The 276,040-nt window shown below is 45.5% G+C and overlaps 1 protein-coding gene across 2 annotated transcripts; it reads left to right on the top strand.

The window, feature by feature from the left end:
• Positions 1–55,693: 55,693 nt before the first annotated feature.
• FBXO30 (F-box protein 30) lies at positions 55,694–224,856 on the top strand. 2 transcript variants are annotated; one of them, XM_086927279.1, is made up of 4 exons: positions 55,710–55,891; positions 71,811–71,900; positions 151,195–153,286; positions 217,712–224,856. In XM_086927279.1, the coding sequence occupies exons 3-4, from the start codon at positions 151,208–151,210 to the stop codon at positions 217,913–217,915; spliced, it is 2,283 nt and encodes a 760-aa protein (XP_086783405.1). In that variant the 5' UTR covers positions 55,710–55,891; positions 71,811–71,900; positions 151,195–151,207; the 3' UTR covers positions 217,916–224,856. The 2 variants fall into 2 exon arrangements, with proteins under 2 accessions (XP_086783404.1, XP_086783405.1); XM_086927278.1 differs by lacking the exon at positions 71,811–71,900 and having other exon boundaries at positions 55,694–55,891.
• Positions 224,857–276,040: the final 51,184 nt, after the last annotated feature.

Raw genomic sequence — 276,040 nt, 5'->3', positions numbered from 1 at the left:
AACTCGGAGAAAAAACGACCATCGGCAAGGGGCTGAGAGGCAGGAGCGTCCCCGGGCCCCTGGGGGCCCCGGTGGGCGGGCCCCGGGGCTGCCTTCCCCCTCTCAGCATGACCAGACCTCACAGAGGTCTGCCTGAGCAAACTCGGAGAAAAAGGACCATCGGCAAGGGGCTGAGAGGCAGGAGCGTCCCCGGGGCGACCGGGCGGGCGGGCCCGGGTTCTGCCTTCCCCTGATTCAGAATCGCCAGACCTCACGGAGGTCTGACTGACCCTCTCCCTAGTAATCCGGAGGAAAATTACCCCCTTTCTTGTAATCTGTGCACACAAGGTTACAGAAGGGACCTAAGGAGCACAAGTACCCGACCTCCTGGAGCCCTCGCTGGGATCCGGGAGGCAAATGGCACCTCATCGGGACTTCCAGGGAAGTCCGGCCATCTGGTCGCCCCATAGGAAAGCATTGTGGGCGACCAGATGGCCGAGGGGATCTGGGCGACCAGATGGCCGGGCACGAAAGGGAAGCCGTCTGGACACCCTGTGCCCCAACCAAGGAGTGAGCGGGCGCCGGGGCATGGCGGACCAGAGGCCCAAGGCCCCAGCTGGGCCCCAGCCATGGAGGCTGCCAGGGGGCCCGACAGGCTCTCCAACCCGGGGCCCCCGGACACCTTGATGAGCAGGGGAGGCCTGCCCGGGCGCAACAGAACCCTGACCCGGGCCCTTGGCAGTGCAACGGGCCTGGTGGACAGGGCCCAGGGCCCGAGCACACGACCCGGGGCCCGGCGGGCCCTTAGACCCAGACGGGGCTCCCAGGCCCAGAGGCGCAGATGAAGCCTACCCCGGGCCCTCCGGACCCCATCCCAGGCACCCTGCTTCCGCGGCGGGACCCAGGATGGAGCCCCGGGTGGGGAGGCCACCCTTCCAGGGGCCCCCCAGGGGCCCCCGGACGGAGCTCCTGAACCCAGCCAGGCAAGGGGAGGCTCCCCGGGCACAACGGAACCCCGTCCCGGGCTTCGGCAGTACGGCAGGCCGGGGGGACGGGGCCCGGAGCCGGGGCACCCGACCCGGGGCCCGGGCGGGCCCCTGGCCCCAGCCGGGAGCCCGGAGGTGCAGGGGACGCCTCCCCAGGCCCTCCCAGACCCCATCCAGGCCTTCCTGCCACGCGGCAGGCCCAGGGACGGACCCAGGGCTGGGGCGGCATCCTGGCCCGTCCAGCTGCCGGCTGAGGACCGCTAGGCCGAGAGGGGTCCCTGAGTACCTTGTCCCTAGTAATCCGGAGGAAGGCTACCCCTTTTTCTGGGAACAAGTGCGCACCGTGAGGCTCAGGGGACCCTAGGCGCGAACGTGCCCGACCTCCTGTAGCCCTGGCTGGGATCCGGGAGGCGAATAGCACCTCATCGGGACTTCCAGGGAAGTCCTTCCATCCGGTCGCCCCATAGGAAAGCATTGCGGGCGACCAGATGGCCGATGGGATCCAGGCCACCAGATAGCCGGGGGGGATCTGGGCAACCAGATGGCCGGGCACGAAAGGGAAGCCGTCTGGACCCTCTGGACCCCGTCCCCGGCACCCTGTCACACGGCTGGACCCAGGACGGAGCCCCGGGTGGGGAAGCCACGAGGGCCCCGGACAAGGTCCTGAAGCCAGCCAAGCAAGGGGAGGCTCCAGGGGCACCACGGAAACCCCGTCCCGGGCCTTTGGCAGTGCAGCAGGCCGGGTGACAGGGCCCTGGGCCCGAGCATGCAACCCGGGGCCTGGCGGGGCCCCTGGACCCAGTCGGGCTCCCAGGCCCGGAGGCGCAGGGGAAGCCCAACCCGGGCCCTCTGGACCCCATCCCAGGCACCCTGCCACGCGGCAGGACCCAGGACGGACCCCCGGGTGGGGAGGCCACCCTCCCAGGGGCCCTCAGGGGCCCCGGACGGAGCTCCTGAACCCAGCCAAGCGCAGGGAGGCTCCCTGGACACCACGGAACCCCGTCCCGGGCCTTTGGCAGTGCGGCAGGCCGGGGGACAGGGCCATGGGCCAGAGCACCCCACCGGGGCCCAGCAGGGCCTCTGGACCCCGCCGGGGTTCCCAGGCCCCGAGGCGCAGGAGAAGCCTCCCCGGGCCAACGGGACCCTGTCACGGGCGCCCTGCCACGCGACAGGACTCAGGACGGAGCCCCAGGCCGGAGATCCTGAACCCAGCCAGGCTCCCCGGGTACAACAGAACACCCGCCGTCCCGGGCAGTGCGGCAGGGCGGGGTGACGGGGACCCCAGGCCAGGGCCCTCCCGAACCCTATCCAGGGCATCCTGCCACGCGGCAGACCCAGGGACGGACCCGGGGCTGGAGCGGCATCCTGGCCCGTCCAGCTGCCGGCTGAGGACCGCTAGGCCGAGAGGGGTCCCAGAGTACCTTGTCCCTAGTATTCCGGAGGAAGGCTACCCCTCTTTCTGGAAACAAGTGCGCACCGTGAGGCTCAGGGGACCCTAGGCGCAAACGTGCCTGGCCTCCTGGAGCCCTGGCTGGGATCCGGGAGGTGAATGGCACCTCATCGGGACTTCCAGGGAAGCCCGGCCATCTGGTAGCCCCATAAGAAAGCATTGCGGGCGACCAGATGGCCGATGATATCGAGGCAACCAGATAGCCGGGGGGATCTGGGCAATCAGATGGCCGGGCACGAAAGGGAAGCCGTCTGGACCCCGTCCCGGGCACCCTGTCACACGGCTGGACGTAGGACGGAGCCCCAGGTGGGGAAGCCACCTGCCCCGGGGCCCTCAGGGGCCCCGGATGGGGCTCCTGAATCCAGCCGAGCAAGGGGAGGCTCCCCGGGCACCACGGAACCCCCGTCCTGGGCCTTTGGCAGTGCAGCAGGCCGGGGTGACAGGGCCCTGGGCCCGAGCATGCAACCCGGGGCCTGGCGGGGCCCCTGGACCCAGCCGGGGCTCCCAGGCCTGGAGGCGCAGGGGAAGCCTAACAAGGGCCCTCCGGACCCCGTCCCAGGCAACCTGCCACGTGGCAGGACCCAGGACGGACCCCCGAGTGGGGAGGCCACCCTCCCAGGGGCCCTCAGGGACCCCGGACGGAGCTCCTGAACCCAGCCAAGCGCAGGGAGGCTCCCCGGGCACCACGGAACCCCATCCCGGGCCTTTGGCAGTGCGGCAGGCCGGGGGACAGTGCCGGGGGACAGGGCCCTGGGCCAGAGCACCCCACCGGGGCCCAGCAGGCCCCTGGACCCCGCCGGGATTCCCAGGCCCCGAGGCGCAGGAGAAGCCTCCCGGGCCCTCCGGACCCCGTCACGGGCACCCTGCCAGGCGGCAGGACCCAGGACGGAGCCCCGGCCAGAGTTCCTGAACCCAGCCAGGCTCCCCGGGTACAACAGAACCCCCGCCGTCCCGGGCAGTGCGGCAGGCCGGGGTGACCGGGACCCCAGGCCCGCGCCCTCCCGGACCCTATCCAGGGCATCCTGCCACGCGGCAGACCCAGGGACGGACCCGGGGCTGGAGCGGCATCCTGGCCCGTCCAGCTGCTGGCTGAGGACGGCTAGGCCGAGAGGGGTCCCAGAGTACCTTGTCCCTAGTAATCCGGAGGAAGGCTACCCCTCTTTCTGGGAACAAGTACGCTCAGGGGACCCTGGGCGCAAACGTGCCTGGCCTCCTGGAGCCCTGGCTGGGATCCGGGAGGCGAATGGCACCTCATCGGGACTTCCAGGGAAGCCGGGCCATCTGGTCGCCCCATAAGAAAGCATTGCGGGCACCAGATGGCTGAGGGGAGAGGGGCGACCAGATGGCCGGGACCGAAAGGACTCCCCATCTGCCCATCCCGAGGCCTTCGTGGTAGGGCTCCCGCCTGCCCACGCTCCAGGGCTGCAGGGCTGCAGGGCTCTAGGGACTGCAGGGCTCCGGGGCTGCAGGGCTCTGAGGCTTCAGGGCTCTGGGGCTCTGGGGCTGCAGGGCCCCGGGGCTCCGGGGTTGCAGGGCCCGGGACCCATGGAGCCCGTCCCGGGTACTTTGCCATGCTGTGGGCCGGAGGAGGGAGCCCCAGATGCCTGGGAGGTGATGCACGGTAACACAGCCCATCTGGTCGCCGACAGGGAACCACCATCCCTAGGAGGGTGTACGGGCATACCATTGCCCCTAGTAATCCGGAGGAAAATTACCCCCCTTTCTTGTAATCCGTGCACTTGAGGTGACAGAGGGGACCCAGGGCGCAAACGTGCCCGACCTCCTGGAGCCCTGCCTGGGATCCGGGAGGCGAATGGCACCTCATCAGGACTTCCAGGGAAGCCCGGCCATCTGGTCGCCCCATAGGAAAGCATTGGGCGCGACCAGATGGCCGAGGCGAGAGGGGCGACCAGATGGCCGGGACTGAAATGAAGCCAATCTGCCTGCCCCGAGCCTCCGCGGGAGGGCTCCCGCCTGCCCTGGCGGGGCTCGGGGGCTGCAGGGCTCCGGGGCTCGGGGACTGCAGGGCTCTGGGGCTGCAGGGCTCCGGGGCTGCAGGGCTGAAGGGCTCCGGGGCTGCAGGGCTGCAGGGCTCCGGGGCTGCGGGGCTGCAGGGCCCTGGGGCTCCGGGGCTCCAGGGCTGCAGGGCTCCGGGGTCCGGGGCTCCAGGGCTGCAGGGATCCCGGGCTGCAGGGCTCCCGGGCTTCAGGGCTAGGGGGCTGCAGGGCTCCGGGGCTCCAGGGCTCACGGGCTCCAGGGCTCATGGGCTCCAGGGCTCCAGGGCTCCAGGGCTCATGGGCTCCTGGGCCGCAGGGCTCCAGGGCTCTAGGGCCGCAGGGCAGAGGGGGGCTCTGAAACCCCACGCTGGGCCTCAGGCATGGGGAAGACAGCCCGGGACCCATGGAGCCTGCCCCGGGTACTTTGCCACGCCGCAGGCTGGAGGAGGGAGCCCCGGACACTTGGGAGGTGTTGCCCGGTCATTGCCCATCTGGTCCCCGGCAGGGAGCCGCCAGCCCCAGAAGGGTGTCCGGGCATACCCTTGCCCCTAGTAATCCGGAGGAAGGCTACCCCTCTTTCTAGGAACCAGTGCGTGCCGAGTGACGGAAGGGACCCAGGGCGCCAATGTGCCCGACCTGGAGCCCTTGCTGGGATCCGGGAGGCGAATGTCACCTCATCGGAACTTCCAGGGAAGCCCGGCCATCTGGTCGCCCAATTGGGAAGCATTGGGTGCGACCAGATGTCCGAGTGGAAAGATGCGACCAGATGGCCGGGACCGACATGACGCCAATCTGCCTGCCCTGAGCCTCCGTGGGAGGGCTCCCTCCTGCCCTTCCAGGGCTGCGGGGCCGCAGGGCTCTGAGGCTCCAGGGCTCCGGGGCTCCGGGGCTCCGGGGCTCCAGGGCTCCGGGGCTCGGGGACTGCAGGGCTCCGGGGCTGCAGGGCTGAAGGGCTCCGGGGCTGCAGGGCTCCGGGGGCTGCAGGGCTCCAGGGCTCCGGTGCTCCGGGGCTCCAGGGCTGCAGGGCTCCGGGGCTTCTGGGCTTCAGGGCTCAGGGACTGCAGGGCTCGGGGCGCCAGGGCTCCAGGGCTCGGGGACTGCAGGGCTCTGGGGGCTGCAGGGCTCGGGACTGCATGGCTCGGGGACTGCAGGGCTCCGGGGCTGCAGGGCTCCCGGGCTCCAACCGGCCCGGGGAGATCAGGGAGTCTGCCCAGGCACGAGGGACCCCTGTCCCGGGCACACGGACTCTCAGGACGTGCCCCCGTTTTCCATTTTTTTCTCCAAAATTCTGCGTAGTGTGCGTAGTGGCACTACGCCCAGCCCCCCTAGTCTTAATCTATGTTCCATATTTGGAATTACTCTATACCCCACTTCAGGGATTCGAGCAAAAGGAACATTATTTGCATCAGTTATGTATGAGTGTTTGAGTGGATAGCCTTTTGGTAATGTTTTACCACTGTCTTTGCTTGTAGCATTGACAGCTAGCATTATTTTGCCGTCTATTTTCGTTTTTGAGCGAGTGATTGCAGCTATGGAAGCCGTTTGCACAGCTGCCTTCGCGGCTTCATTAGCCAATGAATTCCCTGCAATGTGAACGCCATCACGTTGATGACTCAGTGTATGGATCCCGTGAGCTTTTTGTCTTTCTTTTCGTAACTGAACTACTTTTTTCCAAAGCAACTTATGCTTGATTGTGCCACCTTTTGCATCTTTGTAACCGTTTTCAATCCAGTTCTGCAAGTATTCATTGTAAGATTGAACGCAATAATAGGAATTGCACACTATAAGTGTGGGGAATTCGCAATCTGTATTTTCGAGCGCCATCTTGAATGCTTGTAGTTCAGCTCCCTGAGCTGTACAATCTACGAGAGAATGTGTTTTTGTGATCATAGGGCGGAATTGACCATCGCGCCAGCGACCTTTAACGATCGCGCACTCAGCACTATAAGCTTGTTTACCCCCAATTACGGGTTGTGCTGATCCGTCTGTATATATTATACATCCATATTGTTCTAGAGGCAGAATCTCAGTTGGCAGAGGACATTCTTGTTCGTATTGTAGAAATTCTTGTGTTTTCAAATAGGGGTCAAAAACTTATTCAATGTCTGTTGCAGCAAGAGAATTAACCCATTGTATCCATCTCGGATGTAAAGCCTTTGCATTTGGAATGCTCGCTTTTGTCACTGCTTCTAAGGCAGGTACAGGAGTAACGACCAGTATGCGTTTTCCCAGTGCGAGGGCTCTCTCTTTTGCTACTGCAGTTTGAACTGCCGTCAGAATTTTTTATGTAGAAGTGAATTTTATTTCTGCTTGTGTGTACAAGTGTGATTTATAAGCAATATGTACTTTTTCTCCTTCATTAAAGGTTAAGTACGTGAATCTGCATCTTCCTGGAATGACTCGGATCACTAGGTTGCGTATGTTTACGCGTGTTTGTGAATGTGTTGTTGCTAACATGTCTGTTTGTACTGAAAGTAAAATTTCTGTGTGTTTTTGAGTCCAATTAATTGTTTTGGAATCTGGTTTGATTAATTCGTAGAGAGGTTTAACCCTTTCTGCGTAATTTAGAATGTAAGTTCTTCCGAAATTTAGGAAACCTAGAATTGACTGTAAGTTTTTCAGCATTTTTGGAGGTTGGAGCAGCGCACATTTCTCTAGAAAGTTTGCTGCCAGGCTTTTGCCTTCACTTGATAATTCATATCCTAGAAACAGGATGATGAGGTGGGCAGTTCGTGATTTTTTAAAATTGAATTTGTATCCCTCAGAGGCGGATCCCAATATTAGGGTGTTCACCCTGTTCAAGTGCCTATCCAAGTCATTGTCTGTTAGATAGATGTCATCGGCATATGATAATGCTTCATCAACATACGTTTGAAGTAACTCTGGCTGAAAATAACCCTGGACTATTCTTGAATCCTCGGGGTAGAAGACAGAATTGACGCTGTGTCACCATGATTGAGAAAGTGGTCAAATACCTACTTTCTGGTGCAATGTTTTGACAGAAGAAACCGTTAGAAATATCTAATGTTGTTTTATATTTTTTACGCACAATGTTATTCATTAGTGCTGCACTGTGTGCATTTTGTACTGCAAAGGTTTTGCAACAAGATTTTAGATGTCTGTAATCCAAAACTAGAGGATAGGTATTGTCTGGTTTGGAGACAGGAAATAAAGGACTGTTCATTGACGAGGTGCATGTTTCAATCATCCCTTGGTATTCAAGTTGATCTAATATCTCCCTGACCTGTTTTTTAGCTTCTTGCTTAACTGGGAACTGCATTTGTGCAGTTGGTTGATTTTTTAACTGGATTTTATGTTGAGGAGAATCCTACATGATTTTCATATAACACATTAGCCTGGGCTACTGCCCATTTCCTGGCATAGGTATATTTTTTATGAATTGGAATATGATTGGAGAAAGCTGGCATAATGATGTTTTCATCAAAAACGTGGTTATATACTGTGCACTACGATGTTTTTTTCTCAAATCTTCTGTGTGTGACGTGCTCCTTGGGGTTTGCTCCCTGCTCAGGAGTTACGTATAAATGTATAGATAGCACTATCGTAAACCATACGATGGTGGCACCCAGGGCACTGCCGTATGTTGCTGAATGCCTCAGCTGAGCATTGTCAATAAAGTTTATTCAAAAATGAAACAAAATCTTTCTTATTCTTTTCAGGATTTTTAATTCATTCTTTTCAGTTTCAACCATATATATTGGTAACTAGTAGTTGTAGTCACGTTTTATATTTCCTTCATTTTTCAAACATGAAAATGCATTGGATTTTCCATGGATTGTGAAATTTTAATTCATGTTTGAAAAATGAAGGAAATATAAAACGTGACTACAACTACTAGTTACCAATATATATGGTTGAAACTGAAAAGGATGAATTAAAAATCCTGAAAAGAATAAGAAAGATTTTGTTTCATTTTTGAATAAACTTTATTGACAATGCTCAGCTGAGGCATTCAGCAACATACGGCAGTGCCCTGGGTGCCACCATCGTATGGTTTACGATAGTGCTATCTATACATATAATGATGTTTTCGCCATGTGGGAACTCCCTGACAAATTAAGGTGGCCAGTCTTGTTCAGCTAGAAGAATGTCATAACCCTGAGAGAGCTTCTCCCAAAAGAGTGCTCTTATTTTTCAGTTATGTTCCCCTCCATCCGGAGTGTTAATTCAATTCAAATTTCTTTATTCGAATTTCAAGAATTCATAAAAGCACATATATAATTATCCAGTTTCATAAAATCCATAACAATGATAATATAATTACAAATAAGCACTGATGATTCAAATTTAAGCATTGTCCATCATCTTACGAGCACGAACTGCAATTTTCAGGAAAGTGCAAATGCGGCAAATTATCTCATCATTATCCTAGGTAAGCAACAACAGATAAGATTCGTCCAAAGTAATAGGTCTATGTTTTTAAAAAAATGGGATTAAAAGCCATTTGGTATATTTCAACTAAAAATTGCATGAAAAAAGAAAATGTATGTCACTTTGTTTACTTAGCCCATTACAGGGGCAGCTTATTTTATTTAGACTGGGGTGGAAATCCAGGGGAAAGTTTAACAAGAATCTAATGGATCCAGCCCTTAATCGAAACAGGATACTTCTTTCCCAATGCGTCATTGGTACAGTTAGGTACAGTGCTAGGGGATGTCTGTATAATTCCATATCCATATACCTAACAACTGTAGTGTTCTCTGATTCTATCCTGTTTCGAGCTGTTGTATAAAGTGCATAAAGTGCTTCCTTCAATTCAGTTTTTTTCACCATATTAACATTGCTTGGATTGGTGAAGATGTTATCTTTCCCTATCTTGCACAAACTTTTGTGGACAAATGAGAGCCATGGGATCTCCATCCCCCTGTCACAACTTAGGCAGTCACTTATTATTTCTTGAGTCAGAGTGGCTAAGCTATTCCTTCATACCGAGTGCCAGAATATCAACGGCCGTGCACTAATAAAATCTGGAACAAAATGTAAGTTTAATTCTCTGTGCACAATATAGTTAGATGTGGAGATTGGTAAGCTTAGCAACTTTCTGCAAAAGCGGTTTTCTTCTAGTTGTATGTGACAATTATTTCCAATACCCCATGCTTCTGCCCCATAAGTACCTACGGGCACACATTGTGATTTAAAAATTGTAACAATTGCTTTAATGGCTCCAGATCTCTTCGGTCTGGGGATGCTTAAATTAGAGTTGATGGCCTTTGAGAATTTGCTCGTGGCCTGGGCCAAATGCCCAGACCAAGAGCCATTCGCAGCAAAGGCCACTCCTAAATATGGGAAAATTTGAGTAAGCGGTGAGTCTTTCATCCCCTACCTGTATAGAGTTCAGCGGTCTTTTCCCTGGGCCACAGGACATTATAAAAGATTTTTTAAAATTAACCAGCAGATATAATTCATCCATGAATGTCTTAAAACTTTTTACTAAAATACGCAGCGAGTTAGGGGTGCGGACCATTAGGACCGCATCATCTGCGTAAAAAAGAGCAGGTAGCAATTTGCCATTTATTATAGAAACATCCGGTGTGGAATTTTCAAGATAGTTACTGAGGCCATTGATATAAATAATAAAAAGCAGTGGTGCTAAAACGCACCCCTGCCTAACTCCCCTTCCTATTCTTATTGGCCCTGATAATTCCCCTCCCGTTCCTATTCTCACTCTTGATTTTAGATCTGTGTGTAAAAAAGCTAAAAAATGAACCAGTGTATCATCCAGTCCATAACCCAATAAAATAGACCAAAGCTTGGACCTGTTAACTAAATCAAAAGCGGATGACAGGTCCATAAATGCTAAGTAGATCGGGGCAGAACAAGCAATGTTATACTTATCGATAATTAATTTAAGATTTAAACATTGTTCGACTATGCCGACCTTACTTCTGAATCCCAATTGACATGGTGATAAAATGCCACTTTCCTTTGTCCAGACAATTATTCTATTATAGATAGCACGGCCCAAAATCTTTAGAGTGTTATCTAACAGCGAGATCGGTCTGTAATTTGCGGGATCAGAATATCTCCCTTTTTATATATAGGGACAATTATACTAGTTTCCCAGGTTTCGGGCATCGTTGCTTGAGGTAAACTATTAAAAACATTCACGAGCAAAGGCGCCCAAAGGTCAGGTTTCCATTTAATAAAGTCTACGGGCAGCCCATCAGGCCCGGGCGCCTTATTGCCAAGACTCTGGGCGATTGCCCACTCCACTTCCCCCAAGGTTATCTGTAAACTTCTAAACTGTTCTGGCATGTCATAAATCGAACTACCTAGTGGAAAGGCATACATTTTTGCAAAATGTAGTTCCCAAGCACTACTTGCAATGGTGCAACTTGTTGGTGTTAGTTGTTGGCCCATATTCCGGAGTTATTTTGCCGCAGCCCAGAAAAAGTTGCTACATTTCCCCCCTGCGGTTTCGGCCAGGATTTCCCAGCGTTCGTCCAGGAGGGTGCCTCTCTGTTTGTCTAGTGCTAATTTATAGGCTTTCCTTGCCATTCTAACAGTTGTCCTGATTCGATGGATCTCGGTAAGAGCTTTACGCAAATTCCTTTTTGCCTTTGAACAATTATAATCAAACCACTTCGGGTCTTCTGGGCCCTGAGGTGCTGGCACTGATAAAAGGGATCTAACCGTAGAACATATTTTAATAAAGTGGGCGATAACTTCATGGCCTCTGGCTGTTGTATTGGAGCATAGATTGATTGATGTCTGCTCCTCCCTTAATAAGGACTCTTCTTTATCTATGCCTCTCCATTTCAGCCTCAATCTATCTGTAGATACACTTATGTCCCTTGCCCCCTGCATGGCACTATAGACAGGTTGTTGAGCTAGTCTTAGAATGACTGTCACTGGGTTGTGGTCCCCACAATCTGTTGGCACAACTTCTGTTACTAATATACGGTCCGCCAGACCGGGGGAGTCAAAAATGAAATCGATTGTTGAGGTACTGACTCTTCCTCTATGTGTGGGGGCCGACTGGGTAGTCGATTGATGACCAAAGTCCATTGCATTACTCATGATATGTTCATTTATCAGCGTTATAGGAAACAATGGAACCTAGCTTATTCAACATATGTACAATGTAGTATAGAAACACAATGGAAACTATACAGATCAAGATATCCTGACCCAGCCGGGACAGGAGTTTATTCTCAAAAATCAATGTCAAGTATACAATACAATAATAACAAGACACAAGCCTGTGCCGTACTGACAGAGAAAGGGAAAATAGATATAGAGTGAGAAAAAGGGTGTCTTTCAGGCAAGGAAAAAGAGCAAAGACAGGGCACTGCAGAAAATTCAAAGATCACTGGCAGTGTCACCTGGAGTGGAATGTACACAAGCTTTTTAGACAATAATGTGAGTGTCAACCCACTCTTGGGTGTCGACGTTTCGATCCCTATAGCTCTATTAGATGCATGGGATCATCATCAGGACTTATATAATAGCAAAACATGCCTGAATGAGACAAGCCTGTTAAGGAGACAAAAATAAAGAAAGAAAGATTTCTTTAAAGATCCGTTAACCAGCGAGGAGTAGTTTAAAAACTAGACGCCCACATTGTAACGCATTCGAAATCGCAGTGCGTAAACCAGTGCATGGTGTTTGTGCCAAGTAACAAAGCTACACAATGCTTATTCTCACAATATTCGGAATCGCAGTGGCATGCGTGAAATTGATTCGTCTACAGGACTCTATGGTGAAAGTGGTTTAATATCCAGTGCAGTGATAATGCAAGGTTGCACTTCTTTAATACTTAGACTACTTAGACCGGAGAGGGAAATTTGGCCTGGGGGGGCTAGAGAATTATTAAAGCCATACCTCTATGGTACGTGGAGAATACCCACAATGGAGGTCTCTGCTATTTCTAGGAAGAGGCGGAAGAAGTGGTGTCTGGCTAGGGACAAAAATAAGGTCTGTTGTTTGAAAATGAAACATTTATACCCTTTTCTACAGTAACAGTTAAGCATGGGTCGCCTGTAGTATATAGAACATACCAAGCGGTTGTGTGTCCACGTAGTTCAGTGTCCACGTAGTTCAGTAATTATGGTGTTTCGGTAGTTTAAAGCTTCAGCGCCCGTCTATGATTGAACCGGGTGGTCGCACTGAAAGCAAGAAATGGGTCAAGGATTATGGTGGATTAATAGACGCTCAGGCAAAGATGTTCCGACTAGGAACGGTGAGCGGTTACCTTTTAAATGCATGCGAGCGCCGGAATCAGAAGTTCGAGGGCATCGATGGCTCTATACTTCAGACGTCTACACTGTGACCGGTGTGCGCTCTAGCAGAGAAAAAATGGGAAACTCGGCTTAGTGCGATCTAGGGAAAAGGGGCCAAAGCATGTACGTGTCTTAAAATTAAAAAGCTACTTACGAAGTCACAAATGTGGCTTGCCTCGCCCTGGGGTTCACAAATGTGGATATATAGCGCTGAAATAAAGAGATGAGTCAGCGCGCGGGGATTCAAAATAGCGCGTGATTCGATAATGGGGACCATCTAGCCCGCGGTCGAGACCGCCCTACTTACTTGGTCATGATGAGACTGCGCCTCTCCCAGGGGTGCTCGGACAATGCCGGTTTCAGCGTGGGAACATGTCCACTGCAGCGGGTTGTATAATTAGCCCCGGTCACGTGCTGTTAAGGATGGGTGCCATCTTAGAACGGCTATTGCGCTTTAGTAGCGGCCATCTTGGAGTGGAGGGTGGGTAGTATTCTTAAAATGGTCAGTTGTTAATTAATGTGGGTGCCATCTTGAAACGGCCATGGCGTTTAGGTAGCCCCCATCTTAGAGTGGAGGGTGGGATGGAATAGTAATGGGCTGCGAGTCTGCCTGGACTAAAAAGATTGATAGTGACAATGTGACAAACCAAGAGTGACAATTGTGAGAAAGTGACTGGTTATTTACAAAAACGATTATTTTCATTCATCGGGTCCAGATGTCAAATTGTGTCCAGAATGTCTCATCATCACCTTGTGAGCATTATGTCTTTATAATTGACCTAAATGAAACCAACAATGTTTCCTTTACTTCCCAATTTTGTTCCAGGAATATTTAAACCAGAAATTCAATCATAACAAGGTTGTCCAGTCCTCGCTTCGATTAAGACCTGTATGGATCGTGTTGAATTGAATAATGGATTTTAGTTCCTCCCTGTTGAGCAGTTGTTGTAGATTACCACCTCTCTGTGGTAATTTGACAGTTTTCAGGATGGTCCATTTCAAGTCGTCTGCTGAATGGTTCATGCTGGCAAAATGTTCAACCAATGGGGCATCCAGGGTTGCACAGCGTATGCGGCTCCGATGTTGGCTTATTCTGGTCTTTATTTTTTGTGTCGTTTGTCCCACATACATTAGAGGACAAGGGCATACAATAGCATAAATCACATTGCAGCTGTTGCAGTTCGTGAAGTCTTTCATGTGGGTTGTGATGTTATTGTGACTGAAAGTGCGCCCCTCAAGTGTCAGATCGCAAACAATACAGTTTCCACATTTCACATGACCCCTCAAAGGTGGCAGTCCCCAGTTTGAATCAATAGTGCTGCTAGAAGGTGGTGCTGGGAGGGCTGCACGGACAAGATGGTCTTTTATGTTTCTACTCTTTTTGAAGGCAAACAATGGTTTGTCAAACGTTAGTGTCCCTGAGTTGAGGGTAGGCCAGTGACGGAGAATTGTTTTTCTTATTTTGTTCGAAATTGGAGAGAAGGTTGTAACACAGGCTATTCTCTCTGAGCTAGGCCTAGTCTTGGGTTGGAGTAACACCTCCCTCGGGCAGTACCATGCTCGTTTTGAGGCATTTCTTACTATCCTGTTCAGATAGCCTCGTGTTTTGAGTTTCGAGCAAAGTACAGCTGCTTCCCTGAAATAATCAGTCTTTGAAGAGCAGTTTGAAGAGCAGTTCCTTCTGATCCGAAGGAACTGCGAGTAAGGGAGAGAATCTTTGAGGGCTTTGGGGTGATTACTGTCGTATCTCAGTAAGGTATTCCGTTCAGTCGGTTTCCTATATATATATATGTACTGCCCGAGGGAGGTGTTACTCCAACCCAAGACTAGGCCTAGCTCAATTTCGAACAAACACTTGACACTTGACACTTGAGGGGCGCACTTTCAGTCACAATAACATCACAACCCACATGAAAGACTTCACGAACTGCAACAGCTGCAATGTGATTTATGCTATTGTATGCCCTTGTCCTCTAATGTATGTGGGACAAACGACACAAAAAATAAAGACCAGAATAAGCCAACATCGGAGCCGCATACGCTGTGCAACCCTGAATGCCCCATTGGTTGAACATTTTGCCAGCATGAACCATTCAGCAGACGACTTGAAATGGACCATCCTGAAAACTGTCAAATTACCACAGAGAGGTGGTAATCTACAACAACTGCTCAACAGGGAGGAACTAAAATCCATTATTCAATTCAACACGATCCATACAGGTCTTAATCGAAGCGAGGACTGGACAACCTTGTTATGATTGAATTTCTGGTTTAAATATTCCTGGAACAAAATTGGGAAGTAAAGGAAAACATTGTTGGTTTCATTTAGGTCAATTATAAAGACATAATGCTCACAACGTGATGATGAGACATTCTGGACACAATTTGACATCTGGACCCGATGAATGAAAATAATCGTTTTTGTAAATAACCAGTCACTTTCTCACAATTGTCACTCTTGGTTTGTCACATTGTCACTATCAATCTTTTTAGTCCAGGCAGACTCGCAGCCCATTACTATTCCATCCCACCCTCCACTCTAAGATGGGGGCTACCTAAACGCCATGGCCGTTTCAAGATGGCACCCACATTAATTAACAACTGACCATTTTAAGAATACTACCCACCCTCCACTCCAAGATGGCCGCTACTAAAGCGCAATAGCCGTTCTAAGATGGCACCCATCCTTAACAGCACGTGACCGGGGCTAATTATACAACCCGCTGCAGTGGACATGTTCCCACGCTGAAATCGGCATTGTCCGAGCACCCCTGGGAGAGGCGCAGTCTCATCATGACCAAGTAAGTAGGGCGGTCTCGACCGCGGGCTAGATGGTCCCCATTATCGAATCACGCGCTATTTTGAATCCCCGCGCGCTGACTCTCATCTCTTTATTTCAGCGCTATATATCCACATTTGTGAACCCCAGGGCGAGGCAAGCCACATTTGTGACTTCGTAAGTAGCTTTTTAATTTTAAGACACGTCCATGCTTTGGCCCCTTTTCCCTAGATCGCACTAAGCCGAGTTTCCCATTTTTTCTCTGCTAGAGCGCACACCGGTCACAGTGTAGACGTCTGAAGTATAGAGCCATCGATGCCCTCGAACTTCTGATTCCGGCGCTCGCATGCATTTAAAAGGTAACCGCTCACCGTTCCTAGTCGGAACATCTTTGCCTGAGCGTCTATTAATCCACCATAATCCTTGACCCATTTCTTGCTTTCAGTGCGACCACCCGGTTCAATCATAGACGGGCGCTGAAGCTTTAAACTACCGAAACACCATAATTACTGAACTACGTGGACACTGAACTACGTGGACACACAACCGCTTGGTATGTTCTATATACTACAGGCGACCCATGCTTAACTGTTACTGTAGAAAAGGGTATAAATGTTTCATTTTCAAACAACAGACCTTATTTTTGTCCCGAGCCAGACACCACTTCTTCCGCCTCTTCCTAGAAATAGCAGAGACCTCCATTGTGGGTATTCTCCACGTACCATAGAGGTATGGCTTTAATAATTCTCTAGCCCCCCCAGGCCAAATTTCCCTCTCCGGTCTAAGTAGTCTAAGTATTAAAGAAGTGCAACCTTGCATTATCACTGCACTGGATATTAAACCACTTTCACCATAGAGTCCTGTAGACAAATCAATTTCACGCATGCCACTGCGATTCCGAATATTGTGAGAATAAGCATTGTGTAGCTTTGTTACTTGGCACAAACACCATGCACTGGTTTACGCACTGCGATTTCGAATGCGTTACAATGTGGGCGTCTAGTTTTTAAACTACTCCTCGCTGGTTAACGGATCTTTAAAGAAATCTTTCTTTCTTTATTTTTGTCTCCTTAACAGGCTTGTCTCATTCAGGCATGTTTTGCTATTATATAAGTCCTGATGATGATCCCATGCATCTAATAGAGCTATAGGGATCGAAACGTCGACACCCAAGAGTGGGTTGACACTCACATTATTGTCTAAAAAGCTTGTGTACATTCCACTCCAGGTGACACTGCCAGTGATCTTTGAATTTTCTGCAGTGCCCTGTCTTTGCTCTTTTTCCTTGCCTGAAAGACACCCTTTTTCTCACTCTATATCTATTTTCCCTTTCTCTGTCAGTACGGCACAGGCTTGTGTTTTGTTATTATTGTATTGTATACTTGACATTGATTTTTGAGAATAAACTCCTGTCCCGGCTGGGTCAGGATATCTTGATCTGTATAGTTTCCATTGTGTTTCTATACTACATTGTACATATGTTGAATAAGCTAGGTTCCATTGTTTCCTATAACGCTGATAAATGAACATATCATGAGTAATGCAATGGACTTTGGTCATCAATCGACTACCCAGTCGGCCCCCACACATAGAGGAAGAGTCAGTACCTCAACAATCGATTTCATTTTTGACTCCCCCGGTCTGGCGGACCGTATATTAGTAACAGAAGTTGTGCCAACAGATTGTGGGGACCACAACCCAGTGACAGTCATTCTAAGACTAGCTCAACAACCTGTCTATAGTGCCATGCAGGGGGCAAGGGACATAAGTGTATCTACAGATAGATTGAGGCTGAAATGGAGAGGCATAGATAAAGAAGAGTCCTTATTAAGGGAGGAGCAGACATCAATCAATCTATGCTCCAATACAACAGCCAGAGGCCATGAAGTTATCGCCCACTTTATTAAAATATGTTCTACGGTTAGATCCCTTTTATCAGTGCCAGCACCTCAGGGCCCAGAAGACCCGAAGTGGTTTGATTATAATTGTTCAAAGGCAAAAAGGAATTTGCGTAAAGCTCTTACCGAGATCCATCGAATCAGGACAACTGTTAGAATGGCAAGGAAAGCCTATAAATTAGCACTAGACAAACAGAGAGGCACCCTCCTGGACGAACGCTGGGAAATCCTGGCCGAAACCGCAGGGGGGAAATGTAGCAACTTTTTCTGGGCTGCGGCAAAAGAACTCCGGAATATGGGCCAACAACTAACACCAACAAGTTGCACCATTGCAAGTAGTGCTTGGGAACTACATTTTGCAAAAATGTATGCCTTTCCACTAGGTAGTTCGATTTATGACATGCCAGAACAGTTTAGAAGTTTACAGATAACCTTGGGGGAAGTGGAGTGGGCAATCGCCCAGAGTCTTGGCAATAAGGCGCCCGGGCCTGATGGGCTGCCCGTAGACTTTATTAAACAATGTGGGCGTCTAGTTTTTAAACTACTCCTCGCTGGTTAACGGATCTTTAAAGAAATCTTTCTTTCTTTATTTTTGTCTCCTTAACAGGCTTGTCTCATTCAGGCATGTTTTGCTATTATATAAGTCCTGATGATGATCCCATGCATCTAATAGAGCTATAGGGATCGAAACGTCGACACCCAAGAGTGGGTTGACACTCACATTATTGTCTAAAAAGCTTGTGTACATTCCACTCCAGGTGACACTGCCAGTGATCTTTGAATTTTCTGCAGTGCCCTGTCTTTGCTCTTTTTCCTTGCCTGAAAAACACCCTTTTTCTCACTCTATATCTATTTTCCCTTTCTCTGTCAGTACGGCACAGGCTTGTGTATTGTATTGTATACTTGACATTGATTTTTGAGAATAAACTCCTGTCCCGGCTGGGTCAGGATATCTTGATCTGTATAGTTTCCATTGTGTTTCTATACTACATTGTACATATGTTGAATAAGCTAGGTTCCATTGTTTCCTATAACGAAGTTATACCCATGGTTCTTAGCTATCCGTTGGGTTCCCCTTGTTTTTGTAAAATGTTCATTTATCAGGGCTCTCAATTCAAAACACCTCCGCTTGGCTGGGTCCCCCTGTCTTGTTCCCATTTCCCGCGTGTCTTTTGGAAGATTTGCATTAAAATCACTGCCCAATACGATCTCCAAACCTTTACCTTTTCCCCTGCTGTCCTCTAGTTTGGAAATACATTTAAAAAGTGCAACAAAATTCTTATTTAGAACAGAAATAAAATCATTATTATAAAAATGTATTAAGAAAAAAGGGACTTGGCGCTTATATTCAATGACTTGTATCTTGGGGTTATTGGTAATTATATTCATATAACTCCCCCCAGCCATTATGCTGAACCCAACAAACAGCCCTCCTACTGCCCGTCCAAAATGCGACTTGTGAGCTGCTATACTAAAGCAGTGAAACCCATCTATATGCAGATCATGTGGAGCCCAGGTTTCTTGGAACATCACTATGTCATACATAGAATTTAAGTGTACCCAGTCTTTCCCCATTAATCTGGGTTCAAGGCCAGCAACATTCCAACTAAGTATTTTAAGATTGTGATCATTATTGGGCTTAATTGGTATAGGTCCTTTTAGCACACCAGATAATACGGTTGGTACGTTGACTAGACTTTTTTGGTTGTATAGTTCCTCATCTACTACCAATTGCCCTGAGTGATTCCTAGCATCCTGCATGTCCCATGGGATATTTGGTAACGATATTCCTATTCTATCTCCTGGGGCGGTTATTACTATTACTGGGGGCAGTTCATTTTCATCATTTCCCATAGTTACTGCACCTCTGCATATATCAGGTGAGTACTGAGTGATAGGGATGGGAGTTTCCTCACACCGTCAGTCTACTCCCTCAAGACCTTCTCGTGCATATAGAACATCAAATCGGTTGTGAGTAGGGACTTGAAACTGGTTATTATAGAAGTCAGTATAACACTTTTCCTGCGTGCTTTGTAAATGAATATTGCGTTGGGGCATGGGAGGTGAAGGGTAAAAATAACTCAGGTCTACTGTTTGTATCTTACTCTCGAGGTTTCCTACCCTCCAACCGCTGATATGGTTTGCCACCCGCCTATCTTTAAAATTTACTACAATACAATCACCTTCTTGATCTTTTTTCCCCTTGCTCCACCCAACTTAGGGGCTCATTAGGATTGCGGTTAATCCGCATCCTCCAGGCCGTCGGTGGCTTCCGCCGGCCCGGAGGATGCGGATTAACCGCTGCGGACAGAAAAAAGACCCCCCGACAGATTAGGATGGCTGGGGGATCTTTTTCCGTCCGCCGCTTTTCGGCCGCGGTCGCCTTACGACTGCGGTGCAAAGGCTCTAACATGGCTGGTGGTGTCTGTCAGACACCGCCAGCCATATTAGGATGGCGGCAGTCCTATGCCTTTCCACTGCGGCATTTCCGCCGTGGAAAGGCATACGGACTTTTCTTTGGGGGCCCGTTGTGGGCCCCCAGGGGTGAGGGGGGTGCACATGGGGGGTACCTATGGTACCCCCCTGCCTTTGCGTGCACAAAGCGGCAGGCACCACGTGGTGCCTGCAGTTTCGTGCACGCAAAGGAAAACATGGTTTATTTAACATTGCGGCGTGTGCTGCTTCAAGCAGCACCCGCCGCAATGTTAAATATACAGGATGTGACCGCCAGGGTGGCGGTCACATCCTAATCTGCAGGGAGGGACCGCCGCTGCCCCTCGCGGACGGTCCCTCCTACTCTGGGGTGGCGAACGGATGCAGGTCCGTCCGCCATCCTAATGAGCCCCTTAGTCTGCGGACATGGAGAATTTTGCCGTGTAAGAATGGGGGAATCGGCCTATACCTATTTAACCAATGGCTAACTTTATTATTCAGTTCAAAGTAATTTTCTGATCTTTCCTCTCCTAGAACTGGTACCCCTATTAAGACCGTAGTAAATGGGAATGATTCAGGCGGCAGGTTAATGCGTGTGTGTTTGTTTGTTGTTCTTACCCTACCAAGTTGATCTGATTTTTTCGGTTGGTTCTTGCCCTGGGCCTCATCTACCCTTTTCTCCCCGTTCTTCCACTAGTTATTACCAGGTTCTAATTCCCTAGTCTGGGGGATAATGGGTGTCTCCCTTCTCTCTACCCCTGGGATTACTTGGGGATTATTTGTTGTGTCCGTATGCCCGGTAGCAAGTGTTACAGACAATTGTGAGCATTTATCGGGCTTGTGTATACAGGGTGCAACTACTGAATTATTCACATTTTTAGGCGGTTTAACTGGTGTCTTGGTATTTGGGGTCTGTGTTGTTTTTACATACTTCGACAACAGCTCGTTGTTCAGCTTCGAGACTTCCTCCATTTTTGCCAGCTTAACCTCTATCCCTTTTACCCTTTTATGCAAGGGTAATATATTCGATTTCATCAAGTGTTCTATCTTTAACAAAAGCCCCTCTTCAAAGTTTGCATTATCCGATACCTGGATTCCCTTTTCTACTGTGATAATATCGGGGACTATAGTTCCCTGGATAGTTGTTTGCGGGGTGTAATCTGTAGTTTTTGTGGTCTGTACAGCTACACTGGCACTCATGGGTTCTTTGACCTTATTTCCTCCCTTCCCGAATATGCTTTTGGTCTAATCAAACCTTTGTTTCCTGTGTGCTTTGGGCTTGTTAATGGGAACTTCCTTACACATTTTAGTTTTCCCTCTGTGGTTTGGGATATTTTTAGTCTTAGACCTGGTCCTGGGGGATGATGTATTATTGGTGGCTGTGCTATTTGAATCACTAGACTCTGCCAATTCTACAACAGATCCAATATTTTGTATTAGTTCCAAGTTTGACGTAGAAGTGAGAGAGCCCTCATCATTAGTTACCGAGTTGTTTACCCCCACTGATAGCCTAACTTGGTGTGGTGTACTAGAGTTTGCTATGTTTCCCATAGATGGACGCCTATTATATAATGGTTCCAATGACAGGCGTCTCTCGGTTAGAGCAATATCTTTTTCGAGGACATTAGCTGCTCTGATTATAAAGTTATCTAGTGTCCCCGTGATACTGCCTCCAACCCCTCCCCTTCGCACTGTGTCATTCCATGTACTCATGGTCCCTATAACAGCAAGTTGAAATTAAATAAAGAGGTATATAGGAATGTACATACGCCCGAGAGATGTTAATAATATGGCCCAGCCCAGCCTCGAACAATCAGGAATGGTCACAAATGGTCCCGCCCTTGTCCCGGGCTTCTCCCGGGACGCTTCCGTGACACGGGAAATGATACGTGATTTTAAGCGCCTCCTGGCGCGTTCACACGGCATGCGGCTTCCGGCCGCAAGGGCTGCTGGGGGTTGAAGTTTCCTACCCCTCGAGCTCTCCCCCACACAGTGGCTACACTAGGTTGTAGAAATGCAGCGGCGGGGGTCAGCAAACACGGCAACACAAAGCAGCAGACCCGGTAGAGAATACGGCCCCCGTGACAGCAGGTACGATTTTGGCAAGGTTCACCAGTGGCGCTATTGGTCCCCGCTCCACCGCGAATGATGCGTGATTTTAAGTGCCTCCTGAGTGTTAATTCATATAACTTATGTGGGACACTAACCCTGGTATCTGCAGTTTCAACTTGAATGTACTCATTCAAGTTCACTGTCGCCTGATGATCCATCAAGTTCTTGCGAGCTATGGTGACTTCTGCTGCGCTGTCCAACATCGTTTGAGCCCATTCCCCTTTCTTGAGTTGTGTCCTCAAGATCCTCGGCATGTCTGATTTTTAGACCTGCTACCTTCGTTTTGGTGAATTGAGTTTTCTTATTTTTTGGAACGTGTTGGTCGTCTTTGGACTTCCCGCGTTCTTCCTTGTGTTCTGATCGTCCTCTTCTTTCAGATTTCTGTGATGAAGTGTGAAAGGTACGAGAGGAACATGTATCAGTATCTTGATATCTATCAGGTTTTCTCAAATTATCCCTGTTCCTGATGTTATACCTCCTTTCAGAGAGCTCCTTTGGAGGAGACCTACCTCGGGATTGAGAACGCTTCTCTATAGCAGTTTGTTTAGTGTTCTCCCTCTTCTTTTTAGGAACAGTGAGAATGTTTTTTATTAAAGACCTTTTCAAGACTTTCAGTCAGCTGGGGTTTTACTGGTTTACCACCCAAACTGTCTCTACCTAGTTCTTCATAGGATCGCCATGGATGCTGCTTCACCTTTAATATTAGCTAATATTATTGTTGAGACCTGTTTGAAATATTTCAGTAATTTCATACTTAGATTTAAAGCAGGCTCTGCCCCGTATTCATTTTGAATCAGTTTCAGGAAGTCTGGTATTACCGCCAAAGACGGAACACCATGTGTTTTTGTGTAGATTGCAGCAAAGACTGTACCCCAAGTGTCGCAGTCCTCCAGGTGTGGTGTGATCCCCATTGGTAAACAGATTGTTAAAATCCTGTGTTTCTCATGAGGGGTAGTATCAGAAAATACTGTCTCGATTTGAGTAATTTTTTGAGCAATCCAGAATGGAATTTGTTCCATTTTTGCTGGTAATTTACCAATGACTGATTGTATAGTCTATGGTCTGATTTTATTTGTGTTCCCCTAGTAAGGGGTGTGTTGTGGAATCCTTATAGGAGGTTGGACTGTTAGAGTCTGCATGACATATTGAACCAATTGTCTGTGTATTTTTATTAGTTGTTTTAGTTGAACTGATAGTTCCTCACCTGTCATTTCTTCAATGTCAGGATGTGGTGAATAGCTGGCTAGTACCGGCCATGTTGCTCCTGGTCTACCTAGTGGACCGAGCCTGGTAATGTGATTTTGATGTTGTAGGGCGCCTTTAAACCAGAGCGCATGCTCTTGGTAAGTTAGTGGAATTTCAATATCCTCGAAAGGAACGTATTCCGTTGGATGTTCCTCTACTTTGTAGAAGTGAAACACAGGTTACTGATTTTGCTGCAGGGAATATAATCCATGAACAGAATACCTTTGCCTGCCGATATTCGTGTGCCTCAATAACAAAAATTACCCTACCATCTCTTGATGATAGGCCATTTGTTATAAGTTTTATAGTGATGGGTTTCCTTAAATTTTCTGGGATGACTATAGCATCTGGGTCATCTTGTTGGAAGCCTGTAACGTCTAAGCCTGGTACGGCTGCAGCTGCTGCAGCTCCACCATTCTCGGTGCTGTTTCCGTTATTCGACTTTGTTTAATGAAAGTTGCAGAACAAGTTTCAAGGAAACAAAGATAAGGTGCACAATATTTTGGAACACTGTATCCTTCAACGATGAACAAACCAAAAAACGAATACATTGGATTTTCATCCTACTCAGTTATGGTGGATATTTTATCCTTTTACCCACTCCAGACGTCTATTGGAGCATTTTACGGGAAAAAAGGGTCTCTGAGAAAAACACGACTGAGTTACTTTAGTATCTACATTAAATTAGTGCCTTACCAAATGTTGGGCGCCATGTAGTGTAGTTCCTATATTCCCAATAGGCTCTGCACATTGGAATAATATATCCTATAGATTAGACGTAGGACTGAGGTCGACTACTTCTCTATCGAATATATTAAACTTAATAGTGAATGCCAGCTAGCTCAGAGGTCACTAGAGACTTTCTCGAATTCACAAGAAGGGATTAGTTTCTGACAACTGTATAAACATGACAACTTTGGTTCCCAAGAATAAGAAATATATCTTTAGACTCGCGGAAACAATAGATAAGTATTTCACTGAGTCAATCGTGCATGCTTCGTTTCAACAGAGTTGTAGAGAAATAGAGAGACGGGCGTTTTCAATAAAAAGTTTTTTTGAACAGTCTTCTTTCTCATGCAAGTAAAGTGCACTGCTACAATCGTAATGCAGACTGCAAAGTATAATGCGTACAGTGAGAACAATATTATAAAATAATACTGTAAGAGCATTGTATGGTTTCTAAACCATATATATATACATACATAAATAACAATGGCTAAAAAGTACTCAACTGGTGCTTCTAAAATACGCCTACTCCTACCCCAAGGTACCTAACCTAAGTCTAGTACGTGGGAAAAAATAAGTGCGGTGTAGCATAGGTTTAGTTTTTCTTTGCCAAGAATCTATCCAAGATTTCTCTAGGTTCTAATCAGTTCCATACCTTTAGTTTAGAATGAAGGAGATCTGATATCTCAGTCTCGGGACTCGATTTACCAACACCCCGCAGGGGGAGCTTGGAAACACTGGAGCTGGATTCTCGCCGAGAGAAAGGCAGCGTCTTGATCAGTGCGTCAGCTGGAGGGTCGACTTCCTTCGGCACTTGTTGTAGCGAGCCGCGTCGGGCAAGTAGATACTCGAACTGCTCCGAACCACTTTGTCTTACTAGAGCAAGTGAAGGTATTTTTATACCTTGAAGGTGTCTAGTTTGACGTAAAGCCGGGTATAATAACGTCAGGAAAGAACCCCAAGGGAATAGTAGTTCTTTGTAAAGTACATGAGTTCTTGGACAAATCAATATTTCAGCAAGGGAAGGTCCCTGACTGCTTAAGCCGATTTTCCAAGAATTGTGACGTTTTGGGATGGGTGGAAGTAGCCATGCCTGTATTTGGTTTGCATGGGCTATGTCTAAATTAGGGAATGATTTCTATGCCTATATTAGAGAAATGTGAATCGTATCTATATAAGGGTATGAATTGGAAAAATTCACTTGGATCCTAAAACGCCATACAACAGCAGTGACGTAGCTGTGCTTTGCGTAAAAGAGCAGAACAGCAGCAGATTTTTAAAGATATTGTGCTTTGGAAATTGGATTAAAAGCTCTGACATACAAGTTACAAAGTGAACCCTCACATTGTCTCCGTGTTCACTCCCTATTCAACCTATTCCTCTTTCAGTTGCCTTTACTCTATTTGTTCCCTCCTCTCACCTACCTTCCCAGCAAGATCTTGGATAATGTGAATCTCTCTGAAGGAGGTTTCACAGTGTTTATATATTTCATGGAAACATTCAATGAAAATAAGCATTTGCAATGCAATAGATCTTGCATTACTGAAAGTTTGAGTAATTGGCATTGAAAACGAGGATTGTTAGATTTTATTTTTTGTCAAAAAAATCCCAGCAGTAGCATAAGTAATAAAAGAAAATCCACGAAGCAGGGAATGGGTGCAGTAACACAGTTGGTAAAATACATACAATTGATGGACGGAATGCAGAACAAATCAAAACATTCTCCCCTAGTCAAGAGATCAGGGTTAAATCCATCATTTTTGTGCTCACCATGCCACCCCAGTTTAGACCTGGTCATATACAAATCAGTCTTGACCCTGTGCCTCTTGGCAACAGACCAGCCCGAAATGCAAAGCCTGGTCCTCCCTGGACCAGAAACAAGCATCCTAGGACCGTTTTCGGGGTTTCACCCCATATCAGCCAGGATAGCTTGAATTCAGTGGCACAGTGACCCACATCTGTGCATAACCGGCACTCTTAGGGTAAGAAAGCAAAAGACAGACAATTGATGGATGGAACGCAGAACAAATCAAAGGCAAGGTGAACAAAAAACGATGGATTTAGGCCCTGGTCTCTGTACTGGGGTGAATATATGATATTGTTCTGCATTCATTTCATCATTTGTTCTTTTTGCATTTGCAACACAGTTCATTACTATGTGTCTGTGTGGAGTTGTAAAGGTACCTCTCTTAACCACATAAGTTACTGCACCCTTAAGGCAACTATAAATAAAGATTGCAGCTGAGCATACATTTCCATTTGTTTTTATTGTAAGTGAGATTTTTGTTAGCTTGGGTTTGCTAGTAAAAATCTCACTTCCAATAAATAAACAAATGGAAACATCCATGTGCAGGGCTCCAATCTTTCTTTTTAGGTCTCGCGTGGCGTACTGCGCACATGTGCAGTCGAGCTCGCGAGATTTTATGTTTTAAGGAGAACTTCACTAGCGAGGGTTAAGCCCCGCCCCTCTTCTCCATTGGCTGGCCTCCTAAACGGTGGCCAGCCATTGGAGAAGAGGTCCTAGTGACGTTCTTCTTTCTCTTTAAGCCCTGTTTTTTCAGATTGACTTCCCCGACTTACTGCTGGCGTAAAAGCTTTCTTATCTTCTTTATGGGTCCAGATGGCTCCATAAAGAAGGTAAGGAACCTTTTATCCCAACAGGGAGTCGGGGAAGTCAATCTGAAAAAGACGGGACTTAAAGGCAAAAGGCTGTGTTATGGCGAGCGCTTTTTTAGGTCTTGTGGCTAACTGCGCAAAAACGCGGTCTCGCCAGAGACCTTTTGTCAGTGACACAGCTTTCCAGGAGACAAGAGCTAGCCGCGCGCATTTCCTCTCCGAGAAGGCGATCGGAGCGAGCCACGCGCACGGGAACGTGCTCGCTGTGGCCAGCTCCTGTCTCCTGGGAAGCTCCAACACCACACATGCATGCGCACACACACACATGAGCGCCCACGCACCCACACATACATACAGAGAACCCCCCCACTTCCGCCGTCGCTCACATACACGCAGGCACGCACACACCGCATACACAGACAGACACGAGTGCACCGAGACACCCCCTCGCCGTCGCACACATACACACACACCCACACACACATGAGTGCACTGAGACCCCCCTCTCCCCTCTACAACTAAGGCCCACTTACCGCCACTCCAGACTTCAGCCGCCACCGCGGGGCTCTGCCTCGGGCATGGGAGCCCCGTGTCACCACTTCTCCTCTCCTGGCCTGCCACTCCGTGGGCGCGAGCTTCCAGCACGAAACGGAAGTCCCGCCCCACGGTACTTTGTCACCGCGCACGTCTTCAGTAACACGCAGCTTGTCTTAGAAACCAGTGCCAAACCCACGGTGATCCCGGAAAGCAATGCATTTACAAAAAGTACGCAAACTTCATATAATAAGGAAGGTGTCATTTGCGTAGATTACTGATGTTTTTCTTAAACGAATTATTGAGATGAAACGAAGTAAGAAAAAAGTAGCAATTGGTAAGCGTTTTTAATTGCACTTTTTTTACCCTGATTGCAGATTACCAAAAGTAATATACAGTTATGGCTGTCGCACTCTTCTGGTCTCAGGAAATCATTTGATAATAATAAATGTTCTACCATTCTACAGTCCTACACGTTTTATAGTTCTAGTACGCCACATGGTACGGTATGGTCAGGGGGGCCGCTCCACCAGGCATGGCTGGGGGTGGTAAATACTGGGGTAGTTGATGCGGGGTAAAAAGGAGGAGTTGGGCCAGGCCGGCGATGATCATACACAGTGTACAAGAAGCCTCCTATATATAAGCCCCCTCCGTGCCCGTTACCAACGCCCACAAAATTAAGAGCTTCTATTTTGCAACACACAGACCATATAATTAATATTTTTCATGCACAAACTACCTTACTGATGCTCGTTTTTGTTAATTGTTGGACTTAGTTTAGCGCTGTAGTTTGTTTTTCTGTCTAGTTTGTTGCTATGCGTGTATTATTGTTTTGACGTGCGGCACAGCCAATCACATTGCACTGTTGTATTACATAAGGTCGCAATTAATACACGTTTAAATTAGAGTTTGTTAATGGCATTGCTTGTGCGAAGAGGCTTGCGTTGCTGTGGTGTTTTGGCGCGTTTGCAAGTCAGTTATTTTGAAGCATAAGGGATAGATGTAAAACAAATTGTTAAGAGAGTGAATTAAAAGTGAACGGATCCCATCACAGACTGGTCTGCACACAGTTGTTTGCGATCACATTGCAGTGTTTGAGGAAAGTAGTGCGAAAAACTGGTCATAGACCCCTGTATGCCTTAGCACTTCTGCTTTAGCTGGGGGGCTGGAGACGGGAGAAAAGTGTCGGTCTGGTGGATGTCTACGTGGACAGAGGCTTGACTACGGACCACTGGAGATTGTTACACGAACAGCGAGCTGCAAATATAAGCAGATCTCCTAGTTTCAGACATATAGGTGTCTGTGACACATGGCGTTGGATATGAGACATATGGAGGAAAGAAGATGTAGAACACACGTAGCATGACACTTTACAAACATTCCTCACATGGGAAGTAGCTGGAAACTGGTGTCCTGGCTCTATAAGACTAACCCCTTAATGTGACTAGCACTGATAGACTGGGTGAAAAAGCAATGGGAAAGGAATGGACAGCCACAGAGTGGGTAACGGTGCTACAGTATAGGCCAGTATGTTGAAACACGAGATTTAAATATACCCAGCTTAACTCCGTCTATACACCTCACAGGCTAAACATAATGGGTACTATAGAGCTGGCATGCCTCCTAAGCTCCTTTGGCACGTGTAATAATGTTTTTTTGTTGTTAATGGTTGGAGTTGTTATTTGTAATATCAATACATCTAAGTCACGTAAATACAACTCATATTGCATTACAAATGCTATAGGTGTCACATTTGCAAAAGGTATAACTATTGGCATTATCATACACAATGCCAATAACTCTAACTTTAATGCTGCGAGACCTATTGCATTGTAAATGCTTGTTTTTCTTGTTTCTATCCCTCCCCGTCTCCTTTGTTTTCTTTTTCTCTCCCACGCCATACATCCTCCAGCCCTCTCTCCACCTTCTGCTTATTTACTTCTCCTTTACTCCTCTTTTCTATCTCTTTTACTTACTCTTCCTCTCCCCTATCTCTGTCTTTCTTCACACACTTTGTTGTGTATATTTTTCTCGCTCACACACACCTCTCCTGGTCTCTACCTGTGTCCTCAGCTGCACGTTGTTGCACCGTTGTTTGCTGCACAGTGGTCCCAGGTCCTGTGACTCGACCCGGCTTCTTTGTGACTCCGCGTCTCGCTGGACGGTCAGAGGGTGCTCTCTGATGCTTGGTTGTGGTTCTGCTCTTCTGTGTCTGTCGGCGGCGGCTAGTGTACGTCAGTGGTTGTGTGGTGATCTGGGGGTGTGGGTTGCACTTGTAGCACGCTTGACGGCCGTGGGGTGGTCTGTATTTCCGTGACTTCGTGGGAGGCTAGCGCGGGCTGTAACCTGTGGCTCCTTGCCTCTGTCTCCAGGGACTATGGTCTGTGGCGATAGACTTGTCTGTGGTTCTCTGTTCCAAGGGAGGATGCTCCGCGGCTCTCTGTCCCGCAGTGTAGTGGTTTGTGGCAGAGTTGCTGTGTTTTAGTCTGTGACTCCCTCCCTCACATGCTGCGTGTCATGGGACCGCTGTCGATCTCAGTCCTGCCGCAAGTTGGTCGGTGGATCTGAAACTCTCTGGTCGGCTGTGGAATGACCCGTGGGTGCAAAGAGAAGCCATGGGCAGTACCAGCTCCTGAATTTAGAGGGTTTTCTCCTCCAGAGCGGGGAATCTGCTCCCTCATTTATCGGACTCACGTGCCTCATGCAGCGCCTTGACATCACTTGGGGGAAACACTGGAAATCAGACACAGAAATATCGTAAATGAGATACGATTTGTATTGATAAAAAATAAACTGCGAGCGTTTCGTAGAACAAAATGTGGGTACATGAAGATGGGATTGCTGCCCCAAAAGCCCCTCGTGTGAAGTCCTACTGATCGTTAAGTTGTGACAGAGAAGCAAGGCTGCGCGGGGACCCCCCCCTCTCAACAACAAAACAATGTTCTCTATTTCAATACTAACCCGCGAGGGCATGGGGCAGAGAAATCAACGAGGGTAACAGCCCGGCAGCACCAGTGCCAGGCGTCCAATGCATGTTGTGACATAAACACCTTGTTGCAGCATGACGGTGATAAGGTGGCTTGGTAGAGTATGAAATGCCGCGATAAACCTTCCTATATCGTGGATTCTCATGGATGGTTTGTTAACAAAGGGTGTAACATACAGTAGAATATTCTGATATTGTACAACAGGCAATGACGTGGTGTTCTAGGGAAATCTATATACAGTATGTGTGACGTCGCATAGTATAGAAAGCAAGGTTATGGTATGGGCGTTGCGGATGGAATGGTACAGCTAGCGCGATATGACGAAAATGACTAGGCACATTGTGTGTTACACAAAGGTACTTAACACTGTAGGGGCGAGCGTGTCATTTCTGTAGCATGAGCCTCGCCATATGTGACGGAATAATAAACATAAGGTGGTATATTATGGAGTATAATGGCATGGTGGTTCTGATATTGCTTGGCACTGGGATGTTATAGCTTGGCTTGGCCCATTATCTAATTATGTGTACCTGATGCTATGCTATGCACTGTTATGGTCTGGTATGGTGTGTTATATTCCAGGTTGTTACATCACGGTTTGTTGATGGCGCTTGTATTTTAGCGCTGCGTAATACATAACATGTGCCCGCCGTTTGGCATGTTGCTTTATGTTATGGCCACTTGCAATGCGGGTGTCGTGCCATAATGTGTTTTATGCATGGATATTTGATGTTTTATTTGTAAAGCACGTATTCACCCCTGAGGAGCTTCGAGGCGCTGATCCCAACTCACCTGTGGGTTTTTGTATACACCACGGAAGGCACTTCTGGCAGGTGCAATATACATTACACAACCGGCCCTGCCGGGGTCTGCCCCTCTGTAACATCTCCTGGGGCCTGCTGTGCCTCTGGGCGCCCCTTCCTCCCGCCCAGGCACAAGGCACTATGTTGTGAGGTACATGTGAGGCACACCAGGTATACCAGATAGTGAACCTTCCTCCGGAGCGCAAGAAAACATGTCCCTCCAATACCGTTACAAGTGTTGTTTTTGATTTTATTTTTATGACCTCTCTTGTGATGTAATTAATATTATTAAGATTATTATATTTATTATTAATATCGGCGTTATTTTAGAATAATATTCGGTTTACTATTTTCATTTTTATGTATATTATATTACGCATGTTATTATTCCCTATTTGATATTTTATACTATAATTGTAATTATTAACGCCACCGTTACTACTTCTAGTAATGATGAGTAATAACGCAGTGGTCTGTCGCACGCCTTCGGACCACGGGCTCAGTTCAGCGACTCCATCGCCGACCTAGCCAGCACTCACGCATCGCCTCCACAGACTACATTCTCCTCGGGGACCTGAACTTCCACCTCGAGAACAACAACAACGCCACCCTGATCGACAACCTCGTCAACCTGGGCCTCAGACAACTCGTCACCGCACCCACCCATGCCGCCGGCCACACACTGGATCCAGTCTTCTCCACAGGCTCCCACGTCGCCTTCGACCACACCGCCGAACTCCACTGGACCGACTACCGCTGCATCCATTTCACCTTCAAGAAACCAACCACGCACCACCGCACCCAACAGCTGCCTCGCCGCTGCTGGAGCACAGTCACCGAAGACCAGCTGATCACCTCCCTCGCCAAGAACCCACCCACCGACCCCACCAACCCAGACGCCGCAGCCCGAAACCTCAGACAGTGGATCGATGACTGCACCAACAACCTCGCCCCACTCAAGAAACCCTCCAACAGCCATGCCAACAAGAGAGCCACCTGGTTTACCGACGAGCTCCAGACCTCTAAACGCTCATGCCGGGAACTGGAGAAGACATGGCTCCACAAACGCACACCGGACAACCACGCAGCCCACAAGGACGCCACCCGCAGACACCACCATCTCATCAGATTAGCCAAGAGATCCTCCTTCAAAGATCGCTTGGATAACAACGCACACAACAGCAAAGAGCTCTTCAGCATCGTAAAGGAACTCTCCAACCTCAGCGCCAACGACATTCCGCCCTCACAAGAACTGTGTGACTCACTAGCCATCTTCTTCCACCCCAAGATCGCTGACATCCATGACAGCTTCAACACCACGACCGCCCGACTACGCCAGACTCCACCCCCCCTGTGAACACCACCAGCGCCAACCGCCTGACCTCCTGGTCCAACGTCAAGGACGGCGAAGATGCAAGGTCATGAACTCCATTCACTCAGGATACCCGTCTGACCCGTGCCCACACCACGTATTCATCAAAGCAGACGCAGCCATCGCACCCCAACTACGGAAGGTTATCAACATCTCCTTCAAAACAGCGACATTCCCTGAAAGCTGGAAGCACGCCAAAATCAATGCCCTCCTCAAGAAGCCCAAAGCGGACCCCAAGGACCTCAAGAACTTCCGGCCCATCTCCCTGCTCCCGTTCCCGGCAAAGGTCATTGAGAATATCCTCAACATGCAACTGGCCTGCCACCTCGAAGACAACAACATCTTGGACCCGTCCCAGTCCGGATTCAGACGAAACCACAGCACCGTGACAGCCCTCATCGCCGCCACAGACGACATCAGGCGTCAACTAGACAACGGCGAAACATCAGCCCTCATCCTCCTGGACCTGTCAGCCGCCTTCAACACGGTCTGCCATCGCACTCTAAAGACACGCCTCCTAGAAGCCGGAATCCAAGATAAGGCTCTTGACTTGACCACCTCCTTCCTCTCCGGCAGAACCCAGAGCGTTCGCCTCCCACCCTTCTGATCCAAAGTCACCGAAATCATCTGTGGCGCCCCCCAGGGCTCATCCCTCAGCCCAAAGCTGTTCAACGTCTAAATCCCCCTCGCACAAGTGGCCCTGCCATCACGACCTCAACATCATCTCCTAAGCTGACGACACCCAGCTCACCCTCACCCTCACCAAGGACCCGCACACCGCCAAAACCAACCTCCACGAGGAAATGAAGGCCGTCGCTGATTGGATGAGGAGCAGCCGTCTGAAGCTGAACTTGGACAAGACGGAGGTCCTCATCCTCGGACCCACCCCCTCAGCCTGGGACGACTCCTGGTGGCTGACCACACTGGGAACAGCACCAACCCCCACCGGCCATGCACGCAATCTAGGATTCATCCTAGTCTCCTCCCTCTCCATGCCTAAGCAGGTCAACGCCGTCTCCTCCTCCTGCTACAACACCCTCTGCATGCTGCGCAGCATCTACAGGTGGATCCCGACCGAAACAAGAAGAACAGTGACACAGGCCCTCGTTAGCAGCAGACTGGACTACGGCAATGCATTCTACGCAGGAATCCGAGCCAAAAACCTACGATGACTAAAACGCATCCAAAACGCCTCCGCCCGACTGATCGTCAACGTCCCCCGCCGCAGCCACATCACCCCCCACCTGAGAGACCTACACTGGCTCCCCGCTGACAAGAGGATCACCTTCAAGATCCTCACCCACGCACACAAAGCATTCCACAATGCCGGACCAGCCTACCTGAACAGCAGATTCAGCTTCCACACCCCCACCCGCCAGCTCCACTGCGCCAGCCTCGCCCTCGCCGCTGTCCCCCGCATCCAATGAATGACCTCCGGCGGCAGATCCTTCTCCTACCTCACCGCCAAGACCTGGAACACCCTCCCTACCCACATACGGAAGACCCAAGACCTACTCGCCTTCAGAAGACTCCTCAAGACCTGGCTCTTCGAGCAGTAGCAGCACCCCCCCTCCCCTCAGCGCCTTGGGACCCTCACGGGTAAGTAGCGCGCTTTACAAGTACTCTGATTGATTGATTGATTGATCGCTGATTTCACTCTCCGTAAGAGGATTTAGTGCTCTAACCCCGGCCTCGAGATGTTGCCCCTCAAGACTTCACCCACCGGGCTGTCTTCTCTGGGTGCATTTGTTCTCGGGGTATTCAGTCGAGAGTGATATCCTGCTTCAGCCATATTTCAGACCAAAACTATTTGCTTCAAAAATTAGTTTTTATTCAACCTCCTGCCCCCTTCCCCCCCCCCAGGATGAATAGAGCTGCTTTATATGATTAATAATTTACTTAACAAACTGTGAAATTGGAAGTCTACATACATCTTGACAATCTAGCACTTTTACAGAAAATTGTTTACACTAGCACACAAAATAATTAATTTACATACACTGACAGTCCTGCCAAGTGTCACTCATCAGGTGTGACACTCACGCATTTCAGTGCGGTGTTCCGCATCACCACACTGAAATGCATTGTCACGCATTTTGCCGACGTACCAGCTCCCGCCACTGGGGGCGCCTGTGCATGGCTCCTGCTGCTCCAAGTCCGAGAGATGTGCTGCTGCCGGTGCCAGCAGCTACTCTCACTTCATAAATAGTTAATGATGTATGTTGTAAAAATGGCAACACTCAGCTAGTGGGCTGAGTGAGAGCGTGGCAGCGCTAGGCGGCTACATTGTGACAATCCTCGGCGCTGGCTCCAGGCTGGCGCTCGCCGCTGTAAATCCCTGCCGCGCCATGGCTTAAGTTGTTTGACACGCAGTTCAATTAATGGGGGGCGGGCCGCCCACTTAGCAAGATGCTGGCTGACACAGCTAGGCACTTACCAGGGGCGCCAAGATATATTCTCGCCCGCCGCTGCATTTACTAAAGTGAGGACACGTTTAATAGACGAGCCGCAGGGCCACAGTGATGTTAGCTGCCTCACATCCGAATTGAGGGCCGGCCGCGCTGCATAATTTTGCGAGAACCTACAGCGACCGGACACACATCTTCATGGCCGGAGGAGTGCTGCACTACACTTTAGCAGCCATGAGATTTACGGGGCCGGAGCGAGTCATGCACCCACCGCAGCCGCTGCCAGGAGCAGTATGTGGGGCTGCAGAAAGTCATTGCAGCGGGCTGGCCCTTTCCGCTGATGGCGCTGCCTGCTAAAGAGTACAAGTAAGTGTTTGGGTCGCTGCTAATCCAATTCAAAGCACAATTATTTTAAACACGTCTGATACTGACATAGCTGCCAAGGTTTCAGATTTCTATGTGTGACATTTTCGTGTGCTGACGTGCCTGTCAATTCCACGGCCAGAGAAGGTGGCCCAAAGCAACCCTATGCTTTGTGGTCTTTGAGGCCTGTAAGTGGTCGTGCTCCTGGGTAAAGCCATGTGTCTGAACACCTCCTCAGTCTGCACCCCTGTGATCACGCAGTATGGCCCCAATTTGAAAATGATTACACCTATCGCCTGGGTCAACCCATTCTAGCTGTCATGTTTGGTCCGCATCGGTGTTCGCAGTGCCCAAGTGTAAGGTATAGGCACAGTTCACTTTAAACTGCATATAAAATCATAGCGTGACAATCCCAGGCATACACTGAGGAAAGTACACAATAGATACAACAAACAAACTAGTTCAGTTAGAAAAAATTGTTAATTTTTAATTTTATAAAATAAGGGAATAAAAAGTGCATTAATCACAATTGATAAAAATGATGATACATATGTATTCATAAAATGAATTAAAAAGAGATCAGATGGCATCCAGTCGACGCGTTTCAACATATACAATATGCCTTCCTCAGGACTTTAACCATCAAAAGTTCTGTAAAACATAATCATAGCATAATATTACTATTTTGGATTTCTATCATGACATAATTACAACTGAACTAGCTAACAGTTTGCTACTGCATTCTATTGGTAAAAGTATCATCTTCATTCCAGATTCATGATGTACCGCTTTAGTTTGAACAAATTAGCAGCTAAATGAGCTATGCAAAGACGTTGGTCTCAAAAAACAACAAGTGACTTAATTAGAGGGAGTAGTGTAAATTTGAGAAACAAGGCAAGGTGTCAATTTTGTTCGCAGAACCTGTAAGATACATGATAATTCATTCATAAGAGACAAAAAATTTTTTTATATTACCACCAGGGAACAAACAGCCACAAAGGTCTGTATATAGGCTTTACTGTTATGGATACATTTCACTTATAGTCAATAATACATGTTTGCCACCATGTCCGGGTAGATGTTATTACAGATATAAGAACCATTTTATGTATTCAGTTTCAAGATACAATTTACGTGAAAACATATGCATAGAAATCTATACACAAGTCTGCTTCTAGACTGTAAAAGGACTAATTTAGTCATTCTTGTTGAGACAGAAAAGGTATAAGGAAAGATGGAGCAAAGAAAAAACAGAAAAATAGTAATAAAAATGCTTTGTCTTTTGGATTTACTGGGAATTATTAAATTATTTGGCCTAAAAAGGAGGGGGAAAGGGTTTTCTAAGTATTGGTGAGCACAATATTTATCCTATTTTATGGGTAGTAATCTAATAACTCCTCAAAGAATTACTGTACTCTTACCTAATACTTGCAAGCGTGAACAGCGTTTTCTTTTATTTAGGTTATGATATAAAAACAGGCGTCCAATGTGTGATCACAAAACCTACAGAGAAATCATGTAGTTATGTTCATATAATTCTCCCTGCTATTATAGGTTTAATAAAGAGGGGGGGAAGATATCCCTATAACGTTCTTACCAATAAAATCGAATTTATGTATTCAGAATGTAATCCGATTGCGGGGGCTTCAATGTGAAGCCCCCGCAATCGGATTCTCTCGTTACCAGAAATGGGGGTCCCCACTCATTAACAACGTTTATTTAACCCTTTGGTAAGCGGTTTATACGTGCACTTAAAATTTAGACCATATATTCCTGCAACCTATCCCTGATTGTCCACTCTTTTCTTTGATAGGTTTCCTACATTGTATTATATATTCGCTTGGCACTGGTCTGCCGCTTGACTGGAACCCATATTCTGAATACATAAATTCGATTTTATTGGTAAGAACGTTATAGGGATATCTTCCCCCCCTCTTTATTAAACCTATAATAGCAGGGAGAATTATATGAACATAACTACATGATTTCTCTGTAGGTTTTGTGATCACACATTGGACGCCTGTTTTTATATCATAACCTAAATAAAAGAAAACGCTGTTCACGCATGCAAGTATTAGGTAAGAGTACAGTAATTCTTTGAGGAGTTATTAGATTACTACCCATAAAATAGGATAAATATTGTGCTCACCAATACTTAGAAAACCCTTTCCCCCTCCTTTTTAGGCCAAATAATTTAATAATTCCCAGTAAATCCAAAAGACAAAGCATTTTTATTACTATTTTTCTGTTTTTTCTTTGCTCCATCTTTCCTTATACCTTTTCTGTCTCAACAAGAATGACTAAATTAGTCCTTTTACAGTCTAGAAGCAGACTTGTGTATAGATTTCTATGCATATGTTTTCACGTAAATTGTATCTTGAAACTGAATACATAAAATGGTTCTTATATCTGTAATAACATCTACCCGGACATGGTGGCAAACATGTATTATTGACTATAAGTGAAATGTATCCATAGCAGTAAAGCCTATATACAGACCTTTGTGGCTGTTTGTTCCCTGGTGGTAATATAAAAAAAAAATTTGTCTCTTATGAATGAATTATCATGTATCTTACAGGTTCTGCGAACAAAATTGACACCTTGCCTTGTTTCTCAAATTTACACTACTCCCTCTAATTAAGTCACTTGTTGTTTTTTGAGACCAACGTCTTTGCATAGCTCATTTAGCTGCTAATTTGTTCAAACTAAAGCGGTACATCATGAATCTGGAATGAAGATGATACTTTTACCAATAGAATGCAGTAGCAAACTGTTAGCTAGTTCAGTTGTAATTATGTCATGATAGAAATCCAAAATAGTAATATTATGCTATGATTATGTTTTACAGAACTTTTGATGGTTAAAGTCCTGAGGAAGGCATATTGTATATGTCGAAACGCGTCGACTGGATGCCATCTGATCTCTTTTTAATTCATTTTATGAATACATATGTATCATCATTTTTATCAATTGTGATTAATGCACTTTTTATTCCCTTATTTTATAAAATTTAAAATTAACAATTTTTTCTAACTGAACTAGTTTGTTTGTTGTATCTATTGTGTACTTTCCTCAGTGTATGCCTGGGATTGTTACCTTTCACATATTGTTTACCCTGTCCCAGGATATCTATCCTCACCAGGGGGTCCTTGTTACCTACAGTCTATAAAATCATAGCGCACACACTTTAAAATGAAAGACAAGTAAAACTTAAATAATCAGTGGGATTATTTTTTTACATTACGAACTTCTGACCTTTTCCATTACGAAATGTTTTCATCACATCTATCAAACTACATAGAAGAGTTAAAAGAAAATTTGCATTATCTTTTGTTATCTATTTTGTTTTACATCTGCAATATTATGTCATTCCGAATGTTGTGTAGTGTTTCAGGCGCTACAGTCAAGTGCTGGCTGGCTCCAGAGTGCCCTGTTCTTAATGGCGTTTCTCTGTACTTTCAATTAACATTTTTAATAATACTAATGTTCACTCTGGTATTGTTGCGAGCATGGAAGCTGAGAATTCCTAGCAGAAACAAGTGGCCTGTTTGGGGGCAGAGCTCTCTGTGTCATATTAGTTAGTGTCCTTCCATTTCTCCTGTATAGCAGCAGTTTTAAGATTTTTATTAGAGTTTCTTGTTCCTCACATGGGTTTAACTTCTAATATTAATATGTTTCAATCGTCTTCATTGCTTGATTTTGTTCGCGAGAAAGTGTCACTCATAGTCATTGAAATGTCACTCATAATAACACTGAAATTATGAAAATGTCACCCATGGCTGTTGGACCTGCGAAGGGGGTAGCTTGGCTCAAGTGTCAAGGCAAGTGAAGGCTATCGTGTTAAGCCGGCTTCGACCCAATAATATCTCCTTGAACAACCACCAAAAAGAAGGACACCACACCACTGTTGTAGAAAAATACGATTCCTTTATGTAAAAATTCTCTGTTGTGAATGGGGACCAATTAGGAAAGCACAATTACATTTCTTTTGGGTCACAATTTGCTGGGTTTCGATTTTGGAATAGATTCAATAAATAAGCTTAGGAGTACAGTTCATCAATAAATAGATTAAATATCAGGAATAAATATTGTGAATAAATAGAATAAATATCGGGAATAAATATCTTCAATAAATAGCATAAATATCACTGTCCGTGTAATAGAATAAACACTGGTTCAGTTCAAGAACACCTACAGTTTCATTCTGGTATCACTGCCACCAATTAAGTACTTCAGGAACACTACATTTGCAAATACATTTCAGGTTGGAAAGATTACTCTTACAGTTTATGACGATTTCACCATTAGTGTACACAGGCTTCTCTGGGCTTAACAGGGAGAGCTGGGACTCTTTAAGAATCACACAGGGGTTATGCACGTATATCTAAAAGGCAAGGAAAGACAGTGAACACTTCATTTACACTCTGCTGCCACCGGGTTGAGATCTCTGTTTGCCGGTGGGGGGTTTAAGCGCGCCTAGGGGTTTCTATCCCCGCTAGCACTCAGGCGGCACCAGTTCCAAGTCTTTAGACTGCCGAACGGGGCTGCCGGAGAGGTCACACAATCTTCACACTCAGTCAAGTAAATGCCGGTTCACAGTTCCTTTATAACAGCGCTTCCCACCTGAAGAAACGGGCCCACCTCACATCGGCTGCAATCGAAAAGCGATTCAGTCGGGTTCAGTACTTCTCTCGCCAGCGACAGGTTCTCAGGGGCTCCACGGACCTCCCTCCGACTTCCTCAAACAGGGATGGTTCCCGCCCACAGCTACAACCGCCGATCCACTGGGAAGGGGCAGAGACAGTAGTCCCGCCCAACGAAGGCCGGCCTTTCCCCGCCCCGGTGCACCACCTCACCTCAGTCTGCGCAGGAAGCACTCTATGCCGGGTGAGCTCGGAGACGTCCGAGCTCCTCGCTGGAGGCGCCTGTCACACAAGGGGCACAGAAGACGCTTGTGGTCGCGGCGAACTTGCTCTCGCCTCGCGACCCGAGTCAGTCGTAATTCGCCACCGGGGGGGCGGGGAGGCACACGAAAAATCTGCCACAGTCTCTTGGGGGTGACGAGGCACACGCTGGGCAGGCGCTGTAGGCGCGAGGTCACCGCACACACAGCTGACTGGAACGCCAGTCAGGATCCACGCCAGTGACTCTTGCTTGCTCTACTGCCACACAACCAGCCGCCTCAGGGGTCAACAGGGCAGGTGTCAATCTGGTGTCAAGTCTGGAATCTCCTTCTTCACTTAGATCTGGAACGTCATTATCCTATCTAAAATGGCCGCCAGGGACTGGACCTTATATAGCCAGTGCCCTGAGGTGCTGGCTCGTGCCAGTAGGTTCTAGAACCTTCTTTGGGTTAGGCCAATGACATGGCACTGCTGGGGTATTTGGGTCTCTAACAGCCACCATACTGGGGTTCTAGAGCAGCCATTTTGAGTACCTGAGGGAAATAAAGTAATTCCTGTCAGGAATGCGCACCAAGTAAAAGGGCGCCAAAACCTTGAAAGGTCAGGGTTCATGGAGGCTCCACAGGGAGTCACTCTCATGAGGAGAATGGATGGCCACCATTTTGAGGTCATTCATACAGGTTGCCAATCCCAGTCTATAATGTCACAGGTTTCGCCAGGTGTCTTGTGAATAGGTGCCAAGGAACATCTAGCCCCATTGAAACAGCACACAAAAAGGTCCTGGTAGACAAAGAAAAGCGACAAATTTTGGGAGGTAGGGGAACAAAAGAAATCATAGTGGTGAGGGGACTCTCAGAAGCAGACGGGTCTAACAATGGCAATCTGAAACCTTGGCAGCTATGCACTGAGCAAGTTTTCCAGAAAACATCAGAGTAGTTTAAATTCTCTTTGCTTATCGCATTTGCGTAGAGCACAAAAATGACGGGCAATCATGGTTCTATGGCCAGACTCTTTTAGAGAAGGCAGAAGGGGGATATTGCGTTATTTACACAGAATCACACATTCGGTCAAAGTGACGATGCCAGGATTTAAACCCCAAAGTTCTCTCTTTTGCTGCCTGCCGCAGCCGGTACTACTGGGAACCTCTTTAGTTTACTGTGCACATTCCCGCTACCCAGCGGGGCCATGGCTACACATCCGAACTCTAAACTGTATGGAAATTCTGTTGGGTTTTCATTCTAAGTGCTTATTCTCTACTACTCACTCTCTACTACTCTCAACTACTCTACTCTCTACTCATTCTCTACGACTCACTCTCTACTACTCACTCTCTACTACTCACTCTCTACTACTCTACTCACTCTCTTCTACTCTCTACTAACTCTCTACTACTCTCCAATCACTACTTCTCACACTTTATTACTCACTCTCTACTCACTCTCTACTACTCTCTACTACTCCCTACTACTCTCTACTACTTACTACTCACTCTCTACTACACACTCTACTACTCACTGTACTACTCACTCTCTACTCCCTCTCTACTACTCTGTACTACTCGCTCTCTACTACTCAATCTCTACTACTCACTCTCTACTACTCGCTCTCTACTACTCTCTCTCTACTACTCACTCTACGCTCTACTACTCACTCTCTGCAACTCATTCTCTACTACTCATTCTCTACTACTTACTCTCTACTACTCAACTACTCTCTACTCACTCTACTACTCACTCTCTACTACTCACTCTACTACTCTCTACTCACTCTCTACTACTCTGTACTACTCACTCTGTAGTACTCACTCTCTACTACGCACTCTCTACTACTCAACTACTCTCTACTCACTCTACTAATCACTCTCTACTACTCACTCACTACTACTCTACTCACTCTACTCCTCTCTACTACTCACTCTCTGCTACTCTCTACTACTCACTCTCTACTAATCTCTACTCACTCTCTACTACTCACTCTCTACTTCTCTACTACTCACTCTCTACTACTTGCTATACTACTCACTCGCTAATACTCTCTACTACTCACTCTCTCTACTCACTCTACTCTCTATTACTCACTCTCTACTACTCTCTCGCTACTACTCTCTACTACTCTCTACTTACTCGCTAGTACTCACTCTCTACTACTCACTCTCTACTCACTCTCTACTACTCACTCACCACAACTCTCTACTACTCTCTACTACTAACTCTCCTCTACTAACTCTCTACTACTCTCTGCTCTCTACTTCCCACTCTATACTACTCACTCTCTAGTACTCTCTATACTCTACTACTCACTCTCTACTCTCGACTACTCACTCTTTACTCTCTACTACTCAAGTCAAGTCAAAAATAGCTGTATTCGATTGTTAAAAAAGCAATCATAAAAGCGTACATGTTAAAAATGAATCATATTTCAATTAATTTTACAGAGTCACCAAATTATTAAAATCAGCACGTAAAAACGTACGCAACAGTTGATTTATGAGAAAATTTCCTATTCAAGGCATCCTCACTATACATAAAGTGCTCTACATGATCAAAGTCTTTCTATGGTATAACACTTTTTTAGGAAGACTGTGGTTGTTGCAACACCTCTCTCGTTATCCAAGTATTGTAAAGATAACAGAGCCAGACGACATTGGCGCAGACCCATCTGTCTCAATAAAGGCAGTAGGATCCTGCGCCTTATAAATATACAAAATTTTCAAAATAAGATAACGTGCATAGTATTTTGGGGCGACACATCATCACAGGGACAAGGCTGCAAATCCCGCGACCAATCATTCGCGGTTGGGAAGCCAATCAATCTATGAAAGATTCCCAACCTGAAGCGAGATAATAAAAATCTATCATAGTTATCCAGGAACACAAACCAAATAGGGCTGAATATTAAAAGTAGTTAATAACAGTTGATGTTGCAGGACAGGTGGTTTTAGGACCTCTGTTGTTGTTCTTACAGTATCTAGCATAGTCAGGCCCACTTTCCTCAAATCTTTTCTAGAAATGGCTGAGATGGTGAGAGGATTTAAAAAGTATTCAGGTTTGCCAAGATCTTTGAAAAACCTAAACACATAACTCAGCCATGGGATCCTCATTACTCCTTCCAATTTCATACTATCTGACACAATATTCCTATTTAGCTTGGTTTCCTCTTTGGTCCACAGTCTGTGCCATAAAAGCACAGGCTCAAGCTTAATCAAGTCGGATATAAATGGAAGGCCTAATTCTGCGTGGCAGATATAACTTGAGGTACTGTTTGGTACAGCTAATATATATTTCAGGAAAGATTTCAACTACCTCAATGGGAGTTGGATCTACAAAACCCCAAACCCCACTCCCATAAATAGCACCAGATACACATTTGGCTTTGTAAATCTTGGTTAACTCAACAGGAGGTCTTGTGCCCGGCTTTTTGGCAAAGGATTTAAGGGCAGCAGTAGAACGTGTCATCGCCAATTTCTTAGCTGCTACTGCTTGAGCCCATTACTCATTCTGTGCAAATAAAATACCTAGATATGAGAATTGCTTGGATGCCTCAAGCTTCTGTCCTGCAATAAAAATTGCCCTTTTGGTCTTAAAATTCTTACCACAGCGGATGATGAATGTTTTAGATGAGTTTACCCTTAACCCCAAATCTGTCATGAAAAGGGTGAAACTATCCACCACGCGCTGAAGACCCACTTGGGTACGAGACATTAACACAGCATCGTCTGCGTACAAAACGGCCGGAATTCCCTCCCTCCCTGTCTGTGCAATGTGGGGTCCCCCAAGGGTCAGCGCTTAGTCCTACCCTTTTCAATATCTATGTGACCCCCCTTGCCAGACTCATTAGATCTTTTGGGATGGAGGTAGTCTCCTATGCGGACGACACCCAGATCCTAGTCTCTCTCTCCCAGTCAGTTACGTCAACTGCCGCCAATTTTAGATCTTGTATGGAGGCAGTTGGCCAGTGGATGATTCACAACTCGCTAAAACTGAATGGGGAGAAGACGGAGGTGATGGTTTTTGGAGGAAAAGAAACGATCTGGTCGGCTGAGTGGTGGCCGAACTCGCTGGGCCTATGTCCCGAGCCCACCTCGTCAGCAAAAAACCTGGGAGTTATGATCGATCCCACCCTTAGTATGTGCCAACAGGTCAACAGGACTGTATCGACCTGCTGGGGGATTATCCACATTCTAAGGAAAATCAGGCACTATTTGTCACCCCAGGCGAGAAAGCAACTTGCTGTCGCACTTCTGGGCTCGCGATTGGATTATTGCAATGCGCTGTATGCAGGACTGAACAAGAGTCAGCTACAGCGCTTGCAGGTGGTCCAGAACGCGGCAGCGAGATTTGTCCTTGACCTACCTAAACGTGCCTCTGCCACCGAAGCCCGAAAACAGCTCCACTGGCTCCCCGTTGAGGACCGTATCCTTTTTAAATCCATGTGTATGGTGTACAAAGCCCTAGCTAAATCCAGCCCGACAGGCATGGGATCGATCCTATCTCAGTATAACCCCGGCAGGAATCTTCGCTCTATTCACAAACTTCTTCTCTCTGTACCTCGTGTTAGGAAAGCAAGATGGGGAGGCAAGGCCTTTTCTAACTTGGCACCTAGATGGTGGAATGCCCTCCCTTTGGAAGTAAGGTCCCGCCCCACTCTACAAGCTTTTAGATCTGCTCTGAAAGACCCACCTTTTTACACGTGCATACCCTTAGTGGTGCTCTGCAAACTTTTTGATTTGGTTTGATAGGCGCCTTGACACCTCCGGGTTTAGTTTGCGCGATACAAGTTGCTTAATAAATAAATAAATAAATAAATTGAACGACCTGATACATAGGGGGAATCTAAACTATCTCTGCACAGGGCTCCCTCCGGACCATTTATGTACAAGTTAAAAAGGAATGGAGCCAGTACACAGCCCTGCCTGACTCCACTCCTGATTGGGAGTTTAGCCGTGCGTTCCCCCTTCAAGACATAACGGACGCAAGCTGATGCGTCACTATAAAAACGTTTAAGAAAATAAATTATATTTTCATCAACCCTTAATTGTCCTAGCAAAGTCCACAGTTTAGAATGAATCACACAATCAAATGCGGCTGAGAGGTCCACAAAGGCCAAGAATAAGTTCCCTTTCTTGGCCCTTGTGTACTTTCCCACCAACATTAAAAGGTTTAGGCCCTGCTCCACTGTTCCCAAGCCAGACCGGAAACCATATTGCAAGTCTGATAAGATAGAATTATCATCGGCCCAGTCCAAAAGACGGTCCAGAATTATCCGTCCAGCTATCTTTGTGAAAGAGTCCAATAAGGAGATAGGTCTATAACAACCCGGGTTGTGTCTATCCCCTTTTTTGAAGATAGGCACGATTACGGATTCCACCCAGGTAGACAAGAAATCTGTGGTACAACTTGCAATAAGCACCTGGACCAAAAGGGGAGCCCACAGAGGTATAATAGCCTTAAAAATATCTATAGGGACACCGTCCGGGCCAGGAGCCTTACCACCCTGACTGGCGTGGAGAGCTTTTTCAACCTCATCCAAGGTAAACGCCAGGTTCCTTGAACTGGGGTAGGAGGTAGATATGCAGAGGGAAGATGATCTTTCCTCTCAATCGTATACCTGGGTAAAATGCCCAATCCAGTCTGCCTCTGGGATCCCTATCTCTATTTTGGGACCGGTCTCTTCCACAAAGAAGTGGGTTCTAATAACCTTCCAGAAGCCAGCACTATCATTATTAACCGAAGCTATGTGCAAGGCTTCCCATGCCTCTGATTTTAATGTATTCTTCCTGTCTTTAACAGCTAAATTATATTCTTTCCTAAGTCTCCTCACCTCCATAATACTTCTTGGGTTTTTATGTAGTTCCTTCTTTAGGAGGGCATAGACTTTAGTACAATTAGAATTAAACCATCCTCCCTGGACTCTATTATTTTTATGCTGTCTCATAAGAGAATTCCTTATTTCATTTGTGATGGGTAAAAACGATTCAGGGGAGGAATCTTCACCCAAGCATAACGCAAACTCAGGCTTACATTTGCCAATTACTGAAATAAGTATTTCTGTTTGGTCAGCCATGGCCCATCGTAACGAGTACCCATTCGTTCTACCAATAGATACGTTTTCTAGAACTCTTACTTTTTCAGTGTTACTCCTTAAGACGTTCTACGTGGGCAATAAAATGTCCAAACAGAGCGGGAAGTGGTCACTTAGTGCATTGTCTGAGACTTTAAAAGAATTAATTCTATGGGCATGATTGTTAGTTACTAGAACATAATCAATTGTGGAGCAACAGCCCCTACCATTGAATGCTGGAGGTAAGGAAGATGGCAGTGTACATAATTCATTAGCAAATCCAAGGTCAAAATTACTCAGCAGTTCATTTAAGTGTTCACCCAAAGGGGTGTGAGTAAAATGGGATTGACACAGGCCCTCTTCCCATACCACTCCGCATCTAATATCTTCCACAATACTACATAAAATACAGTTAAAATCCCCTAGCAAGAGGACGATCAGATCTTTCCTGTTACTTACAAGCTGGGACAACAATGCTTTAGACATGTTATTGATGACATTTGATACTTCACCCTGGGAAATATTATTATAAAAATTAACCAGGGAAACGAAGTGTCAGAATCCAGTAAGAGCACCAGAAACTGAAAATAAGTGTCTTTGATGGGCTCTAGAACCCCTTTTAGATTCATCTTATTGGAAAGATAAACACTCAGCCCTCCCTTGGCTCTCCCGTGCACAACCTCAACAGCCGGAGTATGATAGGTCTTATACCCATTGATATGGACCGCTTCCTTACTCCAAGTTTCCTGAAGACAAATCAAGTCATGGGACTGAATAAAGTCATGCCAAAGTGGGTTATCAATTTTTTATTTGATTCCAGCAATATTCCAAGATGTAATATAACATAACGGGGCCACAGCAGAGGTCAAAACAGAAGATGGGGGCCCAACACCTTCCAGCAAGGACCTAGTCCCATTAAGGTGTACTAACTCATGACCAACCTCTAAGGCCACCATCCCCCCATCAGCAACCTCGATCCCTGGAGTACTGACATTTTCTGTCCACTCATTTATAGTGTGCCCCTGATTAGGTATAGAGTTATGATAGACTACTCCGCCAAATAACTTGGGCAGGTTCTCCATTTGCAGTCAGTCGTTACTCTCTAGACCACTTAAGGTCTCAAAGGGATTTGAAATCGGGACACCATATCTTGCTTGATTAGGACCCAGATGATTTTCTGCTAAGCAGTGGGGATCTAGAAACCTTCCAAAATGCATTGGACGATAGAAATAGCCCAAGGGCAGAATGTTGATGAACTCAGTGTTAACTGCCCCATTAAAGCCCCCCTCAATAATATTTCGTACCAGAAGTGTGGATCTAAATGTTAAGATTACACAATCTCCATTAAGAAATTTGGTAGATGGACCTACCCAACTCACTCTTCTGGCCATTTTAAATTCGGAAAACAGTACGTTTTTAAATCCAGTCCTAGAGGTTAAAAGTTGAAGGGATTTGTTCCTCAATGTCGACCAGTGTTCAAAAACGTTGGGGGGCAGAACTGGAACGTTAGCTAACACAACCGTATATGGTGTAGCTTCCGGGGGTAGATTTAGAGTAGGTAAGGGTCTAGCTACATTATGCCTTTGGCCATACTGATCTCTTCCAGAAGCACACTTGGTATTGCCGTTATCATTACTTCCCTGGTTTAAGCTTATTTGATCTGTTACACTATTTGCATTACGACCCCCTAGAATTATAGGTTCTAACCTGTTATTAGCCTCCCTATTTTTATGTTGTGCTGAATTGGTCGCGTCCGCAGGTAGTCCTTTAGGATTTCCTCCTGCGTCGGCTGGGGGTGGATACGCTAATGTCTTGGTGTGAGCTGTCTGAATGGAATGGAGGATATTAGTCATCTTTTCCTCTATATTGGCTACCCGAATTTCCATGGTGGTAACTTTTGAACAAATCGGTCCTAGGAGTGTTGATAACAGGGTCTCCATTCTTCCCCAAAAATTATCTTCGCCCTCTGGGTTACCAAAACTAGTTTGGGCAACAGCACCGTCTGTCTGGCCCTTGCCCTTTTTTCCTTTTAGTCCAGTAAGATTTACAGCAACTTTACGTTGGTTAGAGCTACCCTTCCCTTTGGATTTATTTACAGGCAGTTCTTCTTTATTAATATGATTTTGTTTACATTTTGCTTTTTGCCCTCTGGTTGTTACATGTGGGCTTACTTTATTTGGCCCGGACAGTAGTACAGGATCAGGTCTTAAAGGACAATCACCCTCCTCCTGCCCTAAAGAATCATCAATTAAGAAGGGGGACTCATTAGTTGCATTCAATGGCAGCATTGTAGGTGTTAAAGAGAGTTTGCTGGGCAATGGGAGTGGTTCAAGGGACTGTTTTTTTTTGTTAATATTTTTATTAGGTTTGCAATGCATAAAACGGTACAATTTAACAAACCCCCCTCCCACCCATCCGTCTACGGTCGCAAAGTCCGTATGGACAACAACGTGACATTTCCTCCTCAGCTTTGTACACAGCCATTTAGCCAACAACCCATATCAGGGCAGGCGGCAATCTTGAAGGTATCTACTAGCGTTAACCCAGGTGATCTGCTTCTCGTCCCTCATGCAGTGCCCCTCTACTTTCCGTAGGTTGATACCCATTGCTGCACCCAATGCCCGCACAACAACACATTCCTCCCAGTGGCTGTCTAATGTCTCTAGACCTCCACTGTGGTGTGTGCATCACCTCTACTGTTTACGTACATCTGGTATAGGCCCCAAAAGTTTTTAGGTCGGTTAGTGGGGGGCAGCAGCTCGCTATAGTTCTCAGACTGTGTACAGCAATACAACATATCCTGTGCTCAACATTTAGGAGTGGGCCCGGGGCCCCTCATCCAGCAGCAAGCAACCACCCTTCGAGCTATGAGCAGCCCCATGTCAACCAGTCTTCGAGTGGCTCTCGGAAGCGTCTTAGAATACCCTAGCAGAGCCAGCATTGGGTTGGGTGCGAGATCCACCTCCACTATGTTACTGATGTCCGTAAAAATCTTCTGCCAGAAGACCCCCACACTCGACATTGCCATGCCAAGTGTAGAAACCCCGCATCGGGGGCATGGCATCTCTCGCACTCCGCAGTATCGCGGAGGCCATACCTGTGCAGCTGTGCTGGCGTGTAATACACCCTGTTGATAAACTTGAAGTGGACTAATCTATGTCTGCCATTCAGTGATAGCTTTCTAGTATGAATACAACAATATCTCCACATGTCGTTATCAATCACCATCTGCAGGTCAGTTTGCCATGCCAGACGCGCTTTGGTGTAAGTGTGCTCCCTATGTGACTGCGCTAGCTTATATAGGTTGGACAGTATTTTCTGGGGGGTCTCGGCTTTAATCACATATGAGAGTTCTGGAACCTCGGGCGGCTCCGCCATATCCTCCCCCAGTAGTTCAGCAAGAGAACATCGGACCCTGTGAAATTGGAAGCGGGTCAAGAGGGGAGTGCCCTCGCAGCCCGAGGACACCTGTTCCCACGTTTTGGTCACTTCATCTTGAAACGGGTCCCCCGCTACGTCAACGTTTAGTTTGTGTAGCACCTGTACCACCCCTCTCTCTTTGATGGGAGGTAGCCATCGGGCCCAGTCTACCGGCATTATGGGGGAGAATAGTAACGCTCCTCCCTGCAGCTGCAGAATATAGTGCCACGCATGGTTAGTTGCAGCTATCGAGTCGAGGATGCCAGTCCATTCAAGGGACTGGTTATGCTGAATGGGGACAATCTCATGATGCTGGGCGCAAGGCAGCCCAACAAAGGATGACACTAGCATTGAATCAAGCGAATTTACTGTCGCCGAATATTACATTCACCGATAGCAAGGGGAGGAGCATACCAGTTGGGAGAAATAAACGCCTCTGTATTCTCCATGACCGATGCAACCACCCCTATAGTTTTTTGCAACATTTTATCTATAGCTGTTAAGCTCAGGAGGGGAGTGGTTGAGGCCACCTTTTGCCTGGTAATAGGGCGAGGCTGTTGAGGCATATTTTTGCCCATATTCCTCACACAGACCTTTTTAAGTATCTGGGTTAACAACAACAACAATATATCAGTCCCCACAACAGTTATAATGTACAAAAAAAACGAAAAAAAACAAAACAGTTATAATGTACGAATAATACCGAATACCAATACAATAAGTCACTAAACAGTGAAGTAGGCCCGACGAAAAAGTTCAGATGTCCGTATGAAAAGTCACTTTAACCACAAACTTTATTATTAAGAATAAAAGTTACCGCCAATTAGTAGGCCAAGGCAGTCGGTGTCCAAACATCTAACCAAGGGGGGTGGCCCAGCCCGTCCTCTTCCGGCCGCAGACGGCCCCGCCCTTGTCCCGGGCTCCTCCCACGCGCGTCCCTCGGCGTGGGGGCTCTCAAATGCTTTTATGCGCCACCGGGGGCTCTCAAATGCTTTTATGCGCCACCGGGCGCCCAATGTACGTAGCTGGCGTCCAGCCGCAAAGGTGCGTGGGGGATGTAGTCCCCCCCTCTCAGTGGCCGCGCTGCAGTGTCCGGTGGCTGCGGCGGCGGGGGGAGACGTGACAGGAGGCTTAGAGTGGCAGCAGAGTCCCAGCAGGTTTGGCCTGAAAGAAATCACGAACTGGTCAGGAGAGCACCCGCTCCTCCGGGGCTCTCAAATGCTTTTATGCGCCACCCGGCGCCCAATGTACATAGGCGGCGTCCAGCCGCAAAGGTGTTTAGGGGATGTAGTCCCCCCCCCTCTCAGCGGCCGCGCTGCGGTGTCCGGCGGCTGCGACAGCGGGGGGAGACGTGACAGGAGGCTTAGAGTGGCAGCAGAGTCCCAGCAGGTTTGGCCCGAAAGAAATCACGAACTGGTCAGGAGAGCACCCGCTCCTCCGGGGCTCTCAAATGCTTTTATGCGCCACCGGGCACCCAATGTACGCAGGCGGCGTCCAGCCGCAAAGGTGCATGGGGGATGTAGTCCCCCCCTCTCAGCGGCTGCGCTGCGGTGTCAGGCGGCTGCGGCGGTGGGGGGCAGGGCCGGACTGATAACAGAAACCGGCCCTGGCAAACTGCTCAGCTGGCCCCCCCTAGGGTCAGGGGGAGTGCAGCTGAGCAGTTTGCAACGGCCAGTTTCGGACGATTTTGTTACCGGGGGCCGACATTGCCGACCCCCAGTAACAAAAACGGCCCCCCAGGGGCCCAAAACCGGCCCCCACCTAGTGGCCTACCGGGGAAACGCCCGGTGCCCGCTATGGCCAGTCCGGCCCTGGCGGGGGGAGACGTGACAGGAGGCTTAAAGTGGCAGCAGAGTCCCAGCAGGTTTGGCCCGAAAAAAATCACAAACTGGTCAAGAGAGCACCCCTCTACTACTCACTCTCTACCTCTTACCTCTTGCTCTACCTCTCTCTACCTCTCTCTCTACTATCTACCTCTCTAAGCGCACACATATACACATATATAAACATATATATGTATATATGCATATGCATTTATATGTATGTGTATATATATATATACACACATACATATATAAACATATATATACATCTGCAGATCTATATAAATATAAATGCATGCATACATATACAGATATATATACATATACTATTTTATTATGTGTATTTTTGAAATGTAAATATAACGCGTTATTTGCAATGTCAATAGCTCAAACTTGCCTAAATACGTGACCTATTGCATTGCAAATTCAATAGGTCTCGCATTTGCGAGAGATTAAGCTATTGGCATTGTAAATGACAATGCCATTTACTTATCTGTTTTCAAAACCAACACATAAATAAAAATGTTGTCATTTACAATGCCAATAGCTCTAACTTTTGCAAAGGCGAGACCGTTGCATTGTAAATGCTTGTTATAATATAAGGGTGCAGTACCTTGCCTGGCTAATAGAGGTCCTTTTAGAAATCCACAGGGACAACTAGTCCCCAACAGCCTGTGGTGCTGCACCTTTCCCTTGATTAGTGGATTTTGAAATACTTATGACTGCTGGGAAAGCTTTTGACAAAAAATAAAGTCTAACAAACATTATAACATAGCTGCCAAGGTTTCAGATTGCTATGTGTGACATTTTTATAATTTCAGTGTAATTATGAGTGGCATTTCAATGGCTATGAGTGACACTTTCTCGCACGCAAAATCAATCAATCAATCAATCAAAGACATTTGTAGAGCGCACTACTTACCCGGAGGGTCTCAAGGCGCTTGGGGGGGGGGGGTGCTGCTACTGCTCGAACAGCCAGGTCTTGAGCTTCTTCCTGAAGGAGAGGTGGTCTTGGGTCAGGCGCAGGTCGGGAGGGAGGGAGTTCCAGGTCTTGGCGGCCAGGTAGGAGAAGGACCTTCCTCCTGTTGTCGCCCTTCGGATGCGGGGGATGGCGGCGAGGGCGTGGTTGGTCGATCGGAGGTGGCGTTTGGGAGCGTAGAAGTTGAGGCGGTTGTTGAGGTAGCTCGGGCCTTGGTCGTGTAGGGCTTTGTGTGCGTGGGTGAGGAGACAGAAGGTGATTCTCTTGTTGACGGGGAGCCAGTGCAGGTCTCTCAGATGTCCGGAGATGTGGCTGCGTCGGGGGATGTCGAGGATGAGTCTGGCTGAGGCGTTCTGGATCCGCTGGAGTCTCTTTTGGAGCTTGGCGGTGGTTCCGGCGTAGAGGGCGTTGCCGTAGTCCAGACGGCTGGTGACCAGGGCCTGGGTGACCGTCTTCCTGGTCTCGGTGGGGATCCACCGGAAGATCTTCCGTAGCATGCGCAGGATGTTAAAACAGGACGCGGAGACGGCGTTGACTTGTCTGGTCATGGAGAGGGAGGAGTCCAGGATGAAGCCCAGGTTGCGTGCATGGTCTGTCGGTTTGGGTGCGGTGCCCAGGGCGGGGGGCCACCAGGAGTCATCCCAGGCGGAGGGCGAGGAGCCCAGGATGAGGACTTCCGTCTTGTCTGAGTTCAGTTTCAGGCGGCTGGTCGTCATCCACTCGGCTACGTCTTTCATCCCTTCGTGAAGGTTGGCTCTGGCGGCGGCGGGGTCGTTGGTCAGGGAGAGGATCAGCTGGGTGTCGTCAGCGCAGGAGATGATGTTCAAGCAATGAAGACGAGGGAAACACATACATATCAGAAATGACAGCCATTTGAGCAATAGAAACGCTAAAAAGATCTTAAAACTACTCCAAAGCACCAGAACTGGAGGCACAATAACGAGATAGAATGTGTGACTGCAGTTCTCAGTAACGGAGGGCAGGCAGGCACTGCAGCTGCTCAGAATAGGATTGTATTGATCTGATCATTATGACTGTGCCATAGCGTATAAAACGTTTATAGCCTTGCATATTCACAGTGCATTCTGAAGCAGACTGGGACCTCACAGCACTATAATACAGTTGCCACTGTTTACCATTACACCAACCAGTACTGTATTATGTTTCTATCTGGTTAGACACAAAACGTTTGCAGCAATTGCATTAAAATTGAGCAGCACAATATCATATTTCATGGTTTACCGACAGCTTGGATTATTGGACTCTGTTGCAGCTGGAAATCAGCACACACCATTCACACACATACATAATATTCATTTTAACTGCGAAACAAGTTAACCCCTGGCATTTTCAAAGAATAGCATGCCTATGTTTAAACTAACTGGAGTAATTGCAGTGACCTATACATAGCTGTCAAAGTTTGAGACTGTGTATGAGTGATATAGCCATATATTCAGTCTTTTTAAGTGCGACATATAAATATCTTAGCACCTTTACTGATGCATGTTAGAGAACCAAGAACTGAATAGAGATCAACAGTTATGCCTATTTAGTAAGATAAATTACCCCTTTTGTGGTATGAAACCTGCCTCAAAATTTCCCAATGCTCCTAAAGTATTACAAGATCGCTGACCTACTTTCTTTTGATAACAGGGACACCTGGCAGACATATTTGGCATCGTAATAACCAATAAAATACATGTTTTGGGAGCATGACTATAGTTTAATACATTTGAATGTTATGTCTTGAACACATTTCAATTAAAACAAATGGTTTGTTAAGCCAAACAGTTAATCAAGACAATGCCTAGTAATCTCAGAGATTCGCCACCAAACAAACTTGGAACTCCTGGGCCACTTTCATGAAAGCAACATCGATCCATCACCACTGCTAAATTGAACCAGGTTATAACGTATGTATTTTTAAAATAAAGATTAACATAAAAAAAGATTCTTGAGTTTCCTTTAAGAATACCTGCGTTTTTTCATTTGCAGGAGAAAACTATCAAACGGCGGCGCTTTGCAGAAGATTAGTAATAGATCATCATGTGTCGTGGCATTGGCATTAAAACAGTGTCAAGTGAACCTGTAAGCCAGTGTAGCGAAATCGTTACATCAGCCGCCCCCGCTCTGAGGAAACTGTTGTGCCGTGAATGTTGTGTGCAGATAAAGGAGGACTCAGGAGGCTCACTGAGGATGATGAGACAGATCAGCCCTGCAGAATTGCGTGAAATTAATTTTTTCAGATGACTCATGTACTTAAACACACTTACTGAACTTAGTTCAGAGACTCTTCCCGTCTGTGACCGCCCCGTCCGGCTGCTCACAGGTACCCGATCTGCGGCCTGCAGCACTGCATTATTCACTCTGCAGCAGCAGTCTTCTTTCTCCCTGACACTGCTGCTGTGCTGTGACTCACTTGAGTCGCCCCCCCTGCTCTGATAGCAATTTGCGCCACCCGCGCCGATCACCGATGCAGCCTCCTGCGCGGCCATGAGAGCAGAGGACTTCGACTGGCTCAGATAGAGTCCCCAGCGCTAATGCCTCAATAACTTTGAATCTTCTTCCTCCGGACGTGATGGCACTGCACACATCCGGGTAATATCCCGGGCACCCCCATGGTGTGCAGTGCCACTGACAGACAGCCAGGCAGAAGCATCGACTGAGAGGGCAGCCCCGCACCCCCGTTTACATAATTGACAGCAGTGTCAAGTGAGAGTGTCATTAAAGCTGCGCCGCGGCGCCTTGTAGTCTCGAGCCAGGCCGGATGAATCGACACAGCAGGGTGGGCAGTCTGATGTGTTACATTGTTTTTGTAACGCTCTCAGACACTCCAGCTGAGAGCAAATTTGGATTAACTATTTATCAACCCAGGCTCCAAGGCAGAAGCACGCCTCTCGGAGGCTGCTGCAGAGCCGGTGCTAACTAGTGGCAAAATGCGTGACAATGCATCTCAGTGCGGTGATGCGGAACACCGCACTGAAATGCGTGAGTGTCACACCTGATGTGTGACACTTGGCAGGACTGTTATAATTTGCAATGCCAATAGCTCAAACTTTCAGTAATGCGACACCTATTGCATTTGGGTTTACAAAATCGTGAGTTTCCTACAGTTCATTCTCAAACTGCAGATTGAGCAAGGAATATTTGACCAATTTGAGGGACCTTCCAGGTCGCCCCAAACACTCCAAATCGCATCTATTCCTCAGAACTTTTAGTTAATATCATGTGGAGCTTTGAAGGTTACCGGTGCACATTCCGCTAGTCCATACCGAAATTTCTCGTAGAACACCCATTTCGAACCTTTGTCCTAAAGCAGTATATATTTTCGTGTATGAAAAAGTGAAAATCTCTTATACTACCAACGATGAGCATGAACGTATTAGTACTACTTATTCTTGCAGTCGGAGGAGGGTACTTGAGTTCACATCGTACTTTACTTTTTAACAGTAACTATATCGCCCGCTCCAATATGGACGCGCTTTAACACTCACCGAATGCGAAGTCATGCCTGTATTCAGCGCGCCGTTTTGGGTACTTCTTCTATGTTTATACTCGTTGGCCGTGCAGCTGTCTGGCGTCTTGGCTGCGCACTGACGTCAGGCGCAAGCTTCGTGGAAGTTGACTGTCCTGTTGGGAAGGAGTGCAGGAGAGTCCCGCTGGGGAGTGGTGGGCAGAGGCCGAGTACCGGGTAGGAGGCTGCCAGACAGTGGCAGCTGATACCAGGAGGAGACTGCTCTCTGGAGCTGGGGAATGACCAGAATCCCAGTGACGGTAAGTGCGCGCTGCTGGCTTTGGTGTTCTGGGACTGTTGTTGTTTGTCCCTGCTGTCGTCCTGAGGCCTCTGTCCATCTCTGGTGCGCCGTAATCACTAAAGCAAGCTTCTCTTTTCACCCTCCGACTCTCAACCTGTCAGTGTTTCGTTGAGTCAGAATACGCCATGGCTGGTGCAACTTTAACTTCCTTTGACTTATTACGGGACGAGGTGAAGATGTTGATGGGTCACGGCACCACAGTGATTATTTTAAGCTGAAAATAAGGCTTAAGGTCTCGCCTTTAATGCGGGCTTACTACTTTCATTCATATTGTTTAAGTGGCCGTTTCTGATTCTCTCTCTCTCTCTGGGAGTAAATGTGAAACAAACCCTTTAAATATTAAGGGGTCTGGTTGACGATTCCCAGCGCCTTTCAATAATTAGACTAAGTTTCCTTCCCTAAAATTTAATTGTTTTATAGGCTTTCCTGTACTGTCAAGAAGCTCCTGATGTCAATGGAAGTTTCTTCTTTTTTTTTAATGTGAGTTAGTAGTAATCCAGGAGCTCCACTTTTCAAGGTTAATTTATTCTCGGTGCTGACTGTGTGCGTGTGTGTATGTATGTATGTATATATATATATATATATATTCAGGACAGTTTCAGAGGTTTTGTCTTTTCGTGGAAATTTGGAGTTTTGTTTTTCGTAAATCAGTCCAGGAACGTAGCCTTTGCAATGAGGGAGATCAGGCTACGAAAGATGTTTTTGTGTTGAGATTATTGGTACTTTACTTTTTGACTTGTTTATAAACTCTTGTACATCTCTAAAAGACTTCCTCTGAATTTCTGTCGCTCTAGGGCTGCCAATAATACCGATGCCAAGTCGTCGTAGTCTGCACAGCACCCAGCTTATGCCCTCTCCAGAATATTGTTATGAAAGACTGTGCATGTTACCAGGTGCGGCTGTCCGGAGGTTCTCTTGTTGCCTAGTAGTTTGAGTTTAAAATAGGTCCCTAAGTGCTTATTTTTTCTCGTGCCTCCTCCCCCATTCACCACCATCCGAAGATACACTATTCCTGCACTTTAATCGGAAAGTCCTGAATTGCTTACCAAAAAAAGCTCACCTATTTGCCTTTTCTCAGATGACCTTTCTTAAGTGTTTAGTTGTGCAGGGGATAGTCTCCTTGCAGCACGAGCAATGTAGACTTCCAAACAAGGAACGCTTTGAGGGTGGAGGGAAGCTTCACTAGTTGTAAAGCTGAAAGCTTTAGGACGATGTTGTACCTTCAGAGAGCGTCCCTTGTAAATAATATATATTTGTGTTTTCACGGAAAAGTCCCAGTTGTCGCAGAGCCAGTAGCTTGACTTATTGCTACAATCATGCTAATAACATTCACACTGAGAGGCCTGATCTGTCACCAAAACGATTACTGTAAATTGGACAACAAACGAGAGAGTCTATAAATTACCATCCTATGACTGGGATTAGAATTTGGTGTAACTAAAAAATAGTCAGCAACTTTGTATACCCTTGCACAATTAAAGTAGTGCGGTTATGTCGTTGACGATAACATTAATAAAAACATTCATTGCCTTATTCAAGCCTCTACCGTTTAATTTATAGCTTGCAATTATACATATTACTTTTTGAAGGTTATGGTGTCCTCTAATTGTCCTGTTGTGCTCAGCACTTAGCCATCACTCTCCTGTCTAACCACATTTCACCATTTGTGAAATCAGTGATTGCATGTCGCTCTGCACTTATGTTAGACTCATAAGTGATTTATAATAAGTTCTAAGTAGGAGTGCTTTGACACATCTCCTCTTGTTAGGAAGAAAAGTGGCACGTTTGCCATTAAAATAATGTGTCCTACTTCAACTTGTGCTATATGTGGGCGCATTGTAGGCTGACAGATTTGTTTTATGTTACTTTAGTTCTCCCATTCTATTTGCTTATAGAACTGCATCTCCATCACACAGATTTGCTTGGTTTCTCTCTTATCTGATGATGTATTGCAAAGTTAGGCGTTGTAATGCAAACAATTATAATCCTTACAAAGGCAATCTTGAAACTATCTTGCAACCTTAGGGTGTTGGTTCGTACACCTAAAATATTTTTTGTTTGTGTAAATGATGCTGTGAATTGTAGCTGTGTTTGCGACTGAGATTTTTGAGACCGGTCTTCACAGAAACATTCCCCATTCAAAGATTTACTGTAAAGAGTTTCACATTCACTGTCTACTTTCATTGCAGATTTGCAGGGGTATTGTAACTTGTCTATCCCGTATTATTTTTTCTGTTATCAAATTATTTTTTTCTACAATATTTGTTTTTTTACATACAGGTGTCATAGTATGGTGCTCTAGAACACAGCACTTGAAAACAATCACAGTGGGAGATCTGATTAAAAATTAGAGGTAGGTGAGCCACTAGAAACTCGAGCCAGGCTCGAGCTAAATGCCTGGCTCTGATCAGCTCGAGGTACTCCTGGGACCTCAACCCCCAACTGAGTCCAGCTTTCATGTGGCCTCTGCCTTCCTTCCTCGCTGTATCCTCTTTCAGAGAGTTACAAGCAAATCATTAGTATTTGAGGTATAAAAGAAATAATAAAAGATGAGGCAAGCATCCTTTTAGTAGCTGGTTTGTACGAAGTGGAACCTGAAAGCTTGGGTTTAATCCCGGCTTCCACTCTGAACTAAATTGTGTGATCTTAGGCAAAGATTTTTTTCCCGATCTCCTTTTTCTTCATTACTGTATATGAAAGCACCTTCAAATTCGTTAGTTAAGAATACGAGCGGTGCAAACATTTATTCCGTTTAATTTTATAGATTATAATGTCAAAGCTTCCACAAGTTAAAAAAAGACACGTTAGAATTTTGAAGAGACCGTACCATTTTTTACCTGATGTTTGTTGCATGATTTACAGAGAACTTTTCAGGGCTCGGATCCGCTGTCAATTTGTTGGCTCGTCCACCTCCAGTTAAAAATGCCCATACTGTTCTGCACAATTTCTTCTTTAGGGTTCAGAAAGTTCTTACATACAGAAAAAAAAGTCCTCTTCTTCCACCTCTTATCCTGATGAAGCGCCTATTACTTGTGAAATTAAAATGCATTTATTAAAAGTGGTTGTAAAATCGACTTGAATATTAATCTATCGATTCGAGACATTGAAAATAAAGGAACGCATTGTGCTATCATTACAGGAGTGGCTTGCACATATATTGAACTTTGTTCCATCCTCGAAGGAAGTTGTGAAATATTCTTCACGTTAACTGAGGATGTTTTCTTAACTCAATACTAGGTAGTATGCACAGTAGAATCTGAGCACTTTCTTACCATATATTCCTGTATAATCATGGCTATTTCCCCACATACTGTGAGCTACATTAGCCACTAAGCATCAGTCTGTTATGTTGAAAATTTATGTTGTAGACTCCAACGTAGAGCCACTGCTGATAGTTCTCACGTGCTGCAAAAAATGTGCAGTTGGCTTGTTCCCCTGGTTGAATATATTTCAGTGAGAAAAAGTTAACAGTTTTTAGTTTATAAAGCAGACCGCACAGTCTGTGTCGGGGATCTCCTTTATTTTTTTTGTATGTCACTTAAAGCGTGGCGTTTGGGGATGTATGAACATGTGTGCTTATGAATGTATGTGTGACTAACAGCCTGTGTCATATGTACTTGTGGCACAAATAATACCTTTAACTATATGTGGTACTGTTACAAGTATAACGCAAACATACAACAATTTTTTTATTTTTTTTAAATGGGGAAATTTCAAAGTGCAGAAAAATGTCCTGCATTAAATGTTCATAACAATATTTACAGATAGCAGGGGTGAAATAATTGGTAGCACATCTATTCTCTTTGTGCATTTAGTGGAAGCATAAAAGTATCGGTGCCCCTCGAGGTTTAATATAACTGCAACCCACTGCCTAAGGTGCCAAAACACCGAAGCCCAATTGGACCCAGTGAAAGCATAAAATAAATATAAACCTTGGCACCCATATTCAGTTTTATATGAATTCATAAAGGTATTTGAACATGTCAATTCAAAGCACCAGCAGGACATCAGTATAGTTCTTGCCGTATCAATTTAATGTGAATACATGTCAGTCTTGAGTTACAAAGTTAAAAAACAGTAACAATATAATCGGGATTAAACATCTTGATGTGACAATCCTCCTTTTAAGCGTTGAACTGGCAGCCGACACGTGGGTCGGTCCATCTAAACTTTTTCAAGGCTTCAATCATTGTCTGTATGGGCGACCAAATAATAATATATAAATGTCCAAGTCTTGTCGTGGGGATTCGCTTGTCTCTGTTGACTAAGTATCTTTAAGCTCTATGTTATAACAGAAGACTGCCTCACGTCTTTTTCGTATAGATCCACTGGTTATTAGTTAATTTTGGTAGTCACATGATCCTGTGCTGTGATATGCCCCTTTTGCAATCGAGACTCCCTCGCGGCACAGTCGTTCCCGATTTGACATGTAACGCCTTCATGTCAAATCCGGAATGACTGTGTATAAGAGAAAAATACAGCCATTTGTTTAAATTGGAGGAATGTAAAGTGAAGAAACATGCCTCATAAAACATTAAGATGTAATTGGCTTAATTAAAGGTGGAGAAAAATATTAAAGCTTAATGTTTCATAGAAATATTTTTCTTCACTTTAAATTTCTCTTATTAAAAACAATATTGTATTTATTTCTTTCTTTCACCAAACACTTCCTGTCAAACCACCCTAGTTCAGGAGCTGCCGCCCCAATTTCGAAATCGGGCTGCAGAAGTAGACAGCACAGCTTTTCGGTAACACCAATTCCTTCATTTTTGTCTTAACAAAAGTGCAGTTGTGTGGTAATGGTCGCCGCGTTTTGTGCAGAGCCTTCCACTGGGCCATAGAGTTTACAAGTCCAGAATGACCATTTAAAGGGACATAGCCCATTTACCACCACCTGTTAAAAGACAACTAGACTGCTAAACATTTTATCTCTGTCTTCTGCATTGCCCACCATTTTTGTATTATCTTTTCATTTTCTTTTGCAATTACATGACATGGATTGTCTATTCATGTTCTCTGTGTGGGTAGTGGACACAACTTTCACAATATCCATATAGTGTCTGTTAGACCCGGTGTCTCCGGTCCACCTAGGGTAGCTTAGCACAGAGTGGTAAGGCCTAACTCCAAGGCAATGGGACTCAATACAGTAGCACAGGGTACTTCCACTTAAAAATGACACCGCACCATAATTAGAAAAGGTAGAAAAGCTTTATATTTCCTTTGTTTGTTTCTCAGTTGCATCTCCAATAATAAATTCACATTTCATTTGGGTTACTTGTTTTATAAACATAAACTGTGATATAAGATTTCACTTCCCTGGCAAATCTTACTTAGTCAGAGCATTATAGAGCAGGCAAGCGGTAAAAGTTTAACTCAGTTAATGTCTCCCTGCAATATATCAGTAAAAGAGTAAGGCTCTAGGCAGTACTACTATATTCTACCACCACAACTAGGTCACAAGCATTAGATTCCATTAATTGAGACACAGGTCTAGATCAGATCGATTTACCAGACAAATGAGCAATTAACTGTTCTGGGAGGGGAACATTCAGAAGCAGTAAGTTTAAGCAGACTGTTGTCTTTTAATCATTGCAGTGCCCTTAGTCTCAGCAATTTCGGTCAACTTTCATTTCCTGCCGGTTAAGTTCCCTCTTCTGATAAGTCCCTCCCTTGGGAAATTGTGTGAGGGAGTAGTGCTGTCTCAATTACTCCCCCTCCCCTTCTTCCCGCTACTTCCAGCGGTTCCCAGTCAAGTGTTGGAGGTAGTAGTGGGACCCTTTTTCACCACCTGAGGCCCCACACACACTCCGGCGATCTTACCGGGTTTTTGTCAGTTCTGTGTCCCAGCCAGACTATTCAACCACTTCTGCCACCATCGCGATTAGGGTGCCACGATGTCAGCGTCTGCCCTGTAACGCGAGCAGCCTCCCAGCAGCTGGTCTGAGTCGGGGCTTCTCAGCGTCACTCCCGGGCGTTCTAGATGGCTTCCTCGTCTCGCCCTCTCACTCTTAGAGAGGGAGGAAACTTAGCCCGTCCTCCTTCGATCCCACCCCCTTCTTCCGGACACTTTCTTTCTCAGCGCTCGCACAGGCTTCCGCGACACGGCCTCCACTCCGCCTTTGCCTCTTTACAACGCCACCACTCCGCTTGCCAACACCGGGCTCCCTCACCCCTGGATATCCTCAGTGGGGGCCCGCAGTCGCTATTGGCCCCAAGCCTGAGGCAGCAACCCAGCGGCAGGGATTTCAGCGGGCCAGCAGCAGTAAGGTGAGGTTTGCGACGAGTGGGCCAATGAACCTAGGGCAGTGGCGGTGATTTATCCTGCTGTACGTTCTGAGGAGATAGTTCAGGTGGGTATTTGGCGGGACAGCTAGAAAGTCTTGACTCACCCAGACTCCAGGCGGCAGCAAGGTTATGGAGGGTCAGGAGCCCTTGTCGGCATCAACAGCTCGCACCCCTCAACTCCCTGGTCAGCTGTCCTCCGCTCTACAGGATAAAAACCAGAGCTTCGCTAAGGGGGAGATCTAGGGATTAAGTGGCCCCTGAGGTAGTGGGTATTGTCAGGGCTTGATCAACCAGCAGGGGGTAGCGTCAGCACAGAGGGCTAGCAAGTCTAGAGACAGACAGACCCCCCCTTAGTGCACCATCCTCCCCACAGGCAGCCTTAACTCCTGACAAGTCTCGCTCCCCTCAATCTGACAAAATGGCTGCCCAACACTCCACCTTTTATAGCCTGAGGCCAGTGACTCCAGAGTGGAACAGAAAGTTCTTGAATACCTCAATGTCTCCCTATTGCCCCAGGTCATGAGGTGATTTGGACAGGCCACCATTTTGTGTTTCCCCTACTCTCCCTCCATTTTAGAGGAGCCCTTATGCCACATTGTTAACGAGTAACTATGGGCGTCCAGAGACCTAGGGTCAACACCAAAAATTTGTAGGGGACACATAAAAAAAACTCAGAAGGCAAAAAGAGGATAAAAATATTAGGAGGGACCACCCAAAGGGCTGACAGGTCTAACAGTGTCCATAACAGTAATGAGAAGTAAATAAGTACACACATTTTCTGGGTTCAGTACCTGCTTTTCTACTTGCATCAAGTTAATACTCACTATTTTACTATTTCCTAATAAACATGAGCAATTTGTACCATAGCCATCTAAGAGTCTAATAACATTTCCTATGGAAACATTGCGTAATGTGCAAAATTCACTCAACACTGTTGTCTCAAAACTATGTAAGACACGCCATAGCATGCTATCATCTCCAAACTCAGTATGGAGCCCTCTATTTTTCGTTCTGTCTGACCGTTTCTATTGTTGCTAATCTTTTCTGTTCTAGGTACTTTGTAACAGAACTTTTTCGGGGGAGGGGGTTCTGTCTAATTTTGATATTTTGCAATTCTTAAAAAGCAACTGCTTGGTTTGTATATATGCCTATAAAGTACATGGCATCCTAGTCAGTTACATACTTCATAAGGTGCAATCAGCTTGGAATTTCATTTGTAGAGTACAAAGCATCCTTAAAAATGCATTCTTAATGAAGTGCATTTTGTTTAGAATCTCACACTAGGCAATCCCATCCCTAATCTTTCCTTCCTTCCTCTCCTCTTCTATGCAGTTTCAAAGTGCCTGTTCTTCATTATCATTCATTTTTGGCTATAACCCATATTCCTAAAGTACCCCCTGGTTATACTACAGTGCATCGTGCATAAAGTGCATATCATCTCTTTTTTAAACCGTATATTCATACAGTACATTTTAGTAATGTGCATAACCATACGTTCTTTCAAAGGCCATTTCCATTTACAGTACACTGTAAGTGCAAAGTTTTGGGTTCTAAAGTGAAATCATGACTGTACGAGGTACTTTTTATTAATGGACAATGAACTTTCCAATGTATAGATTATTTCTAAAGTGAGCACTAAAGGAACCTTCAAATCCTAGCTGCCAGATATATAATTAAATAATGTTAGAAAAATCTTGATACCGGAAAAGAGAGGGCATCTTTTTAACCCCTTCGAGGCTGATGACGAGCTGGGCTCGTCATGGTGTAGCCTCCTCAAACACTGATGACGAGCCCAGCTCGTCATGAACAATGGTTTTTTTAAAAAGTCAGCATGACAGCAGAAGAACAGCAGCGCGCATGTGGTTAAGGTTCGAGGCATGTAACGTTCATGTGTGTAGTGATATTCTCATTAAGATCAGGCTGATGTATAGATGGATGTGAAGTTCAGCATCTGCGTTCAGTTCCCATGAGTTTTCTGTCCCCATTAAAATATCCCATTTTGATTCTGATCTTCTTATTAGTAGTTCCATATTAACCCCTCAGATCTTCTTCATCACATTGTATTCCATAAAATCTTAAATCCATTTTGTTTCCATGGTGTGGTTCCCAAATGTGCTTGGCCATCGTGTGCGTAATGTCTAGTAGTGATGGCTCGTAGGTGTTGGAAGATGCGTAGTTTTATTTAGTTTACAGTACTACCTACATATTTCTTCCCACATTCAAGCACATAGACCACATACATGGTCTCACAAGTGTGTCTACTGGCCATTTGGAGCAAGAGGCCTGCTGTTATCAATCAAGAAGTAAACATTTCCTTTTGATTTCCTCCCATTTAATAGCATTCAGAAACATTATTTTGTACCTACGCTACAATATTGAGTCGAAAAGGACTTTTATTTAAGAGTTAAACATCTCGGTGCTTCTTAACCTCTGTGCCCAACCCTGGGACATAAATCTGAGCACTGCTCACTATAATGCCCTGCTGTCTGCAACCTGATGATGATAATGTAAAAGAAACACAGCCTTCCCATAATGTGACCCTTTGGTTATTTAAAAATAATCTCAAGGCTGTGAGTAACTCTGAAGGTGTCTGTGAGCTACTGGTAGCTCCCGATTGGTTGAAGACACCTGGCTAGGTCATTCATGTGATGCACCAGAGTTCTCCTTTGAAATCATGTTCATTTCTCACTGTTCACAGAGACACTTCATTTGCAAGCCTGTGTATACAATTTTACATGTAGGATTTAATGAATTAGGTATGTTGAATAAAAAATAAATTTGGTAGAAACTCCACTTCATGTAAAGTATCCTCTGTGGAGATCAAAGTACTGGTCATGAATGCAGTGCTGTGAAAAGATACCGCACGTTTTGCACGTGATTTTCAAATGCAGATGGGAATGGATTTTAAATGATCGCTGCAATTAGATGTAATGTTGCAGTAAACGTCCAATTAAAATGGTAATGTACAATTCTGATAATAGAGAATAGCAATAGGAATACCACACATCTCCCTCCTATAATAATTATATACAGATTCCAACATTTTCAAAACATTATACATAATCCTTTAGATATGATGGACGTTTTGAAGTCCAAAAGGAATGACAAAGATAATTGTGCTCACCTCTGTTATTATAAGAATGTTCACCTTGGCTACCACTGGTAGAAGCACGTTGACTCTCCCCAGAGTGAGCCTCCTTTTTTTTTTTCCCCCCAGAACCATCACCACAACCATCATTTCCATTTGATTTAAATCTTACAATGACCACTCTATTAAGATTCCATATTCTGTGATCCTGAGTTTTCACAGCGTTATTGAAAACCTTTATGACTAACATTGGTTTGAGATGTTTGGAGTTCCCACCACCAAATAAACAAGGTCGCCTAATAGCTACCCAATCTCCCACCTCAACAGCCGTTCTTTTCACAGATTTTTTTCTGCATCAAAATTCCTTTTCCTTTGTTGAGCCTTTATGTTCCTCTCTATCATTCAAATCTTGACCATCCACACTTTCAACTCTTCCTTTAATTCAACAATAATCATTAACCCAAAATGGTTCCAAACAAGTATTTGCAAACCTTTTCCCGAAAAAGAAAGAAAGGAGATATTCTCGTTGTAGAATGAGGGGTTAATCTATACTCTTCGACTTTTTTACATACTTCACACTTCCAGTCTAGATGCATTGATCTTGCAAGAGTAATAGTTTCCTTTAACACTCTGTTATACCTCTCAATCATTCCTTTACCCTCAGGATGATATAACAAACAAGTTTTATGCACAATATTATTTTTCATCAGAAAATCCTCCATTTCTTTGGATATCGGCTGCACGCCATTGTCTGACAGAAAAGATCTTGGATTACCCTCTCTCGAAAATAATTCTCTCAAACATCTTATCACACTTTGTGTCTTCACACTGGATAAAAGGAAAACCTCAGGCCACCTAGAAAACATGTCCATGATGACCAATGGAAAGGTTTGGGAACCACTACTATGAATGGGTCCTAAAATGTCCAATGCAATGTTTTCCGACGGACGCGTAGGACGTCTTCTTACTACCATGGGTTGAGTTCTAGGAAATTTGGATTTCACATAATCCACAAGGAACACATTCCCCAATCTCTCTCTCTATGAACTTGTCCATACCGGGCCACCAATACGTGCTCCGTAACCTCTCTTTAGTTTTAGTAATACCGGAATGTGAAATATGAGCCATGTGCAGCAACTCCTTCCTAAGACTGGCCGGGGGAACTAATCTCGTGCCTCAAAACAGTATACCTCTATTGACCGATAATTCATGCCTCAGGTACCAAAACGGACTAATAGACAAAGTCCCTGCCTTAGCACAGACCCAGTTACCACTTAATAAAGACAAAACTTCACTCAACGTTTCATCTGAACCAACTTCGTTAACCCATCTCTCTTCAGTTATACTTGCCAAATCCAAAGCACAAACCCATTCCTCTTCAAACTCATTGTCAACACCCTCAAACTCTTCATCTACGTCTGAATCTTCAACACCGACCTCAGGAACAAGGTGAGAAAGAACATCCGCTATTTTATTCTCCACCCCAGGAATATATCTAATGCGAAAAGAATACTCTTGCAGCCCCATTATCCATTTGGTAATTCGACCAAAAATCAAATCCAGGCCCTATTTCTCAAAGATTTCCACCAAGGGTTTGTGGTCAGTCCTAACTAGGTATGGGCGAATTTTGCAGATCCACGATCTGCGGATTTGCGGATCCGCGGATTTGACCTGCTGAATGAGTCACTTCATTTCAGCTTCAACTAGTTTCAGCGGCCATGTGTGTGTTACTATGCAATCGCCCCGAGGGGCGCAGGGTTCCCTTGGGTGAGCTGTCCATCATAGTGGGTCAATGGTAGGAAGACGGTGCACAGTGCGAGTGTGTGTGTGGGGGGGGCTTCCAAGCCCAAAGTCAGGCGCCCCGAAGGGCGCAGGGGTCCCTTGAGTGAGCTGTCCATCATAGTGGGTGAATGGCGGGAAGACGGTGCAAACTGCGAGTGTGTGGGCGGGGCCAAACGGGCAGGGCTTCCATGGGAGTTCATACATGCTTCTTGTGTGTATAAAAGGTCAGAGAAAGATCAGTTCAGCAGATGAAGAGAAAGAAGCTCCTGGTCACAGGAACAGCACGGGTATTGCGCTCGTGAAAGTCAAGGATGCAAAGGCCTCTATACAGCATCACAGCTGATTTTCCACGGTAGATTTGGGAAGAAGGCACACCTGCCTTGACGACGCTCACGATTGTTTTTGGGCTGATGAATGAGTCACTCACAGGAAGGGCATGTTGCAGCGGCCATGTGTGTGTTACTATGCAATCGCCCCGAGGGGCGCAGGGTTCCCTTGGGTGAGCTGTCCATCATAGTAGGTCAATGGTGGGAAGACGGTGCACTCTGCGAGTGTGTGTGGGGGGGGGGGGCTTCCAAGCCCAAAGTCAGGCGCCCCGAAGGACGCAGGGGTCCCTTGAGTGAGCTGTCCATCATAGTGGGTGAATGGCGGGAAGACGGTGCAAACCGCGAGTGTGTGGGTGGGGCCAAACGGGCAGGGCTTCCATGCGAGTTCACACATGCTTCTTGTGTGTATAAAAGGTCAGAGAAAGATCAGTTCAGCAGATGAAGAGAAAGAAGCTCCTGGTCACAGGAACAGCACAGGTATTGCGCTCGTGAAAGTCAAGGATGCAAAGGCCTCTATCCAGCATCATAGCTGATTTTCCACGGTAGATTTGGGAAGAAGGCACACCTGCCTCGACGACGCTCACGATTGTTTTTGGGCTGATGAATGAGTCACTCACAGGAAGGGCATGTTGTAAATATTTTACGATGGCGCCGGCAAGCTGCCAGCGCCATCATAAAATACTTACTAAATTAGCTTCAACAGGAAGCTCTAATAGATGAAATAAAGCAGGTGCGAGTATACATTTCCAACAAATCAGCAAATCTCTGCATCCAGCAAATGGTATTTGATGCAAAGTTAAATGTTTTCTTTGAAAAGTTCGAGTCACAACACGTACAGTATTAACGCTGAATTATGCCAATAAAAGCTCACAGCAAGCCGCTTTCTGACAAAATAAAGGCATTCAGCAAATCACTTTCCAATGCTAAAACTCACAGCAAGTAGTTTTCCTTGAATTCTTCTTATTTCCACAAAAGTACCAAATCTCCAGCAACCATTCTAAGAAATTTGAATGGAAATTATAGCTCAGAGAATAAAGGAAAATCATGCAGCCACTGTAATCATTTAATCAAAGGAAGATGAGTTCTAGTATGAGCCCACATCGATATGCTAAAAATCATATATCCCATATAAAGCAATATGTGGCGAAGCTCTAATCCCACTAGACTCAAGTAGTTTAATATCCTTTGAAAATAAGTAATCACAAAGTCAAATGAAAGGTGAACTTTAAAATTCTCACCTTAAATGCAAATATGAAATTGTAATAAAGTCATATAGAAGGCAGTTCCTGAGTTGTGATCCTTTGGTGAAGCTGCCGGCTACGCCAGTGTAGAATTTTCATAAAAATGAGGAAACATTGTAGACTTAATCAGAAGTTTATTCAGGTACAAAGGATCCCATCCAACAGCTGCCAGAGTAAGCTTCAACTGAGCAGCATCCTTCTAACCCCTAATGACATAAGAACATTCCATACTATGCTAGGATGGAACTTAGCACACATACAATTCTGATAATCGAGAATAGCAATAGGAATACCACACACTCCCGCTTACCCCCACCACCACCAAATTCACCAGCAGTTTCTCTGTGCCCTTTAGCCTTCAAAAAGCTTCTGTGTTAGCCATGCAAAACAGAGAATCCAGACTAAACGGATCCCATTAATTTATGGAAAAAACTGTACATACATAACATAAAGCAGTGGCCCTGTCTATTCTCCAGATCAAAGCCACCATGCCCAACCCCAAGGACCAGGTGCAAGATAGATAAAGGGGGTTTGCTACATAAGCACCAGTACTTCTGGTGGCCAGTCATTAAACATTCTGAATGTACATGGTCTCACTTCGCAGCAGAAGACATGGCCTTCCTTTATGCATTTGCAGAATTTGAAAGGGACATTTTAGTTGGTGACTTAAAGATAGTTTGACATTGTACTTTGTATCGTTCATCATAGAGGACAACCCCACTACAAAGATATATTTAATCCCCAAAACAATATTTGAAGACCGAATTAAAAAGATGAAGGATGGGCCGGCTTCTCTGTCACAAAAGTAAGATATTCAATCCACCTTATTGCAAGTGCATTATATCTTATGGCTCTTTTAATAAGGCAAATGGGCTATCTCTCACATTTCTGACGGAGTAACCCTCTTCCAAATTTTAAATGAGGCCCCCAGTCTTCTGAGGTGATGTGCAGGAGCAGACTAATGGATATTTCTTTTGTAATGTTGCTGGAGAGCTCGCCCACTGGTGTAGGGTGTATTTAATCCCATAATTATGTTTAAATTAAGTCATCATGTCCAACATAAGATGACTACATACCCATAAGCAAAAAATTAAGAGAAGACTTAGATTATAACAGATCTTCCATCTTACTCAAAACATTAGGAAAACAGCTGTTTGTGGTGGAATCACTCAACACCTTTCTTACCAACTGGCCAAAGCTAGGTGTACTTTGGTTACTCTTTCAATAACAGGGTAATAGGGTTGATCAAATACTAGCACATGAACTAAAAGTCAAAACCAATCTCTCAAGCATACAGGAGTGGACTACATCTACAGGGCGCATACTCAGTGGAGAGGAAGAAAAGTTAAAGCCCTTAAGGGATTTTTATCAGTTGTTTTACTCTACTGGGCAATAGCATCAAGGTTTTATTTGTGATCAAATGCTTTTATCCAGGTAGCAATAGAAAAATCAACTATGGTTTAGGAGGCTAAAATATCATTCTAAACTACAGTTATTAGGCATTTGTGGATTCAGTGGTGGCTTCTGTAGAAGTTGATAGGTTCCATCTTTACCTTCTTAGTCACAATCTTTTACTTTTTGGTCACAACCTTTACTACTTCTCTTCCCATGTCATTTCTATCTAGTAAATCTTCCAGATTCCCTATACAAACAGTGGCATGGCTCACCTTGTTGGTGCAGTTGTTTATCTTTTTGCTGGTTTGCTTATCCAGATTTATAGTGGTTTAATAGGTAAGTTGTTGATCTTTTCAGCTGTGGTGGTTGTTGACTGTGAGCCATTGGGCTTGTTTTAATAAGTGTGTAGTGCTTGCATATGGGAGTGGTTCTTATTCTGGTGGCATTGCCTTTGTGGATATTTAGTCTTGTAGAATTTATTAAAGATAACTTAAATGAAGAGTGAGATTGCTTTCTAATATCTATCATCTGTACTGTTTTACCATAGTTACCCTTCATTAGATTTATCAGGCTTGTAACTGGCAAACTACAATGATTTTTAAAATTATTTTTAAAGTACTGTAATAAACTATGTGATGTTGGTTGTGGATACGAAGTTAAAATGTAGGATTTTAGTGCTTTTAAAGGAGTTTAAGGTTTCATAGCCCCTGGTGATAATGGAGTTGTATATAGTAAGCTCCAGAGTTTAGTGCTTACCGGAGGAGTTATCATCTGAGCTTTTCTCCATGGCCATATTACTCATTCAGTTGGTTTCATTATGTGGCCTGTTTTGAGGATAGTCTGTGTTTGTGGGAGGGTTCCTTATTGAGACAAGGGTAGTTTTCCCTGCCATGCGTTTTGGAGGGTGCAAATATGGCTAGGGCTATAGGTGTGGCATAGAATGGCAGCAAGTAGATGTTTTATTAAAGGTATCTGTTTCTTTTTTTTAAGCCAATAATGAACCTGCCAGATGCCTTTTGCACGTTTTTTAAACAACTTAAGTTGTGTTAAGAGGGGGTAGTATGTAGTGCATTGATGTTTTTCACATTCACATTTGTGGGAGTTCTGACTGTCCAGGTTGCTGTCTGGGGTTTCCTGGAAGTCATTGCAAGTGTAGGAGAGCACTCATACCAGTAGCAGAAAACCTCTTTGGTGATTGGATTAGTTCTATACAGTGTATCTCTAATGTTACTCTTTCTGGCTAATTTAACATTGGTGAAGTTGCCGTTGGATGTGAAAAGGACGGGCAATTGTATTTAGCTTTGTTTAGTTCCTCCTTTTCCCAGTGACTCTTAATTTTGCACACACTAGTGTTCTTGTTTATTTTTATTTGTTTACAAATTGTAAAATATTGAATAAGCAATCTCCTCATCTGAGACAGAATTTCTGTTTACAGAGTTGGAAGGACAGTTGGCCCTGTACCTCCACACAACTACAAAGCTATGAAGTACAGTCCCTGTCTTAAAGATGCAGTTTTTTTGGTTAACCTTGCCCTTTCCTGCTCCATGGTCAAACTGTTTACATGCCCCAGGTTGGCTAGCTGTAAACAGTGCAGTGATCTCTGGCAGTCTGCCTCCATCCCAAAGTGCACATCAATCACATGGTTGGTTCAATGTATTAGACATGCTGCACTCATATGTGGACTATTATTCAGTAACTATAAATGTAGAATTTCAAATTTTGTTTTTATTGTGACTAACTACTGTGGTTTGTCTTTTTTAGCACCATACATTGGGGTTACTGGAATGCTCCCAGGGTGTTATACAGTTGCATCCTCTGTCCTGCCTACCCACATAGCAAAGATCTGTTCAGGTATTTGGATTTTCGCCTGCCTCATACCAGTCTGGGTGCACAATGGTTTAGGCCTACCCGTGACTTAAAATGTGTTCAGGTTGTGGCCTAACTGTAGATAGATGCTCTAAGTGAGCCCTCAGTTGCAGCAGGACTGTTGTACTTGTCAACGGTTTCATGTGTGTAGCATGGTCGGGCAGCATACCATGTATTGTAATAATGATACTTTTGTTCATACAGTAAGCATGTGAGAGGACCAACCTACTTTCATTCTTCCAATTTAACAACCATACACAAAAGGGCAACCAGGCCACTAAGGAAAAAATAGAGGGAAACCGCTAAGAAGTCCTACTGGGAAATCCAAAAATTAAACCACAAATGGGAGTTCATAAATCGGCGTATTAAATAAAGAAGTACAGGGTTCTAATCGAGCATCATCTAAATCCCCCCTGATTTTAGCAAACATATTTCTGCCCTCTCACTGAGGCCATGTGGGTCTTGGGCCTTCTTCATGGCTGTATGTATGTGTCCATGTCTGTTTCTGCATGCATTCCGTTGCACCTTAGTTAGGCTTAAGACTCACCTGAATATTGAATAATTATAATCTGAACAGACCTTTTTACCAATTACATGCAAATGGGCCCCTACAAACCTATTCACCCAAAGCTCTGCTACTAACGGTAAACTCCAAATCCTAGTGCGGAGATCCAATGTCTATATATGCTTGTGTTCTCATGGAGTTGGCGTGAAGTTCCTGAGTGAACCAGAATGGCACTGGCCTGTGGATTCTATTTCTGAAGCCCCTGGTTGGTTTATGTGCACTAGGTGGCAGTGAGATTGCTTTCAAAGAAAATGAAAGTGTATAGCTGACATACTCCAGATTATAGGGAGGGAACCCAGGCACTAAAGTGAGGAAAGAGGAGACTTGCTTCCTCTTAGAAATGTCATTTTTGTCCTTTTTAGGTCGAGGACCGGAAATGCTGGCTTGCCAGCTTCCGGGAGGAGATCTTATGTTTCTAAGTAGGGCTGAAGAACCCGCCTCCCTGCCCTGTCTCTCCTCCATTGGCTGGCTTTCTAAACGGAGGCCAGCCATTGGAGGAGAGATGCGTCACTCCGATTTAGCCCCGTCTTTTTCGGATTCGGGGGCCTAAGTTTTGCTGTTCTTTAGACAGTGACGTCATGCGTCACTCAAAACAGCAAAACACGCCCCTGAATCCGAAAATGGCCGTGTGTTTCTCCGAGGCATTTTCTCCTTGTCTCTGAGAAATGTGGTGGTGTTTTCGGAGCTGCTCGCCTCCCTTCCATTTTGCTTTCAGGAGCTGCTCGGCTCCGCTCGCCTCCCCCCTTCCCTCTGCCCTCCTCCGTCGTGCTCTGCCACTCCCCGGCCCCCACCCCTCCCTCCCGCCTCCTTAAAATTATGTTGTGACCTCCCTATTCACCCTGTGTCTAGGCGCGCGCAGAGGCGATGGGTGCACAAGTTCCTCTGGAGTGAGCAGCCCGGGGCGGATCATGGCTGAAAGCACCTTTTCCTGCCACAATAACCCAATCTCAAAGATGTTGGAACAATCAAACGCAAGTTCTGCCTTGTATGTGACTAGTCCTTCATATGCATGTCCCTACATTTCAGTACTAGGACACACGAGGGCACACTTTGAACTATGTGACTAATATAAAGTGGGGAAGGACCACCTCCTGCAGCATACAGGGGCAGGGTGAGGGGAGAGGACAGGAACCTGTCCTCACTCTGAAAGCCCCCAGTAATAGCCTGGGTGTTTATCTCCCTGCCTGCCCTGGATAACCGCCTCTGGGACTTCAAAGCGCTGCTTCAAGGGACCCTCCCTTCAGTTAATCACACGCTGCCACTGTCTGGGCTCCTGGGGTCTTCTGCAGACCCCACTTTAATGAGACCGAGTAGCTTCTAAATGATGTGTGTGTGTGTGTGGGGGGGGGGGGCTACCTGGGGATTATATATGTAGTTCTTAAAACAGCGTTTTCAGGACTGGAGCGCTATGTTCGGATAATCACAAGTTGACTATCTGTAGGTCTGGGATCTGCTGCAGAGGCAGAGCCGTCTAACAAGAGACTGCAGCCAGCTAGTGACATGTAGTCTTGGCCTGCGGTCTCCTATGTGCGGACTGAACATGATGAGGTGGTTGTAGTGTTCAACCCCCCTCTTTTAATCACGTGCTGCATGTGTCTGAGGTTCCGGTACTTGCTGAAGCGTTTAGCGTCTGGAGCTGGGGTACTGGGCTCCGTGGCCTCTTGGGGTCTGAGGCCATCAGCTGAGCTAAGCATAAAGAAAACGAGGGCATCCAATGATCTTCCACCCCATCTCTGCAGTTTTCAGAGTCCCCGTTTCCCTGGCTCGTTCCACACACGGTAATAGCAGGTCTGGTAATGAGGCGCATTACCGTAATGGCGATATTAGCGGCCACCTTTAACTGGACCCATGGCCACTTTCAAGATGACGCTTAGACTTCCGTCTGCAGAGACAGCTGCACCTTGGTCGGGAGACGGAGCCTTATGGTGCTCGGACACTGACTTCGCTACCTGCAGCCCCTATGCATTGCCATGGGGTGGGCGCCTCCTTGCATAGGGTTTTTTTACGTCCCCTTTGTATTGCCTTGGGGTGGGCACCTCCTTGCATAGGGGTTTCCACGTCTCCTGTGTATTACCATGGGGTGGGAACCTCCTTGCATAGGGTTTTTCCACGTCCCTTGTGTATAGCCATGGGGTGGGCACCTCCTTGCATAGGGGTTTTCCACGTCGTTTTTGAGCCCAACACGGTCTCAGGCGGAGATCGCGACCGCGCCACGTTTTCACAGCTCTCATACCATGCGAGGAGCACTCACGCAAAATATGTTTTCCAAAGACATGGGTGGTAGTTTGAGGCAGGCTGAACGAGAACATGCCGCCTCGTCGCTTTCTCGAATTTTATTACATTGCTCAATGTATCTTTCTACGAAACGCATTCTTTCTGCCAAATCTGAGATTAAACAAGCACTGGCAAGGCCAATAGATAGCCTCAGGTGGTCATGCATGCAAGCAGATGCATTCACAAGTGCTTTTTACTTGCTTTGCATGCACAAATGCAATGAATGGCATTACAAGTAGTCTCACTGGCTTTGCCAGATTTATTGCAAAACTATCAAAAAGGATTGCCATCCGTATAGAAAGCATATGGATGATGAATAATCGGATATTACTAACAGCAGGTGATTGACTAACGCTTTTTGGTGCTAAAATGGAACCAACAGGAGGGGACAGAGAGCGCTAAAGTAGTCCCTCGTGTAGTTCACTGCAAACGCTTCAGGAGGTTGCAGGACACGCCCACTGAGCATTCATTGAGTACTCAACTGGGCTGAGGAAGGATGTGATTGGGCTGTTCCTGCTGTCACAACTCCGATGGGAGACGCACCGCTTTTGAAGCATGTACTTGGACATGTACCATGTGTTTGGAATTGGTACGACCCTATTGTGCTCGTGCCTGGGTGGATGGCTCTGCCCACCCTGCGAAGGTCAGTAGGCGTTGGCGTGAAAGAATTCCTCAATGCATTATTCGTTTCTATGTTATTGGGACCGCGGCAAGAAATTCCTAAGGCCCTCTCACAATAGCTTTCTTTTCCCTCTGAGACCTAAACGGTATTTCCGGTTTTCCGTTGAGCATTGGAATCAGTGTGTGAGTCACTACGATTCCGTTAGGACGATTACCTTTGTTCGATTCTGTTTGGCTGACCACTGTATTCTAGCTCAGCGGAGGCTGGACCCCCAGCGCCATTAGCACGTGCAAAGGAGAAGACTTCAATCAACCCTGGAAGCCACGCCTACCTGTCAAGCTAGCCTGCCACCCATGGAGAGAAGTGACCCCACATCCGGTTCAGAGGAAAACAATACTAACGTGATTTAAAATCATTCTGAAGTACCAGTAGACAACTTCCCGAAAGGTGTTGTAATTACCTTCAAATGCATTGAACCATATCAATGAATTCGATCATACGGTCTCGCAGGGTGATATCTTTTAAACTGGCATTTTGCTTCTCATTAACTAGCCTTCCGTCTAGCTTTCCTATTGACGCCTTTTACTGACGAAATCCTGCAATTTAAATACAATGAACATGTTAAACTCCGCAGATACACTATTAAATCAAGGATAAACAGCCTGCAATGAAAGAACTCCTCTTGTGGTAGTTAGATATTTATTCAATAGGATTTCTAATGTGTTTTCCTCCACTTTCTGCAAAATGCTACCTGGGTCGGTGGTACTTACATTGATAGCCCTCGGAATGGTGAAAGTCTGATTCGCCCCTTTAACGATCTAAACACGTGTCTGGCCAGCGTTTCATATCAAAAGGTAACACTGTTACCAATGTATGTGCAGGTGTATGACACTGCATCGACACCCAATTAACACCATGAATTATTACATCGTTTTGCTCTGCATAAAGTGGGTTACCACAAGATTAATTTTTTCACTAGCTAGTGGGTATGATTGGCTCCTAGACACTTCCTGACCAACAGGCAAACTGTCCCAAAGGCAACCCTTCCCACTTTTGCAGCACATCAGGTTTTCCTTACTGTAAACGATCCCACTGTGCACCATTCTCTGTAACATCCAACATGGTTAAAAACTTTCTGCACCTGTGGGTTGCACACCTAGTGTGTGGTTAAGGTAAAGAGCAGCCCCCCTACTCTTTCACTCCACACTGGTTCTGTGGCCAAATACCTCCTCCACTGATACTAAAGCCATGAGGCAATATTTTGTTTTGGGATCAAAAGACGACTCTTCTTCAACTTCCCGTTATATTAAACTATAAAAGAACAAGTCTCAACCCGGTCTCTTTTAAGGTATTAACGTTACTGGATTCTCAAACCCCCCCATGCCACCCTGCCAGTCCCAAACCATTGTCTCTGCTCTGAGTGCAGTATTTAACACCACCTCAACGAGACAGAGAGAGGCTAGCTGCAGGCAGGCTAATGTGATGTAGTCTTACAGGGACTTCAGGCAGGAAAAGAATAACTTTTTAACAGTTACCATTCCTGTATATTTTATCGAAAATCCACCTTCACCATTGTACTGGATTTTTAGTAATTATAAGGACAGTGATTGGGCTATTTCTGTAGCTTATTCCAAACCAAAGATACAGAATTAGCACATCACTGTACTTAAGCTTTTTTTCATAGAACCTGACGTAGCCCTAACAGTGAAAATGCAAAATGAAATTGTTGCATGTTCCACGGCTCGATCTGTGTGTGTGTGTGTGTGTGTGGCTCTGTGTCCGCGAATACTCTCTACTACTCTAATGATCACCTATTGCCATTGTAAATAACAATACCATTTATTTATGTTTAAAAAAAAAAAAAAAAAAAAATGTCATGAGCAATGCCAATAGCTCTACCTTTAACAATGCCGAGACCATTGCATTGTAAATGCTTGTTGATAAATAGGGGTGCTGGTAAGTCTTCCAGAGACTGACATTTTGTCAATGTTGGGAGTGAGGATGGGACTGCACTATGTTTCAAGGTGTGAACAGTACTTCAGAAGGGGAAGAGCCTTTTAACTCTTTCTGATCAGTGTCTGATGTGGCTGCTACTAGTCAAGATGCAGACTGCTTGAACCTCTTTGTGCCTCTGCTGCGGGTGTTCCAGACTAGAGATGACCCTATTGTGACGAGCATCACTCAAAGCAAAGGCAGAATCTGGAAGCCAGCCATTGAAGAACACATGGAAAGGAACCAATGCAAACAAGTTCTGCAAAGGCAAAAAGAGAATCCAGATTTCCGGTCTGCTTCCTCTGTATAAAAGTAGTAACTGTTGATCTAATTATATTTCCAGTTCCAAGTTCTCTTCAACGGAGTAGCGGGTTCTCTCCAGAGTACTCTGATGACCACTGCACAATCAGGGCTGGTGTCTGCCTGGCAGCCCAGCTTCTCACATATCAGGGACTCCACCCTGAGTCCAGTCTGTGGGAGGAATTTCTGATGTGTCCTGGGAACATAGGAGTCCGACCTGAGAGAGAGAGAGGAGTGTGCCGGCAGAGCTCACATTTAGAAGGGAGCGAATTAGTTTACCTTGGAGCAAGGGGCTGCCAAATACAGATTCTTAAATATCTTAATTGGCATTATCAGAATTGCCAATTTGTCTTTACAACTGGATGGAAGAGCTGCAGCCTCTTTTGAAGCTTACTGAGCTGCCCCCATGTTATGCTTGTAGTTGGCCCCAAGGCACTTGTGTCCACCATGTACAATTGGCTGATCTGACTGAAGCTAGTTACTTAAATTCCGGCACCTGGTGTGCACTGGTGACCTCCAGACAATATGATGCAGGGCCTCCAGGCTGAAAAATAAACTGTAACCATGCAGTACCTGCCAAGGTACTCCTTGTGAGTAGCATACTCTGCACTACCCCAAACATGCCTTGGTGGGAGCACTACTCCGGAAATTGCCTCAAGGCGCCCAGTTTTAAAGTTAGCACCTGTAAACCATCGTGCCAAAGAGCTATGTGCCTGATCGGATCATTATCGAAGTACTTCAGCTTAGCCCCAAGAAGTGTGTCCTTAATGCCCAAGCCCTGTTCTTAGATTTGAGAACTGCCAACCACTTCCACTCAGGGAAGCCCCATTGTGACTGACAAAGAGTCACCAGAGTAATGGAACCTGACTTGCCGAATCCATGAGGCCCACCTGTTATAACAGACTGCTGGAGCCCGGAAGAGGGCCAATATCGTGAGCTTCTGCTCTTGCCAAGGCTTTCCAGAGACTCACTGTGTGGCTGACAGCCACATACCTTTAGTGGACCTGCCCCATGCAGTGCAGGCTAGTACAGCCCTCTGCTTGTGAACCAACTGGAAGGTCCAGCGCTGCAGCAGAAGAAATGAGTGACCAACTATCAAAGCTTAAACAGAGCGACTTTGGGCTAAGCAAGGTCAGGAGAAGTGCTGCACCTAAAACCTAGAGACTGCTACATGGCTAGAAGAGAGATGGGATAGGTGCAGTGCCTTTATTGATACGCCAATTTAAAGTGCTTGACATTCACTCTCACAAGATGGCTATGATTGTAGTATTATTGGTGTAAATAGAAAAAGTACTTGTCTTTTATAAAGAGAAGCACTGTGTTGGACAATCATTTTATTGTGTTGCTTGGTGAAAGGTTGAGTACAGAACAGAGGCCCTCATCCGCAACCCCACCTGCACAAACTTCCCTGAGATGCCTGAGATTGCTTGCCATCTCTACCACTGAGAATCAAGTGCCGAAAGGGTTGTACTTGGCTCAATTTGCAGAACGATGTTAGGACGGGCGCTGGGACAGTAGAGTCAAAGGACCCAAATCCCCATGGCTGTACCCAGTAACTCCTGTCTGCCCCGTTGGCTCCTGTATGGGGCCTTACGATTGGCGTTATTGTAGTAAATTCAATGAATCTCCTGTTGGAACCTGGAGATGGTAGTCACTAGGATTCTTGGCATGTAGGTTTTAAGTATATTGCTCACCGGGCACATTAACCCATTAAGCTGTATATAAATGTCATTCTACACTTTCATTTTTAAAAGCAGACCCCATATGTTTGCCAATTGATAGTGCCTGGTTAGTATAATTTTACATCCTTTAGCATCTCTAACTCTGATTTATTAAAAAAAAAATGCACTAACTAATTGCAGGTCTAAAATGCTAATTGCCATTGTAGGATTTATCTAATTGAATTTACTAAAGCGCTCTAAAAATCTGTTTAGAAATAGCTGGACAGTGTTTCCAGTTGGTAACACCACACAGCTATATTCCCTGCATACTTGTAATGTGATGGAAAAATGCATTGCTTAATTTTTAGCGGATTATATGTGTATAGCTGCAGCTGCATTGTGTCTGACATTCTACAGAGATTACATATGTTCTGTTTGGTAATTATTATAATTGCCTTCTATGTATATTTACATTCATACATTCTTGACACCTTGAATATTCCTGTGTAGAAAGGTGATCCTTGCACTCCCTGGTTGCTGACTGACAGTTTCACCAATAGCACACACCTGTACACTTTGCTTTCCATTGTAAGGTGATACTAAGGGCCTCATTACGATGTCTGCCAGGAACCAAACCGACTGACTCCTTTTGGGAATCGGTTTCCACGACCCACGTTTGGCTAGACCAATCGATTACAATTGTTCCGAACTCTGTTCGGAAAGTCTCCCATTGACTTCAGTGTGAACCTGTGTTCCGACGGACGACACAGGCTCTCATTAAAACAAGCATTTGCAATGCAATAGATCTCTCTTAGAAAGTTTGAGCTATTAGTGTTGTAAATGACAATTTTTTTATTTAGGTTTTGTTTTTGAAAATAGCGAAATTAATAGCTTTGTCATTTACAGTGCCAATAGTTATAACTTTCGCAAATGTGACACCTATAGCATTTGTAATGCAATATGTGTTGTATTTACGTGACTTACATGTATTGATATTTCAAATAACCATGGCTTTTAATTTTTTTCAATAATTAATACTTAAATAAAAGTTATTGTAATTTATAATGGCAATAGCTTAAACTTTTGTAAATAACTTTTGTGTAGATTATGTTCAGTGTAGTTTTATAATGGCAATAGCTTAAACTTTTGTAAATAACTTTTGTGTAGATTATGTTCAGTGTAGTGTATGTTCAGTGTATTTTATTGTGACGAAGATCCAAGAACAGAAGTGAAATATTAACATCTTTTTGTTACATTTATAATAAAGCTTGACACATTGAGAGAACATATTTGAACCAGGTGTTGTTGAATGGTTGCACAGACTGATGATGTGGTGGCGCTGAGTGATGCTGCGGCGTTCAGTGATGCTGTGGTAGCGCATAGTGATGTTGTTGTGCCCCTGAATAATGCTGTAAGCTATGCTATGTTTTGCTATCCTATGCTTTGATTTGTTATGCTATTTTTTGTTATGTTATGCTATGCTATTTTTAGTTATGCTATTTTTTGTTATGCTATGCTTTGTTATGCTATGTTTTGTTTGGTATGCTATGTTTTGCTATGCTATTATGTTTTGTTAAGCTGTGCTTTGTTGTCTTTTGCTATGTTTTGTTATGCTATGTGTTGTGTTTGGTTATACTATGTGTTGTGTTTGGTTATGCTATGTGTTGTGTTTGGTTATGCTATGTCTAGCCATGCTATGTCTAGCCATGCTATGTCTAGCCATGCTATGTCTAGCCATGCTATGTCTAGCCATGCTATGTCTAGCCATGCTATGTCTAGCCATGCTATGTCTAGCCATGCTATGTCTAGCCATGCTATGTCTAGCCATGCTATGTCTAGCCATGCTATGTCTAGCCATGCTATGTTGGTGAGGGGATTGTGAGGGTTGTGTGGGTGAGGGGATTGTGAGGGTTGTGTGGGTGAGGGGATTGTGAGGGTTGTGTGGGTGAGGGAATTGTGAGGGTTGTGAGGGGATTGTGAGGGTTGTGTGGGTGAGGGGATTGTGTGGGTGAGGGGATTGTGTGGGTGAGGGTGAGGAAAATTAAATTTTAGGTCATGTTATGTTCCCTAGCGCGTACCCCACCGACTCCATGTACCAGCTTAAAGTGCATGTAACTTCCCTCCTGTGCCAGCTATGAAGACGCAAATACATTTGCGTCCAACGTTAACTTGTCCTCTTTCAGATCCACCCTGAATGGATTATGTAGTCCGTTCCTAAGTATGCTATGCCACCGTCTTTTTGTAGTACACCTTACGTGTTTTCCTTCTCCAGCAGAGTAGGCCCTGAATTTCTGCTTCTCCAGCAGAGTAGGCCCTGAATTTCTGCAATCGAGCCTCTTTTGTGGCTCCTGACTCTGGCAGCCTCTGCCCAGGCTACCTCTGTACCCGTGAACTCTGACTTACTTTCAGCGCGGCCCCTCGCGCTCAGCTCAGCCTGCTTTCTGCCAAGACTGACTATAACCTTCGAGTTATCTGTTCCGCTCCCCGAGAATGCATTCCTGCCTACTAGATCCTGTAAACATCCTCTCCAGCTGCAGAGCCAAAGGGCCGACCTGTCTCAATGCAAGTAATTCATAGTCTCTGTTACCATGCTTCCATGGGAGGCCCCGTGCCCCCACGCTTCTCATGCAGACACTTAGGCGCTCATACACGCATCCACAGTTAGCATAGAATAGCTTCTGCCCTAGAGACCTTTCCGTCCAGATAGTATAGTTCCTAAACATCAGATATCAGATATGATAGAAGTACAAGTTGATCTGACATGCCAGACTTCTGTCTCTTTCCGTCAGTGTAAATGTCAAATCCCCTGCACCCCGTCAATCACACGTCATGCAGCTGCGCGCGCATCCAAGCTTCCGATTTCTGCTGACACTGCAACAATTCTGTTAGCACCACCCCTTGGTGCCACCCACTTGCGTCACCTATCAGTGACGTTTCCAGCACACACCTCTGGTTCACGCCTAGTTTACGCCTCTTAATTACGTACTAGTACCACATGTATACTGTTATCTTGTCTTCTCTCAGCTGTTACGCCTCTTACATTGATTCTTATGGTATAAATCAAGTATATAAGCTATGTATTGTCAATAAACGAGAGCGCTCTATCCCTTCTGACATCCCTGTGGTGGTCAGAACATGATATCCTGATCAGACCATTCCTTTATGAGGAATAAAACCCTTAGAAACTCTAACACCACGGACTCTGTCTTTTTTCATTCCGATTGAGTTGTTATTGATTAAGTACTTACCTGCATAGAAATTAAGAGAGTAAATTAATTATTTACGTCATTTTGGCGCCCGAATAGGGACCCCTCCCCCACCTCACGCGCCGGTTGGTGCGTTGCAAGCTATGTCCCCTGCCATCAGTTAGAAGGAACCTACGCGTACTGGCAGGATTTCCTGCATCTCCCTCTGACCCACGGAGGTGACGAAGACTGCGATCAGTGCCCAGACGAGGCGGTGAGGAGTGCGGAGGATCCCGACCAGAGCCTAGCCGAAAGAAGCAAGGTCCGAGGTGTTAAGAGGCCCACCAGGTTTCCGAAGTTTTCCGAAGTTTTCCGAAGTTTTCCGAAGTACCGAGTCGAGTCCAGTCGAAATTTTCCGAGGCCTTCTGTTTCCGTGCTTCCCGGTGAGTACCATTGCTGGGTCGTATCTAGACGGGTTTGGGTACGCAAGTCCGGTCTGCACTGTTTTTAGGCAGTGTATCTGTACTGTTTAGCAGTATATCTAGTATTCCGAATTTCTGCACTGTTACAGCAGTGTATCTGTACTGTTGAGCAGTACATCCAGTATAGGGGGGTAGTCATCTATGTCTTCAATGTTCTTATGTGATTAATGTTGTGGTATGAATGTGACTGTTTAAATGTGTATTATTGTGTTCTTCGTATAACCTAGCTGTCAAGAGTACTCAGGTATAAGGATTAAGCATTCAGTAATAAGTAAGCAAAATGCCGTTTTTCAACAAGTTAAAGCAGATAGGAACTAGGAAAGGGATACTGGAGGAAGAAATTCCTATTCCCCCTAGGGACACTCCAGGTAATTTTATGTACCAGAAGCATGGCATAGATGCCATATTATATCTAGATTTATGGGCCGATTACACCAAACACCTAGACGAAAGACACAGATGGCCTGTCACCGGAACATGGGATGCCGAGTGCATCATGAGGGTAGAAGAAGCATTATGGAAAAAGAAAGCTAGACAATCTCAGAAGGACGCCATAGAATTTTGGCGTAAGGAATCACGTAAGCGTGCTGACAAAGCACTCCGTAGAGAAGACAGACTTAAAGAATCAGAGAAAGACCAAGAAAACGAATTAGTTACTGAAGGGATTCGAGTAAAAACAGAACAAATAGACCGTGCCCGAAATAACCTTGTAAACGGTATGTATCTTGCAGCAGATGGCACATCTGAAGCCCTATCAGAAATACCGAAAAACTTACCGACACCATTAGTTCCAACTAAAGTAATGCATAAAACTACTAAAGACATATTCCTAAATTCATATTTAGAGGATGTAGCACCAGCCTACACCAATCTGCCTGTTCGTGCCCTGCCTACTGACAGGGATGGGGGTGGCACTACGCCCCCAGATCATGTCCCGCCGGTACCGCGACCGACCTCCCCTGTTCCGCCAGCTCCGCCACTTCCCGCACTCAAGATTGACCTACCGAAACAAGTCTTACCTGATCCTACTAAACGACAAATTCCAGTTCAGATACAGACTCCGCGGAGAGATAATGCCCAAGCATCCGCCTCAGGAGGTGCGACAGCGGGTCTACAGACCCCGCCACCGACACACAGATTGCATTTAAGGGACACGCAGAATCCTTTCCAGTCTCCCCACTCGACGCGTCTTGACGCATTCAAAGAAAAGATGTCAGTTTGCAGATATGATCCAGTACCCGGAAGAAACGATCTAATGATATTGGCATCACTACGATTAAGATCTGCCACTGATAGCTTGCTATGCTATGTAGGAATGAAGGAACGCCTCGACAGACTATATGAGTTTATACAGACAGGGAAAGACCCTGACAGTGTCAAAGATGCCATGCATAAACAGAAAGTTGACATTCAAGCACAGATATTACGATTTTTCATAAATTGTGTAATAAGAGAACGAGACAGGCCCGAGACAGATCAAAGTGAATTAGACGCATTAAACAAGTGGGGTCAAAATATAGCCGATGGAAAACATGATAAGGGGACTTGCATAGCCAGCATGTCCCAGAAAATTAGAAAGGCAGTATTAACTGCACACCAGGAAGGGAATGATAAAGCTTCCTCCGAGGAGGAAGAAGACCATGAAGCACCAGGAAGGTCTACAGATACTATAGCGTACGTAGGTAAGGGAAATTACCTTAGGAAAGGTATCCGTCCGGAAAGCAAGAGAGTTCTTTTCTCTGCTTTAACAAATCCGAATTCTTCTGAGCATCAGTTCCAGGAAACTGATAAAAGGCTTCGAGACCGAGTGGGGTACCATGTACTCAATTCTATGGATGAACAGGAACTAGCCCGGTCAGCCGTGTTATGGGCCGAAAACCCAGACATATATCATGATGATACGTTAGTGCAGACATTCTTGAACCTTTCCCCAGAAGAGCAGAAAATAGCGGGTGTATACATGATTCAGCACCTCCTCATCAAGTTCAGAAACCATCATTCCGATCCAGGCCCCTTACACGAAACATTAGAAGCACTACTCATGGATAGATGGAGAGGTTTCAGTACCAAGTTAATACAAATAATTCTAGAACAACGACATAAATATAGCACCTTCATAAGCTCTGAATATGTTCCCCCGCCGCCTCCAGAAAGGAAAACGTACCACATGCAATGCGGTAGTGGCATTGAAAGTCAGAACCCCTTACGAGAAGTACACCCAGTTATGGGTACGGATAACGTCCTGAAACGTGTGTATGTTCACACACCACTGACTAAGTTAGAACTGTTAGAAATGAAGAAACTAGTCCCGTGTCATGATAAAGACCCTGCAGGCTTTCACAGAGAGCTCAAAGACATGTTACTGATGGGGGATTACACGTATGATGATATTATGAAAATGTTAAAAGTACTGTTGCCCACGGGCATTTACGAGAAATTAAAGGAAAAGGATTGGGAGGTGGGAGAGTCTAAAATAGCATGGGCAGAAATAGAAGACGAAGAAAGCAAACGAATCCCAGGGTTAGGCCTTGGGGATAGGACTAAAGCATTGCCCGGATTAATAGTACAGGTCTTGCCAAGATTATTGACAACTAGAAAGGAAGACTGGGACGCAATCTCGTCCTGTAAACAGAAACTAGATGAAGATACTAGTGACTTTTATTCAAGATTCGAGAAATGTTTCATTATAAATAGTGGCCTGCAACCAAGTAGCGAGTCATATCCACACCTTTTTGTATCAAAATTAGTCGAGAATTCCCTACCATTAGTTAAAAATAGAGTGTACAAAGTTGAAAGTACTTGGCAAGCAAATACGCCATCCCAGATGTTACAAATGTTACGATATCACCAGAACAGAATTAGGGAAGAACAAGATCAGGAACAGAAACGTATGAAAGACACGAAAATGAAAATGTTAGTAGCTCAGACGGTCCCATCCGACGGTCAGAGAAAAGGTGGGGCCCACACCAATCACAATACAGCTCCCGTTAAAGGGACATGTAATTACTGCAAGCAGCCAGGTCATTACGTACATGAATGTCCAGTCCTGAAACACAACATCGAGACAGGTAAAACTAAAGAAAGACCGCGTCCGCCTAGACACGATCAGGTTCAGCAACAGACCTCACAAAATGTACAGCCAATGCAGAATACACAGCCTATGCATGCTCCATCACACACAGCACAGACAGTAGCAGTACCGCAGCCACAGCCCATTGCCGCGACTCAGCAAGTTTCACAACAGATGTACCAATATGCCCAGTCTGCATATCCAGATTATCCCCGTTATACATGAAACAGCCTAGAGAGGGAAGGTGGTTTGCCTCTTATTGAAATTCCTGTAGATCAAGAAGGTCCTTATGTACACAGTCACGTATTGGGAAAAGACAGAAAGTTTTTAATCGACACAGGGGCAAGTCGCACCACAATCAGTCACAATGAAGTCCCAGGGGCACCCCTCTCAGGCTCACAGAACGTATCCCTTGGTTTTTCAGGACAGCCTATTGTAAATGAAGTATCGGAACCAGTACCATTAGCTGTAGGTCCATTATCCCGAGTTACAGATTTGTTACTTACGAAATCATGTCCAGAAAATCTGTTAGGAATTAAAACACTGAAGGCTCTAGGAGCTATAATATGCTGTTCCCCGGAGGGAGTCAGACTCTTTCTACGGGATTTCAAGGGTCATTATGTTTTAAAAGATTTTGATGTTAGATTGAAAAATGTACCAGATCACTTATGGGCAAAAGGCCCAGCAGATGTAGGTTGTATGCATATCACTCCATATCGTGTCACACTCAAGACAGGAGTTGTCCTACCCAGAATCAGACAATACAAGTTACCACCCGATGCTGTAGTGGCTTTACTGAAAATAATTGAAGAGCTTATTGCCCAGGGGGTGGTCGTAGAGACCGACTCCAATATCTGTAATTCACCCATCATTCCAATTCTTAAACGTACAGACCGCAATGCACCGCCAGTATATCGGCTGGTGATTGATCTTCGAGAGCTGAACAAATGCATTGTACCACAGTATCCTGTGGTCCCCGATATCTCCTCCCTATTGACTGCTATTGATTCAGAAGCAACGTTCTTTACTGTAATTGATCTCAAGAACGCTTTCTTCAGTGTACCTATTGACCCGGAGAGCCAATATCTCTTCGGATTCAGTTTAAATGGACGAAGTTTCAAATTTTCCCGCGCACCTCAAGGATTTACAGAAAGCCCCAGCATCTATAGTCAAGCACTGAAAAGACAACTAGATTGTATTCAAATGCCAGTTAATACCGCTTTACTGCAATACGTCGATGATCTACTGATCACCGCACGAAGTGAGCCCGAATGTGAACAAGCATCGTTAACTGTTTTGCATTTCCTGGCCGACAAGGGACACAAGGTGTCTCCTTCGAAGCTACAATTCTGTGTTCAGCAAGTTGTGTACTTGGGTCACTTGCTGTCCAAAGTGGGGAGACAGCTCACTCCCGATCGCATTCAGTTAATTGTAAATATGCCACGACCCCAGACACAAAAGGAAGTGCGGGCTTTTATAGGCCTCACCTCGTACTGCAGACAATGGATTCCCCAGTATGCATTTCTAGCTAAACCACTCATCCAGTTAACGACGCAGGAGGCGGCGACTTCGACTGTCCTCCCTTGGACTCAGGAACACACACAAGCCTTTGAGGAATTAAAGAAAGCTTTATGCCAAGCACCAGTTTTAGCGACACCATGTTACAGCAAACCGTTTACACTTTTTGTTACAGAACGTGATGGTACAGCGTTGTCTGTCCTCACCCAAGATCAAGCAGGTTCACATAAGCCTTGCGCTTATTTTTCAAGTACATTGGATTCAGTAGCCCAGGCACTCCCTGCGTGCTTAAAGTCAGTAGCAGCAACAGCGTTAGCAATCCGACAAAGCGACTCAATTGTTTTAGGTCATCAGTTAACAGTACAAGTTCCACACTCTGTAGAGGTTCTGTTAAACAGAACCCAGACTCAGCACTTGACTATAGCACGACTGACAGGTTATGAATTGACATTATTCCAGCCACACATAGAAATCAGACGCTGCAGTATCCTGAACCCAGCAACACTGTTACCTACAGTTATGACAGATCTAGTCCCGCACGATTGCATAGAGATCATTAATGCAGTAACAAAGCCCCGACGAGATTTAACAGATGTTCCATTGACAAACCCAGACCTGACACTTTATGTGGACGGTTCATGCATGAGAACAAGTACAGGAGAGTTAGTGGCCGCGTATGCAGTGACCACTGAAACTGAAGTTAAAGAAACACATCGTATTGATACACTGTCTGCTCAAGCAGCAGAGCTCATCGCTCTGACCCGAGCCTGTATTCTAGCCAAGAACAGAAATGTCAACATATACACAGATTCCCGTTATGCGTTCGGAGTCGTACACGACTTCGGCATGCTGTGGCAAGAACGAGGTTTTCTGACCTCTCATGGTGCCAAAATCCAACATGGTCCTCTCATTCAAGCACTGTTAGAAGCAATACATCTGCCTTCAGCCATATCCGTCATGAAGTGTAAAGCACATACTAAAGTCACAGATTCTGTTTCCCAGGGTAACGACCTGGCAGATCAGACAGCAAAACATACAGCACTGACTCACACTCAGACAAATGATACGACAAAGACAACAGATCCGACAAACTGTATGACAGTCAGGGATCCCACACTAGATGTTATCGACATTCAGACACATGCTACTCCAGAAGAAATAAAGAAATGGATCGAACTAGGAGGGATCCAGACAGATCAAGGTTGGATGACGAAGGGAAAATCTACATGGTTTCTCCCTGACTCTATGGTTCAAGTTATGATAAATACAGCACATAGTCCTGCACATCTAGGAGAGAAAGCAATGTTAGACAGTTTGCAAAATCTCTGGAACAATAAACACTTACGAGCAGCTGCAAAACAGAAAGTGCGTACTTGCATGATCTGTTGCCAGTTCAATCCAGGTAAAAGCGTCCCTGTAGAGCAAGGTGGATTTCATCCTCCCGATCACCCTTTTGAAGTCCTCCAGATGGATTATATCCAGATGGACCGTTGTCGAGGATTTAAATATGTTCTCGTAGTTGTCTGTGCTCTGTCCCGCTGGACCGAAGCATACCCAGTCCCAGATTACACTGCTCCGACCACTGCCAAGCAGTTGGTTCGTGAATTCTTCCCACGATACGGCCTGCCTCGTGTCGTGTACTCAGATAACGGTCAGCCATTCTCGTCTGCCTTAATGAAAGAAGTTTCCTTATTACTGGGATACCAGTGGAAGTTCCATTGTGTCCGACATCCAGAAGCCGCAGGCCTTGTTGAGAGGCATAACCAGACACTAAAGATCCGCCTTGCTAAAATATGTCAGGAGAAAGGGGTCGACTGGATAGTCGCCCTGCCAGTGGCACTATTCTACATGAGAATGGTCGCCCATTCGAGATCAGGGCTATCTCCGTACGAGGTGGTCTTTGGAAGACCACCGAATATGTGGGGGACGCCCATTCCAAAAAAGATTACTGATGTTGATTCTAACATGTTGACAGATTACCTTGCCTCCTTGATGTCTGCACTCCAATCATGTCGTTCACAGGTTGCCGCAGCCTTCCCTGACAACACTGATGTAAAGTCACACGACGTCCGTCCTGGTGATACGGTACTCGTCCGAAACTTCGACAGAAAAAGTCCGCTGGAGCCCCGCTGGAAGTCTCCGAAGACCGTACTTCTAACAACAAGGACCGCAGTGAAACTGGAAGGAAGAAAGGGGTGGGTTCACACGAGTCATATAAAAAAATTTCCTGGACTGAAACCTGAGCAAGACTCGTCCACCCCCACCAAAGACTGTGTCAAACAGAAAGACTTTACAGAATCTGAACGAGAAAAGACTCCTCAAGAACAATATCGCATGAAATTACGATCTAGCAAGTCAGACAGTTTAATTGTTTAAGTCCTCCCCTAGGTGAATCGGTTAAATAGTTTCTGACATGTATCCCCTAGATCGAGATAGAGAGAGAGAGAGAGAAGCAAAGAAACGTACATACTGCAAATCACTTCGTAGTCACTGCATAGTAACACTCATAATCATGTTTATTCTCAGTGTTTTAATTATCATTACTAGCATCCTATTGCCTATCTATTACCCTATTTTCAAGCATGAACATTCTGCCTATAATGTATCTGCTGAACACACTTTTAGTGAGTTACCTCCTCACGAGCTTTCCTACAGACTTGCGCTGCGCAACAATACATTCATTAGTATGTTACATCATTCTCATCAAACTAACAATGCTACAAATTGCTGGATATGTGGCCGACTCCCTCCCTATCAGAATTACAAGGGAGCTCTGCCTCTCTTTCCGTATCCGTTCACTCACAATGGCTCCTGCGGAGCATGGTTTAAAATAATTAATTCTTTAGATCCTGATATTGCTGTTTTCGATGGGGGTTGGGTTTGGGGAAACCTGAACTTGGTCCTGCTAGACGTCTGTTACCCAGATAAGGAGGGACTCCCCACCAGAATAGGAACTGATCTAGAAAATGAAGTATATGGATTAGGTAATTATACAATTAGCCTTATGATTCTTACTGTCGAATCCGAAGCCACACCAGTTCTACCCATTATGTCAGTACTGCCAGTCACTGGTGAATTATGTATCAAGAAGAAAGGTTCAGTACACTTGGGTCATAGTAAATGCACTACTGTGGTCGAATTCAGTGATCATGGAAAATCGTCTTTCAAAGCTATCAGTCATTCTTACTTTGTTTGTGGTCATACCGCATACATTCGTCTACCTCCAGATTGGGATGGTACCTGTTACATTGCATTCCTTCTGCCACCTGTTTTTCTAGCTCCTCCTGATTACCATAGAAATACCAATCTAGTAAAGAATAGACCCAGAAGAGACATCCCACTTGTCGACTACACAGAAACGGCATGGGAACAGTACACCGATTTTAATAAAGGATTCTTTTTCTTTTTAGGACCTGTCCAGAATAGTAAATTAATACGCAGATTAACTAGAACACTTGAAGCAGTAGTAAATGAAACTGCCTCCGCCTTAGGTAACCTAACAGAAGAGCAGTCCGCTATGCGGGTTGTTGTCCTTCAGAACCGTCTTGTAATTGACGTCATCTTGGCAGATAGAGGTGGAGCCTGTAAGGTCATCGGGTCAAGTTGCTGTGTTTTCATACCACAAAACGCACCATCTGTATATCAAGCTATCACCCGTCTTCATAAAATTACAAATCAGATACATCAGAATCCAGGCACCTGGACTTGGTCCGGTTGGTTCTGGACAACGTTAACAGCTTGGGGATGGAAGATCCTATCCTTCCTAGGCATTGGCCTAGTCCTAGTATTCAGTTGCTGCCTGTGCCTACAGTGTGGGCCAGCGATTTGTGGACTGTGTGCCACCTCTTGTATTGAACACTCCAGTTTTCTCTCAAAACGTAACCGAAAGAAAGAAGAACAAATGATGTTACAAGAACAGACTGATCGATTCATGAGGATCGATATATCATGAAGGGTCCGTAGGGAACAAGGAGGGAATGAGGAAAATTAAATTTTAGGTCATGTTATGTTCCCTAGCGCGTACCCCACCGACTCCATGTACCAGCTTAAAGTGCATGTAACTTCCCTCCTGTGCCAGCTATGAAGACGCAAATACATTTGCGTCCAACGTTAACTTGTCCTCTTTCAGATCCACCCTGAATGGATTATGTAGTCCGTTCCTAAGTATGCTATGCCACCGTCTTTTTGTAGTACACCTTACGTGTTTTCCTTCTCCAGCAGAGTAGGCCCTGAATTTCTGCAATCGAGCCTCTTTTGTGGCTCCTGACTCTGGCAGCCTCTGCCCAGGCTACCTCTGTACCCGTGAACTCTGACTTACTTTCAGCGCGGCCCCTCGCGCTCAGCTCAGCCTGCTTTCTGCCAAGACTGACTATAACCTTCGAGTTATCTGTTCCGCTCCCCGAGAATGCATTCCTGCCTACTAGATCCTGTAAACATCCTCTCCAGCTGCAGAGCCAAAGGGCCGACCTGTCTCAATGCAAGTAATTCATAGTCTCTGTTACCATGCTTCCATGGGAGGCCCCGTGCCCCCACGCTTCTCATGCAGACACTTAGGCGCTCATACACGCATCCACAGTTAGCATAGAATAGCTTCTGCCCTAGAGACCTTTCCGTCCAGATAGTATAGTTCCTAAACATCAGATATCAGATATGATAGAAGTACAAGTTGATCTGACATGCCAGACTTCTGTCTCTTTCCGTCAGTGTAAATGTCAAATCCCCTGCACCCCGTCAATCACACGTCATGCAGCTGCGCGCGCATCCAAGCTTCCGATTTCTGCTGACACTGCAACAATTCTGTTAGCACCACCCCTTGGTGCCACCCACTTGCGTCACCTATCAGTGACGTTTCCAGCACACACCTCTGGTTCACGCCTAGTTTACGCCTCTTAATTACGTACTAGTACCACATGTATACTGTTATCTTGTCTTCTCTCAGCTGTTACGCCTCTTACATTGATTCTTATGGTATAAATCAAGTATATAAGCTATGTATTGTCAATAAACGAGAGCGCTCTATCCCTTCTGACATCCCTGTGGTGGTCAGAACATGATATCCTGATCAGACCATTCCTTTATGAGGAATAAAACCCTTAGAAACTCTAACACCACGGACTCTGTCTTTTTTCATTCCGATTGAGTTGTTATTGATTAAGTACTTACCTGCATAGAAATTAAGAGAGTAAATTAATTATTTACGTCAAGGGGATTGTGTGGGTGAGGGGATTGTGTGGGTTGTGTGGGTGAGGGGATTGTGAGGGTTGTGTGGGTGAGGGGATTGGGGGGGTTGTGTGGGTGAGGGGATTGGGGGGGTTGTGAGGGTGAGGGGATTGGGGGGGTTGTGAGGGTGAGGGGGGGTGGTGAGGGTGAGGGGGGTGGTGAGGGGGGCTTGTGAGGGGGTGAGGGCAGTGTGTGAGGAGGCAGTTTTTGGGGGCTAATGTGAGGGTGCAGCAGTGTGAGGCATGCGGCAGTGTGAGGAAAAAGAGTAAATTAGACATGATGGTGGAGTGAGGGCGGGAGAGTGAGGGCGGGAGAGTGGCTCGAGTTCAAAGATAATACAACTGGACAGATGTTTAAAGAAATCTGAGTTTTTAGCTCTGGGAATTCGCCTCCCCTGGCCACAGGAGATGCCCAACAAAGCGGGTGAGATGCTTTGTTTAAAGCCCCTTGGGCACAGGAGAGGAGGTGAGGTGGCACAAGTTATCTAATGTGCGGCCAGACTTGCGACTGCTGTGCAGCCCTTGACATGAAAATGAAAGTAAATAAGAAACCCAGGTGATCTGTTAGAGGGAAGGCCCCCGCTATCGCAAAATGCTACAACGGGGTGGTGGGGGCGCCACACAATCGCGCCAGAGGCCTCAACACAGACTGTTCCAGCCAACACTACCACCCCATCTCCAGGGCTTCATGTGATCCGGTCGGTGCGGGTGGGGCCACCGGCACTCTTCTTTGGGGAACGGATCTCATTGTTAGTCATTAGTCTTTGACCCAACGGTGGAAAGAAAGAGGGCGAGAAAGACAGACAAAAGTGGCAAAGGGAGAACGCAGGGATGAAAAGAAACTTAGTCGTGTCCAAGGTAGGTGCAGGAAAGGTATACTGGTAGATAAACAGGCATGATGTGACATACAGACTAGACGGCCGTGGCATTTGGCAACCCCGACATTCTGCAACAGCGCCAGCAAGATTATTAGAATCCTGTTGGAGCTAGGATGTATTTTTCTCCAAAATAAAGCACTGCCCACCTCTGACTGAAGCTCCCTAAAGACCATGCAATAAGTCTCAAAGACTGCACCGTTCGAATATAAATCCCAATAACATGAGGGAAAGCAGAAAGTTAGAGACGCCCACTGCTTTCATCACCTGTAGAGGAACTAGAAACATGCAGTAATCTCGAAGAGAGCTACGCCGGTAAGGTATCATCGCATGGAACAAGGACGGCATGGGGTCATCGCATGAAGAGGAACTGTGCACATGCTATTGACGCGTGACAACAAAATGCACACAGCCTGCCAGTGCATGAAAAAGACCTGCTGCCATAGACAGGAAGTAATGAACGCCGTTATTACACAAAGATCCATTACTGACAGGCTATCATCACATAAATATCAACTATGGGTAAAAAGCGCATTGGGAAAGCACTACACACAATATGGTGTGGATCGATATCGGGAGCTTGCACTACACACAATATGGTGTGGATCAAGATCGGGAGCTTGCATGGGCAGGTAAGGCCGCAGTCTGAACAAACCACTCCTCATCACTGCTCCTGGGCCGTATTTCCAACTCAGCACATTGGTAAAAGCTCCAGATTGCTTCCTCCTACTCAACTGCAAGTGAAAGAAAAGATAACAGAAACTACCCACAGAAAGAGCCCGTTCCGGGCCTGACTCGATTAGGGCCCTGGGTTTAATAGGTTGCAATAGTGGTCAAAGTTAATTTTAAAAGTATTGAAACTGTGAAAGAGAAAAATGGGAAAGTAAGTTTGAGACTGTGTGTGCTGGGGCGGGGGAGCGGTAGCGCATTCCTTTGAAGTCTGATTGGGGGCGGGAAAGTAGCTTTGGAGCGGATTCCTTTGAAGTCTGATGCCGAGGCTCAGACAAATGGTGGTGTGTGAGCGGCTTCCTTTTGAAGTCTGATGCCGAGGCATGGTGTGGGATGTGGCTGGCGATGATGTGCACGCACCTGCCTCACACGCCTACCTCACATGAACTGTATGCGATCCGCAGCTAGGTAGACTTTTCGGACTGCTTACTCTCTCGCCTATTCAATCCCTAACGGGATAGAATAGGCGAGACCTAAAAAGGGGTGGTCGCGGAAAACCTGGCACCTTGTCGCAGGCCCCCTATGGTGCCTGCCACATTGTGCATGGTTTTACAAGGGGGTCCCTTGGGTACCCCCATGGCACCCAATCCTGAGGCCACCGGATGTAGGAGGGACTGCTAGGGGCCCCCAAAGTCCATTTCGGACAGCTTTTCCATGTCGGACAGGCCGAGTCGGAAAGGCTGTCAGAATCCGACATCGTAATACTTCGGTCAGAAACGCGGTCCATAGAGCTGTACGATTCGGCTTTGACTGACTCAGAGTTTGCGAATGCTGATTGGAACCGATTTTAACCGACTGAACGGTTTGCTTTCCGACTGAGAACATCTTAATCGATTGGTTGGACATGTTTCAGACTGAGTCAGAAACATAGGTTCTGCCACGGTTTAGGGGAATCGGACTACCGTTCAGAGCCTTTCCAACCAACATCGTAATCAGCCCCTTGGTACGGTTATTCAATTAATTTGCCTCCATGTGAAAGTGGATTATAGATTCAAGTTTAACACAGTGAATTGAGTGCTTGGGTGGCAAGTTGCTGTTTTTGTAGTTCTAACCTACCGTCTTGTTAAGGCCTGTTGTGCACAATACCAGTTCTTGTGGTAGGCTTTGGATCAGTCCATTGCTTAGCGTTGGTTTGCTTTCTTGTTCATCTTACTTGCTTGCTTCGTATGCAGTGGTATTCCTGCTGCTACTTGTGTTTTTCCCTCCCCTGGAGCATTTCGTCTTTATCATCCTTTTGACTGGATGACTTGTCCTTTCATGGCTGACATCAGGAAACAACTTTTTTTATTTCAGTACTCCGTGAGAGTGCACCCCCATCTCATCTATTGCCACATAACTCTGACCATCTCTGCTTTGTTTCAGCATTTTAAACAATTAGCTTTTGTTTCCTTGCTGTAAATGTTGTTCAGCGTTGTCAACAAACTTTGGCATAGCCAAATATCTGGCTAATGCTTTTGAAAGGCAAGACCGTTTGGATTTGAATATGTTTTTGAGGTAGTGATATTATTTCTCAAAACAGAGCTGGAATTTAGATATGGAATCCATCACATTTTGCAGCTATTTTTAAAAAGAGGGCAGGATGACACGTAGCATATCGAAACAAGCAGATAGATCTACATGATCTTCCCATATGCATGTCAGTGTTACCTTCCTGTAGCTGGCTGGCATGCTCCTTCAATGAAATGTCCATCAAAAATTGTACCTTTCATATAGCGACTACATATGTAGCCCTTCTCCCATGAAAACAGCAGAGTGAACAAAGGCCTCCACACACAGAAATAGCAAGTATTAGTGATTGAAAAAGTTCCTCAAAGGAGTGTATGGGGAAAATCTATATCTGATATTTCGCTTGTCACACTTCACCTTGGCTGAGATAGCCTAGGCCATTGGAAGAAAGGAGAGAGCCCAGACCTCCGAGGCCAACACAGGAAAGGCTCACTTTTGAAGGTTTGGTGGTATGATTCTGTCAGTGATGTCAGGTAGGGGTGGAACTAAGGCCCTCTGAGACACTCTTTCTAGAGAAAAGCTGACAACACAATGTTGTATTATCCCCGAATGCTGTGTAAGAGGGTTGGGACAGGGCTGGAGGGGCGATGTGGTATCCTAGAATTGGCCAGGTGTGCCTGTCCCCTAGGACTTTACATCCCTACTTAAAAACCACCTCCACAAGGAGAGAGCATTGAGAAATTACTGGAAAGTGAAGATAGCAGAAAGGATGATCAGCTGGAAAGCGAAATCCTCTAATGCCCTGCCCAGATGGACCAAGGATTTTTTCTCAAGCTGATCCCAAGACTACAATGAGTCTGTCCAAGGCCAGTGGTGCTGATCCCCTTATGACCAATTGGGGGAAGATCTGTACCCCACTGCTCCAACACCTCCATCAGCTTCCCAGGTGCTCTACAAGTCAGCCAGGAGACCAGGGTCCTGCGGAGTTCGGGTTGTGGCATGCTTTGCTTCATGGTAGAGGAGAGGCTGTACAAGATAATCCACCAGGAGCCAGGCAGAGAAGAAGGCTGAAGCAGGGTGCTGGAAAAACAAGCTTCCTGAGAAATCTCTTCCTTTAGAGAAAAAGCTCCTGGTAGCTTTGCCAGGCCACTATAAGCAAGACCAGCCCAAGAGGAAAAATTGGAACAACGGGGAAAGAGATATGCTATTTGAAGATTTGCCCTTATAACAACTGATCATGAAGAAAAACAAGTGGGTGGTGCTCTGCCATATCTTGAGTAATTACCCACAAAGTGGGCCAGGGTTAGGGGTTGGCACATTTTTGTTTAAATTATCTGCTGTGGGAGCAAGCTTCATAGGACCCTGTCCCCTGATTTATGATTTTCTGTGTGGTCTAGCAGGGCTGGCCTGAATACAAAGGAAAGGGGCCTTGCCAGGCCTGGTGCATTTATGATGGTTTCCCAGGACCCCATTTCTGGGGATCAGGATAACAAAAGAAGATGTGGTGTGTTGCAACCCCTATGTTTGGAGTTACCAACCTCTTACCTCTCTGCCCGCGGGTGACGGTGCAGGTCTCTTGCCATGGGCAGGAGCCTAGAACAGAATGCTCCTGCCCGGAAAGAGCAGAAAGACGTGTCTGGCTCCTGCACAGCACAAAGATAGGGGTGCTGGACACAGTGAGCCATATGTCCTTTCCCCCCCCTTAAGCCACCAACATGCCAGTGATGCGGACAAGAGTGAGGACAATCTGGTGGTGGCCGAGGTGAGTGTGGCCCGGGTGCCAGGCCCGGTTCTTCGGCTATTGTGCGTCGTACAGCACGACCTCCAGCAGGTGGCAGTATCACTCACACTTCAGTTTATAAAAAGCCAATAGAGGTTGACAAGTGCTTAAGAACTATAGAAATATACCTATGTATTGCTTTGTAATTAACATGTAGTATAATTGTTTAACCGCATCGCTGCTGCGGTGATTTTTGCGCTGTGCGGCATTTTTAAAAATACCGTGTTACATGATGAGCTCAGCTCGTCATCAGCACACGCCACCCGTGGCTGATGACGAGCTGAGCTCGTCATCCGCAGCGTAGGGGTTAAAAAAACATTTTTAAATACAACACTTCAAAACCAGAGTTTATTGAATGCTTCTTTAATCTACTTATTCTTAATTCCTTTATGTATCTATATACCTTCCATTGACTTGTATCTATATATTTATTACTTTCCTACAAAAATAGAAATATTCTATACACTACCCTATATCTCACCCTATACCCTATCAATATATTTAATCTACATATACTCACTTCCTTTATGCATCTATAAAATTTCAATGTACGTATGGATCTATATATTTATTACTTTCTTCTAATTCAGCATATCCAATGCACTACCCTATTTTCACCCTATACCTCCCTCAGTATATTTTGTACCTCAACTCTTACTCATCTCAAACCTCTTTCTAACACTCTTTCCAATGCACTAGCCTATTTCTCACCCTATATCGCTATCAATATATCTACTACCGCCACTCTCTCATTCATCCCAAACCCCATACCACTAATATGATCCCCAAAAAAGCCCTTTCTAGACTCTTCCCCTCCTTGCACCACCTGGCACCTCTTTTACTATACTGAAGTCTAAAGCCTTCACTCTTCTATCCCTCCACTATTCTTTTCAATCGAAATAACAAAAGAACATGTCCACTTATCAAATTTCATATTTCATTATACTAATTCACCACTAATACTTTATGGGTTCTGGAGTAGCGTGCTACTTGTTGAAAAAGGGCTTCAACACCTCATTAGGGGTGCCAAGATATATAATATATACACACAAACTTTTGTCCCTTTTCTTGCCCTCTGCTACCTTTCTCAATCCAAATAACTAACATCTACCACTTTCGTATTTCACTATACTAATTCAATATTGATCCTTTAATGGGTTCCGGAGTGCTTGCGTCCCCCCCCCCCCCCCCCCCCCCCCAAAAGGGTTTCAACACCCCATCGGGGGTAACAAGCACTATAAAAATGCAAACACTTTTCCCTCTTTTATCCCCCCACTATCCATCTGAATCCAAATAACTGACTAACCTATCCACCACTCTAATTACTTTCATATTTCACTATACTACCTCGGCACTAATCCTTTATGGGTTCTGGAGTAACATGTTACGTGCCGAAAAAGCACTGCGACCCCTTGTCAGGGGTAGTAAACACTATATAAATGCAATTACAATACAACATGCTTGGACCAGTCATTCGTGTCCCTGGTGGAACCAGGCACCCACCAAGCAAAATAAAATTAAAGGAATGAGGCTGCTCATTAGTTATGAATTTTTTCCTACCTGGAGCGCCCCAGAATAACTCACAAGTGGAACTGAATATGTACATGACTCTTTCATGTTGTCCTAAGGGACCGGGGCAACAAATGTTGTCCATGTTGTGGAGACGCTGAAGATTTTACAGCCCCCTCAGACAAGTTTTATTTAGTGTCATCCTAAGTTTCTGCGATCATTGAAACTGAAGTTCCCCAAACAGTGTTACCATGAGTAACCAGCATTACTAAAACCAACAGTTTCTGCAATACCCCAGCTATTGGCCTGGTCAATGTGAATATTTTTTTAGCCATGTTTCTCACTATCCCTTCCACATTTGTTCAGTAAGACTGCTGAATAAGTATGGGCAAAGACAGTAATTCTTGGCAATGCCCGAGGTATTGGCTTGGTCAGTGTGAATGTCTTTCAGCCTGGTTGTCTAGCAACACATCCGCTGTCAGCTTGACAAAGTCACAGAAAGCCCAGAATCCTAGGATGTTGAGTAAGCGCAAAGTCTCTTCGTCGCCACTGCCCCTTCTCCTTAGCCATGTTCAGTTTGTCCTGCCCTTCGAAAACAAAAAATCTCTATGATGTGGCCTGCTCTATGATGCCGGCATCATAGCACTTTTTTCTGTGACTTTCAGCTGCTGAACAGAAGATATGCTGATTGACATCATGGCTGAAAGACATTCACACTGACCAGGCCAACATCTCGGGCATTGCCAAGAATTATTGGCTTTGCCAGTGCTTCTTCTCTGTTATTGTGGGTCTTGCTGAACAAATGAGGAAGTGAAAGTGAGAAACCGTTGAATTTTTAAGTGAAGCGAGGATGTGGTGTAATTGCCAGAGCTGCTGACGGGAACCAGGTTCTAATCTCCGTGTCAATCTTCGTGTCAGCTGAACAATTTGATTATGGGCAAATCACTTACACTTCCCCCCCCTACCTACGACAATTAATGTGTCATTGTATATATAACTGGTGAGCACTTAAAGCGCTCCAATACCATTGGCTGGTGTTAGGACTATGGCTAGATGGAGGATGGAAAAAGCGCTCCAACACCATCAGTTCGTGCAAAAAACAAAATAAAAGCAGCAGCGATGAGGGAGGTACTGGGGGGATGGGTCAAGCAGGAAAGCAGGAGGAGATGGAGAGATGGGCAAGCAACGATGGGAGAGGGCAGGAGAAAGGACTCAAATTCTAGCGGCTTGTGTTCACTCTATGGGAAGTCTGAGTGCGGAGCAATCGCTCCAATACCATTGGATTGTGCCCAAAAAATGCTTACATTTTAACAACTTTAAGAAATGCATTTGTTTGTATTCATGTATGTGTACACAAAAGAAATGGCCTGAAAACACAAGTACTCATATGGAGTGCTTGAAAACAAAGGAAAAATAGCTTCACAAACCAGGAGAAGTGTGGGGAGACATGTACTTGGTCCATGCACTATGAAAGGGCCAAACACAAGAAGAGAAAATGACGCTTGCATGCCATCATGAATGCAGGGCTCGAAAAATCACTCGCCTGCTCGTATTTGCGAGCCAGATTTGATTAGGGCGAACTATTTTTAGGTCCTTCTCTCCCTTTCTGACGTGTAGGAAGACAAGCTGACTTTTGACTTCTGTCTCTGAAAGCAGAGCAAAAGTGACAAGATAGCAAGATTTAAGGGCATCGTTATTTCTTACAAAGTGTATGAGCAATAAAAATGCCTTTAAAACTTGTTAACTTGTCACATTTGCTCACAGAGGTCAAGCACATTACAGTTGGGGTGAGTATAATATTTAGTTTCAGGTCTAGTATCAATTTTGGGATTTTTCGAACCCTCGGATGTTATCAAAGATAATGTGAGTGATACTGAAGTTTCCCAGTTGTTGGAAGATGGGTGTCCTTGTAGCCCACAGACGGAGCACAGCACATCTTTTTGAGGCTTCGTATGCGCTTTCTAACCTAGAACTAAAAATTACCAAATTACTCGGCACATTTTGTCACAGTATTATTTCATTATTTTGTATTTCTTGCCCATTACTCAGTCAACCCTGACGCATATGTTGGTCCTTCCTTGCCACATGATTCCGGTGGCCTGCATATAAGTATCATTATTTTTAATGGTGATATTGTTAAGGTATACCAAGTGGTTATTGTTGTTAATGTTGTGATCCTTACAGAGCCAGTAGGCCTGCCTCGTGTATATATATATATATAGCTTGCACCCTAACAAGGCCAGTAGGCCTGCCTTACATGTACGGAGGCTGTGGCCACTTGACCAAGCCAGTAGGCATGGCTCATAACTAATGCTTCCCCTCCCCGCCTTCTATTGTGTTGTTGCATCTAGAAAAGTGAAAGTGGGTGGGTATTTGGTTTTTTGATTAGGGAGTTCAGGATCTACTAGGGTGTTATGCTGTCACATAATGAACCTTGCAGGGCCCCCCCCATCCTCAGGACCCAGTCAGGACCTCTTCGGCCTGCCGTGCACAGTGCCAGAGTGGGCCCTGTGGAGCTCTGGGCTATTGTTACGCCACTGGTCTTGTGATATTAGGTTGCCACCTAAGGTAATTACATCGACCTGAATGTATATATTTGTAATGTAAATCATATAATTTATAGTGTGTGTAAGCAATGTACTTTTCCTTTTTGAAAGAAAGCACTGACTGGACAGTAATTTATTGGATTGTTGTGCTTCGCCACCCTGAGAGTCGAGTGTTAAAGTGGTTACTTGGTCCCCAGTGAAAAGATAATTGTGGACGTACTTGTATAGAACCCACATACTTCACAACTGAGAGTTCAATTACTTACCCCATAGATGCCAAACTTGATTTGATTATGTGTGGCATTTCAATGTTTTCAGGGTGCTTACGTGTGACACTATAATGTTTCTTGGAACTCTTTTGTTGACACTCTATCATGAGTAGGATAAGCTTTTCTGTTTATGTAGTCTGCTATATTTCACATATTCACCCCCGCCACGACCTATGCAACGTAAAAAGGAAAGTCCATTACAACAGCTTCAACACTTGAGAAGGGTTAGCGGGACGGAACTAGCTTATTTTAATTTTCTGATAGGCTCCTGAAAATATTTGTGGCTCCGTAACAAGTGTTATACAGTTAATTTCAGCCTATTATTATCTAATAAGTGGAATGCCACTAGGGGGCTGGGCATTAGGCTCCCTAAGTAACTATGCATACTGTGAATATGAGCTAAGTAGCTATGAATGGCGATCATTCAGTTACACGAGACATAAAAGTTGCAACAGGGATTATGTTACATATGGCACCACTTTCGGAACATGTTTATCTTTAGTGATAACTATAAAGAGAAAAGGGAACCTTCTGAATAAAGTGTCACATACCAGCAAATGACCGCCCAGGTTGTCATGCATTTAACTCACCTGGCTGACTTGTCTGCCTCTGGCAGGAGTGGCACTATGACCTCCTAGTCCCTCCTAATCACAACATTATCAGACTCAACAGAGTTAAGAAAGTGGGAGGGGGCATAGCCTGTATCTTCCGCAACTCTCTCTCAGCAAAACAGTCCCCCACAACTACTCTCTCCTCCTGTAAATACCTATGCATATATATCCCTAGCACACAGACCATTATGCAGCCTTCACATCTTCTACCACACCCCAGGTGATAACCTCCATCTAATCGAAGAAGTTATGGAAACCATCTCCTCCAACTTTGGCCGTCACTCCCCCCAGATCTTCCTTGGTGCCTTTGTTCTCCACTGGAATGACCCGCACGATCAGTCGGTTACATCCCTCAAACTTCCTATCCTACCTATCGCTGACCCAATTCTGCGACCGCCCCAATCACAACTTAGGCTTGACACTGGATCTCATCATCGCCAACCCCAGCTACATTCATCTCGACTCCATTCTCCCCTGTGACTGGGCTGACCATCATTTTATTAACTTTCTGATACTTGAAAGCTGGATCCACAAAACTGCTCAACCAGTGAAACTAAAACAGTAGAAAAGACCGCTCCATAACACAAGCGTCAGTGAGCTCATACAGCGATGCAATCCCTCCCTTCCGCCCCCCTGCTAGTATGTCTGACGTTCACAACCTCACTGAACACTATAACACCACCATGCTATCTGCCTTGAATAATACAGCCCCACTCAACTAAAGAATTCCCATAAAAGACTCCTAGCCGTGGTTTAATGACAGTCTAAATGCTGACAGACGCAGTCTTAGACTAGCTGAACGTAAGTGGAGATCCTCTCCCTCCACGGATCTTCTTCTAAAAGCTCTACGAATCAAAAGAAGTATATACAACAAACGCATTAGGATGGCGAAAGCCAACTTCTTCAAACAACAACTTGACAGAGCCAAAAATCGCCCGAAACTACTTTTTGAACTCATTAAATCTCAATCCAACAACACCTCTTCCCAATCTCAGCACCCGTCTAGCCCACAACCAAACTGTGATTCGGTTGCTAAATTCTTCCTTGAAAAAAAAATAGAATCCGACCTAAGGTCTGCTGCACTCAATCTCTCTCTCTCCCGATGCCTCTGACTCCACTCCCCTGACCTCAGTTCTTGACCTTCCACTAAAAAACAAGCTCTCTTGGAGTCATTTCACTCTGGTCAAAGATCAATGCCTCACTTCTGGAAGCTGAGATCCCGGACTGCTTGAAGGCAGGCCTAGTTCTCCCTATTCTCAAAAAACCCTCTGGGGACCCTGTTGACTTGAACAACTACCACTCAATCACTAACGTAACCACCCTGGCAAAACTTCTGGAGAAATATGTTCATGAACAACTACGCAAACACATTGAGCAATTCTAGCTTCTCGACCTATTCCAATCGGGCTTCCACACTGGCCACAGCACAGAAACGGCAATCACTCACATTGTGGATGAAGCTCTCAATTTATTCAACCAAAATGAAGCCTGCCTCTTATTTCAGCTCGATCTCGCATCGGCTTTTGACACACTCAAACATGACAATCTACTCTCCCTCCTGGAACGCAGGATGGGGCACTCGGGCACGGTCCTTAAATGTATTCCTCCTTCCTCAGCAACCAAACCCAGAGTCAAATCCAACCAGTCTCTCTCCAAATAAGTCCATACACACTTGGTGTTCCTCAAGGATCCTCACTCTCTCCCACACTCTTCAACCTTTTCCTTGAACCACTGACTTAAATTCTTAAAGCCTCCAACATCCAATATCACATGTAGGCGGATGACACCCAACTCTACATGAAAAATCTCCTCCCCCCGAAGACATCAACTTCCTCAATGGAACCCTTCTCAAGACCCTCAACTGGCTCACCTCCAACCATCTCAAATTAAACTCCCTCAAGACGGAATTCCTCCTCATTGCACCCGCTAGGCAAACATCCACAGTGGTGAAATTCCTCTGTAACCTCACATCACTCAACTGCACACCTCACATCGTGGACTCCACTAAATCACTGGGAGTTGTGCTTGACAAAAACCTAAGCATGCAAGACCACATCAGAACTTCGATCAAAGGAGCGAACTTCCAACTCTGCAGCCTAAGAAAACTCAAACCTTTCCTTCCCCATGATGACTTTAAATTGGCGGTGCAAGCACTTGTCATCTCCAGACTTGAATACGGCAGTGCAACTCTTTGCGGTTTGACGAAACTCAGTTTAGCACCTATCCGAGCCTCTCTAAATGCTGCTACTAGACTCATCACGGGCTACAAGAAGAACAACCACATCACCCCAGACCTGAAATCGCTCAATTGGCTTCCCTTTGAAGCAAGGATACAACTAAAGATCCCTTGTATGACCCATAGGGCACTACACTTCAACACCCCACTCTACCTGACAAACAAGCTGGAGCTCTCTGGTGGCTCCTGGTCCACAAGGAGCACCAGCACACTGCTGCTCAAGCCCAAGAAATTTAATAAGCTTCAAACATACAATTGCTTATTCTCTGACATTGCCCCAAGAATCTGGAACTCCTTCCCAGTGGAAACAAGACTGATTCCCTCTATGCTTGCCTTCAAAAGGGAAGTCCTAAAACTTCTAGAGAACAATGCGTTGTACTAGATGCTGTGCTCCTCTTGCTGCTAAGTTACTGTATTCTGTCTCGTTTGTTCTTGCTGTTTATTGACTTACATGTCGGTCTCTCCCAACCTCCTTCCTTTGTCCTCCTCAATTTCATCCTGCGCCTGCTGTCTTTTGTCCCACTGTTTCCCTGATTTCTCTCCCCTAGCTGTTCCTTTGTCAACTTGAACCATATGTAAAGCGCCCTGATACCCTTCGGGGTCATGTTCGCGCTGTACAAAACTTTAAATAAATAAATTTGATGTAACATCAACAGGTGATCCTAAATACAGCAGCGAAAACTGCACAAAGGTCATTTAAATTTTGCACAATATCCTCCTAAAATAATTTGCTCTCCAGACGCTATTGATTAGGTGATGTTGTGTGGTGTTATTTGTCCTATATCCTTTACTCTGGAACTCTTGTGAACCCCCATTGAAGAGTAGCCCTGACATAATCTTTTTTAGAAAACATCAGCGGCATGGCTCTTCTGCAATTACTTCACTGTCCAAGATCCTTTTTCTGTGAGCACATCCGGCTTCACCATGGTGCCGAGAAACCCCTTGGGCTAAACTAGAGCCTTACAATTGGCAAATGCAACTACTTCCTTGTAGTTTCAGATCACTTGATGTTTGTAAAGTGCTAGTTTTTTCCTATTCGCAGCTCCTGTTTTACTAATTAGTCATGCAGTGTTTGAGTAAATGGATCTCCTTCGATGCATTGAAAGGAATTCTGATGACATTGTAAACCTCAGCTCGGTTTTATTTCAACTTCAAAAAGTACTTCAGAGGAACAGTTGTAGAAAAATCACATGTACTGTACTGGACACTCTGTTCCTCTTAGCTTCCATCCTCCTTAAATCCCTCAGCATTATTTTTGGTCTGGTGATGTTTGGAGCGAGCTGGTGCTTGTCATTTCCGAGAAGCCTTATTTAATTTGCCTTTATGCATTCTAAAACCTATTATCATATAAATAAGGAACCGTGATGTCCAAACCGACAAATGAAAGCTGTCTTTATAGGAGTTTACCAGTGCTTTATGGATATTCTGTGATTAAATGGAGAGTGCTTTCTGCCGTAGCTGTTTGTTTATAGGACACTTTCGGTGAATCTTATAAACATCCTGTTTCAGCTGAGTCATTGCCCTGTCATCCGTTCATGAAAAATGGCTGTTCGTTGGCTTCGCCTTGTATTGGAGTAAAATATCGCTCCGTTGTGTGCCCGCTGGCCTTTCAGAGAGCCTAGTACTCTAATTAAAACGGATTGAACTGCGAGTTCGAAGTGCAGACCTTACATAAAACAAGACGCCCACTAATGGTGAATGTGAAGCTTTTCTTGATCTCTGGTGCCAGGATTCTTTGTATTGGTAGCATTTTCTCCTTTAGCTTTATGCAGGAGTTTTGTCGTTGACGGATTATTTATAGTTCCAAAACGTTCTTTATAGTCGGGATCAAATAAGGTGTTTTATTTTCAATGCATATTACCTTATTTTAATTTCTTCTGTTTAAGAATTCTAAAGCGATTACAGAATCGCTGTGATTTTCCAAAAGTTACAGCCACACGCCCTTAAAGTAGTACCACCATTGGCATGGCCAGTAAGTTTAGCTTATGAATGAAAGTATCTTTTTAGTTACTGAAAGTCATCATGCATGCACTCAGTCACGCATTCTTACACTCGAGCATCCATTTATCCACCTGCCGATTCATTAATCCGCTAACCCCACCAGAATAACATACACATTCATCAACATATGCAAGATAATTTAAAAGAATAGAGTGAGAAAAAAAGTAAACCTGCTGCCCCTAACCATGGCTGGTGTTTGCTTGTAATAACAAATACAATTAAACATAGCTCTGTGAGGCTATCTTGCAGTGATGTTGTACATAGTATGTTTGTTTTAAAATCCCAGCATGGTCACTACATCTGAAGTAACGTCTTTACCATCTTGAAATGGTAATACGTACAGTTACATGATGGTTGCTTGGTTTAGAGGCATTGGCGGTGTGGAATGCAGCACACGGCGGCGAAAATGAGTGGAAAGCAAGCAGCCAATAGCATTAAACTAACAAGCATTTGCAATGCAATAGGTCTCGCATTAATTAAGTTTGAGCTATTGGCATTGCTAAATATTGCAACACCAAGTGCAACAAAAGTCTATAATTTGTAGGACAAAAAAATGTGTATTTATTTTGTTGCAATTGTGGCATGCTGTGCTTTAGATGAATACATTTAAAAGTAAAGTGCGCCATACTGCGATTGCTACAAAAGTTAATTGTGGATGCGTTCACAATTGATGCTTGCACTGATGGCTGGTGGTGTGTGTGTGCCTGTAGAGATTGTGCACTGATGGCTGGTGGTGTGTGTGCCGGGTGGAAGAGTGCACTGCTGGCTGGTGGTGTGTGTGTGCCTGGTGGAAGCATGCACTGACGACTGGTGGTGAGTGTGCCTGGTGAAAGCATGCACTGACGACTGGTGGTGAGTGTGTGCCTGGTGAAAGCATGCACTGACGACTGGTGGTGAGTGTGTGCCTGGTGAAAGCGTGCACTGACGACTGGTGGTGAGTGTGTGCCTGGTGAAAGCGTGCACTGACGACTGGTGGCGAGTGTGTGCCTGGTGAAAGTGTGCACTGACGTATGGTGGTGTGTGCTGGTGGAAGCGTGCACTGACGGCTGGTGGTGTTTGTGCCCGAGGAAGCATGCACTGAAAGTTTGGTTGTATGTGTGGTTGTGGTTGTGTGTGTGGGTGTGATTAGGTCTGTGTGGTTGTGTGTGTGGTTGTGTATGGGTGAGTTGGAAGACGTACAGTTAATGAGTCCTGTAGAAGTGGGCACACAACTTCAGATGAACCATCCAGAACTGGGCTCAAAATTACAGAAGAGGTCCCTGCAACAGGACCTGGGTCTCTAGATGCAACTTACAGAAACTAACAAAGTAATACAACGGAGACCTTTAAAACAAGACACAATCCTGCAAACCTCAAGTCATCAGGTGACAAGTCAAGAACACTACGGTACATTCCACATGCACTCTCAAGAGGTGGGCACAATACTCCTGATGAGAACTCCAGGACGGGATAGAACTTTAAATTAGATCAGTAAAACCAGAACAATACTCCTGACTGGACACAATAGTGCAAGTGAGGTCTTTAGAGCAGGCTGGCCTCCTGAGCTGGGCACAGTAGTCTAGACAGGGCCTCAGAAACTGGCCCAGCACTACAGATGCCACTTTCAGAAAAGAGTATGTTGGAGGTGGTCCCCAGAACCGGACACAATACTTCAGATGAATCACCTGGAGCAGGAAGTATTGCCTCAGATGCTACATCTGAATACATTATTCCAGGCCTCTAGATCTTGGAACAATACTCATGACGGAGCCTTCAGAAGTATAGACAATACTTCAGAAGCGGGATACGGTTCTGGACTTACTGCTCCAGATGTGACTCCCAGGACTGGACAAAACGTCAAAAGTTTCCCATGGCCGATCACAGTGCTGTAGATAGAACCACCAAAAGTGAACATTACACTTCAGATAAAAGCACCGAAATAGGACACAGGAAAATATAGATAAATACTCTAGAATTGGAAACTATATTCCCAATGTGGCCACCTCATAGGGAGCTAGTATCAAAGCAATAGCATGCAGAACTGGACACAGTTCTCCAGATATAACACCAGAAAGGGGTCTCATTGTAACAGAGATAGTCTACAGATCTGGACACCGTATTCCATACATAGGCACCTGAAAGGGGCTGGCTGTAACATACATAGGCTCTAGAACTAGACAGACACAGTATTCCAGCTATGACCACCAGAAAGGGACACACGATAACCGTGGTGGCGTCCAGAACTGAACACAGCACTCCAGATATAAACACTAGAAGGGGGTCACAGGGAAACAGAGAGAGCCTGCAGAACAGGACGCATCTCCGGAGAGGCACACGTATAACAGTGATGAACTCCAGAACAGGGTGCAAGACTCCAGAGGAAGGCCTAGAACCTGCCAAAATACCACACCTAAACTTGACACAGGAGACGAGAGGAGGGCCTGAGAAGAGCACAGGGATGACAATTCCTTGCGGGGCCGGACAGCATTCCTCGGCCTGGAGCTGCGCGAGTGGGGAAGGTAGCTCAGTGGGTGGAGTGCCTGCTCCCACAGATCCGCAAACAACCGGCACATCACAAGCTCAACCTCCCCTACTCCTGAACCTGATCCAAGAAGTGCCGAATTGGGTATAAAATATGTTTTCTGTTAGCGAGAAGAGAAAGTGCAGTTTGTGGCACAAGCCACACATTTGGCTATTATTATGAATCAAGCAGTTGCATTGCCCATTGCAGACAGACCAAGGCTGTCAGTGAAAACCAGGAAAATGTTAATAAAAACTGGAAATACACACGTGTCCCGCGGAAGGGGCAGCTTGGGGCAGGGAGGCCCGACCATAAACTGCCCCAGACCAGCTGTCCGTAGGATGAGCTCCATAAAACCTGACCGCGAAGGGCTCTCTGTCCCGGGAGCGGCTTTGACAGCTGATTCCAGATTTCACGAGGGACCCCAACATCCACACTTCCTGCTCAGAGCAGAGGGGGCCGGGGCTCTAGGGCAGAGAGGCTTAATTATGAAATTAGTATATACATGGAGAGAGAGAAGAAAACAGAGCGAAAGATGCAGAAAGAAAGGCAGAGAAATGACTGGGAACAAGAGGCGATGAGAGAGAAGGGGAGGAAAGGGAGAGCGGGAGGCGGAAAAATAGGTTGAAAAAAATTATGGGCGCAAATGAATGGTTGAGGTTGAATGTAATAAATACATCTTTTAAATTATTAACTTGTTTTGTGTAGCGCCCAATTTATGAACTATCCAAACACTACAATAAAACATTTTAACATTTAATGCACAAGGTCCATAGGGTCTCGGTCTTGAGTGCATTAACCCATAGATCGATCTTCCATCAGTAACTGTGATGGGAACAACAGCCCCAAGTGATGTGAGAACATTTTGGTAGATACTTCTCAGGTCTCACCGGGCTGGATTTCTAGGGAAACGGGGAGGGTCTCTCTTGAAGGCAGGGACCCTGGAAGACCAGTAGCGCTCAGGGGAGCCACTCGCACGTCAGACATGTACGGGGTATGACTCCTTCCGCCCCAACCCTACCTGCGTTTCAGAGGTTGCAGGCCTGTATTGAAGTCTTAGGCTGACCCTACCCCAGCTCTATCTACGTTCAGAAACACCATCTAGTTTCCACATCACAGCTATCTCTGCTGCTACCTTTCAGAGATATATATTTACAGAAAACAATGGTCCTAAGCAAGTAGTAAGAGTTCAAAAAGGAATAGAATATAGACCGTGTTAGGTTACTATATAAATCCAATGCTCAGCCGGACATGGAATTTTATTAATTCACTATTTCAAAAAATAAAGCTAAGGATGAACAACAACACACATAGTGGGGCACAGTCCTGTACCTTGTAGCGAGGGGAAGTGCGGGGGAATGGAGTGACAATTCACACAGTTTGAACAAACAAATACAGGCAAAGACTAAGAGCAATGGCAACCTGCAACCAGTGAGAAAATGCAGCAATCCTTAGCTTTATTTTTTGAAATAGTGAATTAATAAAATTCCATGTCCGGCTGGGCATTGGATTTATATAGTAACCTAACACGGTCTATATTCTAATCCGATTTGAAATCTTACTACTTGCTTAGGACCATTGTTTTTTGTAAATATAATTGACACCCTTGGTCCTCAGCCAATTTGCGGGTTCCTTGTTTATATAGAAATTGCGTCCTTTCAGAGAGGTTGACTCTGCCCCAACCCAGCACGCGTCTTTGGAGCTCTGACCTGTCCTGACATCAGTAGCTGTCAGCTGAGCCTCTCACAGCCCCACCTTCCTCCCAGCATATCAGGCTTGCCTCGAAGTCTGTTCAGCAGACACACATACTATGTACTAGCATGTGGCCTAACGGCTAGAGCGGTCGACTTCGAAGCTGCAGAACTGGGTTGGAGTCTCGGCAGGAACGCTCAACATTCTGTGATTGTGGGTAAATCACTTAATTTCCTCGTGCCTTGCAAAATGAATGTGTCCGTTTGTAAGAAAACTGGTGCTCATGCAAAGCGCCCTGATACTTTCGGGTCCAGTAGCGCTATATAAAAACACCCCTCCCCCCTTGCACCCACCTCTTAAAGTCAGTCCTTTGGAGAGGCCAGGGGTGATGGACACATGGAATCTAGTGACACAACACACCCGACATGCATTTTCCCACGTCAAAGCTAGCTAACAATATACACTGATGACATGTCGAAATGGAATATACTGAGTCTTTCGTTCTTCATTTCATGTCGTGTTATTGTTTAAAAACGTATATAAATTAACATATTGCTGATGTCCGCTACTTGGACCATGTTGCAAGATGGCCGTAAATCCGACTGTTCCATCCCACACTCTTGGAGTTCCAGATACTTTTTATTTAGTTGCTTCGCCGTGAAATGGATCCCCCCCAAAAAAAGCATGTCTTGTATCATATGCCTGTGTCAGCACGATAATTGAAGACACATGGGCTTTTATGCTTGTAACAGACACCAATAGGCCATTGGCGGAGCTACACGACCGCCTATGGCCTATTGCGTGTTCTGTTTAAAAACAACACGCACTCAAAGCCCAATCAAAATGGACCTAGTAAATAACACGCATAAGCTGTGTGGAATTTCCAGGTCCATTTTTAAAACCCCTGCAAAAGGGCTTTTCGCTTTGCGAGCCCTAAAAAGAGGAGAAGGCATTAAATGAAAGTGAACATATAGAAGGAGAACATGCAAAACCAAACAACTGGCCCAACCGTTCTGGCACTGAATCACACTAATTTTCAGATGATGTGAACATGTGATCAGACAAATATCATGACTTACGGCATAAGAGCCAATGGTCTCAAGATAAATATGGCCATATGGTGTCACTTTAGGCATTTAGGTTGTCAGTATTGTTCACAGTTGCAAAGGAAAGGGCATTTGTTTGTGAGAATCCTTTCGATTTTGTTTTTGTCAATTGTTATTAGAACTGCGTTTCAGCAAGAAACAATATAGACACAAACTACAACCAGGAAGGATATTGGCATAAATGAAGAATAACAGTAAAGGATGAGCATTATACTAGGAAAAATCATCTGAACAAAGTAAACCCTTTTTTGGTCTCGCCTGTCAATGTGCGTGCGCATTGAGCTTGCAAGAGATATTGGGGCTTAACCAGAGCTTAATCATCGGTCGATTTCATGCAGTTCACGTGAACACAAAGACGCGCATTCTCACCACATGCACTTTTTTTAAGATCTTTCATTGGCTCTTCACTTTAAGTCCTCCCACCCTCTCCGTGTCCAGCGCGCGCCTCCCCCAGCGTGCGCTCGGCCTCAGGCAGGCATTTCTCCTCCCCTAATTATTCACTTCATTTTGTGTTTCTCCTCCCCCCCTCCCAACTTTCACTTTCACGGCCGCCAGGCCGTAGCTCGCGTTTCTCCTTTTATTTTTTTATTAACTTGTTCCTATTAACCTGGCTGTTGACATGGGGGTGATCCGGTTTGCCTGTCGATTCGCTTGTGTGCTCATAGTCAAGACCATCCACGAAACATGCAATTTGGCAGCTGACAAGGATCACAATTCTGTCCATTCCCATAACCTTTCAAGACCAGCATACTTCACTTGGGCTTGCTTTCTTACTTCTATTCCTCCCATTTGTATGTCCCGTGTGTATTTAATTCATATGCTCTATTTGCTTTCATCAAAGTGGTTGGGTGCTTTTTCTCTACTTTTGTGTCTCATTCGTGCCATATTGTGAGTTCTGGTCCCTGGAACCCTTTTGTGTTAACTTTCTGTGTGTTGTACTTAGGAGTCCATATGCCACCTGGAAAGTCCTCATTGAATTTCCATGCCTTCTGTTAGACTCGTTTTTTGTGCCTTTCTGCCCCCTGTTAGACTCGTTTTTGTGTGCCTTTCTGCCCTCTGCATCACCACAGCATCACTCAGCACAACCACAGCATCACTCAGCACCACTCAGCACCACCACAGCATCACTCAGCACCACCACAGCATCACTCAGCACCACCACAGCACCACTCAGCACCACCACAGCACCACTCAGCACCACCACAGCACTACTCAGCACCACCACAGCACTACTCAGCACCACCACAGCACTACTCAGCACCACCACAGCACTACTCAGCACCACCACAGCACTACTCAGCACCACCACAGCACCACTCAGCACCACCCAGCACCACCCAGCACCACTCAGCACCACCACATTGTCACTCAGCTCAGCACCAGCACAGCATCACTCAGCGCAACCCCAGCATCACTCAGCGCAACTCCAGCACCACCACAGCATCACTCAGCGCAACTCCAGCACCACCACAGCATCACTCGGCACCACCACAGCATCACTCGGCACCACCACAGCATCACTCGGCACCACCACAGCATCACTCGGCACCACCACAGCATCACTCGGCACCACCACAGCATCACTCGGCACCACCACAGCATCACTCGGCACCACCACAGCATCACTCGGCACCACCACAGCATCACTCGGCACCACCACAGCATCACTCGGCACCACCACAGCATCACTCGGCACCACCACAGCATCACTCGGCACCACCACAGCATCACTCGGCACCACCACAGCACCACTCGGCACCACCACCACAGCACTGGTCGGCACCACCACCACAGCACTGGTCGGCACCACCACCACAGCACTGGTCGGCACCACCACCACAGCACTGGTCGGCACCACCACCACAGCACTGGTCGGCACCACCACCACAGCACTGGTCGGCACCACCACCACAGCACTGGTCGGCACCACCACCACAGCACTGGTCGGCACCACCACCACAGCACTGGTCGGCACCACCACCACAGCACTGGTCGGCACCACCACCACAGCACTGGTCGGCACCACCACCACAGCACTGGTCGGCACCACCACCACAGCACTGGTCGGCACCACCACCACAGCACTGGTCGGCACCACCACCACAGCACTACTCGGCACCACCACCACAGCACTACTCGGCACCACCACCACAGCACTACTCGGCACCACCACCACAGCACTACTCGGCACCACCACCACAGCACTACTCGGCACCACCACCACAGCACTACTCGGCACCACCACAGCACCACTTCTTCAAATATGTTCTCAATGTTTCAAGCTTTATTACAAATGTCACAAAAAGATGTTAAATAATGCTATAGGTGTCACATTTGCAAATTCTATAAATCTTGGCATTTACAATAACAAAATTAATGCATTTGCTATTATAAAAACATAAACATAACTTAAAAAATTATTACATTTACAAGACCAATAGCTTCAACTTTTCTAATGCGAGACCTATTGCATTTCCAATGCTTGTTGATAGTAATACCCCTACCCTCAACCATCACTTGACTTGAATTGTTCAATATAATAAGGGGTATAACATTCATTCCATTGTCAGTACCATTGCATATCTTGTTTTGGACATAAGCGCACACAAACGCGAATCCCTCCTACGTTCTTGCTATGCATCTGATCCCTATCTTCCAGAACAGTCTTCGCAGACCATCTGTACTTCTTACGAGAGCTTCTCTAATCCTTTGATTTAAGCATTCATATTGAAGTTTCAAATAGGGGTTTGCTTTTTGTCTTGCTAACACTAGCCTTGCCTGCTGTATGTTTATCGAAGGATAAGTGGTAGGTTTTCAATGGCTTTGGAATTCAAATGTGTCATAGCTTTATCTTGCGATTAATTTATTTTCAACACCAGATAGTTTGTAGACAAGTGCACAAGCCATGCACGGCCTAGAACTATTAGTCGTCCGAGTCAAGGACAAAGAAAGATGTTGGTCGCCTGTTTGTCAGTAAAAAACTCAATAAAGCTTTGCGTATAACTAGGAAATACCCAAACAACTGAGCAAATTATCAACCTTGCTTATGTAAAAAAATTCATATAGCAAATTGTTCTGGACCGAAAGAAAAGATGAAGGTGGCCTTCTGGGTCACAACTCCTAATTCTCAGTGAAAAATACAATTCAAAGGACTTCTGGAGGTTGGTGAAGGGCTTAAACAGAGCCCCTAATTCTTTAAATAATTCCAAAATATCTGACGTTTTTTGAGCAGACTACTTAACTAAGCATTTCAGTATAACTTCTGAAAGTCACATTGTCACAAGCAACACAGGAAATAAAATCATCTTAAGTGAGGATACTTGTGCAACATTGGAACCGACTGAGTCAAATGCCAAACCTTGCAAACTCCTCCATCGGCAATTCCCCAATGTCACAGATGGCACAATAAACGCAGTACCTCCTCCTGACATCGCCCCCGGTAGTAGAAACTCAACTAATAACGAAGGGCCACCTCTTCTTACAGACGCAAATAGCTAAAGAGATACAGTTGGGATTACAGGATTGTGTACCTAGGCCCAACGCCATCCAGCAGTCTGTTTTTAAAATCAATCCTGCATACCGTGTAATCAAAATGGCACTGGTATGTAATAATGTTCTTGTATGCAAATAGACCTGCACACCTTAGGTGAGTTAGTTAAGACAAACTGTGTAAGATGTCAACCAAAAAGGTTATATATTCTGTTCTGCGTGCTACTGCGTTGAAGGGGTCTAGCCTTAACCCCTGTGTGAAACGTAAGAATTGCGAAGTCTAGGAAATATCCGAGCCTGCGCAGCGCAGAGCTAAGTCTTTTCAGTTTCAAATATCTATATCAGTTTCATACAGTAATCATAAAATAACAATTTACACGAACGCATTTAAGTCCTGTATTTCTTATGATGAAATAAAGTTGCAAGTGCAACACAAACAAATGTCAGAACATGAAATTAAATCACTCTATACAGAGCCTCATTACTCAATAGAGCATTGTTAATGTGCAGAAGCTTAATTAACACCAAATTCAAATTCGAAAAAGAATGCAACCCAATGCATTTCGGGTTTGAAAAAAACATTCTTCAGTGGTACAGGCATTCAAATTGTTGGCGACATGGTGTTTTAGTAAACAACTTCAGGCAATCTTCAATAGGAACTACAAAAACAAGATCAAAACCAATATCAGTTGTATGCAGAATTGTTCCATGGTACAGTAGGCAATAGGATTTGCTCACGATATACGGGTACTAAAAAGACACATTTGAGACCATAAACAAACATGTGAGAAAAGTAAGTGAACCTGACAAAACCATCCTGCGCTTTGAGTGATCTCTGCATATAGGGAGCCAAGCGCACCATTTTAGCGGGACTAGTGGAGAGTATACAATGTTAGTCTTGTCTTTTGACCAGATCATGCCATGCATGCACTGTAGAATTTATTGAATCCATGATTCCTGTGTGGCGATCTGGAGGCCGAAATAGACTACTGGGAAGGTCAGAAGGGGCAACCGACACCTTTTCAGTGTGCAAATGTGGAGGGTCTAGTGCCTGATGTAACCAATGAAACACGTGTACTTTGCGCAACTCTATATAGTACGAGTCTGTTTGGAACTGCCAGACCTCTAAGATGGGAAGGTAGTGTGAGGACCTTCCATTGCACTCTCAGTTGCTTTCCCACCCTCGCTAGTTTAATCAATATTGAGGTAATAGGTTTAAAAAAGTGTGCCGCGAGGACCATAAGGATATTTGAAAATAAAAATAGGAACCTTGGCAATATCACCATTTTCATTCGTGAAATCCACACCAGGAGCGAAAGAGGCCGCTGTTTCCATCTTTCAACGTCCTCCTCTAGTTTAGTGACTGCCCTCCCATAGTTTTCCTCGAACACTGTCTCAGGGTCATTATGAATTTGTATTCCCAGATAGCGGACTGGCTCTGTGGTCCAGGTCAAAGGGAAATCTAGCACGATAGGAGTAGTGGATTGTGTAAGTGGGTAGATTATGGACATAGTCCAGTTAATTTTTAAACCAGAAAGTTTGCCAAATCAAACAACTTCCCGAAGCACCGGGGAAAGGTTGACTGCTGGGTTTCTGATGTAGAGCAATGTGTCATCTGCATATGACGTACTATTAAGTTATAGTCTGGGAACCGGATTCCTCGGAATCCATGGTATTCCCTGAGAGCACAGGCAAGGGGCTCTGCAACTACAGCGTATAACAGAGGTGATAGCGGGCATCCTTGCCTAGTACCTCTAGAGATTTTCACTGGGGTGGTGACCTTAACTCCTATACGCATTCTAGCAGTCGGGGAGTTGTACAGTACTGCGATTCATTCCAGGAACACTTCTCCCACCCCCCATCCTTTCCAGCACTGCCTGCATAAATGTCCATTCCACCGAATCAAATACTTTTTCATTATCTAAAAATATCGCAGTAGCCTTGACCTCTGGATTGACATGTTGGATTGTGCCAAAGAAAGTGTGCATGTTATATGTTAGGTTTCGATCTGGGAGAAAACCTGCCTGTTCTGTGCTGGCAAGGCTATGAACCAAGGGAGCCAAATGGTTGGCTAGTATTTTGGCGAAGATTTTAGTGTCTACATTCAGCAGCGACAGTGGGCGGAAAGAGGAGCACTCCTCTGGTGGCTTACCAGACTTCAGTATAGTGACTATTATGGCCTCCCTCACTGATGGGGGCTGTTCCCTTGATAAGTAAAGCTCTTCAAACAGCATCACTAAATGTGGAGTAAGGAGATCCTGAAATTCCTTATAGAAGGCCACTTTCAGACCGCCTTGATTCGGGGCGCTACCGGACCGCATATGGCGCAGAGCCTCTCGTATTTCCAAAACCTCAAGCGTTCTCATCAGGTGTACTCTGTGTTTATTTGTAAGCCAGGGACATTTTATGTGCTCTAAATAGTCCCGAATAGCACTACCGTCAGCTTGGGAGCGAGAACAATAGAGGTATTCATAGTACTGCTTCAATTGGTTAGCTTTACCTTCAGGGTCTGTCAGCATCTCGCTGTCCTCTGAACGTATTGCTGTGATCATTGATGCCTCTCTTTTTCCTCCAAAAAACCAACAGGAATGCCAATACTGATAATAATTTTGAACAGTTGAATGAATGGTGCAAGGATATCCAAACCAAGCAACCATGTGCTTATTAATAGCTTTTATTTTCAATATTCAAAAATTACTTTCAATTTCGACACACATACAGGGGATATGTACAAACATGTACTGCAAAACAACTTGATAAATACCTTGTATACACAATTATTATCAAACATTCCCACTATTACTACAAACGAACAGTCTCATACATTCATTCCCTTTCCATTCAACCAAATCACACACCACAAAGTCCTTCTGGGCCAATATGACTTTTCCAACTTAATAGAAGGCCCAACCACCCACCAAGCAAAGCATTAATAGGTTTAAATTTAAATTCAACGGTGCACTAAATTGCATACAAAGCAACGTATCAAATAATGAATGCAAGAAAAATTCAAAATAACTAAAGAACTTCAATTATCTTTATAGTGCACCAAAACCTTGATCGTAACAAAATACGCAATTGTTTGGTAGTGGAACTTAACAAGGTCTACACGTTTCAAACCCCAACCAATGCAGGGGTTCTCCTCCGGACCAAGAGACACAAATTAAAGAAAAGCCACAGCCGGGGCCTCCCTCGTAATTTAGCTCACTGTGTGGTTTTCGTGCGAGAGTTCCCAGTGGAGCGTTTTTTCACGCCACATGTGTAAAACCTCTATCAAGGTGCCGGGGCACCTTTTTAATTATGGTGCTTGTAAGCAAAATTGCAATATTTTCTGACTCCCCTCGCTGAAATATTGGGCTTTCACCAGCACTGTAGTTGGCCGCCTATTTACTCATCCCTCCGTCAGTTTAGTCCAGTATTTACTGACTCTTTTTCCTCAGCAGTCCAGCAAGCGTGGCTAATGGCAGGTTGCACATTGTGTCTTATGGGGTATTGGTCAAACAGACAACCTTAGCGCCAGCAAGCTAATAGGCACCGCCCAGGGTAAGTGAAACAAAGCCTCTCCAAACTGTAGCCGCCTCGTCGAGGCCTCCGTTATCTACAGGTTCAGCACTGCAATCGTGACCCTCAACTTAGTAGAAAACAAGGTGCCCTCAAGAGGCTGGGGCATTCTCGCCACAATTGAAATCGCAAGTGCAATAAAAGTGCAAATCCAGAGCCCACACAACCCATCATTTGTGTGCAGGTATAGAGGAATACGCAGGCATCCCCCCCCCCCCCCAATTCTAATAAACTAACTCAACGCTACAAACCTTTGGTGAACTGCCCACATAGCAGCCACCAGCTATGAGCAATCCAATGCTTCGCTAAATCCTCCTGACGAGCAACCGCAGAACCTGTGAGTCAATAAGAAGAATCAATAATCCTCCGCCCCCCACACCTTAGTTATGCCCTACTAGGAGCAAAACGTACAGTGCAGTTCTAGTCATTTGCATCCATGGTGCCCCCCCCTCAGCTCCCTATGACTTATCCACAGCAGTTGCACGTTGTAGCACCTTAGTGTAGTCTTTGAGTGCTTTCTGCAGGGAATAGAAAAATCTTTGAGACTCCATTCATCGTGATGCTCAGGATAGAGCATGGCATAATAGAGTTCTTGGGCTCACAGTGCTCTCTTTAACGGGGCAAATTGTCTCCGTGCCTCCTGCACTTTAGCCATGAAGTTGGGAAACAACTATTATTGGGGAGCCCTCGTATTGTAAAGATCCAAAATCTTTTTTCAGGGCCGTATAAGAACTTGGCAATGATCGGGCGCGGGAGGCACCCGGAGAAGGCCGCGTGCCTAATGAGCAATGCGCCCGCTCCATTACGAACATGGTGGAAAAAGTGTCCTGGCCCAAAAGTGAGACTAGTAGGGTTTTGATGAAGAGTTCCATATTCGTGGTGGATGTAAACTCTGGTAGGCCCATAAGGCATATGTTACTCCTCCGAGACCTAGCTTCAAGGTTTTCTGCTTTCTCTTGCAGCTGCATTAGAGCCTTACCCATCTGCTTTTGCATTGCATCAGTCTCCATGTGGACTTCCTCAACCTCGGTTATGTGTCTCTCTGTTATGTCGAGCCTCTCGGTGTGCTTATCGAGGCGTTCGGACATTCCATCTACGCGATAGACCAGCGAGTCTATCTTCCCATTTATGGCACTGAGACTGGATTTGATTGTGGCCAAAATATGACGAAAATCTGCAGCGGTCACCTCACTCTCGTCACCCTGTTCAGAAGAGGGTTTTGAGTCTCCTGGCTCCCGAGTTCTGGTCTTGCGCTGCTCAAATGGAAGCTTGGCATGAACCTTGTCCGCCTTCCCCATTGCTGCCAGATTATGAGCCAGGGGGAGACCCACAATAGTTTACCACTTGGGGATCATAGTTACCCCTAGCCAGCGAGGCACTTGCCCACCTGTCGGCCCACCACGGTAGGCCTCAGCGCCAACAGTGAAGACAGGGGGAGCAGCAGGAGGAGGAGAGGGGCACCCAGACTGTTAAAGACAGCCCTGCAGAACTCTCCAGCAATAACATGTCCAGGTGTGGGACTGCTAGTCGTGTCTGCTCCCCAGCACCTTGGGGGTTATCTGCATAGATGGCTGCTGCCAGATGATGTCCCCAACTGTTCAGCTGGCAACGTCGCAACGCAGTGTCTGCCACCGTGCATGCGTTCAGGGCATAAGGCAAGATCCAGAAGTAATGCCAGACGGGAGAACACAGGGTCTGTGCGACGCAGCTGCACGCACCTCTCTTCCGGGAGAATGAAGTCCTGTAGTATTCCACATGGGCCCCACCTCACCGCGACCACCAATGCCAGGGCCTGGGGGAGATCACTTTCTGGGGGCCATTCCAGCATCACCCGATCCTCTCCGTGGTTTCAGGCAGGCCTTCCGGCGTCTGATGTCAGAGCCGATCGCAGGGAGCTCTCGAGTTGCAGCACCCACGCGGCGCCCCTCCGTCTCAGGCCTCCAGCTCCTTGTCAGCGGATACTGCCATGCATCCGCTCGGCCTGTCGGGTCATCCGCTGAGGCCGCAGGTTATCCTCAAAGGGTGTTCAGGCTGCACACACCACACCCGCCAGGGTAGGCTAGCTTGCCAGCACAGCAGTCTGACAGGTGGGCACTATTCCGATGTCCGCTGCATGTCTGGGAAGGACTTCGCTCTGCGCCGTAGCTCACGGGGAGGCTCAGGGCCCACACTACCTCTCAGAGACGTATCTCCGCCAATTCGCTGCGCCGTCGACTTGGACTAGTGGGGTTCGCCACCGGAGGTTTTCCGATAGCTCAGGTGCCCAAATTAGTGCTGTATAGCATGCCAAGTCTGCAAGGATAGTGCAGGATAGGACAATGACATAGCGGAGCTTCACTAGCTTGCGGCCATCTTCTTGACCCGGCAAGCTCCGCCCCTTCAGTAATTTCAATTTTGTTTAAGGTTGTTATAGAATTTCTGCAACTTTTCACTGTTTTTCCAAGTTCAGCCGTGAACTCCAAATTCAATTTATGACTTCATGGACTTTAGTGTTACTTCTTTTTTGGTCTCATGAGGACTGTCCCTTTTACTTCTCTTGTTACACGGTATGTCTTATTTAGTCTGTAAGCACTATTTATTTTAATGAGTTTCTCCTACTGCAGGCACAACGTGCTTCCCTGCAACATTCAGCACCCCATATGCTTTTTCACTTTACGAGCAGCCCGGGACAATGGCAGCCGCTTCTTTGACGTGAAATAGGTCTCGCATTTAGAAGAGTTTGAGATATTGGCATTGTAAATAACCATGCCTTTTATGTATGTGTTAATTATCAAAACACATAAATCAAAGGCATTGTCATTTATGGTAATAGCTTAAACCTTTGCAAATGTGAGACCTATTGCATTAAAAATGCTTGTTTATTTTTAAGGTAGTTTGCCAGTATATATCCAGATCTATTCATTTGCACAAATAGCTTTGCCTTTTGATCGGTGACTTTCAGTCTTTCTCTTGCTACTTCAAGACTCTTATCTTTGGTCTTAGATTGCTTCACCAAAACCAGGGTCCATTTCCTGAGACTATATTCATAATATTTGTCAAAAAGGAGGGAGGAAGATTGATCTCTTGATCAGCGGACACCGTTTACCACTCAGGGTAGTGGAAGGTCCAGTAACAGCTTGTGCCCGTATCTAGTACAGAGGATGCAAGAGGGAGATTGCTGTACTGTTCCTATGTAGAAGGGGGAAGGTTTTAGCTGGCATGACCAAAGGTGTTTGACTGGCACCTTGGGGCATCCATTGTGTTGGATGTATTTGCCTCACACACCCCGAAGGATGTCATGCTTCATCATCGGCGTTTGCTCCTCGTCGGGGAGGCGGTGCAATCCCCGACGGGCACCTCAAGAGGGGCTCTTTGGCGGAGATCTTTTATCCAACAGCCTTATGGTGAAGTGGGGGTGTGTGGGCAGGATGGTGTGTGATGATGGTATGGTTGCTAAAATGTAGCTAGGGGTACCGGAATTCACTTTATTCTGGGGGTCCCCTGGCTGCAATTAAAACGTGGGGCTAGCTTACTAGGTGTCAACAAATTAGGTTGAGTGACACTAGAGAAGACTAGAGATCAAAGTGGTCGACATGTTTCTCGCATAGGGTCAAGTTACCCGCGATTCATCAGGACCTTACAAAAAAGTGAGGAAAAGGGAAAACATGCTCGTGTCATGTATGTGGTGTGTGTTACCTCTGTGGGGTCTCCTATGCCCAAAGGTCAGGGACTAAATGCCACATGGGGGTCGGCGGGAATAGACATCAGGGGTGAGCCCATTAGGTGAGGCTCAGCATGCCTGTATCCTTGCTGTGTGACCTACCCGTACCCGCCGAGCTCGAGCTTTGTAAGGTCCTGATGAATCGCGGGTAACGTGACCAACTTGGCCAAAGAGCCCCTCTTGAGGTGAGCCCGTCGGGGATTGCACCGCCTCCCCGACGAGGAGCAAACGCCGATGATGAAGCATGACATCCTTCGGGGTGTGTGAGGCAAATACATCCAACACAATGGATGCCCCAAGGTGCCAGTCAAACACCTTTGGTCATGCCAGCTAAAACCTTCCCCCTTCTACATAGGAACAGTACAGCAATCTCCCTCTTGCATCCACTATATTCATAATAGCTTATGACCCTCTAGGTGGAAAGCCCTCCCTTCAGTTGATTACCTTCCCCCACCAACTTTGATGACCAGCTCTGGTTATCTACCCCTACTAGTTGCTGGCAACCAGTGCCTGTATTAGACTTGCTATCCATTTCTGCCCAACAACATGGCATGTGACTTATGCCAGTATGGCCTTGCCTATGGTGTGCTCTTCAAACAGAAAATGTTCAGTTGGAACATTGGAAAGGTAGTGGATTCAGTTTTGCAATGGAGGACAATAAAACCATCTGCCTTTCGCAAACAGTAGTGATCTCTGCACCTTCACATAAGAGATGCTCATCAGATTAATGACCTGACGCATAGTATCCTCCATGCAAGGTGACTTGATGTTCTGGATTTTGCTGACCAATCCCGGCTTTCAAATGTCTGTCCCAGCGTCCTGATCTTTTTAACAATTTAAACATGTGTCTCGGTTTTTAGGAAGAAGGTTGCGTATTGTATTCCTGCATAGCAGCATTGAAATGGGGAAAATTATTTCACTTCCTCGGGCACTCCTACATTTTGAAATGTTTGCCTGTGTAGGAGGAGGTGATGTCATAGAACATTTCATGAGTGATGTAATATGTATGGTAATTAGCATTTCATGGTGAGGGCACAAGTTACCGTTCCGGCGAGGTACAAAATAAAGTTCTTGTAGCCAGGCCCTTCATCCACTGGGGCAGACAAACCCAAGACTTAATGCCTTAAGGCGGATCTGTTGTTAAACATCAAATCAGGCTCTTCCCTGGACCCCTGCCCGCAGCATATACTACACCTGGCCCCAGAGGAGATTATCATTTCATTATCTCCGTCACTAAATAAAATTCTGTTTTCAGGAGATTTTCCTAAGGCATGGAAAAAAGCCTGTATCCGTCCCCTTCTAAAAAAAACACCTGCGTTGGATCCACTTGATGAAAAGAACCATCGTCCCATCTCCTGCCTGCCGCTGGCTGCCAAAGTTCTTGAGAAGGCTATAAACCTAGACATCGTATCTAGAGATTAATAACATCCTTGATAATACACAACACGGTTTCTGTTCAAAACCTTCTACGGAGACAGCCTTGATTATGGCATCAGAGGAGATTCGTAAGGTGATGGATGAGGGAGGAAGGGCTATACTGGTCCTGCTCGATTTACCAGCAGCCTTTGATACTGTAAGTCATGCAGTATTACTTCAGACTACAGGATGCAGGTATCATTGGTACAGCTCTCGCTCTCTTATCCTCCTTTTTATTGTCTAGAAAACAAATAATCCTCTGGGATGGATACCGGAGGAATGTATACTCCCCGGTGGAGTTCCTCAAGGCTCTGCCTTATCCCCTACACTCTTTAACATTTATGAGCCCCTCTGGCTAGATTAATAAAGAGTTATGGCTTCACACTGGTGTCATACGCTGATTACACTCAGCTTATAGTCTCTAACTGAGTCAGCGGATGCTATGGCAGCTGATTTCTGTAATTGCACCGATGCTTTGATGACCTGGATGAGTTCTAACTTTTTGAAGTTGAACACTGAGAAAACGGAGGTCTTCGTGTTTGGGCAGAAAGCTTCGATTTGGAATCGGCTATGGTGGCCAACTACAGCCGGCACCTGCCCTGTGCCGGTTATTAAGGCAAAGAATCTCGGATTTATGTTCAACAAAAATCTCACATGGGCCTCGCAGATTAATCAAGTTTCCTCTGCATGTTTTTTTATGTTGAGGGCCTTGAGAAAGATTCTTCCTTACATCCCCTTCTCCCTGAGAAAAACAGTGTTAGTAGCCACCATCTTGTCTAGAATAGATTATTGTAACACCCTCTATATGGGAGCAGGCGCTGCCCAATTTGCTAAACTTCAATCCATTCAGAACGCGGCAGCCAGAATTCTGCTTGGGTTACCTAAACATCATCCTACGTCGAAAGCTATAAAACAGCTACACTGGCTTCCAGTACGACGACTTATCGATTTTTACGACGCTTTGCCTGGTGCACAAAGCCTTGTTTGGTGGTGGGGCTGAGGATGTGCAATCCTTGTTTTAACTTTACCTTCCTTTGCGGTCTTTAAGGTCGGCCACTCTTTGCCTGGTACAACTTCCCAAGATAAAAGAGTAAGATGTGGAGGAAAACAGTTTTCTTTCCTAGCATCCAAACTCTGGAATACACTACCTGTACATTTGAGCAGGTTACCTAATAGATCGGTATTTAGGAAAGAAATCAAAACATGGCTTTTTTCCCAACCCTAATACGTTAGTTATGTCTCAGTCACCTCACCCCAGTGCCAAGACGTCTCAGCAGTAGTGCGCTTTACAAATACCGTCAGTCAGTCGTACCAGGCGTAGAGTCCTGCCCCAACTCCCCTACTGATGCCAAACCCCCATGGGCACTCATTGCTGAATATCATTTTAAGTAAGGCAGAGCTACTGACGTCGTGAAAGTGTCAGAACATCAAAATAAGAGCATTGCAAATGCAATAGGCATCGCATTTGTTTGAGTCTAGGGCACTTCTGGACACCACTACCCTCCCACAGGAGCCAGCAAGGAAAATGACAGAAGGCTTTAGTGTGGTAATGAATGGCAGTGTCATTTAAGGTGGCCAGTGCTTGCAGCTGCAGCCCATATGTCCTCCGCCCCTCCCCCGTTCAAGGTTTTTAAGTTATTGTTTTTACACTTTGTGTGTAATGTTGATATTTGTGTATCCTTTGTTCTCGTATGCAATGATAAGCACTTCGGTAGCATAAGCAGGCAGTGGTACCCTCATTGCATCTCCTTGTAGGATCTGTACTCACCAGTTACATGCCGTAAGGGTATGACTTCTGCTCCTGTGTGTACAGTACTTTCACCCTTCCTCCACCCCAGAGAGCAGCGGAGACCACTGTACTATAAACCGCTCTTATCACTGTCTGGATGATCCTGCCACAAACATGTCCTAAACTAGGAATCAGTCACTGTCCAACACTCAGCAGCCTTGAATTTTCAGCATTGATTTTTTAAAATAAATTATACAATGGTCCCTCATCAGGGTGAAGGGTTGTGAGATGTCACTAGCTGTCTTTCTGGGGACTACGGGAAAATCGAAACCTGGGAGGGCCATTCTTGCAATCCCTGTGATCAAGCATTTCCAACTCCCCTTCCCTTGACACAGACGCACGGCAAGACCCTCCTGCGGCACCCAATGGCATTCGAGCAGAAGTGCACACGCAGAGTTACCCACTCTAGCGTGTAAGTGCTTTATATCTGATGCCACATACAAGAGAGCAAGGCGTGGAGTTTTAGTTCTGCTTCCCTGCTGGTTTTGTGTGCGGCCTTTGCGGTTTCGATGAGCTTGTGGTCACTGCCTGTCAACGCCGAGGCTCCTGCGTTCCCCAAAAGGCTCAGGCATGCAGCAGAGCAGGTGGCAGGCGCCCGATCACAGCATTTGCCTTCCAGTTCCTACACGTGCAGTCTGTCCTGCGAGGAGGCATTTCTTGAAGGGACAGCAGTCTACAGGAGGCACGGGAAATCCTGAACACATGCTATATCATCAAATCAGAGTTTTCAATGAGATCGTCTTCATTTCATTTAATTTCATTATAATAGCACATTCGGTCTGCCGACGTACGTGAATTCAAAGTTTAACAAGCGCAGCCACGAAAGTGAAAGCGGCACTGCTCGCTCCCGCAGGCAAAACGCTGTGGGATTGAGAAATGCAGCTGCCCCTGCTCGTTCCTGAGAGCAAAACGTGTGGGAGTGACCAGTAAAGAAAGAGGTGGGACATGCACCCACCTTTGGCCAATTGCTTGCTTTCATTTTTTGAAATTTTTATAAACAAACAAGGGGGACCCACTAAATGGCTTGGGACCATGGGTATCAAGTATTTTCATAAAACAAAGGTCCTAAGCCTAGAACATTATTTCAAAACAATGACATATAGACCACAGTCGGCCAATATGTACACTTTTCTTATACCCAGCCGGGCAAAGAATTTATTAGAGAATATATAACAGGTAATCAATTATAGGTTACAATGTAACAACAAACATTTAGCGTTTGAAGTAATGCAAAAGCCTGTGCCGTACTAAGAGATAGAAAAAGGTTGTGAGAAAGGGTGCAGAGGAGAGAACAGTTTACGTCAGGCAAAAAGAAAGTTTGAGCAGAGCCTGGTACTGCTTTAAGATTTAAATTGGCAGTATTCCCAAGAGTAGAACATACATATATAAATATTCATAAAACAACTGTTTGCGAACTCACTACTAACACCAAAGACTTTTTGTATAATGAGAAAAGACATGAGCTCACATGTCATACCAACTGCAAAACCACTAACGTGATTTATGCAATTCGCTGTCCCTGCGATTTACTTTACATTGGCCAAACCACACAAATGGTGAAACAGCGCATTATCCAACACAAGAGCCGAGTCAACTGTCAAGTGCTGTCAGCCCCCCTTGTTTCACACTTTATTGAAAAAGGTCACCGGGACACTGACATTAGGTGGCAAGTAATTGAGCATCTCACACTTCCAACCAGAGGTGGCAACATAAACGCACTCCTAAATCGTGCTGAATGTAAATGGATCTCACTCACAGACTCCGTAAATAGGGGCCTGAATACTCTTGATGAATGGAGTAGCACGGTCATTACTTGAACCCCCTTGCAATTCCATGAATGTCTCCTTTCCTTCCCCATCCCGACCATCACTATGAGTCTTGTGAAATTACAAATACTTATATAAATTTCCCCTACCTTCTATACTAGAATTCTGTCATATTCTAAACGTCCAGGTAAAATGAGCGCTTGCCTTCTAAATGTGTACATTTTGATTTGGCTCGTAAATTGTTTTCACTGTGACCCTGTAATATGAGTCTAATCATATATTCATTCTGATGCAATTTGTGAATTCTCATCTAACTGTAATTGCTGCAGTGTGTTGTATGAAATATTTTCACCACGTTTACCTACTCACACGACTAGACTCAACCTATGGGCGGTATTTTCACTCCTGTGTCCCTCCCCCTCCCGCCCCCCTCCCCCTGTAGCCCCACCCCCCTCCGGACCGGTTACTTCCTGGTTCGATTACCGAACTGCTATCACCCCGCTACTGCGCGCGGGACGCCACCGCCGAGACTGAACCGGCTGCCACGACCTGACTCACCCAGGTAACTGACTACCCCTTGTCCCGTTAACAACGCGCTAAGTGCCATCGCCGCTCCGGGCCCTGCACCAACGCGCCTAATCGCTCTTTCCCTCCTCCTTCAGGCTCTCCACTTAAAACGGAGGAATCATTATTCGCCCAGCGTGATCCCCTCACGCTCATCGTCCAGCAATTCAGGTAACCTGCCTACGGAACCACATTGATCCGTTGATATTAGGGACAAACTGTACCTTTGCCTAACTGCCTGATTTTAACCCATAGACCGATCCATGCATTTCCTCTCCTATTTTTAGGCGCCCCACAGTTACCTGCAACTAAACTCGTTAAAACACACGAGGCTCCTGAACACTTAACTTGTGAAGGACCGACCCCTGGATCCAGTTATTGTATCGAATTTCCAGGTTTGTCCAACTTAAACTTTTTTCCCCCCCCCACTTTTCCCCCGCCCCCACCCCTCCCTTTCTTCCACCCTAGTCCAACCATCCCTAAGCACCCATAAATCATTTCCATCCATCACTGGCCACACGAATTAATAAAACCTTTCCCTTCCCCCCCCCCCCTCCCCAGCCCCCCCTCTCCCTCTTTTGACTTCATGCTAATTGTGAAGCGCAAGATCACTCGGCTCACTTCTACGTTCCCTTTCTAGCCTCCGTTTCATGCCCGATCTCCTAAAATTAATTATTTCCCCATGCAGCACCCCAATTCAACGCCAACCCTGTCCTGAAGAGGATCCCGAATCATAGAGGATCGAAACGCCGTCGACAACAACAGCGCGATTTCACGGCGCACTACTAATAGGCTTATCACCATCTCAAATTGAACTTGTCCACTTGTATATACTTAATGTGAAAGCCTGTAATTGATTGTTTTTATCACTTTGCGCCGACCACGCTGTTTTTTCACTTTCACTTGCGTCGTCACTATCACTGCGTCATCACATTTTCACCAAGTGCTATTTGGGTTGCTTCATGATGTTTTTCATGTACAGTGCTGCATTTAACTGTGCTTCCCGTGTTTAATGTAACTGGTGATTAACAACTTTTTCACAAAAACGTATTGAGACTCCCTGGTGTTCCTTTCTTGCAATACGTACTGTATGCAAAAAATGTGAATTGTCTTTGTTATTGATACCTAGTGGGACATTGTTTCTTGTTATAATGAGGTTAAGTTCGGCCGTGTTTGAATTGTCGTCGAGAGGGATGACAAGCTGAGTATCGTCAGCATAAGACGTGACAGTTATGCCGAACGATTCTATAAGAGTAAGCAGGGGGATGAGATATATATTGAAAAGGAGGGGACTGAGAATGGAGCCCTGAGGAACTCCACAGAAGATCTTTTTCTCTTTCGATTGGAAAGGGCCCAGTGAAACGGTTTGGGACCTGTCACTGAGGAAGGAACTGATCCAGGCAAGGGCCGAGTTAGTTATGCCGATGTCCATAAGCCTGTTTAGCAGAATGGAGTGGGAAATAGTATCGAAGGCCGCCGTGAGGTCAAGGAGGATCAGAATGGCCTTCTTCCTTTGATCTTGGAGACCTTTGATGGTATCGGTCAGCTCGATCAGGGCGGTCTCGGTAGAGTGTTTAGCCCGGAAACCGGATTGCTGGGGGTGAAGTAGGTTGTGGGCATCAAGGAAGGACTTGAGCTCCTTATGGACTAATTGTTCTGTTATTTTGCCCAGCGCAGGTAGCAGGGTAATGGGACGAAGGTTGGTTAAATCAGAGGGGGGTTTGTTTGCCTTTTTCATAAGAGGTTTAACCACACCCTTTTTCCAAGTGAGAGGAACAGAGCCAGTTTTGAGGGAGAGGTTGACTATTTCATTAATGATGGGGTTGATTTCATCAATGATGGTGTGGAGGATCTTGGGGGGACAAGGGTCAGAAGGTGAGCCAGATTTGCATGAGAGGATCGCTTCTCTGGTCTGAGTCAGGGTCACCGGGGTAAAGTGTTTGAGACTGATAGCGGTCGGGCGAGATTGGTCTAGCTCCGAGATTGAGTACACCGGAGGGGAAGGGGGGAAGTTTTTGTGAATAGAGCTGATTTTTTCCTCAAAATAGTCAGAGATCTTGCAACACAGTTCTTGGGAAGGGGGGATTTCTGGTTGAAGTGCTTTTGGTTTGGTGAAGGATTTTACTATGGAAAAGAGGGTTTGTTGTTTTTGATTGGCCTCTTTGCCTGGATTTGCCTGGAGTAACATGAACAATATGCCTGTAAGGAAAAACAGGGGAAACAGAGAGGCAAAAAATATTTAGGTCGCTACTCTGTGGCAAGGAGTAAGAAGTCAACTTAGTCACACTCTAACCGTCATACAATTCGGAATCGCAGTGCATTGAATAGTCTTGTGATTTCATCACGAGAACCAATGAGGTCCACGCATGTACGTGCCCCCCAATCTGTATAGATTTCTCATAGGCCTCGACAATTCAAGGCATTTACCATTCTTTCTCCTCCACCTCCGAAAGCAAAGATCACAACGATTTATCACTCAAATTCCTAAGCGGGCCCTTTTCCCCGACGCTTGCGCTGCCATCAACCTAACCCGCATGCGCAGCGTCTATAGGTCTCCATGACATCCTCACGCATGCGCAGACCTTTCACCAACACGCATGCGCAGCGTCCTGTGAGCTCCCTGACGACCTCCCGCCCACCGGAACACGTAGCGTCACCTGACCTACCCCGGAAGCGGGTTTCCCAGGGATATCTACCCCGCGCTCGCTCAGTCAGTTCTAACCGAGCGGCGGACGGTAGACGTAGGCTACATGCCTCCACCCTTCACGACCAACTGTAAGTAGATTTCCCTCCCCAGGGGCCGATGCAATTCCTTGAGCCCACGCCCACTAGGGTTACCCACGTTGTGACTTACAAGCTCCATATTTCTTCACATAGAATACGTTGGCAAACGTGAAGTGCCTACCCCTAGCTCGATGAAGTCCACCACGAGCTTTTCTTAAGTAAGCCCTGACTCTGTTGAGCTCCGCTCCGTGCATCTTTTTCTGTTTTATGTTTGTGAGAGTCTTGTATGTCTTTTTGTTCACTACAACATCCATAGTAGGATTTACTGGCACATTTTTACCGAATAGATGGTATTATTTTAAGCGCAGCACAATTTCACGCTGTTAAACGCGAATAGCAACGCGCCTTGCCTCATATAAGCATGCTGCCCCAAAAAAGACACGCATGCTCTATCAACAACTTGTCCATAGGTATACAATTACTATAGTGCACCCTCACCAATATGAGCACGCTCTCACTCTATAAGTAGACACGCCCTCTACCTGAGAAGACACCTTTTCCATTCACCACTGTGGAACGAAAGGATATCTGCACGACGTTTTTTCACCAAAAACACTGCGCATCGTAACAGGATAGTAATTACTTCCTTTACTTCTTTCCTTCCCTAGGTTTTTTTCATCTCCTAAACTTTAGGAGTGAATCCCCAGAGATACAGTTTTATCTTCTGGAAGACCAAGGAGTTAGGACAGGGTGAGTCTTTTAGGGGACCCACACCTCCCACTTCCTTGTTTTTGGTCCTGAGGAATACCGGGGATTACCCCATAAGGTAGAAACATGTCGACCATCACATAGTAGAGATACACAGGCCGTAACTCCCATGCCAGTATCTCACCTTACGTTTTAACTTTGTCCAATAACCTTTTTATTAAAGATAATACTGAAGTGTTGACCAGGACAATTTTAACATTCACACTGTTTTTTGTGCACCCCACATTTCACTACCTGCTCCACTGTAAACCAGGTGTTGAAGCACACCCAAGTGACGCTAGGCCACTTGGGTGGGCCCCGATGATGAAGCAAGTCACCACTAGGTGGTGAGTGAGGGGTTTACTTACAAAGGAAAAATATTCCCTTGTCAGGAATAAAGCCTTCTCTTCTCTCTTCTCTCATCGGGTGGTACTCCTTCATTTGTTTGTAACAATTTAAATCTTAAAGCAGTACCAGGCTCTGCTCAAACTTTCTTTTTGCCTGACGTAAACTGTTCTCTCCTCTGCACCCTTTCTCACAATCTTTTTCTATCTCTTAGTACGGCGCAGGCTTGTGCCTTACTTCAAACGCTAAATGTTTGTTGTTACATTGTAACCTATAATTGATTACCTGATATATATTCTCTAATAAATTCTTTGCCCGGCTGGGTATAAGAAAAGTGTACATATTGTCCGACTGTGGTCTATATGTCATTGTTTTGAAATAATGTTCTAGGCTTAGGACCTTTGTTTTATGAAAATTCATTTTTTGAAAGCCACACGCAAAGGCCAATAGGATTTCACTACCAGACTCACAAGTTAATGATTTCACTACCAGACTCACAAGCTTTATGAAAGCATTCTCAATGTCTGGAGTGATTACAAGAGGCCCTCTCCTAGAGTAGCGCATGCGTGCTGCGCTAGGCGAGACCTAAGAAGTGGGCCTTTTGGCTTGATAATGGGGTTCGAATGTCAACATAAATAAAGCACATGGTATGTATCAAAAAACTGTTCAGTAATGATAATGAAATGAAACATTTCCTAGCTCACGTAAAGAAAAGTTTCAATTCTATTCAGGACGTGGAGGCAAGGATTATGCTTTTTGTTTTTTTCACTTATTCAGCAGGGTCAAAGTAAAACAAAAAAAATGCAGAAATTACAAATCCAAGAGAATGTGTCTATTACAACCACTAACCGATCATAGCCTAGTCTGCATATGCATAAAAATCCGTGCTCTACGTAGTCCTTCTCCTTTACTGTAGGAAGTTAAGTTCAAGTAGCTTCAATCTGCTTTGGCATCAGAATCTTTGCATAAAACATAACAATTGGGTATATTCCTCTTCTGGACTAAAATATAACTCTGAATAGGAGTAATTAAGTAATCAAACACATTACACAACCTGTTACAGAATTACCATCCTCATAAACCTAGAGCAAGAAACACAAAATAATAACTCCATATAATACTAGTTCTTGTCAGTCGAACATGTATTGTGAGAAAAATTCAAAGTTCTAATATCGCACAGGAAACAAATTTCCAAGTCACCTTATGAGAAATCGACATAAACCTGATAAAAGCAGTTAAGTGATCAACTGGTTAAAAAAAAATTGTGCTATTTGAGAACTGAGAAAATATCTCCTAATGTTAATTGTTTGAAGCACTAACCATAATTTCTATGGGACTAAGGCCCTCTCATGGAGGAGGGTGCAGAGACAACAAGTTGACCATGCTGTGCAGGGGCAGTGGCAGCACAGCGGACCATGGTGGGCATGGAAAAGGAGACCGAGGCACCAAACCAGCCATGCAGTACAGGCAAGACAGGCTATGGCATTATAAAAGACTATTCAGGGCAGAAGGAAGAAACATTTGCAGTACAACCATACATGCCAACAGACCCGATCCAGACAGACTCTCGATGTTTTAAAGCCCTGAAGGCCTTTAATTTATTTGTCTCCTTCTTAATATCTCCTTTTTGTCAATGTAAATCAATGGGGAAAACCAATATCCCAAGTTTTCATTCAAAATCTTGCTCTTAACAAGTTAAAAATGTTGGCAAGTTTATTTCATTGGATCACAGTGGGCATGAGGAATGGGATAGGGACATTGACTCAGATACGAGCGGGGAGGGGAAAAATGGACAGGGGCACCAACCTGACTGTACAGGGCAAGCATCAGGGGTTGCAGCAGCACAATACATCATACAGGGCAAGCGGGATAGCAATGCAGCAAACAGACCATGGAAAGGAATAGGAAGGCAAAAGGGCCATGCACATGGACAGCAAAGAGCAGAGGGGAAAGAGGCAAGGCCAGCAAGCTGAACATAGCGGACAGACAGGAGGGACAGTTGCAGCATAACCGACCATGAAGGTCAGGAGGGAGGGGACAGGGGAATGACAGCAGGCCAAACAAGGCAGGTGGTAGGCGATAGGGGGTCTGCACATGGAAAACAGAGGCAAGGGTCAGGACAGGAGCAACAGTGAAACTATAATGGCAACACAGAAACAACAGAGGGAAGGTAGGAGGGGGTCAGTGGCAGCTAACTGACCGCACAGGGCAGGTTGGAGGGGGTGAGCTGTGGCAGAACTGAACACCATGCATGGCTAGCGGGAGGATTAGTGGCAGCTTAACAACCATGGTGGGCAAGAGGGAAGGAACAGGGTGATGCACAAAAGAGCATGGAGGACAGAGGGTGGGGTAGGGGCTGGACACAGACTAAAGAGAGCAGCAGAAGGGACCTCACAATAGAACATGCAGGGCAGACGGGAGGAGCAGTTGTAGCACCACAGTGCCTGGAGGGCAGAAGGGATTGGCAGCAAAATGGACCATGGAGGACAGGTGGGAGGGGAGTGGGGCATGGAACTTGGACAAGCAGGGTGAAGGCGGCAGGGACAGGCTGCTACCATTTGATCATCTGTACGGCAAATTGGATGTATGTTGATTGTATGGGTGAGTGAGTAGCTCTATGGGTGACTGACTCAGTGTGTGAGAGGCTGTATATGTGGGTATGTCAGTGGCTGTTTTAGTTGGTGTATGAGTGGCTGTATGGATGTGTGTCTTTAAATACATTTGTTTCCTCATAATGTTGGGATCATTAATGCATGATGTGCATCCATGTGAGCAAAGTAGCAGATTCTTCAGTCTTTGGAAACCCACCAATTTCACTGGCTTAGATATCAGCTCAGAGACCTAGTTTCATCATGAAAATACAGGGGGTAAATTGCACTTCACTGTCCCAGTGGGTAGAAGGTCATTCAGTGAAAGAACAAAGTTAAAATACCAGACCACAACTGCTACAAATGCAAAGTAATGGCAAAAAACCCACAAGCACCCACACATGCGAAGACGCAGTTTCTTATACACACATACCAACATTCATGCTTGTACACATGGTCAACAAATACAGGCATTCATGCATTACTTAGGCTTTCCTCCTGAGATGTAATATTTTAGTATCCAATCCCGTTAAATTGGCCTCTTTGAAATTGTCACTTTTAAGAATTCTCTAAAGACCTGTTGAGTCTATTCCTACTTTGTTAAATTAAAACATATGGAGGTATGCCATCACATCACTAAAAGCCTAACAAATGCTAATTCCACTTCTGACTTTTTTTTCCTTTACAGATAGAAGTATTTGAATCCTACAGACTACTTAGTTAATATCAAAACTCCAGTATTTTGTGAAGTGAATAGCATGGTGAGCTGGATAAAGTGCCATCTGGTAATGCTGTATTAGTAATTCAGTGGCACCTAGATACAACTTTAGCCGAGGTGGTCTGTGGGACATTAGCAGAGACACAGATGTTACTGCACCACTATGATAGGGTGTTGAAGTCATGTGTTCTAATATGAAAAAGCAGGGGTGAGAATTGTGACTTCAACATTCTTAGTGGTGAAGAGCTTGTGTGAGCTGCTTGATTTTGGATTGCAGGTTAAATAAATCCTCCTTTCTAACCTCCACAGAATGTGTTTGCCTAGATGCAATCTCTGGAACGGATCATATATTATCTGATCAAGGAAAAGGCATTGTACTAATAGGAGATCTTCTATTTTGACTTGGCCTTTGAACTTGGAAGCTTTTTGTATTGCAGCTGTTGAAGAGAGGACATTCTCTTACCCCTAAACCCAGGGAGAAGAGAAAACCAATGGCATGCATACACCAGGCAAGTTTTGCTAGTCTTAGTTCCTGCTGTCACAGAGAAAACCATTGAAATATGTGTGGAGACCGAGGGTGGTCGAGGTTTATCCTTAGATTAGAAAAATATTGCCACCCTCCGGTTCTGCAGCGAAACCTGTAGAGATGTTAGGTAGAGGACTGTGACCAAACCTGCAGAGCATCTGTGGTCAGGCCCACACTACTGCTGCCTAAGAACAAAGCTAGAATATTCACTCATTCACACTTTGATGCAGACATGCATTCTCAACTGCATGTTTTTCCATCAATTCATGCAGTCATTTACCACCCGCCTGTTAAACACGTCATTCTTTCACTCGTCCATCCTGCCGTCATCTGACTAATTTTCGCTTTAACTCTTTTTGCTGGTCCACACAGTTTCACACTCCTTATCCCAAATAGAGAAAGGAGTTGTTAATGCATGTTCTTTAAGATATTGGTACAAGCCAGGCTCTGGGAGAAAGTTTGTTTGCGAATTGCACTTAATCTTAAGTCCAGCTTGGTAAACGGACATCTATCAAATAGAAATGTCTTGGAAAGAGAAGCAGCAACGGGAAGCTTTCTGCATTCCCTTTGTTTGCAATGGGAATTGAACTTCTAGTGGCTAGTGTCTGGAAACCCACACTCGTTATGTAGCATCACAGGATGGTAGTTGCAAGCGCCCTTGAAGTTAGTCTAAAGCTTCAAGACTGAGATTGACATCCAGTATTCTCCCGATCTTGGTATTTTGAATGTAACCATTCAGTAGTCATAATTTTAGAATCTTGAGCGTGACATACTATTGTATATTTATACAAACGGTCTTTGGAGACCCTCTTCTTCAGCAGAACCTCCACCATTTCCAGCTGGAAGAGGATGTTGACCTTCAGTAATGTTTGAAGCAGTCTGAAGTTCGTTGATCTGATACAGGGCTCGACAATTCCACTCGCATGGTCGAGCTAAATTTAACAAGGTCGAGCTGCTTTTAGGTCCTACTCGCCCTTTCTGGCGAGTAGGAAAACAAACCAACTTGTGTCCTCTGTCTGTGAAAACAGAGCAAATGTGACAAGATAACAAGATTTAAAGGCATTTTTATTGCTCACAAAGTTAATGAGCAATAAAGATGCCTTTAAATCTTGTTATCTTGGCACATATTCTCCGCTTTCACAGACTGAGGTCAAGTAGGTTGCAGTTAGGTCGAGGACATTTTTTAAGGTACTAGTCCTGCAGGACAGGTACCATTTTTTTTTTTTTTTTCGAGCCCATCATATTGCTGCAGTAGTTGGTTTATTTAGGGGAGAGTAAAGATAATGTTACTTGCTGGCAGCGATAGTCCTTTGGGCTCTACCTTTGCTCACATCCTTTATCTGAAAAGGGCTATTGCTATTCCCACTTCGACACGCACTTACCCAGATTTTCTATTTGTCTGTCTATGACTACCAAATGCGCTCAAGACACCCATTTGGCTGCATATTGGCCATGCGTTTGATGCAGCTCTACAGAACATTCTCACTCACTGGGGCACAGAGAAACTTCTGTCCCACACTGGGTGGTTACATAGGCGTGGCACATATTGGGGTTAGAGATGCTGACCTTCACACTGACAGGGAGACTCATTGTGGGAGCTTGGGCATCCATACATAGCACTTTTTTCAGTGGAATTTGGAGAACAGACCTGTCCCTCCGATACCTCTACTTACTACGCTTGATGAAGTCTGAATTGGTGGAGAAAGATCCAGAGTGATTCTGATTTGGGCAAATGGAGGGAATTTAGCTGTCTTTTCCTTTTAGCGAGGAATCTTGGAGTGAGTACCCCAAGGGTGGGAGTGGGTGGGGAAGGGAGTTGTTTGGTTGTTGGTTTGCTTCTACATGGATTTGTTAATTTTGGTGTGAGCTACTTGCACCTTTCTTGTTTCTCATACTGAAATTCTATAAAATAGATTTGAACCTAAGAGGGCTACTGCTTAACTGGTGTTGCAGGAGGTAGAGGTGTGTTACCTGTACCTTACAGTTAGCAGTGTCTGGTACTTTTTTGATCACTGCGCTGGGCACAGTCACACTCCAGCAAAATAAAGAGTGTTGTTATAGCCCCCCCCCCCCCCCCACCCCCGTTGCCTGTGCAGTTTCTTTATCATTTCTAGAGCTTCATCCTCTCCATGGCTAAGAGGTGTTTCCCTTGTAACACCTTGTTAATTATTGTTTTTTGAATTTTTGTCTGTAAGCCAGGCATGCAGTCAAGTGTGGCTACTCCAGACCAACTCAGTAGTTGCCTCTGTGTGTCGAGGGAGGTCTTAAATCAGGTGTTGAATGTAATTTATGTCCTGCGGCTCTACAGTTTCAGTCTTAATTTTGTTCACTAGCAAATGCAAGATCACTTATTCAATCTCTTCCTATTTGTGGCTACGACAGTTGAGGTGGGTGAGCAAAACATTTTTCAGCCTGTATCATTCAAGGAGTACAAAATGTTCAGACTCTGGATGACTGGTTGAAGAAAGGGGCTTAATTTGTGAAATGCGAGAGCAGCATAGCATGGCCAATGAAATGCTGCACATTTTGGCCTTCACCGGTCACCTTGTGTAGTCTTGTCTGGCTGTATACAACAAGTCATTTTAAGACTGTGGGTATAGTCTCTGAAAGCACTGGTTACTTCAGCAGACGATTGACCACTGGCATTACAGAACTCCTGTTTTAATTTGTTAGATGTTGTGGACAGTGACCACTGTAATGACCTCAAGCATTTATCCAATGCTTACCTGAATGAGACTGGTTATTGGGTGACACTGCATGAGAGCATCTGCTGGGGAAAGAGGTCTATTAGTTGTATCATTAACCATACAGAATACGTTATTATCGAAGACACCACAGAATTTGCTCATAAACTGATATTTCTCAGATTCAGTCAAAGTAATCACAACAGTTGACGTTTCGCATAGATTCTACCCTGCACATACTTTATTTGAGACGTTACTGACCTTAGTCCCATGCCATATTCATTTCTTTGTGCTACAGATGATTGAGCAAACTGAAAGCTCCGACATATGAATTCAGATTAAGACAGACAACTTTGTAGTCTTAGCTCAACAATTGGAAAGGATGAAATCACTCTGTCTCTAAACATGCAAAGTAGGCCTTGCATCAGTGTATTAGTCTAGTTCTTGCTGCCCCCCTAGATACTTACCATCTGATGAATAAAGCATCCTTCTAATGCTACAACTTGTCAATTCATCATGTATTCATCTTATTACCATAAGGTGATGAAAAAGATGATACAATGTGAAGACTCAGTAGGAAATTGGGCAGAATTCAAAAATTGTGATCAAAGTCCGATTTGAGTAGTCTCCTGCTATAAGCCGCAGTTAAAAAATGCACCAAACCAGATCAGCTAGCAATACTGTGTGGACAGTGTACTGACCAGATTTCTTTCCTTTAAGCCAACAAATTCCAAAGTAGGTTAGGAAATGCCAACACTAGCCCCTATTTATTGAGATTCCTCCAGTATACTCCAGGTTCTTGTACTTTATACTTTATCCACATGTCCAACACACCCCAAAAGAAACTGTTAGTTACATCCACAGCTTCTTTTTTTATTTAAATATCTTTATTCAAGTTTTTTCTCACATTTACACCCCCCCCCGAGACCAAGGTATTGTTCCATACCATACAATAAACAATAAAGAACAGTAAGAAATGAGAATACATACAGAAAATACAATAAATATCCATAAATACAGTACAGTCTAGATGTAGACAAGCTGCAAGCTCAATAACTCCCACGGGTCAAGCTCCATCTCTAGATGTGGTCTTGTCTCCACTGAAGTAGTGGGCCCCAAATCTGCATCCCTCTTCTTTTTAATGATCCCTTTAGTTTTATATATGGCCACCTCCAGGCTACATATCGCTAATAGTCTTGTCCGCCACTGTGTGAAAGCCGGTGGATTTTGGTCAAGCCAAGATGAGGCTATGCAGAGTCGGAGAACAGCCATGGCCACGGAAATTAATCCCTGCATATGAATAGGCCGTTGGATTTTGGCTACTCCTAACATTATTTCTTCAGTTGAGATAGACAATCTTTCATGAAAAATCCCTGATAAAAAGTCAGATGTTTAGTTTATCAGATTAGATAATGTGATGCACGAGGCAAACATGTGGATAATATCGGCTGCATACAGTGAACGCCGCGGGCATGTTGTTCTCTTTCCTGATGCCCATTTTGCAATCTTATGAGGTGTATAGTAAAGGGGAAAAAAGTTTTATCGAATTGTGCTTGCAATTTAATGGACATTAGACATGTTTGTGATAATTCATACGCGCGCTCTGGGATTGATGATTGAATTACTACTTTGGTCTGCCACTCAGCTAGCTGTTTGCCCATGTGATCTGGGAAGGTTTCACTTATTATTTCATAAATTTCCCTGATTTTAGGGGTGTTTTGCCTGCATATGCTTTCTATTGTGGTACTATTTTGGAACTTGTCTCGTCCCCGACTTTCTTTAACAAAAAATCCCTAATCTGCAAATATTTTAAAAAAATCCCTATGGCTGATGTCCTATTCCGAGTGCATCTCTGAGAAGCTTTTTAGACCATTTGGTGTATAAAAACAGCCTAGCTGGTTGATACCTGCCTCTATCCATCTAGTCAAACAACTATCCTGAAAGATTGCTGGTAGGTCATTATTGTGGTTAACTGGTGTGTAGCATGAATAACGGCCCAGCCCTAGCAGTTTTCGTATATTACTCCAGGCTTTATAAATGCCAGAGATGCTCTTAAGTTTCACCTTCTTAAAATAGTTATCATTAACGTGTCGCCATAAACACCCCTCGCATCCTGCCCCCAGGATCATTTCTTGCGGTGTTGGAATAGGATGGTTACTATGTTCTTTAGATATAAGCAGCGTACATTATCTAATTACCGTTGCCCAGTAGTATAATTTGAAATTAGGCATACCTAGTCCTCCTCTTTCTTTAGGAAACATAATCCATTTAAGTGCACGGCGAGGTCTCTTAAAGCCCCAAATAAACCTCAAACATAGTCTCAATGATTTTAAACTGCTGAGGAGTAAACTCCAGGCATATTGTGCGGAAGAAGTACAGAAATCTGGGCAAATAAATCATTTTAATGACATTGCACCTTCCGCCGATTGTGAGATGCAGATTATCCAGTCGGGTTAGGTCTTTTCTGGTGCGGGTGATCAGAGGATCAAGGTTTATATTCACAATACTGTCTACCTTTGCACTTATATTGACTCCAAGGTATACTGCATGATCTTTTACCCTGCTATCCCTCATCCTGAGTTTATCATTGATGACAATCTGGGTTTTCCCTGAGTTCAACTTGTACCCTGATACCTTTCCGAATTTCTGGGCCTCCTCCTCAATCACTACCATAGCTTTATTGGAATCGCAGGTGACCAACGCAATATCGTCAGCGTATGCGAAGAGTTTTGTTTCATAATTGAATACACAAATAGGAGTCACTGAGGGGTGATTTTTCCAGTTTATGGATGAATGCATCAATGTAAACTGCAAAGAGGAGAGGTGAGCAGGGACACCCCTGTCTTGTTCCCCATGTAATCGTAAATTTCTCAGACCGTGTCCCGTTAATCATGACGCTAGCTTCTGGGTCAACAAAGTCCTTGGGTGGCTTTAATGAAGCCTCTAGTAATCCCACATCTTATCATGGCTGCCCAAAGAAACTTCCAGGAGACCCTATCGAACGCCTTTTCAGCGTCGAGTAGAATTAGCACCATAAGGTCTCCTGTCGTTTCCGTGAAATCAAATAGCGAGACCACTCTATGTACATGATCCGTTGTAGCTCTCCCTGGGATAAACCCATGTTGGCGAGCTGAGACGATTTTATGAATAATTGGCGCTAATCGGGCGGCAAGGAGTTTCAAGTACATTTTGGAGTCCCCATTGATCAGTGTAATGGGTCGGTAGGATCCAATTTCAATGGGGTCCTTGTTTTTTTCAGGAAAATCATAATTTTTGCGGCTGACCAGGAAAGAGGTGGATTCCCACCCTGAAAAATAGAGCTAAATAGTTCCAGCTTAGCTATTCTAAGCTGGTCCGCAAATTTAACAAAAAATTCCCACCCAAGGGGATTATCTAGGTTAGCCTGATCTTCCTCATCCAGACAGCTGCCCTCACATTGATCAAAATATTCCTCAGGGTTCTCCTGATCACTGGCACTTTATATAGTTCTTGATAGAACCGCTGAAATGCTATTCTGATTTCGGATGCTTCAGTTCTCATCCCTCCATCTAGATCTTTAATGCCCTTTATGATATTAGCTGTCAATTCCTCTCTTGTACGAACTGCTAGCTGGTGCACAACTTGTTCGCTAAGCTCATATGATTTCTCCTTGTAGATTGTGGCTTTAGTGATAGCTTTCTCTATAAAGATCTCTGATACCAGATTTCTAGCGACGGCCACCTGTGTCAGTTCATCCGTTACCTGTCCACTCTGTGTCGCATTGATTAGATCTGCCTCTGCTCTGCACAAGCTCTGTTGTAGCGTAGCTAATTGTGCCTTTATTTCTTGGTTGGTTCTGACTGAAAACTGAAGTGTTTCTCCTCTGATGCCCGCCTTCATTGCGTCTCAGACCATCTCAATCGGGGCACTACCCATATTTATTGCTAGAAAAGAAGTAATCCACTTCCTCATATGGTTACAGTAATTTTCATTTTTTAAGAAAGCCCTTTCGAACGTCCAGGTCCTCATAATGGGGGTGCTTCTATTACATACTACGTCTAGTTCTAATGGGTTTTGGTCTGATAATACCCTGGGTAATTTATTCATAGTGCAGAGATCTTTCATAGAGTTAGAGATGAGCATATAATCAAGTTGCACATGGCGTGAATGTGGATAGGAGAAGAACGTAAATCCATGGTCTCCCGGGTGACTCGATTGCCAAAGATCCTTGAATGCCCTGAAGACCCTAGGTTTCCTCCCTTGATTTTTATATGTAGGGTCCGTTGACCAATCCCCTGGAAGATGTAAGTTAAAATCCCCACAGACAATTAAGGGTAACGGCCAGTGTACCAATTCATTAGTGATACTAATCAGGTTGTCTGGATCATCTCCCACATTTCCATATACCGTACATATCGTCATCTTATTTTCACCATTATTGTATAAACATTCCGTAATGGCCCATTTTCCAAATTTATCAGATATTGCTCTTGCAAATTGAAGGCCTCCCCTTTCGCTAAGATAGCTACCCCTTTAGTTCTAGTACCCTGAGTAGAGGCAATTATGAGTTTATATCCTAGTGTTTTTAATAGATACTGTTGCCTTCCCTCTATATGCGTTTCTTGTAAGCAAACTATGTTAGCCTCCATTGCTTGCATCCCCATAGCTACCTTCAGTCTTTTTTTCATGTCGTTCAGACCACATATATTCAATGTTACAACTCTTAGCCTAGCCATTCTGCTGGTTGATCCTCCTTCGTACTTTTCCTATAACCATATCCTTGACACCTACTCTTCTTTTTACATTCTCTTTTCTTTTGAGATTCTTTTGATCCAATTCACCCTTGATTGTTACCCACCTTGCCCTGATATTCATCCTACCTTGGTCCCCCTCCCTTCCCCACCAGTCCTCGGCCCCCCCCCACCCTCCACCACCTTTTAAGCTGCCAAGCTCAATCCTGAGCTCGTGTGATCGCTTCTGACCGACCTCACTCCACCCTCCACACCCCTCCTTCACTCCTGTCCTTACATGAAGAATCATTCATGTCCAGCAGAAATCCATGTGTAAAGTATACATTATATATGAAGAAGACTATAGAATCATTATGAAATAAAGTAAATCGTAACAATATCAGAGTTCTTCTATTACATTAAATTAGTCCATGGTGAAAAAGAAAAGAGAGAAAGAAAAAAAAAACTGAGCTAGAAAAAGAAGCGTGACCGGCAGGTGATTGAAAAGAAAATTGTTAATGCTTTGTGCTGCCCCCTTGTCCCTCTGAGGTAATATCTTTCAGGGCCTGTTCGGCTTGTATTTCTGAGGAAAAAAACATTGTACGCCTTCAATTTGGCCGGATTTTGCAGATAGGCAAGAGCCCCTGCCTTCTGGAAGGGAGTAATCAGCTGTTGCAGCCTCCATCGCCTTTCCACTGTGGCATGTGCAAAGTCTGGTTTTGTGAAAAAGGAGAATCCCTCCCAGCTCCTTTTTTGTTTGGTCGGGCCAAATCATAAACTGCTTGTCGCAACAAAAAATTACCAAAGAAAATCAGAATAACTCGGAAAAGTTTGTTCCTTCCGGGGCTGTTTGGGAGGTGAAAGCAGGAACATGTGCACACATATCTTTGTCTCAATCCCACTGTGTTGGCTCTGGAAAGGCATTTTTGAACAACTTAATAATAAAAGTTTGGATATCACTGCCTTCGCTATTTTCTGGGATCCCGAGAATATGTAGGTTGTTCCGTCGTTGACGATTTTCAGTCTCCAAGTTTCCACATGATATCTGTGACCGTCTTTTCTTGTGTTAAAACCTGGGTTTTCAAAGTGTCTACTGTAGTTTCCAGTACCTCAGTTCGGTTTTCTACCATAGTTCTTTCGGCAATCTCCGTACACATTTTGCCGATTTTGCGCCTAGAGCCTTGTAGTTTTTTTGCTACAACTCTGGCAACCCGGTTCTCTGCCTTGACCTCATTGTGAAATGTGCTCCGAGATTGTAAAATTGTAGCTAATGTTGGCTCGGTTGGTGGCAGGAGTTCCTGCTGCTTTGGCTGCTTGTCTTCTCCTTCTAGTGTTCTTACAGCTTCATGCCCAGTTATTGGCAATAGCTGCGCATCGGAGTAATCCCAGCGGAGATCGGTTTTAGTCTTACCGGGGTTAGCTCCCGGTTTCAGCTTCTCCTGTCCCGCCTTGATGTTGTCCCTCTTCTCCAATCGAGTGGCCGCTGTGGGGCCGGGCACCGTGCTACATTCTTTCTGCCGGACCCCTCCGCGCGCGGCTGCCATTGTGCACGCTTCTCTCGGCACCTTCTCCTTGGCTTCATGGTTGCTTAGCAACCGGGATCGGGCTCCGACACTGACACTCTCGCCGGCAAGCGCGGTCAGCAGTAGTCTATCGAGCGCCTCCCAGTGCGATCCTTCCTCCGGCCAGCAGGTAGTCCTCAGACCGCCTGCCTCATCGATCTGTCTCCGTGAGTGGCAATGACAGTGCTGCTTGATGTTACGGTCCCGATCCACAGACCCTGGGCGCATACCTCGGGTGATTAGGACTCCCGAGCTCCGGAGTGATGCAGAGGTGAGTGACTCTAGTCTCACTCAGCCGCAATCTTGGCTCCCATATATCCACAGCTTCTATTGATGTGGTAGTTCTGGCCCGTCCTGTACACACCCCTCCCCCCAAAAAAAGTCATTTAACGTAGGGGCAGGGTTCCTGAAATCTTGCAGTTTAGCTACTTAATCACCCCTAAAGATGTATGAATGTCATTAAGCAAGCTAAAAGTGTTTCAGTGCATGGTGTCTTCATAGACCTAGGACGCTCTTTCCAGCCTAATCTCGTGTTTCTGTAGCATTTTACGTTTTCTAGACACTCACTTGATTTACCAATTCATCAGGACCCATTTGACTGCGTTGTCGTCCTGCCTTACAAGGATACAAGTCCTACATTTTTTTTTTTTAAAGAGTCCTCAATTGCGTGCTCTCCCCATTCTGCACCCAACCCAGCACCTCTCCTCCTTTCTCTCTGTAGAACCTGAACCTAGTGCTCATTGAGTTGATACCTCTTTTGAAATTATTCATAATTGTTTGCAAAATACCCAAGTTTTAAGTACTGTAAATGAATGTCAGGCCGTGAACATTCGGTGACCTTATCTTCTGATAAACCGAGACAGGTGGTATTATGTAATCACCCACAATATGGCCATCTTTAAAATATTAATTTACAAAATATATATTACACTGACACAAGAACACCACCATCTCACTACAGATTAGTACAATAAAGACGCTGAGCACATCCCTTGTGCAAGAAAGTACATTTTTAATTTCCATTGATAACATCTGAAGGATATGTTAAAAGCGGCAACTTCATCCTTTGTTTATATATTCATTAAACACTATTGTATTGATGTTCAGACAAAGCAAGAATCCTCAGTCAGACACTACTCTAGTAAACAATCTGTAACCAACCACTGGATGATAGTGTCAACCTCTGTCAAGTGAGAATATTGCTTTGCTGTCAATGCATAACATGTGAATCTAGAATAGTTTCATGCTGCACATGAATATAGCACACTGCAATCAAAGGAAATGATTGAGTCTACAGTGTGGGAAGTTGTGTACTTTGTGTCGGTGTCATTCTGACTCCTATTATCAACACTTATTTTACAGATGCAGACATTCCAAACCGAACCACTAGATGAAGAGATTATGCACAATATCTGACAGTAGACTAGCATAGAGGTGTTTACACTGTTAAAGTTTAGGTGTTTGGTGGATGTTTGTTTTGAAGTGTATCCTAGAATTAATGTGGGAGCTCAATCTAGCCTCAGAACGCTTGAGATTTTGGATCTGTAAAATTAAAATAATTTAGAAAACTGGTACCTTTTTTTTCTTCTCTTGGCTTTTCATAGTGAAGTTAATAAAATAACCTTGTGCCCAAACTTTTACCAAGATTTTTCTGTTCTTATACCCAAGATAGAATAATGTAGGCTTCAAATCTTTCATTTGTATGTGATAAGATTTCGGCCCAGTGTTTCCAGAAAGATACGAATGCCATTACGATCTCACAGACCAATTAAGCCAAGATTATAAAATACCACCATGTTACGCAGCTAAAAATAGCCAGGTACCGCACAGGTTGTCAGTAGAAAAAAGCTTACCCCCAGATGCATCAAAGTTATGTTTTGCGAGTCCTTAATAGCGAATTTTAAGGAATCGCTATTAAAGACTTGCAAAACGGGATGCATGTAGGAATCTCAATGTTATTTGCGATTCCTACTGATTCATTATTTGCGATTCGGCTAGGCCCATAGGAATGAATGGGCAAGCTATTCCTTATTTGCGAATAGCAATTAGCGAATCGCAAATATGCCGCAATTTCAAGGGTGCCAGGGTGCACCCCTGAAATGGTAATGTTCACTGGTGTTGCGCACACACATGTCCCAAGGACGTGTGTGTGTGTGTGTAATATACAACTTATAAAAATGCACTGCTTTTTACCACGTAGTTTGGATTTGCGCTAATTAGAGAACCCAGATTGCGATTTCGCTATCTTGGAATGGTTCATGCATTGCATTTAAGGAATCGCAAATTACGATTCCTTAAATGCAATCGCAATTTGAGAACTCCCAATTCTTAAATTGCGAGTGCATGAACCCTTGATGCATCTCAAATGCTATTTTTGCAGGCGCAAACCGCCGAATTGTGCGATTCGCACCGATTGCGCTCGCAAAAATGCTTGATGCATCTACCTGCTAGTGTCTTCATGGAACGAGCAGTGACAGTCTGTTATTAGGAATTAAATGGCCCTCAAAGACTAACCGGTCGTAATTGTTATCTGGCATCCCGGTGCAATACCATATGTACAGTAGGTAAAAAGTACTTTTGAGTTTCAGTTAAACTTGTATCCCTGTTGTTTTTACTCTATCCAGTGCACTAGCTCATGGTTTAAAGACTTAAAGGAAGTAGATGAAGAAGGGTACAGATAAGGAATTAAAGAAGCCAGTAGGGATTCCTATCTTTGAGTATTGGAGTTATTATTCCATAAACAAGATGACATGATGGTTTCGTTGCCAAATTCTATACAATTCTGAAACTCACTGCTGAAAGGTAGCATTTTCATGCTCAACCAAGTGGGAAGATAGACCCTCTTTGAGGGATGACCACCAGAGAAACTTATACACTAGAGTTTCCTGTGTACGTACAACACAAGAGATACATTTGATGCTTGTATTACACTGCTATGGAGTTGATCATAGTTCTAGAAGATAGCAGAGAAAAGCTGTGGAACAACTTGGGTATTTGAGTCACCCAAACTCATGTAATTCCTTGTGATTCGGTTCCCATCATTATGTACCTGCTTGACTAATCCAGACATCTCATGCTGATTTCAACTATGTTAGTTGTCTTCAAACAGGAGAGCGTTATTTGCACATTTCTTTGGAGGTTAGGGGAGTAAGTACTAGGAGAGTAAAGCAAATGGTAGCCTTTGTGTTCTAGACAGCACTCAAATGCACTTAGTCCTTGGAGACAAAATTAATGTATGGTCAGTACTTGAGAGGTTTGTGCTATTAATGATGTATGAATTTTATGAGCGTGAAATATCAGCGTAAATGCTAAAAAGCATACTGGCTGATCTGGTACACCCTTATTTTTAGGTCTCGCCTGTGCCAGCGCATGTGCTGATCTGGCGAGACATTTAGTAAGTGGGCTTTAAAAATCCTACCATGGCCTAAAGCTTGCGGTTACGCGCACATGCGCCATCTGGCTTACGCGATCACTTTCGCACCACTCGCGTGTTTTTTCTTTTATTTCCTTTATGCGCACGCTCACAACTTCCGGTTGCAGCCACACGTCTTGCTTTGTGTGCGCCAATGTTTTTTGTTGTTGAATGCCTCCTGCTCACTCTTTTATCATTGCAGGAATGTCTAGGAACCAGAGGCTACCAAGATACAAACCCCGGAATAGCTCACTGCCACAATTAATTGGGATCCAACTCCCACATTAAATCTGTGGGTGAGGTGGGGGGGCGGGGCGCAACAAACCCTAGGCGGAAACTTTTGAGATTTGCACAAGATTACACAACACCCACACACTGCTGCAGAGAGAGATGGGGTTGGGGTTGGGGTGAGGGCGTGCATGCGAGGGGCTCTCTCTTGCTAAATATTTATTTAGTATTATTTCTTTCTTTATGCGTTTTTAAATAGCGCATACTTTACCCGAAGGTGTTGGAGCGCTTTATAGAAGTGCTCCCCCTTTAGTCCCTCCTCGTCATTGCTCGTTTTCTCAGCTGACTCCCTTATGGACTCCTCCCCTCACCCGTCTTCCTCCCTGCCTCCTTCGCCCATTGGCTTGCACCCACCTGTCCTCTCTGGTTCGTTTTCACTTTCCCGTTTGCCCTTGCATGCCCCACCCTCCCTGTGCTGCTAGTTGCTTCTCGCACGCGCTGTCCCCGTTGCTTCTTCCCCTTCCGCCCTCAGTGTCGCCTTTCCCTGCATACCATCTCCCTCAGCGGGTCCAAGCAGTTTGAAGTACCTCCCAACCCTTTCGTCTCTGCCTCTCTAGCAGCCTGCCAGCACTGCAATCTGTCACCCACCCTCTTCTCCACAGCACACGAGTATGGCCTCTGCTGCTTTAATCCTTCTCATCTTCTGTGGACAATAATGAAGGGCCAATCGGAGTCACAGCACAAAATTGATGCTGTGCGAGCCCTCTGGTGGTAATTTCCACCTCAACATTTTTAACTTGGCATAAATTGGCTGGTAAAGACCACGCTAGAAGAGCGGTTTACGGTACAAAAAGCCCTCCTCCTCTCTCACAGTGTCTCTTCCGATTTCACTGCAAGTTATCCTAAGCAAAAAAAGTGATCTGGACAAACATCTTTTTCTATATTTACATTTGCTTCACAATGAAAGCTTAAGAAAATGCTTAACACAGCATCTATGAAACCTATTCACCAGTCTACACGAATTACTTTGAAGGTTCAAGCCAAGTGTTGCTTGTGTCTGCCTTTAAGAGCCCATTGCGAGCCCTGAAAATATAACCAGGAGGCAGCTATATCTTGGTCCCAGGTTATCGCTTGGTAACTACATTTAATTCAGGAAAAATACTTATTACACGCAAGGGCAAAAATGTATTTCTTGACACAAGTGGTTGACAAATAACAGTGCAGAGAGCAGCGAGTTTTAATCACACTCTGCAGAACAGCCTCACAAAAGAGAGGTAGAGTGATATTGTACAGATCATTGCTGCCTGGCCTTCCAGCAGAGAAGAAACACAGGTCTCATACTGGTTATTCATTATCTCAAGAAACAAAGTTAACACGCATTTGCAATGCAATAGGTCTTGCAGTTGTGAGTTTGACCTATTGGCATTGTAAATGGAAATGGCGGTTATTTACGTGTTGGTTTTTAAAACATAAATAAAAGGCATTGTCATTTACAATGCCAATAGCTTAATCTCTCGTAAATGTGAGACCTATTGCATTGCAAATGCTTGTTCTGGTTATGGCAGTCAACACTGGTCCTTGATTGGCGTTGGGATATGCATATTTTAGGTGATTTAATAGACTTTAATGAAATTAGAAACCTTAGCGATGTTGCACACCTAATAATGCCTCTTAAAATTTGATTTAAGTCCTGTCGGCAAGAGCCAAGAAGGCAAGCATACTGGCACCTCTTGTTAAAGATTTACACCTGATGACATGCACCGATTTATTGTATTGCAGCCTTTTAAACTGATGTCCATTGTGGGTCGAGGAAGGCTTGATCCGTGCCACTTTCAAGATATACACCAGATAACTTTACATACAGAGAATCTAAACATAACTCATTTACATAGGCAGTAGTTAACCTGAAAATCTGGCATGGTTCTGGCTCTTCTGGGCCAACCTTATTTCTTGGACATTTTATAGGCAACCTGACCAATTTTAGAGAAATAACCAATGGAGATTGGGCAGTGCACTACTCCTACACTATTTTAAAACAGCAAAATATTGCATGCAGCATTATAGCACAGTGTTAAGCGAACATTTCCTCTTTAAATAGGTTATCAATGGCAACAATACCCATTAATATCAAACTATTATATTTCTTGAAAATGTAGTAGTCCACATTCTGATCACTTGTGCAGTGCAGCCGTAGGAGAGTTCAGTGTGAGATTTCTGTCCCTTTTGTCACATATCTCCGACTATTCTTAAATCGGCGCACACTTTGCAAGAGGTGTGCAATTTGCAGCAGAGCCAGTGCATGATTCTTTAAAGTAGATTTACCTCTGAATGTCAAGTTGTGATGGGCAGAACTCTCAATTGGCCCTCATTTAGAGCCTACACCCCAAGTACTTAGCAAATATTTGTAGCCATGACTGGCATGCTCATGTCTGAGACCCTGAGAATGAATGATGCTGAGAGTCAAATTTGATTTGAATGTTACCAAAATGGTGCATGTAGATACATAAGATAATTATACTCGTTTGAATTGCAAATGTGCTTATGTCTTGTATTTTATTTGTAGTGGTGGACTCGTAATGGCCGAAGAAAAGCAGCACCCACACTGTGTCAACTGCATCAGCAGGCGCTGCATGACCAGACCAGAGACGGGGATTTCATGTGATTTAATTGGGTGCCCTTTGGTATGCGGAGCAGTTTTTCATTCATGCAAAGGTGATGAGCATCGTGTTTTGTGTCCTCTTGAGAGAGTGCCTTGCTTAAACCGAGGCTTTGGGTGTCCTTTCACTTTAGCCAGGAACAAAATTGCTGAACACTTAAATTTGTGCCCTGCAAGTGTTGTTTGCTGTACTATGGAATGGAACAGATGGCCATTGAGTTTTGCAGATCGAAAATCCTATGAAAGTTTAAGTAAAGACGTTGATGAAGTGGAGCAGCTAGATATGGCTTTAGCACTTCAAGATCAGCGTATGCTGCTAGAGTCCCTCAAAGTAGCAACTAATATGTCCAAAAAAAGCTTGAAAACCTCTGAATCTAATCCGCAGTCTCCTGTCAAAACCTGCACTTCTGATGCAATACTTACCAACGGTTTGATTCCTGCGGATGAAAGCTCTTATAATGCACTTTATCAAGCCACTGTAGAAACAACAAAGAGTCTAACTGCAGCACTGGATATCCTGAATAGTGCTTCGAGGGACATTGCCATGTTCAATGGGAGGTTACATGAAGGTGCAAATGGTGAAATTGAAGAATTTGTTAAAAACAAAAGCTTGTCTATGGAAAGTTTGGAGAGCCTGACGACGAGGGACGCTGCTGTTTTAAAGGAGGATTGTATAGGAGCAGATGGCGGAATAGACTTAAAAGATACAAGATCAAATTGTCAGCTGCAACAAAACGGTTCAAATGATTTTGTCTGCAATGGGAATACGAATTATGACTGGAACAGTATAAAAAACACATCTGCTACTGCTTTGTGCAACGGATTCCATGTGGACAGTGCATGCCCTGACCATTTGGACAGGGTTGAAGTGGATTTGGGCATGAGTCAGTCTAAGCAAGTGAATCTCTCAAATGGTGAATGTTTGTTTTTGGAAGAAGAGAATAAATTAAAAACTTTAAAACCTTATTTAGTACCAGTTTCAAATCAACACCTTCCAGAGGAAATACCTTACAGTTCCCTTCAGAATGGCACATCTCATCCCCTATTGTTGTCTGGGAACATTGGAAGTGAGCACATTTTAGATAAAAAATGTGAAGAACAAGCTTTAAGGGAAGTATTCGTATTTGGTCGGAGAACATTTGTTCTTCAAAATGGTCAGTTTAAAGCAAAAATGGAAGACAAGTCTGTTGACACATCAGATTTAGAGATAAAAGAGGACCCCATGGGTCTGCAAGGAATTGATCTTATTACAGCTGCTCTTCTGTTTTGTCTTGGAGATTCGCCTAGTGGCAGAGGCATTTCAGACAGTCGATACATTGATGGCTATCGCATAGATTTTGGGACTCAAACATTTTCATTTCCATCTGCCATATTGGCGTCTAACACAATGGTTGGGGAAATAGCTTCAGCGTCTGCCTGTGATCATGCCAATCCACAGCTTTCCAATCCAAGCCCCTTTCAGACACTTGGATTGGACCTTGTACTTGAATGCGTGGCTCGATACCAATCCAAACAGCGCTCAATGTTTACTTTTGTGTGTGGACAATTGTTTAGAAGAAATGAGTTTTCATCACATTTTAAGAATGTACATGGTGACATTCATGCTGGCCTTAATGGCTGGATGGAACAGCGCTGTCCTTTAGCATACTATGGATGTACTTATTCCCAGCGTAGATTTTGTCCTTCAACACAAGGGTCAAAAATCATTCATGACCGTCATTTAAAGTCATTTGGAGTCCAGCCTTGTACATCCATACCACTAGACTGTCATTTAAATATTTTTATCTCCTCAAACGATCATTTAAGTGGTCTGCCTTTTGAGATTCTGCAGCACATTGCTGGCTTTCTAGATGGCTTTAGTTTGTGTCAGTTATCAAGAGTGTCACGATTAATGAGGGACGTTTGTGGCAGCTTGCTTCAAAGACGCGGAATGATCGTCCTGTTGTGGGAAAAACGACATTATCCAAATGGAAATTCATCATGGCAAATAAAAGATAAGGTGAGAAATTCATTTGATCTTCTTTCACTAAAATGCAGTAGCTCTCAAGTGATCTCATTCTCTAGTCGACTTGTAGTTAATCTCCCATAGATGCATTCTTGTCCTGGTACTTCTGCTATGAACATGGTTGAAGCTAGATGCTTGATGACTTTTGAATGCAAACTGATCATGTTGCTGCCCCCCCACCCACTTCCATGTGCAAGGCACACTGATAAAAAAAAAGTGTTTTGTACCCATCTGCCCTATTGTACAAACTCGCCAGGTATTTCAAAAGCATTCAACGTGTGTACAAGATTTTATTTTTAGAAAAAGACTACTTTTTATATACTCTGGTATTTTTTGGTCCCTTAATTCATATTGGGTAAACAATACATCATGTTGTGGCTCTCTGTTGCCGATAGAAAACGCAAAGGGGTCTTTCCAGGAGTGGTTTAACAGCCACTCTGCACAGATCCCATATAATACTTGAAAAATACTGAAATTTACGTACTCTATTTCTGCAACCTGATCCATGTTAGTAGGATGGCTTAGTTGTCAGCCTCGTATCTGTGACACATTTTTCTCTTGAGGACAAAAAACCTCACTCACTTTTGGGTTTCATGCTTCATCATAGAGTTCCACCTCACACAATTAGCAATGGCTAATGGTGTGGGCTACAACTTCCCCCTCAGAGGGGGTAAGGAGGGCGGGGGGGGGGGGGGGCAGGATGGCCCTTAGGGATCCCTGTGGGATAAATGGTGTGAGTGAGTGGTGCAGATTGCAGGTAGCAAAAGTTAAAGTACGTTGTGGTGGACTAACATTTTTTGTGTGTTCCTGATGTAGAGTTAAAATCAACAAAATAGAAAAGGTGATTTTTTTAATCACTAAAAGCAAGGATTTGCATGTTTGTACCTTATTTCAACCTTATGAGGAAGTGTAAGGCATTCATCAGGACCAAAGTAATGTAGTCTCTGTGCTCTATAACAATCGGGTATAATATCTAATGTAGAAACAAAGAGTTCAACCAGTGTAGAAACTGTAAGGGTTTCTAACCTTGTGCCCATCATCAGTAGATTAGGGTTTTCACCTCTACTCAAACACTTGGGCAGAGGGGCGCAGGGCTATGACTTCATAGCCTGCCTGGTCATGGAGAGAGCCAGTGGACTAACAGACAACCTGGTTGTCACAGATAAACAGGAGCTAGATACTTCAACGATCCTCTCAATGTAGATGAGATTGCAGAAATGGACCACATTAATTACTCTGCTGCTGTGCCACTAGTGGAAAAACAGCTGAGCAGTGCCGGTGGAGGCATCCTGGATACCTCTTTATGTACTTTATTCCCTTTTTTGAAGAAAGGAGAACTGGTCTTTTTTTAGTACCAAAAACTGGTGCTTTCTTAAGCTTTAATCATATGAGGGTGAGGGATTACAGGAATCTTAAACAGCTGCTGTTGGGTGATAATCTGAAAATACACCTCAGATTAATGCTGTACTTTAATACTCAAGACACACAATTGATGGACGGAATGCAAAACAATCAAAATATTCAACCTCAGTCGAGAGATCTGGATGCTTGTTTCCGGTCCAGGGAGGACCTGGCTTGGCAGTTCGTGTTGGTCTGTTCCCATGAGGCACACGGTCAAGACTGATTTGCATATGTTCAGGTCTAAACTGGGGTGGCATAGTGAGCAAAAGAATGATGGATTTAACCCAGATCTCTTGACTGGTGGTGAATGTTTTGATTTGTTCACCATTCCGTCCATCAATTGTGTGTCTTTTGCTTTCTCGCCCCAAGTACGCCCGGGTATGCCCAGACGTGGGTCCTGGGCTCACTGTGCCACTGGAATCAAGCTATCCTGGCTGAAGAGGGGTAAAACCCCGAAACCAGTCCTAGGATGCTCGTTTCCGGTCCAGGGAGAACCTAGCTTGGCAGTTCGGGCTGGACTGTTCCCATGAGGCACAGGGTCAAGACTGATTTGCATATGGCCAGGTCTTAACTGGGGTGGCATGGTGAGCAAAATATTTGATGGGTTTAACCCAGATCTCTTGACTGGGGGTGAATGTTTTGATTTGTTCTGCATTCCGTCCATCAATGACTGTTCCCACGAGGCACACGGTCAAGACTGATTTGCATATGACTTGGTCCAAACTGGGGTAGGGTAGTGGGCAAAAGAACAATGGATTTAACCCAGATCTTTTGACTGGGGGAGAATGTTTCCATTGTCAGCATTCCGTCCATCATTTGTTTGCTGTAGTACTTTAATACTCCAGCATCCCCTTTGAAGAGAATTTTGCCCAATGTTAACTTTCCCTATCCCTTCACAAATAATTACAGAAACACTTGGAAATATATCCTCAATAAATTTGCCTGGACCATTGCTACTTAAGATTTTGTTATTCTCCAAACGTGCAATTGTGCCTTCAAGCATTGTTGTTGGTAGACACACCTACCAGCAAATGACCGATGAGCATATGGTGTCTTTCTCAGCATGCTGTTTTATAAAGTTGGATTTACAGATAAAAGTACTTCAGACAGGATGACACGCCCTCAAACTATAGAAAGATTCATTTTAAATAGTTACATTTCTACCTCCTATAAACATGCATCCATCCATCTAGCCTTTCACTTCTTCTCAAACTGCTCCGCTCTGTCCATCGCACAAAGATAAGTTTTCTCAGGTAATAATGTGCCTTCCTCTTACAATGCAGCTCTCCTGATCTATTGATGCCTTTTATTTTTTTTATACAGTTCTTGAATGTAATATTATTTAATTCTTCAAAGAATTAAATCATGACACCCGCCTCACCCCCCCTCCACATCCTCCCTTTGAACCTCCTCCCGGTTTGCTAGCCAGATAAATATATGTGTAAAGACTTTTATGTTTTGTAATGAAAATGCTTTCTGGGTTCACATTGTGTGCATTATTCTGCCATCTAGTGGCTAGCTCTGGAATTGTCTTTATCCTCTTCTTTAAAAAAAAATGTTTTTATATATGTAATAATTTGTTCTGTCTATCACACTGGAGGTCAGGCATATGCGTACAAAGTTGGATCTGGAAGCAAAATGTGTATTGGAAGCCAACAGAATGTACAAAGTTCCCCAAAAGAAGGGTAATAGGTTAGAGGAGTGACTCTCTCACTGAAAGTTGTGTAAAATAGTGACAGGGAATAAAGGTAATCCCTTATCGGAACTAAGGATGCCTCACACAACTAAAAAGCTGGACGACTGTTGTCATCCTACCTGATGGTTGTTTTGTATCATCATTGGCCTCCTGCTCCAGCGACAGGCTGGCGGTGCAATGCCTGACGGGTAGCACAGAGTGCTACTCTTTGGTGGAGTTCTTTTGTTCCTGGCCAACAGATGCGTGCGTGTGAGGGACCTGGGAGGTGAAGTAGTGAGCGTGAAGGAAAGGTTAAAAAAGGTCAGTAAAGTCCACTTCAGATTACTTTATTCATGTTACTTTATTCATGTTACTTTATTCAGCCGGCTGTCCTGCAATCCCGCATCGCCGTTGTGGTAGGGGTAGGTGCTTTTCAGCATGTGCCTCGAGCTAACCAGGTAACCACCTAACAGCTCAGGCCCCACAAGGACAGTCTGTGGGGACCATCCACCAGGGATTAGGGGGCGGGAACCCACGCAGGACTCCTTCCTGCCTTGGGTCATCCACCACGCAGGTTGTATGTGAAACTTCTTTCAATTTTGATAGATTTCTCTTACCAGTTGATGAGCATACTTGGGTCCTGAAGAATTGCCGATGAGGCATGAAACATGTTGACCACACCATAGGCGAGGGTTGAACGAAGCCAAACCACCTTACTTTTGAGCTTCGGTACCCCTCCCTTCACTATTTTAACAAGGCAGTGAGCCACATGAATAAAGTAATCTGAAGTGGACTTTACTGACCTTTTTTAACCTTTCCTTCACGCTCACTACTTCACCTCCCAGGTCCCTCACACGCACGCATCTGTTGGCCAGGAACAAAAGAACTCCACCAAAGAATAGCACTCTGTGCTACCCGTCAGGCATTGCACCGCCAGCCTGTCGCTGGAGCAGGAGGCCAATGATGATACAAAACAACCATCAGGTAGGATGACCACAGTCGTCCAGCTTTTTAGTTGTGTGAGGCATCCTTAGTTCCGATAAGGGATTACCTTTATTCGCTGTCACTATTTTACACAACTTTCACTGAGAGAGTCACTCCTATAACCTATTACCCTTCTTTTGGGGAATTTTGTACATTGGACCCCGGTAAATATTGTCCTCAATCTGTCCCTCCTTGTTGTTAAAAAAGCAAAATGTGTATTGCCTGGTGAACTACTGTTAAAATTGGGAGAACCAAGAAATGCAGCAGAGTAGGAGCAATGCCAAAGGTTTCGCCACCAGAAGCTGAGAAAGAACAGAAAGCACAGGAAAACTCAAAATATCAATCTTTTTCCCACAAGGAACAGTAACCCTAGAGCAGAGAGTGACTCGCAGAAGGATTGAGGGTTACTTACTGTAAAGACCAGAAAGAGCCAGTCTGTATGGAAAACACACTGTTTAGGTTCCTGCCCAAGTGCCCCACACACGATTACACAAAAGGACCAGCACCAGGTTTGCAACTTGTGCCTACCAAAGACACACATGTCATAAGGCTGCAGAGGGTGCGAGGAGCTTCTTCCAAGGACACTTGAGGTATGGGAGACTGGGAGGTCACATTAGGCAGTGTTGTAGAAGCAGGGATCCCATAAATACATGGTACTATCCAGTGATGAAGAGCTAGTCGAGGAAGATGAGACCCAAGCTGATTAAGACCTCAAAGTCGAAGCAACCACATACTACCAATCGCAAAGAAGAGGTGTAGAGAAAAAACTCAGAAGATGCCATAACATTAAGAAGGTGATCACTTTATACGCAGCAGTGGGGTACCAAGCAGAAAATCGGACTCAAACCCAGAAACAAGCCTTGGTGCATATAAGCTATAAGGATTCCCATAGGCCCATGACAAACCACACCAAGGAGAGTTGAGCGTCCAGTGCTGACTGAGTGGTGACTGAGATCAGGGTGCAGTACTGAGAACATAAGGAGAGGGATCTCTCAATGCCGGAAAGACCCTGTTCCGTGATGCTCAATTTCTAGTAACAGGTGCTCGACATCAAGAGAAAAATATGTAAGCTCGAAGCCAAAACTGCAGCCATGCTTCAGGAAAAAAAAAAGTTTGGACTAGTCTATGATGACCTTCAGAATTTCCATGAAGCCCACCTATAAAACAGTGAAAACGGAGCAGGCCGAACCAGAGCACCCACCCACGCACTCTAAACTTCAGGAACGAGGTGGAACAGGAAAGCATCTAGCCTGAAGAACTAGCACGTAGAGTGCATGAGGAACATGTGTGGCGACCTGGTTAGGAGAAAAGGCAGCACAATCACAGTGTTCCTGCTCGCGCTGGCAGCACAGTCTCCATTTTCATCCCGGAGTCCTGCACAAAGTCGCTGGGGCGCTATCCAATGGCAGCTCCTGAGCCAGCTGGAGTCATGCCTCCCAGGCCAGAGCATGAGCCCTATTCCTATGGGCTGGGACTTGGGGAAGATTGGGAGGCGTTGCTGAACCCTGAAGAATACCAGCCTCTAGACTCTAACATGGACTGGGGATGTAGCAATTAGCGGATGCCAGTGGACTGTACACCTCTCCAAATATTGGCAGAGTCTCTCCTCCTACAGTGGCTACGGAGGAGGGAGCCTCTTTTGCTATGTTGGTGAGCAGGGAGGCAGAGGCCTTGGACCTTAGCCTACTCTCAGTGGCAATCTGAAAGAAACAGGTTAGTGTTAGATTCCTTACCTTAGAATATCCCCAGCGTCAGACTGGATCCGGTAAGTTTTGCGTAGCAGTACCCCTGCGCGTCGGTAGGTGTCGTCTGTGGCTCCGCGTCCGTCGTCTGTGTCGTGGTCGCCGGGATGACGTCATCCGAGTACTTACACGCTGCCCTCGCGCGCTGACGTCCGTTCTTCTTTTTTCCGAGCCAGGAAGCGCAGATCCGGGAAGAGCAGTACTCCTTAGTCACTTTTTGACTAACTTTTTTTGATCTACTTTGGATCTTCTCGAGTCGTTTATCGACTCCGGTGCCGGTAGGGATGCCCGGGTTCAAGCTCTGTGACGACTGTAGCCGGCTGATGTCTGTTACCGACCCCCACCGTCGGTGCCTTTATTGCCTCGGGGCTGACCATGATGACAGACGTGCCTTGACGTCGAAAGCTAGGTGGGAGCGATCCCGTAAGCAACTCTAGATCCGGCAGTTGGCCCCGCGCCGCTCGAGGTCTCTATCCAGGAGGAGGTCGAGGGACCGGTCGCGGGGACAGTCATCACAGCTCGACACCACTCGTCGGGTTAAAAGTCCTCCGGTAAGAGGCACAAGAAGTCGAAAAGAAGCGACATCGCTCTTCTGACTCCTCCCCCCCCCCCCCCCCCCCCCCCGACGCGGACAGGGGTTCTGGCGACACGTCAAGCTCCACACCCGCCGATCCCTGGGCTGAACGCGACGCCGGAGGAGATCAGCGCCTTTCTCATGGCCATGAGGTCGCGCTTCCCTCTGTCTGGTCCTGTCGAGGTGCCTGCTGGCCCCGCGGACCCGTTGGGCCGGCACCGTCGGGTGCTTCGGCCCCGGTGCCGTCGGCTGCTTCGGCCAGGCACAGTCTGCTGCTTCGGCCCCGGCGCCGCAGGGCTCCTCAGGATCTAGGCCTGGATCTGTGTCGACGCCTGTCGACCTTACGAAGTCTCCGCGAGCGGTGTCTCCCCTGACGCCGTCCTCGGGCGTCGTCGTCCCCAGGCGTCGTCGTCCCCGAACCTCACCCGGTCCGGATCTGGCGTCCTACCTGCGCCATCTTCGACGCCGATAGGTGAGCCCTTCACCGACTATCCGGTTCCATCATTTCTTCCTGACCTTCAGGAGATGGAGGACGAGGGAGTTTGGGAGGGGTCTGAGGACCCTCTGGCACTGCAGTGCCGGTTGAGTCGGGACTGGACGGACGAATTTTGGGAGACCAGTGGTCTGGACACTTCGCCCGACACTGGTTTTGTTTCCCATCCTACCGTGGCTACGGAGGAGGGGGCTGCGTTCAGCAAGGTGTTGATTTGCGCAGCCAAGTCCTTGGCTTTTGAACTCACAGTCGTGGCCGTGAGGACTAACCTCCTCACTAAGGTACTCAAACCGCAGGCAAGCTCCTCGGAGCCTCTCCTGCCGTTGAACGAGGCCCTCACTTACGTTCTGTTGGGCACCTGGTCGAAGCCCTCTACAGGCCTCCCTGTGGACCGGAACGTGGCCCAACGCCACCACCCGGCAACCCCAGTTTCCTGTCTGTTCACCCCACCCCTGAGAGCCTGGTGATCCAGGCCTCCACTTCCCAGACCGCATTCCCAACCGCCTCTCCGTATTGGGAATCCAAAAGGTATGACCAGTTCGGTAAGAAGCTGTTCTCACTGAGTTTGGGGTTGCGGTCGGTCAACACTGCCTGCCTTTTGGGCTGTTACTCTCACTCTTTGTGGGATACGGTTGCGGAAGTGCTGCCGCAGTGCCCGGCAGAGGTCCAGGCAAAGCTAGCCCAGGCCCTCGCGGAGGGAAGGGGCGCAGCACGATATTCCATTCGGTGTGGGCTGGATACCACGGACTCGCTAGGCAGGGCAATTGCAACGAAGGTGGCAGTTCGCCGCCAAGCCAGGCTGATGTCCGCCAACTTTTCGGGCGATGTCCAAGCATCCCTTATGGATATGCCCTTTGAAGGCCGTCGCCTTTTTGGCGACAAGGTGGACAGCGTGCTGGAACATTTTAAGGATCCAGGGCTACGGCCAAGTCCAACGCCAGCAGATTTCCCCTTTCGTGGCCAAGTAAGGGGTGCCCCCTCATGTCCAGCTAGCCACAGGCTGCAGAACCCACCTCGTCGCAGACGTGGTAACCGCCTTGGCGGTGCCGGAGGACACAGGCAAGGTCAGTCCACACCCGCAGCATCTGCCTCAAAATCCTCCTAGTCCGAGTATTCAGGCCCATTCGATGCCAGTGGGGGGCAGGGTTCGCCATAATCACCTCCTCCACTGGCGCTCCATCACATCGGACAGGTGGGTACTACAAATCATCCGAAGAGGCTACTCCCTCCCCTTCGAGGCGACCCCTCCAGCCGTACCACCGCATGTCAGAGGGATCACTTGCAACTTCTGCAGGAGGAAGTTACGGCCCTCTTGGGCAAGGGGGCCGTCGAGCGCGTTCTTGGGCCAGAAGTAGGACGTGGTTGCTATTCGCACTACTTTCTGGTACCCAAGAAGGTCAAAGGGGGGGCCTATGCACTATGTTGGATCTAAGGAGCGTCAACAGCTTCCTCCGGAAGGAGAATTTCAAGATGCTGACTTTGGCTCCGGTCCTAGCTGCCCTGGACCCAGAAGACTGGATGGTAGCGTTGGACTTGCAGGACGCGTATTTCCACATCCCCGTCCTGCCGGCCCACCGGCGATACCTGCGGTTCACAGTAGGCCACGGGCACTATCAGTTTACAGTGCTCCCCTTCGACCTTACCAGTGCCCCACGGGTGTTCACGAAAGTGATGGCGGTTGTCGCAGCTCATCTGCGCAGATTAGGGGTTTCAGTCTTCCCCTATCTCGACGATTGGTTGTTGAAGGCGGGCTCAACCCAAACAGTCATCTCCCACCTCCAGACTACGGCCGACCTCCTGCACTCGCTGGAGTTCTCCATCAACGTGCCGACGTCACACCTGTGTCATTCTCAGAAGCTCCTCTTAATCTGAGCGGTTCTGGACTCTGAGCATTTTCGGGTTTATCCTCCAGAACAGCGGGTTCAGGATATTCAGGCTCTGATTCCGGTCTTTCAGCCTTTATCCCGAGTCTCGGTCAGGTTGACCCTGCGACTCCTGGGGCTGATGGCCCCCTGCATCCTTCTGGTGCATCACGCCCGGTGGCGGATGCAGGCTCTGCAGTGGGACCTGAAGTTTCAGTGGGCACAGCATCAGGGCAACCTGTCCGACTACCCCCGGATCTCGGAGTGCACTGTGAAACAGTTGCAGTAGTGGCTCATGAACTGCGATAGGGCCAGCGGCAGATCTCTGGGTTGGGGGAACCACATGGGAGAGATGGAGATCAGAGGCCTCTGGTCTCCGGGGAAGTTCCGGCTCCACATCAACCTTCTGGAGATGCCGGCGATCCGGCTTGCACTGAAAGCATTCCTTCTCTCTGTCAGGGGAAGTGTAGTGCAGGTGTTCACGGACAACACCACCGCCATGTGGTACTGAAACAAAAAGGGCGGGGTGGGGTTGTGGACCCTTTGTCAGGAGGCTCTGCGCCTCTGGACATGGCTGGAACACCAGGGCGTCACCCTGGTGGTTCAACACCTGGAAGGTTCCCTGAATGCCAGAGAAGACTAACTCAGCCGCCGGTGCATGATGGATCACAAATGGCGTCTGAACTCTGAAGTGGCGCAAGGCCTCTTTCGGCCGTGGGGAGAGCCTTGGTTAGATCTATTCGCCACCGAAGAGAACACGCAATGTCATCAGTCCTGTGCGTTGGAATTTCCAAGGCGGCACTCGCTCGGAGACGTTTTTCGTCACGAGTGGAGCTGCGGTCTGTTGTACGCCTTTCTGCCTATACCACTTCTGCCCAGAGTGCTGAAGATCAGGCGCGACCGGGCCCAAGTCATCCTTGTGGCTCCGGACTGGGCACGAAGATACTGGTATCCCGAGCTACTCAGCATGTCAGTCGATCCCTTAGGTTTGTCTGCCTCTTCAGGAGGACCTTCTGTCCCAGCAGCAGGGGACGGTCCTCCACCCGAATCTGTCCAGCCTCCACCTCCATGTGTGGAGATTGGGCGGCAGCAGTTGAGGCCATTTGACTTGCCTCCTGAAGTATGTGATGTGATTCTAGGAGCCAGGCGTCCCTCCACTAAATCGGTATACGCCTGCAGGTGGAACAAATTTGTGGCATGGTGCACAGCAAAGGCTGTGGATCCTCTCTGCCCCCCTTTCAGAGGTTCTCCTCTTCCTTCTTTCTCTTGCCCAGCAGGGCTCTGCTCTGGGCACTCTTAATGGCTATCTCTCTGCCATTTATGCCTTCTTGAGGCTTCATGATCAGCCTTCTATTTTCAAGTCCCCTATTGTTAATAGGTTCTTGAAGGGCATCATGTACATATTTTCCCTCCTGTTCCTTTCGTGATGCCTCAGTGGGACTTGAACCTTGTTCTTACATTTCTGATGTGCGCTCCTTTCGAACCACTTCACAATTGCCCTCTTCGTCTTCTTACTCTTAAGACTGCATTCCTGGTTGCCATCACCTCTGCCAGGAGAGTGAGTGAGCTCCAGGCTTTTTCTTCTAGGCCTCCTTTCCTTTCTGTCCATTCAGACAAAGCTGTTTTAAAAACTCGTCCTTCTTTCCTGCCCAAAGTAGTTACGGCCTTTCACATCGGGCAGTCCATCACCTTGCCCACCTTCTATCCGCCTCCCCATCCTTTGAGGGAGGAAGAGAGGCTCCACCGTCTGGACCCAAAACGTGCAATCTCCTTCTACCTAGATCGCACATGCCAGTTCCGTGTGGACGACTAGCTCTTTGTTGGTTACGTGGGCGCGAAGAAGGGGCGGGCGGTGCACAAACGGACCATCTCTCGATGGGTCATTTTGTGCATCAAGGTCTGTTACTCCTTGGCTAGGAAAGAGCCTCTGGTTTGGCTGAGGGCCCATTCCACTTGGGGCACGGCGGCTGCTACTGCCCTGGTCGGGGAGTCCCCTTGCAGGACATCTGTCAGGCAGCTACGTGGGCCTCGCTGCAATCGTTTGCTAGACACTACTGCCTGGACAACCACAAAGAAGGGTTACCCCACATCAAACTAAGGCAGGTAGACTGGGAAAATACAGATCAAGGCAGAGGAAAAAGATACCTGCCAGTAAAATGAAAAGGTGGCCTTAGTAGAGGTCCAAGTACATTTCTCTCAGCCTAGAACCGCCAAGAAAATTCTTGAACAAGAAAATAAAAATATAAACATATAGATAATTTATTCTTTTTTCCAAGTGGTGTTGTTCAGATCGTACACTTGATCAAATAATAAATAGATTTTCTACAAATAAACATATACAGACATCATAATTGTTATTAAATCCTCGCTATGGTGAGGATTTAATAACAATTATGATGTCTATAGATGGTTATTTGTAGACAATCTATTTATTATTGGTTATCTATTTATGTTGATCAAGTGTACGATCTGAACAACACTACTTTGAAAAAAGAATAAAATATATGTTTATATTTTTACTTTCTTGTTCAAGAATCTTCTTTGCGGTTCTAGGCTGAGAGAAATGTACTTGGACCTCTACTGAGGCCGCCTTTTTATTTTACTGGTGGGTATCTTTGTCCTCTGCCTTGAACTACTGCCTGGACAGCCAAGTCCGGAGAGATGACTTTTTTGGCCGTTCTGTTCTCCAGGACTTTCTGGTGTGATCTTGGTCCGCAGACCCACCACCGGGATTGGTATTGCTGGGGTATCTATTCTAAGATAAGGAATCTAACACTAACCTGTTTCTTTCAGATGCACAAGTTGCTTACCTTCGGTAATGATATATCTGTAAGAAACAGTAGTTAGTGTTAGATTCCTTACTGCCCCACCCATCCTCTCCATTCTGCGGACCGATATCTAGGGTTAAGGTAGTTTCCTTTGAGGGCCCTAGTTTTATGGCACCAGTGTCGGTCTCTGGCATGGCTCTGTGTTCCTGGTGCGGAAAGCTATGTACAAGAACTGACGTCCGCGCGCAAGGGTGGCGTCTAAGTACTCCAACGACGTCATCCCGGAGACGATGCCTACAGACGCGCAGGGGTACTACTACGCTAAACTTTCCGGATCTAGTCTGATAACTGGGGATATTCTAAGGTAAGGAATCTAACCCTAACTACTGTTTCTTACAGATATATTGTTACCGAAGGTAAGTAACTTATGCATCAGGACTAAACTCTTTACAGAGGTGCTTCAACAAGTGTTACTTGTGACCCCCTCAGAACCGCTTCTCCCATTTAATGAAGCCCTCGGGGATGTCTTGCTTGGAACTAGGTCCGAACCCTTCACAGGGGTTGCTGTGAATTGGATGAATGCCCGCCACCGCCCTCACCTCAGTGGGCCCCAATTTACTCGCACAATATCCTACCCCAGAGAGATAGGGCCAAGTTTCCACCTTCTGTGTAAACCCTGGCACATTACCTACCACTCCAGCAGAAAGGGAATTTAAGAGGCTTAGGAATGAAAAGGTTTCTTTCCACGAGCCTGGCAGTGCTGTCCATGAGCATTGCCTGCCAGAGCGGCTTTTTCTTCTGCGGCCTTGCAATGCCACGCTTCGCTGAAGATTACTGGCTTTTCTGGTGATGTCCAAGTGTTGCTCATGGGCATGCCCTTTGATGGCTCCCATCTCTTTAGATTCAAGGTGTACTTTGCGCTGGAGTGCTTCAAAGATAGCAGACCTACAGCCAGGTCCTTGGGCCTTTCCATGGCCCCTCGCTAACCTCAGTCTGCCTCTAGTGGCCAGGGAAGAGGCTTCCAGCCACGTCTTTACCCTCCCAGCCACCACAGCATTCAAGCTTCTCAGCCTCTGCGTGGCACCCACAGACCCCTTGGGACGGGCAGCCAGAGGTCAGGCCAGTGCACCATCCCCCCTGCAGCCACAGCCTCCATATTCTTTTAGTTTGCCCTCCTACCATCATTGGCACCTAGTGGGAGGCAGGATACGCCATCACCTGCCCCACTGCAGAGCAATACCATCAGACCGCTGGGTTCCTCAGATTGTTCAATGGGGCTTCTCCCTCCCCTTCATGACTTCTCCACCCGTGACACTCACTTTCGATAGGCTGGCGGGGAACCATCTCTCCTTGCTCCGCCAGGAAGTAACTGCTCCCTTGACCAAAGGAGCCATAAAGAGGGTGCCGATGCCAGAAGAAGGTTGTGGTTGTTATTCTCCCAATTTTCTGGTGCCCGAAAAGGACGGAGGCCATCGACCTATCCTATACCTTCACCCTCTCAATTTCTTCCTGAAAAAGGAGAAGTTCAAAATGCTTATACTCCAGTCCTGTCTGCCCCAAACCTGGTCGACTGGATGGTAGTGTTGGACTTGCAGGACGCATAATTCCACATTCCTGTCCTGCTTCCCCACAGGCATTACCTGTGGTTCACGGTGGACCACAAGCACTTTTAGTTTGCCATGCCCCCTTTTGGCCTTACCAGTGCCCCTCATGTGTTCACTAAGGTGATGGCATTGGTTGCAGCTCATCTGCAGAAACAGGAGTGCCAGTCTTCCCCGTATCTCGAGGGCTAGCTGTTGTAGGCAGTCTTGCCCCAGGCTGTTAAATCTCAACCCCAGACTACAGAGTACCTCCTGCACTTGCTGGGTTTCTGTGTCCACGTCGTGAAATCACTTCTGACTCCCTCTCAGATGCTCCCCTTCATCAAACCTGTCCGAGACAGGGTGTAGGTTTGGGCTCATCCTCCCGAATGGCGATTCCATGATATTTAGGCTATACCAATGTTTCATCCTCTATACTGGATTTCACTCATACGGACTCTGAGGCTGCTCGGCTTCCTGGTTTCCTGTATCCTGATTGTGACACATCACATATCCTCTTGCATATGCAGACTCTGAAGTGGGACCTGAAGTTACAGTAGGCACAGCATTAGGGAAATCTCTCCAACATGGTTGAGATCTTTGAGAAGACCTGCAAAAGTTCTGCAGTGGTGATTAACGAACCATGATTGGGTCTGCGGCAGACCTCTTTCTCTTTCCTAACCATATCTGACAGTGGTGACGGATGTGTCACTCCTAGTATGGGGTAGCCATCAGGGAAAGATGGAGATCAGAGACATAGATCTCCAGTGGAATCAGGACTCTATCAGCCTAAAGGCGCTCTGTGTGATCCTGCTGATTTAAAACACTTACTGGCCTCCATCGAGAGAAGGCTTGTGCAGGTGTTAACGGACAACACCACCGCCATGTGGTACTGCAATAAACAAGCCGAAGTGGGGGTCATGGATGCTTTGTCAAGAGGTCGTGCCTCTCTGGACATGGCTAGAACATCCGGGCATATTCCTGGTGGTTCAGCACCTGGCAATCTCTCCGCCTTTCAACAAACTAAGCCAAAGATGCCTACTGGATCACAAGGGGCGTCTCCATCCGGGTGTGGTGCAAGGTCTCTTTCATTGGTGTAGCCTTGGTTAGATCTGTTTGCCACCGCCAAGAACGCGCAATGTCAGCGTTTTTGAGCACTGGAGTTTCCAAGGTGGGTCTTTCTCTGTGACGCTTTGTCTCAAGTGGAGTTCAAGCCTCCTGTACACCTTTCCGCCAATACCACTTTTGTCCAGCCTCCTCAAGAAGATCAGGAACGACTGGGACCAAGTCATCCTTGTGGCTCCGGACTGGGCTCGCAGAGTTTCGTATCCTGAGCTCCTGAGAATGGCCATAAGTCTTCCGATCAGGCTGCCCCTTCGCTAGGATCTCTCTTGCAGAGCAGCAGGGGAGTGTTCTCCACTGATCCTGTCAACGATACACCTTCATGCATGGAGATTGAGTGGCGACAGTTGACAGCTTTTGATCTTCTGTCTGAAGTCTGCAACGTTATCTTGACAGCAGGCGTCCCTCTACCAAGACGGTTTATGCCTACCATACTGCAAATTTGCGGCATGCTGTGCAGGGAGACAGGTTGACCCTCTATCTAATCCTCTTTCAAGCCCTTCTTATTATCCTTTCTGTTGCCCAGCAGGGCTCTGATTTGGGAACCTTAAAGGGCTATTTTTTACCCTTTCAGCCATTCTGCGGTCTCCAGATTGGCCATTCTAGTTTAAATCTCCTGTTGTGACAGGGGTGAGGAATTTAATAAAATTACTACACATCTATGGTGCAGGTTGCTTCATAAATCTACTTGTCCTGTACCAAAATCCACTTGTTCCATTGGTGCCATGTAGTGCAGCGACAAATTGTGGCAGCAATCTCCTTATACAAGAGCTCTGATAATTGCTACTCAGATTATATCCGGGCTCATACCATAGTAGGGGTTGATTACTAGCAATTTCCTACCTTTCCGCAGATCTACATACTGGGACTGGAGGTAGTGGTAATCAATAGTGTCCCCTATGGTTTGAATGCCTTTTTTTTTTCAAAACTTTTTATTGAGAACGCATAGAAGACACAGCACTCCGTACCCCGGTGGAGCTGTAACAATTGCAGTACATCATAATCAGCGATTCATTTGACTTAAAGAAAATTTCCCCCTTCAACCCCCCCGCCCCTTTCCCCAACTTCCCTAACCCTTCCCCCCCTTTTGCACGTCTCTCCAATACTGCACAGGTTAAGCATACGTGTATCAATGTATACATCTTTTCCTCTACATGCCCATCACACCTGCCCCTCCGCGCCTCCCGTTGGTGCTGGAGGCTCCAGCCACAGGCCCCTGTAGTCCGCCCACCTTTTCCATGTTTTGTAGTGTTTTTTGGGACAGCCTCTGGCCACGAACACCGGTCGTTCCAGTCCCATGCAAAAGGGAAGTCCTTTTTTCCACCCAATCACCTTGGGAGCCCTGGGGTCTTTCCAGGCCTGTGCCACATCTCTTTTTGCTAGTGTAAGGCCTAGTAGGAGCAGGTGTCTTTTGTAGATGTTGCCCCCCTACCCCTTCCACACATGAAGTAATCCCAGTCTTGAGGTACGGGGGAGGTCCCATCCCAGCACCACTGATAGACAATCCCACACACCAGTCCAAAATCTCACCAGACCACTGCAGTCCCACACAGTGTGTAGGAGGTCGCCCATTTCATGACCACAACGCAAGCACGCCGGGGACTCAATTAGACCTGCCTTCCATAGCCTCTCCCTTGTATAATAAGCACGGTGTAAGTACTTGAATTGTATTAGGCGTACAGCTATAGCCGCTCCCCTGGGGGATTCGAGAGCCTCCTGCCAATCTTCTTCCTCTAGCTCTCCCACATCTCTCACCCAGCGATCCCCGAGTGGCTGCAGATCCGAAAAGCAATGTGTAACTAGTGTCTGGTAGATACGGGATATTTTCTTTTCCTCTAGGTCCCCCCATAAACACCTTTGCCTCTATCGGGCTAAATTCAGGCAAAGTGTCTAAGCCTGCGAGTGTGGGTGTGAGGGCGTGTCGTAACTGTAGATATCTAAAGAACTGTGTGCGGGGCATATCGAATTCTGTGCTAAGTTCCTGAAAGGATTTAAGAGTGGTGCCTTTCAGGACATGACCTAGTGCAGAAATTCCTATCGAGTCCCAGCCTCCGAAACCCCGCAGCGACATTAGTGCCGGTAACTGCCCATTATGCCAGAGTGGGGTCTCCCTTGTTAGTTTCCCCCACCATCCCATATGACGTAGCGACTGTTGCCAAATCTGAAAAACTACTTGTGATGCTTTAGGTAGTCCCTTCCGCAGTCGCGCTGAATGTAGAACAGTGTGTAGGGTGTCCGGTTCCATTAGGTACCTTTCAAGGGCGTACGCCGGGTCCCTCCTGTCACTGTACCACCAGTCATTTAGGACCACTAGATGTGAGGCTTGGTACTATGACAATATATCTGACGTCGCTAGTCCCCCACAGTATGTGGATAGGAAGCAGGTTCGTAGAGCTACTCGAGACGCACCCCCGGCCCATAAAAACTGGCCTAGAGCAGAGTTGATTTGTCGAAACCATTGCGATGGGATTGGGTACGGGTGATTCTGCAGTTGGTATAGCATGCGGGGGAGAGCAACCATCTTAAATATAGCGGATCTGCCATATATATTAAGGGGCATACGGGACCAGCATTTCATCCCCTGTTGGAGAAGTGTGGCTCAATGGTTAGATTGGATTGGCAGACCCTGATGCAGAGGTCTAGCCCGGGACCAGGGTTCAATTCCCCGCCTCGGCGGCTCTTGGGCTCAAAATTCCATGGACCTGATAATTCTCGCCTCGGTGCCTATTCTAAGGATGCCTGGCCTTCACCCTGGGGGTGCCCAGGAGTGAACGCCTCACAGGGAAAAGCCAGGACGGGTTCCACAGCGGTATTCGTACAAGCGCCTTGAGACCCTTGCGGGTGAGTAGTGCGCTATACAAGTATCAATTTACATTTATTCCACACCGGAACTACATTACGCTCCCAAGCAATAGCTGGTGAGATAGTCAAAAACACCCCCAGGTACTTAAGACCCCCAGCCGCCCTCTGTAGCATCGTGGCCCACGGCCCGATCTCAAAGTGGTTTCCCAGTGTCCAAAGTATGGACTTCCGCGGATTAAGGTACAGTCCTGATAATTCTCCAAAGATTCTCATTATTTCTAGGACCCGTGGCCCGGACCGATTCACATTTGTAAGAAAGAACAGGATGTCATCTGCATATAATGCGATTCTGTCCAAGGGTCCTGCCTCCCATTCAAAGCCCCTCAACTGCGCATCTATCCGGACCCATGCCGCTAATGGTTCCATAGCTAGGGCAAATAGGTATGGCGAGAGCGGGCACCCCTGCCTGGTGCCTCGCCCTATTGGGAAGGCCGCCGACGTCTCCCCCGCTACTCTCACTGAGGCCGTTAGGTCGGTGTATAATAGCCGAATATAGGACATAAAGTGCGGCCCTATGTTGAGACGTGGAAGGAGTGCGAATAGGTAGGTCCAGCTCAGAGTCAAAGGCCCTGTCAATATCTGCCAGTAGCAGCGCTGCTTGATCTCCAGTCTTACTTATCGCCTCTACTGCCACGTGCCCGCGTTTAATGTTGTGCCTTGTTGCTCTGTGTGGCATAAACCCGGCTTGGTCCGGGTGGATTAGTTCCCTAATATGTGTGAGTAATCGGTTCGCAAGCGCCTTGGCCAGTATTTTGGCCTCTGTTTAAAAGGGAGATCGGTCGATAGGACTCATGGCGGTCCAGGGGCCGACCTGGTTTGCAGAACACTACTATTTCTGCATGCCTCCAGTCTGCTGGCAGAAGGCCCTCTTTTCTCGCTGCTTCCAGGACAGCTTTGTAATGAAGCCCCTGTTGGAGATGATAACGTTTGGAAAGCCGTTGGGCCCTGGGGCCTTGCTGGTATTGAGCTTCCCCAGAGCTGTACCTAGTTCCTCAGCCGACAGCGGGGCCTCGAGGCGGTTCCGCACGTCGTCCGGGAGCGCACGGGGTGGAAGATCAGTTATAAATTTGTCAACGTCTAGCGCCGGGAGGAAATCTTGTGGGGCATATTGGGCCGCAAGATAGCGAGCAAAGCTATTCGCCAGCTCCCTAGGGGCTGAAATGGAGGTTCCAGTATCATCCCCGAGACCCGGCAACTCCTGTGCCCGAAATACCTTCTGACAGAGCCTATGGAGCATTGTGCTGGATTTGTCGCCCATTGATATATTCTGCTTCTTGTCGCCAGCCAGACCTGCCGAGCCTCATCTAACAGCAGGGACGCATATGATTGCTGCGCTAATAATAGCTGCCCTACTCCTTCCTGATGGCTCACGACCCGCACTGAGTCTCCAGCAGTTCTACTGTCGCTGCTGCCTGCACTAGCTCTTCCTTCCATTTGCGGCGCGCTGCTGCACACCAGGCTATATCTACCCCACGAAGTGTGGGCTTCAGGGCCTCCCAGGCCGTCCGTATATCTGACACAGTGCCCAAATTCTCTTCCCAGTATCGAGCAATGGCTACCTCCATATGTTGTTGGTAGGCTTCCTGTTGCAGATTCCAAGTGGAGAGGCGCCACCGAAATGGCTGTCTCCCCTTGTCTAGGGTGACTTCTATCGCCACTGGGGAATGATCCGACAATCCACGCGGCAGAATGGATGCCGAAATAACCCTGTTCACAACAGCGGTTGGGACAAATACATAGTCTAGCCTCAAAAACGAGTTATGAACCGCCGAGACATAGGTGTATTCACGTTCATGTGTGTGGTGGTATCGCCATGTGTCCACCCAGTCCATGCCTTGCACCATATCATTCAATTTAGTGGGGGTATCTGCTATGGGGTCGCCCCTAAGTCTGAGACGGTCGAGCCGACAATGCATGACCTCATTCCAGTCCCCCCCGATCACAGCCAGTCCCTCTGGGATTTCAGCCCATATTGCGAATCGTTTTTCAATCAGTGCCCACTGTAGTGGGGGCGGGGCGTACACCCTCCCGATTATTATTGACTCTGTACCCACCATCCCTTGTATGAAAACATATCGGCCTTGTGGGTCTGTCCACTGCATCAGGATCGCCACCCCCCGAGACCCCCTCACAAAACCGGCATGATAGACTTGGTCAAAGCCGTATCTCTGCAGGCCCAACGTTTTGTTACCCAGTAAGTGTGTTTCCTGTAACAGTAGAGGTGGCCACCTCTGTACTAACCGAAATTGTGCAATCTTATCTAGGTTACCAAATTTACAACTTAAGTTGTCAATCTTTCAATGTCATAAGGGACCATGTATGAAGCATAAACTTGTTAAAAAATATAATTCATTTATTCAAGATAAGGTTTTTGTTTAAAAAGTCATAGTATTACAAAACTGTTGCATTAAAAATCGTTCCACGATATATATTCAATGTATATAGACAATATTACTAGCACATTTAAAAGACAATATCTAATGAATCTTTAAAAAAATTTCTTTTTATACAACATAATTATTCAATAACATATTCATAAAAAAACACAAATATTAGGAACAAAACTGTCGACGCGGCGTTTCGGTGCCCCTGATGTTCTTGCACCTTCTTCAGGACTTGTTCCCTGATTGGTCACATCCAGGTTGTGTTCCTGGGCCCTTTTTGATCATATGAGTCTGTTTAACATCTGCTCATATCCTCTTTCCCTTCTTTTAATATGGGACTTCTTCTCAATCAGTTTTTGGATGTTCTGTAGAGACTGTGGGAATTTAACCACTTCAGTACGGTTTTTATTTCCACTTCTTACTTTATGTTTCAGGAGGATGCCTCTGGGAGCTCCCTTTCTTATTGGTTGGATACTTCCCGCCCCTGCTCCGCCTTATTCGCTCTTTAGAGTTACTCTTAGTTTACTTCACTCAGGTGGGTGATGATCTTTGGATAGATGCCTTTTAACTTGGCTTGAGTTTTTGCTGAAGGGAGCTGAACTGCGTGGCGTCCTCCTTGTCTCTTGAGTCTTCTCGATCGAGTGGTTAAATTCCCACAGTCTCTACAGAACATCCAAAAACTGATTGAGAAGAAGTCCCATATTAAAAGAAGGGAAAGAGGATATGAGCAGATGTTAAACAGACTCATATGATCAAAAAGGGCCCAGGAACACAACCTGGATGTGACCAATCAGGGAACAAGTCCTGAAGAAGGTGCAAGAACATCAGGGGCACCGAAACGCCGCGTCGACAGTTTTGTTCCTAATATTTGTGTTTTTTTATGAATATGTTATTGAATAATTATGTTGTATAAAAAGAAATTTTTTTAAAGATTCATTAGATATTGTCTTTTAAATGTGCTAGTAATATTGTCTATATACATTGAATATATATCGTGGAACGATTTTTAATGCAACAGTTTTGTAATACTATGACTTTTTAAACAAAAACCTTATCTTGAATAAATGAATTATATTTTTTAACAAGTTTATGCTTCATACATGGTCCCTTATGACATTGAAAGATTGACAACTTAAGTTGTAAATTTGGTAACCTAGATAAGATTGTACAATTTCGGTTAGTACAGAGGTGGCCACCTCCATTGGAAGAGGCACACCTAGTAAGGTACAACATTCAGGAAAAGGCAACCTGTTTTTTCTTAGCTATTGACCCAGTCCTTTTCCTGACAGAAAGGGTAGCTCCCAACACATAACTTTCCTGTAACAGTAGGACATCCACCTTTTCTCTCTTCCCCAGCCTTGGCACCGCACCTCTCTTAATCTTGTCAAGCATACCCCGTACATTCCAACTCATCACTTTCATTTGAGCTCTGGTAGGTTTCTGCTCATCGTTTTTCAGCCCCCATCTAAGCGTAAATTCAAATGTGTTTGTAGCAATGGGTACATCGGGCTTAAACACCTCAACAGCATCTTTCGAGACAACCATGTGCAAAACAACTCCCTTCCCCCATCCCTCAGCCCCAAATCTCCCCCCCCCCCCCATCCCCCCCTATCTCCCAATTCAACCAACATTCCCTCAGGTGTTCCCCAACTCCCCATACCTCAGCAACGTTGAGGTACCTGTCGCGGTATAAAACATCTCCGGCCCCCAACGGGAGACTCAAGACCGTCTATGCCAATGGTTCCCCACCAACAGCCCCAGAACGTCCCAACTGCCCCGTTAGAGGCGCAAACCTCTCCAAATCTGAGGCATGTGTCCGCCTTTTAGTCCGTCCCTCCCCACCCAACCCACATCCTGTGTCAATAAGTTTATACTTGTCTGCCAGTGTTAGTGCTACTGTAAGCATACATCTTCTCCAGTTTGGCCTTCAATATCCGCCACTCAGCCTACATCATGGTATACAAATCAAGCGTCTCGTCGCTCTTCACGGATCCACTTTCGGAGAGTCTGGAGGGTTAGTTTCTTCCGTGCTTCCTCTTTTAGCTGGGGAGAGTTTCGATGAGCGAGATCTCCAGTTACTTCTGCTTCGTGAGCGTCTGGGCGTCCGAGGCGGCACTGCTGAGGAGGATGAATCTGAGTCTCGGGCCGACGGAGTATGTGGTCTAACTCGTACTGTCTCATCCGTCCAGGTGAACACCTCTTCAGGAGAGTTAAAAAACAGCGTGCAGGACTGATATGCCACCCGTATACGTGCTGGATAAAGCAGGGCATATTGGATCTTGAGGCCGCACAGGCGGGCTTTAGCTGCCGTGAAGGACTGCCACTGTTGCTGCACCAGTCTTGTATAGTCCGGAAATATCAAGATCCGCTGATTGTCCCACATGAGAGGCTCTTTCAATCGAGCTTGTTTCAGGATCGTGTCTCAGTCATGATAATTGAGCAGCTTGGCTATGACCGGCCATGGGCGTTCGTCAACCGGCGGCTTTTGAGTTAGCGCTCTCAATAACAAAGCAGCGGGAGAGGGACTCCAGTGGGAGCCAGCCCTCCAGCCACTAGGTGAGGAAGGCTTCCATGTTGCCCTTTTCGCAGTCTTCCGGAAGGCCGACAAAGCGTAGATTATTGCGCTGAGCCCGTCCTTCGGCGTCCTCAGCCCGGAGCGCCAGGCCCTTCTGTATGCCTTCCATGTTGGTCACTTTCTTCTTTAAGATCACCATGTCATCCTCTACTCCAGTGATCCGGGCTTCTGCTTCAGTAATGCGGGCCACCGCATTTCGCAAGTCCTGGCGCAGCAAGGTAACATCTGCCCCAACGGCCCCTATTTTGGCGTCCAACATGTTTCTAGATTGGGTGATCACCGCCAGGAGAGCTGCATTGTCTGGCCCCTGAGCCTGGTTGCCACCTGAAGCTCCAGTGTGTCCACTCGGGCCAGTGAATTTATCTATGGGCCCCTGTTTCGAGGCATGGTCAGTGTTTGATAGAGTAGCCATCCGGTCCCCTTCTGCGTCTCTCGTCTTCCCTGCTCCTCGCCACTGGGGGGAGGGGGGGAGGGGGGTATATGGCCCTTGCACTTCTTCAAGGAGTCTTCCTCTAAGGCCCGGCGGTCCCGCACCCTCTGCGCCACAGGCCCAGACAGTAGGCAGCCGGCAGCCTAGGTCCCGCCCGCCAACCGCGACTCGCGTTGTCTGCCCTTGGCGTCTTCCCTCCGAATTCACCACAGTTCACAGTGCGCGTCTATCCGACAAGGGGCCTCCAGCCTCAGATAAGTAGGACTCTGATTCGTTCACCCGTGGCTGTGGGGGCATGCAGGCTGATTTCGCCACATGTTGGGTGTCTATTTCGGCCGCTGCAACCCCAAGATGGCCGTCCCAGGGGCCCGATTCAGGGCGCCCGTCGCCGTCCCCGCTACCAGAAGAGACTTTCTTGCCAATGCGATGGTTTGCTGTCCGCGGTCCGTCGTGACCGCCAGGATATCCGTGGCAGCTCGTCCGCCCCGGTCCCTGCACTCGATCGTCTCTGTGCCTCTCTGGGCCTGCTATCGGCGTATTGGGTGCCCCCGGGCTCCGGAGGTCCCTCCGGCCATCCGCCCTAACCTCCAGCCAATGTGCTGCCAATGCTCTGTCTCTTCGGCAGCACTGCACCCGTCCGGATCCACTACCGCAATGCCAAGGGATCCGTCGGCGGCGCCGGACCAGCGCCAGTGCAGCTGCCGTCAGCCGTCTTCCCTTCCGGGCGTCGCCAAACTCTAGGTCCCCGGCGCCGCTCTCCGCAGTAGGCCGCGCTGGTCTCTAATGTAATGCAGCGTCTTCCGATATTCCGACTCTGCTCAAAATTGCGCCACGTCTGCCGGTCGCCTTCTGCTGCCCCCCACCACACCGGGATACTGTCAGTTGCGGGGAGGAAGGATAATTTGGCGGATATCTCAGCGGCGGGACGGAGCTCTGCTAAGCTGCGTCCGCCATGATGGCTTCCTTAGCCACGCCCCCCTTGAATGCCTTTTTGAGTCTGTGCAAACCTACTAACTTTCATGTTTTATCGGTTTTCATCAGCTCCTCTCTATTATTTCCAATACAGAGAAAGATTGGAAAATGTCCTCCTGACCAGGGCAGAAATAAAACTTTGTCCAGAGTTGGTGGGGGGGTGGGACGTGATTGGTGGGAAAGTGAACTTGTTTCCAATCAATATATTTTCACATGAGCAAATCTACAGATGCTAAAATGCAGTTCCCAAATATTTTTTAGGAGTATGATTTCCTGACAAATTCTGTAAATTCTTGTAAATTCATGAAAGCCGTTATCTGCACTAATGCAAGAACATTCCATTGGTGCATTTTAGTGACTTTCATTAAGAATTAGGCCCCTATTTAAGTCCTGCGTTAACAAAGACCATTTGGTTTTATTAAAATTCTCTCTCTGAACCGCATGGCTTCACTGTGACAGCATTCTTTTCATTCACAAGGAGCATATTAGCACCCAAAGTAGTTTTGTTCAGAGCCTGGAACTACTGTCAAATTGTCGATTTTGAGACCAAAAGTATTTTTCACTTTTGCCAATGTGTATTGTAATGATGACTGCCTGGCCCTGCCCACAAAAATAAAGTGTCACAAAAACCCTGACAAAACAAGACGCACATTGACAAAGCCGAGAGGCTGACCACCAATGGCACATCTATTGGCTTTGCTATTGATTGTTTATTTAAATGTATCCTATAATTTTGTTCTGGTTACACTGATTTTCTGCGAGATCTATTGTCGTCGGGTTGCTTTTAGAACTGAGCTCGAAGCTCCACCCATGTGTCTTCTTTACTGGGGTCGATAGCCTCCTGTATCTTCCTCACGCCGCACGCACGGCTTCACATGAGACCGCTGCAGGAGTGTCTGGAGGATCAATGGGACCAGAGGAGAGGCAACTGGGACGACAAGATACGACTGTCTCTGCATTTTCTACAGTCTCTGAAATGGTGGTGTTCAGCAGAGAATCTCCTCATGGGGGTTCCCCTTCCACAAGGACATTCCCACTCAGACTATCGTGACGGATGCTTCTCTCCACGGCTGGGGGGCGCATTCCGGAGACTTACAGATACAAGGAACGTGGTCCCCGACGAAGTCCACGTACCCTATCAATTTCCTGGAACTCTGAGCTGTTCACTGGCACTGAAGGCCTTTCATCAGTCCTTCCAGACCAACTCTCTGCTTGTACAGACGGACAATACGACCACAATGTATTACCTCAACAAGCAGGGGGGTTCGAGATCGCGCACCCTGTCGCAGGCGGCGCAGGTGATCTGGGACTGGCTGCTAGCCAGAGGACTGACGATAACGGCTACCCATCTGCCAGGTGTGCAGAATGTTCAGGCGCACGGAGCAGACTGATTCAGGAAAATGACGAATGGGTCATAAACGACGAAGTACCAGGAGAAGTCTTCGCATGGTGGGGGACTCCAGACTAGATCTGTTCGCCACCGCCGAAAACAGCAAATGCCGAAACTTCGCATCCAGGTACTACCAGCAGGGGATGCTGGGGAATGCGCTATGGATCAACTGGTCTAACAGCTTTCTGTACGCTTTTCCACCCATTCCCCTGGTTCCGGCGGTGCTCATCAAGCTGTCCCAGTCCAGGGCACGGATGATCCTGATTGCCCCGGAATGGCCCAACAAGTGGTGGTTCACGGACCTGCTTCACCGGTCTCTCCTTCCTCACATACGGCTGCCGTGCCGGCAGGACCTTCTCACGAAGTTCGGGGGGCAGATGTTGCACCCCAACCTCGTCTTTAAGTTTGGCGGCATGGCTCCTGAGAGAGTGCAATATGGCCATTTGAATCTTCCTGAAAATTGTATGGACATACTGAAGGAGGCTAAGTGTCCTTCCACTAGGACTTCTTATGTTTACAAGTGGAAGAGATTCTGCATCTGGTGCAAGTCCAAGAACTATGATCCAACAACATGTAAGGAAGATGTCATCCTTACATATCTGTTACATTTGGCGCAGTCTGGCCTTCATTTTCATTCCATTAAGGTTCATCTCGCTGCGTTGACTGCCTCCAGGAAATGCCCTTCACAGACCTCCTTCTTCCAGATCCCTGTGGTCAGGGATTTTTTGGAAGGCTTGAAGAAAGTGTTCCCTCCTGTACGGCTTCCTTCGCCTTCATGGCAATTGAATGTGGTGCTGTCCAGACTGAAGGAGCCTTTTGAACCGATTCATAAGGCTTCGTTGCAGCACCTGTCCTGGAAGGCGGCATTCCTCGTGGCCATTACATCGGCACGCATGGTGAGTGAAGTTCAGGCGTTGTGTTGCCAAGAACCTTATACTGTATTTCATGCTGCTAAGGTTGTTATGCGTACTTACCCTAAATTTCTTCCAAAGGTTATCTCTGATTTCCATGTTAACCAGACCATAACTTTACCTACATTTTTTCAGAATTCTTCATCTCCAGCGGAACGGTCTTTACATTCCCTGGATGTTAGGAGGGTGTTGACATTTTATCTGGATAAAACAGAAGATATTCGTAGGTCAGACCAATTGTTTATCAATTATGGATCAGTCGGGAACGGTCTTGCTACCTCTAAACAGTCCATTTCGAGGTGGATTGTGTCCTGTATACAATTGTGTTACCAGAAAGCTAATAAGACCTTAGGGGGTAAACCTAAGGCTCATTCCACCAGGGGCAAAGCTGCCACGACTGCTTTGCTACGTAATGTTCCCATTGAAGAAATCTGCAAGGCGGCCACTTGGAAGTCGATCCATACCTTTGCTAAGCATTATTGTCTGGACACTGATGCCAGGACAGATGCTCAGGTTGGGCAGGCTTCACTGCGAAATCTGTTCACACAGTAGTGGTGTTATCTCTCTTATTCTCCACCGCCGCTTTGGTGTGGGGATGGGCTTGCCATTCTATTCACTAGATTATGACTATACACAGAGATCCCCTACTACAGAAGGAGTAGGTTCTGTGCTGTAACTCCGGTTCTTTAGTAGGGGTATCTGTTATAGTCATAAGCGCCCGCCCTTCTCCCCGGTGGAGAAAGATATTTATGAGGAATGCTACAGGTCTGGTGTGTTACGCCTTCAAAAAGAACTGAAAGTAAAAGGGACCTGCTGTGCATTCTGGGACACTGAGAACGTTCAGGAAAGTTTTCTTATAGGCACAGTATCCCTGTCTGTGCCACATAATGGCAGCCTATGGGGCTTGTCTGTCCACCCCTTCATCTCTATGGTTCTAGAGGCTTTTGTGAGAAAAGGGAAGTTTTCTCTGTGAGGAGAAACTGGACAGGCTGTGCTGTTTGTGTTTTTTTGGGTGGAATTTCTAGTTGAAGTACTGGACAGTGTCGCCTGTGGATATAGGCTGCATTATCTGTCTTTAAATTCTCTCTTAAGTGTCTGTGCAGGTCTGCATTTTTTGACAATTTAAGAGATTATTTTTGATTGCTCCGGGGTCCACGCTCATGAGCGGGACTATTCACTAGATTATGACAATAACGGAGATACCCCTATTACAGAACAGGAGTTACAGGAGAGAAACTACTCCTTTCTTAGCTTAGCACGGCGACCAAAGCATTTAAAACTAAAGTATGAGCTTCCTCTGTGAGTTGCACGCATCCTCACGTTTGGTAAAAGATGCAAGGGCCAGGCTCAAGCCCCTTGTTCACATAATGCAAAGAATGGAGTTAGCATAGTAAATTATCTAATCACACTATATCAGAACCCTGCAGTACAGTTGTAAAAACACTATTTATTTTTTGCTCATAATTCATTGCTCTCTATCAAGACAGGATACTTTTGCCATCATCTACCTCTGCTGGAAGGATCTTGCAAAAGAGTACAAAATGCCACTAGTTCCTCCGCCTGTTTATTTTCCCCTTTCCGTTTATACCATTTTTTCTTTCCATTTCCCTTACTCCTGTCACCTACCCGTTTCTTTATTGTTTTGACCTCCTATCTTCTCTCTTCCCTTCTCTTCTCATCACGATATTCTTTATCTGTCTTTCTTTTTCCTAGCCGCCTTTGTCTCCTTCTGTTATAACCCTCTCACCTCCTGGTTTTTGCCTTACACCTTAAACTCGCTCCTGTTTCTCTTTTTCCTATCAGTACCGTTCTACAAGCATTTGCAATGCAATACTTCTCGTATTTCTTGAAGTTAGAGCTGTTGGCGTTAAAAATAACAATGTTTTTTACTTTTGGTTTTTAATACCAATTGCAATTGCGCTATGCAAATATATTTACAACACTGCAAATAAAGAACAAAAGTAAAAAATATTGTAATTCAACAGCTCTAACTTTAACAAATGCGCGGCCTGTTGCATTGCAAATGCTTGTTCATCCAAGCCTCCGTACCTGAACATCTACCAGGACAAGCTGGTTCTTCGCACTAGAGCTTCCTTTCTGCCAAAAGTTGACACTCCTTTTCATGTAGGCCAGTCCATCATCCTACCTACCTTTTATGCTCCACTGAAGAGGAATGATTTCACCGTCTGCGCACAAAAAGATCATTGTCGTTCTACCTCGGCCGCAAAAAAACTTACCAGGTGGGCGACCAACTCTTCATGGGGTATGTCGGAATGAAGGATGGAAATCAAGTGTAGAAATTGACCATCTCCCGATGCATCGTGCTCTGCATTTCGTCTGCCGCGGTTTGGCCAAAAAGCAAACCCCAGAAGGTTTGCATGCTCATTCCATCAGCGCTAAGGCTGCAACCACTGCTGAAGCATGCTGAGTTCCAGTCCTGGATACCTGCCAGGCAGCAACCTGGTCTTTTCTACACGCTTTCACAAAGATTTATTGCCTGGACATACAGGTCTGTTGGGACAGACACTTTGCTCGTTTGATACTGCAGCACTTTCTAGTGTGAAACAGTTTTGCAGACCCACCCCTGGGGAGGTATTGCTTGGGTAGCTATTCTAAGGTAAGCAATCCGGAGCTAGAAGTCTATTGGATTAACAATGTACTTACCTTTGGTAACGCCATATCTGTTAGAAACAGTCTAGCCGCAGGTTCCTTACCAAACCACCCATCCCCTGCTCTATGAATGGATTTCTAGGGACAGGGGTTTTCGCCTTTCAGGGTCCTAGAATTCATACAAGTGGTCAGTGATATACGAAAGTGCCACTTTTTGACATGGTCACCCCCTCTTTTTGCTCACTGGCACTGATGTTAATTGGTAGTGCACTGGGGCCTTGCTAACCAGTGCCAGTGCTCTTTCCCTAAAAAAACTGGCAGCCTGTTCAATTGTACCCCACTTGGCAAGGGCATTAGCACCCTTATAAGTCTCAGGTAAATGGTACTTTTGGTACCGAGGGCATGGGTACTAAAGAGGGCTTCTGTGGGTTGCAGCATGTATTATGCCACCCAGAGGGACCCACCAAAAAACTCTATGCAGACTGCAATTGCAGGATGTGTTAAATGGTGCAAACCCTTCTAAAAACACAACATTGCACACTCCCTGCGTGCGATGCCCCAGCAGCCTGCATGTCTTACATGCAAGTCCCCCATTACAGCAGGCCTTTGAACCCTATGGTAAGGTGCATTATATTACATGTGAGGGCACATCTCTATGAGCAGATCTGCCCCTGTAATGTCTAGTTCTATTGCCAAGATATTGCAAGTGATCAGGAAGCCATTTTAAAGCTATGTACTGGGCACTGGTCATTACGAGTTACCCAGCTTCATAAGGGCTTCCCTGAAAATAATGGTGTTTTGTACCCAGCACCTTGTTTCAATAAATCTACATTGATGCTAGTAGCAGATTTATTGTGACTTGCACCCAGAGGGCACCTTAGAGGTGCCCCATGAGAACCTACTAGTCCTCTGGTGTGTTGGCTGACTGGTATTATCCAGCCAGCCACCACAGACCATGCCATATCCGGAGGAATGGGTTCACACCTCCTCCAGCAGAATGGGTAGTGATTTAGCATATCATGGCCAGAGGCATCAAAGCCACTGCCTCCTTTGATATTCAACCCTGACTTCTCCCCAGACCTGGGTAATGCCACCTCCTGCCTTGGAGCCAATTTGGCACCAAAGCAGGCGGGAAACTAACTAGTTGGACGGCGTGTCACACTTAAAAGGCTAGGCACAGCCCTAATGTGGCAAACTGCAGTGGACAGTCGAGTTTCACCATCTTGGTTTTGATGAAATTAGGAGCTCTGGGTTAGGATGATGCCCACTCCTCGCAGGATGTGGTGATATAGGGGGTGTAGATAATCCAGGGGTACGGAGCCCATTGTCTACTGAACTACACTCCCCTAAACGCTTAGGGGTTCCCTGGACACCCAGATTTGTCTACCTGGGAACAGAAAGACAAAGAAGAGCTGTTGCTGCAAGAACTGAGGACGAAACCAAAAACTTGGTGCCAAACCCTGCCTGACTGCTGTACCTCACAGTGGCAAAGACCCGACTCATCCAAAAGCTGTGCGTCCTCTCCTAACTTTTGGAGGACTTCCTAGCACTTTGCCAACCATGTAGAAGTAGACCTCAGCAAGGCCTATCAGTGCTAGGGGCGCGCCCTCCTCTGCACACAAGTCCTCAGACCAATAAATAGACGTTGGCACGGAAACTGAAATGTCAAAGATACAATGTATTAAACCTCATGAGGTGGAACTACATTCACACAACACCCTTCGGTAGTGTATGAAGTAGCACAAGAAGTGGAAGAACCATGGGTCTTTTATACCCACACAGGAGCTCAAACGAATGTGGTACAAGCACACATAGGAAGAGTTACATACATAGATGGTCATACAGAGACTGCACAGTCAACAAAGGAGGAGCCAACAGTTGCTGACTTTAGTAAAGACATCCTGACAGTAACAAACCTAAACAGATGCATGGGCAGCTACAGTCTCTTCTGAGCATGCGCAGAGTAGCAGACGCTAAGTATAGCCAGTTCTTGAGCAAAACACAAGGGCAAGCGACAGCGAAGAAGGAAAGAGCACATGGCGATCACATGGTTAGACAAGATGGCTGCCAAAAACAAGATGGCTTCAGCTAAATTCTAACAACGATCTCTGCCAAATTTCTACAGATGACCCTTTTAACATTTGCTGAAGACATTTATGATCTAGAAGCGTCCAAGTATACATCATGTACATCAATCTGCATCAAGTTCTTTGTCTAGTATACGTTGGGTATTCATTTGCTTAACATTACGTTTAGCATGTGTACAAGCAGTGATACAGATGGAGCCGAGCATTGGACCACATTGTATACATAAGCAGCATGTTAGTAGAATTGCAAGTAATATACACAGAACTGCCAACAGTTTCCAGCCCCAGATAGTGAATAATGTCCAAAACCAGCTGGCCAAAGTCCATGTGCCACTATCCGGGTGAATCTCAGCACCAATTCTATGCAACTTAGAGATCGCATCAAAAACTGAACGGGCATGATTTGGAATGTTCACGCAGCAGCTACTTCCGATGATGTGACATGCACCACCAGCACAGACCGCACCAACTGAGTAGTAGGAGGAATCGCCATCGTCCACAAGAACAGCATCAGGGTCTCGACCAGCACCGATGACTCTTTCAGCACCGCCGGACACATGCATTTCCAGATCCACACAGACCCAAACACCACCCTCAGAGGCACTTCCGTCTATAGACCCACAGGACCCCAACCACAGTTCAGCAACTCCATCGCCGACTTCATCAGCACGCATGCCCTGACTTCCACCGACTACATCCTCCTCGGAGACCTGAACTTTCCCCTTGAGAACAAAGACAGCAACTCCACCACCCTGATCGACAATCTCGCCAACCTCGGACTGAGGCAGCTCGTCACAACACCTACCCATTCTGCCGGCCACACACACTACCCAGTCTTCTCCTCAAGCTCCCACGTGTCCTTCAGCCACACCACCGAAGTCCTCTGGACCGACCACCGCTGCAACCACATCACCTTCCAGAAACCCACTGCACCCAACAGATCCCCCGCCGCTGCTGGAGCAATATCACCGAAGACCAAATACACGCAAACCTCGCTCTCAGCGCACCCACCAACCCCTCCAACACAGACGTCGCTGCCCGCAACCTCCGACGCTGGATCGACTACTGTGCCAACACCCTCGCCCCGCTAAGAAACCCACCCACAGTGACACCAGTAAGAGAGCTAACTGGTTCACCCCAGAACTCCTAGCCTCCAAGTGAACCTGCCGGAAACTATAGAAGAAACAGCACAATAAAAAGACACTGGACAGCCTCGCAGCCCACAAAGATGCCGTCCGCAAACACCATCACCTCATCAGGTCTGCCAAGAGGACCTCCTTCAAGGACAGCCTCGACACCAACGCACACAACAGCAAGGAGCTCTTCAACATCGTAAAGGAACTCTCCAACCCCAGCTCCAACACCGACATCCCGCCGCCACAAGCCCTGTGCAATTCCCTCGCCACCTTCCTCCACCGCAAGATCGCTGACATCCACAAGAGCTTCAACACCCAGACAGCCCCGACGGACATCGACACTCCAGATTTTCCGCACATCGACCACGACCCCCTGCCAGCAGTGGGCCAACGTGCACATCGATGACCCCATCCACACCACGAGCACAATCCCCTCCGGCTCCCAGTCAGACTCATTCCCACACCACATCTTCAACAAAGCCAGCACCTCCATCGCACCCGACCTGCGGAACGTCATCAACCTCTCCTTTCGAGACCACGACCTTCCCAGAGAGCTGGAAACACGCCGAGATAAACGCCCTGCTCAAAAAACCCAGGGCGGACCTGATAGACCTCAAGAACCTCCGGACCATTTCCATGCTTTCGTTCCCAGCCAAGGTCATCGAGAATATAGTCAACAGACAGCTAACCCGATACCTCAAAGAAAACTGCATCCTGGACCCTTCCCCGTCAGGGTTCCGCAGCAACAACAGCACTGAGACTGCCCTCATGGCTACCACCGACGACATCAGGACCCTGCTGGGCAACGATGAGACCTCATCTCATCCTCCTGGACCCCTCCGCCGCCTTCGACACGATCTGCTACCGCATACTACGCATACTCCTCCACAACGCAGGGATCCGAGACCAGGCCCTGGAATGGACCACCTCCTTCCTCTCTGGCAGAACCCAGAGCGTCTGCCTACCCCCATTTCGATCCGAAGCCTCCAAGATCATCCGCGGTGTACCCCACGGATCATCCCTCCATTCACCAGCTACATGGCCCTGCTCGCACACGTCGTGGCCGACAGCACAACCTCAACATAATCTCCTATGCCAACGACACTCAACTGATCCTCTCCCTCACCAAGGATCCCCCCACCGCCAAATCCAACCTCCACGAAGGAATGAAGGCCGTCTCCGACTGGATGAAGATCAGCCGACTGAAGCTGAACATGGACAAGACGGAGGTCCTCATCCTCCGCTCCAGCCTGGGACGACTCCTGGTGGCCAATGGCACTGGGGGCAGTCCCGACTCCCACCGACCAGGCACGCAACCTGGGAGTCATCCTCGACACTCTCCATGACCAAGCAAGTCAACGCAGTCTCCTCCTCATGCTTTCAACACCCTCTGCATGCTCCGCAAGATCTACAGGTGGATTCCAACAGATACAAGAAGAACAGTGACTCAGGCCCTCGTCAGTAGCAGACTACTATGGAAACGCCCTCTACGCTGGACCCCCGGCCAAGCTCAACAAACGACTGCAACACATTCAAAACGCCTCTGCAAGCCTGATCCTCGACGTACCACGCCACAGCCACAGCCACATCACCCCCCACCTGAGAAACCTGCACTGGCTCCCCGTCAACAAGAGGATTTCCTTCAAGCTCCTCATCCACGCACACAAGGCACTCCACAAGACCGGCCCAGCCTACCTCAACAGACGACTCTTCTGCTACATCCCCAACCCGCCGACCTTGCCCTTGCCCCCGTCCCTCGCATCTGAAGAAAAACTACCAGCGGCAGATCCTTCTCCAACCTCGCCGCCAAGACCTGGAACACCCTCCCACTGAGCCTACGACCGACCCAAGACCTGCTGACCTTCAGGAGTCTACTCAAGACCTGGCTGTTCGACCAATAGCGTCCCCCCTCTTTTCCCCAGCGCCTTGAGTCCCTCACGGGTAAGTAGTGTGCTCTACAAGTTCTTGATTGATTGACCACCTCGGTCAGCCAAAACCACGTCCAGGACCATACGGTTTTGGAGCGCAACAATCCTTGCAATTTGTAGTTCCTCTATGATGTTTCCAAGTGCCATAGCTTTCTGGTTGATCACAGCCTCTACGACACATGTCAAACATCTAATTTTCCTACTGTTCAAGGCAGCACCAACAAAGAACAGCCCCAAATTTAAATCACCATATTGTTGTAGTGCTGTGTCAATCTGATCCACCTCATCGTGATTTTCTGTCCTCTTAAATCTGTTTTTATAAATGTCATTGAACAGTTTTGAGTCCTTATGATACGATGCAGGAGCCAAAAATACAGGTGGCAATAAAAAGGACATATAGCAGATTCCAGACCATCCAACAGGTAGATGGTAGTATCCCTTATTTCCGCATATAAAGTAGGTGTTATGTGAAGATGTAAAGCTACTGGTATTATAGCCAGAAATATTCAGAACTAAAGTACATTCGCTTTTACCCACTGGAATTTTCCCAACGGTACTCACACATAAATCTACTTGGGCTCTAGTTACAGCTATAACAAATGGTCCATTACCCTTTGAGTTTGATTATTTGGGTAAACCTAATGTGTAGAAGCATTCCGTCGTCTGTACTCCTCAATCGCCCATTTAGTCCCTTTAGCTTGCGGGTCACCTTCTTAATCAGGATAACACGCTTTATTAAGATAGTAATTTAATCTTCCTATACCCATATCAGCAATTTTAGCCACTTGAGAAGCCAATAAAAGTACGAACCAGGCTTGACCAGAACCATTATGGGAAAAGGGAAGAGGAATGAAAGGTGTCCTCCCTCTTTCTGATGAGCTGTCGTCATTCCGCACACCCAACAGTCAGTAATGTCCTTAGCATTGTGTGTGTGGTGCAACATCTGGATGAATGTGTTGTTCAAATAGGACTGTCTGTGCTACCGCTCATGATAAGGGAGAGTAAAATAGTGGTGTTCAATAGGAGCTGGAGTAGTGGCATTCAGTATTTGTCGAGCAGGAGCCACTTCCTCTACAACCCAAGTTATCACTGCCATAGTGATCACAGTGACAATAAACCCAACAATACACAGTATTCTCTTGTCGCAAATCCTAGCAGCCATTGATGTTTTCTCCATAGACAAAACCGTTGGAGCTCTAAAGTCCTGGGCAGCCGTTGGTTTCTTCACTGAGGGTTAAGATGGGTGTCACTACACAAAACGATCCCACCCCCTTCAGCTCAGTCTCTCAATAACCCAGGACGGTTGCTCAGCCAGTTTTTTTTCAACAATGCAGTTTCTTTCTAGGGCTGCAGTTGATATCTAGATGCACCAGGAATCGTATCGTCCGGGAAGACTTCCTCGGGTTCTCCAGGTGATATTGCTTGGCCTCTCTCTGTGTCCAGGATGTCTCGATTGTCGATCAGGGCAGCAGGTTCCACCAGGGTAGACGGCACCTTCTTGCAGTGGGTAGAATGCACCCAGTTCCTCCTGTTCGCCACTTGGACTGCAGTTCTTGTCGCCAGGAGGACCTGCTCTGGGCCGCGCCACCTAGGCTCCAAGCTGCTCGATCTCTGGAAGGACCGGATCATCACCTGATCTCCAGGCCGTAGTTCGTGAGCTTCACCTTTCGACCTGTCAGGAAGAGCTTCTCGAACCTGTTGATGAATAGAAATCAAACTGTCAGTCAACTGTGATAGGTAGTCATTCATCAAGACACAATGTACATCATGTATGGGGCGTGGTTTAGGAATTCCCCAAATATTCATAGGTCTTCCCAATAATTCCTCATACGGTGTAAGGCCAGATCGTGAATGTGGCACTGATCTAATGTACAGCAATGCCAAGGGTAGTGCGTCAGGCCATTTCAAGGATGTGGAAGCCTGAATCTTAGCTTGTTTAAGCTTGAGGGTAGCATTGCATCTCTCCATTAGCCCTGCTGATGGTGGGTGGAAGGCAGCATGACATTTCTGCTTAATCCATATTCCGTTCAGGACGTATTTGACAACTTGCCCAATAAAATGGGGTCTTATCATTCCACAAAAGTTTGCAAACACCAAATCTGTGGAAAAATTCCTTTAGAAGCACCTTTGCTGTAGTAAGAGCTGTATTATCGTTTGTAGGGTACGCCTCTATCCACTTACTGAAGGCCCACACCACTACTAGTATATATTTCAGATTATTACAGCGTTGAAGCTGGATGTAATCCATTTCCAAAACTTCAAATGGTGCAGTTGGTGTAGCAAACCCTCCTGTAGGCGTTCTTGTCCCTCTTCCAGGATTATATTGAAGACCAATCAAACAGGACTGCACTGTCTTTTTAGCTGTGCCGTCAATTTCTGGATGCTCCCAAACTTGCATAAGTCATTTTTGTTATCAAGGAGGCTCCAACATGAGCAGGCCCATGTGCCATATGAATCATAGGCTGCAAATAGGCTGTGGGCAGTCTCCACTTGGTCATATCTTTATTTCTCCAACAGCCCTCATCATCCAATGTTCCCTCTTTAGACCATTGCTCAAGTTTTTCTGCAAAAGCAGATCTCTGCATGTCTACCACTTTCTGCCTGGTATCATGCCAACATTCAGCCTGTGACTTAACTATGTACATAGATGTGGTACTTCGCTGCAGTGCAGTCTCACGGACTGTGTGATCTGCGAAGACATTGCCTGTCCTATTTTGTCAGTCACTTTCTTGTGTGAGCTACATTTAACAATTGCTATTTTCTTCGGGTATGTCAAAGCAGTGAGCAGATTGTGTACCAATTCTTCATGCATTATTTGCATCCCATGGGATATAAGAAAGCCTCTTTCCTTCCAGAGTGACCCAAAACCGTGAGCCACTCCAAAAGCATAGTGGCTATCCGTATAAATGTTCGCAGACAAGTCAGTACTAAGTTTACACGCTCGTGTCAAAGCGATTAGCTCAGCTGCCTGAGCTGACTTCAGTGGAATACGAGCTGTCTCAGCTGTCTTAACTATCGTCTGAAGTGTTGTCATTGCATATGCAGCTGATGTTGTGCCATCTGGTAATTTCAAACAAGGCTCGTCAACCCACAGTTCCCCAACAACATTTGAGAGGGGTGTATCTTGCAAGTCGACAGAACCCTTTGTCTGTTCCTCAGTAAGGAATATACAATCATGAGACTATTGTGACTGGGACTGAGTTGCTGAATTTGGCCACAGAGTAGCTGGATTCAGGGTTGAACATCTTTTCAAGGTGATATGAGGGGCCAAAAGTGTCAATTCGTATCCTGTCAACCTAGCACTAGTTAAATGCTGCATTTTAGTTTGGTTCAAAAGGGCATCAACTGCATGGGGTACTAACACCAACAGTCTATGTGACAAGACTATCCCTTCACTCTGACGTATGGACACAGCTGCCTCTGCGACAGAACCAAAAACCCAGGCAATGCACGAGCAACTGGATCAAGAACAGCTGAAAAATATGCACAAGTACGCTGCTTGTCACTGTGTGCTGTACTAAAACTGAAAGTGTGCAACCATCTCTCTTGTACATAGTGTAAAAGCCTTAGTGTAGTCTGGAGTGCCTAATACTGGTGCAGAACAGAGAGCTGGTCGCAACTGTTGAAAAGTATTCTGGCATTCAGTCGTCCATGGAAGGGGCATTGGAGTTTCTTTGCTCAGAAGAGCCAACAAAGGTTTAATAATGTGTGAGTAGCCAAGGATCCATTGCCTACAAAAAGAAGTGAGACCAATGAATGCACAAACATCTTTCTGAGTACAGTTTACAGGCGTGTCTAAAATAGCTTGAATGCGGTCTGGTGTAAGTGCACATCCCTCCTTAGACAGGAGGGGACCTAAATAGTTAACCGGTCTATAATATTGCAATTTATTCCGAGAAATTTTGTGATGGTGTGATGCAAGAAATAAAAGCAATCACAATGTTCCTTCTTCACACTGTTCAGGCGTATCAGCTGCCAACAAGATATCATCAGTGCAGACAAAATGGTCCCAGAAAGTAAGATAAGCAAAATTACTTCAATGAATTCAATGAAAGTTATAGCAACATTGTTTTTTAATCACAACGTGTCATATAAAATTGTTCATAAAAGTAGATACACAATTCAATCATATACAATGCCCCTAGAGGGTAGGACAGGGAAGGGTAGTGGTGGGATAGTGAAGGTATAGGAATTATAATACAAGTCAATTGGATCTAAATAAACCAAACATCATAATTGGTGAACACAATAGCAACAAATTCATCAGTCATTTAAATGAACATGCCTCAAAAACACTAAAATCACAAATGATATATCTGGGAAGAGGCTGAACAAAGGAGGGAGTGTCGACGTTTCGACCCAAATGGATGCAGGTGTGATTTTGACCTTGCTAGAGGGTCTTCATCAGGACGGTGGAACGAAGAGGATGGGGCAAGGAAACTGTACAAAAAAAGAATTCATAAAATTATTGTTATTGAGGGTCCATTAGAGATCCCTAATGATTCTAAAGTTTATAGAAGGACGAGAGGGGGGGGAAATTACAAAATATTATCACTGGAGGAATACAGAGAAGGCATGTCCGGTAACATTGAGAGGAGGAGGGACTCAACCACAAGAAAAGGTCATATAATGGGAGCCCTAACAGAGTACCATTATATACAGAAAATGGACGGAAAACAGCAAGTGGCATCAAAGCCGTTTGTAAAGACTGAGTGCAATGTAAAAGCTGACATAGGCACTTCAGTAGAGGCTGATACGTACGTATACTAAAGGTCCAGGTGCCTACCTGTAGTTGTGAAGAGAGGCACGATAGGGTGCAGGCACTCTCAGCAGAATTCAGAAAGTAACTGCATCTGGAATGATATGGAATATCACATCAATGCATGAAGAGGTGGATGTCGAGTCCTAGGCCATATACAAATACATGGAAGTGGAGAAGTCTATGCAGTATCAAACACAACCACCATAATAACGTACCATGCGGTACCACACCATGCTGTACATAGCGGCCCATACCTGTGGTCCACGTGTGGACACCTTGCTAAGGTGGGGTTCAGTGTAGTAATTGCTCTGCCGACAGATGGTCGATCTGGTCAGCAGAGCAATTACTACACTGAACCCCCCTATGTACAGGGTGTACACCAAACGTACCTTGTGAATGTTTCGCTGACCAATGTATGTACGCCTTTCCGATGCAGTATACATATCTAGACTAGACTGCCTCTTTTAAAACTATAGACACAGCTTCGCCTCAAGGTATATATTTCCATTGTTTATATCCTTGTAGCTGGTGTGGTACCGCATGGTACGTTATTATGGTGGTTGTGTTTGATACTGCATAGACTTCTCCACTTCCATGTATTTGTATATGGCCTAGGACTCGACATCCACCTCTTCATGCATTGATGTGATATTCCATATCATTCCAGATGCAGTTACTTTCTGAATTCTGCTGAGAGTGCCTGCACCCTATCGTGCCTCTCTTTACAACTACAGGTAGGCACCTGGACCTTTAGTATACATACGTATCAGCCTCTACTGAAGTGCCTATGTCAGCTTTTACATTGCACTCAGTCTTTACAAACGGCTTTGATGCCACTTGCTGTTTTCCGTCCATTTTCTGTATATAATGGTACTCTGTTAGGGCTCCCATTATATGACCTTTTCTTGTGGTTGAGTCCCTCCTCCTCTCAATGTTACCGGACATGCCTTCTCTGTATTCCTCCAGTGATAATATTTTGTAATTTCCCCCCCCTCTCGTCCTTCTATAAACTTTAGAATCATTAGGGATCTCTAATGGACCCTCAATAACAATAATTTTATGAATTCTTTTTTTGTACAGTTTCCTTGCCCCATCCTCTTCGTTCCACCGTCCTGATGAAGACCCTCTAGCAAGGTCAAAATCACACCTGCATCCATTTGGGTCGAAACGTCGACACTCCCTCCTTTGTTCAGCCTCTTCCCAGATATATCATTTGTGATTTTAGTGTTTTTGAGGCATGTTCATTTAACTGACTGATGAATTTGTTGCTATTGTGTTCACCAATTATGATGTTTGGTTTATTTAGATCCAATTGACTTGTATTATAATTCCTATACCTTCACTATCCCACCACTACCCTTCCCTGTCCTACCCTCTAGGGGCATTGTATATGATTGAATTGTGTATCTACTTTTATGAACAATTTTATATGACACGTTGTGATTAAAAAACAATGTTGCTATAACTTTCATTGAATTCATTGAAGTAATTTTGCTTATCTTACTTTCTGGGACCATTTTGTCTGCACTAACCATTCACCCAGGTCCCAGGGACTTGCTGGGTTCACCCGTGTCTTTACAACACAACAAGATATCATCAACATATTGTATGAGAGCCACCCCAGTTGGCACAGGGAAAGAATCCAACGGTCTCTCTAATGCTTGGCTGTAACTACTAGGACTCTCCGTATACCCTTGGGGAACTACAGAATCTAAAGGATCGGTTACTCAAAGTGAAGCCGAACAAATATCGGCTGTCAGGATGAATAGGGATTGAGAAGAAAGCATTCTTCAAATAAATCACAGAAAAGGTAGTCGCTGTCGGAGGAACCATGGTAAGGAGTGTTGTGATGTCAGAGACTACCGGGTATTGGGGCACTACGATCTTGTTAACCTCTTGCAAATCAATAATAATACTGTAGATTTTAGTGTCAGTGTCTTTCTTTTGAATGGGAAGGATAGGGCTATTGCAAATATTGTAAGGGACTTCTTCCACAACCCTCACTTCAATCAGATCATGAACAATCCGTACGAGTGCCTCTTCACCTTCTCGAGAAATTCTATACCGAGGCAATAAGACACCCTCCTTCACCCGAATATGTACTGGTGGAATAACAATTGGTCCCGCATCGGTATCTGATGCAGCCCACAAAGTACTAGGAAGGGAAGCCAACGCAATATCCTCTCTAGTGAGACAAGACGTCTCAACCACAGGATAGTTATCATTCAAAATAACACGCACACCTTCTGGGGAACAACATATTGTAGCCCTGAAATACTTGAGCATATCGAGACCCACAATATTGTCTGGCGTGTTAGGGGAAAGCAAAAATGGACATGGAGCAGTAAATGTATCGACAAGAAATGCAAGTGGTTGTGAAAGTGGGCTAAGGGAAGGTGTCCCATTGAAACCTATCGATGTAATGGTTAAGCCAGACAGGGGAGCTCTTGGAACCAATTCTTTAGACAGTGCACTACGAGTAGCTCCTGTGTCGACCAGAAACCGGTCAGTAGAACCCAAAACATGTGCTTGAACATGGGGACCCTTCTGAGCTACTGGAACTTCAACTGATTCCTTAACCCATCCTAGGCAGTCCTATGCATAGGCAGAATCTTTCAAATCAGAGGATAAATAATCATACATTTGATATTGGTTTTGTCTATTAAGTTTCAGAAGCATTCTGAGTATGCACAGCAGTTTCAAACCTGGTGCGATCATCCATACCTCCTCTATGCCCTGAATACCCCAGGCAGCTTCCCCCGTCCACGCTGATACTGCTGAGCACGCAATTCTTGACAGTCAACAGCCCAATGGCCAATCTTCTTACAATTCGCACACTGATCAGAAGACCGAGTTGGTTGAGCATAAGTGGATAAGCTTAGACAGTACAATGCACGTCTGCCTCTGCCACCACCCTATAGGATGGACCATAAGCCTGAGCTAACATAATCTTCGTTTTCAACTCCTTATTCTTTTTATCCTCATTGCCCTTAGCTTCCAATTCCTGACGTTCACAATACCGAGCCATAGTCAAGAGAGACTGGGGAAGATGTAGTCCATGAACTTTCGCTGGCCTTTAGGCGACTAGCTATTCCTGGCAACATGTTCGCGACAAATTTATCGACGAACAGATGTCTGCCCGTGTCATCTGTCAATGACTGGCCACGAAAGTCATGGAATGCCTCCTCAAAACATGTAAAGAAGATTCGTCTGCCTTTTGCTTACAGGATGCTAACACAATCCAATCTATCTTTTTGGGTGGAAGTTTAATTGAACTAGTATAGCCTTTGGAAGATCTAAAATCACTTGTTGCGGTTTCTGTGCAGGTTACCTTTCTGAATCGATCCTCTCTAGTTCCTTGCAAACCTCTCCAAGAGTTGCATGATCATCGACTTTACGAATAGATTTCCACATATCAGGGGTAGAATAAGTACAAAAAACATATCAATATCAGACAGTCATGATACAAGAATTAATAGCTCCCTCAACTTCTTCATAAAAGGCGGCCGGATTTTTCCGTGGGTCAGGCAAAGCAGCTTTAAGAGCCATGACATCAGCTCTACTCTAAGGAGTATAAACCCAATTATAAATAAAATAAACCTTCGCATCAGTGGAATCTTTATCATCTGTTCCCGCACCCTTAGGAGGGACATAAAGGCGCGGCTTCCCACATGGGCTTCCCATGAACCGCAATATTCTTATCTGTCCCTGGAGCATCATCCTGCGGCACGGAGGTCTGAACTGCTTGTTCAGCTGCAGCAGCTACCTTTTTCTCCTCTCGCAAATGGAATGCATCAGCTCTTAGTTTAACCACGCATCTAATTAAGTCAGCCACCTGGGAGGGGAGAAAGACTCACACAATTGTTTATAATGATCTGCTATATCAACAGGCTCTAACTCTGTGGAATGCCTTCTAAATCATGCAATTACGTCTGTGGTAAATATTTCTACAAAATATTTCTGCTCTCTATCCTGCATTTGTTGTACATCGGCCACAAGATCTGAGGCAGAAATGTTATCACAGGCTGCTTTGCGAGCAGCTGATCTAAGAGCGGCTGCACGATCAGCCATTAGAATTGAGAGTGTCTGACGCTGAGCATCGGATCCTAACTGATCCTGATCTACAGGAGAAATATCATCTGAATCAAGGGTAGAGCCAGGGGGAAAAGTATATGGAGGCGGGGAGCAATCTAACAAAATGGGAACGCCGTGTGGTTTATTAAGTAGAGGGTAAAGGGGGTGTCAGACAGGGTATAGGCTATTTACCTGTAAATGACGCTCCCTATCCTCTTTTATTTCCTTCATTTCTTTATTTTCTAGTTCCAGTGCTTTTGCATGGATATTTTTGCGTTGTTCTTTTTCTATCAAAGCTTGCTCTCTTCTCACTCGTTCACGCGCTTCTTTCTCCCACATTCGTTCACAATCAAACACATCTTGCGCTTAAACATACATTGTTCCACATACTGAATCTTTCTAAGATCGAATGACCCATTTATAGGCCATCGCAACTCTGGATCCTTACTAGTATATGTATTCCATAATGTGCTGTACATTATAGAGGAAATACAATTTTTAATATAAATGTCCCTATGTGGTGTCCCCTCTGGGGGAGCCGGCTGATTCCGTTCTAGTTCCATATTGGTACCTCCAAGAAAGCAACACATTCTACGAAGTGTGTTTATAACAGGCATGCCAAGAATATTGCAGCCTATGCAATATTATACGCAAAGTGGCACTTAACACTATGTGCCGTTCAAATTTTTTTTTAAGCGGTAGAGAAAAATCTCCTCATTACCTGTCTATATAAATTGCAATTCATATATACCTAACTCCTTTAGTAGCTACTGTGAAAAAAAAGGCTTAGAAATCAATATTAACAAAACCAAATGTATGGCATTAAATCCTAGCAGACCGGATAGAGGGATTTTGACCCTTAATGGACAAACTCTTGGAGTTGTTGATAACTTTTCTTATTTGGGGGTGGTGCTTGACTCAAAGTTAACATGGAAGGCCCAAATTGAGAAAAGTAAGGTGTCATATGCTCAAAATGTAAAACCTATAATGAGCAAACTGAATGCTAGTACAAGCAAGAGTATAACACCTGTTCTTGAACTCTTTAAATTTAAGATCCAATCTGCTACCCTATATGGGGCCGAAATATGGGGTCCTTGGGCCAGAGAGAGCTTCCAAGGATTGGATAACAAATTTATGAGATCAATCGTTAGGGTCCCCACTGGCACCCCCCTAAGTCCCCTCCAATTTGATTTAAATTTTAAACGAACTGATTACCTTACAATCTTAAGACCCCTAATGTTCTGGATTCGAATTTGGTCCACTCCAGAATTACTAGACTACAGGAATAGCCTTCTAGAGGTATTAAACCTCGACTCTTTTAACTCTATCCTATGGTTTGGGCATATTCAAAAATGGTTTAGAATACTGGGCCTGTATTCACTATGGGAACACCCAGAGAACTTACCACCTTTTGCTAAAACCATTGTGAAGAGAGCTTTTTGGTCCTATATGAACAATAGGTTTGTACATGAGAGTAGAATTGGGACCTTAACTAAAGACTTTCTATTGTTTAAAGGCGAACCCTGTTTTGAATTATTTCTGGATGAAATTGAGCCCCCTGCTGCTAAGACCCTCTACCTGAAATTTAGATATGGGAATCTTATGTTAAACTCTAATTTAGAACGCTGGTCGAAGAAAAATGGGGCATGTACAATTGTTAGTAATAGAAGATGTCCTATGTGTTTAGCTTCCTGTATGGAGAACGAAGTCCACATGCTGTTTGTATGCAAAGCATACTTGAAAGCCCGGAAAAAATGGCTAAAACCTATGTGTGCACTCCTAGGAACTAGAAATTGCCTTACAGCATATAGGATTGTTAAAACAAATACTGCCCAGTTCATTGTATTTAGTATCCGCAGATTCCTTCACTCAGTGTTTTTTACACGAAAGAAATTGGGTCAAATGCTCTGAGAAATCGGGTCAGATACATTAAGGAGGTCCATTTTTTTACTCCACTCCTGCAGCCAAATGAATTATGCTAAATGAATTATGTTAAATGAACCATGTTATAACGATACTGATGAATTTTGACTATCGCACCTTATTTTTTTTAAAAACACGCAAGAAATCTCTCATGAAATGATGTGTGTAATTGACTGTTCTTGGTTTTATGTATGTATACATATGTATCTTTTATGGCTATTCTGCCGAAATAAAGATTTAAAAATATATATATATATATATATATATATATATATATATATATATATATATATATATATATATATATATATATATATATATATATATATATATATATATATATATATATATATATATATATATATATATATATATATATATATATACACCCAAGCAAGTTCCAAGATTTTTGGCCAAACCAAGACATGAAGTGTTGCATCAAACGACCTTACCAAGCAAGAGTCTCCAGATGCCAAGTTGTGAATCGACCTAATGGTCTCTGCACGGCGAACACTAATAGAGATCTCAGTCGAGGACCGACACCACCTGGAGGGTCAGATCGGGAAGAGTAGAAAAACACCATGGCTGCCAAGACACGGGCCTCTTCATGCAGCGATCATCCGCAGCGAGATTCCAATCCTCCGTCAAGACCACTCCGTTAGGCATCCGAGTCGCCGATGAGCCCCACTGGTTGGGCGTCAATTTGTAGAAGTAGACCTCAGCAAGGCCTACCAGTAATAGGGATTCGCGCTTCTCTGCATGCAAGTCCTCAGACCAGGAAACTGAAATGTCCAAGATACAATTTATTAAACCTCATGAGGTGGAACTACATTCACACAACACCCTTTGGTAGTGTATGAAGTCTCACAAGGAGAAGAAGAACCATGGGTCTTTTACACCCACACAGGAGTTCAAAAGAAGGTGGTACAAGCATACATAGAAAGAGTTACATACATAGATGGTCATGCAGAGAATGCACAGTCAACAAAGAAGGAGGAACCAACAGTTGCTGGCTCTAGTAAAGACATCCTGACAGTAACAAACCTGAACAGGTGCATGGGCGGCTACAGACTCTTCTGAGCATGTGCAGAGTAGCAGAGGCTAAGTATAGCCAGGTCTTGAGCAAAACACAAGGGCAAGCGACAGCGAAGAAGGAAAGAGCACATTGCGAGCACATGGTTATACAAGATGGCTGCCGAAAACAAGCTGGCTTCAGCTAAATGCTAACAGCGATCTCTGCCAAATTTCTGCAACCATGTAGCTTCTCCCGTAGGGTGGATGAGCCATCCCCCTTGCATCTGCAGGCACCGACTGCACTTGTCCGGTATGTTGTTTTTTTTTTTTTACCATCGAAGGGGGGTCTCTGTACCAATACCCTGGGTACCATAGTAATTGCCGCATCCAAGGATTGAGTGTCCCACCCGGACACCACCCCAGCAGAAACCGACCTCCTGACGAAAGACATCAGGACTGACTAGGCCCACACTGATGGTGTGTCAGCTGTCTTATCTTTCCCCTCTCCAGGTTAGCCCAAGAACTGTGAGAGCCTCCAACTCAACTGACCAGCCAGCCAAACACCTCTGCATCCGAGCCCCTCAGCCCAGGTTCATGGAAACAGACTGCGTCGCCTTGCCCCAGAAACCCTCACCAGCTGAGCCCCCTTCGGGTTCTAAGGACTTGTCTCCACTTGCATCTTTTTCTTGTTTCAGGTACTTTGACTTAACAGTGTGGCACTCAAGGCTACCATTGTGATCAGCACTTCTGCACCCGGACACACCAGGGCTGGTAAACTCGAACTGCTGGTGTTTTTTTGGATCTTTGCCCCCAAGCCCCTTAAGTCCTAAAGAGCACCTTCGACAGTCACTTGCACATATATGTATGCAGTGTTCGTTTCTCCCATAGGATGACATTATCGCATTTGAAGTTCATACCGCAAAACCCATTGTTTGAGCATTTTACAGAGTGTTTGGAAAATTCTTACCTCCAAAAGTACTTACCTGATCCAGATCTTGGTTTCTAAAATCCTATAAAATCTGTGTTATTTTCCTAAATTGGTCTTGGATTTCCTCTTGTGTGCCTCATTTATTCACTCTGTGTGTACAACAAATGCTAAACTCTTCTCTATGATAAGCTGCTCAACCACAATACCACAAATAAAGCACTTGGGATTATTTTAGTAAGACCTTGTAAACTAATAAGGGATGTACTTTTCTTTTTGCATGGTGTAACCTTTCATTGGCACTACCACATGAAAAGAGAACTTCCTACGTTTTATTTGTGGCTCTGTCCTCCTGGCTTGGAAAGTCGCAAAAAGAATATGACTTGATACTTTATAGGCACCGCACATGTCCCTTCTGGTACAGACAACGCCACATGGAGGCGAATTACGCCACCTAGCGGTGCGCTGGGGTGCTGCTCATAACACTTTTATGGATCCATTCTGATGCCTAGGGATAATTCCAAGGTTAGGAATCTGCCATTAGATAGTCTCTTCCAGAAAAGGCGTTACCAAAGGTAAGTAACTTGTTTGTCAGTCATTCTTTCAGCTTCTCCCTCCACGCGCTTTGGAGTCCTGTTTGACGATTCTTTGGGGCACCTTCCCTTCCATACTGGCTCTAGAGAATGAAAAAGCATAGAGGATGATGTAATGGACATTCTTCAGGATATGCTCTTGGGGCCACACCAAATACCCCTGGACTAACATGCACATGGTCTGTAGTTTGTGCCTCCCTCCACCCCACAAGTGTACTTGCTGCACCTCCTGCCTTATTTTCAGGTCCAAGAGGTCCAAGAGAAACTAATGCTAGTCCCACCTGGATATCTACTATGAAGCTGACCTGATCCGTGCAGAAGGAGTGGACACAAGCGTCCTGCCCACCAGCTCTGTTCAGAGGTTGTCCCCACTGACTCCTTACTTTCGGAACACATGAACGAAGAAGAGGATTTCTAAGGTGCTCAAGCCCCCTGCACCGGCCCATTCACCAAGACACAAAGAGACTGTGAGTGCTGTTGACACACAAAATCACAAGCCACACAAATAGCTATTTAGTAAGGTGGAGCACCTCCTCACAGGCGTTTACCATATAGCGCTGTGCACAAGTTACTGCCACCTCAAGGTGCACCGCCGCCCTCTGGCTCTGGTCGACATTGAGGCAGGGTGTCTGAACCAAGGCAGGATCCAGCCATGACGCTCGACCCACTTCAACCTTTGAACCTGAAGAAACACTTTGGAGCCAAAGCTCCTAAACCAACTTTGAAGCCAATGGCCCCGTCAGCACCTCAACAAAGCTTGATGCCAAAACAGAAGTCTCTCTAAAAGGGTCATTCTTGAAAGGCTTCCTAGAGGTAGTCAGAAGAATTGCAGCAAGCAAGTGAGCACCTACCTAACGGTGGAACCGTAACTTTATAGATTGCTGTCTTGATCTTGCATACCTGACCCAGTGATCAACTGTGAGTGTTGTCTGCAAAGCCCAATCTCTCGCCATACATAGCAGTTCAGTAAGGAGGGCACGCAAAAGGCCTTACATCACTTCCCTAATATCAAACTGCAGATAACCTTTAAAAACTGGGAGAGAAAGCCAGCTACACCATCCCAAAATAAAGTAAGATGTAAACAACTGGCAAACATGTGTACGATATCGGCACCCAATAGCCTCAACGTGGAGAGCTTTCCTGACATACATTTCCTGTTAGATCTTTTTTCCATTCACATATTAACTCCGGAGTGTAATACAGCATGCATAAGGTATTAAATTGTTGGAGTTTCAAGCTCACCAAGGTGACCACGGAATATATAACTTCAAAAACCTCCTTAAGATAAGACTACTGCACCTCGGATCCAATCTGAAGGCGCCATTTACTTGCCAGACGACCAAAATCAACGTTTTTATTTTCAGTGAGAATGCGATAGAGTTCACGAGTTGTTAATCGTCAAATGTTAGCACAGTAGTCCTTTTTAACCCTTTTACCGTGGCGAACATTCCGCGACGGTGCAGGCGTTCTGAAGGGTGGGCGGGGCTGCGTCGGCCAACAGTCGTTCGCAGCACCAGGGAGGGAGAGCACGGAACGGGTTAAAGACCACAATATTAGTATGGCACCGAGAATCTGGTATTTCACCTGTGAGTTTTTCATATTGAATAACAGTCAAAAGCGCCATTGTTTTCTATAATAGTCTTGTAGAACTTCACAGGGAGTGCATCTATGCCAGCCACCTTACCAGATCCATCTCTAATTGCGCTCTCAAACTCCTTGTGTGACTTGTATGTCACAATCGAGGAGCTCAAGAGCACTATTAGAATACCGATTATACTATTTATTCAGTGATGTTCTAAATTTGATATGAAACTTCAATCCGTGATGTATTTGATACTTTTATGGATTCATGCAAATCCGTAGAAAGATTTTATGATGACTTTCTTTAAAATATGTATTTCTTAAAATGTTATATAAAATGATCAGATATAAAATAAAATACAAAACTATTGAAAAGTATAACATGTGTAAGGGGGTTGAACATTTCTTCATCACAAATAAAAACATTAGATACATTATGTTTAACTTTATATAAACATTCTAAAAATGGAGACCATAACAATTGCATTTCTATGACCGAATAAGTTAACATTTCTTGGTTTATGATTAAACAAAATGAATTCCTCCAGGCAAAATATGTGCCAACCATATTTTTGCATGACCAACATGGATCGCAAAATGTAGAGAGTAAGACTAGATTGGTTTAGGGAAAAGAAAATGATCTTAGTCTACTATCAGACATTATTGTGCAAAGACATTTCTTTCAAATTGTACCCCATATCGCTTGACTAAGAACTTCCTTAATCAGATTCCCATCCGAACTAAATTTGTTCGAGAATTTTTTTATTGCATGTTGTTTTAACTTGGGGCATTGTAATAAATCACAGCATGAAGAACTTGTATCTGTGCCTACCGATTCAGATGAGTGAATTACCACATTTGGAAAAAAATTATTTATAGTGTAGTGCATGACAACTTTAGGCAAACTAACGTGTAGTTGGTGCCTGCAACATTGTTTTAATAAATGTGGGGAAATGTGGGGTTCTTGGACGAGATATTGAGGTTATTAGCAACAATATTTTTACAACAAACTTAGTTGTACAATATGGGACAGGATTACATGCCCCCACCACTATGCTCACTGGGTCACCACTCCTTATTCTGAGGGTGCACATAACTGTTTGTAATTGGTATTAGTATGAAAATATGAGTTCCTTCTGTGCCCCCTGGAATGTTGGATGGTCCCTTTACATGGAGTATTAACTTAATGTTAATGCAAAATCAATGACTATTTTTAAGAGCCCTCATTTCACTGGAAACCAAGTTGGTCCAGTCCCACCTACAAAAAAAGCACTGTGGGGTGGTAGAAAGATTTCTTTATGTGCGGCAAATGCTTGGAATGACCTGCCATTCCACTTGAGAATGTTTTAGCATTCAGGAAAGGATTAAAGACATGGCTCTTTGATAAATAAACCTCTCTCTTCTATCTCTGCTTAAAGGACAAGTAACTTGTTGAATGAAAAATGTTTTTCTGCCATATCTAATTGAAAGACAGTGTAGCCATCCACAAGAGTAATCCACCATGATTTTGATCCATTTTTCAGAATGTATGTATCAGTGTCTCTTGCAGTGACAAGTGAACACATTTCAAAGGTTGGCAATTTATTGGTGTCTCTATCTGTTCTTCAAGGATTACAACCAAGTAAATGAAACCTCTCTGAAAACATATGTTTCATTATTTCCAGTTGTCTTTTCTCATGCCTTTTCCGCAATTGCTTCCACGTCTTCCAACTCCTTTAGGAAAGGATGAGCTTGCTCTTCTGTTGAGTGTTTATGAATATTAATGAAGGTTCCATGATGGAGAGGAAAATATAGCTTTTCTGTAGCATCAATTCTCTATCATAAGCTTCTGTATTACAATTTTAAACTACCCACCTTCATCTAAAATGCTGCCACTTGAATGGGAGCTGAATTGTAGCTCCTCTCAACCTTCAGAAGTAAAAATATACTGATGAACAAGCTGCCTTTGTGGTTCATTCTCGGGCTCCAGAGCTCCCTGGCTCAACACTAGTTTAGAGCATTACTAGTTTTGTTTTTCCTATAAAAGGCTATATGTTCGTGGAAACCGTTTCTTCCATGTAATGTCTTTTGACATTATGAATATTAAAAAACAAAAAAGTTTGTCCAGCAAGGCTCCTCTGATTTGGAGTCCCCTGCACTTCTCATGTGTGAGTTTTTATGATTGAATAGAGAGGTTTTTTTTGGCTCGCCTACCAGACAACTTTGAGATGTCTATAGGTAAAAGCCGATTGTGGACTTTAAGAAAAACATACCTCAAGCTTGGAGCCCACACATTACTTACTTGGCTTCATTGTTAATCATAGGCTTCTTGTTATTCAATAGCTTGTGTTCGTATGTTTGTAACCTTCCCAGGAGCATTGCTTCTTTACCATCCTTTTGTTTGGGTCAATTGCATCCTTCCAATGCTCTCATTTATTAGGGAACTGCTTTTTCATTTGACACACCATGAGAGTGCATGTATTTTCTTGCTCTCTCCTTTGCTTGCTTCCCCTTCCTTTAAATATCCACTACTCTTCTCCCCCCCCCATTGCTTCCACATCACCTGCCACAAACCCATATTCTACCCCTTGTGGTCCTTTTACTTCATATTTTTGGATGGCCTTGCATGTGCCATTTGCTGCCAGGCAACTCCGCAGTACAGGTAACTTTTTTGCTCACTTCTGTTGCTTTTTGACCCCACCCAATCTCCCGTTGCTTCCCCTCACTTGTCCTTCAACCACTCCATTTTTCGATCTACGCAGTTCTTACATTTTTTATTTTTTGCCTGGCCCTCAGCTGTTATTTTCTGCCAGCCTGCTTTGTATTGCCAAAACTACTTTTGTGGCAGGACTTTTTTTTATCATACTTACTGATCATAGTGTCGTCCACCACATGGTGCTACATGTGTGTGCATGTGGAATGATGCAGCTCGCAGTAGTGTACCAGTCCTCACACCTTTTTAATATTGTTTTCCTTTTGGATGATGCACGGCATTGACAAAGCCAATAGGTCTGCAAGACCTATTGGCTTTGCCAAATCCTGTTTTCCGTTAGTGTTGTGAGATCTTCCATATAGGTTGACCGACTGTAGGATACTGACTATAGGTTAAAGATACTCTAGGATCCTGGCAAAAGTTGGACTTTATTTAGGATCCTATTTATTTTAAGTTGAATGACGCGGCTAGCACGGTCTTTGTGAAAGTGTTTTTCTTTAAACTTTCAGCTAGGCTGCATGGCAACTGCACGGCGCTACAACATGGCGAAAAACATTGACGAAGCCAATAGCTCTTGTAGGCGAGATATATTACTTTGCCAATGCTTATTAGCGTTTGGTTTCCACCCACAGTAGTATAACTTTTCAGTTTGCAGACCTGACTGCAATCTGTGTTAAATGTATATGTTTTTGTATCTTTTCTTTCATGCTCTAGTAAAGGAAGGAAAGGGCTCCACACCAGTATGTTACCAAAATCAAGCATTCACTTGCATGGTAAAACGGTTCTGTAGAAATTCACTAGATCCAATATGACTGCAGTCTGTGAATAGCATTGTATGTATTTAGAGCCTTATTTTTCACTATTGTAAATCTACGTTTTGACTCCTACTGATTTGACCTGTGACAGTTTGTTTGTGTTTTTTTTTTAACATCTTTTTATGAGGTTTACAGCAGTTTTAATCATACATTAAAACTCCACAGTATCGCCTAGGCAGCACTTGCGATGTCTCTTCGAGACATGCTGTATTCAGGGTATGGGCATGAAGTTCCGTCCACTTTCCGGCCATCTTTTTATTTGGCTCCTTTCACTGTCTTTTGTAAATGGTGGCTTTTCATTGGTCAATAAGCTTAGTTTCCCCTCCTTAGTACAGCCTTTTCTCTTCTTGTAACCTCCCATGAGGACATCCCCTGTTACATGTGTTGTTACATGGGCCATTTTAATTAGTCTCGGAGCACTAGTTTCTTAAATAGTTTTGTCTTACCAGCTGCTGCAGGCAGGACACGTTCCCCCGCAATGCTTATTTTTATTTTTTTATTTATTTATCCAGCGTGGAATGCCTTGGCTGGAATAATGGCGCCTCCGCTTTTCTTTTAACCTCTTAAGTGCTGCGCCTATACCGACGGCACCACTACCTCGGGAGTTCTGCCGTCGGCCGTTGGACGTTCCAGCTGCACCTGCGCAATGGAACGTTCAGCACTGGAGCTGGACGTTCCAAAGCAGCTAAGGTGTTAATAATTATATCACTGAAGTGGCTGCATTACTTTTTTCCCTATTTATTTACCTTTGAACCAATCACTTCACCCCAGCTTTAGCTTAAGATGTTCAATGCTAAAGAGCGGGTGCTGCCATTGTAACAGAAGTAAATAGATGGAAGTAAAAAGTGTGCAGCCCCCATATTTTTCTATTTGTTTACTTTGTTACAATTGTGGCACCTGTGCGTTAGCTGTAAACATCATAAGCTAAAGCGCAGGTGCCACAATTACTTGCTACTGGTAAAGCCTCTGCAATCAAAACCAAATCATTAACAACTTTTCCTCCATATGGAAAGATTTTGTTAACGCTTCTATTCAGCTTGTGGGTATTCTAGAGGGGCGAGTACGTGTTTGGGTGAATCCTTACACATGATAGCATAAGCAATGGTCATGTATATAGCTGCCTTTTACCCATTCGATAGAAACACGCGCGAAGCGAGTGTGAATTAAAGAGCTCAAATCAAGAAAACTCTGCCGTTATGCCATATATTTCATTTCGACATCTGTACTAAATATCACTGTCTTTCTTTTGTATCGTTGAACCTGTGTGGCTGTCAGAAGAAGCTTCCCAAGGTTTACTGCCTCCTCTCGTCCTGGTAAAACATTTTTAATCGAGACTAGAATGGTCAGGTCATAGTCACTTGATCTTTTTTGAAGTACTCCATTTCTCGGCAGCCATCTTGAGTGGGGATAATTATGAGTTAGCATGCCTTATGTTCATGGTAAATGGCTCCATAACATGGGTATTGTGTAGGCACGGTAGGTACGTATGACGGGTGGCCAAAGATTCTGCAAAAATAAAATAAAAATGCCAAAGATATTGGTTCAGTATCGCAAGAAGGATATACATAGAGAAGAAGCAGGTGCCTATACTTTCCATGACTCGCGCTTCAGGAAAGCTAGCAAACCCTGCTGAAGGAATTGCGTTAACGGTTTCTACCACTTGCCGTCTAAGAAAAAAATGCTTTCTTACACGAAGCAAGCATGGCACAAGCTCTATGGCTAAAGGGCGAGTGCTGCAATTAATTTCCAGTGTAAAAGCTCTCGCATTTCTGAAAGTTTGAGGTATTGTTGTTTAATTATTAGCAAAGCCAATAGCTTACATTTTCAGCAATGCAAGACCTATTGCAATGCAAATGCTTGTTACATGTAGTCCATGATCATAGGCATTGCACTCACATTGTCGGCTAATTCCCTGTTTGGCAGTTTGATACTTATCCCTAAGGGGGCACAATCATGTGATCGGTTTAAAGGTCAAACTCTTGCAGACTGCGTCGTCCATTTTTGATTTCCACATAAGCTGCTAATGGAATGTATTTACCATTTATTTTTTGTATACCTTTTTTTGTATTAGGTGGCACTTTGATTTGGGACCAGGTAACCTAAAATAGAATCTGAAATGTTTAAAAATGAATCGGGTAACTTTAGAGATTCTGAGATGTTAGTGTAATGGGGAATACATCCGGGCCGCATTGTAAATGAAGCACACTGACCTGGTGCAGCGCCCTTTAATCTAGGCGTGTTAGACGCAGGCTGGGACAGTGTTTCCTATTACATTGAATGCGCGGTACCCAGAGCCTGACTAAACTTGTGCCTGTACTGGTAACAGCCTGCTGTGGAAAGCAAATCCGTTGTTAGAAAGTCTTTGGTCCAGCTCTCACTGTGTAGATGGCAGTCCAGTTGGAGTTTTAAACAGAGCAGAGAGTCCCTTGTGGGTGGATGCATTGGATGGCCGCATCTGCCTCATTGGGGACTCCTGGGTAGGGTCCCTGGGACCCTGCTTTCCCTTTCCAAGGGGCACTATTGATTGTGCACTTGTGTGCCACATCTGAAGGGGAGTCTGTTCACCTCCTTGATGTTCTCTTTACCCGGGTCTGTAATATCTGTGCAAGCATGAATTCCCTAGTTTGCGTTGGGACGTTTTCCTGTGCAAATAACCGCATTCTCCATTGGAAATGCCCGACGCACATTTAGCCCCTTTGTGATGTGCATTAGGGAAGGGCCCCACAATTCCCTGCATCCCCTCTGTAATACCAATGAATCCAGGGGCACAAAATCAGGCGCATGTACCACTGCCCCCAAGCCACTTTCTGTAGTACGGACCCTGGTGTGTTTAAAATGTAAATTACTGTTTTAATTTAACGCTATCGATGCTAGGCCTTTCCCCCTCTGTTAAGTTTTTTTGGGCTATTTGGGGTAGTTCGCGCTTAGGCCCCTGTAACTTTTTGACCACATAAGGTATCCACGCCAAATTTGCGTCCTTTTCTTCCAACATCATGGGGATTTCAAAGATACTCAGGGTTTGTGGACTCCCCTGGAGGGGACCCAGATATTAGCCAAAATAGCGCAACATGTTGTTTTTATTTATTTATTGGAAAAAGGTGCTACTAATGAGTCTGTTTTTTTTCCCTGCAAATGGTATCAACAAAGGGTTTGTGGGGCAGATATCCTCATTTTCTCAGCTTTCAGGAACTGACAGACTTTTGGCAGAAAACCAACTGTGTGGCATTTTACTAGGACATAGCCTATTTTTTGTTCTTTCAACCTTCTTCCAGTTAATGGTAGAAATGGGTATGAAAACCGTAATGGATCCTAGAAAGATATACATTTCACAAAAGTAGACAAAATTCTGAATTCAGCAAGGGGTCATTTGTGTAAATCCTTCAAGGTTTCTTTATAGAAATTAACAGTTGAAAACAGTTGAAAATAGGAAAAATTAAAAATGAGTTAAAGAAAACAGCAATTTGTTTTCCCCTGTAACTTCTCATAATTACATGTTTGAAAGCAATGTACCGTTGCATCCGCTGGACCTTACTGGTTGTGGGGATATATGGGACTTGTAGGTTCACCAAGATCCAGACTAACCGAGAGCCAATAACTGAGAAGCGTCTTGCCATGTTTTTTTCTATTATGTACACAGGTATATTGAAAATTATTTGGGAAAATATATACATTGAAAAATGGGATGAAAGACACCTATGTATTTCTGAAATTGGAAAAAACTATAGAGTTTAGAAACAGTATCTATTTGCACATTTCCGAAATTGTGAGTACCCATACTAGCATGAGAATTATGGGATATTTTTCAAAGTAACTACTTTTTTTACATAGTCTTTCATTTGGAATGCAGAAATGCATCGAAAGTCAATAGGTAATAACAGTTGCTCTACAATTCTGTGTTACCCTAAGTCTCCCGATAAAAATTGTACCTCACTTGTGTGAGTAGGCCTAGTGCCCGCCACAGGAAACTGCTCAAAACCCAACATGGACATATTTATTTTTACAGTGGAAACTGACCCTTTTTTGAAAAGTGCCTAGCTGTAGATTTTGAACCCTAGCTCTGCCGGCACCTTGGAAAACCTAGCAAACCTATACATTTTTAAAAACTAGACACTCAGGGGAATACAGGATGGGGTGACCTGTGTGCCTCTTACCAGGTTATGTTACCTAGAATCCCTTGGAAACCTCAAACTTTCTAAAAAAAAAAAAAAAAAAAACATTTTCCTCACAGTTCTGTGGTGGAAAGTTCTGGAATCTGTGTGGATCCACAAAATTCCACCCACCCGCATTCCCCAAAGTCTTCAGAGGACAATGGTTCCTCACTTGTGGCCACTAGGCCTACCCACACAACAGGAAACGGTCCAGAATGCTACGTGGACATACCACATTTTCACAGTTAAAACTGACCCTTTTTTGCAAAGTGCCCAGCTGTAGATCTTGAACCCTAGCCCTGCCGGCACCTAGGGAAACCTAGCAAACCTATACATTTTTGAAAACTAGACACCCAGGGAAATCCAGGATGGGGTGAGTTGTCTGGATCTCACCAAGGTCTGTTATCCAGAATCCCTGGCAAACCTCAAACTTTGTAAAAAATAATAATCATAATTCCTCGCATTTCTTATGGAATCTGCGTGGATCCCCAAATTTCCTACCAACCTGCTTTCCCCCAGGTCTCCCGATAAAAATGGTACCTCATTCGCACAGGTGGGTCAAGTACCCGCGACAGGTAAGGGCCCAAAAATTATCCCCTGTAAACCTCCAATTTAGCTGAAAAAGAAACATTTTCCACATATTTGTGTGCAGAATCACATTGCCGGCACAAATGTCCTACCCCACAGCGTTCCCCTCTGTCTCCCGAGTAAAATGATACCTCACGTTTGTAGGTGGGTCAAGGGCCTGTGACTGGAGAGAGCCAAAAACATAGGGACGATGGGTATAGCACAGAGATTTCTAAGCGCTAAACTTTTTTTTAAAATACATTTTTAGCCAATTCTGCATTGGACACCCACACAATCGAGGTATCTGGACAGCCTGCACCCCTACATCATAAAAAAAATAATCCCTTGTGCCTAGTGGGCTTTCTGCGCTCCACCCCTACCCCACCCTCTGGGGGCAGATCAGGGACTAATGACCCCATCTGCTCGGGGGGGGGGCGTGAAAGACTTGCATTTTTTGGGGGGTGTGGGGGCATTGGGCAACCCCCACCCCTAAATCAAATGTAAAGGAAAAATCCCTGGCTTCTAGTGGGCTTTCTGCCCGCCCCAGGGGTCAGATTGGGTGCTACTGCCTCAGTCTGCCCCCCCGGGGGCATAAAGACTGGAATTTCTCGGGGTGGAGGATGCCCATTTTGGCCAGCCCCCACCCCCCCAATTTGGGGTAGCAAAAACCCTTGCACAAGGTGCCTGAAATGAAGATGCAGGCAAGATTCAGGATACAGTAGATATTGTTAATTAAGATGGATGGTATGCACTCCAGCCTCTCAAGCACAGCGACCTTCAGGCTCCGTCCCGCTCCCGTTTATAATCTTCCACCCACGCTATGGTAACCAAGTCCATTAAGTCCATAAAGTCTGTAACTAAGAACCAAAGGGATTCCATCCCAACATTCTGGTTCAGCTATCACTTTTTTACAACACGTCCGTTTTAGTTGCAACACAAGATACTACACACCTCCCTCTTTACGCTATTAAAAAAACAGAGAACTTAATCAATATTCAACTTATACAAAGTGAAAATACATAGTGTTCCTGAGTAACAAAATCACACATATTCATTTAGATAATCAGGTCTTCTAGAAACTCTAGAGCTTTTCCTCCACTCACATTTCTTGTCACCAGTGTCACTACCAGCATCCTCACAGAGTTCTTCCTTCTTTCTCACAATTACTTTTACCACACAACTCTAATTCCAAATACGATGATCCTCTGCCCTCACCATGCATTCTCTAAAACTTTGACTTTTAAGGGAGAGGAAAACTTTGATCCGGTACTGGAAACACCACCATGAGGACTTTTAATTTGAATTAGGTCACCAACCTGAACAACAGTTTTCTTTGTAGCTTTCTGACACTCGAATACCTCCTTCCTTTTAAAAGCCAACTTGTGTTCCTTTTATATTCAACTCCTCCTTTTGTTTTGCACACAAATCCTTACTCACTCCGTCAGTAACCCAAGAAGGACAAACTAGAGTATTTGCTTTTCTTCTTTTGAACAATTCAAAGGGAGAGAAACCTGTGCTAGAATGGGGAGTTATTCTGTAGTTCTCCACTTAGCAAAACAATTCACTCTTCCAACACAAATTATTCGCAATCGCACGCTGTATAGCCTCCTTCAAAACTTTGTTTAATCTTTCAACCATGCCATTGGTCTCTGGATGATACATAGCTGATTTCTTGTGCCTGATGCCCCATTTTTTAAAAAATTCTTCCATCTCGCGAGAGACTAATTGTACCCCCTTATCAGTTAACAAAGATTCCGGAAAAACCTTTCTTCTCAAAAACTAGCTCCTAAAACAGAATAACTTCACCTGTTTCAATAGAATTTGTAATGGCAACTTCTGGACACCTGGAAAACATGTCAGCCAGTCCCAAAACATACTTGCCAACACTGGAACAACGAATGGGACCTAGGATATCAAATGAAACCTCTTTCTAGGGTTCTTTTGATATTTTCTTTAACGCCATAGGCTGAACTCTACATTTAAATGTTTTCTCTGTTTTGTAACACTCGCCACAATGTCTTACAGTGCTTTTGACCTGGCTATCTATTCAGGGCCACAAATACATTTGTCTCAATCTCTTTGGTCTAGAAATACCTTGATGACTCATGAGCTAAAGAGATCAACCCCTCTTTCAAAGAGACCGGAGGAATCAATCTAGTGCCTCTAAACACAAATCCACCGGGAACAGACAATTCCTCCTTAACTCTCAAAGTTTTGTAAATCCTGATGAATTGTGTCAGAATTGGACCAAACACTCCCAATCTTTTCCACCACTTTTTGTAAAATAAGATATTTACTTACTTCAACCACTCATCCTCTCTAATGACTCCTTCTCTAATTAAACAAACATCCAAATCCTCATCTTCCTCAACAACATTCCCTCTCTCGTCCGATATACTGACTAGGCAAGAATAATAATCAGCAACCCAATTCTTAGCACTGAGAACCTACTCCACAACAAAATGAAACTCTTGCAAACCGATAACCCAGCGCCTAATCCTAGCATAAACTGCATCTAAACCTTTTCTTTCAAACATTTCTTTGAGGGGTTTGTGATCGGTTTTAACCACAAACCTGCTCCCCCTCACAAACTGTCTAAGCTTTTGCATAGCCCAAGACACAGCCAAAGCCTCTTTTTCTATAACTCAATAATTCAGGTCCGCCCCTCTCAAGCTCCTGGAAATGAACAAAATAGTTATTTTAAGCTGTTATGGCTTTGTAAAAGGAGTGCTCCAAGTCCTTTAGAACTGGCATCTGACATAACTATGAATTCATGCCCCGGCTCACAATTCTGTAGACCGTTGCCTTTCTTAGTGTTTTCTTAATTGAACAAAATTCAGACTCATACTCTTCATTCCTGATAAAAGGGATTCCTTTCTTTAGTAAGATCTCAGATTCTTAGTCTTCTCTGAAAAATTCACTATGAACTTATTATAGGTTTCAGTAATCCCCAAAAAATGTGATCACTTCCTTTTTAGATGAGGGACTAACTTATGATGTTTATAGTCTCAACAAGTTCATGTTTTTGTTCAATACCGTCTGGAGTTATTTTGTGACCCAGATAATCAATTTGATCTAGATTAGATTTGCATTAGCTTGCTTTTAAAGTTAAACCATTCTCTTTAAATCTTTGTAACACTTCACGTTCTCTTTGATTATGCAGACTGACATACTTACCATACACAAAAACATTGTTCTTCCCAACATTCTTTCCGTGATGCCCTGAAAAACAACGGCAGCAGATATTAACCTGAAAGGTATACGCACAAATTTAAATGGGCCAAAGCAGAGTAACAAACGCTGTCAAGTCTTGGGACTCATGGTGAAGTCTGACCTGGTGGTATGCAGATGTGCGATCCACAGTCATAAAACATCTTGCCCCTTTAAACATAGAAAGCATTTCATTTATGTTTGGCAGAGGGTAATGATTTACAATGACCTTCTTATTTAACTCCCGTAAATCCATACAAAGCCCAACTTCACCATTAGTCTTCTTTGGCATGACCACTAGAACTAATGATTCAGTTGCTTCTACTTCCTCTATGATATCATTACTTTTTAGCTTGTCTAACTCAGCCTTCATCTTCTCTTTAACAAGTAAAGGTACCCCTCTAACCTTACTTACAACAGGTTTGGCTCCTTTTTTATTTTTTTTGTGAACATACTTCTTTAAACAGCCCAGTTTTGGGTCAAAAATTTCAGGAAACTGTTTCTCAAAATCCGGTTTACTGGAAGCTACATTGTTCACCTGAAAGGTTTGTTTAAATTTAACCGAAGGATTCTCATTAGGGTCTAGGTACACACCAAGTTCTTTCTGGTGATATCAGCTGATAAGAGAGTCACCTCTCACAGAAACATACATTTTCCCTACAGCAAATTCATCTTTAAAATGGATCATCCCATTAAAATACCTTACTAGCTTTATAGGTTGGCCACCATATCCTTTTGGGCAAATGTCTGGTTTAAACAATTAGAATTTTTGTGATACTTTTATTTTCAAAGAAGACCCCAGGAATTAATGTTATCTTTGCACCAAAGTCGAACAACATAGAAACAGAAGCACCTTCAACTTGTACTATTTCCCAAGGTCCTCCCGTACCATCTTGAATTTGATTATGATTTCATCATCAGATGAATCATCAACAAATTCACAACTGACTTCTTGAATTTTTTTCTTTTGTACAACATTGCCTTTAGTATTAGAACTACGACAACAAGTCGAAACATGCCCTTTATTCCCACATATCTTGCAGGTAGCATTCCAACCCACACATCCTTTAAAATTGGCATAATGTCCAATATCACCACACCTATAACATTTCCCGGGATTAGACTTTACATCATTGCTAGAATCTTTTTGAAGAAAGTGTGGAGTGCAACTAGTATTGTTCTCTTTACGCACGGACACCGTTTGTGCTGTTTCTTCTTTTAAATTGGTGCTACTCTATCTCCTCAACACATGCTTTACTATGTTCAAAACTTTTGGCAAGTTTGACCACCTCTGATAAGGAATAGTCATCATCTTTTTGCCAAAAGCGTTCTCAACACAACATCCTAACATGAATTGGTCGCGAAGTCTCATCAATATTGACACCAAAAGAACACGTGGATGCTAGCTTCCTTAGCACAGAAACATAGCCCTCTACTGAGTCACTAGACCTTTGCATACGCATATCAAATTGAAACCTTTCTAAAACCCTTGGAACGTTAGGTAAATAATGTAAATCTATTTTTTTATACATATTTCATGTTTATTTAGATTGTTACTTAACTGTAAAGATAAGTCAGGTAAGTGCTGAAAAACCTCTTGACCTTCAGAGCCAAGACAATTAAGTGATAGTCGTTCTGCACTTAAAGATGTTCCCCACACCCTGGCGTAGTTTATAAAAACATTCAATTTTTTTTTTCAAGGGATTTGTAGTTCGCCAGGGTTCATGAGAAAGTAAGGTGGAGCCGGGATATTCTGCATGATGGCACGATACAGCGTTGACAGAGGAGAAAGTGAACTTAACCTTTTATGAGTTTTGAAAAGAGCTAAGTCAAATATTTATGCAAAATAAATATCAAAACACCGGTGTGGCCGTCACCGAGCAACATATCCACAGTAAAGTAACTGTCTTGCAGAAATGTAAAATGTTAAGTTTGTATGACAAACTTGAATTTGATATCAAATGAACGAGACTGTAGAGATTGAAATGGACAAAGAATTTAAAAGTGTGCCCATCACAGAGCTCGTAATGAATCAAACTAAGTGGAGCAGTGCAAGTAAATGCGCTGGTGAAAAACCAAAATAAGAAGGGCACAATACACAATAAAATTTGAAGCTTGAGCATCTGAGAAGATGCGCTGATAAATTAGCAGAGTTGGTGCATAAAATCCATTAAAATAAATGTCACTGATGTGTAAATGGAATGATTACGTTTTGAAGCCGAGCGTTTAAACAAATATGCTTAGTCATGTGCATCGGGAGAGATGTGCTGAAAAACTTTGTTTTGTCGTTGCAGAGAATTCAATAAAATGAATTTCTCATCTGCATACAGTAGTAATTTTGTTTTAAATTTAATGAAAAATAACATGTGCAATAGCGATGCGAAAGCAAATACAAGTTGGCTATGGTAACGATGAATAAAGGTGTGCCCATCACCGAGCGAGATAGATTTGAAGCTTCCCAATCAACCAAAATGGCCGCAATGCATGGAGACGCAAATGTATAGTTTATTTTCCACATGGGATGGGCTTGTTTTCTGACATGCCCTGTAAGTATGACGAAGCAGCAGAAAGGGAAATTTTCACAGGAGATGGGCTCTTGATGGAAGGTCACTAGCACTCCCAGATTATGTCAGATCACCGAATGTAATGGAAGGCACGAGCATTGAAAGCGCACGCTTTCAGTAACGGTAAGGGAGTGATTATTAATGAAAAGAGTGTATAAATTATACATTTCACACCAAGTTGAAAGTGTGAAAAGTTAAAGAAGTCAAAAACACTCACCGGTGTATAATTTGTGGTCCGGGCACTCGGGACACTCACCAGGTGTGAATCATTATAGTGCAGCGCTCACCAGGTTTTTGAAAGAGTATAACCTGATTTCGAAAATAGCTAATGAGTGAAGTGTTGTCATCCAAAAGGGTAGGTCCGCTCGTCTCCAATGAAATGAAGATGCAGGCAAGATTCAGGATAAGGTAGATGATTATTAAGATGGATGGTATACACTCCAGCCTCTCAAGCACAGCGACCTTCAGGCTCCGTCCAGCTTCCGTTTAGAATTTTCTACCCACGCTATGGTAAGTAACCAAGTCTGTACATTTTGTAACTAAGAACCAAAGGGATTCAATCCCAACATTCTGGTTCAGCTATCACTGACTTACAACAAATGTCAGTGTTAGTTTTAACACAAGATATTACAGGGCCACCCCCTTCCCCCCGGTGTCTAGTCGGTGGATCCCTGCTTGGAAATCGTCCTCCAGTGTTACCTCCTCCGTCTTCCTACATGCTCGGGGCTGAGATAGCCCCCTGAGCACTTAGAATGTGAAATGCTCATTTCAGTTTCTATGAAATGACGACAGCTCGACGTGTGCGCTGATTGTCGTTTCAGGGAAACCAGGGAAAGTGCCTCGGGAGCTGGGTATGCTCTTCCCCATCTCCAGAGGCCTTTGGGTGAGAAAAGGAAATACTTCTGGTGCCTGCAACAGAGGGATTTCCGATGCAGTGTGCGAGGACATCCGGGAGCCGTCCTGCTCACACGAGCACTGATGCGCACGACGGCTCCTGGCTGCCGCGAGCTTGGAAGGGTTGAAAGTGTTCAGTGTATTGTATGATATTAACATTACCGATTCCAGCCTCCCCTTGAAATAAGTGTTACTAATATTTAGTATCAGGTGGCTTAAAATGATAATTCGTACTCTCAATTGGAATTGAACATGGCATTAAACAAGCAGTGGTAAATACATTGGGTTTCGCCTATGTGATTGTTAATATTTGTTGGGTTGTAATTTGTAGCAAGTAATAGCAATGATTTGTTTAATCCATTCTTTCCCTCATGTCAACCTGTTATGATCAAGGACAGTGCAATTCTTCACGCTGTGATATTAGAACATGGACCTTGGTAGCAGCAAGCTTGCTAAAAAAACAAGCAATGACTGGGTAGGGGTGGCGGGTGAAAGTAATGACCAGGGCAGGGGATGACGGCTGCTGACGGATGCGAGCAACGTTTGGGATCGCAGTGGGGGGAGAACGTTCAGAAAAAACATGCAGTCATTTGGAGTGCTACTATTTTAAATGGAGAAAAAAAATAGAGTAAAGGGGCAAGTCAGAGGATGGGGCTTAATTGGCAGAACTGCTGACCTTTGAGCTGGTTAGCAGGGTTCGAGTCTCGGCGTGGGTTCACAAGCACGCTTGAAATGAGTGTACAAAAAGTTTAAATAGAATAAGACAAATGCATGCAGCTAGGCACGTTAAGTAAAAGTGTGCATTCAAAGAAGTGCCCCTACAGAGGAAGAAAAAACTACATTTGTGACGTGAAACCGATAAGCAGGTGAGGAAAATGCATTGGTAAATGCAGGAAATTATGCTACGGCCAATAGAAATGAAGGAAAAGTAAGGACCAAGCACAGGAACCAATGAAAAACTAGAGGGTGGGATATTCCCTTTTAAGATTATATTGAATACAATAGTTTCTCAAGCACAGCGCAAGCGAAACCTAAGGATCACGGAGTGTATACTTCTATTGCTGTTTTTAGCAATATTTTGACAGGTCAAATTTGACTAATGTTTTATATGACTTCTAACTTGTTGAAATGACTGAAGTTGCTAAAGTAATTGACTTTGTTTTCGTTCTAGGTCTGGCGATTCAGTACTGCATTTTGTTCAATCACTGAATGGAAGTTTGCTAACATCACCAGCATGTCTGACCATTTAAAGAAATGCAGTTACAATACTGTAGAGAAGAGGGAGGAAGCGATTCCCCTCCCGTGCATGTGCGTGACAAGGGAATTGACTAAAGAAGGACGGTCGCTGCGATCCGTTTTGAAACCTGTTCTTTAAACCCAAACCCGCGGGATTCACTCCACTTGCACAGACACTTAAGCAACTTAAGCATCTGCTAAGACCTCCATGTAATATTCAATACCAGACACTTTATTCATTTACTAAAGATTGGTTCTAGTTCATGCCACACTCACTGTGCTTTTCATATATATTTTGAAGTGATGATTTTTTTATATAAATATATATAAGTATTGTTTAGAGGTGAGAAAAGGCCTTAATCTTTTAAAAACGTGGAATGTCTTGGGGTAGGTTTCCTGTTTTATTAACTTGAAATGCCTGCTGTGGTTCTTTTTACCATTTTCCTCTCCGAGGGCCCATTATTCATCTTCAAAGACATATAAATAAATACTCCACATGGTATGTATTTTGAAAATGCAAGTTAAAATGCTATTTTAACCGGACGTATTCTTTATTATCAGCAAAAATATATCCAAACTTGCGGATGCTGTTCACGTCTTTTATGTATACTGTCTACAAAGGTTGTTAAATATGAATTCTATGGCTGTACATGTTTGTTTACTTCGAAATACCACTCGCCAAGGTTGTGCACTTTAAAAACATTAGTGAAATTCATTAACGTGATTAATTGTAGCACATGCAACACTATTTTTTAAACTGCGATACTGCTAAGGACTCAAATACATGTTAGCACTTTACATTTTAAAGTGTCAGCAAAGACTTATTTTTTATTGCATTTTTGTAACTGGTGTTTCGTTTTGGGGAGCAAAGCATCAGTATTCCTAATAGAAGTTTTTCTCATGTATGCACATTTCCAAACTTTCTGTAGATGTCTACTCGAGATGAAATATCTTTTAAAGCCAACTATTAAATGTTGTCCAGACCTACGAGAACTGAAGAGTTAATAAACGACATTTTTTTTAAAATACTGCACTTTGCAAAAGAAACACTTGAATAAAGATGTATTGCACCATTTTACATAAGAGTAAGCCTGCAGCCCTCAAATAGGTTGACTCGCTTTGCAGTTGGGCATATACTTTTTTTTTGTTGTTAATAATCCATGAAGCTATAATTTAGAAGCTTCTTGGTTTTATTCTGACTTGAAGGGCGTTTAGTTGTTCAGCAATATAATTTTTTTTAATGATCGGAAGTATACTGCATTGCATTATAGTCCTTTTCAGTAGACCATATATCACTATACAAAATCTTCTCATGACCAAGAACTTGCCGTTTACACTCGTATGGATTCTATTCATTAAGGGAATCATTTCTCTAATAATTCCTTACTTAAATGACTTTGTACATCAACGTTTCAAAGGTTAATAGCAACATCATTGTATAGGTGCCTCACTTTCAAGTCCCCTGCAGGACTCTGCGATTGGTAACTCTTTAGCAAAAAACTGAGCAGAATATTTTGGGGCTCCTCTTTAAATAGACGTTTTAAGGATGGTGAAACTGGCCTGCAAAGTCACTCACTTAAGTTTAAATTTTTACCAAAATAACAGGCTTCCTGGCCTGTGGACTTGTAAAGCTCTGATCATAGCGCCAGTATCTCAGCATGGCTGCGCTTGTGTTTAAGGGGTTACAGTCTATCAATGTGTTTACTTACACGTAGGGACAACGTTGACATAGCAAAATAAAACCGGCATTTACAAGCCAATAGGCCTCATTAAAAAAAAAAAAACACACTTTAGTCATTAGTTGTGACCGTAGAAGTGCTGCTTCATATTGCAGTTAGGCCCACTAATTTCTGTTGTCATAATCTGCACCTGCTAACGATTGAAGATTTAATTAACGGAAAACACACAGGATTACCCTCATTTAGAAGTGGTACTTGCATGCCCTGCTGTGTTTTGAAGAGATCCAATTGGCCCTTTTGTGATAAAGGCAGCAGCACCTAAGGCTGGTTGAGTCCGGCTTAAGTCCTTGATTTAGCACGTTGCAGTACACTAGGAGATTACCTGGGGACCCTCAACTTGGCCACAAGTGTTTTCTGTAGCACCTTAGTTTGTGACTTCAGCTCCCTCGAATCAGACCCCCGTTTTTTTTCTATAGATACAGCAGTATCTGGGCATTTACTAGAGGTCTGGCAGTGGTCCACAGGTGCTACCCCCGTATCAGAATTATGAACAGTAGCTGCCATTGAATGACTCATTTTGTTGAAAGAGGAAAAACTGTGGCAAAAGCTGTACTGTGCTTTTCTTTTCATCACACAAGATCTTAGAGCGTGTGGCTTAGAAATACATTTGTATTTTCACTTTCGTAAATCTACGTTTTGCTCGTTTTCTGTTTCCTAAACAAATATAAATACAACTCACCCCCCATTCAGAGAAATGCTACTAAATGTGAGCCCTAAGATATGAGAAGAGTAGGCCCGAGTACTCATTACTGTGTGTCTATCTTATACCCTCACTTCATCGGAAGCGACCTAAATGGCACCTTACAGGAGTGACATCAAGCACCACAGACACAATTGCTACTGTGTCCTGGACTACTGATCATTAGTGCTCTCTCCAAGGACCTGTGTGACTAAATAGAATAGGCCTACCAATAACTGTCCTAATGCAAAGTATCTGTATGCAGTGGTAAGAATTGGGGTCCTAAATGTAGTAATGTGCTTCCTACTAGTGTGCAGGTTAAAATATCTCAGGGCGCTGTGAATCATGGCCTGTGCTTATTAAAATCGAATACATCTGTAAACCTTTTCTAAGGGGAAGATCGACATGTTTCATTGCCCAAGAATGTGGTATTTTCTTCAGGACAGATTGGGTCACATGTGTTGTCTCATAATTTCACTTGGACTCGGTTACCTCCTCATACTGGGTTCACCAGTGCGAATGGTACACGCTTCGGGTCCGTATACAAGCCTGGCTATAAAGCACACTGGTGTGCATGACTGTAATGTAACATTCTCAGATATTAGGAGTAACCTTTACCAATCTCTTTGTGATTGGGGCATGAGTAGTATTCATGTCTTTGCCCCAATTATTGTACCTCTTGGCAACCTCCGTTTTGATAAATCTTAAATATACCAGTTCTGGGTTTTGATAGTGGTAGCTATTATTAATGCTCTGAATCCAATTCTACCTGTCCTGAAAAAGCCACTCGTCTATTGATGGTTATTACCAATTATTTCGATATAGAACAATACCTCTACTAAATATATAACTTAGTTCTTTTGCTGTTTTCTCAATAGTGTTTTGTTCAGCGTGTATTATTAGAGCAGCCCCTGGTGTGTAGGGCCAAGAAGAGAAGAAAGTAGGGACTAACTAGACAGTGGTGATATCTGTATGTTGATCAAGGACAAAAGACTGAGGGCCAGAGGTGATATGAAAAGTCACTAGGGATGTATGTGAGGTTGGGAGGGGGTGGCATGATGGATGGGGGAGAAACAAGCGGGGAGGTGGGTGGTGAAAGGGAGTGATGCAGAGAGGAAAAGGGAAAGCTATTAGGGGGGATACAGGGATGTGGGGGAAGACTGAGGCAGTGCCTGAGCAACAAAAGGATGACTTTAACCGTGGGAATGCAGTGAAGCTAGGAAGCCGAGATGCCAGGATGGGAAGTGAATAATATGAGGCGCAGGACTACTTGAAATCCATCACCAGAACCTATTGGCAACTCTAACAGGACAATGTAACCTTCCTTGAAATGACATGGACTTGATGGACAGGCCTTCCACATATTAAGAAACCATGATAAACACAGGAGAGCCAGTGGCTGAAGGGGGCCAACTAAAAAGCCATTCTGTCTTTCTTCTTGTACATTTTAAAGCGTTCATGACAAATGGTCTCCTAGATATCCAAGCTGTCTTTAGCTAGACCTAACTAGTATTGGACAGATTCCTGTTCTTGTTTGCACATTCGATATCAGTGTATTATTGCCTAAGTGCTTGAACTGCAAAAAAGTTCAATTTCTAAAGTTTTTATGTTATTTATTAAATAGATTCTACCAGTTGCCTCTTCCCATATACATGATGCAACTATCCACGATTGACTTGCTGGCATCATATCTCAGTAGTATGTTGTCACTAGGGACAGTCACTCTAACATTTAAAATCTGTACATTAGTCAGAAGTCATTGAACTGTTTGTAAGGTATGTGCATCTAATGGTATTTGGAAGTTGATTTTCAATAACATTTCTGCTCTCCAATGTTACAAAACACACGTTAGTTTCCCCCAATCTAAAGGTCATACATAGAACAACAGAACTAACTACTATAAGTGGATTTGTGTCAAATTTCTGGTTTATTCTCGTCCCATAGTTTGACCAACTAGTGTTTTTTTAAAATGTCTTTATGTAAAATCTGGTTTTGTTCTTCATCCTCTTGCCCCGTTGCATATCCTAAATCTTTCTGTTGCCCTTTATCGTGTAACTTCTTCTATAAAAAAGAAGTTGGCAATCGTTCACACGTTTAATTGTAAAATATCTTCGTATCATGTCCCCAGGTTTTTTTCTTGATTTAAAAATAAAAAAAGATGTTGGAAATATTGTTTGCAATTGACGACATTGCCGGTCTCTTTGGGCCAATCAAATTTCATTTAACAAATGTCAGTATTCAATGCTTGACCTTTTAGTTATCAACCCTGCCTCTCTTGTCTCCTGATTATGCACTATCCTGTGTAGTAAAAATTCCTATCATGGGACTTTTGTCTCTAACTGGATTTGGAACTTGATTTAAGTGGCATAGTAAGTACTCCCTTGCATATCTGAGTTAGTCATACAGGCAAAATCTTTACTCTGTGTCACTGTCATAGAAGCCACCAGTTTACAAGAGTGATCAATTCTGACTTCAGCTTAGTTGTAGAATTTGTCAAGTTGGAACTGTACTAAAATAATACATAAACTGTTTCTGATTTACATTCTTGTAGAACCAGGTTTTGTGGCACAAATCCATTGTTTAAAAGAAATAACCATAGGAAAACTGTGGTGGGCAAGACCTAACATACCCGCATATCTTGTATGCCTGCACCCGGTTTCTGTTTTCCAGATTTTAGGAGGACCGTATCCTAATCCACCGTGTCAAAGAGTGAATCACATTTTTATCCTGCAGCCAGCAACATGCTTACTCCGTACTTTCTACCTTCTATTGCCCATCCACTTTCATACCTTTGTATGCTGTCCGTGTGGGCGAGTGCTGCATTTTGTGTTGGTAAAAGAAGTCATCTGGTCATGTTTGGACAAGAAATAAACTAGTTTTATTCTAGTAGATAGTTACAAAGAAGCTTCAAGTAGTAGACTAATAGGTGTACCTATAGCTAGATGGTGTGCCCCGCCTCTGCGTCCTCAATCAATAAAGGAGCTTCCTTCTGTACACGCACATCCCACATTACATGCACCAGAAACCTCATGCAGGGCATAGACACACCTAGGATACCACAGTGACATGATTTTGCCCATCTGCCAATTGGATGTCATCTGTTTCCAGATCGACTGGCATCAGTTTTCAGCTGACTTTAGTTGTTGTTCTTGGAGATTTTCCCTGCCCAGTGCCCAGAATTCCTTGGCCTCTTTGTGGACTACAAGTAATCTTCAGCAGTAGTCAGAAACCTTTGATTGCATTGTAGTTGTGGGACTTTACTCTGACAAAGCAACACAGTCTATAGGTAAATCAATCATTTTTGGGCCATAAAGACCAAGTCTTTTCTCTAGCCGAGAATCCCTCATTGTGTCCCTAAATAGTACTTGATGTCACACTGGCCCTTGCCATCAGTGGTGGCGGTCCGACCTCATTGCCAGCCATTTTCTTCAGGTTTTTACCACCTTCTTAGTTGTTATGTATATGTTAAAATGCTTCAGATACTATGACATTTTTCCTGCAGAGGTTTTGTTTTGTTCATGCTTACTCAGTAACTGGCAAAGTTAGCGCAGGTTTCTTTTCCTGTTTTTTCTTTGCTGTTATTGTGTATTTTGGTTTGTGAATGTACACCCAGAAGTCAAGACATTTGTATGTGTAAATTGAGAGGACAAAACAATCTGGGAGACTTGCCTTTTATTCGAACTGTCATTCTGCTTTCTCCCATCATCGGATGTGGGAATTAGTACACGTTATTTACCTTGGCAGCTCTTGTATGCCTAAGTCCTTGTTAGCTCTACCGACAACACAACACCCCCCCCCCTCCTCTCTATAAGTTTATGAAAAGAAAAGAGACGGCGTATGGAAGCATGCTGGTATTTAGTGAAGATAGTTGTGCATGTCACCTGGTTACAATTTGTGATGGACCAACATGCTCTCCGGTGTACAGGTCGGCCATAAGCGTAAGTGAAAGGCAACTCAACTGTGAATACCAGGGGTACTAGGTAGATTAATGTTATTAATATAAATAACCGTGGTAACAGTTCTGGAAGATATATATGTGTGTACATATATGTACATTATCTTCGCTCACATGTTTCTCATCACTTTCTCCATGCAAATAATTGACTTCTTGTCCAGCAGTAAACCTTTTATAGGTCAGATTATGAATGTTACTTGCAGTTTGGTGGCATAATTGACTCAAATGCCTTTTTGCTAATCTTACATTTGTGTGTGTGTTTGAGAATGGGTACGAGGGAGAGGGATGGAGAGGCTCACTGAGAGACTTAGTTTGTAAGCGCACTCTTTCACGAGTATATTTTTGAGGCAACCAGAGTATCCAAATCACTTGATTTTACTTCTAAATTCAAATACACATTTTCTAAATCTAACGGTTTTGAGCAGGGTCAAAATGTTTTCTGGCCCACAATCCTCCCAGGACAAGCCAGCAGTCCAGAGGAAGCGAGACGAATAATATATAAGTCACTATTTTGATTCGTTTTTATTAACATAAATATTTTAAGTTCGTGTGGTGGTGGTAGTGTGGCAGGAACGTTTGCCTTACCAGTCAAGAACCATTCATATTAGTGTGCAATAACATTACACTATCTGTACTGTTTGGTTATCATTATGAATTTTCTTTAAAATTATTGACCTGTGGTCCAGCAATAAAAGCTTTACTTTTTATGACTGTTACTCACAATTTTTTAGTATAATTGAGTTAAATGACTTTATTCTCTATTTTTACAGTTCAGCACATTTGGGTATTTATTTTTTTCACAGGTTTGCACCTCCGACTAATATATATATATATATATATAATCTAAATCTTATTTAATGTCCTGCAGTATTTTTGTATTACACTCTAATACAGTTCACTGTATAACGTTTTTATTTCTGAAAAAATTGTAACCTTTTCTTGTTCTGCATATTTTACTATCCTGATCTATTGTGCTTAATTAAATTCACATATGTGCTTCCGTTTTCATTTTTATGTTTTCGTGGAGTACTTAAACTGCTTCTTTTTCTTTTCATCCTTCCTGCCACTTTGCTGTACATGGTGTCGACGTGATCAGTGCCAAAGTTGTGAATAAATTATATACAGTGAAAAGGGGAGAATCATAGCTGTTCCGAACTGCTGGGGACTCTGGAAGTTCACATTGAAGTTCTTTTGGAATGGATCTCCTTTGCGTTTGATGCACCATGCTGGCTTTAATGCGTTGCTCTTGGCTTCTGTTTATTCCACTATTGACTTAACCTAGGCAGTACTACCCATGCCATTAACAGTTTTCAAAACATGGCCTGTGACCTGATTGTGTGCTCAACAGCTGGCTTCCTTGTCAGTCCTTTAACAACATTCTCCTTCTGTTGGCCTTCTTCATGTTTTTGGGTTTGTGGGCCATTGTATTCTTTTTGAAAATATTTTACCAATTAGGATTCAGATTTAAATTCAGATTAGTTTAACTTTTTATTTACAGGAGCTCATCACGGTCTTATTTTGACTTTAAGAGTAGCATCGACAGTTTACGTTGAGCTGTAGACTAGTCTATGTTCATTCCCTGTCATTGGATTGTCTCGATATTCATAAACTGTAAAATGTCCCCATGCTTTTGGAGCAAGAACATATAGTTTTACTATGTAAATCCAAATTGAAATGCATTTAAAAAAACAGCTTATGACACTCAAATTCTTGTTCTTTTGTTAGCTATAAAGTAACAAATTAAATCCTCAGCCAAATAAGATATAGAAGGCTGGAATCCTCACTAAATGCAAGAAATACAACTCCATGCAGATACGAGGGAAAACAAGTGCTGGCAAAGCCAATAGTTCGTGCTTTTGCAAGATTTATTGGTTGGCAATGTATTATAACCATGTTGTACACCAGTGTGCCTGCTGTTCAACTCGGCTAAGATTTGGTGGGGTGGGTAAGGGTGGAGTGGGTAAGGGTGGAGTGGGTAAGGGTGGAGTGGGTAAGGGAGGAGTGGAGTGGGTAAGGGAAGAGTGGAGTGGGTAAGAGTGGGTAAGAGTGGGGCGGGTAAGAGTGGAGTGGGTAAGAGTAGAGTGGATTGGATTGGGTAAGAGTGGTGTGGATTGGATTGGGTAAGAGTGGAGTGGATTGGGTAAGAGTGGGGTGGAGTGGATTGGGTAAGAGTGGGGTGGAGTGGATTGGGTAAGAGTGGGGTGGAGTGGATTGGGTAAGAGTGGGGTGGAGTGGATTAGAATGGAGTTGGGTGGGGGGATTGAATTGGAGTGGGGTAGACTTGAGTAGAGTGAAGTGGGACAGATTGGGTTGGAGTTTTGAATAATAGGCTGGAATGTATTGGAGTGGGGTTGATTTGGTGGATTGAAGTGGGGTACGTTGGATGGGTGGAGTGGAGATTAGGGTATAGTGGGTTAGATTGGGGTAGATTGGAGTTTGGTGCACTGGAGTGTATTGCAGTGTGGTAGATTGGGGTAGCTTGGAGTGGGTAGATTGGAGTATGTGGAGTGGGGTAGATTGGAATAAGGTATGTTGTGGGAAAGTGGTTTGGGATACCATGGTATCATTATTGCTGATGATGGTGGTGCTGTGCAGGCACAAGGTACGGTATGCATTGACTGGCATTGTGTGTTCGTTCAAGCAGTGGCATAGGTTCACGTTGCATTTACTGATATTGCTGTTGTCATGCCTGCATATATAATGACATTCATTGACATTGTATTTACCCATTCCGACATCTGCCCCTCTAGTCGATTAATCAACTACTCTGTCCTCATATGTCATGAGATATGTTATTTGAAAGTGTGCATATAGTGTTGGTGGCTTTTTCTTTAGATAAGTGCATACTACCTAATTTGCTGACCATTTTCACAGCAAGAACCCCCTACGTCAATAGTTTGATACCCATAAGGAGATCCATGAAAAAATACTATGCAATCAGTCCTGCTCCGGGGCACCTCCCTCCTTCATGTCGATTTGTAGACGATGCAGTTCTTGGATAGCATGGGCTAATGACCCGTTATCCAGGTCATTCCCGGGGATAAAAGTACAACAGGAAGCACCAATCTTGGCACACAACCCACCCTTCATTGCAATCACCTGGTCCAACACATACCAGTGTTGCAGCACCATAAAGCGGATTCCTCTCAATTCCTCTTTTATTGCATTAAGGCTGAACTCAGCACTGTTTATGAGTTTCATTTCCCATTTGGTTATTTGTAACCAGCAGGCATTGGCTTTTGTTTGTATGGTGAAAGAGTATTGATCCTCGTTTACTTGAGCTTCTGGGAACAGTCTGAATTTTTCTGGATTGCCCTTGTACTAAAACCATTCAAAATATTCTGCAGTTCCTCTCCTTCAATCCTGATGCAACACAGTTGTTTTCTTCCTTAAAGAATGTTGAGACAACTCGGACAGGTCTTCTTCAGGGATAAACAGGGTTGGGGTGTGTATGGTCATGAGGGTGCAGAGGCCACGCAATCCGGGGACGAGCTGGGTGTAGATAAGGTCCCCACAGTGCCAACACAGGTCCATCAATGTAGAGATGCCCCATTTCAGGTTTAGTATATGCATTATTGTACTATTCCTATGCTGCCCAACGTTATGGTACCTTTGCCTCTGAAACATAACAAGTACAACTTAAGTTTCCTTACAATTAGGGGTTGCCCATTCCCACATGTACCTTTAGATCTCACTATCCCAGATTTCTTGGCACATGGTCTCTATGTTGGCATTTGACCCTTGCCCATGGAACTCCTTCCCCCTCACCACAGGATTGAGAGGAGCAGCCCTGCACTGGAATTCCATGTCTGGGGTACATTGAGCGTTAACAAAGGAGGCCCCAATGATGTTGAGGGCCACCCTGGTGCCACAGACGGAGGCAGGAGCTGACATGTTTGTGTACTGGTGCTGTGGTCTTTCTACCCCAAGGAACCTCTTTTCTACAAAGTCCCGGGGCCAGTGTAATCCCCTATGGTGCGCTTCCTGAACATCCTATCTACCTCGGATTGGATATCACTTGGTTCGGTGAAAAGATACAGTGCAGTGGTGTTGGTCTCCTGGGTGCTACTCGGTTGGGTTGGATTTTTGCCTTGATCCTACATGGATACAGATGGATGAGGCATTTTGCCTTTTCGGGGACTATCACCTGTGATAAGTAAAGCCTACAGCTTGAGGTATCAGCGAGCAGATGTAACACTGCTCATATGCTGATACCAGATGTTGTGTAGGAGTGCGCTGTGTAGCGTTTAGTTCAATGTAGTTGAGGTGAGAGAGGTCTCTGCACATGCGTTGCAAGAATGTAGAAGTAAATCATGTACATTTTCAGTTCTGAAGGGGCTCGAAAGCACCTCCGCTAAGGAGAACAAAACCTATATGTGTACATGACTCTACATTCTACAAATGCTTTTCATGTTATCTTCAGGAGAGATGTCTGTCATCTGGGTCTCTTTTGTTCGTTGTCTGTGGTCCGGTGGCTGTTGCCTGTGCTTTGGTGTCTGATGTTTGTTGTCTGGCCATCCAGAGGTGTTTTCATCTTGGTTTGTGCAGGAAGAATGTATCTTAAAAACGAAGTCACAAAAGTAAATTGTATTCATGAGTGCTTGAGCTGCAAGTCTTTTGAGAGACTGGATTAGAGGAATGGTGGGTTACAGCAACGTTGGTGCACTTGCAGTTCAATCGCGGAACAGTAAAGTAAGAGCTGTGGGTTAACTTTGATACATTTGTTAGGCAATTTCTTGGAACATTGCTGTTTCATCTGTAAAGTGATCCTGCATATGGTTTTACTGGGGGCTATATGGTTTTACTGGGGAGAGAATTTTGCTATGGGGTTTGGACGGCAGTGATGGGCTTTTTATTGGGATTAGTGAGTTTTTTTAAAACTAATTTCAGCGAGTGTCAGAATTTTGGGGGCGACCCGGGATTTGTAAACTAATTTTAATGTGGTTCGTATCATGGGTTTCCCCCTCCTCTCCTTGTTACAGTAGGAGCCGTATTTTCTCTGCTAGGAGTGTGATGTTTTAGCAGTTGCCGAGGTGTCCGTTTGACCTATCTGACCTGCGTGCAAATATGAGGAGAGACTAATGTTCAATTTTTAGGGTTAATTTTCCGTTGCCACATGTGTGCCCCTTGGGTCTTGCACGTGTCGACTGGGCTGAATTTCTGGGCCTGCCCTTCCTCTGGAAGGGTCAAGAAACTTGGGGCTCTATTATGTGGGTCCCAGTGGGCTGTTTCCCTGTTCTTGGGTGTTGCCACTTCTAACAAAGTATACCAGAGGTGGTTGGAAGGTAGTGTGTGGACCCCCTTGTTGGGGACCTGCAGTGAAAAAAATCGCTGGGACAATGTTTGCCTGTAGTGTTTTCTCAGCGAGAGTCAAGGGTCTCGTTGAGACTCTGTGTCCAGTCTGATGGATTTGGCGTAAACAAACTTGGTGGGACTTTCCAATGGCTTGAGGCCTGTAAACTGGGTTCTTCTTTGGGGTTTTGAGGTGTCGTATAGCTAATCCTTTTCTATATACTGTGTTAAGTTAGCATGAGCTTATTAAATGTTTAAACTCCATTTTTCCTTTTTTGCTTCGTTTTGCACACAACACATAATTGTTGTTTTAGCTTTCAACCCAGAAGAGCTTCGTGATTTACTTGAGAAATAATATGTTATTGCTCTGATATCAGTTTTGCTCGGTACACTGTCTGCACAGTGAGTGCTGAAGGCTCCAAGGAAAACTGACACAGTGTTGTTGTGAGGTCTGATCTTCGCACCTCCATAGACCTAACACACATGCTGCCGCCAAATTCTGGCTCTAGGCGGGTTTTATATTGTTGTGCTGAACACACACACACGTAACACACTTGATGGTGCTTTGCAAAAGAGAGCTGGTGGAAGATGATGTGATCCTCTGCCACTGAGACTTTGAGGTATGGGCCTGCTAAAACCCAAATGAGACCTTCATAGATATGAAATACTATGCTAAATGGGGAGGGTGAGAATTAGGTGTTGTTAATTCCTATTCATTACAGCATCTTTGTATGCTGTCCCCATTCACCTTTTATGGACTGATAACTATGCTGATAACTTTGTTGCTTATAATATGTTTGCTTGTATTATTTAAGATACTGCGTTTGAGAACCCTGCATTAGTAAATAAATATTTCAAATATGCACGTGTCCTCATTTACTCCACGTTCTGGTTTGAAATGATTATATAGCGAAAGAGTGTTCATGTGTTCCACGATACCCGAGGTAAACTAAGTTCATGTTCTGGTCTGTCTAAGCATTGGGAGTTTGTTATGACAAATGAGACACTGTAGCTAGCTCGGTAAGGGGATTTTGGGTACTGAGGTGAATTTTGGGCCATCCTAATTCACAGAGGTTCCAGGTCTCTATGCACAGTTCTGTAGGAGAACGGAATTCCCGCTACATGGCGCCCATACGTTGTTGGCCTTATATCATGACACTCGAGTAGTATATCATTCAATCCTTAACCCCTTCACTGCCGTTTCCGGAGAACGGTGGTGTCAGAAAAACCTACCTATTTTTGAAATAGGTCTTTTCAAGCTTGATTCTTTCTAAAACGGTTTCCTTGAATTACTACCCAGTTGTGCTACAAAGTTTCCTTTGTTTTTCAATGTTCCTGTGCTGTCATGGCCCAAGCCGTGGACATACCGCAGCATAGTCGCATTGCGGTGCGAGATCATTTGCGGGCTTACAATGTCCCTTTGGAAGGCTTGGCTGTGATAATGGTGGTGAGTGCGGATACTGCTTACCTTTACAAACTATTTTATTCGTGGGTGACATTTCCGGAGGTGAATGCTAATTCTCGTGTATTCCACACATACACTCCGACGGCTGTACCTAATGAGTATACTCCGTACAGGGCACAGGAAGTTCCTATTGATGTTTGGCAGCATAGAGTTTGGTGGCGCCCTGCCCCACTCTTTGAGCGCTCCGAGGTTGGGTCCTTTGTCCATTCCAGGCGCTAGTTGGCCTGTTTTGGCTGGATTTACTCCTCATCCTCTACATGGCAATTGTACCGTAGCTGAACTTCGACGACTTCACGTAGTCGCAATTGCCGTGATTAGAGCCTTAGTGCATTACATGGGCTGTAATCTTCCGGGTGGAGCCCCGGGGGGTGCGGCGCTTCCGGCCGGACAGGGTGGTTTGAAGCTCAGTCCCGTCCTGGTCAATGCTGTAATGGGCAAGAAACCCCAGGATAAGGAGGATTTTCCTTTCTGGCTTGCCGAGAAATTTGACCAGCTGGAAGCTGTATTTCCTAATACGACTCCTGGTGAAAAACACCGGATTCTTACGCTTAGTTTGCCTAAAGAATTGGCCCCTGAGCTCGTTGACTGGGAGACCCGGGGTAAGACTTTTGCAGCGGTCTATGCAAGGTGCTACGGCACCCCGTCTATGTCAGTGCTGTCTACGGTCCTTAAACGTGTTCAAGATGATCACGGACCGGAGTCTGCGGTTGAGTTGGGTATGCGCCTGTGTGGCACCTTTGATGTGGTTTGCAATCTCATACTTGCTAATGTCAAGGGGGATGCTAACGCTTTGGCAACGCTTCCCGATGGCGAGAAACCACGACAGTTAGCAAAAATTATTGTAGCGGCTTATAAAACCGTGGGTCACAATAGTAAGGGTCTTAAGCCTTTTTCTGTTAAGGAGAAAAAGCAGCCCAAGGGACAAACTTCGGAAACGGATGTCCAGCCCAAGTCCAAGAAACAAAATTGGCCTAAAAAACAGAAACGGGGAAAGCAACAACAAAAAACCCAGACTTCTCGTCCTGCGTCTCCGATGCCTGCGCAGTCGGAACGTGTTTATGACTTGCGCGACGATTAAATCTCCTGATCGATTTCAGGCTTCTGACCAACGCTCTCCTCGTTCCTTTCAGGACTCATCGTCCCGACAACCGGTGGAGGAGGATGCGGCAGGGGTCGGGGTGGCCAGCAAGGACGTGACCAACCCCGCCCAAGGAACGGTGCAGAAAAGCAGGAAGGCTTCACGCCTAAGAGACCGCAGTTTGCCAAGACGAAAGTCGCATCCTTAACAGCGCATCGATATGCCACAGATAGTGAGAACGCGGCTTCGGAATCTGACGTGGTCTCTGACCTTGCTGGACATCGCGGCGGAGATTACCATAGTGAGAGAGGCCCTGCGTCCACTACTGAAGGTGACAGCGACTGATACTTATGTTGTGATTGATACAAGAGTTTCTCCCCCTGATAGACTTTTTGAAATTGTCCTGTTAATAGAGGGTGACATACAACGAACCATAAAAGGGGTATTTTGGGAAAATCTTTCGTCTACCTATGACATTTTGCTTTCGGAGGCTGGCTGGCCCCCACCTTTTATTCTCGCAGCTACGCGAGGGGAGGAGGTAATCCTCCCCAGTTTCGCAAACACAGTCTCGAGAGAGGATGCGCTGCATTTTGCAGAAGAGTGGGCTCTGGCTCTAGCGCCGGCTTTGTACTGCAATCAATGTGGGTGGGATAAATTATTCCCATGCCACGAGATTCCTGTACGGTCTCAGCCACAACCTCAATATCCCATACGGCGTGAAGCAAAGGCTTCCGTCGCGGCAATCCTTGAACAATTGGAATATCAAGGTGTGATTGAAACATGTGTGTCACCGATGAATAACCCTCTTTTTACTGTAAACAAGCCAGACGGTTCATATCGTTTGGTATTGGATTACCGGCATTTAAATGTGCGTAAGCGGTTTAAAACCACGTTTGACATTTCCAATGGTTTTTATGCCCATCGATTGGATGGTCTAAGTTCCCAATGGACCTCCTTTACTTGCGGCAGTGTCCAAAAACAATTTCGGCGTTTGCCTATGGGCTATAAGAATAGTCCTGGGATTTTTACTACCCGCATAGTCTCTCTTTTGGAGAGAATTGACCCGGATGCTTGTTCGTATGTGGATGACCTATATCTCACAGACTAACTTTGGGAGCATCTATGTTGAGTCAACGGGATTATTTGTACCTTTGCAAAGTTGAATTTGTAACCCAAGTTTGCAAAGTCGCACATTGCAGAGTACACAGTGTTGTTTCTGGGCTACGAGCTCAACAATGAGGGAAAAGGATTAGCTCCTCACTTCCTGGAGAAATGCGCATAGCAGCGCGCTCCGACAACACTGAAAAAATTACAATCTTTACTGGGCTTCTTGAATTTCGGGAGAATATACATTCCGGAATATGCCCAGCGTATCAAGCCTTTTGTATGCTTTGATACAACCATCTTTTTCCAAATCATGCTGGCTGCCTGAGCATTCAGCTATTCTGCACTCTTTGCAGGCTGATCTGCTCGCTTCTAAATTCTTACTGACTCGTGATAACCAGACCAACCTGGTGATAAGAATTATCCCTGGGACGGTGGGTTTCACGTACCTGACTTTTAATGAAGGAGACACAGTACCTATTGCTTACAAGTCACACTTGTACACTTCGGCTGAATTGCGCTTTTCCACTGTGGAGAAAGTTTTGACGGCTGTGCAGATGGCAATTCTTAAGGAACGTGCCCTGTCACAGGGAAAGCGCATGTTGGTTGTTACCCCGTGTTCTGCCTTGGAGGCAGTTACGAAAGCCAGTGTACCAAATTCCAAAGCTTTGCACCCTCGGTGGATTCAATGGGCTGCATCCTTGACGTCCCAGGATGTCACGTTTATTTTTGACACCTCGTTACGGTCGCAGGTGTACTTACAGTATGAATTTGTTCATCCAGCTCCTTTAGCAATGCAGCCTTTGGAGGATTACCATTGCATCATTTACACTGATGGTTCGGCGCAGGTTGCGCATGGCTCTAAACATGCCTACGTTTCCGCAAAGGGGGTGGTGATGAACAGAGTGTCTGAATTAAGCAGACCACTCTTACCCAGTCCAAAGATCAGGGCTTGATCCATCACCGTTATTTATCTCACTGCACCATCCCAGCTCAGAACCTGGCGATATGCAAATCAGTCTGTCCCTGGCCCAGTGCATCATGGGAACAGGGCAGACTAAACTACCAAGCCAATTCTTCACCAGAAAGGAGACAAGCTACCGGGGATCGGTTTCTGGCATTTCAGCCGTCTTCGGCCCGGCTTGCTTGAATCCTGATGGTGCAGTGAGAAAGGGACTCATGTCTGAGTATACCCTGCCACACCTATAGTGGCCAAAAACGATTCAGAAAGCGTGGAAGGGTATACTCAGATGTGAGTCCCTTGCTCATTGCACCATCAGGATTCAAGCAAGCCGGGCCGACGACGGCTGAAATGCCAGAAACCGGTCCCCGGAAGCTTGTTTCCTTCCCAGTGTAAGAATTGGCTTGGTAGTTTGGTTTGCCCTGTTCCCATCATGCACTGGGACAGGAACAGACTAATTTGCATATAGCCAGGTTCTGAGCTGGGATGGTGCAGTGAGATAAAAAACGGTGTTGGATCTAGCCCTGATCTGTTGACTGGGTGAGAGTATTCTGCTTAATTCAGAAACTCTGTCCATCACCACCCCTTGTTGTTAAACGTTTCCGCATGCGCCATTGTGGTCGGTGCCATGGTGAACGATGAGTTCAAGTCCAGTGTCGTGCACACGCAGACACTAGGGGACTGCACTGCACAATTAGCAGAGCTTTGTGCGCTGATGCTTGCATTGGAGTACGCTGATCCTAGTGTGGCAACTCAAATCGTAAGTGATTCTTACCACTGTGACCAGTCTTACAATGAGAACTTGTTCTTTTCGATTCAGAATGACTTTCGTGATTCCAAGGGTAGCACAATAAAACATAAAATGATCTGGGTCCGAGTGGCTGAGCCTAAAGAGCAATTGCCACTTGTGTTTGTGATTCATATTCTCGGCCATCAGCGTGTTGGAGTTCACGCTGTCGGTAACTCGCTTGCTGATGAAGCGGCCAAATCTGCAGTATCAAAATATTTAGTTGCAGCAGTTACACAGTGCAAAAGTAAAATAGATGATGACATCTTGACAGCTGTAGCTACCACTGAGAAGGGAGGTACATATGCTGCGGGGTTCCCTTCGAAGTACACATACCACTTAAGTCTCGATTAGGTTCCTTATGTGAAAATTCCTGATGTTGGGGAGCTGTTGATTCGGATCGCAGAGCTACTTTGATTACAGCGGCGCATGAATGTATGGCGTCTGCGCATGCGGGCGTCTCGGCCACTGTAACTCAGCTACAACAACGGTTCTGGTGGCGGGGACTGTACAAACAGACGCGCAATTATGTCCTTCAATGTGCCATTTGCCAGCAGATCAAGCCTTCGACTGCTGCGCGTCTGCCTCAGACACAATTGTACATATCTAATAAACCACTGGGTTGCGTTTATTTACTGCGTACAAGTACATCTTAGTAGCAGTTGATTCATGCACACGCTTTGTGTGGGTATGGCCCCATCGCAGCGCTGATTCACGGACTGTCATAAGAGATTTGCGTGTCTTTGTAGGGATTTTTGCCTGTGGTACCTTCCATTCGGATCAGGCTTTCGCCTCTAAGGTGTTTAAGGATGCTATGATTTCGTTGGGGGTCCAAGTCAAGTTTTCGTCTCCGTACAGACCTGAGGGTAATAGTGTAGTGGAGCGAATGAACCGTGACTTAAAGCAATCTTTCACAGCACGAGTTATAGGCACTGGCAGAAACTGGTTGGCACATCTCAATGGCGTGCAGCGTGCTCTAAATAATCTCCCTAGAAGGTCTCTGGGTGGGCGGACCCCATACGAAATGCTCTTTGGTATCAAGATGTATGTCCCTGACCTCGACGGTCTAGACTGCGTGGCTCAAGCCACGGCCTTTGATGTAGATGAACATTGCAATGTTTTACAGGATCTACAAAAGACCAGAGACAGTCTTGCAAAGGAACATTTGCCCGCCACATCGGATGATGCGTTGCAGAGCCCGATAGTTGGCTGGCTACCCAAAGTTGGAGAACTGGTTTGAGAGAAGATCGATAACAAGAAAGAATTTGGTCCTTCCTATCGAGCACCGGTTCCCGTTCTTGGAGTGAAGGGCACAAGAACTGTCATTTTACCACCACTTCCAGGTCGTAAGGAAAACAGGTTTATCTCTATTGACAATGTCAAGATACACAGGGTGGCCGATTCTTCATAGTATGACACCAGCAGTCTCCTGTCCTTCGATTGTGAGAAATTCTGTTTTGGCCACTACTTCTAATGCTGCGCCAGGAGTGGCCCTCGAGATGCCTGCTGTTTCCAATCCATTATTGAATACTTATCCCATTAATAACATTGATGACATAGACTATGCCTATCCTGCTGATTTGTCAATGCCTAATTTACAAACATGTTTGGCCACAGAATCCAGATTTTCCTTTGACTCTGTTTCAGCGACTTCGAAAAAACCCTCACGTTGTGCAATGTATGCCTCTTTATTTAAAAAAAAGTTTTGATTCCCCCTTGGACATATATTTGGCTGGTGCTTTTTTCAGTTTAACTTTTTATGTCATTTGGTTTTGTGTTTTATTTTTTCCGTATCATTGATGGACACTATGTCGAGGAGAGAACATGCGTTCGACATCTAAATGGAACTTTGGCCCCCTTTTCCTCATCACATTCAGCTCACAGACTCAAAAGAGACTTGAATTTTATTAACATCACTGCTTGGCCGGTTCTTGATGGGATTGTGTGGGATGCAGTTAAATTTCAAATCCATGGCCCTACAGAAGTGGTTAATGTCCCTAATGTACTGAGAGTGAACATGGGGGATGTGGTGAAACAAAACATACGTTCTGATGATTGGATGTTCAGGCCGTAGAATCATTATTCTCTGATTCGAAATATTATGCTTCCTTTGATGCTGAAGATTTATTTATTTATTTATTTATTTACGCAACTTTTATAGCGCAACAAATACCCGAAGGTGTCTCGGCGCTGTGGAGCAACAAAGTTCATCATCCTACCGTCTTCTCACTGGTTAAACAACCATGTTTTCAGAAGCCTACGGAAGCTAATCAGATTCGGAGCGGCTTTTATGGCAGTTGGCAGAAGGTTCCAAAGTTTTGGAGTGGCCACAAGAAAGCGCCTATCACCCCAGGTGACTGATCTTGTACGTGGCACCGGCAGAAGACTGGTATTGGCCGATCTAAGGTGCCTTCTGGGGGTATAGAGCTGAAAGGCTTCGATCAAGAATCTGGGTCCTGTGCCATGTATGGCCTTGTAGGCAATACAGAGGGCCTTAAATTTGACACGGCTCTCAACTCTCAGCCAGTGAAGCTGGCGAATACCAGAGGTGGTAGATTTGCGGCGAGGGATGTTAAGAAGAATCCTAGCAGCCGCGTTCTGAATAGATTGCAGCTTCATGATGACACGCTTCTGAGTGTGGAGAAAGAGCATTCCCGTAATCTATTTTTGAGAAGACTAAGGTAGAGACCAGAGTCTTCCCGGCTGACGGAGGGAGATAAGGTAGCAGCTTCTTGATCTTTTTCAAGATGTAAAAAGAAGATGACACAACCTTATTAACATGGAGGTCAAAGACCAGCTTGTTGTCGAAAATCACTCCCAGGTTTCTGGCTTTTTCCACTGGGACAGGTGGATGGCCGAGCTTATCTGGCCACCAACCGAGAGACCATTCAGGGGAGAGTTTTCCGAAGGTCATGATCTCGGTCTTGTCCGAGTTAAGCCTGAGACAGTTCAAGGCCATCCAGGTACTGACCTCGAGCATAGCTTTCTGGAAGTTGGCTGCTACAGTAAGGCCATCCTTATGGATACCCAGCACCAGCTGGGTATCATCTGCATACGATGTTAACTGTATCCCATAGGCCTTTATTATCCTCGCTAAGTCCGCTACATAGATGTTAAAGAGCATGGGGCTTAGCGAGGAGCCTTGTGGGACTCCACAAGGGAGTGCAGAGATGGGAGAGTAAAAGTCCCCAAGCCTTACTGTCTGGGTACGGTTTGCCAGGAAGGATGAAATAAGATCCTTAGCCCGACCATTTATACCCAGGGTTGTGACACGGTCGACAAGAGTGACATGGTCGACCGTGTCAAAGGCTGCCGACAAATCCAGAAGGATCAGGACAGCCGCCCCTCCCTGATCCATGATCGTCCTGATCTCATCAGAGGCCTTTATCAAGGCAGTCTCTGTTCCATGCCCTCTCCTGAATCCAAACTGCGTTTCGTCGAGAAGTTGGTGAGTCTCGACGAACTCTGAGAGCTGCTGGTTCATCAGATATTCGCATACTTTGGCAGGAAAGAGCAGGCACGCAATTGGTCTGTAACTTGCGACAGCAGTAGGATCTAAGGACGGTTTTTTTAGGAGGGGTTTAATAACAGCCTTCTTCCATATACTAGGGAATTGGCCTGTTAGGAATATGTTGTTACAGATTTCCATCAATGGGAGTGAGATCACTTCTGTGAGTTTCTGCATCACGGACGGGGGACAGGGGTCCAAAGGAGAGCCTGATTTAGTGGTGGAAATGATTTTGATCACATCCTGATGTGAAACAGGTGAGAAACAGGAGAAGGAGTCGGGATTAGGGTGTGACAATATTTCTTTCCTTCTGTCACCTCTATGTTCAGTTCTAATATCATTTCCAAATGAAGCGTAGATATCTGCAACCTTAGTAGTGAAAAAGATGGCCAGTTCATTGCAGAAAGTCTGTGAGGGCTCCACTCCAGGTCCAGTGGAGGGGGTAGACAGGGTGGTGACAACGGCGAATAGTTCTCTGGCAGAGTTAGCAGCAGTCTCAATTTGTGCTGAGTAAAAGACTGTTTTCCGGGCCAGGATCGCCTTTTTATAGATCATAAGAGCATCTTTATAAGTTTGTCTAGCTGTGTCACAGTAAGCTTTCCTCCAGCGCCTTTCTAAATTCCTTCAATGTTGGCGATGTTGACGAAGATCTTCATTATACCAGGGGGCTGAAGGAGATACTCTATTTGGTTGCATAAATTTCTCTGGGGCCACTAGATCAGCGGCACTTCTGATCCAGTCCTGGAACTCTGAAGCTGATGGTGATAAGCTATTTCCTCCCTGGGGACAGGAGGAGGCCAAGGAATGCAGCATCTGAGGGAGATCTGCAGTTTTCCAGGCCCGGGCACCTATCTTGGTGCGAGGTCTGGGGTGCGGAAAGGTAGAGAGTCGTGTATCTAATTGAAAGATAATAGCCCTGTGGTCTGACCATGAAATTGGAATAGTATCTGATACAGTAATGTCAGGATCATTAGTAAATAGCCCGTCCAAGGAGTGTCCGGCTAGATGTGTAGGACCCTTGACTAATTGGTGCAGTCCAAGGTTGGCAAAATCAGTCGTGAGTTGGGCAGTGTCTGGGTTGTCCTGGTCTTCCAAATAAAAGTTAAAATCTCCCAATATGGTGAATTTATCAGAGCAGATGACATTGTCACTCAGGTCAGAGAGGGTAGAGAGAAAAGAATGACGGGGGCCAGGGGGTCGATAAAGTATTATACCCTTTAGTGCCCGTTTGGGGTTAATACTGATGGCAAAAACCGCTGATTCACAGTTAACTGAGTTTATAGGATCGAGTGTGGTGCGATATTTGTCCTTGTAGATAATAGCAAGGCCCCCACCTCGTCCTATAGGTCTGTCATGTCTAGCGACACTATATCCAGCCGGAGTAGCGTTGCAGAAATCCGGGCCTGACCCGGCATCTGCCCAAGTCTCGGTAACAAATAGTAGATCTAAGTCATGAGTGACTATAAGCTCACTGATGTAGAAGCTGTGACATGGGAGAATCTGCTAATTATGGTGATTTATTTTGCTTTCAACATTTTGGTAACCATTTTCTGCATAAAACGAGTTCCAGAAGGGGTACTGTAAATTACACACAGTGGGAACATTGCCCAGCACCATTACAAGGCAGCTCAGTACATTTTTGAAAAAGTACACTTATTTGACCGATTTTAATCAATCAAGTCCTGAGTCCTTTTGTTTTAAGATGACACTGAAGTCCATGTCCAAGGTTAGACTTACCGATACTAAATTGTTGTAATCGAAGACCTTTCTAGACAAATTAGCTGTTGAGGGCTACGAGCTATGGAAGGAAACCATTGACCTTAAATCGGTTTGGGGTTCTTAAAGTTGGCTTTGCACCGTTCATGTCTCATCCCAAATCATATGTTTTTAAATTCTACCATTTCCCAGACAGCATGCTTTGGATTGGCTAATTCAAAAAAGTTGAATACCCCTACTATTCCTGATTTGGAAGAATATTCCGGTTGGAATAATTTCACAAAGTTTTCCATTCGAGAATTGCAAACATTATTGCATAATACATCCTTTAATGTATCCAGTTTAGATCTGAAGGGTTGGCTGATGTGGCACAGAAGCTCTGATTCTTGCCAACGTCGCTTTCTGGGTTTAACTGAAGGTTATACGCAAGTCAGGCCTGATCCCCGTTTTGCTACTGATCATACTGTCACCACTTACTCCGTAGGCAAATTATGTCAGAATTGGCTACAACATTCTACATTAACTGCAGTTCAACTACATCTATCCCAATTAACTGACAATGTCGATTTAAATGATTTCATAAGGGGCCCGGCTAGTAGTAGATCTAAACGGTGGATTTATGCTGTTTACAATGAAATCTGGAAACTTTTGCAAATTGAGGCTGCTAAGGGCCTGAGGGCTATTGATCAAGCTAATTTGGAAAAGGTGCTTGCAGTTGTCGATAACAGTATTACCATGCGTTCTTCCCGCATTTATACGTTGAATAATATTGTTTCTTTTGTGGTTGATATTGTAAATGATGAAGTGTCTGTGTTATACCATGGTCAAAATCAATTGCGTTCTGTAATGCAATTTGCGTGGACCCTGCAGACACTTAAGGCAGGTAGAGTGCCCTGGAATTATATGAACGTGTCCTCCCTCTTTGCCCCATTTAATTTGACTGACAAACAGCGCTTGCTTTCAATGTGTGACGCATCCTTTTCCATGTTACATATTGAGAGGTTGGAATCTTTACCGTTCTCTGTAGCTGAGGCCACTGCTGCAACGTGGCTTATCCACGGTTTAATCACATTACCTTTCGCCTCGTACAAGTTTACTAATTGTATGCGATATATATTGCGATAGGGAGATATGAACCATTAGGGAGCTCGTTCCTCCACGAGGCATGGTCTCTTCCTTTCACATATAGGTGCCTGAAAGACGAGAAAGAAGTATATCTTAATGGGGAAGAATATACAGAGTCCCCTTACCATTCATTGATATGCAGGCACATCCAGTTACATGGTTCCTGTAATAGGGACCGGCCTAATTTAGCCTGCGTTTTGAAAGGAACTCCGGTTCCCGCAATCGTTCCTACATTCACATTATTGGCAAATGGTAGTTATTTACTGTTGAATAACGAAGAGTGTGTGGTTTAATTAAAGGTATTGCTTATGTGGTAACTGTATCCGAACGTGTCGTCTGTTGCAAAAATGTTCTGTATCCCCCTACGCATGGGGATTCAGATGTTTCCATCTGGCTGCACATCCCAACCTTGAAAGCGGAGTTCAATGGTATAAGTAGAATAAGATCCCTTTTGTCTCAAAAAGAGGTGGCCCTGAGTTCGGTCCGAGAAACATTCGTCCTTCACATAGCTAACACGCGCACAGAGGTGCAGGCGCTTTTGAATACTGATTTGCCGTTACATTTTAGCGAGCTGGTTCATCAAATCTTTAATGCCTCCTCCACTTCTGGACTGGCTCACTTTTTTAAATTCGTTAGCAGTGGTCTTGTGACTTCATTCGAGAAAATATTTGGAGTCATCCCTGCCTTCTTTCATTCTATATTTTCAAGTCTGTTTGGTGGCTTCCCTGTTTTGCTAGCATTAGCTGCGGGCTTTTGGTGATATTTTGCTTTATTAAACATGGATGCCCGTCCTGCGCTGGAAGCCGCAGAGCCCCTCCTGCCACTGTTTCGCAACCGGATGCTTGATTACTATGGCACCCTGCCGCTGGTGACTTTAAGCACGGCATTTGGATTATCGTTTCGATTTTCCTATTTCACATGTGTCCAGCCTGTGTTTCATTGCCTGAGCTGCGATTTCGACTGGGCCCTTGATTTGTGGCTCTGCTTGACGGTGTCTCCTAACATCCATTTTAATCATCTGATGAGCCCCGTAGTTGCTCACAAGTTGGTTTGTACTGGCGAAAGGATTATGGCCTTAGCAGCGATGCATGGACTAATGGGTCATTGGGACATGCTCGCAGCGGCGCATGAGTTCTTGGCACAGAGCTTTCTTGAGAACCCACCGAGTTGTCCTCTGATGATGCTAGAGGATCCAGTGCTGGAGGAGCACGTATGTTCTTTGCCTCTACTTAATTGGATGGCTGAACTGTTTCCGGATGAACACAGTGATTTCATGCTGGAGGCTGTTGCTGCATATTTTGCATATTCAGTCCTATCCTGAGATGCCTTGGAAACTTTTATTATTTAGGCACGTACCTGTTTGTATTTTTGGAAGGTGCCTTTTTCTTACAAACAATTCTTTTTATACGCCCCAGGCCTATTGACTTAAACTAAAGGGGCCTTGTATTGAAAAGTTTAGACCATTCCATTTGGCCACTGTAGGCCATCATATATGCTTTTGAAAATTAGCTTAGCTCATTATTATTGAACTCTGCTTTCATGTTATGCCCCTGTTCTGGTCTTACCTTACCTTGATTTTTGACCGTGCTCGGATCATTGGGGGGGTGTTATATAGCTAATTCTTTTCTATATACTGTGTTAAGTTAGCATGAGCTTATTAAATGTTTAAACGCCATTTTTCCTTTTTTGCTTCATTTTGCACACAACACGTAATTGTTGTTTTAGCTTTCAACCCAGAAGAGCTTCGTGATTTACTTGAGAGATAATGTTATTGCTCTGATATCAGTTTTGCTCGGTACACTGTCTGCACAGTGAGTGCTGAAGGCTCCAAGGATAACTGACACAGTGTTGTTGTGAGGTCTGATCTTTGCACCTCCATAGACATAACACACATGCTGCTGCCAAACTCTGGCTCTAGGCGGGTTTTATATTGTTGTGCTGAACACACACGTAACACACTTGATGGTGCTTCGCATGCAGACAGCTGGTGGAAGATGATGTGATCCTCTGCCACTGAGATTTTGAGGTATGGGCCTGCCCTGCTAAAACCCAAATGAGACCTTCATAGATATAAAATACTATGCTAAATAGGGAGGGTGAGAATTAGGTGTTGTTAATTCATATTCATTACAGCATCTTAGTTTGCTGTCCCCATTCGCCTTTTATGGACTGATAACTTCGTTGCTTAAAATATGTTTGCTTATATTATATAAGATACTGCGTTTGAGAACCCTGCATTAGTAAATAAATATTTCAAATATGCATGTGTCCTCATTTACTCCACGTTCTGGTTTGAAATTATTATATAGCGAAAGAGTGTTCATGTGTTCCACGATACCTGAGGTAAACTAAGTTCATGTTCTGGTCTGTCTAAGCATTGGGAGTTTGTTATGACCAATGAGACACTGTAGCTAGCTCGGTAAGGGGATTTTGGGTACTGAGGTGAGTTTTGGGCCATCCTAATTCACCGAGGTTCCAGGTCTCTATGCACAGTTCTGTAGGAGACCGGAATTCCCGCTACAGAGGGTCTGTCACTGGGACTCTGTTCCCTTTGCCTTGAATGCAGTCATGGCTGGATCCTGTAAGTGTCATTTTGACCAACTAGGCATGGCTAGCGTGGCCAACACCGTACCCCAGATGCGGGTCAACTGGGGAGACCCTCTGCCTCCCACTGCTCCCCTTTTCCCAAGACCCTAGATTTGTTAGAATTTTCCCCCATGTAGCAGAGTCTGATGCGTAGAGGTCCATAGGTATCCCATTGGGACCAGGGGATTTCCTTGCAGACATACCCTCAATCGCTTTCTGTACCTCCTTTACCTCAAACCCTAATGAGTGGTGCAGCAATAATTACCCAGGAGGAGCCTTACCCAGGAGGAGCCTGTTTGTTTGATAGCAACCTCTGCGTAGATCTGCTCAAAGTGACTGACCCACTGATCGTCAGAAATAACACACTCAGCACTTTGGCCATGGATTCCGAAATCCCCTGTATTATAGCAGTGGTCTTTGATAGAAGGACTGCTCCTTCCTGTAGGCATGACCTTCCCGTCCTGTTGTCCACCAGAAAGTGGTACGGTGTTTTGATTATGAGCATTGTGACCACGGGGCTCTCCTCGGCTGCCTGGGAGTTGAGCATGTTCTTATGTGCCTGAGTGGTCTTTGGCGAGCGCTTCCTAGCTACATCCTGGCTGGACAGACCACATTCTAGGCTTTCGTCTTTGCTGTTGGACTCGGAGAAGCTGGAGCCCTCCTCTTCGCTCTGGCTAGCTCTGTGGGCATGTATGGTGCGTGTTGGAGGCCATCCATCAGTCGGCCCAAATCCTTAGCAGGGTCATTTGCAGGTCTCTCTCTTGACCCTTGTATCTGGTCTGAATGAATATTGTGTGGGAAACTGTTTTCAGCAGGGTGGTACCAAAAACTCAATCTACTGGCTAGGAGTGCAAAAAACAACCTAATGAATCCACAAAAATTCGTTAACATAAAACCAGATAATAATGCAGTCAAAAGTGCAATTGTTAGTTCAGAGCAATGTGGATTGTTTTGTAGCAGAAAACTAGCAATCATGAACTTCTGAGTTGAAAAACGCTATATCACTTAAAATCGTAGACTTAACAAAACGTAACATTTATACATGCAGCTTGATTTTCAAAATTTCAACAGCGCCACAACGTCGATAAGTGTTAAAAAAAAATCTAATCGAGACTAATGAGGTTGACAGAATTGTTTTTAATTTTGTTAACAAAAACTGAGCCCCCTCCTACTGCCTATAGCCCAAGGATAGTGGGGGGGGTGGGGGGGGGGAATGCTCTGCGCAGTATGTGGAGCAGGGTCAGCCTGATAGTCTGTCGGTACCAGCTCGGTGGACAAATATTAGCAACATTTCAAATGGAGAATCAGGAATAACCTAATAACTATCTGCCCTCTGTGGCCAGACACAAGCTATACCCCATTCACCCAGGTCCGAAATTATTCCCGAACTGCTAAATGACACCCTATATTACACCGAGGGGTTTTGCGTGCCTGACGCCCAGTGATCCCAGTGAAAAGAAAAAAGGGAACACCTCTTACTTCTTCCAGGTGCTATCGGTGTTAGAATCGATAGCCCTAGCCCTATGGGCTTTTCTAAAAAAGCATATTATAACTAACAAAATCCAGTTTGAGATGTTGGCTCTATCACATCCAGAACCTATGTGAACTGACTTTCCCCCTCAACACATGGCTGGAGGACAATATCAATCCGTCCCCATTCCAGGAAGGGTTCTGCACTAAAATAAGTATCATAGATCACGTCTTTAGGTTCTTGATGCTGTGGTGGAAAACGGATGCGACCTTGCTTCAGGAATTTTTCTACTTTTTATTAATAGGTGCAGTGAATTCCTAATGGGGTGTGTAACTGACTCCCCGGTCTTGGTTGGTGTTAAGATTCCGGCGCTACTATTCACTGATGACTCCCTTCTCGGGTCAAACCACCTTCCCTGCCTCCCCCCCCCTGCCTGGAACTATTGCTAAAAAGATTAAACTTATTTTGTGTCATCAATTGGCAAGCAATAAATGCTGATAAAACCACATTTATGGCTATCCACCCATACAGACAATTGCGAGGAAGTCAGACTAGGAGGAGTCGATCTACTGAGAGTCTCAGACTTTGATTATTTGGGTATACGCCTTTCCAACACCAGTTCTTGAAACAACCAGGTTGTTAAAAGTAGATTACTTCTTAACCATAGGGCAGCATCCACGTTGAATTTTGCTACCAACAGAACTTTCCATCCTATGTACCCACTATTGCAAATCTGGAGAACCATAGCTGTGGCTGCCTACAGCTCTGAACTATGGTGCTATAGCAATGTTAACCCATTGTGTATTGCAGAAAACAAGTTTTTGAGAACAGCAGTTAGACTCCAACAAGCCACAGCCCAGGTGTTTTTTCAGAGTGGATCTAAACGTTTGCCCTTTCGATGCCATAGTCAGATTGAATCCAATCTTATACGGGCTGAGATTATGGTTGGTCCCAGAGCTGGTATGTTTTTGAAATGGATTCAAGGATATATTTTTAATTCCAAGGTATGCCAACAATTTGCTGTGGCTCAGCTTATTCAGAGAATCGCTCACTGCACTGGGGGCCTCAGGTCTTTGGCAACATCCAGAGGGCATCTCTGTCTCCTCTGTAAAAGGAATCAGAGAGGCCTTCTGGGCAAATGAAAGGAGGAAGATATTGGAAACCACTGCCAGTGGCAGTCATGCTGATTCTTTGCTGGATCAAAAAATTGAGCCAAGGTTTCAAACCTTCTTAGATGAAATTGACCCACAATTCACTAGATCTTTGTACATCAAATTCAGGCTGTGTACCCTGCCACTTGCATCCTTAACCAGCAAATTGAGATCCCACCCAAGGGGCAGTGCTGCCTCCTCGGTATGTGACACAGCACAAGGGACAGACACCCACTTATTCTTTTTTTTTTTTACCTGAATACACCAAACAGTGAAGACACTGGATTGTCCTCTTGTGGAGACGCCTTGGGAAAAGACTACACAAACCAGCATTGCACACTTGCAGGTTTGATGTGGAGTCTTGTGTGGTTTTCTCAATAGCGATTATTTTAGAATTAGTCTGGCCTATTCGCACTAGGATACTTATGCAAGCGCCAGAACACAGCCATTGAGCATATAAGGTGACTGTAATCATGACACCTTAGCTACAGCTGCATACCACCAACTACTAAACATAATCGCCCAAGAATAGACTAACTTTTAACTAAATATTGACTTTATACAGCATTGTCTCCAATTAAGTGCGAAAGCATTTATTCAGATTTTATTTAAACCTAAAAACCAAATGTTTTTTATTATGGCATTGTCCCTTTGGGAAATTTCAGCTTTGAGTTTATTTAATCATTTATTAACCCAATGTTACTTTTATTTTACGCTGCTTTTATGATTAACTGAAATAAAGTATATTAAAAATAAAAGACTTGCCACCATGCCCATCAGCCCACCCTGTCCCCTACTGACACAGGGCTACTAAGTGTATCCTCTAACCCACCCCCAGAGATTAAAGCTATCCCTTACAGACACCCAGGGACGAGCTGTACCCTGCACCCAGGGTAAAATAGCATACATTCAGCTATCTTCTAGCATGCTGACTAGGAGAAAAAAAAGAGATCTACGCATTTTCCTCACACCACTATTGGGACTAAGGATCAGATGTAGCTCTCTTACCTTCTGACAGCTGCCTCTGGACGGACCTTCACCCTGTGGATTCAGCAGAACTTATAATCAATTATGGCTTCTCACCGATCTTTTTGTGCTGATGCACAGCAGTCAGGCTTGAGGAACCAATAGCTCCTATCTGGCTCACCAAAATGTTGTTCAAACTGCAATGACCTGGTCAAATTAGGCACTATTCTTAATTCCTTTAATAAATGTACAATATGTAGAATTTTTTTTCCAAATAGCTCCCCTATCTCAAAGGTTACCGGGGTAGAGAGTACATCATAATCATGCCAAATTAAAATAAGCCACAGTTCCTTATAAGAGAGTTGTGACCCCTATACACCATACTACAAAGTGTGCTAGTGAAAAAAATGTGTGAAAGCAAGATGACCGCTCACGGGTGAACCACCATCGGGGAACCACCATCGGGGAACCTGGTAGGTACTCACCAGAGTTGCCCTGTTCTCATCATCGGCAGTCATCAAGCTTTAAATGAAATGTGTCCAAATAAACATAAATGTGGATATACAAATAAAGTGCAGTGGAAAAACGTGTGGAAAACATACAATACAGACAGTGTAACACACAAACAAAAGATAAGATAGCCTGCACGTATATGCGACCTTTATTCTGTTCTTTCGTGCAGCATTATCGGATTAAAAAAAGCTGGTTCTGCTGTTACCTATAAAGCCACACACCACTCACCAAAATGTTGCTCAGTAATGACTTTACCCTAAGTAAATGAATAGATAAGAGGTGTTTGGCAAAACAGGTTTAATTTAATGTTGCGTCCGGGATAGCCTGGACAGAATGAGTCTGCTCAAAATCTCTCGATGGACAAAGTTTTGGCATTCAATTTATGCAGTTCATGAGGTACAATAAAAATAAATATTACATTCCAAAAAAGCATCTCTGTTGAAAATCAACAACAGTGTGCATCTGATAAGGACATAGATGGGTCTTGACCTTAGGGAGAGCTAGTGTGGGCCAGTGTATGTGTCCAGATGTCAGACATGAGGAGTGCATGATCACTAAGTGTGGAGTGCCTGTTGTGTCCTGTCTGGTTGAGTATGCCTAGCTACATGTGGTATCTAGCTCTTTGGTATTTCGGGAAAACACAAACCTTTGGGCTAATTGGTTTTGTTGAGGCCAATTATCGCAGACTTGTTTATGGTACAACTATCTGTAGAATCGATCATGGTTTTACCCTCGGTGCATTTTTCTTTTGTTTATGGGGGACCCCACCTGTGATGTGGTACCCGATAGGTGTGGGCATAGATCGCAGGACCTACCTGACCACATATATCTGACTCTGGGTTGATGGAGCGATCACCTTGGGTGAATCTCACAGCAATTGTATGAGTTCATCAGAACTCCTACTAATATGATAGCCACTGGTATTATTTTTATCGAATTATCATAATTACACATACAGCTGTTTTGTACATTGATATTGTTTGTACTAGTATTAACAAGGTTCTGTTTGTTCTGGTCTGAACGTACATTGACATTGTTCTTAATATTTTCAGCATTAATATTATCGTATGAACATGGATCATGGAATACATTGGTATCATCTTTGCTGATGGCGCTGCTGTGCGGGCACAAGTTATGTTGCACATTGCATTGACGGGTTTATAGGTGGTGGCATACATCTCCCCTCCATTTACTGATATTGCTGTTGTCTGGCCAGCACATACCATGACATTCATTAACATCGCATTCAATCATACCGGCATGGGTATATTGGGGTAAGGTGGAGTGGGGTAGATTGAGTTACACTGGAGTGAAGTGGGGGTAGATTGGGGTGGTGTGGAGAGGCACAGAGTTGAGGAGCTTGGAGTGGTATAGCGTAGAGGGGTATAGAGTGTAGTCGAGTATCAGAGTGCAGTGGAGTGGCGTACAGTGGAGTGTTGTATAGTGGAGTGGCTTAGTTTGAAATATGTATGGTGTGTTAATGCACTGCCATTACAGATAACACATTTTCAATTGAAAAGGCCATTACATTTGCACAGTCATTTTTTACTGTGCACAAACAATAATGTGTGAAATTTCATCACCTACTGTATTTGTATTGATCTCATTCAAATAATTGTTTTCTCCACACTTTAGAATTGCAAAAAATAAACTTGCCTCGTATTTTTCTAATTCTGATATAGTCTGAAATACCAGCACCCTCGTTTTTTGTTGTGCCTTATGTTTGTTTCTCAGCAGGCTCTTGTTGCCAAATGTATTCAGCAGGAATATCACACAACTTCCCTAACTTTGAATTCAGAGAAAGGTAAAAAAACACCAAACTCACTCCGAAGACAGAGGATGACATTTTAACTCTGTCTTTGAATGCACAGCAAATGTGACCAGATGAGAACAAAATGTAAAGGCCTGTTTACAGAAAACGGCCTGGATACAGTAGTGAACAGGCAGTGCTCTACTTGACACAGGAACTGAAGCTGGACAGCCTAAGACAAATAAAGTGAGAAAATAGAAAGCACGCAAATGTGAGTTACAAACCACAAGCCAATGGTCAGTAATGGGTGAAATGCGTTCCCAAGAAAGCTTTCAGAATGCCCACAAGTAGTAGTTAGCAAACAAGACAGCTGCGCTGTCAGGTAGGCTTTGACTTAAAATTGACCCTGCTATGTTAAAGTATTTATGAGGCTGGGGCGTGGCCAAGCAGCATGGCCGACAGGACGTGAGCTCCTTTGGCTCCCGACAGGCCAGCGCTGAAATCCTGTTAATTATCCTTTTGTAGGGTGCTTGGACTGAGTTTGTGGGGGTATATGAGTCCCTGCAACCGAGGGGAACATGCTACTTAGAGTTTCTCCTGCCCGGTGATTTTCAAACGACTGTCGCTGCTCTGGGCCGCGGGACTGGTGGGCCGGATCAACGCGAGGCAGGGGCTGCGGCCTGTGTCGGCATGGGTGGAGCGCGGTCCTGGTGCCTGCCGCAGCCTGCGCTGGATTAAGTGTTGCGGCTAGGGAGGCGCCCACTGCAATCGGGGGGCTCCCATGAAGAACCACGCTCCTACAGCGCGTCCACCTCTGCAGGTACGCGGCTGAAAACACTGAGAGCGGCGAGGTCCTCGGGGGTCACCATCGGAGCTGAACCCGCCAAGGATGGTGTCCGGACCGGACCCCGGCGGTGTGCCCTGGGGCAGGGGGAATGCCATAGATGGCGGTGGTCCGGACCGGAGGCTCACAGCCAACTGCTGAAGCGCTGGAGCCCTGCGGCTGGTGGGCCGGCCCTACGCGAGGTCACGGCTGCGGCCTGTGCTGGCGTAAGCAGAGCGTGGTCCTGGTGCCTGCCGCGGCCTGCCCTGGGTGGAGTGTCGCAGCAAGGGGGGTGCCTGTTGGCATTGGGGGGGACCACCTAAGGAGAAGCACGCTCCTGCAGTGCAGTCGATACGGAGAGCGGCGAGGTGCCTTGCCGTGAGTGAACCCTGGAGCTGGTGCCTACTGCGAGCTGCGTTGGGCATGTAGCGGCGACGGGGGAGGCGCCCACTGTCCTCTGGGACCTTCCACGAGGGGCTGCACCCTCATATTACACCTGGCACCTGCAAGTGAGCGGCGGTGGGGGCGGAAAGCTGGTGGAGACCCGGGTCCCGGCTCCTTCCCGACGGGGTGGACGTGTCGGACCCCGCTTGCTCCTGGGTGTCTGCCAACATGATTCAGAGCGTGCGTGGAGGTGCCCCACGCCTGGACGCTGAATCCGGACCATCTACTGTCCTGGTGGGGTGCCCGCTATCCTTGGGGGCTCTCTGGGGGGGTTTGAGCCCCTGCATAGCCTCTGGCCCCCACAGAGCATCAGGGGCCCGACAACATGGACCCTGCGGCCCGGAGCGGAGGATCCTCTTTTCCATGCCCAGGGGATTCTTCTGAGGACGCAGTGGTGAGTGAGGGGTGGTGGCGCTCGGGCTCGTGGCCCGCGGATTTACGTGGCTACCGCTGCACAAGAACAGAGGGACGGCCCTTGAGCACTTCTCCGGTGGAACTACTGTGACATTTCCCCGTGCCTTCCTACGAGGCACGCGCATTGGGTGAAGCTGCCTTGAAACACCTCTGACGTTCTCGGACCCTGGTGCGGTCCCCTCACGCAGCTGCGAAGGGTAAGGACAGGTTGCCCCGCGCATTTCAGCCTAACACTATAACGCAATACACCACTCAGTGCCTCCCTTCACAGCGGATCACGCGTCAGACGGGACTGGATGGGGAGAGTGATGCAGCCGACGAGCCCTCCCGGGCAGAGCTTCTGCAGGCGATACAGGGGTCCCCTTCCTCCCTGGAGAAGCAAATAGAGACAGTCTCCATTGACGTGAACTTGTTACGGGCGGACCTGCGGAAAGTTGTGGATAAGGTCTCTACTGCGGAGGGGGATATCGTCCAGCTGCAAGCGGAGGTGGCCTGCCTGAAGAAGACAGTTTTGCAGCTTACCGCCACGACGGGGGCACTGGAACGTAGGGCACAATATGCGGAATGGAGGGCACGCCGCATTAACAACAGGGTCCTTGGCATTCCGGAACGCTTGGAGATGGGCAATGCAGGGTTCTTCCTGGAGCACTGGATCCGCACAACACTCTGCCCCGCAGGCCTGTCTGAGTCTTTGTGATAGAGCAGCCCACAAGTCGCTGGCCCCGCCGCCGAGACCAGGTGCTCCACGAGAGCCGTAATTGCTAAGATCCTGAATTATCGGGATAGAGACTGCATCCTGAGAGCGGCTAGGGAAACGGCGAACCTCACCTTGGGAAATGCCAGAGTTTCTATTCACCCGGACTATACCCACCAGGTACAGGAACAGCGGAAATCCTTCCTAGCAGTTAAGCAGAAACTTCGTGAGTTACATTTGCAGTACATGTTACTCTACCCTGCCAAGCTTAAAGTCATATCCCAGGGAAAAGCGCACTTCTCTTCCAGGGGATCCGCATCAATAGTCATAAGCATTATATATAAAAATATGCAATAGCAGCCAAATAACATCAGAGCTGAAATATGCTGTGAAGAATTTCCACCATACATGAATAATATGCATTAGAAACATGAGAAACAACACCAAAGATTGTTTAGAAACTGTTTTAATGCTTAGAAAGCAGTAGAAATTCTTATAACTCACTGAAAGCATAGAAAGCTCCCAGGCTGCATTGCAAACACACAGTCTAAAAAGACTGAAAAGCTAACCTGTAGCTGTATGTAATACAAAAACTGACACTGTGCCTTTAAGGCACTCATGACCCCCAGTATCCCAACATGCCTCAGGGGTGACAGTTAGGTCAGTTGTTCTTTACGGCTCCTTCAGGAAGGATCCTGGTTACACAGCTCCACTAATTTCTGTTTTCTGACAGAAAATTACTTCATTTTTAACAACTTTTCTACTTACTTTGACATTTTACATCTAGTCAAGTAAGAAACTGTCTTTTTAAGTCCGTTTAGTGAGCATTTTCAGCTGAGAATGCCTTCACTTTTTGACAAATGTCCTTCTTGTGGCAACAAGAAGGCAAAATCAGACCACCACCACGTTTGTATCCTGTGTCTGCCTGAGGAACATGATCCATGCACCTGTCCTCACTGCGAGCACCTGTCAGGAAGAACTCTCAAAGACAGGGAGAGGATTCGCATTTATGGCCTGGCTCATAGGTCATCCAGAGGAAGGTCTCCGGTGAAGAAGGGCTCCAAGAAGGCTAGAACATCTTCAAAAGAGAAGTTTTCACACCCTTCAGCTTCAGCGTTGGGCTTGGCGCTGAGGAAAGAACCACCGGTGGGTCATTTATCTTCAAAACTACTGTCGACGGCGGGCTCGCCGTCAAAAAGAAGATCAGGTACGTCGACGACGTAGAAGAATCCAGCTCTGTAGTCGAAATCCCCTTCGCCGTCGTCAACCCGGCGACGATCGGCGTCGAGGGAGGTCACTCCTCCGCCGTCGTCGACCGGGCGACGATCGGCGTCGAGAAATGTGACGTGGCCGTCAACCAGGTGACGGTCGGCGTCGAGATCCAAGGCCCCTCCGCCGTCGTCAACCCGGCGACGATCGGCGTCGAGGGAGGTCACTCCTCTGCCGTCATCATCCAGGCGACGACCGGCGTCGAAGTGTGACCCCCTCCGCCGTCGTCTAAGAAACGAAGTTCGGCGTCGAGGACCAAGACCCCTCCGCCGTCGACAACCAAACATTGATCGGCGTCGAGGAGGCAGTCTCCGTCGACGTCTCGTTGACGCTCGGCGTCGAGGGTGGCCAATACCCCTCCGCCGTCGTCGCACAGACATTCGACGTCGAGAGAGAGGGCTCCGTCGACGGCTGGTCATCGCCGTTCGACGTCAAGGGAGGCTCCTTCGTTGGCTGATCATCGCTGTTCGGCGTCGAGACATTAGACGTCGAGATTGATGGCCCCGCCGACTCCCCAGAGGCATTCAACGTCGAGAGAAAGGCATTCGACGCCTGTACACTCGACGTCGAGACATTCAGAAAGAGCTCGATCGTTGTTGAGGAACTCTGTGATCATGGTTACGGAGTCAGCTTCTCGTCATTCCACTTCACAGTCTTCTGACTCCTCAACGTCATCCTCAAGATCCAGAAGTCCTGTCCGCAGATGATCTGTGCGGCTGCCAGATCCTTCGGCTGCGGAGGTCAGACTGTCACCTAGATGGTACAAGTCCATTAGAATATTGGCGAGAGTCAGGGGCTGCCAAACGTATGCACGAGTATGTCAGTCCGCAGCACAGATCTCCTCTCCAGAGGCTGGTGGCAGAAGTGGACAAGCAGACAAATCGCCTGTGAGAAGGCCAACCAGATCCCGCTCTCCCAGAAATTAAGATCCGGTTAGATCTCGATCTCCCAGAAGAGAAGATCCGGTCATATCTCGTTCACCCAGAAGAGAAGATCCGGTCAGATCTCGTTCTCCTAGAAGGGAAGAGCACCCAAGAAGATCACGTGAGAGGAGGCGCAGTGCTCACCGTAGACGTAGAAGAGCTCCATCTACTTCATCTACCTCTTCTACCAGGTCTTCCAAAAGGGGTTACTCTCCCACGCTTGTAGATAGTCCTATTTCTAGATCCTCTCCAGTGGATGACATCGGCACTTATCGAGATGTCCTACAAAGAGGAGCTCAGAAGCTAAGCATTGAAATGTCTGTCCCACAGGTTACTACAACAGTAATTTTTGAAACTTTGCATCAAAAATCTGCCTCTCGTCCACTGCGGCCTTTAGTCCCGGGGATTATGGATCCTGTCAAGGACGTTTTCCTAACTCCAGCAACCATCAAAGCGGTGCCGGCCCGCATACAGAAAAAATACAAACCAGCTTCCTCCGACCCAGTTTTTGTAAAATCTGACCCTCCAGCAGACTCTGTGATAGTGGCAGCGGCAAGGAAAACGCATGCAGTTGCTGCTTTATCTTCAGTACCACCAGATAAGGGCAGCAAATCACAGGACTCGTGGGGTCGCAAGGTTTGCAATTCAGCTGCCTCCACGCTGAAAGTCTCCAGTTCGGCCGCGCTGTTAGGTAGATACGATAGAGCCTTATGGGACTCCACAGAAAGGTTCAAGTCCAAGCTACCAAAGGAGGACCAGAAGGACTTCGAAGAAATAATGACGGAAGGATGTCTGGTGGCGAACCAGTTGATAAGCACAGCGGCGGACGGTGCAGGGCTTGCAGCACATTCCTACTCACATGGGGTTTGTGCCAGGAGGTCAGCTTGGTTGCGCCTCACAGGGCTGAAGCCGAATGCTCAACAATGCATCCTAAATCATCCTTTTTCGGGGTCCTCCCTCTTCGGAGAACATGCTGACGAAGAGATGACTTGTATGAAGACCGAGCTGGATACGGTAAAAGCGGTTGGTCTGGAGAAGAAAAAAGAATTCAAAGGCCGTTTTAAGACCAGCAAGGGAAAAGGGGCTCAACAGAGGGTTCAAACCCCTCAGTGGTCCCAAAACTAGAACCAGGGAAAATCCCAGTTTCGAGGCAAATCCAACAGAGGTAGAGGAGGTCACCAGCAGTCCTCTACCACCACGAGCGGAGGAAAGGATTGAGCAGTGGCTTCCTCTGGTGCCGTTGCCCACTCCAGTGGGAGGAAGTGCTTCACAACACCTGGCAGAGTGGGGCAGCATCACAAGGGATCGGTGGGTGCTGATTATACTGCGCAATGGATACATGCTACGTTTCCGTGCGCTACCAAAGAACATTCCTCCAAAGAACTCTTGCCCTCACCAGCTAAGCTTGCTCCGGTGAGAGGTGAAAATTCTGCTACAAAAAATAGCTATAGAGGAAGCTCTTCCCTCTCAAAGGGGAAAGGGAGTCTACTCCAGATACTTTCTTGTCCCCAAAAAAGGTCAGGAGGACAAGTTCAGACCCATACTCGATCTTCGTCTCCTAAACAAGGTCATTGTCAGAAAAAAGTTCTGCATGTTAGCTCTTCACCAAATATGCCCACATCTTCAAGCCGGAGATTGGATGTGTTCGGTGGATCTGCAAGATGCATACTTTCACATTTCGATTGCACTACGGCATCGCAAGTACTTGAGGTTTGTCGTAGGAAACAAACACTACCAGTACAAAGTGCTAACCTTCAGACTCAAGTCCGCACCACGAGTCTTCACCAAATGCATGGCAGTGGTTGCGACTTTTCTTCACAAAAAGGGGCTCTTCATCTATCCGTACCTGGACGACTGGCTCCTAAAGGGCCCATCTACGGTACAGGTAGCACACGATCTGCAACTCTGCCTACACCAGTTGCACAGGCTCGGTCTCCATGTCAATCTGGAGAAGTCAGTCCAGCGGCGACACAGTCCATCCACTACCTAGGCTCCGTTCTGGACACAAAATTGGGAAAAGCGTTTCCTTCGGAGGAGAGACTTTTTTCCATGAGACGAAAATGTGGGATTCTACTAGAGTCTCGGTTTCCAACAGTGCGACAGGTAGCCTTCCTGCTGGGTTCCATGGCGTCCTGCATTTTTCTCATCCCGAACGCCAGGCTGAGAATGCGGCCTCTACAACAAGCTCTCGAAGACCAGTGGGACCAAGCGACAGGGCATTGGGAAGATCGTTTCACTCTTTTCCAAGCAGCGAAGGATGCCATCAAATTGTGGACTCTGACGAGGAATGTGCTGGTGGAGTTCATTTTCACCAGCCTCTACCAACCCAGTCTATAGTGACAGATGCCTCTCTGCAAGGCTGGGGAGCGCACATGGGTCCCCTTCAGATTCAGGGTCAGTGGTCTGCGCAGGAGCAGACGTACCACATCAACATGCTGGAACTCAGAGCGGTGTTTCTAGCTCTCAAAGCTTTTCTTCCAGCAATCGAGTCCAACTCAGTCCTAGTTCAGACGGACAATACAACCACCATGTTCTATCTGAACAAGCAAGGAGGCACACGGTCACGCCCTCTCTCCCGGGAGGCTCAAACCATCTGGCACTGGCTTCTCTCTCGAAGCCTCTCAGTGGTGGCGGTGCACCTTCCAGGCGAGTTAAACATCAAATCAGACGCACTCAGCAGGCACTTCGAAGATCAGCCAGACTGGGTGCTAAGCGACGAAGTGGTAGCAGAGCTTTTTCGTTGTTGGGGTCGTCCAGCCATAGACTTGTTTGCAGACGAAGAAAATGCAAAATGCCACAACTTCGCGTCCAGATTCCACCGGCCAGGGACGCAGGGGAATGCTCTCCTGATGGATTGGTCGGGAACATTTGCTTACGCGTTTCCTCCCCTGGCTCTGATTCCGAAGGTAGTGTCCAAGCTCCTCAGGTCAGACATGGAGATGATCTTGATAGCTAAGGATTGGCCACGGCAGTGGTGGTACCCGGACCTTCTGCATCTGTCTGTGTGTCCACACAGACGACTTCCTTGCAGGCCGGACCTGTTGAGCAAGATGAACGGGAGGATACTGCATCCCAACCTCCCATCACTGAACCTAACAGCATGGCACCTGATGTCCTGCAATATGGGCATCTGAACCTGCCTCCCGAATGTATGCACATTTTAAAAGCGGCTAATAGACCTTCCACGAGAGAGTCTTATGCGTTCAAGTGGAAAAGGTTTTACATATGGTGTAGGGATCGTCACCTAGATCCTACTAAAGGGCAGGAGGAGGTAATCCTGCCATACCTCCTTTCCTTGGCAACTTCTGGTTTGAAATATGCTTCCATTAGAGTGCATCTGTCAACCATAGTAGCGTACAGGAAATCACCTAATCAGATTTCTTTCTTTCCGGTTACGGTGGTTAAGGACTTCCTCCAGGGGTTGAAAAAAGTCTATCCCCCTGTGCAAAATCCTTCTCCTCCTTGGGAATTGAACCTGGCTCTATCCAGGTTAATGTCACCTCCTTTCGAACCCATCCACAAGGCCTCTTTGCAAAATCTCTCTTGGAAAGCAACCTTTTTAGTGGCGATTACGTCAGCGCGCAGAGTAAGCGAGATACAAGCGCTCTGTGCGAAAGAGCCATATACTGTTTTCCACCACAATAGAGTAGTCCTGAGAGCTTATGCATCCTTCTTGCCTAAGGTGGTTTCTGATTTTCATATAAATCAGTCCATTTCCCTCCCTTCGTTTTTTCCAAATCCTACGACCCCAGCCGAGCGGTCACTGCACTCCTTGGATCTTAAGAGAGTGCTCAAGTTCTATTTGGAAAAGACCAAGGGAATCAGGAAGACGGATCAGCTGTTTATAAACTATGGTTCAATGAGAACGGGCTTTCCAGCGGCCAGGAGATCCATCTCCAGATGGATTGTCTCCTGCATTAAATTGGCCTATCAGCTTGCAGGCAAGCCTTTATTGGTATCACCCAAAGCGCATTCTACCAGAGGGAAAGCGGCCACAGTGGCTTTCTTACATGACATTCCAATGTCAGAAATATGCAAGGCTGCAACCTGGAAATCAGTTCATACCTTTACGAGGCATTACTGTCTAGAATCTGATTCCAGGGCCGATACTCAAGTAGGGCAAGCCTCCTTGAGAAATCTGTTTCGGTAGCCTATGGCCTGCTCAGGCTGGTTGATGAGATTACTGTCTTGTTATTCCTTTGCCCGCAGGGATGAGGAGAGGCTTGCTATTCTATTCTAATGCTTATGACTATTGATGAGGATCCCCTGGAAGAGAAGGATTAGTTACTTACCTGTAATCCTAGTTCTCTTCCAGGGGTATCCTCATCAAAGTCATAAGCAACCCTCCCGCCTCCCCGGGCAACCTATTTGTTACTTGGTTTTTTCAGTCTCCGAAAAGAACAACTGACCTAACTGTCACCCTGAGGCATGTTGGGATACTGGGGGTCATGAGTGCCTTAAAGGCACGGTGTCAGTTTTTGTATTACATACAGCTACAGGTTAGCTTTTCAGTCTTTTTAAACTGTGTGTTTGCAATGCAGCCTGGGAGCTTTCTATGCTTTCAGTGAGTTATAAGAATTTCTACTGCTTTCTAAGCATTAAAACAGTTTCTAAACAATCTTTGGTGTTGTTTCTCATGTTTCTAATGCATATTATTCATGTATGGTGGAAATTCTTCACAGCATATTTCAGCTCTGATGTTATTTGGCTGCTATTGCATATATATATATATATATGTATATATATATGTGGGGCACATATAATATAGTGTTTCCGGGGTCCCGCGCATGGGCGGGAATATTCTAATGCTTATGACTTTGATGAGGAAACCCCTGGAAGAGAACTAGGATTACAGGTAAGTAACTAATCCTTCTTTGACGCCCTGGAGGAGGTGTGGGAGTGGCTGGAGGTTAGGGGGATGCCCTACCGCCGGGCAAAGGGGGGGGGTGAGCCCGGAGTGCATGGGGGACACGGCCATCTAGGAGGCGCGGTAACAGGCGCAGAAATTCATCAGCCGACGCTATCCAGGAGAAGAGACAGCGAATCACGGTGGGAGATGATGGGGCCCTCCGCCTGGAGTCGTCGGGGCAGACTGCCTTCCCTGTAGCACCTCTTCTGGATGAAGAACTGGTCTCCAAAACTCTTCAGCCCACCGGTGCCACTCTTCAGCCCACGACTGATACGGTCTCTGAAACTGTCATGAGCTCAGTTGCTACCACCTCAGTTCTGCCATGAAGGGCGTGTCCTAGATTGCAATGCCCTGAGGGCTTCGGTTGGCCTGCCTGGGGCCATTCAAGATAGTGAGAGTATTTTGGGGGTGATTGGACTAGTGAGAGTATTTTGGGGGTGATTGGACTAGGGGGTGCGCTGATACTAGGAGTACGGGGGTTCTGAGAGTTGCACATATACATCCTCTGATGGTTCGAGCCCCTACATACTGCGTTGAGACAACTGGATTGTGTCCGGAGCTGGTTTGGGGGAGGGAAGTTCTCTTCTCCACTTGTTGGGTGGTTCAGCCCGGTTGGGCATATGGGGTGGCTGTGCATGTCCTGGCACCACCATGGGAAGGGCATTTCCGCATGTTTTGTTGCCAGTAAATTGCTCGTGGGAGGTTGATATTTTGGGAGGGGTTTGTTGCAGGCATCGTATGTATTACACTTCGGGCACGGGATCGGGGTGGCTATGTGGGTAGAGGTATATGGCATGTTCGGACACGTCACCTGACATGGGGTATAAGTTTCTGAGCTGGAATGTGAGGGGGCTGGGTACATGCACCAAGAGGTATAGGGTCCTGTCTTCCCTTCGCAGGCACTAGGTATCAATTGCGTGCCTCCAGGAAGCTCACCTCACTGACGATGGGGCCCACAAATGACGGAAGAAGTGGCGGGGTCAGGTGTACGACTCTTCGTTTTCTACCTATGCCAGGAGGGTCCTAATATGGGTGGCACCTGGAGTCCCGATTGCTGTCCAATACGTGGAAGCGGACATCCGCAGGAGATACCTGCTCCTCAGAGCGAAGCTGGAGGGCAGCGATATTACTATACTGAATTCGTATGCACCAAATACGGATGACCCAGTCTTTTTTCAGTGCCTCCAAGAGGTTTTGATCCCAGACCTGGATGCACCGGTGCTTTGGTTTTGGGACTTTAACTGTGTCCTGGACCCTACTCTTGACAGGTTCCTGCCCAGAGCTTTCACAAAACCATGAATGACAGCGAAACTCAGGGAGGTCATGGGGAATATAGGAGTTCTTGATGTTTGGCGCCTGAGAAACCCGACTCAGAAGGTGTATACATGTTTTCCCTCCACTCACAATACACATAGTCGCTTGGACAGGGTCCTAGTTGCAAACATAGAGTCAAACATGTCAATTGAGGTTACCCATCAGGCACGTTTCCTATCTGATCACTCTCCTTTAGCACGTATGGTGAATTGGGGGGCTCAGTTATATCGCCCCCGGACCTGGAGGTTACCAATGGAGATCCTTCTGGACCAGGTGGGGAAACATCATATAGAAACCACTATAAACGACTATGTGGATCTTAATGGGGGGTGAGGGGGAGTTCATATTGGCCACGAAATGGGACGCCTTTAAAGAGGTGGTGAGAGGGGCGGCAATGGGCCTCGCCTACGGGGTTCGGAGACAGCTCCTATGGGAATTACAAGACTCAGAGAGTAGCCTCTTAGACCTGCAGTCCTCCGAGACTCCTGATGCTTTTCCACGAGAGGGGGGGAACAGGACGCTTGGTCTCGTATTCACGATATCCTGGAAAGGCTCGACATATATACCCTCACCCAATATAGACCGCGCCTTCACAGGGAGGGCGATAAATCCGGTCGCCTTTTGGCCTGGATTCTCCATCGGGAGCAGGCACCGGAGAGAATAGTGGCACTGCGGGGGCCTACGGGGTGGAGTGGTCCACTCAGAAGTGGGTCTCCTACGAGTTCTCCAGTCTCACCTCCAGCGGGTGTATGCCGCGGACCCCGCAATTTCAGAGGCCTCTTATCTCCTACAATTTAGGCCCGCGAAGGAAGCAGCTCCGAACGACTCTGCATGCCTAAGGCAAGTTTAGCTGTGGCTGGCTGGCTGATGAATTAATTAACGGGTCGTGGGTGATCTTAGAAGCACCATTTGAGGGGTGCTGCGGTAGCTAGAGCTAGTACTGCTTTTGCAGGGACGAGGACTCCTTGCCTTAAACGCGGACACTGCTAGATAGAGCTGCGTGGTTGAGGCTGGCTGCTCGATATTAGACCGAGTTAGTCAAGGCAGAAAAGTCAGAGCTAGTTGCCAGATTACCTGGTCACCTGAGATAGCTAGAATGCCAGGTTCCACTTCCACCTCACTGCTTGTGTGGAGTGCTTCCAGGTGCTTTCAAACCTGGGAGCCTAGTTGGGCCATTTCTGCAAGCACGGGGCTCAACCTTGTGCTGCAGGACCGAAGGACTGCTCACCCGGTATGCACACTTACCAGTTGGTCACGATTGTGCGCTTCCACCTAAAGCCGCGCATCGTGCTGTTCCCAAACTCTTGCCAAGCTCCTGCTTCAACAGTGGCACACCTGCAAATACCATACGGCTGGGGTCCCAACACGCAGGCAAGCCTGTTGTGGTCCGCAGGAGGGTGGGTTAAGGGTGAAAGTGTGGAGCGGCATCTAAACGGAGTAAACATCGATGCAGCTATTAGTAAAATATTACACATACTTTCAACTACATAGACTTTGCCTTTGTGTGTCACACAAGGAGCACCCATGGCTGAGTAGGCGGCACGCTAAAGTGTTTTGCGTAGTTTTAAAAATGTCTTTGAAACTCAATGCGGCCCGTGAGCAAGGGCCCCCTGCCTGGCTAATGTGGGGGAGGGAAACTGTTGTGGTCTGCCGTGTGTCTGCCTGCGGCTGCACCCAGTTGATTCACAGGTCTTTAAAATGACCATGTAACTAGGCTTTGTTCTTATTGCACCCCTTCGTGGAGCCCCTGCAGTGTTTTAAGTAGGTAGGAAATTCATAAATTATTGGGCCACTGGGGGGGGTGGGCACTGGTGAAAGCGGCGGCATGTTCATGAGTTTTGCGTCTTTTTTTAATTTTTTTTTATTGTGCTCGAAACGCTTATGCGGCCCGTAAGCAAGGGCCCCCTGCCTGGCTAATGTGAGGGAGAGAAGCTCAGTCCATCAGCAGGGTCGTATATTTCAGGGCTCCGGCCAAATGGCTGCCCTGTGCCGCACTAACAGAGTAATTGCAAATGCGGAGTCTGTAATTAAGCTGATCAGCATGCAGGATGGAAAGATAATGGGAAGCGGAATGCAGAAGAGCAATAAGCAGCATAACCATCAAGACCAAAACAGTAGCATTGTTTGGCTAATTGGCAAGATTTCAACTTCAAAAACTCTAAGACTTTAAGCATAGACTTTGTCCGAAGAGCTATGGTCTGTCGTGATTTGGGAACTGCATCTTAAATAATAGGTAAGCCTTACAAATTAGGGCATTCTTGAGCTTTGACTATAGCCATGTTGCTTTGTTTTAACTTGGTGTTATACTGCTACGACTATGATCATTGGGGTGAGGCTTTTTGTGTGCATTTGTTTATTGGATATTTTCTGGCATTACGGAGAGGGTTTATGCCGGAGATTTAGCAGCATTGAAGTAAGGACAGTATTAAGACTCTGTATGTGGGGTCTAGCAAGGCGCCCGCACTGTAGGATAATCTGGAGAAATTAAATGCGGCAAGCACCTCGGTTTATGTAGAAAGCATAGCATTTTTGATTCGTAAAGTATCATTTAGGCTGTATTACTAGAAGAGAGGCTTATATCTAGTCTGAACCATTCGCTAGTGGCAAAATATGTGAGGAAGGTTGCAAGACAGACGTTAATTTGTAGCAGTGCCAGATGAATAGTATCGTGCAGCGGTTACCACAGGGTGGAATCTGAGCACATAAGAGAACTTTATGAGACTCTGGATAGAGGCTAGATACAAGAAAGTCAAATTGTTGAGTGTCTTTTTCCGTCTGCTTCCCTTCTCAGTGGTATCTATCATTTAAAAGAGCGAAAGCCAAAACATGGATATGGAATCAATACTGACGTGAAAGAATGCAGGAATTTGGCAGTTGATCTGCTTTCTACATTAATTAGGTCAGTATTGTTGGCAGTAAGATGTTAGAATCACTATGTTTGGAGACAGACGAGATGGACTCGCTCAAATCATCTTGAGGGACGCTATGTGATCATGTGACGTATTTCCTCTTTTAGCGCGAGCATAGTTTTACTGCGAAGTGGACCACAGAATTAATTAAGAATATCCTTGTATTTTGATTCAAGAGAGTGACTTTGGTAAGAAGTTTAGGGGATAGAGACTATGCTTACACTACATGTTAACTAGTGTTCCTTTTTTCCTAATGATTAATTTATTGTTCAGCTATTTTACCGAGGCGGTTCTGCTGAGTATAAGGGAGGATGCATTATTTTATCAGGTTATTTCACTAACCTTGAAAAATTCTTCCACGTATTTTTTTCTGTGAGTAATTATGTGAAAATCGTGACAAAAAAGGCTGTATATACTAATCACAGATGTTCGGATTCATCTTGAGGCACTTCTATTCCTTCTTTTTATTTTGAGCATGTTTTTATTAAAGCATGATGGTGAAGGCCTATCTTTGAATTGGTGGTTGGTATTCTTGTATCTTTTCACGAGTGTAAACTTTTCTTAAACCTCACTCACTCGCGTTATGGGAAATTGGTGATAGGATGTTGTGAATGCGTGGTTGAAAATTCTCTTCTGTAAGTAATGTCGAACACATGGTGGTATGAATGATTAAATGACGGCTCCCAACAGTTTCTAGGAGGACGAGGAAACTTGTAAGAGTGTTTTCATGACCAACAGACTTTAATATGTGCTCATGTTTGGCCTATTTATCAATTTAAAAGACAATGTCTTGATGAAGGTGGTCTAAGCCATCCTACACCACCGAAATGCGCGTCGACCCGACCCTGAGTAGAACCTTGTGCTCTGAACTTTAATATCTGTTTTTTTGCAGAGGTTCCGCTGGTCATTTTTAACAACTACCATGTACAGATGCAAGTTGTATGAGGTTTTGTGAGAGGTTGTTTGTGTGTGAATGGGTATGGTATGGGTGTATTTATTGAAGTTAATCCAGGGGTTTTCTGTTTTTCTACTGTATAGATTTGTTTACAGAATATTGATTGTAATGATTGTGTACATTTTTGTTCTCGTTATGATCTTTAAAAAAAAATACTTTTTCTACTTTGAATGAACAAAAGAAAACATACATATAAATAAGAATATGAAAAATTGAAGTGATATAAAATACATGAAGTTATACAAAAAAAAAAGACAATGGAAAATCTTTCGGCTCAATGTCACTGTTGTGAATAAATGTATAAGACTAATTGAGAATAATCAGGTTTTGATGTAACGTAGTGATAGGCTATGAGGGAGGATATTTAGCTTTGTGTTGTCTCTTTCCCCTGTTCTCCCTAGACTTAATGTAGTTTCTATTAGAGGTGGTAACCCATTTTTGCTGTTAAAGCATAGACTCTCTCATAAACTTTGAAAATAACAGCAGGAGAAGATGTACTCTAATGGTTAGGGCAGTCGATCTCACATCTAGCGGGGTTCGAGTATCGGCAATGACGCTCAACATCCTGTGATTCTGGGCAAATCACACAATCTACCTGTCCCTTAAAAAAATGAATGTGCCCTTGTGTAACGCAACAGGTGCTCATGTGAAGCGCTTCAATACCTTCAGGTCGAGTTAGCACCATATAAATCTCTGAGGGGAAAAAAACTGCAGTGAAAACCAGCCTAGCTTTACTCAGAACCGTGCCATTCATGCTCACTTTCTTCAAATGACAACACATTGATTCTAAAATGAACTATGAGAACTGCAACACAAGTGCGCTCTTTCCATGATGTTTGTTAGTGACTTTAGCACTGCAACATGTTCCCTGTTAGAATGATTGCCACTTGGTAAGCAAAGAAGTGTTGAGGACCAATTCAGGAAATTTTATTTTACCATGCATGAGAAATGGCTAGCTATGATGCATAGAAATGTCCCTTCACCAACCATGGCGATTGAAGCCAATGAAGCCTCACTGTGGTACTCTGCACAAGTGTTGGATCCCTTCCGTAAAGGGGAATTGTCTCCGGACTTTGAAAAATACAGCTTCATTTTTGACCGCTTGAAATACCTCTGAGGCCATATGCACCCAGTTCAATACATATGTCGCAGAACCTGGCCCAGAGAATGTCAACCTTGAGGTGCACCAGTATTGGCATGGAAAGCTACGTCAGTGGCCAGAGTTGGCAAATTGTGTACTGGCTGTTTTGGCGTTGCAAGTCTCAAGTGCTAATGTCGAGAGGGCCTTTTCACAAATAGAAGTGTACATGGGAAGGAAAAAGAGAGAGTGAATGACCAAAGAATCACTGAAGAAATATTGTATGGTGTACTACAATAGATTTGACTTGTAAACATTTATTTGGACTTCATATACACTGTGCCTACACTGTCTATATACCATGCATCATTGAAGAAAGCCAGCAATAATAAAAGCAAAGCGTTCCATAAACACCGGTAAAACGCCGTTTCAGTTGTTTTTTATAGCGCGAAATTGGGTAACCACTGAAAAGCACTGTTTTTTTTCAGGTATTGAAAACACTGGAAAACACTGATAAAACACCTCCAGAATTTACCAAAAATAGAAACTCCAAACAGGAAAGCCTATTCATGAGGTACGTGTTCGGGAGGAGCAGATGGTGTTGGTGTCCATCGACCTCGCTAAAGCGTTTGACACAGTGGGGATATCTACTAGAGGTCCTCCATGCTGTGTGGCTGGGCCCCAACTTTTGTCGTTGCATTCTCATCCTGTATATGGCTCCTCGTGCCAGGGTGAGACTTGGGGCTGCACGGTCCGAGGAGTGGCGACTTGGACGGGGTGCACGCCAGGGGTGTCCCCTCTCGCCGCTCCTGTTTGCCCTGGCCATAGAGCCCTTTGCTGTTTGAGTCTGGACAGATATGGCACAATGGGGTATCACGGTAGGGGACATGTGCAAAGTCATCTCTTTATATGCGGACGATGCCTTGTTCTATTTGACTTCTCCAAGGGAGGCACTGCCGATATTGCTGCGCCACCTGGATCGGTTTGGTGAGGCGTATGGGTTGTGACTTAACCGCAGTAAGTCTTTGATTTTTCCGCTCACGGGACTTGACACGGTGCCCCTGGGAGACTTACCAGACCTCGGGCTGCGATGGGAACGAGAGGGGTTCCACTATCTTGGAATACAGGTGGCCCCGATGGATTCACAGCTGCTGGCCTGGAATGTGGATCGTATACTCATGTCCCTACAGCAGTCGGTATCCTTTTGGAATTCTTTGCCACTCTCTCTGAAGGGACGGCTGGCCGTCGCCAAGATGGTAATGCTTCCTCGGACGTTATATGTCCTCCAGAACTCACTGTGGCCACTCCACCCACGAGTTTTCCGCATTCTCAATACGCTGCTCGCGTCTCTGCTCTGGGCGGGTCGAGGCAGCCGGGTAGCACTCCACACTGTTGTCCGCAGTTACGAGGAGGGGGGTCTGCCACGCTTCGAATTATATTACTATGCAGCACAGTTGCAGCCTGCTACCCGGTGGTGCACGGACGCGGACAACTGGGAGACGCGCCTCCTTGCGGTTAGGGCAGACATCCAGATCCTACAGGTCGCCATAATGCAGGGCAGGGGGGGCGGAAGAGACTCTTCCTTATGTTGTGCATCACGCTGCCGGCATTTGGCAGCGTTTTGTCGAGAGGGTCTTACGGAGCACGATTCCATAGGGAGCTACCGGTCTGGATAAGGGCCCCCTTCATCGACATGGAGAAATACATGTCTTTTCACTCCTGGCGGGAGGGTGGCTGCGGGGTTCTGGCTGACCTTTACCCCAACGAGTCCTTCCTAACTTATGAGCAGTCAGAGGAGGCCTTCGGCCTTGGGAGGGGACAATACTTGCACTATCGGGGACTCCAGGATGTACTGAAGGTTACCTGGCACCAGAACCCGGACGCACCACCACTGACTCACACCTTGGACATCCTCCTATCCTGCGGCAAGGGGCATAAACTGATCTCTCTTCTGTATAAGGCCATGAAACAGGATTTCACCCCCCCCGGTACCACCGTCCCGGATGGCCTGGGAGGCAGATCTTGGCACTACATTAGAACCGGGGCAGTGAAAGCGTATAGGTTCCCTAACACGCAAGGTCTTGTGCAATGCACGGTTTAAACTGATACACTTTAATTTCTTACACCGAACCTACCTGATCCCAGTTTCCCTGAGGCGTATCTCTGAGGATAGAGACGGCAGATGCCCTAGATGTAGCGCAGAGAGAGCGGGCTTCCTACACGTAGCCTGGGACTGTCCTTTGGTCAGAAGTTTCTGGGTGGGGGTGGTGGTTCACATAGTCACGGCTACAGGCCTTCGGATAGCGATGGACCCCCTGCATTGTCTGCTTGCGTTAGTCCCCAGACCCAAGAAAAGGAAGCTCTCATATAAACTCTTACAATTAATGTTGGTGCTTGCCAGGCGCAGGGTGATTCAGAAAAGGGGGGGATGATGAACAGAGTGTCTGAATTAAGCAGACCACTCTTACCCAGTCCAAAGATCAGGGCTTGATCCATCACCGTTATTTATCTCACTGCCCCATCCCAGCTCAGAACCTGGCTATATGCAAATCAGTCTGTCCCTGGCCCAGTGCATCATGGGAACAGGGCAGACTAAACTACCAAGCCAATTCTTCACCAGAAAGGAGACAAGCTACCGGGGACCGGTTTCTGGCATTTCAGCCGTCTTCGGCCCGGCTTGCTTGAATCCTGATGGAGCAGTGAGAAAGGGACTCATGTCTGAGTATACCCTGCCACACCTATAGTGGCCAAAAACGATTCAGAAAAGGGGGTGGTGATGAGCAGAGTGTCTGAATTAAGCAGACCACTCTTACCCAGTCCAAAGATCAGGGCTTGATCCATCACCGTTATTTATCTCACTGCCCCATCCCAGCTCAGAACCTGGCTATATGCAAACCAGTCTGTCCCTGGCCCAGTGCATCATGGGAACAGGGCAGACTAAACTACCAAGCCAATTCTTCACCAGAAAGGAGACAAGCTACCGGGGACCGGTTTCTGGCATGCGCAGGGTGGCGATCACTTGGATGGGGCAGAGGGCTCCGGAGGTGGCTATTTGGCTAAGGGATGTCCGAGAGTGGTCCCTGGCTGAGGAAACTCACATGCAACTCACTAGGAGAGGCGAGAAACTGCAGGACGACTTACTCGCCTGGCGAGTCATGTGTGCCTCAGGGCTAGCAGAGGGGGAGCTTTCCTCCCATGGTGAGTCTGACAGTGCGGGTGGCGGGAAGAGTACACCAGTTGGGTCGGGGTCTGATGGTGAGGGAGGGGGTAACTACTAGAGATATTCACCACCTATAGATGTGCCAGGCTTGGCTGCTTCCTCACAATGTATTATTTGGCTGCTATTGTGTTTCTTCCCCATGAGTCCGTTCCTCCCTGGATGCTGCCTAAAGTCCTAAGTGCCGATGATGAGGTTGTTGATCTGTATACATACGCTGTAGTGATGCCAATTGGGTGTTCTTGTATATGTTGAGTAAACTGAAAAATAAAGTAAAAAAAAAATATATATATATATATATATATTTATGAGGCTATGTCAGTGCACTAGTGATTGGTCTGTCTACAGTATTTTTCCCTGTCATGGAGTGTGGAGTCCTTGAACACAGTTCCTGTTAAAAGATGTTGTGCTAGAATCTTTGTTTTTTCTTCATGCAGCAGTTGCGGCTCATCTGCGTTTCCCTACCCGGATGATTGGCTCATCAAAGCTTGCTCGCTGGAGATGATGTTGCGCCATCTGCAGTCGATTAGGTCTCCGCTGTTCAACTTGGTCTTTTTGATCAACAAGCCCAAATCCCACCTATGGTCCTCCCAATGACTACAGTTCATAGGGTACTGGACATCACCTTTCTTCGTGCCTTTCCTCCTCCACAGAGGATCAGAGACATCCAGGAGATTATGCCATCTTTCCAACCAGGTGCGTGAATTCAAGTCCTGAGAGTCTTATAATTCATGGATCTCTTGGCTTCTTGCATTATCCTAGTCGTGCATATTAGGATGCAGGACACATAAGGGCCCTGCAGTGGTGCCTCTGCAGGCAGTGGCTCAGTTATAGGGGAGACCTGTCGGACTCCATCGTGATCGCCCCCTGCCCTGCAGTGGAAGGGGCTTGGTGTGGGAACAAGATAAACCTGACACATGAGATGGCCTTCTCTCCCCCTCTGGCGGTGACTGGGATAGTGACAGAGGCCTCTACCCTAGGGTGGGAGCTCACCTCAACAGCTGCACAGTCATGACTCCTGACTCCACAGGTGTCTTATGATTCTGAGCATGGTCCCGGCACCCCCCAAGTTTCCCAGGTCTTAGTCAAACCCACAGTAAATAGAGGTATTCAATGAGGCTATGCTGCTGAAGTTTAAGGTGACACCTGCTCACAGTTCCAATCGACTCTCTGAGTGAATTCCAGTTCTACCTGTACCAGTGCTGGCCCTGACTCCAGAGGCACCTGTATCCAGTCTGGTCCCAAAGAAACATCAGCCTGCGCTAGACCTATGTTGTGCTAGGAAATTACCAAAGTGCAGTCTCCGAAAATTAGATACTCCACAGACTTTCCCTTGACACCAATACTACAGGAATCTGTCTACCCAGTTATCTCCGATTCGGGTGCTGTTCAGGGACCTCTGAATATATCACATAATATGAGGAAGCGGACAACGTACTGCCTTCCCGTCTCTCCACAGCGCTGATGCTGGATTGTGCCTACAAAATGCTAGTGGGTGTGCACTTCTCTTGCGATTGAATTGGAATATCTTCCTGGTCCACCTACACAAGAAAGTGCCTCTTTTGCAGTGGTTGTCCGCAATGCAGCGAAGTGCTTGGTACAGGGTCACAAAACAAAGTAAGTCAAGCGCCTTCCTTTCTACACTGCGAGATAGGTTGTCGAAGCACATCAACGCATTTGGCAATAAGGCATCATACTTGGATGTAAGCTACTGAATTTTCCAGGGATGGCAAACAGTCCTTAATGTACATACCATTTTATGGGTCCAGACTCTCTTGAAAATCTCCAACACAGTGCCAAAAGGCTTCATCAACAGCTATGTTATTGTCTGCTCCCTAGACTTTCTCTGGCCTTCTTGCCAGCTCATCAGCAGTACAGGAAATCCAGAGGTTACTTTTTGGGATCTGGCCTATCGACAGCAGCAGCCCTAGCAACTAATCGGGTAGCTTGCCCAGACTTTTCTCTGCTGCACACTATATGGTGGTGCCTAAGGTTATGGATGCTACCAAGGGCAACATTCTTCCACCACCTCTTTTACGTGCCATAGTGTCTTTCAAAACTTCTTTGATTTCTCCTTGCACGGCCTGTAGAGTACAGGATTTAATTTGATCTATTCTGCTTGAAATCCATAACTTTGGTTGCTGTAAATTGTTTAAAGCAGATATGCCCTCCCATATCTTAGTCTCCCTCCCTCCCCATTGAATTTCAACTTTTCCACCTGCAGTGTAATCAGATCACAGAATTTACTTGGCATGTTGGCAAAGGAGGCTATCGAGAAGGTGCAGGAATGGATAAGAGTGAGAGGGTGTTACTCCTGCTTTTTTTCTGGCGGCAAAGCAGAGCGAGCTTAGCTTGAGTTTGGATCCTTGCAGTTTCAAGCTGCTTTCTTTAATTTGCCTGTCCTGCAGATCTACAAATGCTACCTTTTTCATTTCTTGTGGAGGTGAGAGCATTACCGATTTACAGTCTTTACCTTTGACCTCACTCCACCTCTTGGATTTCTATGAAGGTGATGGTCGCGGACAACCGTCATAGGTGTGGGATACATGCATTCCCATACCCTGAAGCTTGGCTGCTCAAGGCAGACTCCCCACAGTTATAGTCACAGACCATCTCTGTCCAATGGTGCCCTTCTTTCATCAGTGAACTGAAATCCTATCTGAAGCCAGTGTAGAGGATTCTCTTCATAGGAGCTATCAAGGAAGCAGTTGCTTTCAAAGCCTTCCCACTCACACAATGGGCCAAGGATTTCCAGGGTATGATCCCGATGTTTTGGGCTCAATCCTGGGGCTTGGTGAGGTCATTTCTAATGAGAGGACAGGAGCATCCCTTTCCAGCAGTGTTGAGGCAGCTTTTGTTCAGGCAGAATAAGCTTATAGGCCTTTAGGGGGTTTGCTGCAATGACTTTGTGGACAAATACAAATTAGGTTGTAACCGCATCACATTTATCATCATCAAATTTCTTTATTTCAGTTACAAGAACCATAAAAGAAGAACAACCACAAGGTAGAAAATGATGGACATCGTACAACAATGTCTAAAACTGAATAAAACAGGTGCTGTTTGAAACTTAGAGCCCTCTAGGGTACACTCACGAACATACACATAGTTCGCTTTAGTGGCTAATAGCACCCTTACAAAGATTACACAATTGTTAAAACTTTCATTTAAAATACATAAGATACAATAAAATCAGATTGATTAAAATTAGAAATCCTAGGGGGGAACTAAGCCCCATTAACTAATTGTTGTCTACTACACGTCTCAGTCAAACAGGGGCTAGCTATACTAACTGAGCCCTCCTCCTGATTGCCCAAAACTAGCCCACAAATGTGGCTGTTGCACAGGTAAAAGCGGGCCTGGCATCAGATTTTAAAATGCTTAAAGCTTCTTTGGAGCTTGATGGCCCTAGGAGCCTGCACACTGGTTTGAACCATTTGCTCCTAGGTCTGGCATAAGCCGGGCAGTCGAAGAAAACATGGCCTATAGATTCCTGGGGATTTATGCAGGAAGGGCACCCCGAGGGTTGGGTTTTATTAACCTGCCCTGCCACTTGTTGGTAAAAGAATTAATGGGTAAGGTGCCATATCTAAACTGAATATATAGCTTCCTGTCTGCAGGCACCTTTATAATGTCATAGAAGCTCCCCAGACAGTGGATGTTTTTTTACATTAATAATGGCTTTAGTCATGCTACCATGATGTCTATTCAGAATAGTATTCTCTTCCACCCACGCCCAATACCTGCATTTTGGTTCATCCCTGGAAAATGATGGTGATTGGCCAATGTCCTGCCCTGGCAGCCCAATGCTAGTCAATAAGGCAGCCACCTGTTTTATCCAGCCAATTTTCCTCGAGGTATCAAGATTAAGGACCTCACTAAAGGCTGCAGCATAAAATGCCAGCTCGGGAGTACTTGTCAGTTTGTGCAAAAACAAAAGAGGACGAAGCTTCGCAATATCCTCAATAAACTTAATGCCAGTGGTTGAAGTGGGCGGGATTGTCAGGGCACGGTATGCCCCTACTTCTTATTTATTTATTTTGTCCTCATTAGCCTTTTCGCCACCCAACTTCAAAAACGACACGGTACCGCCCATGGGCTTTGTATCTCATTAGCCAACTTTACAGATCTAGGCTTTCGCGATACGACAGCGGATGATGAGCCTCTCATTTCGTACTATCCGGGGTCTACGAGGCCAAAACCCCCTGCCGGCCGCTACCTTATCTGTATATCCCCTATTAAAAGGAGGAAAAACAGTCGGCGAGATAGGCCAAGACCTTAATCATTGGACTATTATTTTTAACAGACCTAACTCCCAGCCCCATTATCCCCCCCTTAACCAAAATACTGTAAGAAAGATAACCAAAATCTGTGCTTTTTCCTTTTCTGATCCATAGAGTTTAATTTAGCAAAATATCTCGTAGCTTTCACCCAATCCAGTAGAGTCGGGGGTATGGCCGAAACCCATAGTTTACAGATCTCCCTTCGAGCAAGCAGGACACCATAAAACACCAATTTAGCTTTATCATTAATGATCTTACTCTGCAGGTCATATCCTCCAGTAATAATAAATTCAGCGCTTACCTAAATCTTCAGGTCTACAGACCGAGACAAGCAATTACTTACGGCCTCCCAGAACTCCCTGATGTTTGGGCACTCCATAAACATGTGCAAGTCGTCCACATTGGCCCTTCTACATTTGGAACATTCCACCAAACCGCCGCCCTTGAATTTAGAGAGTCTACGGGGAGACCAATATGCTCTGTGGATAGTGAACAAAAGATTTCGCCATAAATTTGCAGACTTGACTATTTTATATAGCATAGTCATCGTTACTTGCCATTCATTCTCCGTAGCGATGTCCGGCAAGCGTTCACCCCACAGGACCACTGGAAGTAGAAACGGACCATCCTCCGTATCCTACATTGACCAATACCACATTGCCACTTCCTTTTTATAAACTTGATTTGAAAAAAGTTTATCTTCCAGATCATTCTGAAGTCCAATAACAATGTCCGTTTTGCTCGCCCAACTTTGTATCTGTAGATACTTACATTTTGAAAACCTCCTCCCCCAAGTGGCTTCCCCTTGCCCCCAATCTATCAATTTTCCATCCGGAAATAGATCCCCCCAACATTCTAGACCCGCTGCTCTCAGCGGCATAGCTAGCGCATCTTAGGACCAAAGAGGTGAACCTGGGGCATCCCATATTGAAGCCCTATAACCATAATAGGGAATTTTTATAACTCTCCTAATTTTGTACCAGAGTTCTGCTGCTTCACGCAAAATTTTTAGCCTTACTTTCTTGAAATACTTTGGATCAGAAAATTTGCACAAAAAACCGTCCTTGTTATAGTTACTCTTCTTAAGCATAGCCAAAAACATGCGCCCAATAACTGTGGCCATCGCAACGCCCAATAATTCCCTAAAGTTCTTTAACTGAAAAGCCCATAAATACAACAAAAAGTCTGGGGCCGCCAATCCATCTTTAGACCATCTTCTCCTAAGTTTCTTCCAGGACAAATGGGACCCTTTCGAGGCCCATATAAAAGAACAAATCTCGCTCTGTAACTTCTTAAGCCAGACCTTGTTAAATGCCACAGGAATTGTTTCAAACAGAAAGGTCATTTTTGGCAGGATCACCATCTTAACCAGATTTGTGCAGCCATACAGAGTGAGTGGTAGATGCCCCCAGCCTCGCAGTATAGAACCTATTTCTTTTTTAATCTTCAAAAAGTTGATTTTAGTTAGTTCACTGATGTTGTGCGTGATCCTTACCCCCAAGTATCTCATCTCCTTTTTGCACGGGATATCTTCTGAGTCCAAATTCCACGACATGATTTCGGTCTTGTCCTCATTAATTTCATAGCCAGAAACCCAGCCAAACTCTTTGGTGAGCTCCAACAAACTACGCATTGATTGATGCAAATGGGGGGTGTAGATGATATCATCTGCGTAAAGACCTATTTTTTTTAACCCATCCTTCTACGACAAAAGGTGATATATTTTCTGCATTCCTGATCCTGCAGGCAAGTGGTTCTATATACAAATTAAATAATAATGGGGACAGGGGGCATCCCTGCCTTGTGCCGCGCATCACCTTGATTGTGTTAGCATACCATTAATCAGTACCTTAGAGGTGGGAGAGCAATATAAAGGTAACAGTGTATTGGTGAAACACGTCCCTAACTCGAGATGACCTATTAGGGACTTCAAAAAGGACCAGTTAACTCGATCAAAAGCCTTGGCGGCATAGAGTGCAATTACTGCCAATGGGAGTTTATAAGCTGTGACCAAATCTATAGCACCTATCAGTGAGAAAGTGAGCTCCTTTAAAAATCTACCCCTAATGAATCCTTTTTGGTCCACCTGTACTAATTTTGAAATAACCAAGCTTAACCTGTCAGCCATGATCTTTGCAAAGAGTTTATAGTCACAATTTAGTAGTGATATTGGCCTGTATGAATCAAGATATTTGGGTGATTTTCCTGGTTTAGGAATTAAAACAATAACCGCCTCATTCCAAGATTCAGGCATTGCTGCCTGCCCTTGAAAAATACTATTGAATAACTAATGTAATACTGGGGCAATTTGTCCTATCAGAGTTTTATATACTTCCGGCGGAAGACCATCCGGCCCGGGGGCTTTGCCATTCTTACCCGATTTTATAGCCCTTTCCACCTCCATTAAAGATATTTCAACATTTAGGATTTGTTTAAATTGGGTTGGAAGTGGATTTATAAGCTGCACCCACTCCCTAATAGCCGGAGGCTCTGGATCTAAATCCTCCTTATATACTTTTGAAAAATACTCGAAAAAAGCCTCTGCAATTCCTCTACTATCTGTAATTGCTGTGTCTGAGTCAAGTTTTCACTTCCTTAATAAAGTTACGTAGCTGGTCTTTCTTCGCCTTCCATGCTAAAAGTTTGCTGCAGCATTCCCCATAACTAATATGTGCCAAATTGCTAGCTTCCCATTTTTCCTTAATTCTATGCGTGAGAACTGCCATAAGATCTAATTTCAACTCTGCTATATCGTGTGTAGCCTGCTCCGCTATTTTAGAGTCTCCCTCGTCAATAATCTTAGCTTCATTTAAGCGGATTTTCTCTTCCAGTTCTGAAACAGCTCTATAATAGTCTCTGTGCTTCTTGGTGCCCAAAGCTCCCAGCCTACCTCTCAAGAACGCTTTACATGTTTGCCAGACCGTCTCAACCTTAGCCGAACCCAGATTCTTCTCTAAGAAAACTCCTAATTCCTCCGTTGCTACTTTTAAATATTCCTGGTCTAGGAGGAGAGTGCGGTCTAACCTCCTAGCTGAATCAGGTCTGCTTATCTTTAACCTCAAATTCAGTGTTATAGCGGAGTGATCTGAAATATGAACGCCTACATGGCTAGTATCTGTTACATAATCCATTAATCTCAAATCCAGCAAAAAATAATCTATTCGTGATTTATGTTTGTACTTTTGG

The sequence above is a fragment of the Lissotriton vulgaris genome, chromosome 6, assembly GCF_964263255.1.
Source record: "Lissotriton vulgaris chromosome 6, aLisVul1.2, whole genome shotgun sequence".
Lineage (NCBI taxonomy): Eukaryota > Metazoa > Chordata > Amphibia > Caudata > Salamandridae > Lissotriton > Lissotriton vulgaris.
This window is presented reverse-complemented; position numbering and strand designations above follow the sequence as displayed.

What these genes read in the sequence shown, in the direction of transcription:
- FBXO30 (XM_086927278.1), top strand. Translation starts at nt 151,208, where the DNA reads ATGGCCGAAGAAAAGCAGCACCCACACTGTGTCAACTGCATCAGCAGG. An exon ending in CATGGCAAATAAAAGATAAG is followed by an intron (nt 153,287 to 217,711) that starts GTGAGAAATTCA and finishes TTTTCGTTCTAG; the next exon opens with GTCTGGCGATTCAGTACTGC.